Raw genomic sequence first — 285242 nt, forward strand, 5'->3', positions numbered from 1 at the left:
TGCCGCGATTGCGGATCGTTGTCGTGGAACAGACAGCGCGCAACTTCATAACCTAGCTTTTTTAGTGCATAGAACATAGATCTGTGTCGTCACTATCCCAAGCCTATTCAGTGTTCACGTGTTTTGGGCTATTCATAAATATGCCTATCTCGCTCCTATCAGTAAAGCACCGCGTTATTATTTTCGTCATCCTTCCCTGCTCATTAATTTCCTTTCTATCGAGTGCACTGTGTGTGGTTTGCCATTAGGCTACCCCAAGTATTGCAAACTATTGCACTACACATCGAAAACCTACTTCTGTCACAATCCACCCTTGTTTTGTGGTGAGCCTCCTGTGTGCCACGGTGCCGTGCCGATCCGTCTGTGTCCCGCACTGACCCGTCTTTGTTCCGTATCGACCCGCCTGTGTCCTGTACAGACTGCAGACCCGTATGTGTCTCCTACTGACCCGTCTAGCTGCCATTCTGACCCGTCTGTCTCCCTTACTGTCCCTTATGTGTCACATACTGACCCGTCTGTGACCCGTACTGACCCGCCTGTCTCCCTTACTGTCCCTTATGTGTCACATACTGACCCGTCTGTGACCCGTACTGACCCGCCTGTCTCCCTTACTGTCCCTTAGGTGTCACATACTGACCCGTCTGTGACCCGTACTGACCCGCCTGTCTCCCTTACTGTCCCTTAGGTGTCACATACTGACCCGTCTGTGACCCGTACTGACCCGTCTGTCTCCCTTACTGTCCCTTATGTGTCACATACTGACCCGTCTGTGACCCGTACTGACCCGCCTGTCTCCCTTACTGTCCCTTAGGTGTCACATACTGACCCGTCTGTGACCCGTACTGACCCGCCTGTCTCCCTTACTGTCCCTTAGGTGTCACATACTGACCCGTCTGTGACCCGTACTGACCCGCCTGTCTCCCTTACTGTCCCTTAGGTGTCACATACTGACCCGTCTGTGACCCGTACTGACCCGCCTGTGTCCCTTACGGACCCGGCTCTGTCCCGTACTGACCCGTCTGTAATCCTTATCAACTCGTTTGTGTCCCGGCAGGCCCTCTGGACCTCTCTGAGCGCTCCGGCCTGGTGCGAGAGCTGCTCCACCACCACAGCAAAACACTGGAGGAGAAGGCGTGGAACAACCAGCTGCGAACGCTGACCTCCAAACGCGGCGCGGGTGACCCGCTGTACCTGCAGCTGGCCTGCGAGGAGCTGAGGACATTCGGCGTCTTCGAACAGGTGACCGGAGGGCGGGAGTCGGTAGGGAGACAGGAAATATTATCGAAGACGAGACGTGAACTGTGAGGGAGGGGAGAGATCGTAGAGTACGGGAGGGAGTATTCAGAAGACTTGAGGGGTCCGTTAGGAACGGCAGGTGTCTGTGTGGGGTATGAGGTCCTTGCTGAGGATGGCGATAGCAAAGGGTCTTTACACCCCTCCGGTACTTATCATTTCTTGCGCCTTCACCGCGAAAGACCGCACAACTCTGCCAAGTGTCGACTGTGGAACATGATCGACTTTTGATGTGGTGGTTGATCTATTGCGCTTCTGGTCTACCTATGTTGCGTATAATTGGTTGATGTTGCAAAGGCAGCGCTGCAGTGAGCGTTGACTGCCGTCGCCACCGCTGACATCCCTCCCCCGTGTCTGCCGTGTCCTCCAGCTGAGTGTGAAGCTGTCCTCGCTGGGACAGACGGTGTCAGCGCTGATCCAGGACATCATCAGCCGGCTGGAGGAGACGTTTGACGCCGGCATGGTGCGACAGGTGCTGTGTGCCGTCACCATCTCCGCCCAGGGTCAGTACCATCCCGCCTAGGGTTAGTACCATCCCGCCTAGGGTCAGTACCATCTCTATTGTCCGCCCAGGGTCAGTACCATCTCTATTGTCCGCCCAGGGTCAGTACCGTTCGGCCCAGGGTCAGTATCGCTGCCCTCGGAGAAAGCTGGAATCGGGAACGGTTAATCGGTTTGAATGTCTATAGATTTGTCGCAGACCGGTTTTGAGAAAAGCATATGTTATATTGTGTACACTGTCCCGACATTTCTCGATTTGGGTGCGGAACAACATTCAAATGAAAATATCCACTCACTTCTCTTCCAGAACAGCTTTCCACTTCTAATTTTACCTCCCCTCCCCCCCCCCCCAAAAAAAAACACCCGTGCGTTGAGATATCATATTGGTGAAATCAAGCACGGAAAAGTGACATTGACGTACAACTTTATTGAACTCAATGAAAATATTATTGTTATGTAAGTTTAGCAATGGGTATCGCGATCGGGCTTACACGGACTTGTATCCCATCCCAGAACGCAACCGGACTTGCATCCCATTAGTTCCTCGCACCAATTTACGTTATTTCTAATGCCATTCATCCTTCAAATTACCCTAACAAAATTGAACTACCGTAATCGAGCGTTGACTATTGAGCTCTACGAAACAATCTTGGTGCAATTCGCCTCTGGAGCAGTCTGTCGTCGGGACAAACTTCTTCATGCTCTTGGCATTCAAAGCACTTTGGTTAGTTGCCTCGCTTATAGTTTCTGAGCACCGGCTTTGCTAATGGGTTTTGAAGCCATTTCATGTGCGCAAGCAGGCTCTCAACTTTGATGGATTTTGAGAGCTGAATCGTGAAAAGGTGGAATTTATGCTGTGATGGCTGAAGCATTGTTGTTATTAAATCGAGTGCTCAGTAACCGTTTGTGTTATTAGCCTTGGCGCTGAGACGATTCTGGACTCACATTTCCCGTTTCTGAATGTGGAGCAACAGGGCATCTCTAATGAATTCCTGTTTAGGTATCCTTCGAAGCAGCTATCTAGAGGAAGACTGCGTTTTGCGCAGCTTTGCCAATCGAGAGTCAGTGGTCTCTGATCACCCTCATGAGTTCATAATGAGTGTCGCCCTCGCCAATTCCTCTGACGCGCCTGTCTCCCTCCCCCTCATGTCTTCACAGGTCTGGCAGAGGACGATCTATTTGAATTCCTGAAACAGGACTACCGAAACCTGACGCAGTTTACCTTCTCGAGCCTCATCAGGTGAGCTAGTGAAATTCGATTTGGCGCTCCGTCAAGTGAGGTGGGGCCACAGACCTCACCAGAACAAGGGATGGAGTCTGCATTCCTTCATGTTTACGTGTATCTCACGACGAATGTTGTCAATAATATGTTCATGCTTTCATCCCATTCGTATGCTAGTCCCGCTCCCACTCGTGTGCTATTTTTCTCAGTAGATTTGTTCTGAGCTGTGCAAAAATTGTGGATTGGTGTGGACGTAAGACGAAGTTGTGAGCTATACATTTTAATACAACAAATATTAGTGCAAATGCGGACGTGCCTCGGACGTTGATCACTTAGAGTGAACCATTTATGAAATACTGCTCACCTCAAACCACAACGCATGTCCTTACTTGCGTATATTTTCAACAAAAATATCATGCATTTTTCGTCCAACGATATGGACGTGCTAGTCGCAATGTCGAACTAAGATTCGTTGTGTGTCCGAAACAGCTTTTTCCGGAGGAGCCTCGGTATTTCTGGGTCGCTATTCTCCGCCCTGGCAGCGTCGTTTGCAGGCGGTGATTGGCGAGATGACAGCCGCCTGAGCCGCCCAGAGGCAGGCGCTCGTCAGCTGTTGACGAAAATCCCGGCTGAAAATGACAAACAACAGCGGTATGAGCACTGCGTTCGTGCCGTCCACGGCCGTATAGGCTATCTGGGCTCTCAGCCACTCGGCTGGCGGCACGGGACAGGAGGGTCGCCGCCAGGCCGCCAGTTCACCTACCAGTGACGGCGCGCACGAGAGCACGAACATGACGAGCATGGCAGCGGTGGCGGCCGCCATGGCCGTGTCGCAGCGGCCCGGCGGCGGCGCCCGCTCCAGGCGCAGCGGCTCGCGGGACACCGAGTACTGTGTGTCGCCAGAGTTGACGGACGCCTGGCGGGACGTGCCGCCGGACGAGGCGAGCGTCGGCCCCCGGCTGGGCCCGCGAATGGTGCTGCGGCTGGGCGCCCGGCTGGAGCACCGACTGGGCCCTCTGCTGGGCCCCCTGCTCGGGCCTCTGCTGGGCCCGCGGCTGGGTCCGAGACTCGGCGGGGACGGTTCGCCGGCGGTGGACGGTGTGCGACAGATGGCCTCCAGTGCCGGCTGCTCTCCGCTCGGTGACGGTACCATCAGGATGGCCGTGGCGCCGGCGACCGTTTGCTCGGTGCTAGCCCGCTCCAGCAGCGGTGAGAGGGTGGCGCCGAGACGGGTCGCTCCGGTTAACTCGACCCACTCCTCCAGCCAGCCGGCGCCCAGACTGTCCAGCGGGTAATCGGTCTCGGTTAGATCCTCCACGTCGTCGGGCGCAGCCAGCGCTGGGTGGGCTGGCAGCTGCAGCAGCGGTGAGCTGCGCCACGGCGCCGCGCCCGCCGGCGGCTCCAGCTCGCGCGGGTCCAGCGTTCGCAGCGGAGCAGCACTTCTCTCCGGGTGAGGAATTGGGCGGACGGAGCGCGGGAGGGACTGCACGCGGCGCGGCAGAACGCGAGCCGCCGGCGGCACCGGGCTGGCCGCCGCACCGGACACAGACGCGGCACGCACGCTGCGCCGCGAGCCGCGCCGGCGCCGCTGCGAGGTCCAGCGCATCGGCAGCTGGGCGCGGTTGACGCGGCGCCGCGCACGCACTGTCTCCGTGTAGATCCCGACGTAGCAGAAAGTCTGCAGCACCAGGCCGACAGAGTACTCTGCGGCCAGCAGGAGGGTGGGCGCGAGGCCGGTCAGCGGCGGCACGGCTCCCACCGGCAGGCCGGCTCCTGTGACGGCCAGCGGCGGCCGGCACCGCTGCCAGCCACTGTCCACCGTCACCAGGCCGCGCAGCAGAGCCGCCGCCAGCGGAGGACCCGCGAACCGCAACACCGCGCGCGCCGTCAGACGGAAACTGCGGTTTCGCACAACGATCAGGTAGCGGATGACGGTGACGGTGACGAGCAGACCGAACCTGGCGGCCGTCAGCGTCTCCTGCAGCGCCAGCCGCGCGAGGCAGAGGCGCGGCGCGGCCGCCGAGAGCGCGGCGCGCAGCTGCAGCAGCGCCAGCGCCGGCGTCATGCACCAGACCAGGTTGCCGGTGCAGATGAGCGCCATCAGCACGTTGACGATGTTGTGCAGCTTGCTGCTGGTACGGATGGTCAGCAGCAGCGTCAGGTTGACGGCGACGGTCAGGGAGGCCATCAGTGCGCCGACGGTTCGTAGCGAGACGGCCAACTCGCCGGCCGTCGCGTCCGCGCAGGAGGTGATGTTGGCGCCTCCGGCCGGTCTCGGTCCATTGCAGGAATGCCACGCTTGTGCCGGACACTCGTCACTGTCGCTGGATCTGAACTCCGTGGCGGCTCGATCCCAAGTGGTGTCGGCCATTGCGATGGTCGAGGGATGGGTTTGGCTGCCCTCTCCAGTCTCCACTCAGCTGTTTGACGACTCCTCTTCTCTGTCCGATGTGTTATCAGATCCCCTGACTTCTAGGAACTTCTCTATCAGTTCCGCTGTCTACTGACTCCGCAGAACTGGCTGTCCGCTTCTTTAGCTGTCCATGGTGGTGGAGAACTCCTTTCAGCTGTCTGTCCGTATGCTCCGTCTGTCCACCGTTTGGCTGTCTGACAGCAGAGGGTCGCTCCTTTTAGCTGCCCATCTGTCCGCCCCTCTTGATGTCTGACAGTGGAGGGACGCTCCTTTCAGCTGTCTCTCTGTCCGCTCCTCTGGGTGTCCGATGACAAAGGGACGCTTCTCTCAGCTGTCTATCTATCCGTCCGCTCCGCTGTCTATCCGAAGACGGAGGGACGCCCCTCTTACTGCCGCCCGCTCCGCTCAGAGCTGTCTGTCCGCTCCGCTCTCTGGCAGCGGAGGAACGCTTCTTTCAGCTGTCTGTCCGTCGGCTCTGCCGTCTGTCAGCAGAGGGGCGCTTCTCTCACTGCCGTCCGCTCCTTTCAGAGACGTCTTTCCGCTCGGCTGAACCGCGTGTCCGGCGACCGGCCCGCTCGGCTCGTTACTGGCCGACTGTGTGGCCCGCCGATGATGCTCCGTGGATGGCAGGGGGATGCGGCGCAGCGTCTCAGCGAATCCCATCATTACCCGGAGATCAGTTCGACAGATCAGTCTGTTTTCCGCCGGTCTCCATGGTTAAGGCTGACGATGAAATGCAAACGGGCCGTGTCAGTGTCCTGGAAATGCGACTTTATTCGTCGTGATATGTTTCACGAGGAAAAGTCAAAGGTAGATGAACTCGAAATGGATGCTGGTATAACGGGTTTGGAACTTTCTTGTGCCAGCCAATATTTGATGGCTATATATGGGCAATCACTTAGTGCTGATGCTGGAAGCACCGTTTCGTCCCACACACGAGTTGCTAACTGTACCCCTGGACGGAGTCAGTCTCACATTAAACGTGTGGAGATGATGTCCGTATCTACGGGCACATTCTGCTGACGTTTCTCGTGATGTATCTGACCGCGGATGACGTGTTTGCGACGCTAATACCTACCTGGTCGCTACCGACCGCAACCGGAGCTGACTGATCCTGGCACGAGCAATCGGCGACAGGCGGCTTAGGTTGCTATAGGTTTATTCCAAAATACCCCACATTAGTGACATACTCGTATTGAGACATCTCAATGTTCAGCGGTCTAACGCTTTTCACAAGCGTCTGTCGTTGCGTGACTGCATGTTATCTGGACCGTGACATCGTGCCACGATGTGGGGCGAGTATGGCATGTTCTAACTGTGCCCTATCCCAGATGAGGTGATTTTTGCCACGCCGTAACCGTGCCTTATCCTAATTCGGATAAGTGTGAGATGCTCTAACCCTGGAGACGTGCCCTTTCCTAGTACAGGCCAGTGCGGCTCGTTCTAACCGTGCCCTGTCCCCAGATTTATCGCGCTCTAACTGCGCTGTGACCCCAGGTCAGGTCAGCATGACATTTGACGTCTACCCTGCCCTGTCCCCAGGTCGGGCCAGCGTGACACACCGTGCCCTATCCCCAGGTCGGGCGAGTGTGACACACCTGTCCCTGCCCTGTCCCCAGGTCTGGCGAGTGTGACACACCTGTCCCTGCCCTGTCCCCAGGTCGGGCGAGTGTGACACACCTGTCCCTGCCCTGTCCCCAGGTCTGGCGAGTGTGACACACCTGTCCCTGCCCTGTCCCCAGGTCGGGCGAGTGTGACACACCTGTCCCTGCCCTGTCCCCAGGTCGGGCGAGTGCCTGCTGCAGCGGTGCTCGGCGCCCGGCCAGCCGGCGCTGCTGCGACTGACGCACGCAGAGATGGGCCGCACCATTCGCGCCCGGTACCTGGCCGGACCTCAGGGACCGGCCGCCGTCAAACAACTGGCCCGGTCACTGGCCGGTGAGAGCAGGGACGGAGAGAGAGAGAGAGAGAGAGAGAGAGAGAGAGAGAGAGAGAGAGAGAGAGAGAGAGAGAGAGAGAGAGAGAGAGAGAGAGAGAGAGAGAGTTGGTGAGTGAGTGAGTGAGTAAGTAAGTAAGTAAGTAAGTAAGTAAGTAGTGAGTGAGTGAGTGAGTGAGTGAGTGAGTGAGTGAGTGAGTGAGTGAGTGAGTGAGTGAGTGAGTGAGTGAGTGAGTGAGTGAGTGAGTGCGTGAGTGAGTGAGTGAGTGAGTGAGTGAGTGAGTGAGTGAGTGAGTGAGTGAGTGAGTGAGAGAGAGGGAGAGGGAGAGGGAGAGGGAGAGGGAGAGAGAGAGAGAGAGAGAGAGAGAGAGAGAGAGAGAGAGAGAGAGAGAGAGAGACGCAGAGGAGGAGAGAGGGTGGTATAGGCGAGGGCTATCACGAGCGAGCGAAGTTTTACGTAGAAAAGCAGAGATTTTTTGTATGAGCGGCCGGACGGCTACTCATACTGTTACGGCTGCATTTACATTTGCATTACATTACATTACTACTTATTACATTTCTTTTTATTGCTCCTGCTCTTACGTAGAATAGCAGAAATTTCTGAGCATGAGCGGCCAGCCGGCAGCTGGACGTGGGGACGCTTTTGCGAGGCTGAAATCTCCGCAACTGCTTGACCGATTTACTTGCGGTATCTTTTTTTTGGGTAGCTTCATTCCTCCTACCAGGTATTGGACTATTCCCGATGCATGTGGGTGACCCGTTATGCAGCACGTGCCAGGTGCAAACCGAAGGGGTGTCTGTTTTGTAACAATTACGATGATTCGGTCGTTACTGGTCCGATTGCGCTAAAAATGAGCATGTAGGTACGCGCCCTTTAGTGCTCTGGTACGCACCCACTGCACTGGGTTATGCATTTCCATGTGTCACAGTTGAGGTGCTACCGTGCTACTGCACGCGCGTGCTGATGCAGGGGTCACTTCCATAGTGGTTGGGCCGATTGCGATCAGTTCACGTTTAGGGACCGGTGCCAGGCCATAGAACTTCCGGTGAGTAGGGTGCCATATGTTGGGGAGCGGCGGCCGTTGGTATCGGCCGCCGGCAGCGTGCGCCGGCGCTGCAACCTGCAGCTCTGCCGGCGGTGATGACGTAGGTGACGTGGCGGCCGCTGATTGGTCGGCGGGCGCCCAGCCCCCCTATATAGTGCGGCGCATCGCCGGCGGCGGGCAGTCGCTGAGCGGGTTGCTCGGCGAGAGGGGCTCGGGCAAGGCCATATATAGTAGGTAGCGACACTGAGCGATTTGTTTACAGCCAGTTTCGATCCCGATGACGCAAATGTGTCGTCACGAGACAAAACAATATGGCCACCTCTAATGAGAACCAAGTGCAATAAGTTCCCGGATGAAGACAGCACTGACGTCACCGGGATCGAAACCGACGACATCAGTACTGGACCTATGGCGAAGCAAAGTAGTGACATCCCCCTGGGCTCGGGGCTGAGCGGTTGGCTCGCCAAGAGGAGCTCAGGGATGGGATAGCGGACAAGAGGTCCGGCCTGATGGGCAGTCTGGGTATTAGCGTGTAATGAGCCGATGTATATAGATCAATACATTAGTTAACTGAGCCGTGGTGTTTACCCGAGAATGCGTGTTCCGAACAACTGGCGCGGTCGGTAGGACGGTTCGGACACTAGCGGACACGCATTCGTTGGGTTGCACCATTTAAAGTAAATTTTTTATTTCTATTTTATTTTGAATCGGCTCAGTAGAGTAACGTAACATGGAAAGAGAAATTTTACTTTTAGCTAACTTTGAAAATTTCACGGGGGTAAATAATCAATCATGGGGTCGATGGTACCGACGGTTTCGGGCGAAGACGATCGCTTTCTCCGAAGAGAATCGGCTGCAGGGCCTGGTCAGCCTGCTGCAAGATGGCGCCCTGGACTATTTCGCCTCGCTGTCGGAGGAGGTCCAGAGCAACCTCCAGCAAACTGTGGCCGCACTGGAGGCCCGTTTCGGCACAGCGAAAAGCGTGATGCGGGCGCACGCTGAGCTGGCGAGTATCCGGCAGCAGCCCGGTGAGGCGACGCGAGACTTCGCTGACAGGGTGCGCCAGACAGGCCGTGAGGCGTACCCGGGAGCGGCAGCCGGTGACCCGGCCGTGGAAGCGACCGTCGTCAGCCGCTTCGTGGGCGGCCTCCGTGAAGAGCAGCTGCGGGTGCGGGTCCTGACGAAAGACCCGGCCAGCCTCATCGAAGCCGTGAAGGCCGCCGATAAATTCGAAAGGCAGCAGGACGCACTCCGAGCAATGCGCCCGCCCACCGGGGGCGAGGCAATGGCGGTCCAAGACCGGGACGCGCCCGGCACCGCTCGGCTGGACGCGCTGGAGAGGACAATTGGAGAGCTGCAGCGCGCTCTGCAAGCCCTTGAGACAGCGGGAAGGCGGGACGCCTACCGCACGGGGCACGGGACAGGGGCGAGGAACCCCCAACGAGGACCGCCAAACCCGAACAGGCGGGGTAGCGGGCGCCGCTGTTTCCGTTGTAACAGCCCTGACCACTTGATCCGTGACTGTCCGGCGCGGCACACACGCGCAAACGAGCAGGTGGGGCGGTCCTTCCCACGCGGTCATCAGCAGGCGGGCCTAGAGTGGGCGGAGCGCCCCCGTGGTCCGTCTGAGGAGGCCGGCGGATGGACGCCTTTCTGTCACCAGTGCGGCCGTGGGGGTCAGCGATGGACGGGACGCCCGCCTGCTCCGGTGACTGCGGCTGTGGGCATGCCTGTGGTGATGGAGGGCCCCACAGCGCACGCGGGCCACTGGCAGCGGGGGGACACACCGGCAGCGGGGTGCGGCCGTGAGTGGCAGCGGAGGGTGGCTGACCCACCTGCCCTCAACGGGACCCCTACGGCAGGGCAGCCCACACAATCGAGGGATTGTAGCGCGACAGGACAGGGGCAAGGGTGCCCTCCTACACCGTCGTTCGTGTGCACGGTAAGGTCAGAGCCGGCGGGCAGCGAGGCTCCGCCAACATCCCAACCCCCGCTCGAAGGAAGCGGGCATCGCGAGCAGTCGGGGGCCGAGAACACTGGCCTGGGAAGGCGGTGCGCACAGGTTTGCGCGCGGGCGGTGGCCCAAGTGGCTTGTACCGCTCGGACCGTCCTCAAGTCAGCAGGGTTCGACAAGTGGCGACACTGGCCAGCCCCAGTGGCCCCATGCGGGGACCCGGTCGAGCGCGACGGGTCCGGGACGAGCCAATGCGAGGGCGGGCAGCCCAGCAGCGGCTGCGTCGAGGACACGGTGACCTCAAACGGGTCGGAGGCGGAGAGCGCGAGCCGCTGCGAGGGCGGGTCGCCCGCGGAAGCGCGCACCACCAGCCGTCCAGGTGTCGACGGCGACGCAGGGGACGCTAGTCCGGTGGAGTGGAGCGGCAAGCAGAAGGCGCAAGAAGAAAGGCCCACCCCACCTCCAGGGGCCCCGATGCAGAAGAAGCCGGCCACACGCCCCTTCGAGCGCAAAGCCGGTAACGAGCGCGACTTCCGAGCGGCAGTTGGAGGGCAGCCAAAGTTCGGCCTGCGGCACAAGGGCCCGTGGGGTCACGGAACAAGAGAAGGAAGAGGGGCCACCTACCGAGTGCGGAACGGCGTCGGTAAAACCACGATGGGGCACCACGACCACCTGACACCGCATGGTGGACGAATGTGCGGTTTGCCGCGAGTGGTGGGCGTGGTGCGCGCGCGGCATCACCCAGGTCGCGGCGCGGGACCTGAGCCGCCCCCTACCGCCCTTGGCCCGCCCGCGCCGTACCGAATGCGGCGCGGCTGCCCCTGTACAGTGTCAGGCGGGGGTCCATGAACTGCGTGAATCGCGGGCGCAGTAGTGTATCGTGCACTGGTCGTTGCGAAGTGTTGTACATACTTGTGAAATGTCAGCTGTCGTACACCTCTCTTGTGTAGGGGGGGTGTGTGTTGGGGAGCGGCGGCCGTTGGTATCGGCCGCCGGCAGCGTGCGCCGGCGCTGCAACCTGCAGCTCTGCCGGCGGTGATGACGTAGGTGACGTGGCGGCCGCTGATTGGTCGGCGGGCGCCCAGCCCCCCTATATAATGCGGCGCATCGCCGGCGGCGGGCAGTCGCTGAGCGGGTTGCTCGGCGAGAGGGGCTCGGGCTGAGCGGTTGGCTCGCCAAGAGGAGCTCAGGGATGGGATAGCGGACAAGAGGTCCGGCCTGATGGGCAGTCTGGGTATTAGCGTGTAATGAGCCGATGTATACAGATCAATACATTAGTTAACTGAGCCGTGGTGTTTACCCGAGAATGCGTGTTCCGAACACATACAAGCCAATTAGGACCCAGTTTCCACGTGCTCAGTTTGCACGTGCAGGTTGCCGCTTCTAAATCTCAAGAATGGCTGTGCCGATTGCGCCCAAATTTGGCACACTGCTATAGACCGGTTAGCAGGGTGCCGTGCGCAAGACAGGTGACAGTAGGTACCCCCTCCCACTAGCACACATGCAGGGATCTTTATCTCGCTCGCTCGTCTGTCGCCCCCAAAAGGGGCCTTACTGGTATGCATGGGGCAGTGCACGTTGCTGAAGATTTATCTAAATAAGATTGACAATCTGATTGTGTGAACGTAGCCTGTGTTTCTATGCTGATTTGCGCGGTTTTCCCAGCTCGCTACGACGGCGAACCTGTGCGGTATCCGCCTGTACGGTGCCCATCACCTCCCCCACCGTACCCACCTGGCCTGTTCCCTGACCCTAGCCCTCCGCGCGGCAGAGTACTTTGAGCGCTGCGGGGGCCTGCACGAGGAGACGTTCCACTGGCAGGTGCCGCCGGCCGTGCTGCAGGCACTGCCCTACTTCTGGGGACTGGCGGAGGACATGGAGCAGTACCGACGGGTCATCTGCTCGCTGAGGTCAGTTACACAGGGGTCACTCGGTGGGCTGATCACAGGGTCTCTTTCACTGAGGTCAGTCATGGGGGTGATATGATCACTGAGATCAGCTACACATCAGCTACAGGTGATATGATCACTGAGATCATCTGCTTGCTGAGGTCAGTCACTGGAGTCCCTTGGTCACCGGGGTCATTAGATCACTGAGACCAGTCACTGGGGTCACTCGGTCTCTGAGGTCAGTCGCTGGGGTCACCTGGTCACTGAGGTCTTTTACTGAGATCACCTGCTCGTTGAGGCCGGTCAACGGGTAAATATAGTGAAACTGATGGAATTGTAAAATGGAGTCAGTTACAAATGATGTTCCGCATTGTCTCTGGACCGCTCATGGCCCCTGCCTTTTTATCATATACCCGTATGTGGTCTGTTGTTACGGGCCACCACAGACCACAGCGGTTAGGTGACCGCAGCGCCGCCTACCGGTGTGATTCAAAACTAATACGGAGCCGAAGCGTTCACGGAAGACTTTGTAAAAAAAACAAAATAAAACAGTGACCTGTCTGTGGGCAAGGTCCTATTTTGAAATTCCATGCATTGGTGAACGCGTTGGATATAGTTTGAACCGTCTCTGAAGCATATTAGATGTGGCAAAATGTAGATGAAATATAAATCATTTTTCCGAAACACCAACAAATTTTACTCATCAGTCAATAAAGAAAAATGCCGTCAATATTTCAAAAGTGTGGTTATGAAACGTTTGATATTCAACTATTCTCTAAGCGATGTATAGGTATATAGATGTTCTTATTTACGAATGTAATGTAACAATTTCGGATTGATTTCGAAGAGTTTGTCTTATACATTTCACGTAATTTTAATAAATTGAACACAATTATTGCCTTGTAAGCGTTAATCAATAACAAATGATTTTTTTTTAATTCTTACTGCGATGTCAAGGCTCCAGTGGGCCTTGGCCCGTAACGTTGTGCTAGGGTGTTTTTGTTGATGCCAAAATCAGGCGCGGTAGATGATGAGGCGGCTGAAAATCCCGATCCCATTCCACCTCAACTCTGCAGACTCATGCCAGCGGACTTACAGGGACTCCAGTGGTCCGTAGCCGCAGTCCAGCGACTAGTTTCCAATTCCCTCAAATGCAGCGCATTACTTTCTGAAAAAATAGCATTATTCGCACAGATTGCCTGGCGAGTGGCCAGCAGATGATGAGTCCGCACTGCAAGGCAAATTTTGACAAATTCGCTGGTCCGAAGTAGTATCGGATGAGACAGACAAGACAATCCCTGTGCATCGTTGAAATGGTTACATGCTAATTTATTTCCACCTTTGACAGGAAATTCAATTTATGGTAGTAATATTTGTTTTGCTTATTATAAGTTAGTTTCGTGTCCTATTTAATAATACAGTTTTTCCATGGCTCAACCTCTTACGATATATGAACAAGAGTGACACACAATTCGTTTATTTTGAACGATATATCATCAAATCATCGTATCACAACCCATTGAGCATGTGTTGCTGATAGCTACCACGCGATTTGTGACGCTTTGACTGACTACTCAGAAACCTGAGACACGTGGTATTCGTAGGCAATTAGTGTAATCGATCGGCCTAGTTGGGCTGCTTTAATTGGCTGGTTGATCACACCTAATATCTCTACAAATAGGCGGATGATGCTCTCGCCATCGAAGCGTCCTTGTGCCATCCACAGCGTCCGGCGCTCCCAACGAACAATGTGCGGTTAGCTTTGTACTGAGTCACATGAGTATTTTTATATCTGTCTCACAATTTTATTTAAACAGCGATCGCAAACAAGAACACGTATCCGTACACATGGGAATAGTGTTAGCAAAGATTCGAGACACCTTGATTCGAGACAGCAAGAGCGACAGACAATTGATTTTTTACCATTATCTGTGGTACACATTAAATCAACACATAACAACCCATTGAGCATGCCGTGTTCGATACGCTACCGGACCATCATTGAGTCAGTGATGTTTCATATAGCTATTGACTTCTTTATAACGTGGAGTAGTCCATCATGGCATAAGTAGACTGCGACAGTTTCTTTCAACATCAATATGTAGACCCGGCAGCAAATATCCTGATTTGGGACCGTTTATAGCGAGCAGCCATCGCTCCGGTGCACTCGCATTAGGAACAGAATGACTGCCTGACACTGATAAGTACATTAGTCCTCAGCCTCCCACTTGGAAGCTTCTTACTATTCGTGTCATTGCTGCCCATCGGGCAATACAATCTCCGTCTCTGCTTTTTGCTGCCCCTGCTGTTGTGTTCCGGGAATCTGTGCTCGTTGCTGTTCCGCGAGGGTTTCGGCTCGCCGTGGTTTCCCGCGACCTTCGTCCGCCGTTATCCTAAGTCGGCCATATCCGGTGTCGTTTCTCGTTCACCGTTGTCTGGTGTCGTTTCCTTTCGACGATTTTCCGCTGTTGCTCTGCGTTGACCGTTGTTGGTCACCGATGATCTTTGTCCGGTGTCGTTTCCCGTCGCTCCTTTGCTCACTGTTCGCTGTTGTCCCAAGTCCACCGTACCCGATGTCGCTTGCCGTTGCTCGTCGCTCGCTGCTGTTCGCTGCTGTCCTAAATCGGTCAGTGTCTGCTCTCGTCCCCCGTCTGTCGGTGCCCGCTATCGTTTCCCGTCTGCCGCTGCTCGCTGTTCCTCGTGGCGTACTCACTACTGACACCGACCGCACCGGCCGCCGCGCGGCACGTGCGTACGAACGCCTGTCTGAAGTCGCGACTGAAGACGACCAGCAGCACGGCGCTGAACACGGCCGCGCCGCCCGAGCCGAGGACGATGGAGACCATGGTGACCAGTCGGCGCCACGGCAGGATGGCGCACGGCGTGCCGGCCATGACACTGGCGATAAACAGCACCGGGATGAACGCGGCCAGGAACAGCAGCAGGCAGCCGGCCAGCGAGGCGCCCGCCACAATGTCCACCCGGCGACGGCTGGCGCGCGGCCGCGGCCGCTCACCGGCGGCACCGGCCGGCTCCCGGCAGGTGAGGTGGAGGAGCCGCACCGGCTGCAGCAGCAGACAGGAGCGGGCTCGCCGCAGCGGTGGCGGGGAGGGACGGTCCGCCGCTGGCTGATGAAGCTCTGTTGACGCCGCTGCAGCCGCCGGTGCTGCTGCTGTCGGTGCGGCCGGCTTCAGCGCCGACAGCTCGAATGACGAGTGGGAGGACGTAGTGGATCTCTGACGGAAGCGCAGCGCGCGGACGCTCCTCTTGAGCGTGTCTGGCTCGATCTCGGGCAGTGCCGCTGGGGAGGCGATCTGGCGCGACTGAGCTGGCGGTCGGAGCGGAGAGCCGCCGTCTCGCCCGGAGACAATGACTGCCAGCGGACGCTGGGCAGAGGTGGAGGGCTGGTCGAGACCGCCTAAAACCGGCAGACTGAGACTGCCGGATGTTTTCTGCTCCAGTGTCGAATTGCTGCCTTTCTGCGCCTCGCCCTCTAGTTTAGCTCCGGTCGTGCCGTGGTGTTTTGTTTCCTGTCCAGGAGGTTGACCATTTCTGAACTGATCCAGTCGTTCACGCGATTTAGCGGTTTTCTTTAAAATTTTCACATAGCAGAAAATCAAAATACCAATGCCGCAGCCGTACTCGACTGCAAATAGAACGACTGTAGCCGGAGCCACCTCGGTCGACTCGTCTAGTTTTTCCACTATCACAAAATTGTCCGGTGTCCAAGCAATCTCTTTTTGGCACCTCAGTTCTTTGAATAAGGTTTGGAGTACCCATTTGGTCACTCCAACAGCCAGGGTAGCTGCCACGAAGAAAGCAATGTTGTACTTGTTGGGCGGAAAGTGGTGGTTTTTGACGACGGTGAAGTACCTCAGGAGAGTGATCATCACGATACAGGCGAACATTACTGACCTGCTGACGACGAAGATGAACAGGAAGCTGTTGCACGCCACTGGGTGTCGGAGGTTCGGGAAGCTCACCAAGATGATGGGTATGCCGGTCCACATGACATTGTTCATGCAGAGCACGGTGACGAGCACGTTGATGACGGTGTGCAGCCGCCGGTTCATGTAGACGGTCACCACCACGGCCAGGTTGAGCAGCGCGGCCGCCGGCACGATCAGCACCGAGAGCGCCACCAGGGCGGCGTACATGTCTGTGGCGCGCTCCTGGCCGTCGCTGGCGGCGCACACCAGCCGGGAGGTGTTGGCGCCGGCGGCCGTGGAGACGGCCAGCCGCTGGCAGCGCAGCTGCGGCATCTGCAGCACGCAGTTGTCGACGGTGGCGTTCATCGCAGCCGGACGCTGGCTCCTATCTGGCGGCGCGTCAGTCGACTAATGGAGCCGCCGCGCGGCGCGCGCCGAGTTGGGATGAGCCGGGACGCCGACCGACTGCCGATGGCCAGACGACGCTAAACTGCGACTAACGATACACGAGCTGACGTAGCCGGTATGTCTACGGAGCGAGCGACACGACCGGGAAAAGGCTGCGCTTGTTAGCTGGCTTATGGCTATAATAATAATGCCACAGTCTACTCTATAACAATGTCTATAAGAATGTCACGTTGGTAGTTGATTGTCCAAACGACTGGTTAATGGTTATAAAAGTGCCGTTGTTCTTTGTTTTTCGTCTGCCATCGACTCTCCTAATTCTGGAAAATGGGGCGTTGGCGGTGTACATTGGTAGGCGAGGTAGCTATTTAAAGACTCATATACAGGGTGGGGCAGCATAATGGGGAATGCTTTTTGGGCTCTGATCATGAGTATGCATGGCAGTATTTTGATAAATTATATGATGGCAACGAAACGTCCAAAAGTTGTGCATCATCTGACATGACTACATCCATGAGCATGCAACCTCCTGGAAAAGAGCAGCAAAATAGTTCGACGGTGCTCCAAGTGCTTTGCGCGCGCCACGGACGTATAATTAAACTGGACCCGCAACCACCTCCATTCAGGTGAAGCCGACAAGGCGCCATTTTACGTTGCCAAAAACCCGTGCTCTGAAAGGTCATCGAACCATTACAATTGGAATTGCGTCTAAACGGATGATCGGATCGAGATGCTGGTGGTACCGTTCGATGGGTAATGCTTTGAGGCAGGTGATGATGCATGTCACAGGTAATTTGGTGTCACGTGGCGCGTGCCACGTGCCGACAAAGTCGGGAAGGGCAAAAACCTTTAAGCGACGCTCCAAATTAAACGGTGGACGGCACAGGTGTCAAATTCACAGGTCACATGTCCCGGTGTTTGACCATTACCATATGGTATGCTCGGCAGCAGGAGGTGCGGAATGCACGCGCCAGGGGCGAAAAACATGTTTTGAGGATGCATCCTCCGATTCCGGAAAACCTTGACCTAGGCACACCAAATTTGGCACACTGACACTACTGGACGAGCGCTTTAAGGCGCTGTGCAAATAGATGTGCTGGGGTACACGGTGCACGTGCTGTGCACGTGCAAACCTTTTGATGTTGCACTCTGTGTCACATATACGGGCAGAGCGGGTAGCGCGAGCAAGCTCAAAGTGCCAAATTTACACAGGCCACCCAGAATGCATTCCAGCATAGCTATTGAGCATATCGATCTCCTGGTGGACCCCAAAGGTGCGCTCTGCACGTGCAAAAAAAAAATATCCGCCCCGGGCGGTGGGGATGCTTGGACACCCCATGTAGGTTTATGTAAATATCTCGAAAACGGCTTTGTGGAGCGCCACCGTTTTTAGCACACCCTTTCAAGAATCTTTTTCACACATGCTGCATAACTTTCAGACCCAAGTCACTCAAGGCTAGGTCACCAGGTTACGTCCAAGTGGCCTTACCTTAGGAAAAGTTATAATGCCCGTCATAGCTACACAGACTGAACAATCGGTCTAAAACGTTGGCGGCGATTACTAAGAGCACCATATAGGTATGCGTAAAGTATCTTATCCATAGTAAAGTATTAACTATCCATATTAAAGTAGCTTATCCATAGTAGGTGTCAACCATCACCGATGGCGTCGTAACATGTTACGAAGGCACTAAACCTATAACTTCTTAAATGTTAAACTGAATGCTAAATTCGAAATCAGCTCCAAAAACTGTCCTAGAAACGTGTAAAACTTGAAAAGGTGAACCAAGGTCAGTAAAGGTCAGTGACCTTGACCTAATTTTCACGTGACCTTGACACCCACCATATTGCATGTGACCAACATCATATCACATGTTTGAACGCTGGAAACCACGAAAAGACAGCAAACGCGCTGCTAGTGCGCGCCGACGTACGCCGAATCACGATTCCGGCCAAACATGGTCTCGTAATAATAACTTAATATCAGATGCTAATTTACCGCTACTCAGTCAAGTTAGAGCCATTTCTTCTTGGCCGCGGTCACCGGTCCATGCCACCACATAATCGTATTACACCACGCTTGCTCAATGCTCAGTTCGTATTGTAAAAGCACTGCGGCACAGCATAGATGCAGGCGCTCTGCTACTGCCATCTATGGGTGAAAGATGAAGATAATGGTTATTGCGGTACAGTATCACTACAGGCGCAAACAACGTGGAAACAAAGATGCCTATACTGCGCTATCGGGCGATGGTAGCGTAAATTTGCGTTGCTGGGTAGCTAAAAGTTTTGGAGCCCGAATTTGACAAAAGAAATGGTTTGCCGTTTTAAAGACCGTATCAAACAATCTGCGGTTACTCTCAATTCTTGCTTTGAGATAATTGGTGATTTGTTAATCAAACTGTGGTACTTACAAGACGTTACAAGCTATTACCAGCACATAACGAACTTCAGGCGACACCGCTCGTCTATGTTTTGTGTCCTTTGCCTCACGTGAGGGTGATGGGTACCTACTGGAGTAGGCAAAAGTGATATCATCTCCCATTTTCAAATGGATCAGCACCTAAATGGTGAGCCGACCAGGGGAACCGACGAACGTTGTTGTTGTCGTCATCATCGACCATAGGTGGCCATCGACCATCGACTATCGACCATCGACCATAAGCCAACGTTTTAGACCGATTGTTCAGTCTGTGTAGCTATGACGGGCATTATAACTTTTCCTAAGGTAGGGCCACTTGGACGTAACCTGGTGACCTAACCTTGAGTGACCTGGATCTGAAAGTTATGCAGCATGTGTGAAAAAGATTCATGAAAGGGTGTGCTAAAAACGGTGGCGCTCCACAACGCCGTTTTCGAGATATTTACATAAACCTACATGGGGTGTCCAAGCATCCCCACCGCCCGGCGCGGATATTTTTTTTTTTTGCACGTGCAGAGCGCACCTTTGGGGTCCACCAGGAGATAGATATGCTCAATAACTAGGCTGGAATGCATTCTGGGTGGCCTGTGTAAATTTGGCACTTTGAGCTTGCTCGCGCTACCCGCTCTGCCCGTATATGTGACACAGAGTGCAACATCAAAAGGTTTGCACGTGCACAGCACGTGCACCGTGTACCCCAGCACATCTATTTGCACACCGCCTTAAAGCGCTCGTCCAGTAGTGTCAGTGTGCCAAATTTGGTGTGCCTAGGTCAAGGTTTTCCGGAATCGGAGGATGCATCCTCAAAACATGTTTTTCGCCCCTGGCGCGTGCATTCCGCACCCCTGCTGCCGAGCATACCATATGGTAATGGTCAAACACCGGGACATGTGACCTGTGAATTTGGCACCTGTGCCGTCCACCGTTTAATTTGGAGCGTCGCTTAAAGGTTTTTGCCCTTCCCGACTTTGTCGGCACGTGGCACGCGCCACGTGACACTGAATGACCTGTGTCATGCATCATCACCTGCCTCAAAGCATTACCCATCGAACGGTACCACCAGCATCTCGATCCGATCCTCCGTTTAGACGCAATTCCAATTGTAATGGTTCGATGACCTTTCAGAGCACGGGTTTTTGGCAACGTAAAATGGCGCCTTGTCGGCTTCACTATCTTCCATAGGAGGTCCATTGGGATCGTCAGTCCAGTTTATTTATACGTCCGTGGCGCGCGCTCATAGACACTAATGTTAAACGAGTAAAACAAGATGATTTTGTTTAAAATCCTGCAATTCCACGTAAAGGTTGATGGACAGGTCAACGTGTTATCACGGACGATAAGGGTTGTGTGGGAATACTCAGGACAAAAGGTTAACGTAATCCTCGTAAAATAACTCTTAGCAGAGGACATACAGATGACTCGCTTGAATATCAGGAAGAAGCTCTTGAGCACATTAAAAAGAAACAATGTTCAAAACTTCCGCGACCGAAAATCTCACCACCGACTGGAATACGATAGAAAAAGAATGGCATACCATATAGGGGATTGTATTGAGAATATTTCAGCGGTCATGCGAAGTAAACATCCTGGTGGGGTGATGGACATATGGGTGGTGTTCAAGGGAGGTGCACGTGGTGCACCCTCTTTATCGAGCCCGGATAAAATGAGCACCTCTGGTAAATACATCCGCACTCTGGCAGACTCACGTGAAGCCGTCGGAAGAGAGGATCACTGACGGTCCAGATCACGTCTTACGAGGACTCTGTCCGTGCTGTTACTGCAGTGAGGACGACATGTTATTGCGTAGGGCACCTCCAGCTGAGATGAACCAAAAACTTCTGGTCCTTCAACTCCGCCGATTTAAATCCGATCAAATTCTTTACATGGAGCGTCTTTTGGTAGAAGGTTAATGAACAACTTATCATCAGTAAAGACGGTCTTCAGTGCAAGGTACGAAGCTGATGGGCGATCATGGACAAGCAGGAGGTTGCACGTGCATGCGCGTGCTTTTGGACCCGCCTTGAGGAGGTCATCGACGCCGAGGGCGGTCAAATGGGATGAGGGATAGGTAAAAGGTGACCGATTGATGGAATGTTGCTAAAATAGTGCTTGGAGCTGTATTTTTAAATTCATGACCAAATAACTCCGTTTGATATTTATTCCCGATTATGCTGCCCCACCCTGTAGGTAATGTGGAGTCTCTTGGCTTGAAGCGGTAAGTAATGCTTCACTGAAGTAATTTTAACCACCAGACAGGGCATGGCCGTCATTGCCATAGTAACCTGATCCTTCTTTGGCCTACTTAGTATGGGTCATAATAAACGCGCGAAATGCTCAGGCATCGACGGCTCGCTGCAGAAGCGGATCCAGCTCAGAGTTTTTTTTTGGGGGGGGAGCAAACCTTAACAATTTATCGATTCTTTCCATGCCTCGTCCATAGGCGTAATGTTAAAATTATGCCGTTTGGGGGGGGGCAAATGCCCATTTTGCCCCCCCCCCCCCTGGATCCGCCACTGGCTCGCTGGCACTTCATCCACACGGCGTGGAACACACCCCGACGGCACGCGATTCGCCCAAACGGACTGTCACGGTGCTGATGGCACATGGGTACTCGAGAGACATGCAGCGGAATGTGTCGCTCCATTGATGCTCGCCCTGTTTGACGACCATGCTACGCCGGATGGTCGTCACCCTGTCCCTGCTAACATCGACCCAGTCTGGTTGGAGCGAGCTTTGTAATTTTTGGTCGGAAAACTGCGTTTATTCTATTTCGGGCGCTGCGCGGATGGGCATTTGCCCCAAATGCCCCCCCCCCTCCCCCTCCTGGATCCGCCAGTGCGGTTTGGAGAGGGCCACGAGAGTGCCACGGATTTCAGACGGTCGGTCGAAGCGGCTTTTGCAACACAGCATACATGCGGTATTATGGTGGTCTGATTTGCCCGCAGCATTCCAACTGTCTGATACCGTATAAAGACCGAGAAGGGCAGGGATAAGGCAAACAATTATCTCAATTGATTGAAAAGAACCCTCGAATAATATTAAATATCTAATGCCACGGCGCAGCTTTGCTTACAGCTTTGCTATACCTACTGCAATAACAAATACCCGTAACACAAGGCTGTTTGAAATATTGCAGTAAGTAATGAAGGCAAACTTTAAACGTGTGCAATTTGTTGGAAGTGTGGAAGGCTTCAAGACGTAACACGGCGCATAGCATGTTGTCGTTTGCTATCTGGGCCTCGTTTTATAAAGTGAGTCCGTAACTTACGGCGGTTTTTAGTCTTGTATTCCAAGTGCATTTGAAGCGATGATGTTAGTTTGAATCGTTGAATTTAATAATCTTGCAAGCAATAACAGAAGGGAGAAGGGGAAATAAATTTATCGCCTCACATGCACTTGCAATAAAAGACCAAAAACCGGCGGAAAAAAGTTACGGACTCGCTTTATGAAACGAGGCCCTGGATGTCTCATATGTAAACGACTTGCGTCATGCGTGTCCTATTGAAAATATAGGTAAGTAATATATCTTCCGAAATTGTATTGATTTCCTGCAATAGGCATGCAATGGCTGTTTTTTAGCCGATTCATGCTAATCTTGCAGTTCGATGTTTTTATCAGATGTTAAATATTTTGTTAGTAAACGTGAGCCGAATACAAAATTGGTTTACGCGTGCTCCACATCATCTGTTTTCATTCTGTTTTCATTTTTATGGTTCATTACTTACCCTCATGATGACATGTAGCTGTTAAAAAAAAAAAACTGGAGAGCCCTCTTCAGCTGGCGACATGGCGCGGCTTCCTCGAATAACCCTTGTGTGTGTGTGTTTTTTTTTTGGGGGGGGGGTTGTTATATCTGGATTAGTCGCCACTCGATACTTCTGAAGAGTCATCGACATTTGGTCTCAGACGAGATGGCAGGTGGCCGCCGAAGTAAAGAGGATTGTGTGCTGGTAATAATAGACCCTAAAGACGTCTCATGTCACTGTAGCCTTTGGGCATTGCTCACTATCCACACATGCGCGTTTGAGTGAGCGGCGTATATATATATTCATGTGCAGGCAGACTGTCGGCACCAGTCTGGACTTATTGTGCCAGGAGTTCCCTCACGTCTTCCAAAGAGGGACACTTTTATTTTGCTCGGTCTCAGGCGAATAAAATTGATTTTGCGTAGTCCTGAAAGAGGACATTATTTTTTGCGCATTCTGAACTGTCGCGTCGCTCTGTGAGAAGGCAAGAAGTATATCGGACGATCCTGTGAAGGACAAGAGGTATCTATATCAGGCGATCCTGTGGGGAAAAAAACAGGAGGCATCTCCTGTAGCCCTGTGTCTGGATAAGGATAAGAGGTGTGGTGTCTCCTGTGTTCCTTTGGGTGACAGAAGGCATCTCGCGTAGTCCTGTGAAGCAGCACTGAAGATGGCGTCGTCAGCGGGACTTGATGACGGTCTGAGCAGCCAGTGCCTGCTGCGGACCCCGCAGCTGCGCTGCCAGCGGCTGACCGTCTCCACGGCCGCCGGCGCCAACACCTCCCGGCTGGTGTGCGCCGCCAGCGACGGCCAGGAGCGCGCCACAGACATGTACGCCGCCCTGGTGGCGCTCTCGGTGCTAATCGTGCCGGCGGCCGCGCTGCTCAACCTGGCCGTGGTGGTGACCGTCTACATGAACCGGCGGCTGCACACCGTCATCAACGTGCTCGTCACCGTGCTCTGCATGAACAACGTCATGTGGACCGGTTTGCCGATCCTGTGCGTGATTGCAGTCAACTTTAACATTCCCTGGCAATGCACGCTAAGGTCATTCTTTTACTTGACCACAAGACACATCTGCTTTTCAGTAATTGTGATCATTACCGTTCTTCGATTCCTTCTCGTCGTGAAGAATCGCAGTTTCCCAGCTGACAGAAACAGCACATTAATGTTCATCACATTTGCAGTGGGACCAGGCCTGTTGAAGTTTTACCTTCGAGGATTTCAAGATCATTCGAAATGTCGCAAGCCACTGGCGTGGAGTCCGGACGGTTACGCGATCGTAGGCCTCTTCAAGAATCCTGTCAGCTGGGTGTCGGCGGCCGTGGTCGCGGTTGAGTACATCAGCGGACTGCTTGTCATCGCTGTCTGCTACCTGCGCATCCTGATCAAGATTGTCCAGTCGAAGCGGCGGCTGAGGCGTCGCAGGGACGCCGCCTTGGCACGCACCCAGCAGCGCGTCCCAATCTCCGTGTCCGGTCACCACTCGCAGCCGGAGAGCAGTGACGAGCGCAGCGGCGCCGGTCAGCAGCGCGCCGTCACCAAGCTGGAGAACGTGATGCGCATGATCCGGCACTACAACGCCGCCAAGTCTGTGGTGCCGCTGCCGGCCGACCCGTGCTCCAGCCGGTCGGGCACCAACCCGGGCCGGGGCAGTGGGGTGCCGCCGGCAGAGCGGCCCGAGCCGCACGGTCAGCCAGCCGCCAGCTCGCCCAGTGCCGTGCGCAGAGCGGGAGATAACGTCAGTGGCGGGAATGCCGCTCCTGGAGAAGCTGGTGCGGCCCCACAGCCAGCTCCCGCGATGGTGTTGACAGAGGCTCAGTCCCCTTCTCCCAGTCTGGCTCCGGAACCAGACGATGGCTCGGCGGCGTCAGTCAGTTCACAGTCGTCCCGGATCAGGCCTCCAGTCGCTCACCAAACTGTTTCGACAACATCCGCACGCAGGAGCATTGACCACATCGCTTCCAACAATCTAGTTCTGCAGCCGTCCAACCTCCTGAAAGTCGGAACCTCCAGATCAACGCTTGGCTCATCCCGCTCAACGTCCGGAGAAAGTACATCTTCGGCCTGCACCCAAGGCTCGCGACCAACGCCACGCAGGCCGGCTGCAGCCCAGCCGGCGGCCAGGGTGGACATCGTGGCAACCGTCTCCATGACCGCCTTCATCATGATCTTCTTCGTCGTCATCAGCCCGCTGTGGACTATGAGCCTGGTGAATGACTCGTCCGAGTGCGTCATCCTGCCGAACATGCGCATCTTCCTGTACATCATCCTGATAGTGACGGGTGGCTCGGCTGCAATCGTCAGTCCGTTCGTGCTCGTCCTGTTCAGTGGCGACTTTCGACGTGCTCTCAGGGATACGTTCGGTAAACTGATGTCCCGGTAAAGGACGATAACGACGAAGATAGTGGCGCCTTCCAGCTGCCGCGTCATAGGACCCCCTGGCTAACGTCGAAGTACATGACGCTTTGAAGGCTGGAGACTCATTTGGTGACGTCTGACTGGAGAAGTAAGCGACGACCGAATCTAGATTGTCCAAACGTCATTCAGATGGCTTTGTCAATCGACCATTATCGGAAGGATTAGTCCAATGAGGAACCCGGTGAAGGATGCATTGTATGAGCGCCCGTGCTAATGTTTCCGTCTTCGCGGCATCAGTGTAGTCCATTTATGTCCACGACCTCGCAGAACGGGCCATCTCCGTGACTAATTTGACCTGTTATCACCAGGGGATTTCAACCAGGTGGTTTGATTTTGTAAATGTCGAGAACGATATTCGTTCATGTCTGAAGAATCCCGGAGGAAACGGGTTATTTGACGTTAACTGTTCAGTGTTCGTGCAGCTGACAAACGATGTGTTTGTTTGGTATTGCCATCGAGGCGAATGTAAATGGTAATTAACATACTTAGTAGAACTTGCCGCGTGTGACTCGATATACGAAATTCGGTTCATCTGATGTTTCTGCATGGTAGGTGTTATTCGGAGTAAAGAATTCAGTTGTCGCTGATAAAACATCCCGCGTATGGGTGAGGCATTGGGATAAACATGGTGTCATTATCATAGCCCATAGGCCCCGGAGCAAGCCTTGTCTCATACTTGATAAAGCATATAGCCTTTCAGTTTTATGTCTATTTACATGTAATTGGATTAGAACCTTATTTTTGGCTTACATATATGTAAGTTGACTAAAGGTTTTTCCGCTGGTGGTGTCTGTCCCCTGTTCCCGGTAGTCGTTATCATACCGTTTGATGTTATAAATGTTCTCTGTAGCGGCGGCAGTGGTGTTAATCAATATACGTAATGGTACACTTTGTTTTCCTGTAACCAGTCATGCGTAGCGGCCCGGCTTCCATGTACTATTGTACACGTACTATACTTACAGCTTTTTTCATTTGCTTTTAGGTCACCAAACCGTATACAAGATTAGATGGATTATCCATCATTCATCATTAGATGGACTATTGAGAGGAGTACGCCAAAATGCATCGACGAAAAGGAAATTTAAGGAAAACCAATGTTCGGCTGTTGTGACCCATTTGACTTTCTTGTGATTTTCTTGTGTCTGGTCGAAACTGACGTAGCGCACCAGCCTCTGAATTCTCAACATTCGACGTTATGATAGCCTGCCGCTTGTTGGGCTAGGCCGAGTGCGAACAGTGTATTTTTGACGTCCCGAATTGAATCTGCTGTCGACACGCTGTACAAAAAAAACCTGCTATGGGAAGCCTTCTAACATGTGCCACATGTCAAATGTGGTATAAATAGCTCTAAAACAGCAAAGAAACAAGAATGATATCTTGCCAAACATCAGCCATGGAATGTTTGAATCATGCGTATGATGCAGCTATATATGTAGTTTGATTTTTCTAAATTGGCCTAGTCAATTTATGCGTGATGTGCTACTACATGATACCGACCGCACGCCCCCGTACCTTCGTGTAAGTGGTGCTCTCTGTGAAGCTGTGCAGCTGAGCCGACCTCCGAGCGCCTATTGAACTGTATATCAGCTGGCGCAGTCTCAGGCTTTGATTACGTCATCAGAGGATCAAAGTCACGCATTAAGTCTGCCCTAACGTTTATTATATGTGTGTGCTAACGCACCAACTGGCACGTATACCAATACCTAACTGGCGGAAAACCTATCACATAAACGCCTAAGGACGAGGGTTTTTGAGTAGGTGCGACATATGAGACTCTTGTTAAGAGCCGTAAGTGTTAATCACAGTGGTGCACCAGTGTTAATCAGATTAAGGATTTTTATGTGTCGTGCTGGTTCAATAGAAGTCTGTTGCACTGCGCATGTCAAGGTACGCGACTTATGTGCCTCGGGCGTGGAGCAAGAGCGCCAGTGTGCAGAGGGAACCGGCCGGAACAGGCTGTTCTGCCGTCACGATCAACGCGATGGCCTCTCCGGCATTGCTCGATGACGGTCTGAGCAGCCAGTGCCTGCTGCGGACCCCGCAGCTGCGCTGCCAGCGGCTGGCCGTCTCCACGGCCGCCGGCGCCAACACCTCCCGGCTGGTGTGTGCCGCCAGCGACGGCCAGGAGCGCGCCACAGACATGTACGCCGCCCTGGTGGCGCTCTCGGTGCTGATCGTGCCGGTGGCCGCGCTGCTCAACCTGGCCGTGGTGGTGACCGTCTACATGAACCGGCGGCTGCACACCGTCATCAACGTGCTCGTCACCGTGCTCTGCATGAATAACGTCATGTGGACCGGCATGCCGATCCTGTGCGTGCTTGCCGTTAACTTCAGCGCCCCGTGGCACTGCACGCTGCGCTATTTCTTCTTCGTGAGCACCCGGCACATCTGCTTCTCCGTTATTGTCATCATCACTGTTCTTAGATACCTTCTCGTCGTCAAGAACCGCGCCTTTCCGGCCGACAGCAGGAACGCTGTGACGTTCATCGCCTTTGCAGTGATGCCCAGCTTGATCAAGTTCTACTTCCGCAGCTCTCGCGATCACGCCAAGTGTCGCAAGGCGCTGGCCTGGAGTCCGGACGGCTACGCCATATACGGTCTTTTCAAGGAGCCGATCGACTGGGTCTCCGCCACGGTGATCTCCACCGAGTACATGAGCGGTCTGGTTATCATAGCGGTCTGCTACCTCCGCATTCTGATGAAGATCCTGCGGTCCAAACAGCGTCTGCGTGCGCGCAGGAGAGTCCCGATGGAGTTACCGCAGCAGCGACAGCAGCCCAAGGTCGCCGTTGTCGAGGAAGAACGCGCCGAGACCGGTCAGCAGCAGGAGCAGCAGCAGCAGCCCTCCGGCGGCCCGGCTGAAAACGCTCCTGGCGGCGCGAAGAGCGTTTCGCTGTCGACGTTCATGTCCGCAGCGCGTGCCAGGGTCTCGGGGCAGACGAGGCAGCCGGCACCTCCTCGTGCAGGACCGTCCCAGCCGGACCCGGGAGCGGCACAGTCCGCTGGTACAGAGGGTGCCACCCTGCCGCCGCTGAAGAAAACCATCCAACCCAGGGAGCTCACCACCACGGCTGAGGTGGAGGCGAGCACCTCCGCCGCCGGTTCTGATGTACGAGACGCGAAGCGCAGCCCGGCTCCCTCCATGATCGTCACAGAGGTCCAGTCGACGTCCGCCTCGAACGGCCCCGAGGGAGGTGACGGCTCAGCGGCGTCAACCGGCTCGCACGTCTCCCAGAAAAACCCTCAGCACACTCGCCAGAAGCGGTCGCCAACTTCCTCTGGGAGGAGCATTGACCACATCGCCTCCAACAATCTGGTCCTGCAGCCGTCCAACCTGCTGAAAGTCAGCTCGCCCAAGCCCAAGACTGGCCAAGCGTCGACGTCCGACTCGGAAAGTAGGCGCGGTGTTGCTCCACGGAAACCGGCCCAGCCGGCGGCCAGGGTGGACATCGTGGCTACTGTCTCCATGACAGCCTTCATCATGATCTTCTTCGTCGTCATCAGTCCCCTATGGACGCTAGAGCTGGTGAACAACACCGCCGAGTGCGTCATCTTGCCGACCATGCGCATCTTCCTGTACATCATCCTGATCGTGACGGGTGGCTCGGCTGCAATCGTCAGTCCGTTCGTGCTCGTCTTGTTCAGCGGCGACTTTCGACGCGCCTTGAAGGTGACGATCCGCAGACTGGCGTCACGATAAAGTGGCAATCCAGAGGCTGGCGTCACGCTGAGGTGACGACCCGCAGACTGGCGTCACGTCGAGGGGACGACCCGAAGGCTGGTGCTACGTTCAAGGGACTATCCGGAGACTGGCGCCACGCTAAAGACAGCAGTCAGACTAAATGGGCCTGGGACTTTAGTGACGTCACAGATGAGACCACCGCCCTCGATAATGTGACGCGATAATGTGAACGAGGACTTTCTCGGAGCTAGGCGGGGCCGGCCCTGTCCCTCATGGTCCGTGACACTGTGTGTTGACGGAATCCGTGACAGCAATGGAGATCAATTTCATGTGTAGTTTTACTGTCATTGTTGTACAATTGTAATTCATGTCAGCGTAATCGGAGATCAAAGGGTGCAAGGAGCTCCTAAGACCCGGACTGTCTCTCGCTCTCGGCTAAGCTTTGCTGTTGGTTATTGCGCTTTAGGTGCGAACCGCAGCTAGTGCGAATGTTAGTTAAGGTTCGCTGCTAGATCATTTTTTTGCCACTTGAAAATGTAGCTTTGTGCATTGCGGAAGCCATGAATTTTGTGAAATGGCTCTCACACTAATGATGGATGTTTCAATTGTCTATTTGTCATTTGTGTATGTACTTAGGTATTTTGGATCCACCGCTACAAATTCCCAAGACCACTGTATCTGTTGTGCTGCACCATAGAGCAATAAAGACTCGCTCCGTCACACCGCTTTGCACACTTTACTGGCTGGTTGATTATTGTACCTACAGGGTGGGGCAGAAAGATTTACCTCTGGATTTTTGAAAATATTTCGGTCCAGAACTAAGATATTCAAATGATTTTTGGTACACGTATTCAGTAGCATGTACCTACACATCTCAGCAACGGCACTATGAACCAATATGGCCACCTTTGGTCTTCACCCCTGCCCCGAAACCTCCCCCTGCGGAGAGGCGCGAGCGCCGCACGGTGTCCTCGTCGAAATTCGCCCATGCCGTCTCGAGGGTCAGCTTCAGAGCGGCAATGCTGCTGTGTGGTGTTGCGCACATCTCGCTCTCCAGGATGGCCCAGGTGGTGAAGTCCATCGGGTTCAGGTCTGGACTTGATGGTGGCCACATGTCCTTGTCCCAGAATCCAGGCATGTGGGACTGGGTCTTGCACCACTGTTGAGTGAAGGTGGCCGTCTGAGACAACGCAACGTCCTGGACGACGACGTATCCGTCTCGGAACGACTGAGCGATCCAAGGCAGAGCATGTTCCTCTAGCAGATGGACATAAACGTGTGAACTGACTTTCACACCCGCCTCGATGAAGATCAAGGGTCCTTTTGAGCCGTCGGATGCGACGGCAGCTCAAATCATGACACCAGCAGGGTTGTGGCGACCAAAACTGGCCTGGATAGCAGGATTAATGCCGCATGTACCATCTGCCAAGATTATGTCGCCTTGAGAGTTCATCTGGGGCTGAACCGTGGAATTTTTTTTATCAGATCAGAGGAAGACCTTGCTACCGGCGCTTCTGATTTCCTCCAATATCTTTTGGGCCCTGTGAAGCCGCCTCTCCTTGGATGCCGCCGAAATTAGGTGTCGACGTTGCATCGTGTACGACTCAAGGCTCAAAACGTCGTTTATGATTCTTCTGATCGTTTTGGGCGAAAAATCGAGGTCCTTTGCCAGTTTGCGCATGTTTCGCCAAGGATTTCGAGACACCATCTTGTGTACGATATCAACCAGCTTTTTGGTGCGGACATGTCTTGTTCTGCCTGGGATGGGCTTCGTCGACACTGTACCTGTCCCTTTAAGGCATTTCATTAGATTGTTAACAGTTTTCATGGCAACACCGAGCTGTTTTGGAACGCTTCGGACGCTGTGGCCAGCCTGCATCGGCGCCGCAATTTGGGCTCTTTTTGTAATATCCGCCGTAGCTCATAAACAACCACGACGGAATTAAAACCGATCAGAACAATTATACACGAGTCAGTTGGGAAGCCGCATGCAAAATCTTACTAAAATCCGTCCAAAACTTTTTGAGTTATGGGCTAAAAACAAACAGGTAAATCTTTCTGCCCCACCCTGTATACATTGCTTGGTACAATACACAGAATCACACTGAACGGCCTTTTTAGTGACGGAACAGTAAAAGCGGCATTGACTGAGAAAGCCCTGGTGGGTAGGCTGTCCCGCCGTACTGACATGTGTTGCGGCGCAGCCTACAGAGATAGACATTTTGTGGTACTCTGGGGACTGCAGTATTCCGTGGGCTATTGTCGTCCCCTCAACGGTAGTAGCGGCGGAACACCTTCAATTAAGGGGGGCAGGGACACTGCCGACTTTTGGTCCCATTCTTTGCATGCAACGCTCATAGGGCTTATGTTAAAATGCCAAAATCAAGGGGGGCACGGTGTCCCGGTGGCCTCCCCCCCTCGTTCCGCCGCCTATGCTCAACGGTTACTATGAATAGCCTTGCCATCATTCTAAGGTGTGTAGGAAGTTAGCCTTCAAACCGACGTTCTCCGTTTCCTTCTGGTTTGGGTCTAGGCTGGGCCTATTTTTCTTTACCGCCCTAATAGATATGAGTCCTGGTCAAATCTAGCACGTATTTCAGAACGAACCATAATCTAGCGAACCATTAATGAAACGCTACAAACCGTTAACGAACTATCTTGCGCAACAGCGGCTTGTTCAAAACATTACTTGAGGTGGCACTAAACACTTTAGAAGGGTGCAATGCTTTGTCACCGATGGTTATCAGTATGCTGGTGGGACAAGAACCGACTGGATACCTGCAGGCATCCCATAGACAACAGGGTGTATTTTTGTCACATGCTTTTCTCATGGTATACGTTTTTTTATTTCAGGTGGCATATAAATAGTTAAAATTATTTTTTGACACACCATTTTTTATATTCCTACTTTGTTTAAAGGTAGTGTGCCACCTTCCAATGATTTCCCATTTTATTTTTCCTAGGATAAGAAGCTTCTGTTTTTACCTAATATCGCAAAAAAATCAAAAATGGGCCTGGAATAGTGCTTTTTTCGCCTAAAAGTTTACCGGTTTTTCGATATGTATAACAACTGCAGTGGGCTGACCTGCAAACAGGCGTCGGCAACAATCGCGAATGCGGCGCACATGTGACAATAAGCAAAGGTCATTATAGAGTTACGACGTACGGGAATGAGTTATCAGCTGTCTAATCGTAGACAACACAATGTCGAACTTAAACTGCAAGCCTGTATTGGTATTGTTTCTTTAATTTTGCTGTCGAAAATTAATTTATGGTTTGAAATATGATTTTATGTAAAATAATTGATATGAAACAGCCGTCTCTTAAAGGTAGTGTGCCAGCTTTCTTGGACCATATGGAGTTAATGACCCGGATAAGGAGAACCGGATTTTTTAGAACTTATCCATACCTTCAAAACTTATGGAAACGTCTTAAATTCTTCAAATTTTGAGTACCCCAGTGCGAGATTCGCCCCGACGGGTTGTCGGTCGTACCCCAACCACATTTCACACCACTATGAACAATAAATGCACACACTAAAATCGCTATTACCGATAGGCTCATCCAATCAAGTTTCGATAAACCCGTTCATCATCTCCTGCGGTTTCGAACACGCCTGTTAGGTGGCTTCTGATGCTCGTCGAGGTCGGAATTTCCAAATACGCGTGGTGCGTCGGGCCGCGCGCTCTGACTTCGGCCAAGAAAAATGCGTCAGCTGATCATTGTCATTGCTGCCACTTGCGTGTGGTGTAATGGGGTCATAACTTAAGAGACGGCTGTTTCATATCAATTATTTTACATAAAATCATATTTCAAACCACAAATTAATGTTCGACAGCCAAATTTAAGAAACAATACCAATACAGGCTTACAGTTTAAGGCTCGACATTGTGTTGTCTACGATTAGACAGCTGATAACTCATTCCCGTACGTCGTATGGTCGTAACACTATAATGACCTTTGCTTATTGTCACAAGTGCGCCGCATTCGCGATTGTTGCCCGACGCCTGTTTGCAGGTGAGCCCACTACAGTTGTTATACATATCTAAAAACCGATAAACTTTTAGGCGAAAAAGGCACTATTCCAGGCCCATTTTTTATTTTTTTGCGATATTAGGTAAAAACAGAAGCTTCTTATCCTAGGAAAAATAAAACGGGAAATCTTTCAAAGGTGGCACACTACCTTTAAGTTATGACCCCATCTCACAAGACGAAAGTGGCAGAAAAGACAATGATCAGCTGACGCATTTTTCTTGGCCGAAGTCAAAGCGCGCGGCCCGACGCACCACCACTGCACCACAAAGTATGAGCAGAAGCCACCTAACAGGCGTGTTCGAAACCGCAGGAGATGATGATGAACGGGTTTAACGAAACTTGATTGGATGAGCCTATCGGTAACAGCGATTTTAGTGTGTGCATTTATTGTTCATACTGGTGTGAAATGTGGTTGGGGTACGACCGACAACCCGTCGGGCGAATTTCGCACTGGGGCATAGGCGTAGGAACAGGGGGGGGCCAGGTGGGCAAGTGCCCACCCACTTTTCGAGGTGGGGGGGCCAACCATGTGTTTTGGCCCACCCACTTTTTACGCGAGGCCCCTCGTCTCGATTTGAGAGGACGTCGTCGCCTTGCAGAATAAACAAACTCGGTAAAAATAAGTTCCACGAATCCCCACGCACGGACTCCAAGGGGCCGTGATGGATCCAAGGACTGGCCCTCTGTTCATACTTGTCAGTCGAAGCCCCTGATAATGATGGCCTGAGAGGCCCTAGTGGATCTGAGGAGGCCCCAATATCCACACTGGTCTGGGGAGGCCCCTGACACTGGCGGCCTGGGAGGCCCCTCTATCCACACTATAGTCAGAGGTCTGAGACTGGTGGTCTGGGAGGCCCCTCCATCCACACTAGTCAGAATAAGCCCCTGACACTGGCGGTCTAGCCGAGGCCCCCTACCCTCACTAGTCAGAGGAGGCCCCTCTATCCTCAATAGTCAGAAGAGGCCCCTGAGACTGATGGTCTGGGAGGCCTATCCATCTACACTGTAGTCAGAGGAGGCCCCTGAGACTGATGACCTGAGAGGCCCTTATCATCACACCAGGCAGAAGAGGCCCATGAGACTGATGGACTGAGAGGCCCTTCTATTCATACTGGTCACAGGAGACCCCCAAAACTTTCGGTCTGGGAGGTTCCTCAATCCGGCACCAGTCAGAAGAGTCCCCTGAGACTGGGAGGCCCCTGCGACTGATGGTATGAGAGGCCCTCATATTCACACCAGTCAGAAGAGGCCCCCGAGGCTGATGGCTGTGAGGCCCTTCTGTTCATATAACTGGCCACTGGAGGCCCCTGAAACCGGTGGTCTGGGAGGGCCCTCTATACACACTAGTCGCTAGTCAGAAGAGGCCCCTGAGACCGATGATCTGAGAGGCTCTTATATTCATACTGGCCACAAGAGGCCCCTGAGACTGATAGCCAGAGAGGTCCACTCCTAATGAATCAGAGGGGGGCCTCTATCCACATTTACACTTTTCTAGGGAGGCCCCTGAGACCGATGGTCTGAGAGGCTCTTATATTCATACTGGCCACAAGAGGCCCCTGAGACTGATAGTCAGAGAGGTCCACTCCTAATGAATCTGAGGGGGGGCCCTCTATCCACATTTACACTTTTCTAGGGAGGCCCCCGAGACTGATGGTCTGAGAGGCCCTTTTATTTATACTGTCCACAGGAGCCCCTGAGATTAATGGTCTGAGAGGCTTTTCTATTTATACTAACTAGAGGAGGCCCCTAGGATTGATGGTCTAACAGGCCCTTCTATTTATACTAGCCAGAGGAGGCCCATGAGACTGATGGTCTCTGAGAGGCCCTTCTATTCAAACTAGGCAGATGAGGCCCCTGAGAATGATAGTCCGAAGAACCATGCGCAGCAACTGGCTGTGGCCATATTTCGGCTCGGTAGGGCCCCACAGAGCTCATGAGAGCACCTCAAGGGCTCCTAAGTAGACACGCTTATCCCCATAAGGGTGCCACACCGGCTTCTGAAGGCTCCTTGTAGGCATCTAAGGGCCCTTTCCGGCCTCTAACGGCTCCACCCGCCTGTGATGGCTCCACACCAGTGTTTATGAGCGCCACACAGCGGCGCCTTTGAGGGTCATACTAGTGTCTCTTAGGGCCCTATATCGGTGGCTCTGGGGACCCCACCCGGCGCCTCTGTGGGCCACCACACCTGTGCATCTCAAGGCTCTATAGGTACATCTGAAGGACCCACACCGACACCTCTGAGGGCCCCACACCAGTATCTCGGAGCTCTGAAGGCCCCACACCGGTGACTCTGAGGACTCACCGGCTCCTGAGAGCACCATGTTGATGTCTAACGGCTCCACAAGGCCACTGAAGGCACCATACAAGCTCTCACTGAGCTCTAATGTCCATGTACCGGCCTCTGAGGGATTTAAGCCAGCGCATTCATAGCTCTACACCAGTAATTGTAAGGGCTTCACACTGAAGTATCTGAGGGTTCCACACCGGTGTCTCTAAGGGCCACATACCGGCATCTCTGAGGGCCCCATACCGGCGTCTCCAAGGGTCCACATCCGGCGGGCACCCATCAGCGACTGAAGGTCCCACACTGTCGACTCCGAGAGCACCATCTGCGTCTGGGAGCACCATGCCGTCTTTAAGAACCACAGCGGCTCCTCCGTCGAAAGATGGGCGTCTGCATGCCAAAGGGGAGCGGTTCTGAGACAGTAGGGCACCTACGTGCAATAGAGGGGCGCCTATGAAGCCCATAGGGGCGCCTCAATGCGAAAGAGGGGCGCCTCTGAGGCCTACATATATGGGCGTCCACATGCAATAGAGGTCTGCAGACTGCAATTGATCAATGCCATGGGGGTGCATTCATAAGAAACAGGGGCGCCGGCATGGCAAAGAGAGGCGCCTTCAAGTGTCCATAAAAGAGAGACGCCTATGATAAGCGCACATTGTATGCGACAACGGGGAGACTGTGGCACATATAGGGATGTCTCTGATGACTATACATAGGGCGCTTATATGCCAAAGAGGGCGCCTATGAAGCTAATGGGGGCACTTGGGAAACGAGGAAGACATTTGTGTAAGGGTTTTCAGGGGTCATGCGCCGTTTGCGGCAAATAGATTCTAAAAAAAAAAAATCGGAGGGGGAATAAGTTTTAAAAATGGTGCGGACTTTCCGCACTGTTCGCTTAAGCGGTTACGCCCCTGGGTACATCTGCCCGATCTGAGAAGCTAGATTTGGATGTCATACTTGAAAGCAGCCAGCAGGACGAGGCAAAAGTTGGAGGCCCCTGAAAATAGGAGGCCCCTGGAAAAGGAGGCCCCTTGACAGGGTGGCCCACCCACTTTTCATGACGTTCCTACGCCCGTGCACTGGGGTACTCAAAATTGGAAGAATTTAAGACGTTTCCATGAGTTTTGACGGTATGGATAAGTTCTAAAAATCCGGTTCTCCTTATCCGGGTCATTAACTCCATATGGTCCAGGAAAGCTGGCACACTACCTTTAACCCTGCCGGGCCCGGGGGGTAATCCCAACCATCGCAGCCCGGGGGGGGGGGCGTTTTTCGCCCCCCCCCCCCTGTCTAACTTCGTAAATAAGGGAGCTACGGAAACAAAAGCGATACCAAACGAAAGGTCCTTACGAGACGATTCTAAAGCACCTAAAATTTTTGACCTCAGGTCAATTTTCAAGGTCAGAGGTCAAGGTCAAAGGCAAAAACCGGCACATGTGTAGTGATCTCAAAGTAAGCCTCCTTCTAGAGGACGGCAGGCTGCATCAAACCGGCGAAATTGGGTGTCAAACGAAAGAAGAGAATCTGAGGATTCCGAAAATGTGCTTAAAATTAAAGGTCAAGGTCAAGGTCACGCTCAAAATTGACCTCAAACTTGGCACTTTTTCGCACATCTTGCGTGCTAGCTTCCAAGATGTTTTGAAATGTTTTGAGGCTTATCAGTTCCCTATTTGTGGTTCATCTTACGATACAAGGCTGCTCAAAGGTCAAGGTCACAGAAGAGTATCCCTGCTAGAGGCTATTTCACTGATTCAAGTTAGTAATAATAAATAAGACAATTTTGCCGTCCAGAAGCTCTAAATGAAGGCTTTGAGGAAAATAGATGCCAGATTCGTGATCAGCGGGTACAAATCCATCATAAATGACCTCTCATGTGTCAAGGTCAACCAGAGGTCATTCGAGGTCACATGAGGTCAACATAAAACTTGACCTTTTCCGAACAAAATATATATCATTCGACGCGGCTTGACAAGGCGAATGCGATGGTACCATTGCCGTAGCTCTAGGACCATTTTTGTCGAAGTTATTTGCGAAAAACTAAAGCCACATTTCGGGGTCATTGACCTGACCTCTGACCTCAGGTCACTCAAACTATTTTTCTATTTTTCTCTAGGTCAAACGCTACACAACCGTGCTCGTAATTTGTCTTTATCTCTAAAACTCTATTTTTAGCAGCTATTTGAAGTTTGCGTCTGTGACGCCGAAGTTTGCCGTGCAGAGGTCTAGAAGAATGGACCTTGTGACGTCATCAATGGTGCTAGGTCCAAATTGTTTACTTCAGAAGATGTCAAATTGATGGGAGAAAAGGTACTGAAAGTTTCGCTTTCCTATCCCTAAGCGCTCGGGAGCTATCGCAAATATTCGCCAGGGGGGCGAAAAACGCCCCCCCCCCCCGGGCCCGCGAGGGTTAACCTCGTAAAGAGAAGCAGCTGTCCCAAGGGTAATCTATATTATATTGGGATTACCTATACTTAACTGCATTTTTATCATCTTCAGAGCAAAAATAAAATCATTATTAGACGCGTATATGATCCATTGGCCCTCTGGGTACTCTCCCACAACCCGTGTTCGCTCCTGTGACCCCTGTGTCCGCTCCTGTGACCCCTGTGCCCGCTCCTGTGGCCCCTGTGTCCGCTCCCATGACCCCAATATCCGCTCCGCTAACCGCGCCCCCCGTGTCCGTCAGGTTCCTGATGCTGAAGGCGCAGAGCGGCCAGTCGGCCGAGCTACTGGACGACGTCCGTGCCTCCCGAGTGGCCGACTCGGCCGGTCGCCGGCTCTACCTGCTACACCCGCACGTCACAGAGGTGGTCGACTTTGTGTCGCACCACCTGCACTTCTTCTCACGGTGAGCAGCGAAAGGTTACAACCGGCTCTAAGTTAGGCATCACAAACGATGTTTTCTCTCATTGAAAGTAAAAACGCATCCCTAGTTTTCTGTGGTTGCATTGTGTGATTGTTGGAGTACGCTGGCAATTGCCATTGTTATTCCATGGAATAACAATTTATTCTGTCTTTCCTTCTGACTTTCTTCTTCTCGCTCTCTTCTCCTGTGGCCTCCTCTGACCATATCCGGCTGTTTTTCAATAGAAAAAAAAAACAATTCTAACGACTGGGTAGTGTTTGTCTATTTCAAACAACCTGCGCTTACTATTCACGGGAGTCCCTCCCAGCCTCGTTCCACTGTGGGGGTGGCCCTCCGTGACCCTCCCGCTGCCAAACTAACCCCCTCACCGCCGTCTCTGTGCTCGCAGCTCGCCGAACCTGGTGCTGCAGCAGGCGATGAACGAACCAGCCGACAGCTGGCTTCGCTCCAGTGCCGAGCAGCTGGTGCGGGAGAGCCAGCCGCCGGGCACGGCGCTGGTCCGACTGAGCTGCCAACCGCGCCGCTCCGTCAACGAGCCCAGGCCCTGTCAGATGACACTGCGGCCGGCAGAGGTCAGTCGGGGTCGAGAGGGGTCAAGAGGGGTCAACAGAGGTCAGTCGGGGTCAGCTAAGGGTCAGCCGGCGTCGGTGGGGTCAGTCGGCGTCGAGAGGGGTCAACAGAGGTCACTTGGGGTGGTCTGGAGCTGGCTGAGGTCAGATATTAGGTCAGTCAGGGATGTCTGGGGTAGGGATTACCGGAAAGAAAATATCAAGAGTTCTCTTCGGTAAGTCGAGGGAGGAATTTTCGTTTCCCCGTGACAAGCTAATCTCCCTATTTTATTTTTCTGTAAAGAGTTTTCGCTTATCACGTAGAGGCAACGAAGATATGCCGCTGGGTATTGTTCGCCAGTTTTTCGTATCATTTACACTTTTGATGTAGGTATAGTATTTCCACTTATATTATCCGTCAAGACACATGCTCCTGATCATCTTGTCGGTTGGACTTGGTTTGTTGTCTAAGTAGTACCACGGCCTCGAAGATGTCTGGAAGTTCGAAGGACTATGATCCTGGCGAACTATCTGGAAACGAATCACTTCTAAATACAGGGTGACACAAAAAAACGGTCATCACCAAAATTCGAATAACTTCGGAAGTTTTATTCAGATCATCACCAAACTTCGGCCACTTTAGGTCACACCTATGTAGCAGACATCCACCAAGTTTCAAGTCTTCACTACGAATACTTTTAGTACAGTGTGTGTTTTACGGACGCTCCACAATGTGCTCCAGGTGAGCGCCCCGGCGCTGCAGGGCGTAGGCACACCTGCATCCGGCGGGCAAAGTTGTCGATAACCCGATAAGAATAACGTTTCAGGGGTAGCACACCCCCTGAGCACTGTCTCCAGAGGCCATTGCACTCTGTAAAGTGCACAGCCATCGGGTTATCGACAACTTTGCCCGCCGGATGCAAGTGTGCCTACGCCCTGCAGCGCCGTGGCGCTCACCTGGAGCACATTGTGGAGCGTCAGTAAAACACACACTGTACTAAAAGTATTCGTAGTGAAGACTTGAAACTTGGTGGATGTATGCTACATAGGTGTGACCTTAAGTGACCGAAGTTTGGTGATGATCTGAATAAAACTTCCGAAGTTATTCGAAATTTGGTGATGACCGTTTGTTTTGTGTCACCCTGTACCTTCATTTTCCTAGCGAAAGGTGTCTTTGTTTTTGTCTTTTAGCTGTCAACAATCACTTTAACCGGAGTCTACGACGCAAGCAGAGTGGTAATTGAGGTCGTTGAGCTGAGTGATTTTGCTCAGATCTTTTCTTTTCCTGATGGGTCCTAAGTCATACCTTGAAAACGGACAGTAGTTACTCGCTCCTCGGCCTTTGCTGAGGTCAACATTGGTTGATGTCCACTTATTCAGGCTCCCTCTGTCGCCAGTTACCTTTTTATTTATATTCCGAGCTCTCTGGCTCAGCTAATGGCACATGCTTTATGTGCCGCCGTGATATTCACTAGCAGGCACACGAGAAGCAAGTGCATTGACTCGGTTGCTAGTTGGCTTCATTAGATATAAAACCCATATGTGGTAAGGAAACCTGAGCCCGGGCCGTTCGTTGGTAAGAACATATGGAGTTTCGTTGCCCGGGGGCTGCGGCTGGCATTGATCCCGGTTCTACGTTGCGTTGACAGGCGCTCGTCGGCCCGCGTCTCTAGGGCCTAGGCTATCGAGCTTCTGACGCGAGCTTTTGACCTCTGACCATAAGTCCCTGACCTCAGACCGTCACCGCTGACCTCTGACCGTTAATCCGGAGACCCAGGTGTCACCGGCGCCTCTCGGGCTCTTCGAGTACCGCTCGTGGTTGTCCTGTAGTGGCGATCAGGCGCGTGTGCCGTAGTCCTGAGAGGCCGGCGTGGGCGCCTCTCCTCCATCAGGGCCCGCCGCGGTGGGGGTAGATCGGCGCTCGAGAGGGATAACAGAGCTTGGAGAGGATTTCGTCCAGTCGGGGCTGGCGGCAGGTGGCCCAGCCGCTGGAGAGGCTCGTGAGGGGTGATTGTGGCGGTAGAGGGTCCTACAGGTGGTGGCAAGGGCGGATAATCGCTTCTGGAACCTCTCGACTGTGACAGAAATATAAAGGTCGTAGAAGTACTTGGCCTGAGGAGATATGCGTTTCTTTAGGCGAAGTCCAAGGTCTCTCAATCTAACTGCGCACAAACGGTGATTAATCGTCTTGCGACTGAGTATAAAGGCAGTACATTTTGGTTTCAAGCTTTTATGTGCTATTTATATCAGTATTTTACCCGCTAACGACAGTAATACATAATGTACAGTATCTGATATGATAATATAGTTACATATTCAACCACTCTTAGTTATAACGGATTTCGATGGTGTCAGCCAAATAATGGAGTTAAACGTTAGGCTCATATAAATGTTCTGTGCGGTTTCAGCAATTCCCCAATGAGCGATTATGAGTAAGACAAATTCTAGGTAAATAAAGTTAGGGGTGGTTTTGGGCTGAAGTTATATAGCAACTACAATAACACAACCATTTGACCACTCAGATAGATGAAGCCGTTCTTGTCTTCGTCACCTGGTATTAATTACTGCTATGAATAGACATTTCGAATCGGTCTGTCATTTACCCAGAAATCAATATCAACCATCGCATGCTTTTCGATTAGATGGGCTTGTGGGATTGATTTTGGTCTCGTCTACTTGTAATTACGGTTCGAAACGTGATATCCTAATGGTGCATGGCAGAGGCGTATCACCCTGATTTGCTGAATGTCCATCATTACCAACCATATCGTCAGAGTTTTATATACCGGAGTGGGCGCTACGGTGAATCCGGTCCCGGTTCTGCGATAGTAGCAGGATTCAATGTAACCACTCATAACCCCCGTTGACCTCCCGTGACCCCTCTGACCCGCCCTTGTCGTCCGCGCCCGCAGGCAGTGACGGCGGCGACGGTCGACCCCGCCGGGGAGAGACTCTACGTCGGCCTGCCCAGCGGCGAGGTCAAACTGTACGACCTGACCTCAGGACGCGAGACGCGCACATTCACCGGTCACGGAGAGCCAATCACGAGTGAGTACGGGGATGGATGGACCAGCAATGGCGTGAGAGGATCAGGTGGGAGCAAATCACATGAGGATGAACCGGCCGGGGACAGCCAATCTTAAGTGAGAACGGAGCGAGGCAGTCAATTACAGGTGGGGAAAGGTTATGGGTCAATCGGTACATGGATTTCCTATGGATGGAGCAAACGTCTGTATGGCAACTATCCATATTTGTCGGTTACAAAGAACGACCATACCCGAGGCCAATTATCGCCCGAGATCGGAACGATAATACCATAGTAATAATATAGACCGCATATCTAACAATAGGAATCTCATGAAAGGCGACGAGCAATAGTACTGAGCACAGCGAGTTTCATATTCCCAAGTTCCTAGCCGAATAGGTAGGTATTACCTATACTTGGCGTGTGACAAGCGAGACAAATCCTCAACCGATGTCTGGCTCGCAGGACGGATATTGGGCTGTCAGTTTGGACAGGGAAATAGCCGAGCTCTGTCAGTGAAAATAGCAGCCAGCCTAGCGGACAGTGACTGTGGGCGCTGAGGGTCGCCGCGTCCGGCTCAGTTTCCGCTGGGTCAGGTTTTTCCGTCTCCCCAGAACAGTCTAGTCCCAGACACAGTCTTTTTAGATATCCAGAGCCGCTTATGGTGGCTGTCTGTACTGTTGAAGCTAATCTGGTCAGATCTAGAACCCATCTATCGCTGACTCACTGAGCTCCATATCACAGGACACAGACACATTTGTCCTATTAGGTCGTCGCTGTCCTGCTGCTCTCAATAAACATCGTTGACATCTTCGATATATCGTCGTCGCTACCTTTAATATGCGGCAATTGTCCGCGTGGTTGGTCGTCGTGCAATTCATGGTCGTCTACGCTTTTTACCGATTAGCTCGCTGGTGTAGCCTGTATCTCCTTGTTTGACGCATGAATACATCAACTGACCTCTGTCCGCTTCCTCCCTAGCCCTGACCTCTGCCCCTCTGTCCCTGGGCCTGGCGACGCTCTAACCCTGTCCCTTCCTTCCCTCTCTGACTCCGATCCCTGCTGCTCCCCTCCTCAGGCCTGGCGTTGTTCGCGGACGGCGCCTACCTGGTCAGCTCTGACTGGGTGCACGTCAGAATAGCTAGTGACATTTGAGCTAGTGACTTTTCAGCTAGTGCAAAACAGCTAGTGCCTCAAAACAGCTAGTGACAAAATCGCTAGCGTCAAAATAGCTAGTGAAACAAAATAGCTAGTGCTTCAAAACAGCTAGTGACAAAATCGCTAGAGTCGAAATAGCTAGTGAAGCAAAATAGCTAGTGGATCAAGATCGCTAGTGGCAGAATAGCTCGAGTCAAATGAAAAAAAAATCCCTCTACTGAGATGGTAGGAAAGACATCGCGGAGGGCCCTAGGTTGGTCAAATTCAAAGTCAATTATGCACGTGCGTTGTCGTACATGACTTAGTTTCGTAGATTTTCGGTACCTATATGTTGCCAAAGGTTTTTCCCAGAAGACGTAAACGTATACCCTCTGAGACCACCTGCGCCCCTCTAAAGCACCGCTTACAACCACGTTAATCTTGCATATTTGACTGAAACTGAAAGTTACTGGTCAGATTTTTGTCAGATCAGTAACTTTCATGTTAGATCAGACTTCTTACCTTCGAGCATCCATGCATTTTTCTTCACCAATTCGTCAAACATCTGATCGGTCGCAAAAGTATCATTCAGTCATTAGGTCGTACTTACAACTGCTTCTCCTAGCCTAACAATTCTATTTTTCTGGTGTTTGGATTCCTGCTCTAGTAACCGGTTCTGGTGCATAGCCTTCGAGCCGCCTTATTCTTTTCCTTTGAAGCCTTAAATAAATGTTCGTGCATTTTGGCGCCATGGTCTGCACCTCAATGCCAACGTTCATGTCACAATCTTCTTAAAGGACCCGTCATTAAAGAATTCACACTAGCTGCTCGCAGTTCGTAGGCACTAGCTGTTTTGCTTCACTAGCTATTTTGACGCTAGCGATTATAGCACCAGCTGTTTTGAAGCACTAGCTATTTTGTTTCACTAGCTATTTTGACGCTAGCGATTTTGTCGCTGGCTGTTTTGAGGCACTAGCTTATTTGTACTAGCTTAACCCGCGCCCGGCTGGGGGTCCTGGATTTCCACGCCCTGCTGGGGGGGGGGGGGTGTTTGAACACCCCCCCTTGTAACTCGGCTCCTGGGCCACGTAGCGATACGCGGAAGGCGGCGTTCGAAAGAGCGTCAAAAATAATGACGACGGTCAATTTTTTGGTCAGGTCAAAGGTCAGGTCACCAGAGGTCATTGAAGGCAAAATTTCGCCGATTTCCAGGTCGAATGGCGAAAATTTCCAAGAAGCCAACGCATAACTCGGGAACCAATAGAGCTACAGCGCCGCGGAAAAGCGCATTCGATAGCCCTATTAACGCCCTTTCTGAGTAATTCTCTCAGATTTGACCTAGCGTCAACGGTTTTGCCTGCAGGGGGCAAAAACTGCAAAAATAGCCGATTTTTTTCGGAAACAGTTTTTCTGCAATAACTTTTGACCCAAGCCCTGTACGAGCTTACTTTTACCGGCATCGTGTTCCTCTCGTCAAGACGCATCGAATGAACTATAACTTGACCTTGAAAGGTCAACTTGAAAATTTGACCTCAGGTCAAGGTCATGACCTGACCGGAAAGGGTCATGTTGCATATCAGTCGATCCGTATCGTCGAGCTGAACACATCTAAGGCGTTTTCATCGCTCTAGCATGCCTCTATCAAAAGTTATTTGCGAAAAACTGTTAGATACCATTCGTGACCTAAGATGACCTCAGGGCATAAACAAGGGTCACGGACACCATTTTCATGTTCAGTGTGTCTAAACCACTTGTAATTCGGTGTTTGGGAGTGTTTATAATGTCTTTCATCCAAAAGAGGCGCATTTCAATTTTCTCCCATTGACTTATAATGGGGAGGTCGCAAAATTGACCTGACCTTAGGTCATCGATATCAAAATTCTGAGATATACATTATGTACATGCTATTGCTCTTAGCAATCGCTGAAAGTTTCAAAGCGATCGGTCACTCGGTGTAGCTATGACAGACATTGAAACTTTTTATGAGGTGAGGTCACTTCAAGTGACCTGGTGACCTGACCTTGAATGACCTTGGTCTGAAATTTTCACAACATGTGTAGAATTGATGTATGATAAGGTGTACCAAAAACGGTGGCGCTCCGCGCCGCCGTTTTTGAGATATTCGCGAAAAACCACAAGGGGGGTGTTCAAACACCCCCCCCCCCCCCCCAGCAGGGCGCGGGTTAAAAGTCACTAGCTCAAATGTCACTAGCTGTTTTGACGTAGACCCGCTCTGACTCCACCCTCCAACCTCCCCCAGGCCTGGCGCTGCTCGCGGAGGGCACCTACCTGGCGAGCGGAGCCGCGGACGGCCAGCTCAGTGTGTGGGAGGCGGGCTCCGGTCGCCGGCTGGCCGTCACACGCGCCCACCGGCGCCGTGTCGCCTGTCTCACCGTGCAGCCGGACGGCGGGGAGTTTATCTCGGTCGGCTGGAGCTGCGACATCAAGGTGGGGTGGGATGGGGAGTGGGGTGATTAGGGAAGAAAGAGAGGGAGGACTAGGAGACTAGAAGGTGTAACAAAGTTAAGGATGTCAACATCAACATCTTTGTAATATTTCACAGTGATAACCTGATCATGATAGCTGACTACACATTTATCTAATGTAGTTAATAAGAACACAAGTCAGCTTTATCTTATCGGGAGTAAGGTGAAAAGATCACGCCTACTGTTTATGTCATATTAATCAGCGAGGTTTCATATCTATTTTTCTGAGACGTATTTTTCTCCTTGAATCATTTTTCCTCCCATCAAGTTATTAATTTGCCAAATTGTTATCAGTTATTACTTATTCACCAATCCCTACCACCCTGCCTAACCCTTCTCTCTCCCAGCTGTGGCGGTTCCGCGCCTCTGCCGGGCTGGGCTCCTCGTCGGGCGGCAGCGGCGGCGGCGAGCTGCAGGAGGTGCGCACCTTGGAACGCGGCTCGCGCCCCATCACCTGCGCCGCCTTCCACCCGAGTCGGCCGCTGGTGGCCACTGGTGGATGGGATGGCGCAGTGAAAATCTGGGACACGACGGAGATGAAACGCAAGGCGGTACGTCCGGGAGGCGTGAGGGTAGGGGAGAGTGATGGATGAAGGTGTGACATTGGAGAGATAGCTGGAAGTGATGGGACAAGAGGGCATTGTTTGATAAGAATCGGAGATAGTATGGAAATTAGGCTACCTGTTTACCGATGTCCACGAAGGACTAATGTAAGTTAATGTAAGTAAAACTAATTTAAGAGCAAAAACGGGTGGAATAATAGTAAGTTTAGAATGAACTTAATATGTACTATGCTGGTAAGCAGTGTTAAAGGTACTAGCTTGGCCGCGCTTGGGATTATTTTGGTGTAATTTTAGACATTTTTATTACTGTTTTACACGACCGTCTTGGTGTTGTCGGTGCTTCTCAGCGCTCTACGCGTATGACTCCCGCAGTGACGCGTCCCCATGGCGTGCTACCCAGGTGCGTCACGGCCACGACTCATCAGTGCGCTGTCTGGCCATCTCGCCGGACGCTAGCTACCTGGTGTCGGGAGATCTGGACGGCTACCTGATCGTCTGGGGCACCAAACACGGAGACTGGGTCAGTGTCAAACAGTGGTGATCGCTCTGTCACCAGTGATAAACGTGCGTCAGAACCAAACGGGGCTTTGTAGTCAACAACCAATAGAACAATAATCATGTCTTTCCTCGTGGTTCTGTCACAGCCCATAATCATTAATTGTAGCACCGACTTCTCAGTTGTTTGTTTGGGGCTGCGTCTGCATCGTTTTGTTGGTCTGCCCTTCTTCAGTCATTGCTGTATCCTTTTAGCTAGGCTCGTCGTAGGAAATATGTCCACTGACTACTACGTGTGTTGTGTTATTACCTGTGTGTGTGCGGTGACCGCGCAAGACGTAACCATGGATGAAGGAATCATGACATTACTGTCGTGTTTTCTGTTATTGTGCGCTCTTGGGGCGTTTGCTATTGATTCTATGCTCACTTATGAAGCACCATTGATACAGGATTCACGTCTCCAATGTGTGCGTGGTGCTCAATATACCCGGATATTGTGCGGCCCTGCACTGCAAAACTAAAGTCTACGTTATCAGAGGAAGGTCCATTGTAACTTCCCATTTGCCAGTCTGGCTCATGCGTAGGTATACCCTCGTTTTTATTGTATTGCGTCTTGCGACACCTAGCCGGTGAGCCATCCTGTTGGTTTACCCTGACTACGCTAAGTTTTACTCATGATAGACATACAGGATTCCACGCGTGACCGCAACAAAACAACTCCGATCAAACCAGAGTCATGAGAGACAAAGTATGACCTAAACTCAAATGATCCCTTACGGACAAAAATCTTCCCTCAATACTCTCCTTGATCAATAAAATTCTGACACAAATCTTACCTATGATACGACAGAAGTGACCCTATCCCTGACGTAAGGAAGTTTGGCCGAAAGTCACCCCTGTCCAACAGATCTAGAAATCTGACCGAATATCACCCCTGGCCAACAGATCCAGAAGTTTGACCGAATATCACCCCTGGCCAACAGATCCAGAAGTCGCGCGTGCACGACGGCCCGATACAGGCGGCCTGCTACCTCGGACCGGAGAAGTTCGTCACGGCTGGCGCTGATGGGGATGTTAAGGTGAGCGTAAACCCGGCCCATTACACACACCCTTACATAGCTGTGTCGTATACGTAGCGCCCTATCCCATCTATTTACCGCACCCGAACATATGCAGCGCTCACTCCCCCCCCCTCCCACCACCACCACCACCACCACCACCAACACACCCATTCCCACACACACACAAATACACAATTATTTACACACGCATTGCCCCGTCTACTGCAACAATCAGCCTTGTTTTAGTGATGACGGACCCCATCAGACATGTCTAGTTGGCTAGTCGCGACGACGCACTCGGTTCTTCCCGGACGCCACCCCGTGTGTTCCCGCTCGAATGGCGCTATTACCTGTGGTTGAGATAGCTCCATTTAGAATGATCGTGCTCGTGCTCATTCAGTAGCCGGATGCAGCTGATGACAGGACGCCCATTGGTCTGACGTGCATCCCAGGCCGCCGTCTGGGTTTTTGTCGACATGATGCATGTCTGATATTGTTCGTACGGATTCGTATACGTCCCATAAGTGCATTGTCACTGGGAAATAATGTCGCGATGACCGCTGCTCAGCCACCCGTACAATGCACGGTCAATCCACATTGCATTTTCGACTGGTTCTGTGAAAAGATTCATCCGGTAGAAAATTCTATACAACAAAGGATCTTGTGGCAATTCATTATTTATTTATTTTTCTATACTTTTTCATGAAGTGATGAGTGGGCGGCCGTGGGCTGGGCTCAATTTATTCGAGTGAATATACCCGGATGCTTGTATATGAGGTGTGACAAAAAGAACCAGGAATGTAGTGGAGTGTGCGTACTATGAATGCCGCTGTGACGCTCATGACTAAAGCTTCGTTGAAACCATTCGTAGGTGAAAGTAATGGTTAAGTTGGGAAAAGGGGAAAAGTGGGTGCATCAAGCTTGTGCAAGAGCTCCGAGGAGAGGATTCTATTTTGACTGTGAGGGAATGTGGCCAGAAAAAAAAAAACTTAAAATGCGCTATTTTAAGCTAAAGGTGAATCGCCGGGAGAGGAAGGGTTTCCATTTCGAAGACGAATGAAAATGATTATGTAGCGTATGAGACAGCTGGTGTGGAGCGATCGAAGATAAGTGGCGGGAATGATAGTAGAGGAGCTCAACATGATCAGGGAATAAGCTTGCACCGCCTTTACGCAGCTGTAAGGGATGCAGAAAGTTGAGAGCTGCATGGGCTGGGAATGGGTTTTCCGTGGTGACGACGCGCCCTCCCACAAAGCACTTAGTTGGGAGCCACTTCTGGCTAGTAGGTGAACTGCAGTGTTTAAATATCCACTGTATTCAACAGATCTCGCACCGTGCATCTGGCTCTTCCCCTGGCTGAAGCGTCAACCCAAGGAAACTCATTCTCTGTTTAGGAATACCATGAAAAGGGTTATTAAAAAAATACGTGTCCTTTTTGTCAGAGCTCGTATCGTTAGTGGTTTTTGTATAGCCCATAGTAGGATGTTGAATAGAACTTGGGTAAGCCCAAGTTCATCAGAGCTCAATCGAACCTGGCCACTGTATTCCCGTTTGGCCGACCATGCGATATTACATGTGTTGTTTTCTTTCGTCGCCTTGGTTACCGTGGTTAGTAGCGATGTCTGATTATTTGGTGTAGTATCATGATCCCCGGCGTACTATTACAATGCCATGATATCGTACTTTAACCCTCGCCGGACCTATTGGTTTTCTACATACGTGCCGGCCGAGAAGGGGCGGGTACGACCCCCCTCGCCGTTTTGCCCCTGGTGGAGCTAGCGCGTCGCGGAAAGAACGAGCGTGTGCGCTGTTACGTTACGAATTTAAGGTCCTAGGTCAACCGGTGACCTCTGAGTTCAGGTCAAGTGCCCCAAGGTACGGTTCAGTTTTTGGTGAATAACTTCGCAAAAAAACGGCCGCAGAGCCGCGATTTTGGCAGCATCGTGTTCGCCTCGATCAGGCGCGTCGAATGATATACTTTTTATTTGGGTGAGGTCAATTTAGGGTGTTGACCTCAGGTCACGGTCAGGTCAGCACCCCCAGGTCACGAAATCGGTCGAAGTAGGTCATGTCGCATATCATTCGATTCGGCAGGTCTTCCTGAGTTAATTCGTGGCTTTCCCGACTCGCTAGCTCAATTTGATCAAGAGTTATTGACGAAAAACTAATATGACCCTAATGACGTCACGCAAGGTCAACATTGCAAAAGTGACGCATCTAACCTTGCAAGGAGTGCACTAAATCACGATTCTGTGTGCTTGAGATAGTGAGAGATCGTTCCCGGTGCCAGAATAGCAGTTTTAATTTTTCTCCATTGACTTATAATGGTAAGGTCACGAAAGGCGCCAGTGTGTGTCGGTCACAGAGCTCTCTCACTCGGTGCCCGCCACAGCTCCCTCCCCCTCTCCGCTCTGCTATCCCACGGGTTCCATACCCCGCCTCAGCTGACCCCTCTGACACTGGTGGCCTGCGGGTGACCTCACCTGACACCACCGGTCACTGGTCACTCGTCCCTCTGATACAACCCGCCCGCGGTCATTCCGTCCCCTCTGCCACCGCTGGCCCGAGGGTCACTATCCCCTCCGACACTGCCCGCCCGCGGTCATTCCGTCCTCTCTGCCACCGCTGCCCCGAGGGTCACTCTATGCCCTCCGACACTGCATTCCTCCCGCTTGTCATTCCGTCCCCTCTTCCACCGCTGCCCCGAGGGTCACTCTATCCCTCCGACACTTCAGCCCTCCCGCGTGTCAGTCCGCCTGACACCGCTGCCCCTCGAGTCACTCTGACCCTTCTAACGCTGCCGGCTCTAGAGTCACTGCGCCTAACAGCGCCCACTCGCGGGTCAATCCGCCTGACACCGGGGGGGGGGGGCGGGGGATGGCGGTGTCACTCATTCTGACTCATTCTGACTCTAGTTAGGTGTCTATCTGACACGCCGCCCGCGGGTCACTCCTCCTGACACTGCCCTCCCGCCCGCCCGCGGAGCATTGTCTGACACTGCCTGCCCACTTATTCCACAGATGTGGCGCTCTCACGTGGGCAGCGACATCCACCAGGCGGCCTCCTCGGCCCCCGTCCAGCTGGCTCTGGCCGCTCCGAACGGCTCTCTGCTAACCGTCACCACCGGTGGAGAGATCTCTCTGCAGCCGGTGGCGCCGCCGACCTCTGGGGACGCGGGCACCGCCGGCCGCGGCGGCCCACCGCGCTGGAGCCGGCGGCTGGAGAACGTCAGCCGCGCGGCCTGCGACCAGCACCGGGTCTACCTGGCTGTCGGCCGGGCCGTGCTCGTGCTGAAGATGTCGGACGGCAAGACGGAGCGCCAGTTGGCGGCTGGGGCGCCTGTTACCAGTCTGGCCTGCCTGCCGCCCGAGGCGCCTGATAGCGCCATGGGGGTGGTGTTGATGGGTGAGTGGGGTAGAGTTGTGGTAGAGGGCCGGGCTGCAGATAGATAGGACAGCTTTTGCGTAGGTAAGTTTAGCAGGTGAGGGGCGTTGAGGATAAGAAAGTGAGAGGCAGAGGATCGGGGAGTGGGGGATATGGGAGATAAAGAGACCACGACGAGTAGAAGAACGTGCTAAGGGCAGGGAATTTTTCGTGGTATAGAGACGACGAAAGCTGCGCAGTCAGGGTGGGATATTTACTTGAATTGACTTGGTGATCTGGTAAATTTGTATACTGATTCTTGCCTTATTTTCTCTTTTTTCATGTTATACTGATTTCGCCATCCTATTCCGGTTTCGTCATGAATCCCCCTTGGCCGGACCCGTGACCCGGCCTACCCCTGGGACCTGGCTGCTGCTGCTGGGGTCGCCACCATCTGTACGGTGCCGTGGATCCCCCTGTTACCAGTCCTGTTAATTGACCTCTTCTGTCCCTCAAAGGTTTGGAGGACGGCCCCCTGTTACCAGTTCCGTTAACTGACCTATCTTGCCCCCCCCCCTTCCCTCCAGGATTGGAGGACGGCCGGGTGGGCGTGGCGCTGGCCGACCGTGGAGAGCTCGTCACCACCGTGGCCCACGCCGGGGAGGTGACCGACATTGCTGTGAACGTTCACGACCCAGAGCGACCGCGCATGGCCACCGGCGGACGGGATGGCGTGAGTGGAAACAGGGCGGAATGGGAAGGGGTAGAACAGTGTGAGTGGGGGATAGGGGACGTGGGGAGAGGGGAGAAGAACATGGGACAGGAAGACATGGGACCGGGTGAGAAGGGAATATGATAGAGAGGGGTAAGAAGATGGGATTTGACGGAGAATATAGGACGTGATAGTAACTGGACGTCGTGAATGGGGAACGTGGAAAGGTTTAAATGAGGAAGTGGGACGGGGAAAGGACAGGAGCGGAAACGGTGAACGGCGGAAGAAGTTAGAATATTTTATCAGCGGCGACGGGGAAAGCCGAGGTAGGAACTGTTACTTAACCTTCGTTGCAGCACACTATCATGGCGTGATCTTTTTTTGACGGGTGCTTTTTCATCGCTGATTTCTCTTCTTTCTCTCCTCCCCGCCCTATCCATCAGATGGTGCTGCTGTGGTCTGGCGAGGACTCGTGGGACAAGCCGTACCGCTCGCTGGAGGCGTACTCTGTGCCCGTGTCGGCTCTGGCCTGGATCGACGACCAGCTGGTCACGGCCGGACAGGACTCGCAGATGCACCTCTACCCGCGGCCCGACGACCCGGCCGGCGAGCGACGCCTGCTCGTCGGAAACGACGCGCCCGTCACCGCCCTCCGCGCGCACGTGAGTCGACAGACGGGGGAAGGGGGAATGGGGAGGGGGATCTGTGTGCTGTGTGAGACACTCATGGTGCTTGACTGAGTGCCCGGTGACTGCGGTGAGGCTGTAAGAGTGTCACCGTTCTACTGGCCATTATGTGCAGTGTGTGTGCAGCTGGTGTGTTACAACGCATATCTCGATTGGACTGCTGGTAGCGAGCAGCAGTCATGAAATGTTTTTTTTTTTATAAAACGCGATACTGAAGAGTAACTACTATTCAATGTCTGAAAAATCATTATATTTCGGTTATTTTGTAGAGCCGGATACTACACCTTTTTGCGTTGTTCGATGGCCAATCAGCAAAACCCATTCGTCCGATCAGCACATAGGTGGCGCCAGTGAGAGGCATTCTGGCAAAACCTTCAGCATATGGGCAAAACGGAATGCTGATCCCACTCCACAGCTCGTCAGTAATTGGTATTACCTTCGCTTTTCGCCAAAACTGATTGAGTTCCGGCAAAACCTTTGACGATTTGGATAAATGCTTCGTCATTCGTTAATATCCCTTCGTCGTTCACCAAAACATCCCCATGCTAATTTCGGCATTCCTCATAACATTTCGTCAAAACTAAAAACAGATCGCCCCTTTACAGAGAAGTATAAATATGACCGCGTTTATACAGTGCAGTGCGAGGCATAGGTGGCGAAACTCGTAGACCATTGATCCACCACATAAAAATCGGTAGCGTTCATGAGCACCATAGGTACAATGTAGATGGACGTAGCTGACATGTTATCGGCTGATTGAAAAATGGACAGGCAACAGAGCAACAGGCTGGATAAATTAACCACGCCTCAAACACCAAGGAACAGGCAACAGGCTGGATAAGTCAGCCCCGCCCCAAAAACCAAGGTGTCCGGCCGGCAGGGCCCGGCTTGCCATCTGTCAGCCATTCCCTCGCGAGTCCGACCGGCGCGGCCGTCCGAGGCGTTGTCCTCAGGCATACTCCTCGTAGCTATGGTATAACTGCCTTTTTCGGAATCCAATGGTTAATTGGCTGCAAATTGCGCTGGAACTGTCATAAGCCTCATCCCTGAATGCGTGATTAACGTTAAACATTGAATATGGCTAGATAAGCACTACATCATTGACATTTTGATCATTGACGAAAGTTTTAAATAAACAGTCATTGTTTACGCACAATACCGATGAATTTTGCACATCGACTAACCATTTTGTGAAATGTCGAAGCATTATGACAATCTGACAAAGTGTTTTGCCTATGACTAACATTGTGCTCAATGACAAAGAGTTATGCAGAATGGTTAAATGGAGTCCAGCCTGTTTTGCCGACCGTCAAACAGTGATGCACACCGCCGATGGGTTATTCTGAATGACGCTTGTCCAAACTGATGCCGAAATGGTTATGACGATTGGCCATCGAACAACGCAAAAAGGTGTATTAATAGCATACTGTCAGGGGGCTTTTTTTTACAATTACTTATGTAAGGTTTTCGTACACTTTGACATTTGTCCTCAAAAGTGAAAAGAAGTATGTTGCATGTCCCCATTGCTGACTTGCGTAGTTGCAGTTTTAATGGCACAATTCTTAGGGCACATAAGGTGTTAAATCAGTCAGTTAAGTACATTTATTGACGTGTTTCTAGTTATCTAGTTGACAAACCTTGGACTAAGGGTTTAAGGGCTAAGAGACTAAGGGCGCGCATGTACATTCTTCTTGTGCATGCCATAATGTATGACACAGAGACTCAGGCTGGATACGTATCATTCCTCAATAGCTGGACAGCCGACAAAACTCGCTCGGTCACTTCCGCTTACCTCCGAACAATCGCCACAACTCTGCAGTTCACTAAGATTCACTCAGCCTCCCACTCCCACTTTCCCCCTCCTCCGCCCGTGTCGGCCGGTCACCCGGAACCGATACAGGCGCTGTAGCGTGCCCAGTCGTTGGTGAACTCTGCGTAGTCGCGCACGCCGATGCAGCCTTCGATGCCGTAGTAATGCGTCAGCATCATATCGTCGCAGTCGATGGTGCCATTCTCGTCGCAGTCGGTGGCCAGCGCGCGCATGTAGAGCCTGACCACGGTGATGGCGCACTTGGGGTCGACGGTGCACGTCTCGAAGGTGCGGTCTCCGTAGAGCGGCACCTCCGTGGTGATGTTGCTGTGGTTGAAGTAGGGCTCGGTGATGCGGTAGCCGCCGCACGCGCCCCCCTGGCAACCCTGCTGCCAGTCGCACTGGCGCGCCTCGCAGATACAACGCAGACAGGATGTGGAGATGTCGGCGCCGCGCGGAGCCGCCTGGCGCCGCTGTATGTGGTGGGTGCCGGGCGTCAGATGGGCGCCCACAGAGACGCCCATGGAAACGCCCACAGAGACGCCCACGGAGACGCCCACCAGCAGCAGTAGGCACAGCGTGAGACGGCACATGCTGAGCAGACTGCCCCACTGCGGCAGTGCCGGTCGCTGGCTGGCCTCTGTTGTGAACAGTGGCGCCTCTGGTCGGAAAACCCGACGGTCTGATAGCTGCGTGCTCCTGGTGGCGGCACTGTCAGCGGTCAGTGGCCAGGGGAGTCCCGCGATCGATGATAATGCTCACGGGATGCGTCGCTGCAGACTACTACTGACGTGCCGATGTGTTGGGACGCTAAAATCAACCACACGCCAACTGAGAATGTCACGCGAAGACGGGCTGTAACACAGTACCTTAGTTTCAGCAACAGACGCAATTATACACAACTGCACCAAACTAACACCAAACTGGCACCAAACTTAGTGAGAGCTAAGCTTGACTGAACTGCTGCTGCGCCGCACCGGAATATGTCCTCCAGAACCGGTTTTTGCACTGTCGGCGATTAACATTGAAGCTTAGCCATCACCGCTGCGCCGTATATTGTTGTGTTATGCATGCGGTCGACTCGAGGAAGTGAGGTGGGAATAATGCAGTCGGTATTAATGTGTGGCTGGAACCTGGGATGACCATAGAATCTGGAACCTTTTTGGTCTTAGTGTGGTGTTCATTTCTCACGATGTGTCAGATTGCTATACATTTGTCACGCGATGTGTCAGATGTGTGTCATCTGACTGGTTTGACCGGAATAGTGTCAGATGTGACACAGTTGATGTGGTATGTCAATGTGACAAAAAGCTGTGAACTTTCTCCCATTCGGCTGTGCTCTGCTTCAATAGCACCTGCTTTCTGATGGTCTGATAGTTTGGTGTCCCTAGCTAGTACCGGATCGGCCTCTGTCCAGTCCCTGGCTGGGGCCATCTGATTATTATTCAAGTTTAAATATGCAGCATTCAGCTCATGTAAACAGTGTCAGCCGGTCGTGGAGCCGTCAGGTGGCGAAGGGAGCGGAGCGTAAAGGGAGTCGTTGAGCGCAACGTACCGCTCCCATTGTATTCCAATTCCAACGGATAACGGGAAATGAGGCCTCCATGTTATTGTTTTGTTTTGTGTGTGTGTTGTTTGTTTTTACCCGATCATTTGCGCGTATATTGTTTCATATTTTGTCAAACTGTTTTTTTTCTTTAGTTTTAGTAGTTGACCTAAAGATAAGAAGCAATGTGATACCATAAAACCGCAGTTTCGATAAAAATGACCGGTGCTCGGCCTTAGCAATCAATGTGAGGTTTAATGATGACGAAAGTATGTTCAGTGCCGTTTCTGTGCATTAACTATCCGTTTTTGGGCGCTAAATATCTGCAGCCATAAGTAGCTATGTTTTTCCGCCACTTTGACCCTCTTTATCTCCTCTATGCCTCCGCAGACCTGGTGTGAGGGCGTGTCGCGCCGCTCGCACCTGCTGAGCGCCACGGCCGGCGGACAGATCCTGCTCTGGACCTCGCGGCTGGTGGCCGTCACCGAGCACCACTGTCGACCCACCTCGCGACCCGACCTGACCCGGCTGGCCGACGGGCGCCTGGTGGCCCTGCTGCCGAGGGAGAACGACACAACTGTGGTCGACCTGGAGAAGGTGAGACGATGAGGAGGGAGAAGGAAGGAAGAGGGAGAGATGGTGCCAGGATACGTGGCCCGGGAGTGGTGGGGTGGTTTGTGACTTGATGGGAAAGTGATCCATTATACAGTCTATAGGATTAGCAAGCATCTAACAAGAACAAGCATTTGGCGTATAAAGAACTGAACCGCATAGCTTTCTTGCTGTTGCCCTTGGGCCCATGGATGACAGGAATTTTTGTCAAGAAATTATTTTCAATTTCCTCACGGCCCTGTTGTTGACTCTAAGGCCTAAGCTGGTTTGTTCCGTAACTAGTATATACCTAAGCCTGTATGTGAGGTATAACTGACCCCGCCCCATGACCAGCCCCTGACCTCTTCCCCGGACTGTGTCCCTCAGATGAGCTGTGTGGCCAGTTTCGGGGACCACACTGCCGACGTGACCGCGGTGGCCGCCACCAACCACAGCCTCGTCTCGGCCTCACTAGATGGCAGTGTGCGCCTGTGGCGGCTCGAGCAGAGCGGGCTCGCCTCCACAGATACGGCCCTGCTCGCACTGGAGGTCCTCCACCTGACTCCCGACGGCGCCTCCTGCCATCTGGCAACCGTCAGCCGGCGCGGTCACGTGACCGTCTGGCAAATGGACTGGGCCGGCACGGAGATGCCGGCGGCCGTCTACACGGTCAACATACTGGAGAAGGAGAAAAATGTGAGACTTCCAGTCAGCCCTCCGTTCCATCGCTTCCATCCTCAGGTCGATACAGAAGTCCTTCTCCTCCACGCCGCAACCCCCCTCCGGGCTGGACAGGCAACTTTATCTCATGCGGGCTGCTCTCTTGGAGCGGCACCGCTGCTCCCGAGGGAGCGCACCCCGTAGCCGGGTGCAGTGAGTACCTTGGGGCTGGGTGGCCTGTCTTCTGGACGGGCTCAGCCCCGGTGACTCACTAGGTTGCCTGCCCAGCCCAATGTCTCCTCCTACATCCTATCATCCTCCCGGCTCTAAAATGGTCTCATTGGACCGAAAGGGCCTAACCCCCCCCCCCCCCAAAAAAAAAAAAAACGATCATCACCCTTTCCGTCGTTTCCATCCTCAGGACATTGAAGTCGTTCTCCACGCCTCAAACCCCTGCTCCGGACTGGACGGGCAACTTTATCCCATGCGGGAATGACCGTAAGAGCATGCCCGTAGCCGGGTGCGGTGAGTGCTTGGGGGCTGGTCGGCCTGTCCTCTGGACGGGCTCAGCCCCAGCGGCTCACCAGGCTGCTCGCCCAGACCAATGTCTCTCCCTAATTTTTATCATCCTCCCGGCTCTGCAATGGTCTCAATGGACCGAAAAGGCCTAACCCAACAAAAAGCATCTGTTCTGTCATTTCCATCCTCAGGATAGTCATCCTTCCCATCAGTTCCGCAAACCCCTGTTCCGTGCTGGACGGTCACCTGTTCGTACTCGTTAGTGCGAGCATTATCCATGTGCTGGGAATTGGGATGGGAAGTGCGCACCAACTAGGTATGCATTTAAGCCTATAGTCACCTCAATTCAAAATATGATATAGCTAGATCCCCTCACTGTGTTTTTTGCCACCACGGACTGCTTTATAACGCCCTCGTCATGTGCCACTTCTAATGCCCATCTGACCTCCTCCCTCCCCCCCGCCCCCGCCCCCCCCCCCCCACAGCCGGAGACGGTCTCCGTCCTGCTGGCCGCCATCGGCTCGGTGTCTGTGTGTGGCACCCCTCTCTGACCCCCCCCCCCCACCCCACAGCCGGAGACGGTCTCCGTGCTGCTGGCCGCCATCGGCTCGGTGTCTGTGTGTGGCACCCCTCTCTGACCCCCCCCCCCCCCCACCCCACAGCCGGAGACGGTCTCCGTGCTGCTGGCCGCCATCGGCTCGGTCTCCGTCTCCGTCCCCGAGGGCCGCGGTGCCGCAGACTCTGTCTCGTTCACCGCCGGCTGCCTGACGGGCTCGGTGCTGCTACGTCTGGACGTGACTGTACCGCTGGGAGGAGCGCTCGCCACTGGAGGCGGCTCCCACTCTCTGCTGAGACAGACGGTGCCGGCCGACGCGCCTGTGCTGTGTCTGGCTGTTGGCCGCGCCCGCTCACTGCTACTGGGAGACAGCCTGGGACGGGTCAACGTGTATGACGCAGAGATGAAGAGACACGCCCGGTACCGCTGGTGAGTCGGGAGGGGTTTGTTTGTGGTTGTGGGACGTTTAATGAGACGGGAGGCAAACTCCAAGCGACCGGCTTTAGGAACAGTAGAGATCATTCATGGTAAAATATGAGTCGAACCTGGGGATTGGCGCACTGACTGATGATGTTAATTGGATGTAGCTTAACCCGCGCCCTGGTGTGGGTCTGAGCCACCTTCGCCCTGGTGGGGGGGGGCCAAAATGACCCCCCCCCCGTCTAACTCGAAAACGAAGAGGGCTAGGAAGACGCGGAAAAAAGCAAACGAAAGCCCATAACAAGTACGTTCGAAAGTATTTCGGTCATTTTTTCGCTAAGGTCAATATTGAGGTCGCTAGAGGTCATCATAGGTCAAATTTCAGTGTTTTCGGTGTTGCCGGACATATTCCGCTGTAGCTCGGAAACTAGAAGAGCTAGAGAGCCGCGGAAAAAAGCAATCGATAGCTCTTTTCAAGCTCTTTCGCCAAGGTTCGTCAGATTTGACCTCAGCTCAACGGTTTGGCCTACAGAGGTCATGCAAGGTCAACTTGGCAAATTTCGTTGAAAATGTTTTTAACTATAGCATGCATTCACGAGAAAATAGAGAAACGATTCATGCACCATCGTGCTTGGCTCGTCGAGACGCGTCGAATGATATATAGTTTGACCTCGAAAGGTCATTTTGAAAATTTGACCTCAGGTGAAGGTCATGACCTTACCGAAATAGGTCATGCTGCATATCATTCGATCCGCATTGACGAGACAAACACGATAAACGTCGAACGGAGTCTCTATCTCTATTCAATAACAAGTAAGTGCAGAAAAACCGCTGGTGACCTCTGGTGACCAGGGAGATGACCTAGCGTGACCTCAGCGAGGTCACAAGCAAATGGTTTCACATGGGCTGTGATTTGCTGACCCAAGACACTTCAATAACGAAATATAGGAACAATCACGCCCGATTTAGCTGAAAAACAACTACTTTTCGATTCTCCCATTGACTTATAATGGGGAGCAGCGATGACCTGACCTGACCTTAGGTCACATTTATAAAAAATCCGAGATAGCCATTTTGTAGAGCTGGGTGACATCTTCAAGTACTGTAAATTTTACATCGATCGGATAAAAGCTGTGCCTTTGAGAGAGCTTTGAACTTTTTTAGAGGTGGTGTCAGTTTTGGTGACCTTGTGACCTGACCTGACCTGACCCGAACCCCCAAAAAAAGGACATGATGTAAAAATGTTGAATAAACAGCTATACAAAGTTTCAGGGCGCTAACTCAAGTGGTTTCTGAGTTATCGCTGAAAAACCACAGGGGGGGGCCAAAATGGCCCCCCCCCCCACCAGGGCGAAGGTTAATGATACCTGACACGAGTTGAGTGTTTCGGATGGGTTGTAGTTGTCGAAGTTTGGTCCCTGCCTTGATCTGGTGGACCGGTGGTGACTCGGTGACCTTTGTGGCTCTCTCTGGCTGGCTCAGGTGACCTGTCTGACTGTTCTGCTGTCTGGCTGTCGTGCGTTGTCTGACCCCGGGTGACCTGTCGTTTGACCCGGTGACCTCTCCGCCCCCAGCGGCGCCGGCTCTGACCCGTCCGTTACCCACATCATCTGTCCGAGCGGAGAGGAAGTGGTCATCACCTGTGACCGAAACGGCATGGTCTGCACACTCAAACAGACCGACAAGCTCAACATTCTGCAGTGAGAGAGGGCAGAGGGGAGATCTCAGAGAGCTAAGCTGTCGGCGGCGACAGATAAATTTTCCGAGCTAGGTGCTATATGGCTCAGATTTCATTATAAACAGCAATTCATGCTTAATTTCGTAAACTGAAAAATGAATGTTTTTGTCTTTTATTTGTTTCTTTTCTGAAAACATGCACTCATGGAGCTTGCCGTGCGGACGATGGCAGATATTTTTAAGACTTGAAAGAGAAAAAGCGAGCCGAGTGCGTTCCTTACCCCACACTGTATGTATATGTCAGCCCCTGTGACTGAGCTAGCAGTACCCCTGACCGACCTCCCCCCCCCCCGTTTCCCCCGCGTGCAGCGCCTCCTGGGAGCCGGCGCTGGAGACCTCTGTGGGTCTGACGCCGCCGCCGGCCGCCGGCGTCCAGCTGGACAAGGACTCGCCGCGGCCCGTCATCACGCCTCCGTCCGCGAGGGCCCGGCCGGCCGATCGGCGCGGTCCCGCGCCCGGCACCCCCACCGCCGTCCTGACCGGCGACGGTGGCCCCGTGGTGGTCGGAGACAGCGGAGGGCTGATCTGGTGTTCGCCGAAAATGAAACAGTCCTCCGACAGCGAGCATAAGAGCGTGAAGGTGAGTCCGCTGAGGGCGGAGATTGGGATTGGTACCTATATGAGGAGGACGGGTACTCGGAGGTTTGAATATCCGATGATTCACCATTGAGAAGCCGTCAGTCCTCTTGTATAGACCAGGTTAGGTCTTTTGCGGTTTCTTCCCTTTCGTAGAGAACTGATTTAGAAGACATAAAACACAACTGAATTTATTATGCTGACGTCGTCCATGTCATATTCTTAATATTTGGATAACAGGCATTTCCATGCAACCTTATATGATCTCTCTTTATTGAAACGTACATTCTACTTGCTCTTGCCACCTCCACCTAGCGAACCCACAGCAGGTAATGTACTCGTCCCTGGGTCAGCGCCACCCTCCCCGCCCCTCCCACGGAGGTCGGCCGTGCCGTCCGACCCGTTTGACCAGTCCCATCCTCTCCCGCCGGTCGGTTTTTTACCGACTGTGACGAACCATACCGGTTCAGCCGGTGTGGAGGCACTGACTAGCTGGTGCTCACTGACAACGGGTAGCGCAGTCGGATGGAGTGGTTTTGGGGCTCTGAAAATGATACTTTTGAGCTGAGTTACGTGCTAATTGCGTTTTCGTTCTTAATTACTTGATGTTGCCGCACCATTTACCGATGTTTCAACACGACCACAATAATCTCGCACGAGTTAACCTTCCAGGCGGTGGGGGGGGGGCATTTTTTTGCCCCCCCCCCTTTAGTTTTTTCAATATATCTCGAGAACCGCTGCGCCGATCGTCACCAAACTTTCAGTACCCTCCCGGGAACAGCTAGCGCACATGGTGACCAAATTTTTTTCCAAAGGCTGTGATAGGTTGGCCGCTATTGACGTCAGAGTGACGTCATTTTTGCCATTTTCGACCCAAAAAAAGGTTTCGCGGGAAGAGCTGTCAGGCCTACAGCTTTAGAGATACAGAAAAATGTTTCAGACATAAAAGGTGTGGAATCAAAAGGGCTACAAAACTGCTATTTCGGTTTTTCAATGTTTTTTGGATTTTGACCCCCAAAAATAAAAAAATAGATTTTTTAAATAATAGCCAAAAAAATCCAAAAAGTTTTTTGAATTTCGAAAAAAAAACGGAATATATGTGATAGTCCCTACCGCCTTCTATCTACATACCAAATTTGAGATCGATACCTCTTTTTTTGGCCAAGTTATAGCGAAAAAACTGTTCAAAATTGATGACGTCAAATTTTCAAACTCAATTTTTAGCAATTCTAGACCTCGTAGCGCAAAGCAAAACAAAGACCACCATTAGACTCCCCGTGACGAGCTGCATCGAATCGATACCCATTTTATGCAAAAATATCAACTTTGAAATTTGACCTTTTTTGACCTGACCTTGACCTGACCTCCACCAGAAAGTGACCTAAACCGTACCTGATGGTCTTTTAACCAACACCATTGAGTTGGAAATGAAAAACTGGCCATAAAACATGCATCGCATAACCTTAGTAAAGTTGGGCTCATGTGGGGACCCTTGGTGACCTTTGGTGACCTGACCTGTGACCTGACCTGGTATGACCAGTAACCTCTAATAGCAACATATGTACTAGACAACTGACGCCTTATCGCTGATTTTCGACAAAATGCGTTTTACTCGGTGTTATAGCGCTTTCCCTAGAAGCCCCGTGAACGGTGAAACATTTTATCTTTGACCTGACCTGTGACGTCATCGGTGACCCCGAGGTCGATGAAATTCGGTTTCCTTCGACACCTTTGACAGGGCTATCGAACGCCGTTTGAATTTTCCGGATCCGTCCAGTAGTTTCGGAGATACGGGGGGGCAAAAAAATGCCCCCCCCCCGCGCGGAAGGTGGCTGGTAGGCCCACCTGACCGCCTGCCGGGTTAATCAATAGCACAATTTGTGTGCTCACAATAACTTAATTTACTTCTACTCTTGTCACAAATAATATTTGTTTTAAAGTCATAGAATATCGCGGTTGCCTTTGCCTTAGTTACGACTAACGACCGGCTCCTTGGCTCTGGTTACCCTCCCAGCTATGAGCATCTTCCCTCTGACTCCCTCCCCTTCTCCCCCAGGCGCACTCGGCGGCGGTGAGCTGGCTGGGCCGCGACCCGTCCCGACAGGACATTCTGTTCAGCTGCGGACGCGACCGGCGACTGGTGGTGTGGAGACTGCGCCAGCCGACGGCCACCGACGCACCCGTACCCGAACAGGTGCGCACGGGACGCCCGACCGACCGAGCTTCCGGCTACTTTTGAGTTATAACTGACTGTCAAATATACAGATTATACTAGAGGACTAGCGGATAGATACATGGATTGTAACGGGTACCCGGTACAGCTTATACGAGTATACAGGTGCCCGCCGCATGACCTTGCCAACCGCTTACGGTGAACTGTGAAGCAGTGTGCGTTGTTGAAGATGTGTGCAGTTTGCGTGTTGTGACTTGTGAGCTCTGGCAGGCAAAACGTGTACTACTTGTTTTCTGGGCATGCTATGTTTTGCGCTGTTTCAGGAATCCTGTGTGGTTCGTACGAGATTCCATCTTGTGTTGCAGGCCTGACAGTTGTTAGTTAGCTCATAACCATCGGTCTACAACTGATCTCTCTTCTGTCCCATGCAATCACCACTGATGACTGCTAAACTGACTTCTCACCCCCCCCCCCCACCCCCACGGATTCCTTCCGAGTCAGTCCGTAACCTGAACCCTCCATGGACCCACTCCAAGTCACCCGCTGACACCCCTCTGGGTCGACAGGTGGGCGAGTTCGAGTTCGCCAGCAGTGTGCGCGTGTGCGCGGCGCTGGCGGCCGCCACTGCGGGCGGGCCGAGCCGGCTGGTGTGTGGCGACGACCGCGGCCGGCTGCACTGCCTGCTGGTGGACCTGCAGCAGGTACCTGCTGCAGGTGTACCACCGGCTGCGCCGGATGCTTCCGACAGCAGCAGCGAGTCCAGCAGCGGGCTGAGGCTCGTGGCCAGGATACGGAACGAGCAGCGGGCCAGACGATGGAAGGAAGGGGTAGAGACAAAACTCACCGATACTGACATGTACCGGATGTGAGAGATACTAATTACTGACGCGGATACACAATCTGACCGAGTGTGACCGATACTGACAGATACCGGACTTGACCGATACCTACACAGATACTTGATAAGACGGACTGGTCAAGACTAGCATCAACACTAATAGAACCGAAAGGCTGATGCTACGGAGGCTGTTTGAATCCCGTGACCCGAGACCGAAACTGGACTGTCTGCGTCTGGAGTCTGCTTCAGTCCGATACTGGAGTCTGATCCAGTTTGTAGCTGCGCACGTAGGGTATAGCTCGTCTCTGCCTGTAGCCGTAGGTGTATTCTCCGCCAGCCTTCCCGTATAGTAGCGTCTCGCTCGGTGGTGGCTCTCCGCGCCGGTGTTTGGCGCTGCTCTGCCCGGGTTCAGCGGCTCTGCCAGGAGGGGGACGGTCGGCGCGCCGTCCCGCGCCACGCTCGCCGCGCTGTCCGCAGTCGCGCCGTTTGTGGCGCGCCAGGGACGGCGGTGAGGGCGGGTGCCGCGCGGGACGGCGCGCCGACCAGACTGAGTGCAGTGTGTTCACTGTACACTTTGCGTGGTGTGTGCTATCGTAGTGAATACCGAATTCCCTGCCAGCCTGCGTGGTATGTGATACGGGCCATGTATTTTCATTGGTGCTAAGAAATGTTTCGAAGAGATTTTAATTATGTGAACTTTTGCTATTGTGCCGTCCTGTTGTGCTGAAAGTGCATTTGAAACGCTGCATAGTCGTTCTTTCTGTGATGTCTTTTTTGTTAGAGTAGGTTATTGGTGCTAAAAAGGTGCTATTGTTTTAGGGGTTGTTTATAACCGTGATGCTGTGGCAACCCGCAATCACAGGGAGCGTTGTCTCTGTGCCTTGGGATTGCCACGGCATATTGTTTGCTCGAGCGCAATAATGTGTGCTGAACTGCTGACTGCTTTATAATCGATCACTTTAATACAGATATTCGTACCTGCAGACCGCCTTATCTTTCGCGGCGATGTTCCGAGTGCCCCTTGGTGTGGCAAAGTGACCAGTGGGGAGAAATCGAATGTCCGAACTAAGGACTGCTCGTACAACATCGACCGTGTAAGAAACAATAATATATTTATGTATAAATTCTCAACCACCAACAAAGTCGCGCGATAGAATGGCCGTCGTGTCACACTGCGGGCGGACGGGTCATCGCGAGCTCACCCGTCTGGAATGCACCCCGCCGCCGGGTCTCGGTCCCTCACCGCGCGAACGTCACGTGGTGGCGAACAGGTACAGCAGGCCCTTGGTGAAGTTGACGATCTCGGAGCCGCCCAGCTTGCTCTCGCCGTAGACGCGGTCCACAAAGCTGATGGGCACCTCGCCGATCCGGTATCCGAGCCGAGTGGCGCGCACGATCATCTCCATCTGAAAGACGTAGCCCTTTGATACGCACGAGTCGACCAGTCGGCGCAGCACGTCCCGCCGGTAGAGTCGGAAGCTGCCGGTCACGTCACTGGCGCCCGGCTGCAGCAGCACCTGGGTCAGGTAGTTGGCGCCGCGACTGATCAGCTTCCTCCGCAGGTCCCAGCCGCTGACCCCGCCGTCGCCGCTGTAGCGCGTGCCGGTGACAATGTCCAGGTTGTCTTTCTGCTGGAGCGCGATCATGCGCGGGATGAACTTGGGGTGGTGCGACAGGTCGGCGTCCATGATGATGATGAACTGGCCGCGCGCGTGCTTCAGGCCGTGGATGTAGGCGGTGCCGAGGCCGAGTTTCTTGGCGCGCGGCCGCAGCACGATGCGCTCCTCGCCGTAGATGCGCTGCAGCTGCTCAGCGGCCTCTAGGGTGCCATCCGGGCTGCCGTCGTCTATGACGATGATCTCAAACTCGACCTTGGCGTCTGTGAAGTACTTGACCAGCAGCCACACGATGATGGGCAGGTTCTCACGCTCGTTGTAGGTCGGCAGCAGAACGGTGTACATGGCGTCGTCCTCTCCCATTGTGGTGCAACAGCTGGCAGCAGTGGGTGATAGCCTCTCACCTGTGAGACCAGTTGAAGAGGGTGGTCAATATGCTGCTGATGTGGTAGAGATGTAGTATTCAGTAGGGTAGGTGGTAGGGCTATCAGATTCTATACTATTCAGTGAAAGAGCTATTTTTTCCAGAAAGTGTTCAACAATCAGCTGGGATTTTTCACTCCCAGTCTGTAGTGCCAGAGGGAGGGCCCTGTGTGAATTGCAGAAGTGCTGCCACCCATGAGCCCATGATGAGGTCAAAACCTCAGCTGGAGCCAAGTGCTCTCAGAGTTTAGACAGGCAGAGCCTGGTGGCTGCCACCTGCCATTGGGGTAACCACAACTAAAAAATGTGACTAGAAAGTAGACACCACCTCAAATGAACCATAACAAACAAATTATTTGCACCACAGCAAACCAGAAAAAACAAATAAATTGTGGATTCCAATTTACGTGGTAAAATAGGTAAGGGGGTAGCTACATAATGTTTGCAGCAAAAAAGTAAGCTTACAGCTGCTCCACAAGGCCGTGTCAGTGTGGCATAGGCAGCGGAACGGGGGGAGGGGGGGGCACTGGGGCACCAATCACCATACCCCCTTTGATTTTGGCATTTAAACATTAGCCCTATGGGCATTGCATGGAAAGAATGGGACCAAAAGTCGGCAGTGCCCCCCCCCCCCAATTGAAGGTGTTCCACCGCTACTGCAGTGTCAGTGTGGGTGTTCCACAAAAGCCATCTGAAAATCATGCACCAGTCACAGAAAAGCTCAACCTAAATCAATTATCAAAGCATAATTCACCAAAATACCACCTCAAGCAGCAATTAACAATACTGGCAACGGTTTATCTTTATATAGCCTTGCTTGCAACTATCGAGCTAACGGTAAGTAAAGGGCTCGACGGTTCGGGTTCGACCGTCTCTTGCCAAGGTCTTCAAAATTTCCCCAAATTTGAGCTAAAGTCTCGAGTGTTTATGGGGATGTTCGGCTTATTTCTCCGCTAGGCGGGACAACACTATTCGACCGCCACCCTTGCAGCCATTCTATAACTCAGGAACTACTGGACCGATCGGAACGAACGAAACACCATTCGAATCAGGGGGTACGATTTTATCAGCCGTTTCGAAGCTCGTGACCCCAGGTGACCTCGGTGACCTCAAGAGGTCAACTCGGCATTGACGCCTATTGCAGCCATTCTATAACTCAGGAACTACTGGGCCGATCGCGACGAAAACACCACCAGTCGAATCCGCGTATGCGATTTCATCAGCCGTTTCGAATATGGTGACCTCAGGTGACCTCGGTGACCTCAAAAGGTCAACTTAACGTTTTCGCCTATTGCAGCCATTCTATAACTCAGGAACTACTGGGCCGATCGTGACGAAAACACCACCAGTCGATTCAGCGTGTGTGATTTCATCAGCCGTTTCGAATATGGTGACCTCAGGTGACCTCGGTGACCTTGGGAGGTCACATGACCAATGTGGCCTATGGCAGCCATTCTATAACTCAGGAACTACTGGGCCGATCGTGACGAAAACACCACCAGTCGAATCAGCGTATGCGATTTCATCAGCCGTTTTGAATATGGTGACCTCAGGTGACCTCGGTGACCTTGGGTGGTCACATGACCGTTGTGACCTATGGCAGCCATTCTATAACTCAGGAACTACTGGGCTGATCGTGACGAAAACACCACCAGTCGATTCAGCGTATGCGATTTCATCAGCCGTTTCGAATATGGTGACCTCAGGTGACCTCAGTGACCTTGGGAGGTCACATGACCGTTGTGACCTATGGCAGCCATTCTATAACTCAGGAACTACTGGGCCGATCGCGACGAAAACACCGCCAGTCGAATCAGCGTATGCGATTTCATCAGCCGTGTCGAATATGGTGACCTCAGGTGACCTCGGTGACCTCAAAAGGTCAACTTAACGTTTTCGCCTATTGCAGCCATTCTATAACTCAGGAACTACTGGGCCGATCGCGACGAAAACACCACCAGTCGATTCAACGTATGCGATTTCATCAGCCGTTTCGAATATGGTGACCTCAGGTGACCTCAGTGACCTTGGGAGGTCACATGACCGATGTGGCCTACGGCAGCCATTCTATAACTCAGGAACGACTGGGCCGATCGCGACGAAAACACCACCAGTCGATTCAGCGTATGCGATTTCATCAGCCGTTTCGAATATGGTGACCTCAGGTGACCTCGGTGACCTTGGGAGGCCACATGACCAATGTGGCCTATTGCAGCCATTCTATAACTCAGGAACTACTGGGCCGATCGTGATGAAAACAACACCAGTCGATTCAGCGTATGCGATTTCATCAGCCGTTTCGAATATGGTGACCTCAGGTGACCTCGGTGACCTTGGGAGGTCACATGACCGTTGTGGCCTATGGCAGCCATTCTATAACTCAGGAACTACTATGCCGATCGTGACGAAAACACCACCAGTCGATTCAGCGTATGCGATTTCATCAGCCGTTTTGAATATGGTGACCTCAGGTGACCTGGGTGACCTTGAAAGGTCACATGACCGTTGTGGCCTATTGCAGCCATTCTATAACTCAGGAACTACTGGGCCGATCGTGACGAAAACACCACCAGTCGATTCAGCGTATGCGATTTCATCAGCCGTTTCGAATATGGTGACCTCAGGTGACCTCAGTGACCTTGGGAGGTCACATGACCAATGTGGCCTATTGCAGCCATTCTATAACTCAGGAACTACTAGGCCGATCGTGACAAAAACACCACCAGTCGATTCAGCGTATGCGATTTCATCAGCCGTTTCGAATATGGTGACCTCAGGTGACCTCGGTGACCTTGGGAGGTCACATGACCGATGTGGCCTATGGCAGCCATTCTATAACTCAGGAACTACTGGGCCGATCGCGACGAAAACACCACCAGTCGATTCAGCGTATGCAATTTCATCAGCCGTTTTGAATATGGTGACCTCAGGTAACCTCGGTGACCTTGGGAGGTCACATGACCAATGTGGCCTATTGCAGCCATTCTATAACTCAGGAACTACTGGGCCGATCGTGATGAAAACAGCACCAGTCGATTCAGCGTATGCAACTTCATCAGCCGTTACGAATATGGTGACCTCAGGTGACCTCGGTGACCTTGGGAGGTCACATGACCGTTGTGGCCTATGGCAGCCATTCTATAACTCAGGAACTAATGGGCCGATCGCGACGAAAACACCACCAGTCGATTCAGCGTATGCGATTTCATCAGCCGTTTCGAATATGGTGACCTCAGGTGACCTGGGTGACCTTGGGAGGTCACATGACCAATGTGGCCTATGGCAGCCATTCTATAACTCAGGAACTACTGGGCCGATCGTGACGAAAACACCACCAGTCGATTCAGCGTATGCGCTTTCATCAGCCGTTTCGAATATGGTGACCTCAGGTGACCTCGGAGACCTTGGGAGGTCACATGACCAATGTGGCCTGTTGCAGCCATTCTATAACTCAGGAACTACTGGGCCGATCGTGACGAAAACACCACCAGTCGATTCAGCGTCTGCGATTTCATCAGCCTTTTCGAATATGGTGACCTCAGGTGACCTCGGTGACCTTGGGAGGTCATTACCGTTGTGGCCTATGGCAGCCATTCTATAACTCAGGAACTACTGGGCCGATCGTGACGAAAACACCACCAATCGAATCAGCGTATGCGATTTCATCAGTCGTTTTGAATATGGTGACCTCAGGTGACCTCGGTGACCTTGGGAGGTCACATGACCGTTGTGGCCTATGGCAGCCATTCTATAACTCAGGAACTACTATGCCGATCGTGACGAAAACACCACCAGTCGATTCAGCGTATGCGATTTCATCAGCCGTTTCGAATATGGTGACCTCAGGTGACCTCAGTGACCTTGGGAGGTCACATGACCAATGTGGCCTATTGCAGCCATTCTATAACTCAGGAACTACTGGGCCGATCGTGACAAAAACACCACCAGTCGATTCAGCGTATGCGATTTCATCAGCCGTTTCGAATATGGTGACCTCAGGTGACCTCGGTGACCTTGGGAGGTCACATGACCGATGTGGTCTATGGCAGCCATTCTATAACTCAGGAACTACTGGGCCGATCGCGACGAAAACACCACCAGTCGATTCAGCGTATGCGATTTCATCAGCCGTTTTGAATATGGTGACCTCAGGTAACCTCGGTGACCTTGGGAGGTCACATGACCAATGTGGCCTGTTGCAGCCATTCTATAACTCAGGAACTACTGGGCCGATCGTGATGAAAACAGCACCAGTCGATTCAGCGTATGCAACTTCATCAGCCGTTACGAATATGGTGACCTCAGGTGACCTCGGTGACCTTGGGAGGTCACATGACCGTTGTGGCCTATGGCAGCCATTCTATAACTCAGGAACTAATGGGCCGATCGCGACGAAAACACCACCAGTCGATTCAGCGTATGCGATTTCATCAGCCGTTTCGAATATGGTGACCTCAGGTGACCTGGGTGACCTTGGGAGGTCACATGACCAATGTGGCCTATGGCAGCCATTCTATAACTCAGGAACTACTGGGCCGATCGTGACGAAAACACCACCAGTCGATTCAGCGTATGCGCTTTCATCAGCCGTTTCGAATATGGTGACCTCAGGTGACCTCGGAGACCTTGGGAGGTCACATGACCAATGTGGCCTGTTGCAGCCATTCTATAACTCAGGAACTACTGGGCCGATCGTGACGAAAACACCACCAGTCGATTCAGCGTCTGCGATTTCATCAGCCGTTTCGAATATGGTGACCTCAGGTGACCTCGGTGACCTTGGGAGGTCATTACCGTTGTGGCCTATGGCAGCCATTCTATAACTCAGGAACTACTGGGCCGATCGTGACGAAAACACCACCAATCGAATCAGCGTATGCGATTTCATCAGTCGTTTTGAATATGGTGACCTCAGGTGACCTCGGTGACCTTGGGAGGTCACATGACCAATGTGGCCTATGGCAGCCATTCTATAACTCAGGAACTACTGGGGCGATCGTGACGAAAACACCACCAGTCGATTCCGTGTATGCAATTTCATCAGCCGTTTTGAATATGGTGACCTCAGGTGACCTCGGTGACCTTGGGAGGTCACATGACCAATGTGGCCTATTGCAGCCATTCTATAACTGAGGAACTATTGGGCCGATCGTGACAAAAACACCACCAGTCGATTCAGCGTATGCGATTTCATCAGCCGTTTCGAATATGGTGACCTCAGGTGACCTCGGTGACCTTGGGAGGTCACATGACCGTTGTGGCCTATTGCAGCCATTCTATAACTCAGGAACTATTGGGCCGATCGCGACGAAAACACCACCAGTCGATTCAGCGTATGCGATTTCATCAGCCGTTTCGAATATGGTGACCTCAGGTGACCTCAGTGACCTTGGGAGGTCACATGACCGTTGTGGCCTATGGCAGCCATTCTATAACTCAGGAACTGAGGTCACCTGAGGTCACCATATTCGAAACGGCTGGTGAAATCGCATACGCTGAATCGACTGGTGGTGTTTTCGTCGCGATCGGCCCAGTAGTTCCTGAGTTATAGAATGGCTGCCTTAGGCCACATTGGTCATGTGACCTCCCAAGGTCACCGAGGTCACCTGAGGTCACCATATTCGAAATGGCTGATGAAATCGCATACGCTGAATCGACTGGTGGTGTTTTCGTCACGATCGGCCCGGTAGTTCCTGAGTTATAGAATGGCTGCAATAGGCGAAAACGTAAAGTTGACCTTTTGAGGTCACCGAGGTCACCTGAGGTCACCATATTCGAAACGGCTGATGAAATCGCATACGCTGATTCGATTGGTGGTGTTTTCGTCACGATCGGCCCAGTAGTTCCTGAGTTATAGAATGGCTGCCATAGGCCACATTGGTCATGTGACCTCCCAAGGTCACCGAGGTCACCTGAGGTCACCATATTCGAAACGGCTGATGAAATCGCATACGCTGATTCGATTGGTGGTGTTTTCGTCACGATCGGCGCAGTAGTTCCTGAGTTATAGAATGGCTGCCATAGGTCACAACGGTCATGTGACCTTCCAAGGTCACCGAGGTCACCTGAGGTCACCATATTCAAAACGGCTGATGAAATCGCATACGCTGAATCGACTGGTGGTGTTTTCGTCACGATCGGCCCAGTAGTTCCTGAGTTATAGAATGGCTGCCATAGGCCACATTGGTCATGTGACCTCCCAAGGTCACCGAGGTCACCTGAGGTCACCATATTCGAAACGGCTGATGAAATCACATACGCGGAATCGACTGGGGGTGTTTTCGTCACGATCGGCCCAGTAGTTCCTAAGTTATAGAATGGCTGCAATAGGCGAAAACGTTAAGTTGACCTTTTGAGGTCACCGAGGTCACCTGAGGTCACCATATTCAAAACGGCTGATGAAATCGCATACGCTGATTCGACTGGTGGTGTTTTCGTCGCGATCTGCCCAGTATTTCCTGAGTTATAGAATGGCTGCCATAGGCCACATTGGTCATGTGACCTCCCAAGGTCACCGAGGTCACCTGAGGTCACCATATTCGAAACGGCTGATGAAATCGCATACGCTGATTCGACTGGTGGTGTTTTCGTCGCGATCGGCCCAGTAGTTCCTGAGTTATAGAATGGCTGCCATAGGTCACAACGGTCATGTGACCTCCCAAGGTCACCGAGGTCACCTGAGGTCACCATATTCAAAACGGCTGATGAAATCGCATACGCTGAATCGACTGGTGGTGTTTTCGTCACGATCGGCCCAGTAGTTCCTGAGTTATAGAATGGCTGCCATAGGCCACATTGGTCATGTGACCTCCCAAGGTCACCGAGGTCACCTGAGGTCACCATATTCAAAACGGCTGATGAAATCGCGTACGCTGATTCGATTGGTGGTGTTTTCGTCACGATCGGCCCAGTAGTTCCTGAGTTATAGAATGGCTGCTATAGGTCACATTGGTCATGTGACCTCCCAAGGTCACCGAGGTCACCTGAGGTCACCATATTCGAAACGGCTGATGAAATCGCATACGCTGATTCGATTGGTGGTGTTTTCGTCACGATCGGCCCAGTAGTTCCTGAGTTATAGAATGGCTGCCATAGGTCACAACGGTCATGTGACCTCCCAAGGTCACCGAGGTCACCTGAGGTCACCATATTCAAAACGGCTGATGAAATCGCATACGCTGAATCGACTGGTGGTGTTTTCGTCACGATCAGCCCAGTAGTTCCTGAGTTATAGAATGGCTGCCATAGGCCACATTGGTCATGTGACCTCCCAAGGTCACCGAGGTCACCTGAGGTCACCATATTCGAAACGGCTGATGAAATCACATACGCGGAATCGACTGGGGGTGTTTTCGTCACGATCGGCCCAGTAGTCCCTGAGTTATAGAATGGCTGCAATAGGCGAAAACGTTAAGTTGACCTTTTGAGGTCACCGAGGTCACCTGAGGTCACCATATTCGAAACGGCTGATGAAATCGCATACGCGGATTCGACTGGTGGTGTTTTCGTCGCGATCGGCCCAGTAGTTCCTGAGTTATAGAATGGCTGCAATAGGCGTCAATGCCGAGTTGACCTCTTGAGGTCACCGAGGTCACCTGGGGTCACGAGCTTCGAAACGGCTGATAAAATCGTACCCCCTGATTCGAATGGTGTTTCGTTCGTTCCGATCGGTCCAGTAGTTCCTGAGTTATAGAATGGCTGCAAGGGTGGCGGTCGAATAGTGTTGTCCGCTAGGCGGCAGCCCTGCCTTCTTTGGACACAAAGTTGCGGCGGCAAATGCGCCACTTGCTTTTTAGTGGCTTCATTGGCTTGATTGTACGTGAAGTTTCTGTCGTTGTCGGTGAAGGGGCTCGCATTGCCGTCGATTTTTATCAATTTATGTGATTTTTCACGAAATGGGTGGCTACTGTGTAGTCAGCAACTGCAAGAACCGCGGGGGACACGGATTTCCAAAGGATAAAAGGCTCAGAAAGGCTTGGATTGATCGCATCAGAAGAGAGGCGAGCTGGGCACCAAGCAACCATTCCAAAGTCTGTCACGAGCATTTCACGGATGGGGATTATTTGCAACGGACGGCTTTTGGTGAGCAAGGCTACTTTATCACTCTACTTAACATTTTCTAGTAGCTGTATGCTTTTGTCATGTTTTGGTTCTCATCATTAAACTTCAGGTATAAAAGTCTCGATCTGCAAACATTGAATAGAATCCACACTTTGTTACCCAGTACCCTTTGACTATGGAGTAATACCTAATATTTTTCATGGTTACAGGTGCCAAGCCAATCAGGAAGGAGCTGAAGCCAGGTGCAGTGCCTTCAGTCTTCTGGCGGAAAGCTGATCGCCAGGATCAAGGTCGAGAAGTCAGGAAGAAAAGAAGACTAGCTAAGGAGTTTGAGGAGGAAGTTGAAAGGCGCATGCAAAGTGATCCAGCTGAGGAACAGGTGGGTACAGGTGGTTAATATCCTAAAGAGTACACTGAGACTTAACCCTATTCCTGGCGGGCTCCGCCGGGACAAGAAACTGAAACTGGCGGGGGGCCGATTCGGCCCCCCCTTCAAATCTCAAAAATACACATGGCAGCGACAAACGGCAAACGGCATTTGATAGGTCATTTAAAGATCTACAACTTTAACCCGCGCACCGACGGGGGTCTGCGCCAACTTAGTACCGACGGGGGGGGGGGGGGGGGGTGGCGGATGACCGCCCCCCCCTGAGATCTCGAGAACGAGGCAAGATAGCGACAAGCGGTAAACGGCATCGGATACGCCGGTCAAGATCTACAATTTTTACTAAGGTCATTTTCAGGTCAGGTCAAAGATGACGTCACAGGGGTCGAAAAAGTCAAAATGGCGGCGCTAAATATGGAGAGTTTTTCTCGAATAACTTTCGAATTAGTCAAGATAGGAACAAACTAAGGGCATCATCGTGATCCTCTCGTCAATCCGCATCGAATGATATATATGTTGACCTCGAAAGGTCAAGGTCAAAGGTTGACCTCAGGTCACGTGACCTCGAGGTCATCATGTATATCATTCGATGCGTCTTGACGAGCTGAACACAATGAGACCATCCACGCGTCTGTATCTTGTTCCTGTACGGAGTTATTGGCCAAAAACCTTTGGTGACCTTTGATGACGTCACATGACCTCACAGCTGCCCAACAGCAAAACAGACCTCAAGGTAGTGAAGGTTGATCGTATATGAAGTCATGTATGGTATATGGGGCCATTCCGACCCGTTTTAGTGGTAAAAACAGGGAGTTGATTTTTCCCCCATTGACTTATAATGGGGAGGTCGCGAAATTGACCTGACCTTAGGTCACCGATATCAAAATTCCGAGATATACAAATTGTAGCTACTAATGACCTAATAACATCCTGCGACTTTCAAAGGCCTCCGACATCTACTGTAGCTCTGGCACGGTGACAAAGTTGCAAAAAAGTGACTTGAGGTTGGGTCATTCAAAGTGACCTGGTGACCTGACCTTGAAAGGTAGGAGGTTCAAACTTGCACACCATGTGTAAAATTGATAAGGGAATAGTCATACCAAATTTCGCGGCGCTACGCGCCGCGGTTTTCCCGCTATTCGCGAAAAACCTCAGGGGGGCGGATATCCGCCCCCCCGTCGGTGCGCGGGTTAACATAAGACATTTTCAGGTCAGGTCAATATTGAGGTCACCAGAGGTCATCAACGATAAAATGTTTTGGAATTAGTTACCTATATAACTTTTAAACTAAGAAACATAGAGACATAAAACCAATATATTTTTGTTGCTCTCGCCGAGGCGATGCGAAATAAGTACCGTAAAATGGGGTGTTAAGGGACAGTGGGGTGTTAAGGGACAGTTGCTGGGGAAAAACTTTGAGTCATATTGACTTCCTAATTTGAGAAGGTTCAATAAAAACTTCAGTGTGGTAGTTGACACTGTTTTGCTCTTGACCATAGGAGAAAATGGTATGGTTTTTCATGCAAGTGATTTGGTTCAAAAATGGATTTGAAAATCATGTACATTTTCACAAAATTGAAACATCTCCAAAACTCTGTGTGTACCACATAAACTAGTGGGTGTACAGGGAAAATGAATGCATAGGTGTATTGTCACATGTATTGCACATGTTTCCTGAAAAACTTGTGCAAATCCACCCATTCATTCATCATCCTCTTCCTCTTTTCCTGATACATGCATATTTTGAGGTGGATGTGGGGTGCTAAGGGACAGGGAAGAAAAAATAAAAAAATAAAATCTAAATACAATTTAATTAAGTAGGCATGGAAAACACCAAATTCCACATAAAATGCTGGCAAGTTCATGCTTTTATCTCTAACACATCTTAAGTTATGTAACAAAATATCTCAACACTCTTTTACAATGATGGGTCAATGGAGACTGATGTAGGTAAATGTGATGTCATTATAAAAAGGCTAAAACAAAGAGGGCAACATGCTGACAAGTGACTAGCTTCAACATGGGTTTTTATTGATGACAGAAGATTACTTTTTGGTTCTGTTTAGTGTTTACCTTATAATTAGCACATTTTCCACAAGCGTAAACTGCATTACACGTAATTGGCTAAAAAGGTCATTAGTGGTGAATGAACCTCACTTGTTTTGTGACAGAATATGCAAAACATTTCAATAAATAAATTGTGTGGCCTTCCACACCCCAATTGTGGGCATTTGATGACCATTTCTTGGAATAATATCGGTGTCCCTTAACACCCCACATTGGGGTGCTAAGGGACAGTAATGAAAAATAATAAAAAATTATATTCAGGTATAAATCTTAAAAACTTAAATGTGGCAGGCATGTAAAGCACCAAATTCCACATAAAATGCTGACAATTTGATGCTTCTATCTCCAACCCTCCTTGAGTTATATAGCAAAACACCTCAAAACTGTCCCTTAACACCCCATTTTACGGTACCTATGTGATGACCTTCACAGTTCAATTTGAAATTTGACCTGAGGTCAAGGTCAGGTCATTCATCAATGAGGTTGTGGGGCATGGTCATGCTGCATACCAAACGACGCGCCTTGACCAGGCGAGCAGTTTGGTACCACTTACAAGTCTTTAGCACCATCATGTCGTGATTTATTGACAGAAAAACGATTTATGACGTCACATGACATCAGATGACCTTTGCCGGTGCCCCTGTCAATTAGCGGCACCAGGATCATCACCGATGAGATAATCTTCCATATTACTGAAAGAATTGGGTGGTTTTGACTCGTTTACACTTTACACGAAGCAGGAGGCGTTTCAATATTTTCCCATAGGCTTGCAATGTAAAGGTCACGAGTCTGGCTGGCCTGACCTCAGGTTACATATATGAAAATTCTGAGATATACAAATTGCACATACTGGTACCCTAACTAAAACCTGAAGAGAAGAAATTGATCGGTCAAAAACTCTAGCTCTGGCGTGATTGCAAACTTTTCTGAGGTGGGGTCACCAAACTGCCTCTGGACCTGACCTGACCTGACCCGGCAACTTTTTTGTCAAAATGTGCGCCATGAATGTTTAGAAAAAGTCACCGAGCATGAGCTTTCAGTCTTGCAGCGTTTGGCAATGGCACAAGAAAAACCTGAAGGGGGGCCTTAAAGGCCCCCCCGCCAGGAATTGGGTTGAAGCAAAATTTGGCATTCACATCATCAGTGATTAGGAGGTGGGAGTTGATGGTTTTGTTCAACTCTGAAGCAGTTTTAGGGCACTGATGATAGAGTTGACAATTTTCTTCCTGGCCACTTTGGGATTTGAAATTTTGATTTACTATCACAATAGGTACCTACTTAAAAACAGCATAATAAACTAGCTGAATTATTATGGTAAAATGCCTTCCTTTGCTAAGTTATTGGCATCACTGCTGCCGCAACACTTTCTTTCATTTCAGTTGACAACTGCACTTGAACTTCTGGTTTTTGTCTGCTAGCTTAGTGGATCTTTCTAGTCCATACGCTTTGATGGTGTGGAGATTTCATCATAAAGTCAGGTGGTGCCTATTATCATCGTCTTTCTGTCATCCACAGGTGCAGTTCTGGATTGATGAATTTGAGAGCGAGGAGACTGTGCCAGATCCTGTCATTGAAGTTTCTGTTGTCACCACTGCTGGAGATGACATCAGTGCCACTTCATCTGGTGAAACTGTTGTGGACGAAACAGTAGGTGATGCAAGCTGCCCACCAACTGAGACTTGCCACAATCTAGAGAATGATAAGTGTGTCGGCGCTGATTTTCGCTCTGGATATTTGGATATCAATAATCTACGTAGGCCGAATGACTTAACTGAGTTGACAGGCTGTCCAGACGAAAAGCAGTTTCACTTGTTGGTTTCCATGTTTGAGCCTGAGTACAAGAGGCAAAAATGTCTTTCGCAAAGGATTAGCCCAAATAATCTGTCCTTCTCAAACAAGCTTTTTCTGACGCTAGTCAAATTAAAGCACAACTTCACCTGCAGGGTGTTGGGGGTGATGTTTGATGTCTCAGGTAGTACGGCTGCGGAAACGTTCCGTTTCATGATAGCACTGATGCATCGCGTGCTGAGCCAAATAAAGATTTGGCCCACGGATTATGACCAAAAGCTCCCTGTTGTGATAGTGGACTGTACTGAACTGAAGATAACCCGTCCATCCAACCCTACTCTTCAGTCACAGACTTGTTCCACATATAAAAGCACAAACACTGTGAAGATACTGATCGGTATAACACCCAGAGGTGTTATATCCTTTGTGTCTGATGCTTACTCAGGCAGTGCCTCAGATCAACAAGTGTTTGAAAGAAGTGGAATTATGCTGCACTTGAGGGAGGGAGACATGGTCCTTGCTGACCGAGGGTTCAATGTGCAGCACTGCTTGGCAGCGAAGGGTGTGAAGGTGATCACACCCGCCTTCTTGAAAGGCAGGGCTCACCTACTCCCCTCAGAAGTCATCAGGTCTAGAATGATCACACGACAGCGCATCCATGTGGAAAGGCTGATTGGCTTGACAAAAGCATATGCATTTGTCAGGGGGCCTATTCATTACAAACATGTGCCCATCATCAGCCAGGCATATTACGTCGCTAGTTTTCTGTGCAACCTCCGCCCTTGTATCGTTACACGTTGAGGAATGTGATGGGAGGCTGATTAGTTGTCTCACGTGCCTCAGAAACGTGTTCATGGGATGTGATTCACATGCTAGTTTCATTTTACGGTAGACTGCGTTTTGGGCAAATGAAACAGGTGTCTGAGCAAAGAAGTAGTATTGCAGTCAGTCGTGACCGTATGTACATGTTTGGAGACGTCCGCAGGACCCTGCCGGATATGTGTTGTCTGTCGTTGCAAAATAACCGTGTCGTACTCGAGTCGTCGAGTGTGTCGAGTCGAGTGAGAAATGTCGAGTGTGCTGAACCGTCCTGTGGATTGTTCAAGCCTTGGTTCAAACTACATGAGTTGTACCGTCTACGTTAACCTTGGTCAGGACCGTGTGCGTCCTTTGCATCCGACGTGCGATTCTGTGGCATAATTCGATGTCAATGACTAATGAATACATATTACATGTTATCCTTTTTGCTACTTTTTCTCGCTGTGGGTGACGCTATATTGCGTTGTTTAAGGCCTCACCAGACGCCAGCTGTCCCAGTGCGACTTGGGAGAGGAGGACGTTCAGCCTGACTCACGAAATAGCTCTCATCACATGCTATCGGTCAACATCGGCCACGAAAGCAATCAGGGCCTATTTTAACATGTTAACTGGGGGGGGGGGGCAAATGCCCCCACACTCAACAGAATTGCCCCCCCCCCCCCCAGTCGTCGAGATGTGCCCACTATAAAAATGGGCATAAAGGAACACGGTGACAAACATACAACTGTGACTTGTTTTGCAATGGATGTCAAATGAGTCAGTCTGCAAGTAATGACCAGTGGTGGATCCAATGGTGGGTCATATGGGTTATGACCCCCGCCCCCTTTGGCCCGGGGACACCACAGGCCTGCCTGGGGCACCACCGGCCTGTCAGGGGCACCACAGACCTGTTGGGAGCACCATCGACCTAGGAAGAGCACCATAGGTCTGCCAGGGGCACCACAGACCTGCCAGAGGCCCCACCGGCCTCGCAGGGGCGCCACCTTGGGCCTGTCAGGGATACCACCACAGGCCTGCCAGGGGCACCACAGGCCTGTCAGAGGCACCACAGGCCTAGCAAGGGCACCACGGACCTGTCAGCGACACCACGGGCCTGTCGGGGGCACCTCAAGCTTGTCAGGGCCAAGGGACACCACAGGCCTGTCAGGGGAACCAGAGGCCTAGCAGGGACACCACATGCCTGGCAGGGGCACCACCGGCCTCGCAGGGACATCTTGGGCCTGTAAGTGGCACCACGTGCCTGTCGGGGACACTCCAGGCTTGTCAGGAGCACCACAGTCCTCTCAGGGCCCAGGGGCACCAGCGGCCTAGCAGAGGCACCACCGGCCTAGCAGGGACACCAACGGCCTCGCAAGGGCATCATGGGCCTGTCAGGGGCACCACGGGCCTGTCGTTGGAACTTCAGGCTTGTCAGGGGCACCCACAGTTCTTTCAGATGCACCGGCGGCCTAGCACCATGGCACCATGTTTGGCCGGGATTGCGATTCGGCGCATGTCGCCTCGCATTAGCCGCTCGTTTGCAGTCTTTTCGTGGTTTCAAACGTTCAAACATGGGATATGATGCTGCTCCCATGCATTAGGGTGGGTGTCAAGGTCACTGGAAGGTCAGATCAGGTCATTTACCTTTGATGACCTCGGCTCACATTTTCGAGTTCTATAAGATTCTAGGCTAGTTTTTGGAGCTACATTCGAATTTAGCAACCATTTGACCGTTTGCGAAGTAGTTTTGGTGCCTTCGTAACATGTTACGAAGCTGTCAGAGGCGGTTGCCACCTACTACGAACACCCGGCAAAACCCTTACTGGTTGACCTGACCTGACCTGACCCGACCTGGCCTAAATGCATGAAGACATCATCTATAATCATAACTAACATGATATTCGTGATCATCACCCCTAAAAAACATAGCAGCCACCCTTTACGATGCTCTAACAGGTCTCGATTTTCCCGACTTTTGGGTCATTGACCTGACCTGGAAGGTCAAGTGATGACGACCTAGGACCTTAACACTCGCCGGCACAGGCCATTTTGCGTCCTTCGACGGCACAAGGGGGGGTTGGTACGACCCCCCCTCGCGTTTGGCCCCTGATCGAGCTAGAGCTTCGCGGAAAAAACGAGCGTGCTGCCCGTCACGAGAGGAAGCCGATGATATCCAATTTTAATGTCCTAGGTCATCGGGTGACCTTCCAGGTCAGGTCAATGACCCGAAAATCGGGACCTGTTAGAACGTCGTAAAGTGTGGCTGCTATGGGGTTTTTCGGGGTGCTGATCCGAATGATATCATGTGAGTTTTGATCACAGATGATGTCTTCATGCATTTAGTCCAGGTCGGGTCAGGTCAGGTCAGGTCAACCAGTAGGGGTCCTGTCGGGTATTCCTAGTAGGTGTCAACCGCCTCTGACAGCTTCGTAACATGTTACAAAGGCACTAAAACTAGGCTTCGTAAATGTTCATCGGGCTGCTAAATTCGAATTCAGCTCCAAAAACTGGCCTAGAAACATGTAAAACTCGAAAAAGTGAACCGAGGTCATCAAAGGTCACTGACCTGACCTGACCTTCAGGTGACCTTGTCATCCACCCTAATGCATGGGAGCAACATCAAATCACATGTTTGAACGTTTGAAAGCACGAAAAGCTTGCAAAAGCGCGGCTAATGCGAGTCGACATACGCCGAATCGTGATTCCGGCCAAACATGGTCTCGGAAAGTAGGTCACAGGTCAAAGGTCATTTGGGTCAGGGTCATGAAATTTTCAGGGTAGGTGTAAAATTGATAAATGGGAGGGTACTGAAAGTTTCGTTGCAATCGGCAGCTTTTTACGCGAGTTATTCGCGAAAAAACCTTAGGGGGGTTGCATCAACCCCCCCCCCCTGTGTCGGCGAGGGTCGACGAGGGTTAAAATTGGGTATCATCGGCTTCCTTTCATCACGGGCAACACGGTCGTTTTTTCCACGAAGCTCTAGCTCGAGCAGGGTCGAAACGGCAAGGGGGAAGGTCCAACGGACCCCCCCCCCCCCCCATATACGTTCGCAGCTGGAAAATACCAATACGGGCGAGGGTTGATGGATTATTAGAGACAATTTTCCAGGTTGCCCCCCAGTCAAATTCCCTTAAAATAGGCTCTGAAAGCAATCCCAGTCACTGTCACCGCTATCATCGTATAAAGCACTGGGGACAATCTCCACGCTATATTTTCCGTACAGCCAGGGTAACAACTGGCATGGACATGGACAATTCAAGCACGCATACTGACATACATGCATCACCCTTTAGTAGGAGAAGGACATCATTGGTTTCACTATTGAGCCCTTAGAGGCTTAGGGCCTGTTCCAGCGCCTCCAGAAACCTCCAGAAAGCTCCAGAAAGCTCTAGAATCCTCCAGAGAGCGTTCCAGCGCCTCCAGAAAGCTCCAGAAAGCTCTCGCCAAAGCTCCAGAAACCTCCAGTAGCCTCCAGAGAGTTGAGAGGTCCAAATTTCTCTGGAGGCTCTGGTCTACAATTATGGTGCACATGTGACAATCACGAATGTAAACAAAGGACATTTGACTTATTATTTTACAACTTGAATGTAAAGAAAATTACAATGCTATAATTTTTTTTATCTTTTTAACTAAAATTGAAAACAAATTTTGCGTTTCAAGAGAGAACAATCATCATTCTTTTGGTATCTATGACGCTAATCTCCAGAAATCTCCAGATTGCGTTCCAGCGCCTCCAGTAAAACCTCTGGTAGAGCCTCCAGTCAAGAATTTCTTCTGGAGGCGCTGGAACAGGCCCTTAGACAGATGACAATCCTGAAGCTCAATGGCTCCAAGACCATGCTTTTTTCATATGCAGTGACGTATGCAGTGACGTAAATATGCTGCAGTAAAACCAACACTCAGGCCGGGGGGATCCAGGGCGTCGCAAGTCCATCTACGACACGTCGCAAGTTACGACACATGTCCCGTCGCAAGTTGTGTCGTAGCGAAAAAGGAGGGATGTTGAGGAAAGAGGGGTTTGTCGGAGGATACGACAGAACGTAGCTGCGACGAGGCTTAAATACCCGCTTTACTCGAGAATTTAAAAGGCTACACGATCAGCTGATCCCGTAGTAAACGTCAGTAAGGTCGAAAACTCTATCACGCATAAAGGAACATTCGCCTTTCTGGTTTGCGAGCTTATGAGACAGCAAGGTCAAGCATGTTCTCTGATTCTGAAGCTTTGTATTAACTGGGTGACTTGTGGTTGCTAACGCTCACGTGATTTGCCATAAAATTTGGGATCGATCACAGGAGATTCGTGGCTATAGGGCATCTAGAATCGATGCTTTAGAAGAAATGAGTTCCGAGAGTTTGAGGTCACAGAGAGGTAAGAAATTTGTAGATGGAGGTCACAATTGGAGGTTACAGAGGTCATCTGGGACACGTCAGGTCACAGAGGTCAACTTGGGGTCATCACAGAGCTCAATTAGAGACCACGGAGGTAATCTGAGACACGTCAGGTCACAGAGGGCAACTTGGGGGCACGTCAAGTCACAGAGGTCAACCTAGGGTCATCACAGAGCTCAATTGGAGGTCATATGGGACACGTCAGGTCACAGAGGTCAGCTTGGAGTCACTAGAGAGCTCAATTGGAGGTCACGGAGGTCATCTGGGACACGTCAGGTAACAGAGGTCAACTTGGGGTCATCACAGAGCTCTATTGGAGGTCATGAGGGTCATCTGGGACACGTCAGGTCACAGAGGTTAGCTTGGGGTCATCATAGAGGTCACTTAGAGGTTACAGAGGTCATATGGGACACGCCAGGTCACAGAGGTCAAGTTGGGGTCATCACAGAGCTCAAATGGAGGTCATCTGGGACACGTCAGGTCACAGAGGTCAGCTTGGAGTCATCAGAGAGCTCAATTGGAGGTCACGGAGGTCATCTGGGACACGTCAGGTCACAAAGGTCATGTTGGGGTCATCACATAGCTCTATTGGAGGTCATGGGGGTCATCTGGGACACGTCAGGTCACAGAGGTCAGCTTGAAGTCATCAGAGAGCTCAATAGGATGTCACGGAGGTCATCTGGGACAGGCCAGGTCAAAAAGGTCAACTTGGGGTCATCACAGAGCTCATTGGAGGTCATCGGGGTCAGCTGGGACACGTCGTTTTTGGAATTGGGAGAATATTTTGGGAGATACCCCTTGCAACGTCCAAGACCGCCTTTCTGGATTCGCCAGTAGTTGCTGGAATGGTGTTAGGCTACTTCATATCCCCGAATACCCCAATAAATGTGAATATAACATACTATGCACCATTTTCAACACTCTCGCTGGCACCGATTGAGGCCTCATAGACGACCCGTCAGTTCAAGCTCTATAACTCGCGTTAGCGTCAACGGATTGCAACCAAATTTTCAGGATCTAAAGTTTAAACAATTTTACACCTACCATGTAAATTTCGTGACCATGACCCGAATGACCTGTGACCTGTGACCTCTTCCTCAAGGCAAGGTCAACTTGCGACACAACTTACGACTGCTATTTCAAATTCGTAAGTTGTGTCGCAAATCAGGCTATTTGCGATAGACTTTACTACTTAAGTAACGCTACTCATCAATTGATCCCTTCACAAACGACTTACTACACAACTTGCGACACGTCGCAGCTACGACGAGGCTTACGACGCTCTGGATCCCCCCAGCCTAAGTAAAACGCCAGCGCTGGCTCTGTTCGGTTTCACGAGTCGACGAGATAGCGAAAGGCGGAAAAAAGAAAGATATTTCATATGGTAGCTATGGTTATTGCATCCCGCTTTCGCTTCAAAAATAGTAACAAACTACTGGAAAAGCATTTTAAAAGTGCAAAATGAAGCTTTTCATGATAACTGTATGAAGATTTGACCACGGTAACTTGATGTTATCTCCCTTTCACGTTGTGTGAAACCTTGATTCTTATTTAGCAGCCTCTTTTTTATGATGCACTGTTACATACATGACGCTTTTACGTCAACCACACCTGCATAAACAACATATCATAACTGATAATGTTTATATTTGGGAGGCAAGGCTAGTGCCTCGCTATTTTTGGCATTAGTAGATCAGACGTCACACGAAGGTTTTCCAACTGAAGAGATGCTGTAGGTTTGTAGGTTGTAGGGTAGGTTTGTAGCACTGGTTTGTAGGCTTGTAGGTTGTAACCGAAGGTTTGTTGTCAATAGTTAAAACACTATTCTTTAGAATTGTGTTTTTCTATTGAAAAACAAATCTGAGTTCCCTGACAATTTGGCAAAAGCTGCCTGAGATCAGTACAACTTTAGGTTGTAGGTTAGGTTAGGACAGGTCAGGTTAGGTTAGGTTTGTTTAGGTTTTGTTAGAAAGAAGCACCTCCGGGTACAGCGCCACTCCTTGGTTGGAAAACCTTCGTGTGACGTCTGCTCTACCAATACCGCTATTTTTATTGATTTATTGGTCGTTCGTGGCACTCTTATAGTGCAGTAAAGGCCTTGAGTGTCGAGCTATTCGCAAGCCCCATTTCATTTCACCTGTTACCTACTTGCTGATCACTGATGCTTTTCAACACTGGTGGATCAAGGACCGGGGCGGGGTATTTGCCGCCCTACCTAGGTATTTATCTAGTTACCTACAAGACTTTGTTGTTTACCTATTTCACAAGGAGAGAAAACCAGGGTTTGTTGTTTGTGTATTTTTTCATGAGCAACATTTGTTTGATAGGAATTGACTGATATCTGAACCAGGACAGACGGGGAACGTGACCTTTGTTTGTTTATTCAATGGATGGTTTATGACTTAATATCAATAATATGAGACTTGTTTATGACTTCCTTCGTTCTATTTCATATGTTTCACAATAGAGGAGACTTGATGCTACCTGAGCTGTCTATGGCAGATCCACATTCCCAGAATGGGAAAATATACATTATGCCGAATATGTCCAGCAAAGTTGCCGCTGGCGGGATTGCGCAAAAAAATTCAGCTCATGTCTGGCGTAACGTGGCATGCGTCAAATTCAGTGCAAATTTTTCAGGGAATGATGGTCACCAAATTTTTCGGCGCTCTGGTCAATCTAGCAGTAGATTCGCCTCTGTAGAGGGTTCGGGACGAGACGTCTCTCGCCCCGGTTATTGCATGCTGCGACCGCCCTGAGTCCATATAGCAGAGGAGCAGCCGCCCAGGTGAGGCCTCCACCCTCGGCGTGGAGCTAGGTTTGGAAGACCTTGTTGAACATCGCCGAGCATCGTGAAGTGGGTGGGTTCCACCCACTTCAGTGGGTTCCAGTCCAGGCTCCTGCCAATTGCGAGATCGAGCTGAGTGAAAGGGCGGTCGACCTGGTGAAACAGTCGGTCGCTCTGCCCTCGGAATTCGGAAACCCACTCGCTGACCCGGGTGGTACGTTGTGCGGCCTCGCGTCAATGCATTGACGCGAGGCAATACCGCAACATCTGGTCCGAGTCACTATTCAAGCCACTCTTCAAGATCACGCTGCAGCTCCTCATCCCCGGAGGCGGAGAGGACCGAGAGGACGCCGTTTCGGTGCACCAGATGAGGGCAGGCCACTGGGGCCGCTCGGTCCAGTACGTGCACCGAATTGGCTGCCTCCACTCCGTGGCGTGCCAGCGGGCAAGCAATGCCCCGCGGCGCTTTGCACCGTGTGCCGAGAAGAGGCTGATGTCCTGGAGCACGTGTTGCTCCGCTGCCCGGCGCTCGCTGGCGCCTGCCAGTCTCGAACACACCGCTCCGCCGATTTTTGCGGCCCCGGAACTTGCGGCCTGGGCCTTGTTTCACAGTACGACGCTATATTGCAGTACGCGTATTGCGGTATTGGCGAACATCAATTCCATTCCATTGAATTCCATAGAAATTAAAAAAAAAAAAATCCATGGGAACATCAGTTAACCCGCGCGGGGCGGGGGGGGGGGGTGTTTGAACACCCCTCCCCCATGCGGTTTTTCGCAGATATCTCAAAAACGGCAGCGCTCCTGGACCACCTGTTCACACATCTTTTCCGCACATGTGAAAATTTCAGATCCAGGGCTTACAAGGTCAGGTCGCCAGGTCACGTCAAGTGACCTCACCTCAGAAAAAGTTTCAATCCTCGTCTGAGCTACAGCGGCCAAACGATCGCCTTGAAACTTTCAGCGATTGATATGAGTAATAGTATGTACAAAATGTATATCTCGGAATTTTGATATCGGTGACCTAAGGTCAGGGCTATTTTGCGACATCTCCATTAGGTATAAGTCAATGGGAGAAAATTGAAATGCGTCCCTTGTGGACGAATGGTGTTCAAAACCCTCTCAAACATCGGTTCATGGGTAAACATGACACACTGAATCGGAAAAATGCACCTGTGAGTTGTGACCCCTCTGTGTGCCCCTGAGGTCATCTCAGGTCATGAACGGTCATCAGCAGTTTTTTGGCTATAACTTTTGATAGAGACGTGCTAGAGCGATGAAAACACGTCAGATGTATTCAGCTCGACGATACGGATCGACTGATATGCAACATGACCCTTTCCGGTCAGGTCATGACCTTGACCTGATGTCAAATTTTCAAAGTGACCTTTTAAGGTCAGCGAATAGCTCATTCGACGCGTCTCGACGAGAGATACTGGAAAAGTGCCAAAAGATGTCTTGTGTTAATGCCATGAGCTCGCCGGGAGTGGGCCGATATCAGGTGGAGGTACTGGCGGGCCATTCCCCAATCCCCCTTGACCGGCCCGCGGCTGGTGGACATCCACCGCCTCGCTCCTGCTCACACCGGAGACCGGGGTCGGCACCCGGTCCCCCCTAGCCAGATTCACCGGAAGAAAGAGTCCGGTGATGACCTGCGGCATACCTCTGCAATTGTCTAGGCCACGGTGTCTGTGATCGTACGGAGGTCCGCTGGCGCCCCCTGATGGAGGCCGGTTGGTTCTCTTGCCAGTTCGTCCGCCTTTTCGTTTCCGAAACCGCCACAATGGGCCAGCACTCACTGTTATGTGACTCTTGACCTCTGGCTGAGATGCTGTGCAGCAGCGTCCATGTAAATGTCTCTAGATAGCGGTAACTGCCTTTAGAACACGCACCTTCGTCCAGCAGGGACAGTGCCGCCTGGGAATCTTTGCATAGGACCACAGGACTTTCCGCCTGAGCACGTGGTAGACTGCTGCCTCCTCCAGCGCAGCTTTGATTACGTACAGCTCTGTGCGGGTGGCGGAGCACAGGCGTCCTGAGGCGGTTTCAGTTTCCTTTGTCTGATTCCTGAGTGTGAGGAGGGCGCCGCTGTCGCCGTGCTGCCCTCCGCTGAGACATCGCTCCAGATCTATTTGGACTGTTCTGGGGGAGTAGCGAGGTGGGTCTCAGCGGTCTGGGCATTCTGAAATGAGTTTGGTACTCGTACCTACCATTCATGATAGCTAGGTAGGTTGAATAAGTAGGTTAGGTGGTTTGAACCTACTTGAATCCATAATCTGTGACCAGTTGCTGAACTTTTTTTTCTGACCAGTAAAAAGGATTCGGGGACGACAAATGAGTGAGCAAGAGGGCGAGCCCTGCACATGTGGCACTGTGCAGGGGTTCTTTCAACTGACCTGTGCACCAGCCGGTGTCTAGCGGTGTGCCAAAGCTGATCGCGATCGAAGTGGTCCCCCATCTGGGGTGGTCTGCGCCCCATTGGTGAACTGCTGTATCGTTGCTATCACTGTGTTGTGTTGAAGCTGACTGATTTTTGTTCTGTTTCAGGAGTTTGCAGCACTGTAACCATTCTATTGAGGTCATACCATAAACGCTACAAAATGGGCAAAAACGGAATTCCTGATAGGTAAGCTTGGTCCCTTAGTTTTACTAAGCATATTCTGATCATTGAGGTAGTTTCTGTTCCTAGCTGTTTTCATCTATATTTACTACTTCATCGATCCCATGTGCGAGTACCGTCCTGTACTGGTAAGGATCTTCTGCCTTTGTGTCATGTTTTCATGCCTTGCATGCCTCAAACTGTGGATCTTTGCCATATACAAAGTCCCGATCTTCCACTCGCTCGCCGAACCACCGGTTCAAAATATGCCCACCAGGTGTCGCTAGCTGTATCTCTCCCGTCACATAAGGGGCTAAGTTGTTCCTTCACCCATCGCCGGGCATTTCTTGTTGGAACTAAGTCGCAGCAAACTCTCTTACATTTTGACTTTTGAAATGTCGCGTACTTCCAAACGCTAGAGCATCAAAATAACGTATGTTTGTTGACTAGATACAAATACCAATACAAATATTTGAAAAGTTACACTTAGCTCCAGTAATGACGATCTCTAACGGTAAGTGCTAACCAGGATGTCCCGTCATTTTGCAAGCTTTGTTGGCAGATGTATCCTTTTGCCTCCCCTATGTGTCCGTCACTGTGCCCATTTCTGACGGCGCCGCGGTCTGACAGGTGGCTGGACTACAGCAACTTCGGAGACGTTATCGAGGGCACGCGGATCGTCGCGCTAAAGGTTCCCCTCAAAGAGGTAAGGCTTTGGGCAATGTGGGCTGCTGGGTCTTAGCAAGTGTTAAGCTCAGGAGTCAGGAATGCATTGGTATTGGAAAAGAATACTGCTTATTACTGTTTCTGGGTATTTAACGTACTGAAGGTATTTTGGAGCATATAGGTGTACAGAGGTCTATGGTTGGATAATTTTTACTTGTTGATAAAATATCAGACAAAGATAATACGGATGGGGTGGCGTTGCAAAGCCAACACCCCGAGAAAAACTGATCTGATCTGATTTTACCGCCATTCACACTCGCGCTGGGTAACTTTGAAGGTGTCGATCTGAAAAACTGACCTTGCAAGACAAGACGTCCAGGCTGAACTAATTGCTGTTCATGTCAGCGCTGTGTTGGCAGTGTGTTGCTGCGATGTTCGCGAGGATGGCAGTGTCAAACATGTCAGTGTTGGACATGTTGGGCATTATCGGCATATTTGTACCGGTTAGCGTGTAGTGTTGTACCGTTCAACCTACCCAGTTCTGAATGTTAGATTTGGTAGCCGTTGTCAACAGCAATAAGCACAACTGGATTGTTATCGAGCCAGTCCTTTTCATAGTAGCTGATATGATGTTATTTACTTTTGAAATACCAGAACTCAAAGCTGGAAATGGAGTTAAACAGACGCACTCGAGCTCTGGACTCCAACCCAGTCCGTCAGTCCATCCCAGTGTCCGACGTTCTCAGTCAATTGGTGCTCTGTTCTCAGACTGTCGTTCTCAGTCTGCGGCTCATTTCTCGAGTCAATTCACCACCCCGCTCACCTTCTCTTGGTTCTCAGCCTGCCGTTCGTTTCTCAGACTGAGACTTCGTTCTCATTCTGCTGTTCTGTTTCCAGACCGCTGATCCGTTATCAGTCAGTCCGTCGCTCCGTTTTCAGTCTGCTACTCGGTTCTCCTTTAGTCCGTCGCTCCGTTGTCAGTCCGCCACTTAGTTCTCCTTCAGTCCGCCATTCTGTTCTAAGTCCGCCACTTCGTTCTCTGTCATTCAGTCCGCCGCTCATTCCGGTATGTGCGGCAGCCCGGTACAGCCGCCAGGAGCGAACGGTGCGTACCCCGCTCTGTTTATGTGCTCATGCGGTATGAGAATGGGTGTCCTCGCGCCGCTGGGGGTGCATTCCGTGGCTCCGCGCGGGAGCTGCGACTAACTCCGGAGCCGGGAGGACCGGTGACGGTTGCAAAAGACGTGTCTTGTGGATGCTCCTAGTGGTCCCCTCTCTTTTCTAAGAGTCGATATGACATAAGATGGAAACCGCATGTGACGGCACGATTGTTGCTGACAATGGGATTTTCATGTAAAGTAGCTGGTTTGAGTCCTGCTTTTTTCTACATAGTAACCGACATTTCTTGCTCCAATTCGTAAGCTTTTTCACGAACCGTGAATCTGTAGCTAATGTCCGATAATGGAAAAGGTGAACCTAACGACCTGGATCAGCGGTGATGTCGCTGTGAGCTCTTGGCTAATGGAGCTGAAGTGCCGATCTCCTTGCGTCAGGAAAGCGTCCCTGATCCCTGCACCGTCCTGGTTGATGAAAATTCGCTCACGACCTGCCGCTGGGCAGCTCAATCCGCAGTTTGGCGCTCGCTTATGTCAATGAGTTTCTCCAGGTCGTGAGGGTTTGTCCAGGAGGAGCTCACGCTCTGCACAGCGTCCACTGAACACTGGACAAGCTCTGTTTTCGAAACCAGAAACAACTAGACGTGTTTTTTTACAGATGTTTCTGTACACCGTTCTAAAACCACAGTTGGTGGGCTGTCTGGTGCATGTTTGGTGTCAACCGCAGCGGTTCACAATTCCGTGCAGTATCGGTAAATGTTTGCGTCATTAGCCCGTTAGAACTGCACGCGACAACACTTCCAGACCGGTGTGGTTCCATGCTCACACGTAAATATGTCGACCGTCAACTAGTTTACATGTTTCCGTGTCCGGATTTTCGATGTGCGGTATCTGTTACATGATCTTAGGGAATCACGCTCGTGCTAGCAGCAGTTTTGTTCTGTTTGTGTTCTTAATTTCCTTTTTACCTCACGTGAAACCATACCTAAATATTACCCTAGACACTCTTCCCCGGTGTTCTCAAACGCCATAAGATTAACTTCGTTACTCGAAAGACTGCATAATTCCTTTGGAAAGTATTCTTCAAGAGTCGCATTGTCTTATCATGTATGACAGTTTTTCTCACTATTACTTTCCCAAATCTTCTTTTTCAGTTTTCGAATAAAAAAACATTCTTCGCCGTGTATCGCTTACCCCGTTTTATTTGTGCACTAACCGTAGCAAAACTATGGATAGTCCCATGTCGCTATTTTTATCCGTATCAATCTCTTGATAATCTATTCTGGAAACTACGAAAGGCTTCACCGTGCTTCTGTCGGTGGTTTCGTTATCATTGTATCGATATAGATCCATACGATTACCGTGTGAAAGGCCCACATTAGTCCGTGATCGAGTCCGGGAGCCTGCCCAATAGACGCCGTTCGTGACCGGCATAGCGGTTCTGCGAAGGGCCGACTGCTAGCAGTGGTTTCCTTCAGCCTTCCCCGTCCTTCGGTAGGCGGGGGAGGCCCTTTATGTTGTGACTGGCGTGGTGCGAATGTAACGTGGGAACGCGCGCAGTTCCTATTTTGATGCGGAGTTTTTGAAGTTGCTTTTATGCCTACTCGACTTTCACTTTCGGTCTTTTGAGTAATTTTGGCGTTCGATTCCGTTTAGCCATGCTTGGTGTAAGCCATATTTCAGCTGAAACATGTGACAAATATGTCGAGTACGTTTACGTAATAATTCATGTGATTTGTGTTCTAACGCCAGTGATATGCAGTAGATAATAACTGAACCGCAGACCTACCACTTATCCATCAGATCGGCACGCGTTTGAGTGCGTCTTTTCTGCTTATTGTGAACTAATGGCGGCGCAGGGTCGCTGTTCACCAAAGAGCCGGCATGGTGAAATCGCGGCACACAATGCATCGATCGTATCTAGAAATTAAGCGGGTGTGACACCCCCAGCTTTGACACGGCAATGCAGTTGTAGCAACAGGCTGTCAGCTAGTATTAGCCGATAGCTAAGTATGCCCTTGTCAGTGGTGCGTAGTCTGGTTGCTCTCTTTCTGCCATCAATGTGTTATATTCGGGACAATTTACAATGTTGATAAAGATTGTGCAGAGGACGGGATATACCTGGCCTTTTTTTACTTGTTCTCATTATTGACGTCCTTTTCAAAATGTGATAGGACAATGTCGCTCGCTTGATTTGTTTTGGTTAGTACCTTTCTCACAATGCGCTACATTATCAACCGGGAACGCTGCCGAAATTGATGCCTCTGTGTCCCTGGCGAGTGAATAGAAACTACCGAATCTCACCGTAACACACATGTGTCTGGCTTCGGTCTCTTTTTCCCGTCAAAATATCACCTTCCGTGTAACGGGCTTTAGGATTGATCCGTCTCCTGAACAGAGAATGTATAGCACGGGGTTGACACCGATCTCCGGCGTAGCTAAGGGCTGATGTTGGCTCAGCTGGTTGGAGCAGCGCCCGAACCAAGTAATCGGCGCCCCAGTGCCCGCTATATTATGTCATCAGACGGGACACTGACGGCCGGAACACACCGTGGCTATTCTGTGCGCGGCTTAGGGCGCGGCCTCGCGGCTCGAGCTCGCTCCCACGCGGCCGCGGCGGCGGCGCGGTCCCATTCGGACGCGTCGCGCCGGGCGGCGGTGCCGGCGCGGTGCGCCGCATTGTGTGACGTTAGTTCAGCTGGCCCCGTGTCGGCGGACACAATGAGCCGGCACGCCCCCGGTGGCCGCCGGGAGAGCTACCTCCTCCGATACCGAGAGCTCCGACGCCACTTACCAGAGAGTTATGTTCTGCATTGTGCCGGCGCGGCCCGAAAATATGCGCCCGGCGCCCGGTGGCCGCGCGCGGATAAAGCCGACGCCGGGGACCACACCGGGTGACACTGTTCCACTGATTTAGCGGCCGCGTATTGTAGCGACTGATTGAGACGGAGTCGGTGGTGGCCTCGGCCACCGCCGCGCCGCTCTGGCCGGTCACGGACGACACCTGGCCTCCACCCCGCCCTCCCCCCTCTCCCACCCTCGTCCGGTGGGAACCACGCGACAGCTCGCCGCGCAGTGACCGGCTCTGTTTTCGCGAGCAGGCGCATAATCGGCCCATTAGGGGCGGTCCAGTTTAGGAGGCGGCCGGCCGGCGCGCATTGTTTGCTGTGGAATGTGAGGTGACGGCGCTGAGGACGGGTGTTTGTCGTCGTCCGGCCGCCCGTCGGGCCCGGCGCCCCGTTCGTACACCCTGCCGACGCGCCCAGGAGGGCAGCGCGCCGATCGGCATCGCTGCCAGGAACGCGGCCGGGCCGGGAGACCGACTGGGGATCGGTCCCGGTCCTGGGGGTTCCCGTCATCGTCCCTCGTTGTTGGAACCCACCGGACTGAAGACTCCTTTGCATACTCATGGACGCGGGCAGAGTCACCCCTCTGCGACTGGTGGTGTAACGTTACGAGTTCCGGTCCACGCTTCATTCACGTCGAAGTCCTCTGCCGATGACGCCACAGCCCTGAGGTCGCCCAAGTTCCGCGTTTTGCCACCCGACCCTGGATCCGCCCGTGTCTGTCAATTCGACACTCACCCTTGGTGGTTCGATCACTCCAATCGTTCTGTGTGAACAGTATCGCGATATGCCGGGCTCCGAGCGCTGTTGAACGCCGTCGAGCGGTGGGAAGTCCGATCCTTGAGCGCGAGAGGCGCCGGTGGAGGCTGGAGGGTGACCTCCGACCGCCGACCGGCGCCGGCGTGACGCCAGCGTGACGCTGGAGTGACGCTCCGCGGTCGATTGGCGCATTCCTGCGGATCTTAGCAACGATAGTTGCCGTCCATTGCACCGTTTTCGATTTTTTTTTTATCAGTCCAGCTGTCGGTTCAGGACACTCGTTGAATAGTTTATATGACTTTCATTGAAGCCTTTTTTGATAGGAGGCTCAGGCTGGTAAATAAGTGCCCTGTTTGATATAATTTCATTGGTTTTAAGCAAACCCCTTTCTTGCATTTTATTAAAAACCGTTCTGATATAGCAGCTTTCGTTTTGGCGAACTGTTTACTTGCGTGATGATCAGCTGTCCGCAAGTGGCGTGAACAAGTCAAAAGTTCCGCATGTTTGACAGTCCTGGCGCCTACTGTTCCATATATGGCGCGCACCCTGGAGCGGTGCCAACTTTCATGGCACAGTATTGGCTACTGTTTGTCAGTCCTCACGGATGTGTGGAAATAAATGAAGCAAAAACTCAAGTGGGAAACGGTGAACTGATATACCTTGGCAGCAATGGCGTAATGTTACGCGGATTTGTGGTATGTATCAATGCGGCTGAAGATTTTCATTCTTCATCTTGCCGAACTTGCCACTATCGAAAAATCAGCACAACATTTACGGTGTCTCATAACCGTGGTGGGTTTACCATAAATGGCGTTCGGTGAATTGCTAAACCGCTAAGTTTTGAAAAACCGCTAAGGTAGGAATTGCACACCATTGCAGCTGTAAGAAGCTATGCCCAATCGTGGCTTTAATCTACAAGATCTGATCACCACCTCTCGAAGCGCTGAAACAAATAGCCATAAACCGTATTTGGTAATGTCCGTATTCCTCTGTGCACAGCCCGTTCATTTAGGACACTTCCCACGCCACTTTAGAAACTCGTTTACTGTAACTGGGCATCACGTCCTGTAGCTCGGCGTTGGCTGATGCGTGTTCCGTGCTTAGACAGTACCTAGTTATACAGTCCGGCGAGGTCTGATTGTCTGCCGAACGGTCCAGCGAGGTCCAATGGCCTGCCGGACGGTCTGTCTCGGTCCGGTCCTCTGGTGAGCAGTGAACGAGGACGTCCGAGGCTATGAAGCTCACAGAGATCTGGTGTCGGATTTCACTCTGGCGACAAATAAAACAAACACGTGTCGCGCTTGTACCGCCCCCCGCCCTAATGAGCCGGTGTTGGCTCCTCGTGTTGTCTCGGACACGGTATTGGATTACAGTATCGGCGGCCCGATCGCTTCGTTGCATCAGGCTCGGGGCGTGTCGGGTCGGGGTATCACCGGCCGGTCACCGCTCACCGCGCCGTCACCCAGTGACGTGTGACGTCGGCCGTGACGTCAATGGAGGCTGGCCATCAGTCGACGTCAGTGCCGGGAGAGACCGCCGAGCGGCCCGCCCGCCGCCGGCGCCCAGGGTGAGGGATGGGTAGCCTCCAGAGTCGGCCCGCGCCGCCCCGGGAGCCGCCCAGAGTACTTCGTTAGCGTCATTGGTCTGCATGACGCCGGCGGTGGCCGGTATTCTGTGTGTGCCGTCATCAGGCCGTATTGAGCGCTGCCGCCAGCGGCGCTGCACAGCTCGGCCGGCTGGAGCAGCTGGGCTGATAAAGCCCCGCGTCACGTCGGCAGCTCGGCTGAAGCCGCCCCGCCGCTGACGAGCCGCTCAGAGTCATGGTTCATTGGCCTGATTTGAATGATTCATTGATACTTGTCGGCCCAACCGGTTTGCAATTGGCTAGATCAGATGACGGTTAAAAATGTGAGCTGCTTGTCCATTGTAGTTTACGACATGAGATATGGTGTGCTGCGGCCAAATGGTTTGTGGACCTGTTCACCTGTTTGAAACCCCCGGACGGCAATTGTTTTCATCAATCTGAAAGACCTCCCAGCCAATGCGAGGATGCCAGATGGGTTTTCACTGTCGGTAAGTTAGCATCATTGTGTCGTGCTCCATCTCACAGCGGGAACAGTCGGAGTTGATCATGCAGCGCCGGGCTGACGTCCGTCAGCGAACTGACCCGCAGCCGCTCCTGCTGCCGTCTCGGTGCGCCGGTCCGATGTGTCGACCCGGATCCCTCCCCGTCTCCCCTCCGACACAGCGTCGTCCTGTTGTTGCCGCCGCTGTCGGCGCCCCCCGTCCGACCGCGCATTGTCCGCCGGCAGCCACCGCTCGACACCAGACATGATTTATCGGTCCGACACGGTCCGACGGCCGAATAAAGTGTTGAGCGCCGTGCTGAGGGGATCATTGCGGCGTTAGTGCGCGGCAGGGCGTCGCTTTGTGTCAGGAACGGCGGCAAATCGCTGGCCGTTTGGCACCGCCGTCACCCGGTGGGCTGTGGGCACGCGCGGGGCGCCGGAGAGGCGAGGGCTCGGGCTGGGCCGTGACGTGCCAGGCAGGATCCGGGCTGGCCGTGACGAGGAGGCTGGACCCTTGACTGAGGGATGCAGAGTCTGTGACTGATTGAGACCGGGTCGGTGACTATGGAGGTTGACATCGTTGAACTAGTGTCCAAGTCTGAAGGAAGTAGGATCCGTAAGGGAACAGGGCTCGTGAGTGAGGGAGGCGGCGCTCGGACTGGTCCTTGACTGGAGAGACTGTGTCCGGCCGATCCGTGACGCTTTGTGACGCGGTGACGGTAGCCGGTCCGGGGCCGGCCCGGTCCGGCTCGTAGCTCCGGGACGGGCGGCCGCTGAGCAAACACACGTCGGCACGGCCTATTGTCCGGCGCACAGGAATGCGGCCCGCTTTATCGCGCGGAATGTGGCCGACACGGTGGCCTATCGGCGACGACGCTTGTCACGCCCCCCCCCCCCGTCCCCGCCCCTCCGCGACCCCCGCCGCACGACGGCGGCTTCTCAACTTAACATCTGTGCGCGGCATCGGGCCACCGCTGCGGCAATGGGCGCACCTCGGGTGTCGTGTGTGCTGGCCGCTTGTTTCTCGAACAGCGGGAGGCTGCATCTGGGCCGGCCGCGGTGGCCGACGGATTCCAGACGGCGATACGGATCGGTGGTGGGCGGCGGGACGCCTCTGCTGCCGTGCCAGCCGCTGTCGTGCCGACCGACAGCGCGTAAGCTGCTTGCGTTCGCGGTACCGAACAGCTCCATGAAGTGAGTTACTTGCGTCAATGGTCACAGAAATGGCTCGGCGCGGGCGGCATAAAAATCGGCCACCGCTTCTTTGGGATGGCGAGCGTTATAAAAATAACGAACGATCGGATCTCGGTACGTTTCTGCAGATGCTTTGATTGTGGAAGTAGATAGCTTACCGAGAAGTGTGTTCGTGTGCATCACACACTCCGTAACATGTTCAGTCGTAGTGGGCGTTCTATGGGGCAAACCCAAGGCAAATCGAAATAAAAAAGGAATTCCATGAGGTGAGGATTTTTTTTTATTAGGTCTCATCAGAAGTTTGATGTTTTATTTCATACTTTGTGTTATTTTATGTCCGACCACAGACTGGTGCCGTTCGCCTTTATAAGTCTATGGTCTACACACTGGCGCCATCGGCGGCGGCAGGTCTACCGGATTATCTGATACGTCACTCACAGTCAGTCGATAGGCCACCGCGCCGTGCCACAAACATTTCCGTGATCACGGGCCGTGCACGACTCCCCGGTCACGAACGGAGCCACAGAGCCGCCAGTGGCTCACGTCAAACGGAGTCTGACTGCTACGGACCGTTCAATCAGTGAACCTGTCGACGGGACTGGTTTGGCGGGGGTTGATCGGGATCTTACGGTCAGGTGTTAGTTGATATTTATGACTTATGAGCTTCGGCTGTGACTGTGGTGACCGCATCATGGCGGTCACGTGCCCCTGCCGCCGGCTTTGTTTGACTGCTTAATGGCGCAGTGGCCTCTGCTTCTACCCTGTAACCTTGAGCTGGCGACTCAGTGGACAGACGCAATGACCTTATTCACTGACGCAGTGTTCCGACTATCGTGGGGCCTTCCCCGCTGTGAATGGACGGTCCTCTGGACCCACGGGTAAGACTACGCATCCCTTGTGCCGCGATTCTTCTCCACCGGCGGTATTCCTCGGCGCAGGTCTCTGGTGTTCTTCAGAGTCCGCCTCTGCTGTTCTGGTCTTCTGGCTGGCAGCTGGAGGGTTATCCCACGCCACCCTCACGCTACTCAGACTGGTGACGGAGGGGCGTTGTGTTCACGCTGTCGTGCACCTGGCTACGCCAACCTCCGCCTGCCGTCTGCGGTCACCCTCTGTCCTCCTTTCCGTGAGCTCCGGGGACCGAGCTGGAGAAGACCGAGGGAGGGCGAGGCTCGAGCAGAGACGGGCCACCGCCGCCGGCCCCACCGCGCCTGCATACCAATGAACGACCGCAAAGAAGCGAGCAATATCGATTATCGATTATGACTCGGCTGCGTCGCAGCTCTATTCACGAGGTCGTCTTCAATCAGTATAATGTGAGCTTTATTAAAATATATGGGGCGCGCGCGGCTGCGGCCGTCTGTCTGCCTGTGTCGGTCGGTGGGGGCGGGCCGGGTCGGGTCGTGTCGCGCTGGTTCGGACCGGGCTGCTATAGAGCTGTTGGTCTGCTCGGCTGAAGGTGCATGACTAGGGCTCGTTTGGAGCGCTCCGCCGCCACATGACGGCCATAAAGTGCGCCATGACGTCCGCTGAAAGAGGGCGCCGAGCGGCCCGCGCCCGCAGATGAAGATGTCGCCTGGTCGAGGTGCTGTTATGTTGAACCGTGTGCCAGGTGCCGAGGTTTGAGCGCACGACAGGAAATATCTCAGGGGTGAGCCTTGCCGCTGCGTGTGACCCTGCGAAAGACGGAGAACAGCATCCAGAGCTAATTCGTGGAATCTCAAGGCTGGCTTTTCTCTCCGCTTTAGCAGTTTTTGAATACTGATTGTAACATGCAATTCGCGTTAAAAGGCAGTTGTCTGAAATCACTTGCCATGTTCAAAACACATGTATGCAATTATGACCCTTTCACTTTATGACTGTATAATCACGCTGGGAACGCTGCATTCCCCAAATAAGATATTATGGATCGTAATATGCTAAGCTATCGTCAAAATTACCACCTACGCCGTATTTGACTTCGTAGAGCCGACCACCGGGGCTGTGCCATCAGACGACCACGAGCACCGCCCCTGGGAGAGAGCGGAGGGGAGCTCTGGTCCTCTGCCGGAGGCCCACACAGCCTCCGGAGGGCGGCGCAGCCCTCCCCTCTCCTCCCCGGCCTGCCCACCGCCGCTACCTATGGTTTTTTGTTGGCCTCTAATCGCGTACTTTATGTTCTGTGGCGATCGGATCGGTGGTCGGCCGGTGCCGCCCCATTACGCCAGTATCGCATGTATCGGGTGCAATTAGCGGTGGCGGCGCCGGAGCGCCTGTGCCGCCGCTCCCTGGGCCGCCGCCGCCCGCACCAATTAGTACAGCGACCGGCGCACGTCACACCGCCTGCTTTACGGCCGCATACATTCGCCCAAGAATTTCCCGATTTGTAGCGGGCCGTAAAGTTTTAATTTGGCGGCGCGGTGGCGCCCCCTGCGGCGCTGGAGACTCCCGGGGAGCCGAGAGGGCCGGCGCCGTGCCGACGGCTCGCCCCGTGGGAACGGAGCGGTCTGTACGCACCTCTCTGCGTGCCATTGCGCGCCGGAGCCGCGGCTAGCCGTCGCCTGCGTGAGCAGACAGCGGACGGGGTGGCCGAGTGCGTGGGACGACCACGCCCGCTGCCATCGGCACGGCCTGGGCGGGGCGGGCGGAGATAAGGCCGGGTCAGATCTGTGCGCGTTGCATGGGGATGTCTCCTGTCCGTGTCGGTGGACGAAAGCGGCTACTCGGTCGGCCCCTGGCCTGAACGGACTGCGAGTCCTATATCCCGCGCTATGCCGGGCGGGATTATCCCATACATCACCCTGAAAACAGAGCTCTGTGTATGCCGCCGCCGCCGCCCCCGGTCCTCAGCCGTTCACGCCGTCCTTTGTGGCAGCTGCCCGGCGGACAATCGCCGACCGGTTGGACACGCTCGGACCCCGGCCGGACACTGGCAACTCAATGGCCAGTCGACCGCTCCACTCAGCCGAAACGTCTGTATCCAAATCCAGCCGCCATAACGACGCTGGCAGCGTGGCGCGTTTTGCCGCCCATTGACCACGGCGCCGTCTGTGCCACCTGCGCGCCGCTTTGGCCGCTTTGCGCGCACGGCGACAATCCGTTCCGGCCACTTAGCCGCGCTCCACTCGAGCCAATCGCATTCTGGCGCGGCCGCTGAAAGGATGACCGCCGGACGAGGCAATTGTGGCGCGGCGTGTCGCGGCGCGATTGTGCCCTGCGCGCCGATTATCGTCACTTCACACTCGGCCGCGCCGCAATGGTGGCCAGCTGCAGTGGCGGCGGCGTGGTGCGGCGCAGCGTCAGATTTGTATCAGCCATTAGGTGATGCCGTGACCGGTCAGCATGGGCAGATGGTCACCGTGGCGGGTGGACGGGCCCCCGCCCCGCCCCCGCCCCCGCCCCCGTCGTGCCCCTGTCCGGGTAATTAGCGACTCGGTCGCCGCCAGCTGCCGACCTGGTCACGCTGAACACGACTCCACCGAGCCCCGCAGCCGGCCGGCGCCTGTTGACGCCAGATAGCCATCTCTGACCTTCCGGCGCAATGTTCACGGATATTGGCCGGTCAGGCCGACAGGAGACCGGCTTTGAGATCGCCCCTTAGATCGGAACACTGCCAATGAGATCGCCGGAGATCCCGGGAAAGCCGAACAGAGTGATGACTGCAGATGGTGCTTGTACTCTGATCGGGGTCCGATCTCGGGGATGCTTTAATCCCCGGAATCGTTTGACCTTAGTCCCATAGTCCCCGACCTATGTAGGTCCTCCGTTTTGGTTATTGATGACCTGCTGCAGTCTGCGGAACGTCAGCCCTTTGCCAGATTCTCGGATCATGGGCATTGGGCATCCAGTCCCAGTCCCGGATTGTCGGTCCTCAGTCTGACCTCTTGTCTTGTCATTGATCATTCTCGGCCTCTGATCTTCAGTGACCAGTTTCCCGGCCCGTCCGCCCCGACCTCGGGTGACCGGTCGTGCCGTGCAGGGCGGCGCCGACCGCCGCCGTCCGTCGGCTGCTGTTTGCTCAGTGGCTGCTCGTGCACGGGCGGAGTGGCCGCTCCGCTCACAATGGGCTCACCCTCTCATAACAAAGCACCGTGCACGCAAACAGTGCGCCGCGCCGCCGCCGCGCATTGTTCGCCGCCGGCTCTGATTGCGCCGCGCTCGTGCCGATTGTTTGGTAATGCGCCGCTAATTGTCGACAGAAGACGGCGACTGTGGGCGGGCTGTGATGCGATGTTTTGATCAGTGACGGCTTCAATCAGATGGGCGATACGCTGTCGTTTGAGGTTTTTTTCAGCGGCTCCAGTCCAAGCTTTGTTTCTGGTCTAGGACAAGTTTTTGCCGTTGTTCTTTTGGGGTCGTTTTTCTGCGTCTTTTTCGTTTTCGGCGTTGTTCGAGTTTTGGTAGCTGTCATAATATGACATAAACGAATGGTTTTGACACGTAACAGCAGTCTATTGTTTGAACCACCCTTTGAAGCTCTAGATTCCTAGACCAAGCACGGCTGGACTGCTGAGATATGTCCTTTGACTGACCAGGTACTTCGCATATTCTAGCCCGATGTCTCTTGAGACTGTGTGGTCTGTGTCAAGATGTGCGATAGCTAAGGAGCTCTCCCGTGGCGATGATGTCTAAGGCCAAGCTCTGCAGCATGACCGATGCCGCCATTGACGAGAGAGGGAGGAGAGAGAGAGAGAGAGAGAGAGAGAGAGAGAGAGAGAGAGAGAGAGAGAGAGAGAGAGAGAGAGAGAGAGAGAGAGAGAGAGAAGAGAGAGGGGAATAGAGAGGGAGTCTTTCGGGCGAGGTCACCGACGTCCCCATCCCTGCTGAACAGTGCACCTAAGAGCGTGTTCGGCACGGCGAGCGGCGGCGACACGCCGTTTGGGAGCGGATCGCCCTCCGCTGACGGCCTCTGAGGTGTCTGTGGGGCGGATTATGTTCCCGTTTGGCGTCAGTGAGCGCGGTGAGACTGCGGCGACAGCTCCCCGCTGCGGAGAAACGTCCGTACAGGGTGGGTGGACACGGGCCGCGGAGGCCGTGAGGGATGAGTGGGCGGGAGGAGTATGGGTGAAGGTTGGAGGGGAGCCGGTCTGCTGCGGTGGTGTGCCGGTCTGCTCCCCCTGCTAGCAGGCTGGCTCTGTGCTGCCACGGCCATACTGAGCTGGCTGAATGGTCTGAAAAGGCGCCGCTAGAGTTAGGTGGCGTATGTCTGTCTTGTTTAACTAGCACTTCATTGTGATAACAATGAGTATCGTGCAATCTTGAAGGTGACTGGTCCACGATTTTTCTTGTGCAATCCTAAGGTATGGTTCCAGAGATACGTCCTTGCTTCTGATCGCAGTTAAAAAGAACTTTAATTTGGTAATTGAATACGAGTGTCGTACGTTGACCTTTCCCTGTAAGTTCGCTCATAGGTGGCACCCAATCCTTTTTCTTCGGAACCCCGGATATATGCCGCCCATGTTCAGTCTCTCGAACAGTTACTCGATACTGAGATTTACATTCTCATTTGCAAATTGATTAGGTTGCATGTTGACGCCCTCGAAACTGACCAGCCTTTTGTTTGTAAGAATGAGAAAGCACAGTGTTGTGTAGTCTGGGGACGTTGCCAAGCCCCTTTGCATTGACGTCAATGCCAATTCGATAAATTGCTATCGAGAAGATTACGAAGTGTAATGCCAACTCCAATTTAAGATTGAAGACTCTGGGTATGTTGTATGAACAGCGACACCTCATGAATTCTACCACAAGGAAGCCGGCGGGGCATACAATGCTTGCTTTGACTCTTGCGAATAAAGACCTCCAGATTATGATCGTGGTTATAAATTTGTCGGAATATTTATGGCGTAGATTATTCGATCCAGCGTTGTGGGCCGGTCGTATCGGAGTGGACGGCCGTCGGTCGGCGGCTCTGGTGTCTCGGGGGTTCGGTATCGATGGCCACTGCCGTCCTAAGCCGGCGGTGAGAAGTGACTCCGACGGCAGCCGACACCGTCAAACGGTGCATGCCAACCGCATGGCAACGGCGAACGGACACTGCCGCCGCCATCACAGCAACGACTGGCCTCGGACCAACTCATGTGCGATAGGCGCCGATTTTTCCACAGATTTGTCATGAGTTCTCGCCATTGCGGCTCATTGGGTTCCCATTGTGTCCTGATACCACGAGGTATTTTTGTAATTGGTTTTACAGGCTTACAGTGCCTGTCGCCGCGGTGCCGCGTGTCCGATTTTCCGCGCCGTTTGCGCTGTGTGTCCGACGGTAGCGGCACGGCCAATTTCAGAGCTCCGCCCGCGCCCGTGCTGATGAACCGACTCGGCCGCGCCCGAGTCACGCGGACCCACTTAGCGCCGCCGCCGCTGATCCTAATGAGGGCACGCGGCGGGCTCAGTGGGGCCGGCGCGGCGGCGGCCGGCGGTGACCACCGTCCCCCGCCGGGTCCCCCGCTGTCGCACGCCCTCAGTCGCACAGCTGGTATGCGCCCGGCTAATGATATTCATTTTTTGTCACCGACACGTCGCGCCCACTGTCCGGCGTGTGTTTTGTTAGTTTTGCCCTAGAATTAGTATTAAAATATATGTAGCTGGGTGATGGTATCAGTGGCCAAAATATGTCCGCCCGGGAGCGGCGGGGCGTAATTAAAACGGCCGGCGCCGGGTGACAACGGTGGCCGTTTTTGTGTGCCGGCGCGGCCGGCCGCTCGGTCGGCCGGTCTGCGCCGCCGCCGCCGCGGTCGGCGCCGGGTCAGCCGGGTCACAGCCGACGCCGCTGGTGGGTGCAATTAGTATGCGTGCCGCGCGGCGAGTGCACGCAGCCTGCAGCGGCGGTGTCGCCGGTCGCGCGGCCCGCTCGCCGGCGGCTGTCCGACCGGCGACCAGGGCCGATTTATCGACGGATTCAGGCGAGACGCGACGCCGCCGCCGCCGTCGCGGTCAGACCGATGGCCGTGCACGTGCAAACAGTGCCGAGCGCGTGGCGGTCGCGCGGTGCGCACCATTGTTGCACCGACGGAGCGGCGGCGGCGTGGCGGCACTTCCGTCGGTCCGGCACGTCCGGCCGCGCGCTGGGAGACGGCGGACGCGTCCGGCGCCGACCCCGACGGGCCGGAAAATGGGCCCGCGGGGGGCTGCCGGACCATTGTCTCAGCAGCGGCGCCCCCCGACGCACGGTAACCGGCCGATCAACAGGTCATGGGGCCGGCACTGCACCGCGCCGCGCCGCTTCTGTCGCCGGCGGCGAGCGCGGCGCGCTGCGGCCATTTATTGCCGATCGGCGGCGGCGGTAAAAACGGCGACTGCTGGCCGCGACCGGGGAGCACCGCTCGTGAATCGTCGGCCGCCTTGTCACTAATGACCGGCCGAAAATCCACAGGCCGCCTCCAAAGCGCCGCCGCCGCCGCCTTTATTGGCCAATTAATCGTGCGCGACAAGGACCAATAATCAGCCTAATGATAATAAATAATTTGTGCGGCAGTCGGGCCGGTCGGGCCCGGCCCGGCTCGACCCGGCCCGGTCCGGTGCGGTGCGGTACGGCAGACGCCGGCGGTGGAGCGCCGCGCGCTGGAATTCGCCGCACGGACGCAGACGTGGGAACGACGGCGCATGCAAATGGCGCTGCTTCGCGCCGCACGCTGCTAATGAAATCACGTGACCCTCGACGACCCGATGGCGGTTGGACAGTGCGACTGGACAGCGCGGCCGGCCGGCCGACAGCGTCACGCGGCGCAAAAACGCCGGGACAGGTGCGTAAACAATGCGCGCCTCCCAGTGACAAATTGTGACGCGCGGCGGCACTGGCGACGTGAGAACTGTCCGGCGGATGGCGTGTTTACCGACTGGAGCGTCATCCGTCATCGGCCGTCATCCGGGCCGTAATGGCGCGGCGTTATGTGCGAAACTGGCCGGCTCGCGCTGCGCGGACGGCGCCGAATGGCACTGTTTGCCGGCCGGGGCGGGCCGCCGAGCTGCCGCACCAGCACAAACGACCGCCGTCGATCCGTCTTGGCCGGGGAAAAACGCGGCGACAGCGCGGCTGGCCAGCGTCTCCGCAAAAACGGGCCGTCGGCCGACAGCCGAGCGGTGCTGAGGGAGCCGCCAGTGACGGCCCGCCGACCCTCTGACGGGCGGCTCGACCGGCGTGCGGCCGCGGCCCGATGGATCACTCCAGTCGCGGGTGGGCTCTCAGGGGTGAGCAGGGTTACCGCGTGGAATGCTCATCGGCTAATTTAGTTGTTGGATTACGGCCGCAAATGACAGGCTATGGTGTGCTCCTAATGCCATGGTGTCATTGCAGGCGAGTAAACCGCCGGTCGGGAGGTCCTGGCATGTCCGGAATCGGCCACCATTGAGATTTTTCTCTTTCACGAATGGGTGTATTTGAGCTGCCACAAGAACGGCAGGGTTAAGTTAAACTCACCATCCAAGTTTCCCACATGCCAATTGCCGATCCCTGCACCGCGGCGTACTATTTTGTCACACAACATCTTTTACCAGTCGGATCTCACGTCCGAGTCTCCCGCACCACTCCTCTGACCTCTCCCCGTCATTACGTCACGCCCCACTCCTCTGTTTGCCTCTTCACACCTGAGACGGCGCTCGTGCACGTGAGACACGCCCCCGCCGTGACACAGCCGGACGGCACGTGCACGCTCGTGGCGCCGTGTGCGTGCACGTGATGCTGTCGACTCGCCTCGCCCCACCGTGTAACGCCTCTGCTGCGCACCGCTGCGCCATTGCACGTCTCCGGTCTCCCGACCTCGCCTGGCGTTCCAGCCGGGCCGAGGCAGCGGAGACGGACCGGGGACGGCCGTGCCGGGAGGGTGGCTCATCGCTGCCGGCACCGTGTCTGGACCGGCTCGTAAACAAATAATCGTCGCCGACGGCCCTATAGCTGTCTGTTGGGCCGTAAACGGGCGGCGATCGGCGTCATCGGCCGCGTCACCGGCGACGTCAGCCGACCCGTGTGGTCCGGACATGGTCCCGGAGTGGGTCTGGACATGGTCCAGAGTGGGTCCGGAGTTCTGTCCGGACACGGCTCGGAGTTTTGTCCGGTATGGAATTGTCTCAGACGATAGCGCGCACCTTTTTGCGTGTTGAGGACACGTTGGCGAGGTCGCGGCCGGAGCGTTTAGGGTGTAATTTGTCTGGGTCCGTGGGCCGGCCGGACACCTGCCGCCGCTGTGGCGGGGGCGTGGCCGCAGGTGGTCGCCGTGTCAGCGGTCTCCGGCTCCCGTGAGATGTCGCAGTTTCCGACGGGGCCGTCCGGTGGACCGCTGGGGACCGGCCGGCGCCGGAGGTCATACCGCGCCCCGTATGGCACGGGACGGGGAACAGAGCGGATCGCCCGACAGCCGACCGGCCGCCGCTGGTTATTAATTGACCCAATCGGCCGGCGGGACGCGCGCGCTCTGAAAAGATGGGCCCCCAAGATTCGGCGACTTGATAGCATCGGCCACCCGCGAGAAGGCCGTTTTTTTGCCGGCTTTTTTTTCGCCGCCACCCGGCTCGTTTTGACGGCATCCTACGGTTTTTAGACGCGCGCGGCTAACGAAATATTGCCGCATGGCCACGCCGTTCAAATAGCTGTTGAGTGTAAAGTGGAAGCGCACACGTGCAGCTGGGTGGCGCCTGTGCGTGCCGCTGTCGGCCGCGGTGCTGCCGTCCTGTGCGGCGCTGCAGTCCCCGGCCGGTGCTGTCGTCCTGTGGTGCACCGCAGTCTCCGGCCGGCGGTGACGCAGGGTTGAACCCCCACGGCCGGCCCCATTTGGCCGACATTTGGACGGCTGATGACCGTACAGGGGACCGTAATGTGACGGCCCCTAGCCGGGCGCCGCCGACTCCGACCGCCGAGAGGATGAACGGACCGCGGCGATTACAATTGACGGCCCCGTGCCGACGAGAGGCGGCGGCGAAAGGAGCGCACGCGATGGCGACAGAAAGTCGACGAGAAATACGGTTTCATAAAAGTCAAACTGGCGATGACCCGGGAACCGGAGTCATTTGTCCGGTGAAAAGAGAGATCAGTGGGTGATGGCCGCGATCAGCAGAGACGGCGCGGCCAGGCACCTGGGTTTACGCCGCCCCCGCCGGTCTCCCGAGTTGTTGTTGATTTTGATGGCCGCATAAAACTAGGTACGACCGGTCCCGGTCGGAGCGGGGCCAGAGGGCGGCCCTGATCCCCGCGGGCACTGATTGAATTAGATGCGCATGATGGGCTGCAGGCCGCGCAGTTCGCGCCACCGCCGCCAGGTGGCAGGTCGGTGACCGCGGCGGCTTTGACCGCTTGGACCACTCTCCTCTCGGCCTCCTGGTCTGATATTGTTATTGTTCGCCTCTGTCATCACCGGCGGGAAGTCTGTGACGGGCAAACGGCATTACGCACTGCGGCGGCGCACATTTGCTCTGTATTTTTGGTGGTAACTTTCTCCGAGCGGCGGCCCCACGCTGTCGAACTGAGGGATCCCGTGGCGATTCATTTATCGTCAGCTAGCCGGCTGGAATGCGCCATTTCGTTCTGCTCAATCCGGGCCAACTATGTGTTTCGCCAACTGCGCTCAATGGGGCCCTGGGCTCCGAGACAGTTTTGACTTATTGGGCGATTAACGCGGGCCGTCCAGCGACTTTGGCCGCACTTGTGGTTGCACTTGATTGGCCTGCTGGTCCCGTAAACAAAATCACTTCCAAGCCGCTCTGTCGTCCGCTCCGATCGCTCTCAATGATTCAGAGAGAACCGTTGTGTTCAAATCGATGAATTATTTATAGTGGGATGTGAATGTTATTACCACAGGCGGTGTAACTATTTCACGTCAGATTACCGTCGGTCAGCGAACTCGCTTCAAACTGACAAACAGAATAACGACTTTTGACAGTGGAGCTGTACCTCGACGTGCAGCTAGCAGCTACCGCCGTGGAAATAGGAGGTGGCGATAGCTATTTGCCGAGGTTGCTGGACTGAGGGTGTTTGCGTGCCTTTTTGATACCAGTACTGATGCTCGGCACTGGCGCCTGCACGATGTGGTTGGCACTATTGCGGCGGCTGTGGTGACGTTTCGACTTTGACGGGGATCCTCGCTCACGACTAGGGTTTGTAAGGTCTTACAAATGCTTTTCACTGGATTTTCGGGCGTGGAAACAATCGAATATGGGCTAGCGGTGTGCGATATTGGTGGACGTCATACCCATTTGCATCCGGCGTCCACACAAAGGCAGTTAGGCTTGAAGTCTGTGCTCAGTGTCAACTGCCTGCTACCATCGCAGCTAAACACAATGTCCCAACTAGCTGGGCGCATATTGTCCAACCTGCTAAGGCTGTGCAGTATGGGTGGTGAGCTCACCGGTGCTCCACCGAACTGCGTGAGAAGATGCCGAGATAAACACATAACCCACGGGTCAAGCGTTTACCGTCATTTTACGATCGCGTTCTATCGACAGTTATTGTTACTCTGGAACTTATTCCGCAATAACCTATGTTTTATGCGCCTGTTTCTAATTGTTTGATCTAATTAGTAATGCACTGCTTTGCATATGATTAGGAATCCATGAGAACGAGACTTTGATGTTGGTTTTTATCTTTTTGATGCATTCATCGTGTTTCGTGATTCAACCTCTCTTGTTTCAATTTCATGTCTGTGATGGTCTGTATTCGTTTGATGTGCCGTAAAACTTTGTATCATTAACCATATGAGGCCAGCAACAGCCAAAATCAAGGTACCTCCTAAAGGTAATTTTTGTTTGAAGAATCGCGTAACATGAAGCGCAATAACGTATGCCGCGCCTATATCGAATAGCTGATGCACATATGTAGGTAGTGCTTATGAGTGTCTGACTGGGGTTGTGACCCCCTAACCGAGCCCCCGGCAGCACCTCCCGGCCAAAGGTCCCACCAAAGCCGGCTACTCCCGGCCGCGATAGTGGCCTATCAGACGAGCCGTCGCCCCCGGATTAAAATGCGTACTCGAGACGGCGGCTACCGGCGCCGGTAAATACGGACCATGTGACCGCCGGCAGCACGCGGACCACGAGCACATGGCGCGGGTGGGACCCGTGCGGCACGTCCCGCTCCGCCCCGATAGCTGTCCCGCGGCACGGCTGGGGTTGTTTACCATGCCGTGACCTGCTGCCGACCTTGGCGGTCCCTTGTGTTGCGCGGACCGACGCCGGGCCGCGATGTGACCCGACAGCGGCCGTCGGGCTGCCTCTGTCTCTCCGTCTGTCTGTCTGTTCGCCTGTCTGCCGCGGCCGGGCCTGCCTGTGTCTCGTGTCTGTCGGGGTGTCGGTTCGTCGTTTGGCGTCGCGCGGCGCTGCGATCGCTCGGCGCCACCGACGCCCTCGCTTGTTCTGCCTCCTGTGATGGATGCTCGCCTGGCGACGGCGGCGACGGCGACGGGAGGTGTATAATGAACCCGAGCTGGCCGCCGCAGCCCGGCCACCGGCGCCGGAGCCGTCAGAGCTGTATTATCTGTCGCCGCACTCCGCCGGCGGGCCGAGACATCGCTCTGCGGCGGTGGTGAGGACGGGCGCGTGGCGCGTCCCCGGGAGGTGTCACATCGCCCAGTCATGGTGACTGTGGTACGCGTGCCGCTCACGAGACAGAGACGAGAGGGAAGGACATAGGGATGAGAAGTTTTGATGGTAGCTGTGTGAAATGTTTTGGTCGTCGGGGTGGTGACGGCTGTTATCAGATAATTTGTGCTGTTTCCTTCATAATTTGTGAGTCGCGAAAGGTGTGGACACCGGTGCGGATAAAACTATCACACAATGGAAATAACAAGCCATGATGGAATGAGGCAGCAAAGGTAGCAAGGAATACCCGCATTGTGCGGAAGGCCGTGGTATGCTGTTGGTGAAATTGTGACATGCCTCCGATACCAGTTACCACACCCATTGATTGTTGTTTCGGCCGGTGTGTCGCACGATGTGACACGCTGTTGCCCACGCCCCGTCGTATTTCTCTCAGTAGACAGCTGTGATGACACCTGTCACCACTGGTCTCGGTCAGCGCTCTCATGTCCTGTCTTGTTCCTTTAAGTTGCCGACGCCGCTCAGGCTGTCATCGGGCCCGACAGACTCAGTGAAACTCCCGCGGTCAGCGAACGTACAAACTCGTTAGTCACGATCAGAGACACGCCACGGCTCCCACGGCGAGCGTCGGCGGTCGGCCGTGCTCGATTCGGCCCGTTTCGTGCGTACCGAGCAGCTGGCCGCCCTGATCAGGCCACTCACGGGGGTGTGCGGCCCGCCCCCTCACTAACGGTGTGGCACCGCTCGCGTGGGACCGTCCACGATGCAGAGATGGAGCCCGGTGCCGTGTTGGTGCGAGCTGGCGTCACTGAGAGGCGGTGGTCTCTCTGACGTGATCTCTGCGGCTGACGTACCCACTGACCTACCAGCTGTTAGAAAGGCCGATCGGCAGGGGGTGGGGGTGGAATGATTGCACGGAACGACTCCGGGCCGAGGTCTAATCTCCACCAGCAGTGGGCAGTCTTGATCTCTCGACCATCTGGATGGCTTCTGGTGTCTCCACAAGCCTTAGGTCCTCCCTGACCCCCCCCCCCGCCCCCTCCAAAGTCTGAGGTCCTCCCTGACCACCAATCTGAGGTCCTCCCTGACCTCCTGCAAAGTCTGAGGTCCGTCCCCCTGACCTCCCCACTAGTCTGAGGTCCTCCCTCCACGAGTTTGAAGTCCTCTCCCGACCTCCCCCACCGGCTGACGGTGACGGTCACCACTGACATTGATGAGACACCGGCCCGCTCGTGTCACAGTTACTGGTCAATCACTGGGCCGTAAAAGAAACAAATAACACGGCCGTAAACGAACAGAATAGCCGAGTCGTAAAAATGAATCACTTGACAACGAGGCCGGCCACCCGTTGAAGGCTGGAAGACAGCGTGCTGTGAGAGGACTTCTTGACCTTTGGGATGATCCGTATCATGTCTGCTGTCATGACAGGCTTTGTATTGTTTTTTTTTATTTGTAAGCAATGTCCCCTTTCTTACTGTCTCACAAACCGTGCTGTGTCTTTAAGAGGTTAGTAGTCAGCAGTTTTTAGTTCGTCACTTCTCGTTGCATGCTTACATAAAGGACACTTCTTTGGAAGTGCAAAGGATGCTTTGTTTGAAAATAAATAGGTGTACTTAATGTCATGATTAATCGATATTTGTGTTCCACTCATCGTTAAGTAGCTGCAGTTCTGCAGACAAGGCTTTAGCAGAAAAACAGCTTGCTAAAGCCACTCAATCGGACCGTTTTGGCGTCGCGTGGGCGGCACTCGTCTGACGCGCAACAGCGGTAGCCTTGTCTTTTTTCCATTACGATAACATCTACGACCGAATCGCTTCTGCTGGAGGCTGGTGGATCGGCCGCTGACGTGCCCCAGTCACGCTCGCGGGGCGGGCGCGCTGCTGTAAGTGCCACTGCCCGGGACCCTGACCCGTGCAGCGGGCTGGCGGCGGGGCGGGGCGGGCCGGGCCGCCTCCGTCCTGTCGTCTGTCCGCTGTTGTGACAGTATTGATACAGGTCGGTGGCGCGCGGGGGCGATACTGTCACCAACTGATAGATGCCACCCGCCCGCGCACCCGGCCGCTGCCTCACAACAAATAACTGAATACATAATGTGCCTGTGCCGCAGCGGCCGCCGGCAGCCGAGAGGCGGGTAAAAACGTGCCTCCGGGACCCGGACCCTGGCGGCACGCCGCGGCCGCCGGCGCGCGCCGCGACATGGGCGGGACGCACGACGGCGGCCGCTCACCAGGTTATCGGCGCTCGGCGGCACCGCCGACGCGGCAACTGCATTTGCGAGGCGGCGGCGGCGGCGGCAGCCCCGGCTGGCGCGCGCCGTCGCTGGCCTTCACTGGAATGTCGGCGGGCGGCGCGCGCTGTCGAACAAACCGTCCGGTCACGCGCGCCCACCGCCCGCCCATAGTACGGCGTCGGTGGTCCGACCCCCGCCCAGGGCCGGCGGCTGGCCATAGATCCGTCTGTCCGGGCCGATCCGCTATCCGGACACATTACAGCGCACGTCTATCATTCTGATTGCGCGCAGTCGTCGTTTAGTGGGCAATAATTGGCTCTGATTTTTTACCCGGTCGGCCGATCGGCCGGACCGAGTCGGCGACTGACGGCGGTGAGTCTGGCTGTCTGATGGTATCAGACGCCCCGGGCGGGGGACCGCTGGTGAGTGAGAGCACGCGCCGCGGTGGGCGCCGGCTCCGCCCGGTGGCGGCCCTCTGAGGACCGTCCGGATGACTCCCTGTGACAGCGGCGCACGGTTGGAGCGGCGCCGGCACGCTGGCAGAGACGGACGGCCGCCGCCCGTTTCCTGACGTTATTGGCAGCAGAGGATCGGGAATGGACTGTCGCCGACGGACGGGACCCGCCGCATGCCTCCTCGTCGTCTTGTGCAAACGGCGGCGCCGCGCGGATCGGACAGAGGCCGGGAGGTGGGGCTGCACACCTCCTCTCCCAGAGCCGGCAGTAATGGCCTGTCAGGGCGCCTTCGCGCCGGTTCGACACTCGCCCGGCACCCAGCAGCGCTCGAGTGCAGGCCATTAGGCATGAATAGTGACAAAGGCGCGCCGACCACTTGGAGCGCTTAGTCGCGCGACAGTGACCAGGAATGCGGCGCCGCGCTGTGCGGCCTGGGTTGCATGAATAGTAAGCGCTCGGTGCGGCTTTTTTGGTAGTTCAGCCGGCCGCCACGGCTCCTGTAACTGTACCGTCCTACTGGGGATGGAGCTGCTTGGGCGTGCACGTAATCTAGGCCGTTACACGTGCGCTTTGCAGGTTTAATTCGAACAACGGATACGATCAGGGTGACTGGGCTTCTTGTTCGTCGCCGTTCAGCGAAAACCTTGGTAGCTGTGCGCACCTGTGGTCGTCGGCCGGCAGATTGTGCGTGACCGGGCTGCTGTAATATCCACTTAACAGGGATATGGTGGGTTCGGCTGTATTCCGAACCGGCCGCTCAGCGGTTCGTTGACACTGCAGGTGCCGGCGATGTGCCGCTGTCAGAGCTCAGCGTGTCCCACGGGCGGCGCTCGGCACACGTGGGTGTCCACCCGCGGCGAGACGGGGCTCGCAGCCAGCCCTGCACCGCTGTCTCGCGGAGCACGGCGCACTGGGGAGGTGCGTGGGCCGCGCTCCCTGTCGGCGGCCTGTCCGAGCCGCCGCGCCGCCCGGGCCGCGCGGCGACCCCGCCGCCCCAGGTCGGCCACCCCTGACCTTCAGAGCCCGGCGAGCTCGGCCGGGACCGAGCTGACCCGGCCGGGTCGTGTGGGCGGCGCCGTCGACTTCCCAGTCTCCCGTGTGTTTGCAGTTTGGTGGCCGTGATTCAGCTGCCCGCTGCGGTGGCCGCGCTGCCAAGGCTGGGCAAATACCGCACGCTGCGTACCGCATAGTGCGTACGGCGTCCCGCTGCCGGGAGAGTACGGGACGTGCGTGGGCGGCTCGCTGCTGTGCGCCGCACGCGCTGGGGCGGGTCAGATGTGGGCCACGGTCCTCGGTCCGCCGCCGGCACACGCAGCAGCCGGCTGGTGTCGCTAGGTGGCACCACTGGCGCCGTGACCTCCCGGCTGCTGTCACTGTTAGCCGCTATGCAGATGAGCACCAAACGTGCCCATCGCAGTATTGGATTGGTTAGCATGTAGCGCGCTACGAGCTGCTCAATTGAAGTCGGAACGGACATGAGGCCCTGACTCAAGTCACGACTTCAAACTCTGCCACGGTTTATATAGGCTGTCCCAAGGTTTGCTGTCAATTATGTTTGTCTTGGTCAAATGCTCGACTTGATCTTCAGTGTAGGAGACGGTCTGTGTGGCTCGTCTGGCGCCGACTGGGGCTCGTTCCGGCTCTGCTTGGCACGGCCGGGGCTCTCGATCGACGCCCGGGGTTGTGTGCGGTGCGAGCGGCTCGGCGCGGCGCGCAGACGCCAGTCATCGGTCGGCGCCGGTGCCGCCGCGGGCGCCGGCCGCTCCACCGTCCGCCCGGAGCACCAGCAGTCGCCGGCGGCGGCAGAAGCCGCGCATCACCACCGGCTGTCGGCCAAGGCCGTGCTCGACAGCGATATATCGGCCCAGATCGGGCCCGGAGACGGGAGCTGTCCGCCCTGACTGAGAGGCCAGGCCGGCCGCCGCCCGCGGGCTCATCTCGAGCCCGGTCACTCACACACACGCATACAAACACACACGCACGCAAATAGCCACACCACCTGGCGCGTTTCGTGCCGTGCTGCTCCCGTGCGTTCCGTGCCTCATCCCTGCCGATGAGCCGTAGGAGATAAGCACGCATTGCTCAGCGCTGGGACCGGCAGCTGTGGGGCGCTGAGCGCTCCCACGCGCGGTCGGACACTCCCCGCTCGACCTCTGGACGGGCAGAGCTGTCCGTGCCAGGTGCCGCGGTGTCCGGCAGCGGGCACCGTCTGTCAGAGGATCGTCCTCTCCCAGTCTGCGTCTGAGTGGTCTGAGGCCTCTCCCAGACGGCAGATTGGCAACCAGAATCAATGGGTGTCTGGTCGCCGCACCCAGGCGTCGAAATTACCATCGCTCGGCGCTACTGCCAGAAGGTGGCTGTGAGTCAGTGAGTGATGCCGGCATGGGTGCGCTGCCCGGGCGGCCGGGTGAGGTGTTAAGCCTTATTTGCACGTCTTTGGTTTGCCAGGGTCGTGAACATTACTGGCTCCAGCTGATCGCCTCAACGGAACAAAAATACCTTTCGGAAAGATGGGGATGCTCGAACGAAGCATCACACAATCATTATTCATTCCCATGTCCTTTGTTGTGTATGAAGTGTGCCAAGAATCCCATGTGTGTCTGTGTGCTCTGTGACACTCTTGTCTCACGAGTGACATCGCCTGACCTCGGTCAGTGCCGACCCGCCTTCCCCAACTCGGTCACCGTTGTCCGGTCCAGTAGTGAGCAGCACCCGCCCTGCAGTGGCGCCCTACGCCGACCGGTGTCACGTTAGGCGCTGTTTATTGACGACGATCGCTGCCGCCCTGATACCCGCGGTCCGTGAGGCGCGTGCTAAATACCTACCTCTGCCGACCTCCTCCACGCCCCCTCTAATGAGTCTCTCTCCTCTGATTGCAGGTGCTCCTAAACAAGGTGCAGCAGAAGGAGCGGTGAGTTAGCGCCGGCACGTGGCGCAGTTTACCACGTAGATCAGTCGGCATGGGCCTGTTTGCTTGTCTCGAATTAGGCCGGCCAATGGCCTGCTATGTTTAGCACGGCGATCGGCGGGGTGGCCGTTAGATGGCGCTGAACAGTCGGCCTCGCCCGGGCCCTCGCCCCCGGTGGGCCATTAGCATTGTGTGTGCACGGCCCTGGGTAGGGACTTGTGACTGGAAGTTCAGCATGCTAACTGAAACTGGGGCTGCGGGAAGGGACTGGCGTGAGAGTTTGCTGACTGGCGGCTGGAAATGCGGGCCAAAAGAGGATGGCTGCAGTTAATGCTACCGGCTGCATGTTTTGAATGTCAACTGGCGAACGCGGACTACGCCGGCAACTGACAAATGCTACCTAACGAGACTCAGACATTTGCCTGCAACTGCTATGACCCCTGGTCCATGATCCCGCTTTGGCTCCGGTACCGGACACTCCCTGCTTGGCCGGTGGGTCACACCCGCCCTGATGGGACCATGTGACCGGCTGCCGTGCCCCGTGTCACGTGCCACCCATCAGGATGTGTCCGACGTGTCACAGATGTGTCCTACATAGCGTCAAAGGGCGGTCAAGGACTCGGAGTGGCCAGCCCATATGCTTGTCTACAGCTCATGGTGAACCCTCGGAATAGACACTGTGCCCGCACTGGTTCTGTAATTAAGCCGGGTCACGGTGTCGCAATACTGCAGTGCTGATGTGAACCGAAACAAAATATTAACCTCGTTTCATAAAGCGAGTCCGTAATTTACGCCGGTTTTTGGGCTTGTATTGCAAGCGCATGTGAAGCGATAAATTTATTTCCCCTTCTCCCTTCTGTTCTTGCTTGCAATACAAATAAATTCAACGATGCAAACTATCGTCATCGCTTCACATGCCCTTACCATGGATGATATAATGGATGATATAACATGATTATTATCTCATCCATGCCCTTACAATACAAGATAAAAAACCGGCGTAACTTATGGACTCGCTTAATGAAACGAGGCCATTGACGTTTCTCAGTTAAGCTACGTTTGATGTTTTGTCACCGTTTGTATCACATGTTCGGGTTCTTCTGTTTCGTGGCTGGCAGGTTCTCTCCTCAGATGGCAACTGACGGCATCCCGAAACTGGACTATGTCATCGACCTGACCTACACCAAGCGCTACTACAGCCCCCACGTGAGTGACCCAGGTCAGGTCAAATACACCTGACCTATACAAGCACGGTGGTGAGTGCCGCAGGTCACGGCAGGCCATACACCTCACTGACCTACTACATATCACTAAAATCACAACAGTCTACAATCTGACGTGAAGTGGCGAACGCTTCGTTTTGTTCTGACCGTCTCAAGCTTGCTTCATTTCTACAGTAAGTGACCCAGGTCAGGTCACGCCCTCCGCTGGTTGGCGCTGTTGTGGAGTCATTGGACAGCATGGTACACGATACCGGAGAGAGGCCACATTTTCACTCCCGTGATCGTCGTGATGGCGATCGGCCTGACGCCAGCGGTAACCTCCAGTGGTCCGGAGCGCGTGTCGAAACCGCGCACAGTTCATTACGTCCGCTGTCGCGATGCGTATCGGCCGGCTGATCGGCCGGCTACAGGCACTGGGCGATGTAGACGGCGGCGTCGACAGGGCGATAAAGCAGACGATACGGTCCGCAGTCGGCGGCCGATCCGCTGGAGACGAGAGCCGCGCACCGCACCAGCAGCCGATCACAGTCGATTACAGGATGTAATTGACGCAGAGACGACTGAAGAAGTGGAGAGTGCATGGGGGACGGACATTTACTCGGCTGCCGATATTTGGTCTTGTGAGTTGGTCGGTCACAGTGTATCGGTAACGTGACGGTTATGTCTGGGGCTATCTATGTTCGGCAGCGCTTGCAAATCACTTCCGACTGACGGTCCTCGTTCTACCAATACGGACCCCGCTGCCGAAAGTGGCCACTGGGCGCTCGTCCGGAAGCGATGCGGCGCGACTCTGGCGGCACTCGGGCGCCGCGGCCACCTCTGACGGGCCGCGATGACGGGCCGCGATGACGGATGACGGATGGGCGCCGCCGCCGACCGGCGAGCGACATGTCGCCGCCAGCCGATGGCGCTGATGGTTCATAACGCGGCGCGATCAGAGCGGCTCCCATATGTCGGCACAGAGGAGCCGTCCACTGCGCCGGGTGACTCAGGTCCGGTCGCAGAAGGTGACTGGCGTGGTGTTGCTGGGTCGTCCACATACCTCCCAGCAGACAGCGTCGGCCGTTGGTGGTCCGTCTGGTCGTGTTTTACATGCTGGAAGTGCGCCTTGCGCTGTTCGATACACATTATCCTTCGAGTCTTCCATTCGTTAATTTAGCGTTATTATATAATGCCGCATATCGTTGTTTTGATGTCGGGCGTCATGATGGTAATATCCACTTAATTAATTTATGGCGCATACTAAGTACCTCGATCATTAAGATAGCTTGTCAAGTCCATTTCATAAACACGGAGCCGATTCTCTAATCAAGGCCGCGGAGTCTGGCGGTCGCTGCCGGCTGGGAACTGGCCGACCAAGGCTGTACGGCCGACCGACGGCCCTTCCCGGCTGGCTGGCCCGCGCATGCTGGGGCCTTGACTCGGTCGTACCTACTCGGGCTGTGCTCGACTCCACTCGACTCCCCTCTCCGTGCCCCCCCCCCCCCCCCCCCGTTCTCGACGCAGCTCTCCTGCCGATAGCGCTGTGAAGTCCCGAGTTCGGACACGTCTTTTATCGTCTCCCTATCAGTGGAGATTGACTGGCCTTGCACTGTTCGACCGTACTGATACCCTCGCCGTGACCCCAACCCCTGCCCTCCTACCCCAACCCCATCTCCCCACACATCCCCATCCCCACCCCCTCTGACCCACAAACGGTAGGCACTCGAGATAGGCCATAAGCCTATCGCCTCGCCGAGCATCATGTATGTATGTTTCAAAACATTGACTACGGTGCAGTGTACGATGGCTTAGTTTTCCTTGTGTGACTGCGAACTCATTTTAGTTCCTCATAACACATGTTCAGAAGGTGTCGAATTTATGATGGAAAGGTCGATCATCTGGGTATTAGTTTACGAGGGTCAATGCGTTGATAGCAATATGTCACTGAATACACCTGATGCAGCGTTTTGTCAACCTGCTGCTCACCGTCAGGGCTCCACGGAGTGGCGCCTTCACTTCATGGGAGATTTCAACCGGGCTCAAAAATTGTGACGATAACCTTCCTCAGTGGAATGACGGGCCGATTTGGGGGAAAAGGCCCGGTCCAGTCCCGCCCGAACCCTGGTCACCGCCGGTCCAATCCCGGCCAAACCCCAAACCGCCACTGACCGGGCACGCGGCCGGATGTGACCGATATCGACGTCCTTATGTGACTTAACTCTGAGAACCAGTGACGCAACGTCATCGTCGTCATCACAGCCCGTCATCTGAGTAAATTGTATGGAGGGCACTTGGACCGGCCCGGGGAGCCCCCGACCGCTCGCCGCGCCCTCCTCTCTCCGCGCTGACCTGACCCGACCTCGGGCGGCCTTAGCACGTCGCTCCGCAGTGTTGACGCCACGTGGCATGACGTCAACAGGTCGAGTCCCGAATACGTCATCTGTGGCGACAGTGTCCGGACGAGCACCAAGAGGCTTTCTGTGTCCACTTGTCGTCATCGGTATTGCGCATTTTGAGAGCGATAGGAAACGACACGTGGACACGAGCAGCCTGCGTCAAGCGCCGCTCGTGCCTTCCATGCCGGTCTCGTGGCGGTCTCGTGCGGCTCGTGCCATGCTCGCGCGCGTGTGTCGCTAATTGGCTCATCAGAGTGACGGCCGGTGACGCGCTGGACAGATGACAAATGACCCGATGCGCCGATAGGAGATCGAAGGCGATAGGCGGCGCCCTTGGGACGCGGTGATGGACGGCTTCAGCGCGTCGAGCCGATGTCGGAATGTGGGTGACTTACCGGTGAGACCGGCCGGCCGGACCCTGTCGGGGAGCTTGTGTGGTCGTCGGTCATGGGGCTGATGGAATGGAGCTCACGAGTGGTGTTGTGTACGTGGGAGCAGGATTCTCTCCCGTGCTGAGGCTGGGATGATTTGTGACACATGCTGAGATCGCACTGTTATTCGAAGTCAGCAGGAGCTACGTTCCTGGGTGCCAGGCATGTCCACGGTGTCTCCCAGGTCTCAGTGGTCACATTCTGACGTTTTCTGTTCGCTGACGTAGAAGCAGGAAGTCGTCGGACCCACTGCGGAACTGGCAATCTGCGCGAGCAAACATGCCTTTGTCCAGCTGGGATCCTGTTTCCCATGTGCGGATTATCGCGCCGGGCCCGGCGGCTGGGACAGCGGAGACCTTGCCGGGACCTTGGCGGATTTCTCGTACCCGGCACATCACCGCCCCGAAGGCTAATCCGATCCGGCTTCGACATCCGCCGAACCTGTAAACCCTTCTAATGGGAGAAGTCGCGCCGCGCCGGCCGCGACGGCACGAAAAACAAACGGCCCGCCCACGTGATCAGACCTGTGACTTGCAGTCTGCTCGTCGTGGCTCGCATCGAACTGGTCACGGTGGCCCGGGTGGCTCCTGCCTGCACGGCTTTGGTCACGTGTCCGGCACGTGCCGCGTGTCCTCTGCCCTCTCCTTTCCTCGGTGTCTGGGCGGTCCCCGTGCGGTCCGAAGAGAGAGGGCACTCCGCCCTGAGAGCCTCTTCCACGTACCTTTCGTAGTTGGCTCGGCGCCTCTGCTATTTATGTGGGCGTCTGGTCGGCATTTGCCTGAGTTTATTATCACCCTATGGACTTTTGGTGTGCCGGGGTCACGTTGTTTCTCCACCACGAGTCGCCTGTTTGTTATCGGCAGTGAGGTCAGAGCGGCGCACCGCTCCCACGGGGTGTCGGCCGGCCGAGCCGACTGCAGGCCCGATTCATGGCCCCCGTGTCGGTGTCGACTGCCGGCGCCGCCCGGGCCGGCCCGGCAGCTCGGCGCCGGTAATAGTGGCTGCGGCCGGCCGCCGACACCTTCCCGGCGCCGTCCACCGACCGCCGACACCTCCCCGGCGCGGTGTGCCGCAGCTCAGCTCTTAATCTATGACCGTTCGTGCGCCGAGTGCAAATCACTCTGTGTGTTTTCGGCCATAACTCATGGTAACCATATGCCTCTCGTAGGTAGGTGTATGTGTTGTTTGCTACAAATCACCACTTAAGTCACTTAAGATGATAAACTGCGGGGCAGAATGTCAAATTGCACTGCATGATTTATTGGCCTTTTGCGTGTTCAAATTGCGCGGCTAGTCGGTGATTGTTAAATCTTTCTGACTCCTCTGGTGTTCAAGGTATTCTAATTGTAGTGCGTTCTCTAGAGTTAAGCTTCCTTGACCCATTTCATTTTGTTTTATTATTAATTCCTCAAACTGTGCGGATTATGTCCTGCATTAACCGGATTACACCTCTGGAGAATCGGTTCTAGTATATTTTCTCCCTATATCTCACCATATGTGTCTCCCACAACTCTCTGTATATGATCTTCTCGCGCGTCTAATTAACGCCACTTTTTTCTGGCAGGAGTTCCAGAGTCGCGGCATCGGCCATAGCAAGATCGCCACCGAGGGGCACGTGATCCCGAATGGCGCCGTTATGCGCAGGTAAGATAGCACCCCTGCCCTCCGGTGATACGTACCCAATGACCCGAGCTGGTCGTTAGAGCTGCCTCTCATGTGTACAGCTAACAGCCAATTCAGAGCTCTCGGCGCTGAAGAGCCCCACGCCGTGACACACACTGTCGCCAGTGTGCTGTGTTTTGTGCAGACTTTCGCCACCAACTGGGACGATGGCGTCCGCATGTGGGCGATGGAACAAACGACTGTGACGACGGTGTTAGCGCACTGTGTACTGGTCAGGGTCAGGTCAGGTCAGGTCATCAGGCATGTGAGATGATAGAGAAGCGTATCAACTATCAAGTCTGCCATCAGCTCTGTTTTTTTCAATGAACTAGCTGGTTCAGTGCTGAAAAGATTATCCCATGTTACTAGCTCCGCGGAGGTTTTTCACGACCGGGCGTTCCTAACAGACTTAGCCGTCTTGCTCTCATATATATTTGGGCATCGACATGCGTGCCTTCCACCGGATGAGAAGAATTTCCCGCTAGAACACTGCATTGGTACATTTTTGTGACTTATAGACGCACCTGACGCGGATTTGGAACTTGCTGCAGCTGTCGGCTGCTTAGCCAGCTCAGTGCTTAGCCAGTAACCTGATTATGTCTCAGGCTACTCGAGCTGGTCCACAATGAAACAAAAGGTTGGGCAACTGGATAATGACTCGCTTAGGCTCGATTATAGAAATGTTATTTTTCACTTTCTTTGCAACTATGTTAGGTTCTCACATTATCCGGCTTGTTTTACATTATAATAGATGGCATTTTCCTCATCTTTACAGAACCTTGCATCGTTCTTCAAGTTGTATGTCGCGCGCTGGAGTAACGATAATTGTTTAACCATAATATCAGCGTTTGGATCTTCCTCTGTGTGATGAATGGCTATTATCGCGTTATTACGAGAGGTGTATCGGCGCGATCTGCCATTGTTGGCACGTCTGGCCATAATTATCCCTGGGCATCAGAGGGCGGCAGCTAATCGCGCAGTAATCACACGGCACTACGCGCCGACCGGTGTCCAACCGAGCCGTTTCGTCAGCCACGCGACCCACTGTCTCCCAGCTGCTCACGGACACAGGTGACAATGTCACCGCAGACTGAGAGAGGATGATCGTCGATATAGCGCGTGTTTTCCCTCCAATTATCGGAGGTATTTATGGGCTTACGCGTGGGGCGCAGCGCCTCAGTGCGTGAACGATAGTGAAGTGGAAGTCATTAGATATCTGCGCCGATAAATTCGGCACGGTTTCCCTTCTCCTCTCTTTCACCCGGCAACACCATCGCTGGGACTGTGTGCAGCGTTGCATAACTGCTTCCAGCGGCCTCATGTTACGGGCTCAATTAATCTACGGCCACTCCCTGACAACTGCGAACTGCGGCGGGGCCGGGGCGCGGCGGCCGGTGCTGCTGCCGGAGCGCTGTGCCCCCGCTGCCTCGCTGACGGCTCGCCCCGGTGCCGCTCGCTGGCCGGCCAAACCAGTCGGCTGGAAGTCTCTGTTTACCTCGGGTGGAGTGGGACAGGTGTCGGAGACTGTTTGGAAACATCGCTGACTGATAGTGCCGGAATTTCGGGCAGTAAAGCTACGCACTTGAACGCACGCCCGTGCTGACTGACAGTTTCGAGTGTATTGTCAGAGGCGCCGAGAACTCACGAAGGTCGTGTGGTATCTGATCGTGGTTTTCTTTCACAATTTGCTGCCACTGATTTTACGATGATCGTGCTTTATGTGTTAAGATCGCCATGACCTGGCGACTAGGCGAATGCTACACAAGTTCAAAGCGGGCGAAGGATGAACACTTTCCCTTTCACTTCCACCCGCTGACTCGCCGGCGTTATTCCGCCGCCCTTTCCCACCCTCTTCTCCGCGTGCTCTCCTCGCTCAGCCTGCATAGCTGTGGGGTCACCTTCCCGGCCCACTGGTGGTGACACGTGTGTCACACTGTCCTGACACCCGTGTCACACTGCGCCGACACAGGTGTCGTGTCGGGTGTCCCGTCTCGGCGCGGTCGCCGGACGTTTCAATGGCCCGCCTGGACAACCGTCGACAGCCCTCCTCGTCTCGGCTCGCCCCGTCCTGTTATGCGCTCTACCCTGCACTCGACTGCCTCGTCCCTTACGGCACCAGTATTCGCCTAATTTAGTCCTTCTCCCATGCTTCCACAAGCTTCCTCGCCCTATCGCGAATCTTTTTTCTTCTCTCCTTGTCCTGTCCTGTCCTTACGTCCAGTGTCCTGAAATTGATTTTTCGGAGAGTGTGATTGAAGCCGCGAGGACGTCGCTATTTCAAAAGGACGTCGATATCGGTGCGGAGCCTAAACCACTGAAGCCCTTACCTAAATCTATTAAAATTAGCGATTTTCACTGGCAATATTGACTAATACCACCTCAAGGCACCTCAAATGATCATATATAGACACAAAGTAATGCCAGTTTATTTACCCCTAGTAAAATACAAAATTCAAGCATTCACCACAAACACCAAAACAACACTTTGAAGATGTCTAGTTCTTGTCCATGATCGTACACAACAGTCAACAACAAATATGCTTCAACAAAAATCAGCCCAAGAGCCAGCGGCTATCACTAAATATTGACGTCATAAGAGGGATATCATATCGAGCAAGAGGACTGATGTAAAAAACAGACGTCCAAACAAAGAGGTGGAAAACAGCTCGGAAAATTAATTTCCATAGCTTCCTGTTATGAAATTCAATTAAGAAAACTCCAAGGTGGACGCTGAATTTTTCTCGGCTGGAAAAAATGTGAAATCATTGTGCACTTTTCAGTTTTGTACCGACGTCGATTAAATGGGAATAACAAGGTCAATCGACGTCCCCAACATTGCGTGTATTTTTAAGCCAAGGACGACATACTTGAATTAATACTATTGAAATTCGGTAACTTTATTTTAATTCAAACAGATAAACATTAAACTTTTTCCCCAACCACTATCAACATATGCAAAATTAACTACTTTTGAAGGGCATGCTCAAGGGGCAGCGCTATCCCGTTACTGTGACCTTCTGAGGGGAAAAAATAATTAAATATGTTACAGTAATTTGATACAAAAGGTATGTTGCGTGCTTATAGATAAATGTCCAAGTAATATATTCGCATGATTAATTTTATCTATACACTGCACAGTTACTAAAACTGAAAAGTGGAAAACGACGTCCTCAGATCCCTCTATTCCGACATCTTTTCTCCTTCATATGGCAGCATTACCTTCACATGGTAAAGGAAAAAACTTATCCATATCTGACGCACAGAAAACAAAAATAAATTAAAACCGCGTTGTTTACTGTTGCGGTAGTTGGCCAGGAAAGGGGAGTTGAGTGTAAGAGTGGGTTCGTGAGGACTTAGGATATATTTATCGTCATTTTGCATAGCCGTGTTTTTAGGCTACAGAGGTGATATTTCTTTTTGTTAGTTTGCTTTTGGTGTTCGATATACCTATCGACTTTTATCTGTCAGGGACGCCGTTTGGCTTTCCGGGACGTCACAAAGAGAATCTGTTAGGTGTGGGTTTCCACCCAAATTCACGAAAATCAGGACACTGCTTACGTCCTGTCCTGTACCCAGCCACGCGATTGCGGACCCACAGTTGCCTTTCGGATAAAGCTGACGCGGGCCGCTCAGACCCTGACGTCTTCTTAGTGACATTGGAACATTTTATTTTTACGACAACCGCACAACATAATATTCACGGTGACTTTGTAATGGACGCGCGCATTCCGTGACTATGCCGGGGTTTGTTGAAATGCGGCCGGCCAGTAGACACAGAGCAGCGGAGGTATTGTTTGCCAACAGGAGCCAAGATGGCGAGCCACGTCTACCGGCAAAGAAACGTTCACAGGGAGGCCGCAAAAAAGGCAGCGCGCCGGCGGGTGAAATCTGACGATATCTCGCCGACTGTCCGGCTTACCGCAGCGGTCGCGAATGGAGAACTATCGCAGCGGAATAAAACGCGTCCCGCTGAGGCTTCTGCGAAAAACGGAAACATGGGAACATGAACTTTGTCGGGCCGTTTCATTGTGTGAGGCATTACTAGGATTGTTGTGCCTATTGTAGATGTTTTCTTGACGTTTTCCTTTTCATATCTTCATTTGTGAGGAAAAGACGTGACTTCGTGTCAGATAATAAGGAATGTATGAATGCGATTGTGATCGTAGCTGAATAAGCCCCGGAAGCTAGAAATATGTAATAGGTATATATCTTTTACGGACAGAGTTGTGCTACTCCAGGTAATCTAAGTTTGGTACTCCATTCCAGTGGACCAAATATGGAGTGGGGGTGTGGACTTAGATACAGCTGGGCTGGGCTTTGGAGGTCGTAGGAACGACTTCGTCCTATATGAAGCATAGTCTGTTGGCCATAACATAGTCTGTTCTCATGTCCGTATTGAGTCCGTTGCATTTTAATGATGAAAAGCGCTGACGCAAGGCGCTGATCATTGGTTGTGTTGGAAGTTACGTATTCATTACACACCGAATAAGGCATCAGAATGCATTAAAGGGACCCTCCCACCTTAACATTAGATTTGAGTTGAGATAGCCAAAATGGGGTCCCTGGCTCACAATTACCGGTTTCGGCACTCACAACATCGAGAAATGCCTTAAATCGGAAATATTGAATTTCAAAATTGCAGCATTTTGATTCAGAGGGGCTAATGCTTAGGTATACCCCTCTGAATGTGTGACGTCAGCGCAGATATCTAACGATTTTTAAATGTTTGACTAAAACGTTTTGTAGCACGCGGTGGTATATGCTATTTGCGCGCAACATCTGCCGCAAACGCCGCACTTCTAAAATAAAGTCGCTAGAAACAGCGGAGATCCCAAAAAAGTAAACAAAAGTAAAAGTCTAATATCTTGAAAACCGGTGAATATTTTTCGGTGAAATTTGGTAGATATTCGTTTTCGCTCTTTCTGAACCGAGCGACATCACTTTCATGCCAATTCATAAACTTTTTTTAAGGTGGGAGGGTCCCTTTAACTGTATGAGACTCGTCTCAACTCATGACCTCTTGCTGATATTGAGGTGTACGTATAATTCACGGTTCTATTTGATTCCTTAAAGGTAGTGTGCCACCTTTGAAAGATTTCCCATTTTATTTTTCCTAGAATAAGAAGCTTCTGTTTTTACCTAATATCGCAAAAAAAAATCAAAAATGGGCCTGGAATAGTGCCTTTTTCGCCTAAAAGTTTATCGGTTTTTAGATATGTATAACAACTGTAGCGGGCTCACCTGCAAACAGGCGTCGGCAACAATCGCGAATGCGGCGCACATGTGACAATAAGCAAAGGTCATTATAGTGTTACGACCATACGACGTACGGGAATGAGTTATCAGCTGTCTAATCGTAGACAACACAATGTCGAGCCTTAAACTGTAAGCCTGTATTGGTATTGTTTCTTTTATTTGGCTGTCGAACATTATTTATGGTTTGAAATATGATTTTATGTAAAATAATTGATATGAAAAAGCCGTCTCATAAGTTATGACCCCATTTCACCACACGCAAGTGGCAGAAATGACAATGATCAGCTGACGCATTTTTCTTGACTGCGCGCATGACTTCGGCCAAGGCCGAAGTCAGAGCGCGCAGCCCGACGCACCACCACCGCACCACAAAGTATGAGCAGAAGCCGCGCCCAAAGCCAGGGCCCCGGTAACGTGAGGTAGCCGAGTCGGGGCAGCGTGCGCTGACCCAAGCCGGGGCCGCAGCTTTGGGCGCGGTCTACCGCATCCCCGCGGGCAGCCCCGGGCTATCACATGACACCGGGAGGACGCGCGGCTCCGGCTTGGGTCAGCGCACGCTGCCCTGACTCGGCTACCTCATGTTACCGGGGCCCTGGCTTTGGGCGCGGTCTACCGCACCACCTAACAGGCGTGTTCGAAACCGCAGGAGCTGATGATGAACGGGTTTATCGAAACTTGATTGGATGAGCATATCGGTAATAGCGATTTCAGTGTGTGCATTTATTGTTCATAGTGGTGTGAAATGTGGTTGGGGTACGACCGACAACCCGTCGGGGCGAATTTCGCACTGGGGTATTCAAAATTTGAAGAATTTAAGACGTTTCCATGAGTTTTGAAGGTATGGATAAGTTCTAAAAATCCGGTTCTCCTTATCTGGGCCATTAACTCCATACGGTCCAGGAAAGCTGGCACACTACCTTTAAAAACTTATTGCATTTTCTTGCCTTGTTAGGTAGTAGGCGTTTGTTGGTGGCTTGGTAGACATAATGTTGTGGGCTAGTCACAGTCTGTTATGCGCGGGGTGGCTCGAATAGTGACTGGTTTAGCGATAAGAGGCCGGATCTTTTCGAGACGTTTCTGCAGCCGGCCTTTTACTCCATCCGTCCACCCACCGTTGGCCAGCTCTCGTCTGCCATTTTAGGACGAATGAAGGGTTAGGACTCTCAGTCGCCTGCAGGGCTGTCTGTCTCTGCAGTCATGCTCCAGCTCCCTCCCCCCAATGTGAACCACGCCCGCCCCACCCACCCGCCGTGCGTCACGCCCCCCTTATGACGTTGAATCGTACCGCCGTCGGCGTCATCACTCGGATGCGGTGTTATGTTAACATTCCGGCGAGCCGATCATGAGTTACAGCCTCTGAGGTGGCGGCGGCACAGAACGCTGTCCAGACGCCGTGCCGGCCGCCCCCGCCCCCGCCCCCGCCCCCGCTGCCGCCCCCGCCGCCGCGGCGCTGCTACCCGGGACAGTGGACCTTACGACCTACGAGCTTAGTCAATGGGTGTCGTCATAGGCGTTTATATGTTCTTCCAACAGTGTTTTGTCAGGCCCGAGGTTTATTCGCCGCAATCAAATCGGATTCTGAATAACTGTCAGAGGGACATAAAAGTAGCGCCCTATCCGCGCATAACTGGTAGGCTCTTTCCGTATAACTGGGACTCGAGCATGCATATTAGCTTCCGCTGAGGCATTCCTATGTTTTCCGTACGTTCTTTTTTGTACTGTCGGATTTAGATTGTCGATAGTGTCGGCTTTCTATAGCAACTGGGTGCTCTAGTGGGAAAGGAAGGCGCCTGTCGGGCTGAAGTATGTGGCTCGTGTTTCAACACATCCGCTCAAAGCTTTATTTCGCCAAGTGTGGGTACATCTGAGTGCGGGGCTTTGGTGGTACCCAGGACTTGTATTGATATGAGAAGTAGAACACTTCCTCTTAGTATTTCCCAGATTATTGATCCCCAGTGGATGCATCTTCGTCTCACAGCATGCTGCCCATAGGAATGCTAGCAGTGAATATGCGGGAATTCGGCTGTGGCTGATTGCTGACCTCATCTCCCGCTATCTCGTAATCACATTCATGCGATTGATGTTGATTTACCCACTCGCATCTACCGTATGACTGAACTGATCGGCCGCCCTCCCGCTTTCCTCGAGTCTCCGAAGACACCTCGAGTGAGAACATCAAGTGAGAGCACTGATCTTTGGTGGTCTCTCCTCGCGTACGGTGCTCTGAGGACGATGCCGTCGGCCAAGCTGGTGGTCCTCGTCCTCGTGCACACGCGCTTCCACTCGGCCAGGAACGCCATCCATCCCGACTATGACACGCTGCGGTCAGATGGTAGCGACATCGGGGCCTTCCCGCCGCCGTCACTGCCGTCACTACCGTCCTCCCCACGTGCCGCGCCGCTCCCCGCGTCTTTGGAGACACACGTGTGACGCGCGCTCACTACCGGCACAGAGTGTCGTCCTTCCGTGCAGGTGGCCGATCGCTCATCGACGATCGACGGCACTGACGGCGGCGGAGGACCGGCGCGTGCGGCCGCGGTCATCTCTCGGTCGGGATGGCGGTGGAAGAATGCGTGGAATGACGGCTCGGTGCCGATCTATCGTGGTTTGAGTTGAGTGAGCTGTGGGGAGGGGGTAACCGAGACAGGACCGCCCCGCAGTGAGGTCGTGTGTGCCGCGCCGCCGTATCGGTGTGCGTACGCCGGCGCCGCCCGGTCTGTGTTTGGTTTGGAGGAGGATTTGGACGGCGGCCGGTGGCGTGGGATCCGGACTCTGAGAACGTCCACCCGCGCCTCGGCTGTGGCGCGGGCGCGGAGAGACGGAGTCAAAGCTGGAGCTGGGACGTATTCCGGAGCCGGAACTGGAGCCGGAGTCCCGCTGTGGACTGACGGTATGTGATATCGAGCCCCGGCAAACACATAGTGACCGGTCATGGCGGGGAGCACCCGGTCGGAGCGGAGTCGGTCGGTGTTACCCGCACCCTCCCTCCGCCGCCCGCTGTTCCGGAAATGACCTCAGCCGTGGCGTGTAACACCGCTGGGCCGCGGCGCCGGGCCGGCAGTGGGTGGGACGAGCTCAGCGGCACCATGCAGGGGCTGGTTACCGGCAGATCGGCGCCACTCGCGTGCGACCGACGCGCCGATGGCCGTCGGCTGATGAATTGGCCGCAGCGGCGGCCAGCTGGCGCGGCGCTGATGGCGCAGATAGGGCGCCGATCGCAGGCTGGGCGGCTACTCGACCGGCTCGATGATTGGGCACCATCAGCGGTGTCTTCAGTGAGCCGCGCGGCGACGGGGTACCCGGAATGATAGGGGCGTTTCAGCTAATGTATGATCGTTTGGTGGAAAGAGAATTGGATGTCTGATTGAAAAAGTGCTTTGATCTGCTGTGTAGTGATGAGTTACGTGCTGTCAGGTCATCAGGTGTATCATCTGGTCGATTTATGATGGATTTTTGCTGCTCTCATAGTGGCCTAGCTTACCTTTGACGCGTTGATGGCTGGTTTTTAATTGGTCTTTTCGATTCTTGTATAATTTTTCAGCAACCCTCAAGCGATTTAAATCAACATGACACGCAAAGACTCATATCTCGTGAGCACGAATGAGTTTTGAGTAACCGGCATGCAAATGCATGTTGCTGGTCCTCTCAGTTCCCTGCTGTCCTCATGTGAAGTGCGGCTCCGCTCCCGTTTCACCCCGCCACGGCCTCACCCGGCCCAGGGGCTCACTAGGCTGTATCTATTCTCTGTCTGACAGCACTACCATCTGCGTCTCGCCCTGCCAACGTCTCTTATAAACTCTAACCTATGTCTGTCTCGACTGTCTCCTCCGGCAGGTTCTTCGACACCATGGACAGCTACCTCGCCGACGATAGACGCACTGGTGAGTACCCAAACAACCGTGACGTCGCGCTGACGTCATTTAGTGTTGTGATGGCGTCATTTGTTGACCTCGCTCGGCACGCAGTGACCTCACGGGAGGTCGGGTCGCCGCCGAGGTCGGCAGGAAGAGGTACCGGGGCGTTAGAGGCCGACCGTGAGAGAGTGGAACTAGCCCTGCCGTGTCCTCACTCAGTACGTGCCTCCGTACGTAATAGGTCATACCGACCACCCATGGGCTGTCTGTAATGGGCACTCGACCCTCGGGTGGCGGCCGAGTGAGCGCTTAACCAGCACGATGATAACTTCATTTGGCACTCTGCACCCGGCAGCTCTCGTGCCGGGCGGAAATAGTGCGGTGGCAGCGCGGCACCAGTGGCCGATTTGCTCCATTTATGTTGCACCCCGGCGGTTTAACGGTCTGACGGGGCGTTAATGTTGGCTACCACCCGCGCCGGCCGGGCCGCCGGCGCCGCGGCCCGGCGGCGGCGCGGCCGTTTGATGTGCCAGTTGCAGCCCTGCCGGCCGTGTGTTTGTTTGACTGCACTGGTGGTCATTATGGGGACAGGAGGCCGTGTTATCGCGCGGCCGGTCCGGTCGGCGGTGGCTGCGCTGTGATGGGGCCGACCACACCCCGGCGGGAGGGAGCCGGCGCTGGAGCCCGGTGCTGGAGTCAAGCGCTGCGGCCCGGCGCGGCCCGCTCCCGACCCCGGCGATAATGCACGGGGTGCGGCCGGCGCGCCCCGCACACCGCTCCCGGCCGATGATCACAGCCGCTGCAATAGAGCTGTTGTGCTGCTAACGACGCCCGGCGCCACCGCACCCCGCTGTTATGTTGTTAACTATAATTGAAGCCGCCGCTAGCAGTGATTCTGCAGTAACTGTGTCAGGTGCCCAGGCAGCCCGCTTTTATTGCACGGCCGCTAGAGCGAAGGGTAGGCGGAAGTTGTGCGATAGCAAGGAATTCAGCTGGTATTCCGCATTTACCGGCATGCGACTAATATAAACAACTCCCAGTTGACTCTCTAATCTCCGCAGTCTTGCTAGATAAGCCGGTCATTTCTAAACTGGACCCTGGGCAGAGCCGTCCTCTGGCGGTGCTATGTATGGCAGTGTGGCAGGGCAACATAATCTCATACATTTTCCTAAGAAGCCGGGAACACCGCTATCGTGCTGGGCGCGTGCTAGGTCTTCTGCAATCTGTGATTCGTGTTTTGCACTCAGCCAATAATCACCGCAATAATCATTCGGTCAAATCGGATATAAATCAGATTTAAGTGACACCGATGACGCGTGAAATAAATCTCGGCGGCCGGTCGCCATTTACATTTCCCTGTATTGGTGCTGGCGGTACAGCGTTCCCTGCTAATCGTGAATCCACAGGCGGCACGCTTCTCTGCCGTTAAAGTCATAAACTGCCGTGTCGACCAGCAACAGCACCTTTCATCTTGCCGGCCACCCTGCCTTCGTGGTCAGACGGCTGAAATACGACAGACCTGGACATGGAGCGCTGCAAATCCTTCATTCCATGTTTAAAAGTACCAGATTCGCGATTAACGGTTGGTTGTTCATAAAACCTACATTTACCGGGCATAATGAGCCATCGTTAATTAGCTGAGCAGTGATTATTGAGCGAGTATCACTTGCTTTGCATTATCAAGCTAGTTGTGAAAGCCCAGTGCTTTCATATTCACCAGTAAAAAAGGTTTTTCCCATCTTCCCTTGCCGCTTTCGCTGTGTGAAGGCTGTGGCGATGTCGTGTCGTCGTCTGCAGAGGGTAGCGCGGCCTCATGGGCGGCGGGCGGTGGACGGTGGGCGAGGGCGGCCTCATGGGCGGCGGGCGGAGGGCGGCCGGCCCGCCGCGGGTAGCCGCCATCCCTGCCCACCATTAGAGCTCCGCGTTCACCGCCCCGTGCCCCGCCCCGTTTTTATCCCCCCGACATTATCCCGATGGTAACGTATGGCGAGAATTAACTTGTAAAGTGGTGTACCTGCCGAGTTTTTGCAGCACCGGCGCGTTTGCTTCTGCATTCATGCATTTCATTGGCGGCCGGTGAGAGTGGCACCCAGGGGCGCCAGTATTCCCCTTCAGAGGACACCAATGCCCCGCCGGTCGCCGCCGATCGCCCCTGTCCCTCAGACGGGAGCTGTGTTCCGCCGGTCCCCAGGAGCCGGCAGCTGCGCGCGGAGGAGAGCTGCGGCGGCGTTTTTCTCAATTTGTCGTCGGTCTGATAGGACGTCTAAATTACACGGCGTGCTCTCCAGTAATGGCGTCTGTCGGCGCGCCCGGCGCGGCCCGCGCCAATTACCGCGTCGGCGGCGCCCAATTAGGTCATCAGCGCGCCACAACCGCCGCACCGCGCGCGCCGTATGAAGCGCAAATGAGATCGCCGCCGCGCCGTGCGCTTATTAAGCCATCTGAATGGCTAATCATGCGGCACGGCGAGGGCAGGGCAAGGGGTGCCGGCGGCACCTGGGGCGGGCCCGGGGCGGTGCCACCCTGGGATCGACCGCCGCCGCGCCAACCCGCTGCACTCATTGGCTGCCGGCGGTACTTACGGCCAAAAGTCATGAATGAGAATGTTCGCACCTCCGCCGAAAAGGGGTCCGAGGTGCCATAATTTTCCGCAGGCGGGAAACCTGCCCGGCGAAGTGTTTGAAGTGTTAAAAATGGGGTTCTTTATTGTATAACTTAGCGGTTTTGTGGGGGTACCCCTGGCCGGTGCGACATGGCGTCTCCCAAATGCGTCGTTTGGTTACGCTGCTTGTTGGCTTACGTCGAACGGTGATATCATTGCGGCTCATTGTTTCTGCCCTCGGCCGGCGAGCTGCGGTTCCCGGTACCGAGTAGCCCACCGCCGCTGTGCCGTGTTGTGGTAGGTCCGTCGGTACCCAGAGTCCGGCCTCGCCGGAGCCGCCACATCCGGTGTGACAATGGCTCGTAACGCGGCGGGCGCCGGCGGCGTGTTCCGCTGCCGCTGCTGAATACGACCGGCGCATTGACTAGCCGCAGCCGTGACCGTCCGACGGGGTGGTGTGGAGACCACCCCCTCCTCAGAGCCACTGCGGACGCTGGACAGAACTGGAGAGATCCAGACGGGTCCACCCAGACGGGTGGCCTCCGAAGGCCGCTGATGGGGGTCGCGGGGATTATCAGAGACGCTCAGCACACTGATGCCATGATAGGAGAGCCCCGACTTTGGTGCCGGGCTGACGAGCCGCTGAAACAAACCCAACAGACCGACAAAGCTGTGGGAACAGCTCAGTGTCATGGGTGATTATCACAGGGATTTGTGAGACACTTGTTCATCCCGATCTCGGAGAAGATGGTCGCCATGATGTGCGTCGAGCCGTGTTATCTGGCCCTGCCCTTACGCTGTCGGCTGCCGCTCGGTTACCTCGGTGCCTGTCGGTCGGTGGTGTCTGTCCGTGTGTCAGACGATGTGTCAGGTGTGTCAGACGGTGTGTCAGACGCTGGTAGGTCAGGTGTGTCAGTTCCTTTGTCGAGGTCAGTCTGGCTGTGTCGGGAGCGGTCTGGTATCGGCGCCAGTTGGGGCGGTAACCGTCGTTTGTGCTCGAACTCTGTCACAGAGAGGGCGGCGGGTGGCTCCGTCTCGGATGGTTGATGCTCTGTCCCCGCCGGGAGTGGCCCGTGTGGCGGCCGGTCGCTCTGCGCTGTGTCCGGTTCAGTAGCCGCGCCGCCCCGTCTGGCGCCAGGTCGGGTCAGCCCGGTGAGGTCCGGCTCGTGCGGCGACCCGCCCGTCTGGGTCCTCCTCTCCACCCGCCCGGCGCCGTCCGTCAGCCGGAGGTCGCGGGCCGCGCGTCAGGTCGCCGGGAGGCCGCGATCGGTCAGTCCGAACAGCCCGCTCCTCCCGTGCCGGGTCACTGGGGCTGCACTGTGGGCCCGTCTGTGCCGTGACCTGTGGGCGGGAGCGGCATCCTGGTCCGCCCGCTACCGATGGCATCCGGCTCCGAGGCTCAAGTTCGCAGCCCACTCTCTCGCCGGGTTCGAGATAAATATGTATGGGCTCGTTAACTGCCTGCCGGCGCGGCAATGAAATATGGAAAGCACGCATTTACGGGGGCCGGCCCGCGGTGTCGACAGACTGCTGTGGTGGGCAGGCTGCCGTGTCACCTGGGCTGCGGTGGCGACGCGGGCACATTTCGGTGGCTGCTGCGGTCGCGGCGGTCGCAGCTGTGGTCGTGGTCTTTTAGCAGGAACATCGCTGCCACCACCGGAAACACTTTATTTGGGCCCGCCGAAGCCCACCAATGAATGGCCATTTTGTCAACACTATCAGTCACAGAGGTCCCAAACAACCTCTGCTGTCGGCGGCGCCGGTGTGAATGGCCTTTTCCGCGTACTTGTTGGTTGCCATTAGCCGGGTCTGCTGGTTTAGTGTTATGTCGGTTGGTGGTCAATCCGTTCCTTGTTGACCGCTAACAAGTCCCGGAAGGCCATTGCTCTGGGACGACACACGTGTGCCGGTTCGGTAATGCCAGTTCTGCCACTTAAATGCTGGGTTTGCCCGGGTTTGGGCAAAGCTGAACGCAAGTGATCGGACGCAGTTCGTGTACGAGACCAGAAATCCCTACGGAAACGCTCGGCGGTGGTGGCGTTTCCCAGCGGCTGCGTTAGATCCCGCGGACTTTTCCGATGTATGTGTATGTATGTATAGCGCGGACAATTTAGCCCTCTGACGACCCGGAGTCTCCGGCGCGCCGGCCCCGATACGCCTCCTCAAGACACCTTCTGCGAACAGTTTGACATGCATTCAGCGAAGTGTATCGGCGTCCGAGTGCCCGGTGGCCCGATTTGATGCGCATCCCAAATGGGTGTCGCGCCGTCCGGCCCGGACCGGCGACGCCCTTGTCGGACAATTACAAATCGGCCGGCCGAGATCTGTTCGGCGCTAGACACGGACGAGCGTCGCGTGCCCCGCATTACCGTCAGGGTCCGGCGCGGCGTCCGGCTCGGAACGGCCGGCCACCGCCCAGGATTCAGGACTAAATAGATACTAAATAGGTTCTGAGGACTGGACTGTAGGGAGGAGGCAGACTTTTTTATTGTACACAGAGGGCTGAGTCACTTTTTGGAACACTAATTAAAAGTAGTTCCTTGTTCAAGAAATTGGAGCTTATGGTATTTGTGTATTTGATATATCTGACATTAAATTTTTTTGGGAATATAATGACCATGGAAATTATTTGAGCCAGATGTCGTACGTTTTTAAGAAGCGTCTTAAAGATGGTGTGACAAATTGAATCAGTTTTCGCTTCGATTCGCCCAACTCTGATTGTCCGATCTGAATTACTAAATTCACTGCTAGAAAAGGAAATTCTGTTTCTGACGGTTGCTATCGACCCCCAGTGAGACTCTGGGACCTCCTTGTCTATTTCTGGGCCCTCTGACTGTTCAGTCTCACTCGCATCTACCCAGGCGTGATCGGCGTGCACTGCACTCACGGCGTCAACCGGACGGGCTACATGGTCTGCCGCTACATGATCAGCAAGCTCGGCTTTGCGCCCGACCAGGCGATCGCAGGTGAGACGATGACTTCTCGTAATCGGGCTGTGGGGTCGGTGGGTGGAAGGTACGAGGAGGAAAAGAGACGTGAAAAGACGTGAAGAGGCGGCGGGGTGGACGGAGGGGTCGCTAAATGGACGTCGGGTAGGTTGGTGGGTTGTGAAGCCGGAAGTCGGGCTTTGGGATGGGATGGGTTTGCCAAAGACATGACGTTCCTCCTCAGCACTTGTGACTGGAGCTGACTCCTTCCATACCCGCCGCTGAGTCGTTAACCGCCTTCCTTCACCCCTGCAGCGTTCAACAAGGCGCGCGGCCACGACCTGGAGCGGGCCAACTACCTGATGGACCTGCGCGCCGGAAACTGGCCGGAACTGGTGAGTTTTAGACGCCGGCGCTTAGTTCTAGCCCTCTGTGTTTCGTCCCGGCTGGTGGAGAGTGTGTGACCATGACGGAGGAATGTGAAGTGACGGTATGACGCTTCCCGGTCGATCGGTGTGTGATGATAGTCATAGGACAGTGGCTGGCTGATCGGTGTGTAACGATGTAAGAGTGGCCGGCCTCTCCGCATGTGACAGTGGCTGGCTGCTCGGGCTGTGTTTGTATGACGCAGGCCGGCTGCTCGATGTGTGACGGTGTGATGGTAGAGTGTTGGTGTGACAGTGGCCGGCCGCTCGGCGCCCGCAGGGTCGACAGGGGCGCCCGTCAGCCGGCGGCGGACACCGCAGGGTTTAGGGAGGATCGCAGGACATGTCTCGACCGCAAACTGCGCTCCATTGACGGGTTCAGATGAGACGAGTGACGCTTTGTGTGTGCGTGCATGCTGTCTTTTTTCTTTAGCTCCTCGAGAACCTAGGTAAATTGTTTATTGCAGCATTGACACACCCGTTTTAAAAGTTGTATGTGTCTTGTACCTACAACAATTCCAACGCACCCTTTGCGCTCCAGGGCGAGAGTTGTTGATTTAAAACATTTTGTAATAGCTGTAACATGAGGTCACGGCAATTAGACGCTTCTTACTCAACTTTAAGTTTTCAGTATTTGTCTAGCCTTGGTCTTGCCCTTGAATGCGCTTAGGCACCACTTTTAGTTTGAGTGTTCTGTTTTCCGCCAGGCTCCGTCTTTCAGTCTTGTTCTATAATGCTACAGACTACAGAGAATGTATTGTGTTTCTGTTGTCATTGCACTCCTTTTGTGCTCTGGTTGTTCCTGTCATGATTTTTGCTGCCATGAGGTCATGCTGTTATCGCCTTGGTTGTTGCTCACTGTCCCGGTGAACGCTCAGCAACACCAAGCAAAGTGTACCACTGAAAATGGGATGAGTCTGGCAGGTGAACCTGTTGTTGATTAAGCAGGAAACTGACGCAGTCTACTGTGACTGGTGATGTGACTGACGATGTGACGGCTGTTGTGACTGATGATACTGACTGCTGCGACTGACGCTGGCTGCTGACGTTGTGACTGCTGCTGAGGCTACTATACGCCGTGACGCTGTTATTACTGTGTCTGATGATTAGGCTGTCTGCTATGTCTGACGCTGCCCGATCGCCTCTGTTGCAGCCGGAGGCAGTGCCCGAGGAGCCGCCGGAGCCGGTGGTCGAGTCGGACCGCCGCAGGGAGCCGTGGACGCCGGCCGACCAGCGGCGCCAGCGGCGCGAGGAGCGTCGCCGCGGCGCGGCGCCGTTCCCCTGGCCGCCGCCGGCCGGGCACCGCTGGCACCGTCCCCCGGGCCCGCCGCGCTTCTGGCGACCCCCGCCGCCGTGGGCCGGCCCCGACTGGCGGCCCCGCGGCCCGCCGCCGCCCTGGATGTGGCCCGGGGACGGCGAGGGCTGGCGACACGGACCGCCCCCGCCCCGACCTCCGCCCCACGACGACGGGCCGTCCCCAGAGGCGCGCGACGGACCGCCGCAGGACACCGGCGACCAATGGCAGCCCGAGCCCCGCCCTGTCGCCGCCGACGACCCGCCGCCGTCGGCGGAGCGCCCTCCCCCGTCGGCTGACCGGGGACACGACCGGCCTCCGCCGACCGGTACCCGTATGCTGAGTATAGCCTCCGAGCGGTGTCCGCTGGTGGTGGAGACCGGGGCGCCGCCGGAGCTCATCGTGCTAAGTGATAGCGATCCGAGTGGGGATGTGCCTAAAGCGACCACGGACAAACGGGACCAGCAAGTGGCTTCGGTAGGAATTAAAGACAGAATATCTCCGGTGTCAGCAGGCGCCAAGGGAGAAACCTCCCCAGTGTCAACGGGAGCGAAAGGGAAAATCTCCCCGGTGTCAGCGGGAGCGAAAGGGAAAATCTCCCCGGTGTCAACGGGAACGAAAGAGAAAACCTGCCCGGTGTCAGCGGGAGCGAAAGGGAAAATCTCCCCGGTGCCGATGGGCGCCAAGGGAGGAATTTCTCCTGTAGGGCCGTCGGGGGACACGAACAGAACTGTTGCGGCCGGTCGAGAGGCGCGTGATGCGCGCCTAAGTCCGGGCGCCGCGAGGAGCAGAAAACCCTCCGGGGAGAAGGGCGGACCGGCGGCGGACAGGCCGGCCGCTCCGAGCGAGCCGGTTCGCCGGGGGTTCCGCCAGCGCGCTGCTGACGCCGGTTGGAGCTGGGGTGGGCGCAGATGACGCAGCCGGCACCGCTTAGCTTAGCTTTGTTCACAAATCTCGCGGCAGGAATGCAACGCGAGAGGCGACGATGACCTGGAGTGTCTGAAATCATAGCTATTTTTGACGTGTCGGCGTTGGAATGGACCGAATTGCGGGCGCCCGGTGCTGTCGGAGCGATTGATAGCACTGCTGTTCGCACCTGATTGGCTCATCATCGGCACCCCATGTGTTTGTTGTACGGAAATATACACACGCGGCCGCGGAATGCGGCGCGTGACCGCTTATTCTGCTGTGTTTGAGAGGTATTTCGGTGCCTCCGTCCAGGTGATCACGCGTCAGAGTCGGCGCGCTAGGGTTTACGGTCGTCTCTGGTAGGTCAGGTTTAGACGCTGCCAGGAATTCAGATGATTCAGGGAATGCCGGGCCACTCGAACGGGCCCCCTGCGGCTTCTTATCTGCCGCCGCCAGGCTCGTTGAAGCAATCGTAATGCTAAGTATGTGTAATGATTCGTAATGGTATGTTAAGTTATCTTGGTGTCTGCCGCGTGACCCAACTCTGAGCCGATGATGTGTCACTGCTTCCGGTGATGCATTAGATTTGCACAACGGAATTCTCCTCTTGTCGTCTAACGAGGACATTGCCAGTTTTTACCAGACTAGAACAAGACGATTTCCTTCCACACACAGTTTGTTTTCGTAAGAATGAATGAGTGGTGTCGGATGGCCACGCACTGGCCACTTGAGATCGCTGGCGGGGTCGGGGCCCTCTCTATTCACCTTTGTTACGTCTTCGGCAGACGTCCTTGCACTATCGAGGTTTTATCCGCGACTTTTGGTCAAGGACGAGTGCAGAGTGCCCCCAAACAGCGCTCGACTGAGTCGCCAGTCTGTCGACTTAAACAGCCGGAGGAACGTACTTTTCCAGCCTGTACGCAACATGCTACTCGCGAACATGGTGGAGAGCGATAATGGCAGAGCCATGATTACTTTGACGTGACAATACATTTGACATGACATTACTTTTACTTGGACTCTTTTTGGTTTGTATCTACATTTCTACATGCATTTCTGATACATGCACTTCGGCTCGCATTTGCCCTCGCGTCTACCTAGCAACTAACAGGCCGACCGAGCTGGGTTGGCGAAGGGAACCAGCGGGCTGCGGGGGCGGTCTATGTGAGCCGCCCAGCCGGTCTCTCTAATGATCACTAACGACGCCAATGAGCCGGGGAGGCGCCGACGTGCGCGCACCACCCCCTCCGGCGCGCCGTGACTCAGATGCGCCCTAATGGGAGACGCCGCCGCCCGCCCGCTGATTGCAGACAACGAGCGGGGCCTCCGCTGACGGTGCTTTACGGTGCTGTGTTGCCGTGCCGAGAGCTGTGGGCGAGCTCCTTCGTGTGACCACTTTCCATTCACCTTTGTCTGCTATTATATCCATCAGTTTTCTGTCCGTTTGACTTCATTATCAATTGCTTTTGCCGTTAATTTATCGATTTCTTGATAGCCAACTCGTCGATCTGTGTGCCGCTTTTTCTATATGAACTTTCATTTTAGTCCGCATCTTCCAGCCCTGACTGTGGCCTTTGCCGGTTAAGGTCATCAGGTACATACATACGCCAAAGAGCCCTGCCCCGCGTCCCTCAGTCCAGGCCCAGGTCCTCTGCCACGTCTCGGGGGTCCACTGTCCTGCCGTCGCTGACCGCCAGCTCACCAGGGCGCACCAGGGAGAGTGCGCGGGCCACGGCACGCCCTGCCGCCAGTAAACGTCATCAGAGTCGATAATCAAACCGCAGGGGTGGGCGGAAGCCGCCACTGGCACTCCCCCACGTGCAATTTACATGCAAAGCGGACGGCATCACCCGTGCGTGCCGGTGGAATCGGCGGTAACACAGACATCGAGACGAGCAAATCTCGGCTCTGCCGCCGTATTTGGCAAATTATCAGACCGATCTTATCGTTAGCTTCAAGTGTTATCGTTCCATGGGTGTCTTTATCCCTGCAGTCGTTAATGTAGATATTTTGACCGGATATGTCGGTTTACTGCCTCGCATATGAGCGCCAGACTGAACAACGCACCAATTTATACACGCGTAAATAAAGATGTGCCAACGCCCGGATGAAGGGTAGTATCGCATAGCAATAGTTGAGCCGGGTTACTTATTTTGATTGGGCAGCGGTAGAGCATATCTCTAGATTTTATTGTACAACGATTAAGAAAAATGTTGGTAATGTAGGCTGCCGTCACCACAGTTTCAGCCTGCGACTCTTTTCTGCCAGTCACGCTCACTTGTCCGGGCTATCGGCTTCTCTCGTGGCACTCTCGGCAGGTATGTGACCTCTGTAGAGGCTCCCCTGCGACCGGCGCGCCGTGCAAACCCCTCAGGCACCGGCGGTGACACCGGCACCTGAGAGTCCGCAGGGCCGAGTGGCTAATAGGTCGCTGATGGGCCTTATCGCTCCAACACTGCTACTTTAGAGTCGAGGGGAGTGTGAGATGTAGGTATGCGGGCTGGGCTAGTTACTGACGCATGCAATGTCCTCGTTGGTCTTTACTAGTCTCCACACCCTCCTGTCACCTGTCAGAAATATTAAAATTACCAACGTCTTGGAATTTCTGCGCACATATCGTCTTTGTTCTCCCTCGGATCGAAAGGTGCTCGTTGAGCCCAGCAGTCACCGGCTGCAGAAGGTCCTTCACCGTCAGCCGCCTGTCGTGACTTCCTCATTGAATGCAGCCTCTTCAGGCCAAACTGCTCAGCGCCGCCCGAAACCGGCGCTCGCTCCCGCGGTCAGTCAACTGGGCGTCGATCATCAGCGCTCGGAAGCAAGTGATCGGCGTTCGAAGGGCGGGACGCAGCGCTCTGCACGCTGAACGGGGCGGCTCCCGGCGCTGCGCGAGTGTGTGTGTGTGTGTGTGTGGATGTGTGTGTCTCACGGCGCGCGCCAGCAGACATGGGCGGGTCTCTGTTGGACCGAGACCGCCGCACCCCGGGCGGCCAGAGTCCGTCTCAGAGTCTGTCAGCCGCCGCCCCTCCGCCGCGCCGACCGCGCTCCTTCCATCAGCCGAGTCGGGAAGGAAAACGGCGACTGCTGGGGCCTTGGAGGGCAGAGAAACGACCGTCGAGTGACGGCTGGGGTGCGACCTCGGGCAGAATGGCCGGCAACGTGATAGCCGAGGGTCAGCGGTGTCCACTGCGCCTTCCGTGCCGCTCTCAGCCGGAGTGACGTTGGTAAATCACCTGAACGATCGTAGCGCATACCCAGGAAATGCTGGCTGACAGGGGATAAACATACGTTGAGGAAGGGTATGCCGGACGGGAATCACATAACTGGGGAACCGCGCACGACCGGGACCGCCATAATCCCACAAGGTTTCACGCCTCAGCTGTTAGTGTCACGTTAAAGAAAACCCACTGGATGAGGTGAGCCCTCGCGGTCTGCCTGTCTGTAGCTATAGCCGCTGCTGCTGACTTCCCCGCTGCCGCTGACTTCTCCCGACCGTCGCTGCCTCTTTCTTCCCGCTGCCGCTGCCCCTCTCCTCTGCCCTTGCGGTCCGGGTCAGTCGTGGACGGCCACTCACACACCGTTGCTCGATCTGCCAGACGCAGAGATGGTATCTGAGGCGCGGCTGGGCGGGACGGCAGCGGCAGGGTGGGTCCACCGCCCGACGGCAGAATCATTACCGTAGAGGAGAACGCCCGAGACAGACTCTGATCGGGCCATCAGACGCAGCTGAACAACGGCACGCTTTGTGCGGGCCAACGAGCAGCGGCGCGGTGGCTCAGTCAGGAGCGGTGAAAGCTCTGTTCAAGTGCGCTCATTTGCGCTGGTCGGCGCGTCTCGGGTTTCCAGGAGTGTGAGCTGTCCGTCTGTCCCCTCTCGACTGGGATGGACTGGCGACGTTTGAGCGCCGTCACCGCCAGCTCACAGCTGAGTGGACGACTGACTGATGGCCAGCGGTCGCTGCAGGCATTCGCGCGCCGTCCGCACACCGGGCAGCGAGGCCCAGCTCGGGTTTCCTTATCCCGTCCCGGTATTCGAACTATGATCGGACCGTGGTGTAAATCGAACGGCCAGCTTCCCGCTGCGTGGCGCTGCGTGTGACCGCGCCCGCGGCAGTGCTATTGCAATAGTCCTCATGGTAATTGGACGTCGTAAGTACCGCGCTGTCGTTCGGAGAATATCTGCGTGATTGGCGGCCCAGTATCATTGGCCGGCCGAAATGTACCAGTTTTATTGATGTCTTTAACTTTATTGACGCCAAATTGGGCATCAGACGGGGCCGCCAGGTGGTAAATCATACACCCATAAGTGATTCCTCGAAGCATCGAGATGAGATCCCATCTCTTGTGTCCCGGCTCGGTGTGTTCGTGGACAGGCCGTGTTGTGATCCAGCAACGGGCCTGTAAACGGTTTGATGGGACATTGTCTGGACAGCAGCTGTGTCATTACTAGAGGTGGCAAAAGATGAAAATTTTGGGAACCAGACTCGAACCAGACCCGGCTGGACATTTCTGGAACCAGTCGGACCCGGTCTTAAGTGGAACCGGAACCAGTTGGACCCGTTCCCCGAAAGTCAATTAATACAAACCACTTGTAGGTATCATTACTTGCATCATGTAAAACAGCCTATTTCCCACTGGGAATAGGTACCTACTCATGAGCTAGGCACTGTGTGCAAAGAAACATTCACTTCATTCACTTCACATTTTACAATAATGTGTAGTGTGCAAGATGTATAGTTTATGGTAGGACCCGGTTGGACCCGTTAGAAAATTTCCAGGAACCGGTTTGGACCCATATGGGTCCAGACTGGTTCTTTGGACCGGGTCCTCGGGTCCACATTTTGCCACCTCTAGTCATTACCTGTCCACTGTCCAGTAGTGACGGACGTGTAAACTGCTTACAGTGGACACTATCTCACGCCAAACTGACCATTGAACCGACGTGATGGATCTCAAACAGAAACCGCCGCCTGTCCTGTCAGCCACAGCGGCTATCCGCTAGCAATATCGGCATTATCAGCGCCGGTTGGTGAAGCTTTTTCGACAGGCTACCCGGGCTTGTGACCATTTCGGACTGAATTCAAACGAACTGCGCTGATCTCGGCTGGTCCGTCCTCTCGGGTTAAATTTGGCTCATTCCGAGAATGCGGCACTTGGCGTTCCGTTATGTCGCTGATTTGACGTCAATCTGCCGTGTTTGTGACAGGGATGCCATCCGAATTTAGGAGGATTCATGTGTAGGTATTCTTATAGCGGGATAAATCAATCAAGTTGCACTTCATGCATAAATAAGGAGTTATGTAATTCGTGTAGCTGGTTTTCTTAGTAACAGTACTGATGTGCAGGGTGAAGTGGTGTGGCGTAAACACCCGTAATGTAGGTTTTCTGATTAATTGCCTGTCAGAGTTTTACCTTTTGTGTTTACTTACATTGTTCACAATAACTCGGTAATTAAATAAATATAGTTTATCTTGATCAAAGATGAAGTACACTTCGCGCATTAATTTCCATATTATTTTTTTAGTTAGGTATTTTCGCTTCGACCATCGTTGCCTTCACGTCCTACATTTGGTGTATGGCAATGGTCGATCACAAGTGTAGCACCGATGTCGATTTGCACGCCTAACCAGAGCGAGCTAATCAGATCACAATAAATTCCATAGCGAGCAGCAGACTTAAATGGCCGATATCGCCAGTCAGTATATCGGTCTGAGTATGTCTTCATGATCAGACTAAGACAGTTGCAATTTAAACCAACCATTAACGTCACCTCCATCGGTATCAGGTTCTCCGATTGACGATATTGCGCGCTCTTCGGAAAATCGGGCCGGAAATTCTCGGCGATTTTCTCCATCGCCACCTTCGGCGAAGATTCGCTTCCGGCGGCTGTCGGGAGGGTCGTGAGCGCGCCGCGCGGGACCAGACAGGTGTTGAAATATGCCGTCTTTCCCGAGCTGCACGGCGCATACCAAGTCTGGGGGACAGCTGTGGCGGTTCACACCACTCGACCGTCCGGCCACTATCGCACGGCCGACAGCGGCCACGAGAGCCGCGGAATGCGCCCTCAGCCTTATCGCATTCCATTGACCGGTACCGAGAATCGAGACAAGTCAATTACCTGACGGTCCGTGACGGCTGACGTCACAACGTGACGGCTGACGTCACGCTGTCACGGGCGAGCGTCACGTTATCCCCGAGTGGGCCTGCCCGGAGGGGTGGTCTGTCGGGCGGGCGCGGTTCCTGCTAGTCATTGTAATGATGCGCAGCACGGACGGACGAAGGTGGACGCGGAATGGGCGGGGCCGAACTCACTGCGACGTTGGCCGGTAGACGGTAGAGGTGAACAGCGACAACGGTCCCGTGGGAGCGCCCGCGCCGAGGGCAGGGACGGCAGATTGGCACCGTGTTCTACGTGACAGTTATGTGCAGAGTACAGAGCTGAACAAATGGTATTTCCGTGTCAGAAGAAAATAAACAAAGGTAAACGGCAAGTAGTACCTAACTGCAGTGCTTCTATGCTCGTGGCATGCAAGGTAACACTAACAGGGCAAGAAGATAAAAATGCTTCAACTTTATATCTATTCAGCGCACATTTTAGTAGCCAAACGCTATTACCTATGATCCGTGAATAATTGTGACAGTTCAATGTAACTTAATGGCTAATAACTGTTTGTCCATGAATGGAAATCTCTTCTGACAGCGCTGGTGGTCCTATGCTCAGCGCCGCGCCGAAAACTGTTGACTAATTCCCACCGCACTGATGCATACCAATAAATTACCACCTCCGCACTGTCAATTTCATATGAGTTATGAAAATTGCCCGCTAATTTGCCGAGCGTGCACTAATAGATGCGTCATTAGTTGCCATCTAGTCTCGGCGCGAGTCAGCGCGGCCGGCGGTGCGCGGCCCCATCAGACGAGCGGCGACACCGGGCCCGGCGCCGAGATGGATCGCCACATGATTCAGAAATAAACACAGGTTTCTGACAGCACGGCGTCATTGATGATGCACGACTGCCCCTGCCGGTCGGCCGCGAAATTCTTAATTTAATGGCGATTTTATATTACGAAACAAATCCAGTGAGATATGCCAATATATCAGTAGTTGAAAATGATATATTCTGGGAACATTCCTGGTTATATAACGCCTCTAGATGGCCCTGTGTCACTGGCTGAGGATTTCTCGTATATACGGTGGCGCAGTATGCCTGTGTGCGGTTCGGCGGTCTGTGTTTCCCGGTCCCGCCTGCACGTGCACAGGGCGGGGAGGAAGGGTTGAGTTGAGCGGCGGCTCTCATGCAGAGGCACACTCGACACACACAGCCGAAGGACCATGGCAGGTGCGCCGTGCCGCCTCTGTCGTGCACCAGTCGACCCCTACCCTTTCCGTGTGTGTCTTACAGCATAGCGAACGGCGTTTCTGACTATCGAGCTTATCTGAGCAATCCTGATCGTTGCTTTGACAGTCCTGCTCTAATTGGGGCAGACAACGCTGCATGACTGTGCCAAAATGAGGTGTTTCGTGAGTTCACATTTTCAGTAACGGTTGTTGTGTTGGTGTGATTGGATAGGGGGCGTGAAGTCCCCTCTGCTTCATACGAGGCTGATTTGTCGATCGTCTACTGAACGTGCGCCGCATGATGCGGACTTTGAGACGGGGGCTCAGTGCCAGCGATTCAGAACAATGCGGCCTTGTAATACTTCGCACTCGCTGCGCACCCATACACGTTGCCATGGAACGTTAGCAAGGAGCCATTTTAGATTGTTTTCATGTTGGTTGTTAGTGTACCTAAAATGAGAAAGGCGTGGTGTAAATACAAATTATATAAGTGTTGATATTTTTCATGTAAAGCATTTAGTTAATCATTAATTAAGTACATACGAATTAGCGAGGGGAGACAACATGCTTGAAGTCTACCTTTGATGTCATTTCTATCACATTTGATCTCACGTGGGTGACTTGTTTAATATCAGCTCCGGCTTTCTCAGCTGTTATTTTATGCAAATATCATCTGAATTTTATCATGAGGCAGATTGGTGCATCGGTTGCATCAGCTGAAGGGTGCGACTTAGAGTGATGGATGAAACTGGACACCGCCTGACTTGTGTACACGATCAGGCTTCCCTGTAACACTGAGCGGGTCAGCTGGCTCTACGGCTCATGTCGCCAGCTCGGTGCCATTTTTATGTTGTCACTGAACAGACCGCTTAGCCATCTCTTTCTCCCTGATTAATTCACCAGTAATTAGCGACCAGCGGGGTCGGGTCACGGGTGGTGGCGCAGTGCATTCAGCACCCGCTGCGGCCTTCGCGAGCTGGCCTTATATGGAAGCGGAGTCTCTGGGCTGGGTGACCGGCTTACAGGGCGGCACTGATTCGGACAGCGCTGCGGGGTATTGTTGTTGACATCTACGCCGGCTTTGGGATTATTATTATCTTCAGGTAAAATATCTCATCTAATTTCCAGTTTTTTTTTGGGGTGCCAGTCATGCTATGCGTACCAAACTAGTTACAGATATTCATAACCAGCTGTGATTGTAGGTAGGTATAAGAAAAAAATGTAATTATAATCAACCCTATCTGGGTCGCAGTTCAGTTCCCACCATGCGTGCCGTGCTCACATGATTCCCAGAATCGACCTACGTGAGTTAGCTGAACGCATGTAACTCTTCCTGCCAACACAATAGCTAATGGCCTAACGTTACATGCTTTATGTTCTGCAAGGGATAATTACCGCCTGTTTGAATTGCTGCCCAAGTGGCTTAACGAATTTGTTCGTTTCCTCCGCGGCGCCCCATTTCAATGACTGATGGCAGACTGCGGGGTCATTCGCCCCGTTTTAAACTGTCTGTCCCATATGTCCCCGCGGCGGCTCTGCTGGGTGCGACAGCGGCAGCAGCGGCAGGCGAACAGCGGGTCACCGCGCCAGTCGCATTGTTCCTCTGATATACGGCCGTTTGGGGCTGCTCCACCCTCCTCTGCTGCCGCCGCCGCCGCCCTCAGCCCGCCGCCCGCCGCCGCCGCCGCCGCCGCCAGCCGTCGCATCTCCTGCCTGGGGCGCGCCGATCGCGTATCACGCCGTTCTGCGGGCGGGGGGCGCCGGTACTTCCTCCATTCCAGCTCGGCCCGGCGCCGCGGCGGCCCTGATGCATGGTGTATAATATCACAGGCCGCCGGCTAATTATGCGAATCATACTCCATAAATACTCTCCGACAGGCGGTAAAAAGCGGGCACAGGGCCGCGCCGAGGGCACGCGGCCATGTGATAAAGATGCCCTCTGCGTGCCGTCAGTGTCCTCTGCGCTGCATATGTCGCTCGGATGCACTTCTGCCGCGTCTGCGGCGAACTCGTCGATCAGTCATCTGGGTCGGGACGCCCGCCGAGCGACCGTGTTGGGTCGGCGCCCCGGCGCCCGGCGCCGTGTCGAATATTCATCGGGCGAACAGGTAAATGAGTTTACCGAGCGCGTCCGAGCGGCACTTTCTCAGGGCTGGCGCCGGCTCTCCGGTTAGAACTGTTCTCACCGAGTCGGGACGGCGCGGTGGCGGCTTCAAGCGCCCCTTCCTCCCGCTCCCCGAGCATCGGTGACCTGGCCAAAGCAAAGTGCGGAGCTGCCGTCTTTCCCTGAATCGGGCCGATTATCCGGGAGAGGCACGAGTAATGAGTGGTATAGCTGCGCAGGCGTGTAAGGTTGAAGATCCCCGTTTCATCAGAGTTTGTGTCATTCGGGACATGTGGCATTGCTCCCATTCCTTTCAACACTGTAATCTTGTCTCGAGCAGAACGTCTCTGATAGTAAATGGTGATGACTGATGAGATGTGGTCGCACAAGGATGCATGTGGCGTAAGTGAATGCTCGGTGCTTAGTTGTAGAGGTCCATACCTAACCTCATAGTCCTATTGGAATAAAAAATCAATTTGTAGCGCTCTGCATAGTCCATAGCTCAACTAGCTCAGCATAGCTACAAATGAAGGAGATAGCATAGAAAATGGGAAGACCTCCATATATTACCAGTAGACTTTAGTGGGGTGTAAATGTGCTGCATGAATAGCGAGTTCCATAAATTCAGCGGCCGTGGAAGATTGCACGTCTGTCAGGGAAAGTCCTTTGCACCCTATCGAGAAATTTTCAGACGTCATAAGTCAGCCAGAGGGCCTTGTTTAACGTCTCCGTCAATTATCTTCAGAAATAGCTCATCGTCGTCGTCGGCGAGTTTAATGCTGATGATGAAATGGCCTCCAAGAATCACCGATAAAACCATTTTTATCGGTGCGAAATTCCCCGTCGTATCTTTAGACCGGGTCCAATGCTAACTGTTCGGAGAATGGATGTGATTGCCGGCGAGCTGTGCGTTTTGCAGAGGTGTTGAAATCCTCGCAGGGCCCGAATACATCAGCCGTCAGTGGCTGTTTGGAATGAGGAGCTGTCAGCCGTCCGCTGGCTATTATCCAGCCGCTCAGGGGGCGATTTGCAGCTATCCTCGCCGCCCGCGCATCCGTGCGGGGGTGTTTTAGTAAACCGGCGAGCTCGAAATGGCCCGCGGTTGATGGCGCAGCCTTCTGGTGAATACCAGTATTGCGTTAGAACGGTGCACATCGTCAGACCTTCGCGCTGTCCGACTAGGAGCATAGTCATTTTACCGATGGCTGCATTGTGAACTTGTCGTGTTGACTTTGGGAATACATATACATTGATTGATCCGTCCTCTTGGAGGTACAAGGTCCCGCGGAAAGAGATACATCATAGCGATGTGTCGGATTTGCGGACCGAATATTTTAGGCCTGTCATGGCTTTGTCGGGAGACACATGCGAGTTAGAGTTATACAAAACTGAGCCATGTATTACTCACGGCATAAGTTGAGGCTGGTCAGAATGATTGAAAGCAGCATAAGTTCCTGGCTGTTGTGGTGTTAAACCGGTGGAATATAATGAGGGCGAATTTCCCGTTGATATCAAACATGTTATAGCGGTTGCGGTACGTGATCTACAACCGCAGCCCAGTTGTTTCACGTTAGGACATAGCGGACGTCTTCTGGATTGGACTTCTGTGACAGGAGTAGTTGGGAATGCATTTATGCTCTGCTTTTGACGCAATAGACACACTAGGTCTAGATGCACTCTTGTATGCTAGTTCAAAATTTCGACTTTAGTAGAAAGTTGTCACTTCGTCCGTCGTTCTGGTACCTGTGTAAAGTCCGTGGATTGATGACGTGAGTAAGAAAGTTCTGACTGCGTAGTACTGTCAGGATTTTGTGCATACCTCCGGGTAACATGATGAAACTCATCTGAGCTTGAACTGATGCAACGCGCCGCCCCCATTAGTTGCTCCTTGTCATCTCGCTCCTTCTGCTTACTGAATATCGAATATCGAGCTCCCGGGGCAGATGTGACACCCCTGTCAGACATATTTGGCGGCAGTATCGTGTAACCGCCGCTATCATCCCTCTTTGACGCCACTGGGCGGATGGGAGATCCGGTCCGTGCGGGCGTCGGCTACCGCGGCACGTGCGACATCATATTTTCAAGTGCTCGGACATTGTTCCACGGGTTTCACAACACCTATCGCCATGTCTTCCTCCGAGAATTGCCCGGTAGGTGAGGCAGCTCCGTGGCAACTGAGAAACCCCCGCCCTCAACCGGCACTATTCGTCGAAGGCTAAAGGCTATCGATAGCAAGTGTCGCATGCAATGTCCATGAGTTGTCGCTAACCGCAGTTACGCGGAGTTATTGGTAGAGCTGTTAACCTGAAAAGCTGTTCGCTCCTGAGATAACTGCATGACTCGGGGCTGTGATTTTTTGAGTTAGGTGAAAAGTCGGTGCTTTCTGAGAAGTCTCAACCGCCAGCAATTTGCATGTCGAGAGCAAGGACGGACGAGAAGCCCGAACGCAGGGCTCCATTTTCAGCCGTCGAAGCCAACGAGCTCGTCGCCGCCGTCAAGGCGGTCGTCGATGATATCGGAGTCCGCAGAACTGCGACAAGATCACTGCGGATCTGCAACGCCACAAGGCAGCTCTCCCGCTTAATCTGTCGGGAGCTCAAGCGGGACGCTGGTTACTACTACCGTACACCTCACCGCATCTCCATTGTCCGTCATGGATGCGTTTAGAAAGTCGAAGCAAGTCCAGCCATTTGTCTTGTTTAACGGGCTCAGGCATGGATCTGCCTGCTACGTTCATGTGCTTCTCATATGAAAGTGGTTTCGAGCGGAAGATCCACAATTTGAACGATGAATGAAGCTGCAAAGACCGAGGAGGTGGATCGAAGAAGTCCCGCCGTTCAAGACACGAAGCTTCTTGTCTGCGTCGTGGTCCTTGGGTTTATCTCCAAAGAAGGCATGCCATGTCTCCGCTTTATCGTCGAGACCCACCAAGAATTGGTGAAGGATCGGTCCTGGATGGACAGAGTAGCTGACTCACGACGGAAGTCTTAGAAGAAGATCTGCACTTTGACGCGGAACGACTTCTTTCCATTTGTTTCTCTGTCCGGACCTCATCACTACGTGCCTAGGTTGTGGTCACTCGTATCTCCTGGTTGCAAGCTCTTCTCGTATTGCTTCGTGATGGGGGATTGAGGTGTTTGATGCGAAGATCGATAAGTACGCTCAACACAGCCGAATCTCGTGGCTGCCATTGTAGAAGATTTCGTGGTCATTGACAAGGTCATGCCAAAGCCATGGGACTCACCCCGTTTAAAGCACGAGGTGGTAGTAGCGGCGGAACACCTTCAATTAAGGGTGGGGGGGGGGGCACTGCTGACTTTTGGTCCCATTATTTCCATGCAACGCCCATAGGGCTCTGGGCTAATGTTAAAATGCCAAAATCAAAGGGGGCACGGTGCCCCGGTGCCATCCCCGTTCCGCCGCCTATGCGAGGTGGTGGTCACCGCTGATGTTTCGGACGGTTACACGAAGAAATAATGAACTCTTTGACTCAAACTGCTTCAAATTTAAGACCCGGTTTTTACGAAGTTGTATACCATGATTTCCGTCTTATATTGCCTGGCTGGTTTTCGCTTGCCTCAAGTGTCGGATTTCACTGCAGGCTGTTGTGTATGTGACATGTCTATTATCTATGTTTCATTAAATATTTTGTTCGCCAAGATGCATATATTTCACCAATAAGAGACAAACACGCGGTTACTTGTCGCAGCAATGTGTCGGACCACAGCGGCCGTGGCTGTCGTCCAGGAGTGACGGCGGCCATGACACGGACCCTCCCGCTGGGCCGGACCCTGGCTGCCCTCCGCCCGGCTGCTAGTGCGCTGCACACCATGCACCGTGCACACCGTCTCCGCTCCACCCCGGCTGGCGCCACGCGCCGTGTCGGTCCGTCTGGGCGGCCAGAAACGCCCACCTGAGACGGCTGCTTCTCTCCCCTCACCCGCAGACAACGTCTCCCGCCCAGAGACAGACGTTCCAGCACGGAGACGGTATCTTTACGCCTGGAGACGTGTATTTCGTTCCCCGTCTGGAGACTACTGGTGTCTTTTCGACCAGGAGATGTCCAGAACCTCTCCCTCCCAGAGAAAATCAGCGTCTCCTTCCCGCCCCAAAAATGAGCTTGTCTTCAAGATCTGAGAGAGACAGTTCTTCCGAAAACAGTCGCTTCTTCCCTCCGCGGAGATCAATGCCTCCTCCTCCCGAAAGCTGTCGATGCCTTTTCCTGGTCCCAAATGAGCGTGCCTTCCAGTTTTCTCCATTGAAGCGTTCTGCGCTGGAGATTGGCCCTTCTTGCGGGTGAATGGTCCAAATAAGAATAAACGTTTCATGAAGATTTCGTCGCGTGCACCACGTAGGTTGAAAACAAAGTTCATGAGAGTGTACAAGTGATGGTGATTTGTCTAGTCATCTCCACGGATCCTCTTCTCTACTTAGTGTCAGTGGGACACTTTTTCTTACACGTACACTCTGCTTTTGGTCGAAGACTAACTTCAAACTTCCACAAAGTCTACACGACATCATTGGCAAAGACGGAAAATGTTATGTCGCCAAAGGCAAAACAGGTTTTCTAGGCGACATTCGAACATATCAAGGATTATTGGAAAGCTGGCATGTCCTTAGAGCCTGGCCTTTGTCTCGTTTGGCCACAGCTGCGACGGCGACTCCTCCGTCAGGCACTGGGCAGTGTCGTGTTGGGTGGCGGCACTTTCTCATGGTGAGCGGCGTCGCGAAAGTTGGCTGTCGGATGGTGAGTCGGGGTAATTGGGAATTTCAACGTCAGGTCAGTTCTTGCGAGTGCTCCAGTGCCTCTCCCCCACAGAGAATCGTGGAGTTGAAGCCAGCTCTTCTTTCACTCTGTTGGTTTCTTCACCGGTGACGCCGCATTTGCGGAATGGTGCTTTCCCTTTCTTCAGTGTCTTTTGTTGCTGCGGGTCGGTATTATAATCCCTCTGTAATTTAAATAAAACGTTAATTTCTCATCCAAATAGTTGATAAAGTAGTTCCTGAAGGCTCCAGTAATAGTGTGTACTTTTGAAGCGACAGCAGAAATTTATGATTAGTTCGAAGCAATGGCTACTCATTGAAACTGAATGTGCTATGTTTGCCATATGTACAAATGAATTGGACAAAATCCTGGTAACCTGACTATCTCACACCTCACACAAACTAGCTCATGACTGACCGCGCCATCTCGGAGACGAGCTCTCACATCGGTCGTGTTACGTCTGTGTTAGAACACGACGGCAGGCGCGCCTCTCGCTGGGTGGCGGGGCCGATGGACCGTCTGCTGCACGTCTGCATTAAGCAGCCGGGCTTGTGTCCGGGATCCGGGGCCCGTCGGCCTCTGTCGCTGGGGGCAGCCGTCGGCGCGTGTGAGCGGCGCGTCGCTGTCGCGCGTATCCAGCCGCATCGGACACGTTGCTGGCCAGACCGACACAGCGCCCCTCTCAGTCCGCGACTATCGGAATTATCTTTACGACAGTCCGTCTGCCTGGATGGACCTTATAGATGCCGTATTTGTTTTATTTAGCGGTCCCCCGGCGGGAACGTGTCCCATGAGGGTCGGCGGTACCTGTCTGAACCCGTAACTTTGGCACCGAATCACAATAAATACGAAGAAGCGCCGGCCTGTTCTGCATCTGATCTGATCACCGCCGCGCCGGGTGGGGTGCTACTGAATTTCGCATCCGCCGGTGTCCGCTGTCGACCTGAAAGCCCTCCATATAGGTGAGGGGTCCCGCTAGGGAGCGCGCCGCACCTGTCACAGAACGCTGTTCCCGTCACCGGCCGACAGCCGCTCTGAGTGTGTTTCTTTGTCGCTGATCGACCGACGAATCTCCGGAATACGACCGACTGCCCCGCGACCAGATTGTGAAATGAGATGTTCGGTCTGCCATCAGAGCACGTTATTCACGAGAAACCCAAGGGCAAGAGCAAGCGCGGGGCACTCTCTTTCGGGGCGCTCTGCATTCTGCTCGAAGACATGCTGTGCTTTACGATCATCAGCATTGAATGCACGAGTTCTAGAGGAAGGTCAAGGCGTAATTATTAGATTCTGATATTAATATGCATGTTCTGATGTGTCGAGATAATGTGATGGTCTTGGCACCGGAACAATGAAACAGATGGAAGGGCCAGTGTGCTGAGAACGTTAAGCATGAATGTCCGAACTCCGAGCCTTTCGGGTGGGGGTGAGTTTTTTGGAATGCCTGCTCGTAGCATGTTGATCCCGTGACACGATTGACGACCCGAAAGCGAAAATATGGTAAGCCAATCGCTGACAAACATCTTATAAAGAAAAACTAGCTTTAACAATTGCAGTACAGTTAATTGAGTTTAAGTAAGCATTGACAACGTTAACTTCACATACTGCTCATCGGCAGTGAATCTGCGCAGCTCCCGACATTTCCATCGACATGGCGGGTGTGGCCGATTTCCATCTGGGGAATCACCACCCTGGAACCACCAGATTACAGAGTGTTGTTGAAAAGGATCACCATCACTCCTCTTGCTGCATCTAATCACGGCCTCATCTGTCGTGCACTACAGACGGAAAAAGGACCCCCAGTAGCTGACGTTTTTAGAATCATTTCTTCCGAATTCACGCCATCTTGCGCCTCACAGCGGCGTTGAGCTCAATCTCTGTGCTCTCTGTTCGTTGCCACTCGGTGGCACGTGTCACCTGAGAGGTCCGGCAGTTGGGGGCGGTCCCGGTACCACCTCGGTGCCAGGCTCGACGTCCGCCGGCGGCGACGGAGCCCGGTTCGCTGCCCGTCACCTGCACCCCGCGACCTCGTCGGTCAGCCGGTCGGAACCGCCGCCGGCGGTCCCGGTCACCAGTGACGTCACGGAGTCAGATCGTGTCACCAGTGACGTCGTAAGGCTAGTTCGGGTCACTGGTGATGGTGACGTCACAAAGCCAGTTTTGGCCACCCAATTACCGCGTGCGATGCGCATGTCACCACTGAAGTCACAGAGCTGTTGCATCTGTCTAGCCGCTTTGGCATCTTAGCACAGATGATCGGCCTCCGATGGTAGTCATTCAACCGATTTCAGAATCATTCCAAGTGCTTTAAGTAAGAGCAGGACAGTAATTCTTACATAATTAGGCATTCGTACTCTGAAGTCTGGTGTCATTTTTCGGTATTCAGATAATCCTTAGGAATAAAAGCAAACAATGAAAATGACGACCTAATAAAATAGTGCATTTAAAGAATAGGATACCTAATTCATGTTTAACAAAGTACAGCCATATGTTTAAGACTAACGTCTCTTTAAATTGGCGCAGTCAGTTTTTATCGGCCTATGCTCCTCGTCTGCAAAGCCGGCCTAGCCCGTGTCCAGGATAGGTGGGCTATCGAGACATGTTTATCCTCGGCCATCGGCGTCATGTTTGTGGAACTGACTGAACTCTGCATTTGACATCACCGTCACAGGAAACTTGTTAGTGTCTCAGCCAGCTTCCTCCAGTTTATCTTGCCAATGAGCACCAAACACTATCTCTCAGAATCAATGAACGTATGACTGAGCATGAGAATATGAGTGCCCGGGGTGTGACGTTATATAAGATGCATGGCCTGGTTTGGTACTGTCGAAGACCTGCCACACGACTTCCTTCGAGATACTTATTTTATAATATGCCGTTGCTTATTATGTATAGTGACTACCCTCGCTACCTCGCCGACTCGAACGAGTTCGTCTTGTAAGTGCGTTACCGCCTCACTGCCTATCAGTTCACCATGTGATCAGAATGCCTACCAATACTTCAAAAAGACGTGATATCATTTTCCCTGAAACGCCGCCCTTTCTAACATCCCCTGTATTCATGTCGCCTCGGTTTATGCCAATCGCTGTGAGGATCTGCCTAAATAAACTGTTTGAACAGCTCCATTATTTAAATTCGGTGCGGTCGTGTCGCCGGCCCCGTAGGCCGTACAGACCGTTTTCCAGGGAGCGGTTTGCCGGTGATGGTCGCGGCCACGATTACAGGGTCGCTGTGACGCGGACAGTTTGTCACTGGTGCGTCACTCTGGTCGCCTGCAGCTGGCCCCTGTTCACAGTGACGGTGTCGGCAGCGGACAGCCGTGTTCTGCCCTGTCAGCCGCATCTAATAACACAGGGAGGCTGGTAGAATACAGCCAGGTGAGGCGGCAGGTTTCATCAGACTGCTTCCTGTAGTTGTCGAGGGTGTGGAAAAGATTTCAGGTATGTATTTGTGTTGAAAAGAGTTAGAAAATGACTGGGATATGTAGGTATTTAGGTAACTGTGATTGCGTGCCGATGTGCAGGTATAACTATTTATCATCAGTTATGTGCTTTAAAATAATAATAAAAACTTTATAAGACGCATGGTATTTAAGGAATGTGGGATCCCCGATCCTTCTTTGTAAAATATTCAAGATCCAAAGCCGGTGGTTTAAATAATTGACTTATAGGGAAAATGTAGGTACTAACTGGTGGGTGTGTTTCTCCGGTGCTGTTCCTAGTTGCTGCCAGGGTCTGTTCATAGGTCGAGAGCACGGTCAACACGAATATTGGCTGGTAGCTCATGGGAGCTACTATCAGTCAGTTTGTGTGTTCTGCTCGTACTAACATCAAACACGCTCTCATCTCGAGAACCCGTCAATCATAGGCTCTCGGTAGAGACAACATTGGGCCCCGAGCAGCTGCAGGACTGCTGTAGGACATTTGGTCGCCCACTAGCGCACCCGCGTTTGGTAGAAAAAGCCAGTTATGCGTCACAGGACACCAAGCGACCTCATTGGCTCTCGACACTTTCAGCGTCACTCTCATGTCAGGCTAATTATCAAAGCTAGCTAATAAACAAGCTGAGAACGACCGGTGATCGGTTTGACTACCGATTCCAGGAGGACTGGGCTACCGCTGTATGTGCACCGTGTAAGTGTGTAGGCGGTTGTGATCGGTTACATGATGATGACGTGATGTGAGACATCAGGAAGGAGGGAGCTGTCCTGTGTCACTGCGCTAACCAGTGTGTTGACAAGGATCCACGCCAGATGTCAATCAGAGTCGATATGGTGAACGCCTTTGGGCGTATACAATACATAGACTGGCGAGGGTCTGCTGCATTTGCGGGGTCAAGATCATCACTGCTGACGCATCGCCAGCCTGGCCGTAGGAGAGACAGGCGGTTCATATAAGGCCGTCAGACGCCCGCTTCACCGACATGATTCAGCACACGAAATTAATGCCTGACTCATAAGTCGATGACAGTGCTATCACCCGCGTAATTGAAAATCAAACACGAGTTTTCTGGGTTATCGTCAGTATCTGAATTGCGCGCTTCTGTGCGCCAGGGGAGTTTCCAGTTCTTGTCAGTTTTCAGGGATGCTGGTCGAGGTTCATCCGGGTTCCACCTTGAGTCGAGAATGTCCGGGTTCCACCCATCTCGGCCAGCCCGGCTCTCTGCCGTGATAAAGAAGAGAGAGAGAGAGAGGGGGAGAAAGAGAGAGAGAGAGAGAGAGAGAGAGAGAGAGAGAGAGAGAGAGAGAGAGAGAGAGAGAGAGAGAGAGAGAGAGAGAGAGAGAGAGAGAGAGAGAGAGAGAGAGAGAGAGAGAGAGAGAGAGAGAGAGAGAGAGAGAGAGAGAGAGAGAGAGAGAGAGAGAGAGAGAGAGAGAGAGAGAGAGAGAGAGAGAGAGAGAGAGAGAGAGAGAGAGAGAGAGGAGAGAGAGAGAGAGAGAGAGAGAGAGAGAGAGAGAGAGAGAGAGAGAGAGAGAGAGAGAGAGAGAGAGAGAGAGAGAGAGAGAGAGAGAGAGAGAGAGAGAGAGAGAGAGAGAGAGAGAGAGAGAGAGAGAGAGAGAGAGAGAGAGAGAGGAGAGAGAGAGAGAGAGAGAGAGAGAGAGAGAGAGAGAGAGGAGAGAGAGAGAGAGAGAGAGAGAGAGAGAGAGAGAGAGAGAGAGAGAGAGAGAGAGAGAGAGAGAGAGAGAGAGAGAGAGAGAGAGAGAGAGAGAGAGAGAGAGAGAGAGAGAGAGAGAGAGAGAGAGAGAGAGAGAGAGAGAGAGAGAGAGAGGAGAGAGAGAGAGAGAGAGAGAGAGAGAGAGAGAGGAGAGAGAGAGAGAGAGAGAGAGAGAGAGAGAGGAGAGAGAGAGAGAGAGAGAGAGAGAGAGGAGAGAGAGAGAGAGAGAGGAGAGAGAGAGAGAGAGAGAGAGAGAGAGAGAGAGAGAGAGAGAGAGAGAGAGAGGAGAGAGAGAGAGAGAGAGAGAGAGAGAGAGAGAGAGAGAGAGAGAGAGAGAGAGAGAGAGAGAGAGAGAGAGAGAGAGGAGAGAGAGAGAGAGAGAGAGGAGAGAGAGAGAGAGAGAGAGAGAGAGAGAGAGAGAGAGAGAGAGAGAGAGAGAGAGAGAGAGAGAGAGAGAGAGAGAGAGAGAGAGAGAGAGAGAGAGAGAGAGAGAGAGAGAGAGAGAGAGAGAGAAGGGAGGTGGGAAAAGTCCAGTGTCAGAGATAGCGTACCAGACCAGTGACTTTTTCTCCTGATAGTTGAGCAACGGTAAGACGTAAATTGTCCCACGGCCCGCCTCCGTCACCAATAGCTATCTCTAACTGTTATATGGCCTATCGTTCTTATTATGAGCGTCTTTCAGCGCCGGTTTTACGCCCTTATTTTGTATGAAATTAGGTCTCTAAATCATGACATCACCTGGCTCGAACCAACCGTGACGACGCCGAAGGATGTGCGTATTTTCCAGCTAGGTCATCCACGCGTCTGACATTTTAATTATGACGTTCACACCTTTAAACGTGGGCTGTTTACGTCGTTCTTCTGCCCCTATTGTTCTGGAACAAAACAGTGTCAATCGATTAGGCTGCTATATTTCCGAACAATGGGCCACTGTGTCCGACTGGGGCGGCGTCCGGTGACGGAGGCACCTCTCTCCCCCGCGGCTGCAGGCGGCGCTGAACAGGTGGTGATGGGCCGAGCAGTGATCTCATGGCTGACGTGGTCGCCTGTTGGCCGATCTGTCGACGGCTGCTCGGACCACAGTGGCCGTCTCGACCCGGGTGGGATGACACGTCTTCATTTGAGGCGGCGGAGACCCTCCGCGGCGCGCGGCGCCCGGACAGGTCAGGACATCGCGCAGCGGTGTGCCGACTGGACAGGACAGGTCACGGTCTACGTGGTCGTGCGCCAACCGGACTGGGCGGGACATCACGCAGTCACGCATCAACCGCCTTACGCACTGCCCGTGATCGACCGTAAGCCATGTGAGCGATATGCACCACTGCAGACACGATCCCGTGCGATATGAAAAGGATGTGCGCTCTGCTAACGGGCCAGGCGTCGCTGAGGCAGTGTCACGCCGTTGTTAATTGCCTTAACTGCTCAGAAGTCGTTCATATCGCTGCACGCGCGCTGTGGGGTCCCACACCTGTCACGCGACGCGGCGCGGCCGGTCGCCGGCCGGGCTGTGTCGCCTCCGATGTGGGTCGGCGGCGGCGCGTGCGGGCCGCAGGGTGACTGGCACGACCCCCCGTCGACGCCGATGACACGCCGGCCGCCTCCGGTTGACACATGGCTGGGAAGTTCCGCGGCTGGGCGGCGGTATTCCCGAGCCGGAGGCGGGTCCTGACCCGGCGCCCCGGCCCCCGGAGAGGTGCGAGAGAGCTCCAGGGGCGGGCCGACCGGGCGACCCAGGACGTGGGCCGCCGCGTGGGACCAGAGACAGTCGGCCGGGTTAGTCAGAGGACTCTGAGTCAGGCCGCCGGGCGGAGCTCCTCCGACAGATCTGAGTCACCTACTCACCAATACACCAAATTAGTGTGCATCAAACTCTCCACGCTGACTCACTTTAGCGGTCCTTTGATGATGACCTATCACATTGTGTTAAGTTCTTAATGCATGATAATTACGAGTGTAGTCATCACTCATTAATTACTTCTACTCAGAACCCAAATGCAAGCAGTGTGTCATGGATGCAGGATCTTTTTTGTGACGCCATTTCTGTGCAAGCGGGACTCGGACTGTCGAAGGACTAAGCCCAACGGCAAGAGATACCTACCCGTTTATTATGATGGATCCATTGGTATTTCACCTATTATTATATTTTTGTTATTTACTGCTTTGTGTAATAAGAAGTTATTCTCCACAAGCGCGCGTCCTGTCAGCATACCTTTGCCACAAAACTTTAAAATCTACGATAGTCTTGGTATGGTTCCACTCTACTCTTCCACTCCGCCTACCATATCCTACCGTAGTGTCGCCTACATGGGCCACCACATAAAAACGGTCGCGCGTGCACGGGGCACGTGCGTGTTTTCCGCAGTTTTACGGTCCCTGGACCATCACCTGGTGTCAACGCCTGCCGAAGGTTATACACTAACGCCTCCGGGTCCCGATATGGCTCCCGGAGCTGCCTCGGCGAATAATCGACCCAGGAAACTAAATACATGGCTTCTTTTCTGCAAATATTTCCCATTGTGCATAGTGATAACGCTACCGCCGGTAGCGAGAGCGGTCACTTGTCGGCAGGCACTGTTTTACTCGGTTACCAACTGCCAGCGTTTCACGCTCGGGGTAACGGGTTGCGTGCCAGCGGTAATTAATCTTCAGCTATATGATGCCCACAGAGCGGAATGAAAAGTGTTGGGAGTGGGAGGCGTTTCGCAGGAATGCACGGTAGACTTTTGTCTGCTATTCTGTCACTCTAAGTAGCTTACCGGTTTACTTAGACATTTCAGTAAAGGCGGCTGAAATGTCAAATTGACAAAGAACATAATCATAACAGCAGAAGCAGCTTCAATTAGTCGTCACCGAGGCTGCTTAGGATTGCAGTAATCGTTTAACCATTTGTCCTACAGCGTCCAACAATCTGTGTAACATACTCCACCTCTGGATATCTGCATGTGTTGACATATAGCCTGCTGGGCTGCTCCACTGCCTGATGCGACCTGTCTGACCGCTCTTCTACGGCCCACGCTTGGCTGGCCAATGGCCATTTCATGTTCAGTGCCAAGCTGCCTTACCGACCAAAGTCGTTATTATGCTTATTGTGGTCTATTTTAGCCAGAGAGTGGTCCTTATCTTTAATTCGGTTTCTTTTGGCATATTACGGCCCATCACACTAAATTTGATTAGTTTATTAACTTCGGCTACACTTTGTAAGTATTCCGCCCTTGTTTTATGACTGCTTTTCACCGGTCGGGCATGTAATATTCAGCACCGAGCTCATACCTCGGTGCGGATCGGGTCCCGAGGCGCCGTGCAACCAGCTTGTGCCTGGGCGCGGCGCCGGCGGGCGCGGAGGCAGCGCCGGCGCCGCGCTGCCGTCTCCAGTGTCGGCCCGGGGTCGGAGGTGCCGCCGGAGGCGACGACCGCCCGCCCGCGACGACCATCGGCGCCGACACGGCCCCGCGGCACGCCACCGGGCCATGGTAATGCCTACCTGCTTCAGCGCCCCACACACCGATGCCGACGCGTTACGAGGCGTATAATTTCAAATGGTATTGGCCGCCGACATGCAAAAGCATCTGCACATCCATGCCGTTGAGAGGTGAAACCTGATGAAGATTAAGACATCGCCCGCCCGCGCCACCGCCCTGCGCCTGTCTGTCTGCCTCTTTGTTTGTTTGTATGTTTTATATATATTCATATGCAGTTATGCATGGATATCTGTACTGTGTATGCAAATTGCATATATGCATGCACAGTTATTTTTCGCTCTCCACTCTTTCAGCGCTCATCAGACGATGTAGGTAGGCATTTGCAGCATTCTCTCGTGCTGTTTGTCTTTATCGATAAATTTTACGTTTCCAGGCAACTCAAATCGTTTACTAAACATTATTTTTTAAAGCGAATTATTCACCATACATTTCTCCCACAGGAAGAAAGCGGCTTTGTGTCCAGTTAGTTCCGGCCTCCGCGGTGACTTTCTTTTGGCGCCGCCCCATATCGTTGCGTCAACTGTAAACCAACTGTCAACATCGTGCACGTTCTGTTGCGCAACTCTGGGGCTGTCTTCATCCTCGATACAGCGCGTTTGAGGGCGGCGCGGCCTGTCGGGGGCTGAGATGTCGGCTCACCAGCCTCAGGTGTTGTTCGTTCTCAGGAGAGGGCACGCGAAGGACTGTCTGCAGGCGAGGGTCCAGCGGAGCTCCCCTGCGCGTGCCGACCGGCCCGTCCAGCCTCATTACCTTGGGGCCTGTCATGTTTTGACGGCCACCAGACACTGTTGACGCGCAGGCCATTAGATGATAAAACGCCGGTTGCCCAATCGGTGTGCCATCGCTGATAGCGGCACGTGCGGTAATGAGCCGGTCGGACGGAGGGGTAAGTGGTGCCCGCGCCTGGGCAGATGTGCCTGCTGTCTCTGGAGGGTCTGCTGGAGAAGGGGAGAGGGCAGCTGCGACGGCCTCCGCCGGCACCTGGACAGGGCTCGGCGATACCGGCAATCCGTCAGGGAAGGGTGCACACGCGCCTCAGAGGGGACCGCGACACGCGAGCGGTTCAAGAATGAAAACACGGGCGGGTGTGATCAACTGTCGGTGTAGGACAGGCCAGCGCGCCGGCAGGTGGTCACAAAACGAGCACGCGACAAGGCGCGCGTGACACAACACACCACCGCAAGTGTGATTTGAACTGGTGTCGGTGGTGTCCGCCGGACAGGAGGCGCGCGGCTCGAACAGCCCGCTGCAGAGGGGCGTGAGACGCCGGGCGGCCGCCGTGCCGACCGCCCGCCGCGCCGGCGTCCCATGAAGCACAGAGCTGCGGCCGGGCGGCGGGTGGACGGGCCGCTCACAGCAGGCAGCGAGCCGGGCTGTGTTGACCGGCGCGCCGCGGTCACTAACGGATGGATCGTACCGTGTCACCTATATCACGGCGGCCAATTGTACGGCACTCCACTGCCGGCCGGAGGAATTCTAATCGATAATAGGAATCGTCATTGCAAGACGACGAGACGTTATTGCACGATTCGAGGCGGTAATCTATGCTGATGCCAATTGGAGATGTCTAATGCGGACGCCGTTGGGCGATTCAGTTATGTTATTGTGATTTATAAAATCGTCTTAGCTCCTCGACTTCTGCCGCAGCTCATTGCCTGGGTTCACGACTTCTGTAGTTGATGTCATAGGTAACAGAGTATCATACAACATTTATGTCATGGATGATAGGTACGGTATGCATGGATGATACGGTTTGTGTTTACTACTTCAGGCGAATGGCTATAAAGTTTTACGTCAATTCATGTTCCTTTCTTTTATAGCATTATTTAATTCGTTGAATGCGGACACACGTGTCCACAAACTACGCTGTTACGTAACCCAGTAACCGTCTCCTCCGACTATGTGCTTTATCGGGCAGTCGAGACGGAAGGTACGTCGCTACTAGCCGGTGGTCCGTCGGCGGTCACGTCCGTACCGCTGTCAGTTCAATGTCCCTCATATCAATATCGACCTCTTCCATGCGGACCTCTGGTACACGCTGCTGCCCGGTTCAACTGTGGATGGGCGCAACCGAGAGATAGACGGTCTCGTGCAGATGAAATCTAACCATGCTACAAAGAAGCTGGATTTTATTAGCTTTAATATTTGACCATATCCTCCCTTACTTCGGAGTGAGGAGGCGCTGCATTGCTAACGTGCGATTCCCGGTAGCCAGTGTGCTAAACGACCACAAATGCGGCTGAACGTTAAGCTCGCGGCTAAATAAAGCGAGAGTCTGACTAATTTGTAAGTGCGTCACAGCCATGTCTCGCGTTCTACGTCAGTAGGCCCACAGTTGCGCAGTGGAGCCGGCCATTTGCATCGTCTTGGTGTCGGCTGGTGCGCCTAACGGCAGCAGCTAATGCTTAAGCTTGATGCAAAGTGGCAAGAAAGCCTCGTATCAGGATTATACATGCATGTTCCGACAACCGGCTGGTGCATCTGGTCTCGGGACTAATTATTCTGGGCCGTAAAGCGCCGTTTAATTTGTCTGCCTGCCGAAGTTGACGCCCGCCTCGTTGGACGGGGGCCGGATCGTATCTGGCACGACCGGGTGGTCCCGGAATTCATGGCCTGGAACCGCCGACATGGTGCGCCGATGCCGCTGGGATGCTTCACTGACCTGGTTGGTCAGTGTTCAGGTCAGGCGCTGACCTCGCATATTTGTAGAGAAGCAGATCAGTGTGTTGAATTGACTTGGGCCACACTTCACAGTTCGTACTGCTGAGTGTGGTAAATGATATCGCGCCCATACCGCGACAGAAGAGTTATTATATCATCCCTTCCTGGCGTGTGCTTATTTCTGAACTCCTTACCTTCCCTACGCTCCTCATTCAACAGACTGTCTGTAGCAGCCAAGACTGGCGAACTCGAGGTAGACGGTGGCGGGGTGAGCGATGCACTGTCGGACGACTTTCACCACAGTTCACGAGCGCCGCCCGACGAGAAGGTGCGGTGAACAGCCCAAAGACAGTCGGTGAGCTGACCATATGCGACCTGCGCGGCCTCGCCGCAGGCAGTGTGAGACGCCCAGCCTCGATCGGCCTGTGTAAGTCGGCGATCGACTCTGCAGGCATCGCTGGTCAGTCAGTGCGTCCAGACTTCAGATCAGACCCAGCGATGGGGATCAGCACGGCAGAGTCGGGATCCTTACAGATCGGGACGTGAGACACATTTTTCAGAATGTTTTATTTAGCTATTTAGCTATTTTGTTTTATTTAGCTATTTTATTTACTTTAAACACTTGCTGACTGCGAGAGTAATTCGCTCAAAGAAAACAGGCGTAAACGTTGAAAACTATATTCAGTGTGCCTATACGAGCATGAAGGTAAAGAAGTCACCAGACGCTCTGAATAAATAAAATACCAAACACGTTGCATTTTTTTCTCAGCAAAACAATGAGGTGTTGTCAGTAGTTGCTGATCGATGATATTCGATGTCACTGAATGCTGAACTGTCATGGAGAATATGATCAAATGAAATAGAAACAAAGCGTGCACGAAAGTCGTATTGCATTCTATCATAATTTGACTCAAGTCATCCAAATGCTTTTACCGAGCGCAATTTTTAAAAGCCGCGCCTTTCCAGCTCGGTCGCTGACCGCGCTGGGTGGGGCGCAGCCCAAACATCTGTGTGATGACGAGGACCGGTATTTTTACGCCGTATTCCAGTCATCAGTCGGCATCTCTCCTGTCAATGGTGTCCCCTGTATCGGCGGAAAATACCGTCCCACAGGAGCGGCCGCGCTGACACACCGAAATTCCCCGAAAACCGTGCCATTGACGCTGTGTTGTTGCATAACTCGAGTGACGCGGGTGGGACGAGACCGATTGTTCCGCTCCGTCGCCGTTTGCGTCGATGACGGTCAGATCTGGGGAGTGGCGTGGGACAATGCGCCGCCGCTGCCGACATAGCTGGGCTCATCGGCGTGCTGTCATCGGCTGTCTCTCGCCTTCATTCCCTTAACGATGCTAATTCGTCGATGAAAACGGCTTAATCTTTGAAATAGAGTCATTCCGGTATGGTAAGAATGTTTTACCCGTCTGTAAGCCTCGCTGAAAGTGAGCAGATAATGGGTTCTGTTGACTGTTCCTGAATGTTTTTCTGAAGTGAAAACCGCAGATTATTACATGACCGATTCCAAGAACATCGGTGCCTCAAAAATGTTTCTATAGAGCTCCTTCTTAACTATGCTGATTAGGCTCATTCATTTGTATTATTAATTCATATTTTCCGAGTTATGTCAGCACACATTATCTAAACGAACGTCCGTTGCCGATAACAATTGATAACCATCTGTCCAGTGCGTCTAGGTGCCCAGACATACAGTCAAGGCCGTGTCATACAGCAGCAGCCAGCTCTGATGGTGCTTTCAGTCCTGGCCAGACTGACTCACACGCACAGGCTCGTACGCAGATCTGTCAGCTGCGTACCAAGACCCGTCCCCCCGGGACGTGCGTCGTCGTCACCCGTCACTGCTGGCGTCGCGCTGGCGGCAGCCTTGACGCGTTCTCGGCGCGGGGGCGGCGCGTGGCGCACTCTGTGACGTCGCGCACAGCTCCGTGACGAGCCTGGCGCCTCTGCGGCGAGCTGCGGGATGCTGCGCCGCCGGGGCGCCTCTGCCAGCACCTCTGCCCGGGCCAATTACACGATAGCGCGTTGTGCAGCGGCGGCCAGGCGTGCCGACGTGGGCCGCCGCTCACTTCATTACCATTAGTTGCATTATAATAACAAATAGCGGCCGTAAATTCGGGCCGATGGGCTCGGCGTGTGGCCGGCCGTCACGGCGCCGGCCGCCCCTGGCGTTACCGCACACGGCTGGGAACGATACTCGACCCGGCCGCCCCCGCCCCCGCCCCCGCCACTGCCGCCGCCGCCCGCGCCGGCCGCCAACCTCTGTCTAGACTGATAATATGCACACTGTAATATTATGCATTCCTCTCGAGTCTGTCGGTACGGCGGCGGCGGCTAACGCGGCTCAGATCGGGGTGGGCCCGGTGGCCACCGGCCGCCTCCCGGAGGCGCGCGGCCGCGTCCTTCGCTGGAATCCGTCCTCCGCGCCGCACCCCGAGCTGCAGATTAGGCTCGGCTGGGCTGACGTCGCCGACCGCGTCACCAGCGACGCTGGGTCACCGTCGGCGCCTGCCGGGGCGTCGGCGTCGGCGGGGGCGGCGGTCCGACAGCTGACGGGTTTATCATCCCGGATACCGACCAGAGATGCTGCCGGATCCGGCCGGACCATCGATAAAATCAGTCACACCGAACTGCCATAATGGCGCCGCATGAGTTACGCCCGCAGACGGGTGGGGACAGATTAGTGGCCGGGTCACGGCGCGACCGACGCCGGATTGTCGGCCCGCTCCGCCCTGTGCACGGCGCCGGCCCGACGGACGGCCGCGCGCCGCCGCTCCTAATGATAGGGCCGGCCGCAATGGACGGCAGTGGTCTCTGACATCTCAGCCCGTTTTGGATGTGGGTGCACCGTATATAGGTATAAAAAGCATGTCCATCCCCATATTTAATGTTATGAAACGTACCGTATCTTTTGCTGCAACAGAGGGCTTTAGTTAGATTTGTGCATTTGCTATCAATTTAACAGCAAGTTTGTTTTGGGCCTTGTGAATAGATAGGGTTATTTGTTGTTCGTATCTACGTGGGTGCAAGGAGCTGTAGGACACTGTGACAGTAAAATACTTGGCCGTGTTTACGGAACGCCGTCCCCTTGTCAGGACAGCTGGTTAAATGACAAGATAATACCGGCTTCGTGCCCGTCGAGGAGGGCTTGGTGCATGTAAACACTAATTGCACCGTTGTCTTGCAAAGGCAGAAAATGCTGTCATTGTTGCTATCGGGGGAAATGGAACAACCGAAACGTTACACGTACTTTTTCAAATAGCATTCCATGAGACTACAGCTGTACCTAAATATTTTTAAGACAGTGTTGATTGTGATATCATTCGGGCAAAAACATTCATTGAACCTTGTTCAAATTAGTTAATCGCTATCGATCTTACAGTTGATAAGAAACCCAATATTCAAGCCACTTTCTTAATCTCTGAAATCGCTCCTCTGACTTGGACAAGTGTTCGATCCTTGCCAGGTCATTGGTCATTACTTAGTTCGGTGTTCGTATCAGTCAGGCCAGGCGCGCAATGGACACTGGACAGTGTGGTGCAATGGACGGGCGCAGTGTGCGGCCACCAGACCTGACTGGGTGGCAGGGTCTGTGGGGCCCGGCGGCCTAAAATTGAGATATTTGTGACACGAACGGGGCGGCACGGCTGTCACTGGCAGCATGTGACGGGTTCGATGCGATCATGTCGGCTGCCGAGTCAGCTCACGACTGAGCGCGATACTATTTCTGTTATTGGTGGCTGGTCAGAACAGAGTGGATCAGGGTTTTAATACAACTGGAAAGCCTGTATTGATGCGCTCTTGCAGTTTCCATCTGCTTGCAGAAACAATCAAACAATCGATTCTTGAATTTGGTCGCTGTGCTGTCTACCAGATAGACACGAATGGAATGTGATGTGATGTTGCTAGTCATTCGTTTTCCAGCAGACTACCGAATGTCAACGCTTGCAAAATGCATCATTGCATTCTCATTGCTCATAGTTTGTCAGCACCTCACCAGTGATCACAACAATTTAGAAATGCCTAAAAAAGAAGATCTCTCTGAAAGGCAAACAGAACGTTTAAAGTTATGATTAGTTTAATAGTATGTGATACAGCAGCTAATTGTTATGCAAGTTTTCATCGATCAAGAGCAGTAATCTCTGCCAGACGAAGGAATTGAAAAAGAAACATGTTCAACATCAGCGAGCGCTGAGCTTTGAGTGGGTACCTACACCACGGCATGGTCTCCGTCTGATTCGATTACATCTGATTGTGATGCTAATGTCGGCTGCATTACCTACCGCTGAATGTCAAGGTCTTACGGGTTCAGTCTGTCATGATTAATGGGCCACTGGTAGCGAGGGATCGTAAAGTCTGGGCGTATTAACATGGGAGAGTGCTCTCCGCACAGAACTGCATGGGGACGGTGAGGCGGTACGGTCTCTTTTGCCAATCTCCCGCCGTGCTTTTTACCTGGGTGCACTCAGAAAACACTTTGAGAACATTTTTGAATAAGGGCTCATATGAGTGCCAAAACAGGGCTCAAATCTGTATGATTTTAAAATCGGGATCAGTTAGGCGCCCTTTTCGGGCTCAAAGTACATTAGCCCCGAAAGCGGCATCAGTTCGTCTTCCTTTTCGGGCTCAATTCGAGCTGCGTTTTAGGGCTCCATACGACATTCCGCCATTCCGTCTTTTGCTGTTTTCAGTGCCATGTGTTGGTGTACCTACCGCCGTGATTTCAAAATGAATGGTAAGTTATTAGTTATCAGTTATCGCTATCTTTTAGAAAAAATCAAGATGTTGATGCTCATGCCATTTTAATCCCTTATCAATTAAAATTGTGGTGGCATTTGTTCAGAAAAGGTCTGATCTACAATTGTGGCGCCGTTGATACGAATACGCACGGGTTTGATTATTCGTTTTTCTTGTATTTGCGCCACATGAAAGCATCATATCTGGATTCAGGATGTCAAATAGTGTAAGAATGTGCAAAAATTTTGTCTGGTTCTTCGTTATGATGTGATTGAAGCAATGCTTTCAAGGGTAGGTAAGGATTTTGTTACTTGTTCGTAATTGTTATCTTGATGCTCAACTAAAATTAATCCTAACCTTGCCTACTAACCTATTAAGTTAAACTTAGTACCAATACCTACCAACCTACAACCTATTTGGATCTTTCATATACTTATAACATGCTGCTGCTTCTGCTAACATGCTACGGAATGCTGGTTGACATGATGGAATGCTGGTATGACAGTGTTCCATGTTTCAGAATTTTAGGTGAATAACCACACATGATGGGGAAAATGTTTTCATCCTAAAAATATGACAAGTGGCTTTATTTCATCTTTGCTAAAAAAATATGTCAAAAGTTTGATTCAACAGCCAGCTGCCAGGTTACGCATGACTTGACAGTTGATGCATCTACTCTACATCATTTCATTTCAGATCCTGTGAAGGTTCTGACAAAATCTGAGGTAAAAATGGCATTATGCAGTTTTGCGGAAAGACTAAATCTATCTCATTTTGTCTTCAGATTTTTTTATTGGGACACCCAATTGAAATCCAATTTTAGAACACTGTGACACCATGCCTGTGTGCCAAGTAAGAGGAAGGGTCTACAAGTATACATCAAGATAACCAATTATGGACAAGTTGAGACTTGAGTCATGAGCTCTTATTTGTGGTTACAATACCTTCATCTGCATGATTTTGCACAACTTCCATACAGGCATCCAGACTGGAAAAGGTTCAAGTCCATACTTATTCTGGTGCTTGAATATGGCAGTTCAAAGATGGAAGGCATATGATGCTACAAAATGAAAAAAATAATTCAACTTACAAAAAATAGGTATTCATATCTATCCTAAACTAAACTAACCTAAACTTACCTAACCTAATCCAACCCAACCCAACCACCCCAACCAGCCCAGCCCAGCCCAACCCAGCCCAGCCCAGCCCAGCCCAGCCCAGCCCAGCCCAGCCCAGCCCAACCCAACCCAAAACCTACAGTCTAAAACCTAGAGCTAAAACCTGCAGCCCAAACTGGAAAACATCCATATGGTACGCCGGACGCCCGTGAAGCCGTCATGCGCCGAAGTTCGGCGCAAGCTATTTTGCAATTTGCGCTGAAATTTCTGCATTATTTGCGCCGAAGGTTAGTGCCCTTTTGCGTCAAAATTAAGCCACTTATACAAAAAGCACGTTTACATCTGCTGGCCAAGGTTTTATAAACCAGACAGAACGCTCTGGGCCTTAAAGGGACCCTCCCACCTTAACATTAGATTTGAGTTGAGATAGCCAAAATGGGGTCCCTGGCTCACAATTACCGGTTTCGGCAGTTACAACATTGAGAAATGCCTTAAATCGGAAATATTGAATTTCAAAATTGCAGCATTTTGATTCAGAGGGGCTAATGCTTAGGAATACCCCTCTGAATGTGTGACGTCATCGCAGATATCTAACGATTTTTAAATGTTTGACTAAAACGTTTTGTAGCACGCGGTGGTATATGCTGCTTTGCGCGCAACAAATGCCGCACTTTCAAATAAAGTCGCTAGGAACAGCGGAGATCCCAAAAAGTAAACAAAAGTAAAAGTCTAATATCTTGAAAACCGGTGAATATTTTTCGATGAAATTTGGTAAATATTCGTTTTTGCTCTTTCTGAACTGAGCGACATCACTTTCATGCCAATTCATTAACTTTTTTGAAGGTGGGAGGGTCCCTTTAACCACTCCTGACTCCCATGTTTGAGCGTCCAAATTAGTTGATGTTTCCATGGAAGCTGAATACCACAATACGTGTAGCGCACTGTAGCATCGTGCCGTGAAATAAGGCTCGGCCGACGGAAGTTCCGGGGTCACAAAAATTGGTGTGGCGGTGTTGTCGCGGCTGGCGGGCTCCAGCAAGGGGTTTAAGTTTACGACACCACTCTTGTTTCAGGAGAGGTGTCAGCGATTCGAGACTACTTGGGCATGCGGGCAGCGGGGTCGGCGTGGCTGCCTGCGGCTGCGGCCACACATCTTGGCGTCCTGGAGGCGGAGATGCTGATGGTGGCATGAGTCATCACTGGCTGCCCGATTTCCATGCTCCAAGACTCGCCGTGAGGGCCGAGGCGGGCGTCGTGCCGATGGAGAGATGAGGAGGGATGCGCTGGCATCGCGCCTACTGGCGAAGGCGCTCTCCCTCCCGTCGGAGGACCCGCCGCGTCGTGGCGGAAGCCCCCCCCCCCCAACCGTGACTGAAGTCAGTGACCGGCTGGAGAGAGCGCGGGGGAGCGGTGTGGGACCACTGGAGTGGCGCTGCCCGCCGAGGCGCGCTTATCCACGAGACTGCCCCCGTAGACGCCAACAGACGGCGTCACGGTCCACCTGGACCTGCTGCCGATCGGGGCGTCCGCGACAGCGAGGAGGAGTGCTGCGGAGGCGTGACTGGGAGCGCTCCCCCAGCGGGCGACGTGGGCCTGGGTCGACGGGTCTGCGACCGGGGGAGTAATAGGAAGGCGGCGCTGGGGTCCTCACCGAGCACCCAGACAGTACAACATTGGTACTGCGGGAGGCGGCGGGGAGGATTTGCTCCATTTACCGATCTGAGATGGTGGCGCCCAAAACGGCAAAGCAACATCTCCTGAAGCACCCGTCCTTCGAGGAAGACCCCATAATCATTTGCTCCGACTCGCAGGCGTCGCTGGCGACGCCACGAGGTGGACAAGTGGCCCAGACACCCCCCCCCCCCATCATCCCCTAGGTGCCGCCATCTGGGAGTATATGATGGCCCTAGTGGCTGTAGGGGGCCGAAGAATCCACCATAGAAGGAGGGCGGCGATAGCCCGATTAAGCTGGGCGTCCAGTGGAGCCTCGGCTCTATCATGGGCATTGGGCAAGGACTCTGCGAGCACCCCCGTCTCCTCCATCTTCGACGGCACTCCAGTCAGAAAGCTGTCCCCAACCGAGTTTCCCAGCAGCATGGGCCACATGAAACCGAACAGCGCCGAGCCGCTCGACGCTGAGGACCAGGCGAGAGTAACAGTGAAAAGGTGAAACGCTCGAAACGGCGCGCGCCGCCGGCCGAGGGCGCCGAGCCGGCCCAGGCCGGCTGCGGGTCAAACAGAAGCCGTCTCCGCGGCGGCCGCCCAGTGACAGCGACTCGGACTGACGTCGAGGCACCGCTGCCGCCTCCGCCGACCAACCCGCCGCCCAGCAAGGGCAGTTTGAAGGCGGCTGCGCCGGTGAAGGTGGCGCGGCCTGGCAGGGGCCGCGGCCGGCCCACTCCCAGCTACCCGTCCCGCGAGGTGCTCAGTACCACCGACTCGTCCGATTCTGAGGCAGCGCCGTCGGCGGGCCGCCGCCAGCAGTGACGACGACCGGCTGGCGGCGTTCGCGCGGGACTTGTCCGACTCCTGGTACTCGGACTTGCCGCCCAAACTGGACGCCGGCGGCGTGAGCACCAGCAACGCCAATAAAAAGTCCACCTTCATCCGGCTCTTCTCGCACCGTGTCAAAAGGACTACGCCGCGCGGCCGGCCGGCCAACTCGAATGAGCGCAGCGAAGGGCACACGTCCCCGACGGCGGCACTGGCGCCTCCCGCCGCGCCGCTGCCGGCGTTGCTGGCAACGCCGATCCAGGCCCATCGATTTCTACTGTTTTGTTGCCTACGTGCCGCTGCCGCCGCTCAGCCAGCACAATGGCGTGCCGGTGTTGCGCTGTCGGATCGAAAAGCGGCTCGTGCAGCGGACGGACGGGTGCGGCCCGCGCGATGAGCCGCCGCCGCACACCGAGCTGCGCCGCGCGGACGTGAAGGTGGAGCTGGCAGCGGCCTGCTCAGTCCCCTCAACGGCGTCGACCGGCTCTCCGGCGATTTGCGGTCAGAAACGCCGCCGCTTCTGGGACCAAGGTGTCAGAGCGCGGCGCTGCCCGTGAGACGTTAAGTTAGCACAGGCAATGTCGTCTGCACTCCTTGCAGTTCATGTTGAATACACAACCATGTTGCGAAGTAATAGGCGCCGGGTTTTTCAGTTCATAGAACTTTTTCCCTGGCTATTACACCCCACAACCGAACACAGACACCTTGCACAAGTATGACTGTGTGTATGAATGTTAATAAATACATGAACCAATGTTGTGTTTTCGGTTCCAGTACCTTCTTTGGGCACCTCGGCAACAAGTAAGTAATCCGTTAGCTTTGCCACACCTAAGATAGGCTCCCACGTTGTTATTTGCTCCCGGGTTAACATAAACCGGTTTAACGTAACTTTTGCATCCCGGCCAAAATTGCCGGTTAACTGTCCCACCGCTCGAGACTGGCGCTAGGCTGGCCGAGCAAAAAAAAAGTTTGTCCGCGGCTTCGTCTTATTCGCAGCTGCTGGACACGGGGGAGGGGGGGGGAGGAGGGGCTGCATCGGACGAAAAGCGGGCTCTGGTATTAACTGGATTTTTTTTGCCAGCTGGCGCCGTATGGTGGCGCTAGCAGAGCTTCTTACATATCAATGCTAGATATAAAAGAATGAATATTTACCAATCAATTTTTCATTTAAAGCAATTTGAAATATTTATGTCCATCCTACTACCGCGCTTAGGTATATCTAAAATTAAATACCTTTCGTGCGTCGCCAGCTGGCCAGCCAGCTGACGCAATCCAGCTTTTACCAAAGCCCCGAAAAGCGATGACGTGAGCCCTAATATTGGCTTCACCACACAATTTGAGCCCTCAAACTGGAATCAGGTGAGCTCGAAAATGGGGATCAGGCTGAAAACTGGTATCATAGTGAGACTAGTTTTAGAGCTTGACACCGATAATGGGTACTGACTGAGCTCTGTTTCTGCGATCAATGATACCGATTTAAGGGATCGTATGAGCCCATGTGGCGCTAGCTCAGAAAGTATTCTCGAAATGTGCTGTCTGTTTTGAATATGGTACATTAGCCCGAAAACTGGTCTCTGAGCCCGAAAATCGGGACACTGTTTTCTCAGTGTGGTGTGCGCAGTGTGTGCGCAATTCAACGAAACTGACAGCGTCATGGGACCTCAGCTAATGGTGATGTATATTTTTTTTATGTAACTCCATTTCTCCTTATGCATTTTGTGGGTTTGCGTGTGCTATTTGACATTGTTAAATAGCATGTCATTTATTATTTCGACGCGAAGCGAGCCAAGATACGAGTATCTTGTTACGCATTATTTTACCTCTGATCTTTAGTTATTTTGTGCTATACCACTATCACCATGCCTTGGAATGCTAATTTGTATGATGAGGGTAAATGTTCAATCCTGTTATGTTCTGCATTCCTCAGCGGACAGTTTGTCTCTCATTTCGGTCTCAGGGACCTGCAGTTGGTCGTGTGGCATTGCCGACTGTCTTGCTGGCGTGTCTCGGACCAATGACTGGCGTATCCCGGACCAGTAAGACCGACCACACACGTCCAGCCACCCTCCGACGCCCGTGACCGCCGCCTCCGAGTGTAACCTGCGAGCACAGGTCGGCCGTCTCAGACCGCGGCACCACTGCGCGGCCAAATTCCGCGCTTTTGATGGCCACTCTGATTGCCAGGCACGTCTGCAGTTGCATGCAACGTCTGTGCCGTCGTCAATGACAATATGTCACGAGACGTCAAAGAGGCCTGACGTCACTCCGTGTTTGGGAAACGGCACTAAAATGACGAGAATTCGGAGTGGACGTGCGACGCAGGCGAGCCGGTGGCTATGTATGTAGTAAGCAATATATGTACGTGCTTGCGTGTGCTATTTTTAACATCTGGCTGTCACACAGTTACTTTGTCACACAGTTTATTTTGTCTTTGGTAAAATGCATCGACGATACCGTCCATCAATCACTACATCTATCACCTTTGCATTAGTTTACAGCCATTGCAAACGTTATGAATATCGAACAATGGTCAGTGGCTCGTCTTCTTGTAAAGCTGCGCATCTGTTATCTGCCCAGCTATGCAATGACAGCAATCGGCACAGCTGCCGGTGCTCGCACAGGCGAAACAGCTTCCGTTGTCAGATAGGTGCACTGTCAGCAAGTGGGTTACCGACTGAAGAGCTTTGGTGGCCGATCGGTGCACCATAACGCCGTGATGGAAAAATCCTCCCCGAGGCGGCGGCTTCATTCAGGCTCTCAGCGCCACTTAGCAACAGCGTCGGCTGGTGAGCTCTGTTTTGATAGTGTTTATAATACACCCACAATAGCTTCGTGGCACGCTGCACTGGTCCCGAGTATCGGAGTTTATGACAGTGTCACACCTCCCCTGCAGAGAGAAATCTTGAAATGCCTTGTCACTTTCGTGAAGGTCAGTTTCATTGAAGTTCACAGGTTGTTCGTCCTAGGTAGGTACTGATATCAGTTCCTCCGGATTTCGGATGCAACGATCAGAATTCCGCTGCCAGATATCAGCGATTCAAATATGTAATAAAATTCACGCAATATGTCTAAATAATCGGTAAATCAGCTCACCTGCTGCACAGCAGTAAAACGTAGGCACCTGTTTTGATCCATAAGTATGTATGAAACCTGGAGCCTTATTTGGTCTAATGTGGTAAATGAGCGATTGAGAATACTCAACGCTGCCATCACAGGTAGGAATTTCGAGAGCCCTGTCGTGCAATGCATTAGGTAGTTTGTACCTTTTGACCCATATGTAGGTACCGCCGCTGTTTCTCAGTGAGCTCCGTCCCGACCTGCGGAACATATTGCATGAACGTGTTGTGAGCAAGGCCGTGTCTGGCACCCAGCTACACAAAAAACACTTATTGACTCAAGGAATGCAAGCGGAAGTCTCGTGCCCCAGTACCGGAGAGTTGAGCCGTTTCAAAGGTTCGGTATGCTTGCAATGCAACTGAGCATTAAACCTGCATTTTCTTGGGGCATTCAATGTTGTATTTTTGAGATACTATGTAGTGCTTTAAAAACAATGTTGTTGGTTGATATGCCGTCGGAGCACATGCTACTTGACTTTGGACAGATAACTGGAGCACTTGACTGATGAAAAGTGTCGAGTTGGGCGTTTCGTAGAACTGTGGCCGCGGCGTGATAGTCACCCAATTATATGGTACACATTGAGAAAGCCTGGTGTCGCTCCCTCCCTGATGTAACCGGCTACACAAAGTGGAGACAACCGTCTTACTTTGGTGCAAACCACTTCAGTCCAGTGATAGCCGCCTCATACCGGTACAAACCGCTACAATCTGGACTGAGACTGACAGTGACTTATCTGAAATGTTTTGCAGATTGATCACTCTTCTTCCATTCTCTTCTTCTTATCCGCTCACGGCTCAACAGTCATCGCGGAAGAATCCAGATGAGAGAGGTGTTGCCATCCCCGAGAGAAGTGCCTGGATATTCCAGCACGTGTGGTCACAGCGGGGAATATCGACAGCGTATCCAAGATAACAACTGAACGGGGACTGTCCGGATATCCCAGCCAAATCCCAGCATACTCCGGTTCTACATGCAGCTTTCACAAAAACTCATGTTCAGATAGCATCTGCTGTCGAGACAGAAGTGCACAAAACAGCTGGTTCGCCCAGCGCCGTGCCTCAGTTGCAGGCGCCCGAGTCAGGAGGTCCTGGGGAGACCTCGGTCGGACTGGCGCACTGGCCTGCTGGGCTCATAGGGCGCTCGAGATTGACTTACACCACTCACGTATTCCGCAAACGGGCCCCGTCAGAAACGTTTGTGGAACGTGCCGGCCGTCTACGCTGATACGGGAATGCGGTTGGTTGGTCACTGGTCAGTTAGCTTTATACCGTGACCAACTAAGATAGCTTTCCAATCGCCTTTTTACGTAATTTATCCGGCGCAGCAGGACGCACACGAGTTCCTCCTATGCCTCTTGAACTCTTTGCACGAGGAGCTGACCGACGTATCCCGAAAACAAATGCTCAGAGAGCAGGGTAATGACGGTGTCCCAGACTCCCGTGCCATCAAGCTCCTCCAGGACGACTCCCAGAGCAGCAGCCAGTCTCCGATCTCGAACCTGTTCGGGGGCCAGTACAAGTCCACGCTGCGCTGCGTCAGCTGCGGGAACCAGTCGGCGAAGTTTGAGGCATTTTCACACCTCTCCGTGCCGATGCCTGCCAGGGCCAGTCAGTGCTCGCTCCACGAGTGCATCCAGCTTTTTGTGGAGGGCGACACAATCAGCGGCTGGACTTGCCCGGAGTGTCAAAGCAGCGACGGGGCCACCAAGCGGCTTGACATCCGGCGTCTTCCACCAGTACTGATCATCCACATACAGCGCTTCTACAACGACGGCGCGTGGAAGAAGAATCAGTCCAGCGTCCTGTTTCCGCTAAAAAACCTGGACATGTCACCGCATTTGGCTACCGAGGATGCGCACCAACAGCACCACAGGTATCACCTGTGCGGTGTGGTGAACCATTACGGTTCCATGGACAGTGGCCACTACACAGCCTTCTGCCGCGCACCCAATACGGACAGATGGCACAAGTACGACGACCATCAGGTGCACGAACTGAGCGGGGGGAGCGTGCAAAGCTCGGCCGGATACTTGCTGTTTTACTCGGCCACCGACCAGCGGCTGTAGGCTCTGCCACTTCCGCCCGTAGCCGAGCGAACGTTCAGTTCGTCCTCCATTCTTGAGGACACTGTGAGTTTGTAACGTGACTGCAATGATTATGTTATGAAAATATATTTGTGTGAACTTTAAAAAAAAAAAAATATCCGGTTAAACTTCCCAATAAACTAATGATGATAGTTTCATCAACTTCTGTGTGTTATATGCAGATGCCACCAGTCACTGGACTGTAATCGCCACGCCCCGTGTGGATTGTCCATGAAGGTAATACAATACAATACAATACAGTCCCACACGCAAAAACACACATGGCCAGGGCAGCGACTCGGGCCGGCGTCGACAGTAGCCGTTAGAAGCCGAGGAGCCGCCGCGGCGGTCCCACACTCCCGGATTACCTCTCTGAGAAGGTGCCACACTCCTATCATCCTCTCATCGACGGACGTTGGGCGCCGGCGGCGGGCGGGGCCCTCCAACTGTCCACTTCTGACGGCGCCGACGGGCGACGACGCGGCGGCCGCTTCTGCGAACAATTAGCTCGTGGACGCGGCCGGTTGTCGGCGTGTATGCATGTCTCTGGCGATCAAAGGCGGTGGGATGACAGCTGTGGCGTCGGTCGCTCATAAAGCGTCAATCAGAGGACTATGGGTGGTCGGTGCCATAGTCGGTGCTATATGGCTGGTCTTCGAACGGCGGCGGACTGAGGCTGTCGGCCGTGCACAGTGATGCAAATGGGGTTCACGAGTGGCCATAAATACGAAAAAGGCCCAAAATTCAAGTTCATTTAATCGAATAAATCGTAATATGGTCAGTCAGGCAAATGTTTGGGGTGTCTGAAAAAGTATGATTTTAATGTTTTTGTCAAATCCGGCCTCGTGTAGGATTGTCAGAAGTCAGACATTTTCGATGTCGTAAAATGACTGTCAGATACTTGAAATTCAAGTGCCGCTAGCGTGCGTTCATGTCATGCAAACTGCAAAAATTATACATGAAAATGATCCCCGAAACCTGCTGCTTCTAATGCCACGTCATAAAAACCCGTATCTATTTTGGTTCGGCGGTGAGCTAACTATTTGTAATCATGTTGCAACCGCAGTTTTTTACCAAAAATATTTGCTTTCAATTCACCTACAGCACTTCATACAGTGTGTGCCCGTTAGTGCACCATATCATAGCATTTCCTAATCATTTCTGAGTCGCATCGTGAAAGAATGAAGGCGCTAGCACAGGGCTGACCGGCGCTACAGAAGTTTTCGTCCGGCACAGTCGGGTGCCGCGGCGCGCGGCCGCGCCGCCCGAACGCCGCGCGGCGGCACCCACCCGCCCACTGCGCGCCCACTGCGGCACCAGACCACCCGGACAAAAAGCTCTGTAGCGCCGGTCAGCCCTGTGCTAGCGCCTTAATTCTTTCACGATGCGACTCAGAAATGATTAGGGAAGGCTATGGTATGGTGGACTAATGGGCACACACTGTGTTAAGTGCTGTAGGTGAAACGAAAGCATTTTTTACTTAGTAAAAAACTGCGATTGCAACATGATGATAAATAGTCAGATTACCGCCAAAGCGAATGAGCTACGGCTTTTTGTAACCCGGCATTAGAAGGAGAAGGCTTTGGGGATCATTTCCATGCATAATTTTTTCAATTTGTACGAAATGACCGCAAACCAGCGGCGTTTGAACTTGCGAGTGTCTGACCGTCATTTTACGACCTAGAAAATGTCACGACTTCTGACGATTATACACGAGGCCGGTTTTGACAAAAACATGAAAACCATGTGATTTCAGATGCCCCAAACATTTGTCTACTCGGCCATATCGCAATTAACTCGATTTGGTAAACTTGACTTTTGGGTATTTATGGCCACTCGTGAACCCCATTTGCATCACTGTGCCGTGGTAGCGGTGCTGGTGGATGGCGATGTCGGATTGACTGATGGTAAAGATAGGAGATAGGATGGTCAATCATAAGATCATAGGCTCCACCGTCGAGATTCCTGTCTGTCTTGTGTCCAACGGAATAAACCGTAGCTGCTAATCCTTTCAGGGAGAAAGGGCCCGGCTTGACCGCGCCAAGTACCTCCTCATCATGCATTCTCTTCTGTTGGTCCCGTCTCTCGGGGTGGACTCGGGCCGTGAGAGCAGCGTGGCCGTGACCTCGCGTCACCGTGTTGTGACAGTGACGTCATGTCGGGGTGTTGTGACAGTGACGTGACTGGGTTGTGACAGTGACGTGACAGGGTGACATCTCAGGGGTGGCCGCCCGTCTCTGGCCACCGCGCATTTCCGCTGGACCCTGCTCGTGGGCTCGACTGTTTGGATTTGCCTAGGTCACGTGCACCGTAGGTATTTCCTGCATGTGTATTGACTGAGCAGTCAATACACATGCACGCGACACAGCACTGTGTCGCGCTTTGTGGTCAGAGGTGTGTGTATGCTGTCTGTTCAAATTCAGGAGATGGCACTTTGTGGTCATGGACTGGACACACATTGACGATGTGAGACAGAGAAACGCTTTCGATGTTTTATTAGAAACTGAAGGTGTTCTGGGAAGTTTCGCTGCTCTGCTGCGGGCTGTCTTGGAAAACGGTGCTCTGAGCTTCGAATACATTCAACTAAGTCTGCCTGCACCAACGGCCTCTCCCTTGTTTACGGTGTTTTCGATAGGATAATCCTAGAGAGACAAAGTGCCTTGGCCATTGCAGAGATTATCCATACATTATCCACCATTACAGGCTGTCAGTTATTATCAATGCACCTATACATAGGCAGCTAAGCTGTCTTGTGCAAAAATATACCAAACACCAAAACCACCGCTGGATGTTCATTCTATAATTCCTAGGGAAATTGAATGTCACATGAATGTCAAATGAATGGCATGTTTTAGGTACAAACCCGAAAATGTGATTTGGTCATAACACATTAACCGGTCATTCATTGGCAAAAGTGCTCGCCTCGCTGGATGTCCCTGCTATTTTGTAATATCCATGTAGTCTTTTGCAGTTCAGCGTTTGTTACTTTCATTGACAAATCGCCTCTCCTTATAAAAGCAAATGAAAAATGTCATCAAGGTATCTAAGTGGGTACCTACCTGCCTACCGACGTTTGCCTTTGTTGTCTCCATTGGGTAATCTGGTGGTCGTAATGCAGGAAAGAAAAGGAAAATATTCAGCCTAAACCAGTACAATGGCTGTGACAAAAGATTTCTAATTAGGATGACAGCAATTTGGATGTCTCCACACCCATAGCAGGCTTAGTGGATCATGGATCAAACAGTTTAGCAACCATTTTAGTAAGGCGGACCAGATGATTCCCTAAACCTAACTTTAATGTCCCATTCGTTTTTTTTTTCTCCAAAATACGAGCAAATCTCGCGTATGCTTCCGGTTCCACCCACACCCTCTCTTCACTGCCTGAGCCACTCACCCGTCCCTCACACCCCTCCCCCTCCCCCGGGGACGTGCGCAATGGTCGGTCACGTGCCCTTGCCCCCCCCCCCTGTAACGTCACAGCCGAGTATATCGCTCGGAACGGGAGCGCCTCGGCAGCCGCGACGATCGACACGGTGCAGAGGGCACATTCTCTGAATCGCCGCCTATCGGGTGGGTCGGCAGAGAGCGCATTGAGCCCGCCCGACAGCCCTGTCGTCGTCACGCCGAGCACAGGAGGAGGTGCAACGTGCCAGACCCCTGGCGTCACGGGACGGACTAGTCGCGTGCCCAGTCAGGAGGCATTGGGGGAAGAGGCGTTCTGAAGTGGGACTCCTGGCCGATTGAAGCGTTCGGAAGCAGTGGATTGATGTTTGCCGATCACTTGACCTATCGCATGCAAGTCTGTGTGCTTACCTGGAAGGTGGACAAGTTCGCCTAGATCAAACAACCTCGGCCGCTAGTCCAACCAGCTATCTTGCTTAAAATGACTCGCTTTTTCTTGAGCGGGTACGATAAGTCGTGCTTGCCAGTACGCATGACAACTGTGACGTGAAGTTCGTAGACTGTGTTCTATTAATACCACGGCTCTATCGGTTTGCAATTCCAGAAACTGCAGCCTATACGACTGGTGCTAAACCATGCCACACTCGGTAACACCTCCGCATTCTCGTGAAGTACGTCACCTGCATGGCGATGTAGGTTGCAATCGAACTTCTCACTCCGTCCCCCCTCTCCCTCCCCAAATGCTCCAGCTACTGCCGCCCGGTACCCGCCGTTCCCCGTGCCCGTAACACGGTTGACCATGTCGCGATACGAGCAGATCCGGCATGGTGAACCAACAGAGGTGACAGGGACCCACCCGGGGCGTGACGACCAAATCCGTCACCGCACACACACAGCGTGACAGGTATACGGCGCTAAATTCGGCCCCTATCGAAAGGCTTGACTCAAGATTAGCTTGACTGGTATCGGAGCAGCTATTTACGCATACAACGTTCACGGGAAAATCCCGGCCAACACCCCCACCGTGGCCTATCGCAACAGGGCAATTGGCAGCAGTTTACATATGCAATAGGGTGCGACAGGAAGGGTGCAATGCAGCGCATGTGTGTATTTTTCTTCTTTGACGAATTAAAATAGCGGACAGTGTGAACTGAACTATCCGCCATTTCTGCTCCTTTAAAGCGTTGTTCGTCGCCCTTTAATGCTATTGCTTATATGTTCACATTCCCAGATAAGATTGGAAAGTAATAATATTCCTGTCATTGAAATTAGGCCACAGCACTTGTCACTCGCTCCCCAACACTTCAACACCGTTTGCCACTTTTCATCTCTAGATTAAGTCCCACAACGACCGTCTTTGTCACAAGAATATTGTTTATACCGCGTCATCACACACCTGATTGCACGAGAGACAGAGCGGCAGTAAGTTAGTCGCTCCGATGAGTGTCAAGGTCACACCACGGGTCCCTCGCGCCGTCCGACGCCGGCGACCAATCACAGGCCAGGGATAGACTGACCCAACCTGGGTCATTGCGCACCCCGCTCGCGACCAGCGCTTCCCTCGGTGGAAGTGGCCGGTGCTTGCCGTTTAAGTACTTGTTCAACGGTTTGAACCTCCTGTTTTTTTTTTCGCGAAAAGCCACGGTCAGGATATTTAATCGATCAAATATTTGATGTTCATAAGGATGTCTGGATGGTTTATATGTTCAATAAAAACTTCTTTTAAGATGACATGCACGTTAAAAAACTACAAACCCAGGAAGATGCGTCAAATCTTGCCACGCTTGAAATGAAGCAACGTTCAGCCTTTTCCCGTTAACTCGGGTCGCCCTGTGAAGGTCATACTGCAGGCCCGTTAGTCTTCTGTGACATCACTGCCCGGTGTTGCCAGTCCTCACAAGGCCACTCGGTATCTGCGTCCCGGCGGCGGACACAAGCGGTTCACAGTGCAGGATATCCGGCCGACTTTGGCCCCGTGCTGCCGTGTCGGGAACAGAGGCCTCGTTGACGGGTCCGAGACGTGACACGGAACGAGTGCTGGTTAACGGAGCGACGCTGCTGCCGCCCGGTATGTCGGCGCTACGAATGGTCGGGTCACGGCGTGGTGTCCAGTCGGGTCACGGACGGGTCACGGCGCGATGAACGGTCGGGTCAGGGCATGGAATCTGGTCAGGTCACGGTGTGAGCCTGGCTGGATCACGGCCTGGAGTGTGATCAGGTCATTGTGCTGACCACCCGGACGGGTCATTGTGCTGATCACCCGGACGGGTCACAAACCAAAGCATCGGAGGACTACGGGTTCGGCTATTTACGGGTCACGGTTGAACCGTGACCTAGGTCACGATCGTGTCAGGACAGCACCCCGTGAGAGCGTCCCACATCGGTGTAGTCTCTGCGTAGCCACTGTTGTCGATGCACACACACAGATGATAACCTGAGGTTTATAATCAGTGGTGCCATGCGATCCATGCCGCGCTGCTTACCATTACACACTGAATCATGAGACAAACGTTGTAGACGGCCAGCCTGCCTTGCCCTCGTCTCACTATGGAGGACAGACTTCAGAACGCAGTGCCGTCTTACATGTCTGCACATGAGAGAGGCAGCAGTACCGACAGCTCGATCATATAGTTTGCCGAAAATCGCTGCAAAGATCTTTGAAGATGTGAGTATCGTTGAAAATGTCTGACCTCAACCGCAGCGATCCCAACACATTGGTGCTTAACTCAATGTGCGTATCTATAATTTGACATGTTTTCAACTCCATTTGACATGTATTTATAGGGCCAAGTCTGTCAACCACGAATCAGACAAAAGTAATTCAGACGAAGGTGATTTTATAGTGTGTTAAAAAGTAACATTTTTAATTAAACTACAACAATAACTACAACCCATTTAATTTACAATACTATGACTGGCCGTAGATGAATTAATTAATCCGATAAATTGAGACGCAAAGTGCGCGCATCAATTGAATTTCGATGAATAATTCATAGTCGGGTTTCCCGCATTGAGGGTTCCTTCAAGTGGTAGGAGCAGAGTCATCATGAGCAAGAACATCGGGCATTAACAAATCGTCACGCCAAGTCTGCCGTAACTAATTTCATGTGATGTATCGAAAGTCTCGCTCAACGCGTTTCCACACGGCTCTATCGTCTGGGTTTTCCAAGAGATGCTGGTAAACTCTGTCACTCCAGCAAAGCCAAGCCTGAAAAATGGCCTTGTTTTCACTAAAAATTAACGAAGTCATTCTCAAACACGGATCGATCTATTGGAAAGTCCAATCCAATGCTGCAAGCGGCAGGAACTACTGTTGCAACAAATGAGACTCGATAAAAGTCTCCTTTCACCAGAAATGTGGCTAGTTAGGTACCAATGTGATGTGACCTTGCGTTTATTCTAATCTCGTGGAGTTCAGTCCCGTTGGAAGGATGCATATTGCATAAATATATGCAATCCAAATGCAATTGAGCTCACGAGTACATACCTACCTTCACCCTGGACACGACCAAACATATACGTATTCGACAAGATCGATAGATACTTGCCAGGTAAAGTGTCGCAAGGTGACGATGATGTACGCGTAAGAACATAGTTTGGTTGGTCAGTGTGTAAGTATTTTAGCTTTTTTTATCGGCACTTTGTAGTGACAGCTGTCTTATAAGTGCTGACATGTTATAAAAATAGATCAGACGGTTGATACACACATGATTGAAGACCCCACTGACAGCACATCATATTTAAAGTGGTCGTATCATAGCAGGATTCTTTGTTTGACGAAATACAGAAGGTATTGACTGTGATATACGGTCATCAGATATCGAGTGCGTATCGTCACAGCGTTCTCATTCAATGCATGTTTTGTTCATGCATCAGTGGTGGTCTCGGCCGATTGGAATGCACTCGTATAGCGGTGTACAGCCGACCCTTAGACCTCCAGAAGGATTATATACTTCCTGCTATTACAAAGCGCATATTTGAAACACCATGCTTCTGATGTCACATTATCGTAGACATAGCACGACAATCTGTATCTACCCTACTCGTATTTCCGTTACCAGAACTTGCCAAGGCTACATCCTAAAACAGACAAAAAGACAGAAAACGCGACATCACATATTTGCAAAGAATTACCAGTCCGTTGGTTGTTGCCTTTGAAAAAAAATGCAGGACAGTGGACGATCACCGGGTTTGAGCTCAAAATTAGCCGTCCCGTGTGGGTTTTACGCCTGTTCGAACTGACAGTCGACGACGCGCGAAAACAGCGCGGGGGGGAAAGTCGAGTGGAGCCTTTCCGGCGCGGGGCGCCGATTACCGGTCATTATTGGTCGGGAAGTGGTCGGGGTGGCGGCTCGGTCCGACTGCACAGAGGCGCCGACAGACAGGGAGGGGTCGAGAGGGACCACCCGGACAGATGTGCGCTACAGTGCTGGGGAGAGGGGGCGGTGCAGTCCAAGGCTCTGGGCTAGCTCCAGGCTTCTAGATGGAGCGTTGTATCGTACTTTGTCAGTTTGTAGCGAAGTATGTGAATAAGATGAAATATTGAAAATACATATGTAAGCATATGTAAAATACAATAAATATATTGAAATGTGTATGTAAAAACTAAAAAGCACACCTTTCTCTACAGCGAGGGTCGCTTTTCGGCTTAAGTTGTACAGAAATGATTAATGATGTGTCTGAAATGTAGCTGCCTGAGGCAGCTACATTTCAGACACAGCCTGCCTGCCATTTAGAATCATGAGGCAAATTGGGGTAAATGTGCAGATGTTATTTCTGCATTTTTTTATATTTTGCGTTCTGATGTCTATCAACGTCATAGAAAAATTCACTGCACCATTATACCATGAAAAAAGGGCAGCCCACTCCTGCCGATGTCGGACCGTAGCTTCCGGCGGCGTAGTTTACAGACACTATATCACAACTGACAGCACTCTGTTGTGTAACAGAGGTTAGGTGCTTCCCTGTTGTTCGTGTTACATGACTGTGTACATATTTGACATATTGACTGTGTATACAATGTTCTCCCTTCTCTTGGTTGTGATGCTTCTTCTACGATTGGAGGCCGAACAGTGGGCCAATATCAACACTCGTGGGTGGCTGACCCGCTACTTCGGCGCATCACTGCGCGGCACAACTCCAGTCGCCGAGCCTCGGACGCTGCGCGGATCGAGAGGACGGACTTCGGACCGGAGGCAGGTCTTTAAACAACTCTCCGACGGCGTCCAACGGTCTCCGACCCGCTCACGAGGGGCGTCCGACCAACGCCAGAGCGCTGAGAGTGTCCGTCCACCGCCCAAGTGTCGAGTAAGGGACGAGGGTGCCCGATCACTCCCGGAGTGTCATGTGCGGGAACCGAGGCTGATGCTTGACGTGGAGGCCGCCCTGCGGCGCAACGGGAGTCACATACAGTTGCGGTGCCTGTTCTGCCGACTGGTGATTCGAATAACTGCGTGTTGCACATCGCTGTTTATCAGATAAACCAGTGCAGTGAATCTGTGTGATCAACCGTGGAAGCAGATCTGCACAGCGCGGTGACAGCAAGGCTGCAAACCGGCCAGCGTGCCAGCTCTCGCCGTATCGCACCGGTCTGGTTCAGTTATCGTTCCCCGTGCTTTTCACGGCCACGCCGGCCGGGGGGCACTCGTCGGTCGTCACAACACGCCCATCGAGAGGGCCCGACGATCGGCGGCGCCGGCCCGCTCAAAGGCAGCCAGTCGCTCCGACGCCGCCGTCGAGACCGACGATCCTTTCCGTCGAGACCGACGACCCTCGCTGGAGACTGGCCGGCGCCGGCGGCGGGTCAGGGCGGCGGGCCGGTGACCTGGCGGACGGCCGGTGGTGACACCGCCCCTCCAAATTTGGTGGTGTTTGGCTGATGGTGGTGTGAACTCTGAGCTACTCACCAGTGAATCACAGTGTGTTAGGCGGCTCTGGGACTCCGACTGTCCGGCACACCGCCCCCGATGTGAGGGAGGCGCCCCGGCAGATGGGCTGGAGATGAGGTAAGCGCTTCGACTCACCCGGATGATTGCACTTGCCTAATGCTCATTCCAGCCGGCTGAGTAAGGGATCGCCGATGTTTGTTGTTTCAGCGACACAGGCGTATGACCTATGCTTACGTGCATTCGACCCCGTGATAAAGTCCGCTCGTGTCCCCTGGCACGTCATAGAGCTGCATGACATTGGGACAAACATACTTTGCTCCGGCCCGGCCCACCGACTCGCTCGTTATCGTGTGTTTACATACATGCTGAAGGTACGTTTTGATACTCTGATGCATCGCAACTTTCCCTCCCACTGGTGGATCCAGGAAGGCGGTCTTGGACGCTGCGGGGGGCTCACCCCAAAACAGTTTCTCCAATTTCCAAAACTCCCCAGATTCCTTGCGCACTGCTGAGCAGTTAAAAAAAAAACTTTTTTTTACAAATAAAAGTCCTTTTGTTTTCTTTTTATTCTCGTAAAAAGTATGTGCCCGTATGTGCCAGTGTCCCCTACGAACCTACGAAAAATGTGAAAGTCTAGCCAGTAACCACTCAACTCAGTTCCTACCGATGCTTTCCTACCTGATGATATCGAGCCGCAGCGAGACTGAAGCAATAGCCGTTTTCACGACGGTCATCTGGTACACATCTGGTACAGATTAGGTGCAGATCTGGTCAAATCAGGTTCAGTGTGTCGCTTAGCAGCTATCAGCTAGGGTTGCACTAATTGCTTATATGCCTGCTTTGTCATATTATCAGAGCGCATCATCGATTAAAACACTGAAATAAATCCATAAAATGAAGATATTTGCTGTAAAAGAAATTAGGTGCAGATTTGTCAAATCAGGTGCATTCGCCGGATAGCCCGTCGTGAAAACGGCTATTATCTACATAATGGGTTATATTTCCCTGTATCTGGCTTTCCTTACATCCATTCGTCAATGAGTCGCTAAAAACAAAATTATTAACTCCTAAAAACTGACTGCTACGATATGTTGCAGTCCATACATTTGTTTTTAAGTTGAATTGTTGAAAGTTCTGTTGCTGAAATTGAAAATACTGTATCGCTTATTTTATCATCCATGAGTTTTAAAGGTAGTGTGCCACCTTTGAAAGATTTCCCATTTTATTTTTCCTAGGATAAGAAGCTTCTGTTTTTACCTAATATCGCAAAAAAAAAATCAAAAATGGGCCTGGAATAGTGCCTTTTTCGCCTAAAAGTTTTTCGGTTTTTAGATATGTATAACAACTGTAGTGGGCTCACCTGCAAACAGGCGTCGGGCAACAATCGCGAATGCGGCGCACTTGTGACAATAAGCAAAGGTCATTATAGTGTTACGACCATACGACGTACGGGAATGAGTTATCAGCTGTCTAATCGTAGACAACACAATGTCGAGCCTTAAACTGTAAGCCCGTATTGGTATTGTTTCTTTTATTTGGCTGTCGAACATTATTTATGGTTTGAAATATGATTTTATGTAAAATAATTGATATGAAAAAGCCGTCTTATAAGTTATGACCCCATTTCACCACACGCAAGTGGCAGAAATGACCATGATCAGCTGACGCATTTTTCTTGGCCGAAGTCAGAGCGCGCGGCCTGACGCACCACGCGTATTTGGAAATTCCGACCTCGACGAGCATCAGAAGCCACCTAACAGGCGTGTTCGAAACCGCAGGAGATGATGATGAACGGGTTTATCGAAACTTGATTGGATGAGCATATCGGTAATAGCGATTTCAGTGTGTGCATTTATTGTTCATAGTGGTGTGAAATGTGGTTGGGGTACGACCGACAACCCGTCGGGGCGAATTTCGCACTGGGGTACTCAAAATTTGAAGAATTTAAGACGTTTCCATGAGTTTTGAAGGTATGGATAAGTTCTAAAAATCCGGTTCTCCTTATCTGGGCCATTAACTCCATACGGTCCAAGAAAGCTGGCACACTACCTTTAATCATAAAGAAGGTATACTAAGTTCAAGAGTTCACGGTCATTGAAACGTGACTGGCTCTTCAGTCCCCAATTCGCGTATGTCATTGGCCGGTCCTCAGTTTACACATGTGTCATGTCCGGTGCTGAGTTTGCACATGTGTCTTGTCAGGAGCGCGGGATGCGCTGTGAACGTTTTGTTCAACAACCTAGCCGGCACCGATCGGGTCCTCATAACGGAACTACCTGACTGTTGTATACAACGAGGAAGAGTGTCACCGGCAGCCATCAACACGGCGGTGTGCATGGGCACAGTGCTGCCCGCTGCTGGCTTCGTTTGTGTGTTTGTGTGTGTGCAGTGACGGCGGAACACCTTCAATTAAGGGGAGGGGGCACTGCTGACACTTGGTCCCATTCTTTCCATGAAACACCCATAGGGCTAATGTTAAAATGCCAAAATCGAAGGGGGCACGGTGCCCCCCCCCGTTCCGCCGTCTATGTGTGTGTGTGTGTGTCTTTGTTTGTTTGTGTGTCTGTTTAGATGCGCAGCTATATTTTGTGAATACGGGTCGAAAGCTTTTCGTGACATTAGTTGAAACGTAGAAGTGATTGGTCGATAAACGAATTCACAGTTTTATCTAATTCCGAGATAAACGCACCAAAGGAGTTACGAACACACTGAAAGCCATCAGACGAACAATCGCCGTCGCTTTCTCGCCCCTTTTTCTCGTTTCTATTCCTAGTGTTTTCAACTCCGCACCGTCATGGTCGGCCTAGCCGGACTAGCGCAATATCTCAGTCGAGGTCCGCATACATTCCGTTCGGGGGTGGACCTCTGCGATCCCGTATGGATCGCAGGCCATCAGGCAGTGCTACTGAGAACCAGTTGCAGCAGACTGCTCTGGTGATCCGGCTGTTCCCATTGGGACATTAGCACGACATTGTTCGAGCATAATGTGGACCTTCATAACATGATAGCAGGTTGTCCGACTGAAATTGACGCTACATATACGGAGACCGGCGAACTATTTGCGACTCTGATTACTTTCGCCTCCAGGAATTCATTGACTGTGAGGCTGGGGCGGGGTGTCGGCGATTGAACCCTGAACTGCTTACGCCTATTGTGATGCAACCAGTTGCACCAGCTTGGTAGCGGCGTGACCTGTCAGCCGGCTGGGCCTCAGAGGGTGTGGCTGATCAATGACCGACCTCCCACCAAGTTTGACACTGGACTCATCACACGCAGTGCGCAACGGTCCACCCTTTGTGACGTCACTTGTGGAAACAGTCGACCAGCACCCTCTCTAACCGTTACCAGTGCGAGGCGACAGGCAATGGTCCTTTTGACGTCACCAGTGGAACAGCCAGTAACAGAAGTAGTGACCCGTCTTCTCTGACGCGGCACGCGCAGCCGCTGTCGCCTCGACTGACACGCGCTGACATATACGATGTGCTACAGTGCCATAGATTGACATACAGTGACGCATGGCGTAGAAATTCATCAGCGTCGTGGAAACTCGATGCATGAGTGAGAATTCTGGAATGGTAATTTTACCTGGCGCCGACTGTAATATTGTCAGACTACCATCTAAGTACTTACATCGGTGTGACGCTGAATGGATCAGTGAACCCTGCTCTGTGGCCAAAAGTGAGCGAAAGACCATCTATGGTGTGAGAATGGACATTTTGAACTCAGATTTGAGATTGCAGAATCTGCACTTTGCAGGCTGATCACTGACGAGGCCCGACCGCCGAGCGCTGGGGATTGCCCGCGACTTCGGAGGACCCATTTTCGGTCCCGACTTTGAAAGTCGGCTCAATTCATCGTCCTGTAGCTTCTATGGTCTGCTGACGTTCCTTTCTCAGAGACGAGTGACGCACGCGATAGAGCTAGAAGCTACCCTGCAGCCCGCCGCCGTCACCGTCAGGGCTTCTAAGCTCACTCACCGCCGCCGTCGGCGCTTCTGTCAGGCCGCCCGCGATAGCGAACCCCGGGGGTCGGGGCAGGTCGCAGTCGTTCCCACGCGGGTAGCGCCGCGGCGCGATTGTTCCGATGCGATTACCGGCGCTGGATTAAGTGCGTAAGATCTGGTGGTGCCGCCTGTCAGAGCTACTGAAGATAGCGTGTGTCGGCCGACCGAGCCCAAAAGGAGGCCCGTATCGGGGGTTAGAATTTATTCATGTCTTCACGCCGTGGAAATCTACTTGGTAATAGCAGAAATCCACTTACAGGATGTTCTATCAGAGCTGCCCACGAATAAAGATGTGGCTTATTATGTGTGCTTAAGTTATGCCGTGAGGATGGCAAAGGGGATCGGATATGGATCATATAGCTTGTTGTAAAAAAATCGAGAAGGATGTCTCATTTGCCGTGCATGGTCTTAGGGGTACCGCTATGCTCAGGCATACATTTTTCTATGTTCTTATTAGGTTGAGAGTTCTAATGAAGAATGAAAAGCCACTGTCGTGGAAAAATGACGTGGTTTAATTGTAAACCACGACAGCATCTGTTGTTTCATCTACACATGCTCATCCAATATGTATTGCAGTTATCTATTTATCCGATGTGGTTGTTGGGATGTCTATGCAGTCTTTTTTGTTTTGGTCGTTAACCAGTTGTTAGTTAAAACTATGACGCAATTACATGAAGAGGACGCCTTGTCAGCAAAGTTTAGAAAATATAAAAATGCCAACTGCGCTGTTCAGACCTGAACAGTTCTGGATATTTCAAGTGGTTATAGTTCTTTTAAGTGTAGGTATGAGTTAATTCTTCCTTTGCACTCGCCGCTTTTCTTATTAAATGATAAACCATTTGATGAGCACATTACCTTAAACAGACCCACCAGGGATCAGTCACAACATTAACACAACAAAGTCTTACACAACGCCGCCGATCCATCCATCTACCCATAAATCGCATCGGCGAAACCATCCATCACGGCCCTTGTCAATTACGTTTGTCCGGTTTTTCCCTGTCGGGCGGCGGCCTGTCTCGGCGCTGGTGCTCTCGTCTTTGCAGCTAAATCTGCCGCCCACCCTGCCCGCTCGGCTGGAGTCCCCGTGTCTTCACTGCACTCCACCAATCACTGTATCATCCCTGACATCGCTGTGAGGCGACCTACTCCACAAGGACTAACCGAGTGACGGGCGAACCCGCCGACCTTCTGAGCGGCGCCGAGCCGAGCCGAGCTGCTTGGCGACTCTCCCAGTAACAGCGCACCCGTTAGCCCGCGCCCGGCTGGGGGTCCTGGATTTCCACGCCCTGCTGGGGGGGGGGGGTGTTTGAACACCCCCCCTTCTAACTCGGCTCCTGGGCCACGTAGCGATACGCGGAAGGCGGCGTTCGAAAGAGCGTCAAAAATAATGAGGAAATCACTTCGGTCAATTTTTTGGTCAGGTCAAAGGTCAGGTCACCAGAGGTCATTGAAGGCAAATTTTCGCCGATTTCCAGGTCGAATGTCGAAAATTTCCAAGAAGCCAACGCATAACTCGGGAACCAATAGAGCTACAGCGCCGCGGAAAAGCGCATTCGATAGCCCTATTAACGCCCTTTCTGAGTAATTTTCTCAGATTTGACCTAAGGTCAACGGTTTTGCCTGCAGGGGGCAAAAACTGCAAAAATAGCCGATTTTTTCGGAAACAGTTTTTCTGCAATAACTTTTGACCCAAGCATTGTACGAGCTTACTTTTACCGGCATCGTGTTCCTCTCGTCAAGACGCATCGAACGAACTATAATTTGACCTTGAAAGGTCAACTTGAAAATTTGATCTCAGGTCAAGGTCATGACCTGACCGGAAAGGGTCATGTTGCATATCAGTCGATCCGTATCGTCGAGCTGAACACATCTAAGGCGTTTTCATCGCTCTAGCATGCCTCTATCAAAAGTTATTTGCGAAAAACTGTTAGATACCATTCGTGACCTAAGATGACCTCAGGGCATAAACAGGGGTCACAGACACCATTTTCATGTTCAGTGTGTCTAAACCACTTGTAATTCAGTGTTTGGGAGTGTTTATAATGTCTTTCGTCCAAAACAGGCGCATTTCAATTTTCTCCCATTGACTTATAATGGTCAGGTCGCAAAATTGACCTGACCTTAGGTCATCGATATCAAAAATCTGAGATATACATTTTGTACATGCTAATGCTCTTAGCAATCGCTGAAAGTTTCAAAGCGATCGGTCACTCGGTGTAGCTATGACAGACATTGAAACTTTTTATGAGGTGAGGTCACTTCGAGTGACCTGGTGACCTGACCTTGAATGACCTTGGTCTGAAATTTTCACAACATGTGTAGAATTGATGTATGATAAGGTGTACCAAAAACGGCGGCGCTCCGCGCCGCCGTTTTTGAGATATTCGCGAAAAACCACAGGGGGGGGGGTGTTCAAACACCCCCCCCCCCCAGCAGGGCGCGGGTTAATAACCCCGCGGCCGCCAGTGAGACGGCGTTATTTCTCCGGGTGCCATTTGATATTCGGATGTGCTCATGGCTGACAAATGATGTGCTGATCACGCGCGGTCCACGGGACCGGGGGTGGGCGACGCGTGCCCGGACAGTCAGCTCGAGCCGCGCCGACAGCCCGCGGAGAGCGCCGCAGTCGGATACCAGCCGCATATTCAGAGAGCTTACTGGGGATGGTGGCGGCTTACAACGGTCTCACTGAGTCCAGGGGAACTCTCAGTAGACTTATTAGGGTAGTTGATAGCCGTAAGTGGCTTCACGGAAACAGGATGAGGCCCAGAACAATGAAGATTGATCAGACTTCAGAGCCCCCTAAGGAATGAGGATTGAGGATATGAACTCGTTCATAATGTAGGAGCCGGATCTTGCACCTGGCAAACACTGCTCCGGGCTATCTGACCCGGCCGGCCGCCGAGTTCGGACCGTGTGGACGCCGTGACCTGAGCACGGGTCATGGGGGCCGCGGCATCACTCGGCCCCCGCCCACCTGGCGCTAAAGCCGCGCCGTGGCAATCACGACGCATTGCCGGCCGGTCAGCGGCGTTGATGGCGCATTCTCAGCCGGTCGGCGGCGCGCAGACAATGGTGGCGCGGGTGGCATCGCGGCGCGGTCATGGGGTCCGTGAGGGGCTCCGCCGCAGCTCCCGCCCACGCAGCCGTTGGTTTAATTGGCTGATATCACGGATCTGATCGACGGATCACGGATACCACGGAATGGCCTATGTGCTTACAGTCGCTCAGGTGGGATGCGAAGGGATAGACCACGCGGAAACTCGGGGCTCGAATATCTGAGCACTTGATATTGTTGGTGACGAGGTCATCAAAATGCTGTTCATTCGTTTGCTGTTACCTACCTGAAAACTTTTTTTTTGGTCCTTATCTGTTTTATGTTCGTTATTGAAAAATTTTGATAGGTGTTGGTGTACATAAGTTGTTCCTGACTTACATCTTCAATAACGTTTCAATGCCCGTATCTTAGTAAGTTCGCCTTTTATGTGGGCATTTTAAATTAATATTTTAACAAAAATTATTTTAGCGTAAACCAACTACCTATTTGTACCTATTTTAGCTTGATTGCTGTTTTGAGTTTATTGTTTTGGCGTAAACTGTTATCTCCATTTATTCTTAAATAGGGGAGAGTGGGGCAAAGCGGCCACCCTAACGCTTCTCACGATGCCAACGCTTGATTTTTAAACTCGGAAAGATTCTTTCTATACCAATGTGATCCCTATTAAGTTGCCTTTTATTTCAACTGCGTTTTATTTCCAGAGGCGTTCACATATGGAAGATATTGACAAAACTTTAAACCTATGCATATTGGCCACTTTGCCCCATACCCTGGGGCAAAGCGGCCACCGGTGTCTTCTCAAGTCCCGATATGAGAAACAAAATAGTTGCCTCGTGTACGACTAGGGTATTTGATGGTGACAAGATTAAGCGAGGATGGATGTTTACTTTATCATCTTCCACCTGTAGGTAAACAAAGAAAGGATTTTCTTGAAAAAAGAACATTTAATTGCATTATTTGGTAACTCATGCAACTGAAAAGTGGCCAAGATGAATGCATGACGACACATTTGAATGTAAATAATGTTTTTTATCCAGATGGAAACAACTTATGGCCAATTGGGGGGGTGGCCACTTTGCCCCGGCCACTTTGCCCCGCGCATACCGTCCGAGACAAAAATATTCCAGCTTAGCTATTAGTGGGGTAAAAAAACATTAAAATTGGTAGAATACATGTACGATAACCATGCAATGCATGGACAAGAACGCTTATAAAAATTCCGAAAGGTTATGGAATGACATAACATTTAAAAATTGTAAACAAAGTTGGTAACCTGGCAAGAAATGCTTTTCCGTGTTTTACAGAACAATGGTGATGGGCCTGAATCCCCGGTCTGGCTCATTTAAGCGACCGTGAAGAGAAGCATAATTGGAAACCATAAATTGGAACTGACGCCAGCTATGAAGGGCTAAAACGATGGGTGGCCGCTTTGCCCCGGGTGGCCGCTTTGCCCCACTCTCCCCTACTTGCATTATAGAAGTATACGGGTATAGTCTATGAAGTATGGTGAAATGTCCTTACCTTGCACGTCTAGGCATACCGCATAGCCAAGTATCGCCAAGAGAATATGTTCTGCCTGCTTGCGGGAAAGCACTACCTACCTGTAGGATCCTTGCATATTTCTACAGAATGGTTTTAAATATAGGTAGATAGAGGAAAAGCTGTTACGTATCTAATACCTGATTATTTTTTGCGAAATCCTCTCAAATATATAATCCTCTCCTCTCCTAATCCTCTCAATAATATCAAATGTTTATCAGTTCGAATGTTTTGATTCATGAAGATTTGTGGCAATGCACCTAATGTCAGCATCGCCGATGGCCGTAATGCCAGCAAACGACAGCCCTGCTGGCTTCCAAATGGTGGGATCGGTTGTCGCCACGGACCACGGGCTCTCGCATAAGACGGTACGCGCCAAAAGCGACAGAACAAAAACTTCTCATTTGACCATCTTTTGACATAAAGAAACTATTTTCCTTTTTTATTACAGGCAATCTAAAAAAGCCCTCTCTCCATTATAGCGAAAAACGAACCACATGATACTCGGTCAATCTTCGCTGTAGCCTGTACCTATATTCGCAGCATTATTTGATAATATTGGCACGTTTGGTCATTTATTTTGCGATTTGTTTTTAACCCCATTATGCAATTAATTTTGAAAGCATTGATTAATATGTGCCTCTGATGTGCTCGGTTATCACAATAGTGAACAAAGCACTTTGACAAATCAGTGTTTATAGTTTACAAATGACGACACCTTTCGTATGCAAATACAAATTACATGAGCTTCGCCCATGAATACAGCGCGATGCATCGCCGCCCACCGTCGACGGCGTCCTTGGCAAGGACACACAGGTCTTGGCGAGCCGATACCGTTCGGAATCGGAAACATTGCAGATTAGCTGTGTTTGTCGGCATGGTCATGACGGACGCCACAAAGGCTCCGCTACCGTAGCCATGCGTCACCGTCGCCGCCGCGTCACATCTGAACTTATCACAGCGCGCCGGCCGCAGTCTGCATGGCTTAGCGCAGAGTGTCCGCGTGTGCGCGTTGCCGCGGATCGCGCACCCATGCTGTGCTGTCTCCATGGCGGCGGTGAAAAGTCAGCGGTGCAGACTTCACGGCCGGCTGCCTGCGGCGGATCCCAGGTACGCACTCCCTGCCCCGTCCCAACGCCTGGTAATCGCGCTCGGCCACGCGCCGGCCGCCGCCGACCGGCCGACCCGACCAGTGACCGTGCCCTGCGGCGCTGGCGGCTGACCTGACCGGCCGCTGCTGCCCGAGCGTCCCTCTAGCTTCCCCGGGCCGGCCCGTGCGCCGCCGGCCGCCGCGCCGTCCCCCAAAAACCCCGGCCGTGCGCCGCGCCCGGCGATTGGCCAGCGGTGGTCACGTGACCAGACGGATCATTTAGCGTGCCAGTCGGCCGGGCGCGCTAGTGGTGCGGTTGGTGTCGAGCCGGTGGGTCGTGGCGTGCTCCCCGTGCTGAGCTGACGCCTGTGAACGGGAGAGGAGCTGACCAGTGGTGTCGGCGGAGATACTATGTGCTGTGCGGGACCGGCGGTAGTGGACAGTGACCCCAGCGCCGGACGACGCACGCCCTAATGAGGTGTAACGCGACAACGCCCCATGAACATATCTAAGTAGGTCACGTTTTATATATCTTTGTCTTTTCACGTTCTTCCTCGTTTTCATTTTTATGTATCTGTTTCTATGTCTTCTCTCCCATTTTCCTGTTTTCTTTAAATGTGTCATCGGTTATTTTATCTTAGGTTTTCCGTTCTTTTTATGTTTTTCATAGTGTTCATTTCTAAACTTCTCTTTTTCGCTGCATCACAATTTTCTGTCCTACTTGCCCTGCAAAATGTAGTGCCTCGCATCTCTGCGTCTTGTTGTTTCATGTGACTGTTGATTTCGTGGCCGCCTGAAATTGCCATTTGTCTCGCTTAAGCCGTGAACCCCTTTGCTCGTTGTGGGGATGCGCTCGATTTGGCTCTAAACAGACACTTGCCACTAAAACGGCAGTAAAACCACTCAAGGCAATCAAATAAATCACTACCATAAATTAGTATAATTGAGCTATTTGGATCGCCGGTCGGCTAGGGACGCCCGCGGCCCGCTGCCTCTGCACGGCCTTGCCATTATATTGTTGTGCGCTGTCGGAGGGCCGATAGCCGATAGCGCCGCGTCCCTATCACACACCGGCGGCCCCAGTGGGCGCCCGTGCCGCTGCATCTGATGCGGACAGACGGACACGGCCGGCCGGTCGGTCGGAGCCGCGCTGCCCTCTGCCGAGCACCGCACACATTTGTCCGCGGCCCGGCCGGCGCCCCCAGACGTGCCCTGCCACCTGGACCTTTCCAGGTGGACGCTTTGGCTACAAATCGCCTTATTCCGTACTGACAAAGCCCGCCGGCGGGCGGACGGGCGCGCTTGGGTACCGCGGGCGGGTCGGTCGGCTGTCACCTCTTGTACCGGGGATGCGCCGGTTCGTTACCGGGCTACTCCCGATCGCTTTGGAAACCAATAATTTCCGCGGCGGCGGCGCCCCCGCCGCGCTGAGCCGCACGCCCCTGTCCGTGGACGGACGGACGGACTGGGACGGCGCCCCCTCTCACCTGAGGTTAGGCGGCGACTCGCTCCGCGCCTCTGCCCTCCTCCGTCACTCTCCCGGTCACCCTCCTGCTCCGGGGGCGCCGCGGCACGCGCGTTTTACGAGCGACACTCGATTAAAGACAAGGGCGCGTCTCCGACGCCATTATAGGCCCACGGCGTTTGTCCCAGCAGGAATGTTAAGTATCGTTTAACGAGCAGCCAGGATTAGGCGCCGGTGCGGGACCTTACCTGGCGGCCCTTGCTCAATACCCCGTCATAAAATGTCACCATTGTGCGCGACCGGGACCCTGTCAATCGGGCGGCCCGGCTCGAGCGGTCGCCAGGGCCTCACAGGGTCCGCTCAGGACCCGCATGACCCTCGCTCGGCCCCGCTTATCTCCCTGCGGTCCTCGTTTGGTCCTCGCGCGCCGCCCGGCCTGCTGGAAACGGCCGAGCGGCCGTCTGTCGGCTTTCTCCGTGGCTCTGCGTGCGCCGTGTACCGAGCCGCGCGCAGGACAAGCTCTACCCGCCCGGGGGACAGCTCGGGCGGCGCGCTCCCCGCTCTGGCAGACTGCCGAGAGGCGCAGCTGGATCAGCTGTGAGCCGGCCCGGTGGAATGCGGGAGCACGGGTAACACGGAACAACTTACGAAGCGGTGTCGTGCCGGCTCGGGTGACGGGGTGGTTAGCACGGACCGCCGATATCGGCCGATCGTCGTCTCCCGGACCCGGAGCGGACGGCGGAGTCCGTCCTCCGCCGTTCGCCGCCGCTGCGCCGGCTGCAAGCTCTGACCGAATTCCATGGCTGGCGTGGCTGTCTGGCCGGCCGGGCGTCTGTTTATGTCTCGGCGGTGATGACGACGCTGAGCAGCTGGACGGCTGCGCCGTGACGCGGCAGCTCGCCGGCGTCACGGCTGATCATGCAGCTGCACGGCCGCCGGTCAACCGTCTCACTCAGCCTGCCGGGCTATTTAGGTATGCAGACAGAATCTGGGACTCCCGCGCTGCCTGCCGGCGATAGCATCGTCGGCAGAGACGGCCGCATCGGCATCGAAATGAAACTCATCCCGATTGGCATCGAACCAGCCGCGCCCGACCGTGCCCAGTAATTACTTCAGCCGCTTGACGAAACCATTTGGCTGACCAGCTCCGCCGCCGGAGAGGGGCGTGGAGACTAGAACCGGTATTGGACCTGAGGTTGGGTTGGTGTTGGGCCTGGAGCCGGTGTCTGTCCGATCGGCGCAGCGGTCTGCCTGTCGTCGGCCGTCAATTCGCCGGCGCGCTGTCCTGTCTGGGTCAGGGCTTCCCGTACCGTCGTGTGCCCCTGATCTTTCCGTATGCTCGCCGCCTGTCATGTCCCGGTCGCCGGTCGACACGACAAAGCGGCGGTGGCTTGTCTGTCCGATACGATCGCTGGTCGTCTGTGCCGGGGCGTCGCGGCCCCTGCAGCTGTCACATTCACTTGGCACGTACCGGGTGACCGCCACTGCTCCGGCGGACTGCGCGCCCCTCGGCTGTGTGCGTTCGACATTAGCGGCACCGGGGGCGGTCTCTGGCGCTGGTGGGTGTTTCCTGTCTATAGAGGATGGAGCTCACCGTCTGCAGACAGTGTCTGCGCTGTCTGCAGACAGTGTCTGCGCTGTCTGGGCTCGGCTTGCCAGCGCGGCCCGTTAGACTCTCTAAATGCCCCCAGTAGCCGGTGCTGAGTCCTTGCCCACGCTAATGCCCCGACCGCCGAGAGGCACCCACTGCACTGTCGTCACATTTACATCAACGGAAACAAGTTCTTTTATTATTATTTGCCAATAACTTATCGACGAGTGGCTATTACGCTAAGCGGGTAGCGGGGAGCGGCAATTAATCCATAAATATTCGGCTCACGTCAGTTGCACTGCCGTGATTGCTGTTTTGCGCCGGCGCTGTGCAGTCCGCCGGCGCCGCACGCGTCCCCGCCCGATGACGCATAGCCCGGCTGGCTATATGATCTTCGGTAATGACCGCCCGATGAGCAGCGGCTTTGGCCAAGCTGTTCATCAAACGGGCCGCGCGGAGCTGCCCGCGCCGCCGCCGGCCGGTTCGGGGTACCGCCGGTACTGCGTACCGCATACTCCAGTACCGGCCGCAGGGAGAGGTGTCTGAGATACCGAGTCTGTGGTGCCCTGGGTGGCCTGTCTGGTCTGTAGTCCCCGAGGGCAGTGTAATTCGCTCTCTCGGCGGTGTCGTGATCAGCTTGTCCGACTGCCGCGGCGTGTGCTGTGACTGAGGTCAGTTGTGAAGGTCAGTTGTATCACTGAGCAGTGACACTCACTGACCCAGTGGTTGTGCCCGGTGACCCTGACGGACGCTCCGACCTCTCTCGGTAGCAGCTTTTCGCCGACCTCGACCGGCTGCTGCTGACCTCGATTTTGATCTTCAAATCATCGACTAGCCTCATCGATCTCTGCTTATCTATATTGACCTTCTTGGCTGATCTTTATAGGCCAGTGCTGATTTTTACTGATTTGTGCTGGCTTAGCTGACGTCGACTGGCGTTGATGGCCTCCACCTGTTACATTTTATTGATATTGACCCCCGCATAATCATCTAAACGCTTCCTACGTTCGTTGGTTTTGTCCAACTTTTGAAGTTTTTCTCGCAACTGTCGGTATCTGCCGTTGTGGGTGGGTGGTATCTGCTGACCTCTCTGACCTCTGGTGACCTGGGCCGGCGTGCTCCCCTGTCGAGGGGGCGGTGAGATAGAAAGGACGCTGTCCATCGGCCACCCGGCTCATCAGGCGGCCGGCGGGCCCCCGCTGGCCTGTCGGCCCCTGTCAGAACGCGGCTCGTTAAAAACGCCACCCCTGACAGCCGATGAGCTTGCAACGACGCGCCCGCCTCCGCCGCCGGTTTCGAAAGTGCGCGGCCGGATTGGCGGCGCCGGGCCGCTGGCGACTAACTGGCCCGCTTTGAGCGGCTGCGACGGCCCTGGGTGGTGGTGGGTGCTGGCACCGGCACGAGCCGCGACGGCTCCGCCCTCGGTGCCGCTCCGGCGGTCCCCTGGTGTGGTTATCGGTTCCCCGGAGGTGTCGCTGCCCCGGTGATCTGTGGTTACTGGCCCATCGGCGGTGTCGCGACGCGGAAAACAAACGCGGCCTTTGTTTATGCATACGGCGCTCGGCGCGGCGCGGCGGCCGACCTTGTCTGCATAGCGGAGTAGAAATTAACCTCTGACCCGAGAGTGGCGCGCAGAGGTACTATTATTTATGGTAATCCCGCGTTGGCCGCGGTCGGTTGATCGCCGCTTGGCGTGGCCGGCGGACGACGAGACGAGACGCCGCTGTGGTGACACGCGCACAAAAAATCGTTCGAGATGTCCTGGGGTGCCTGTCTACATCAGCGGGCGCCTGTCCCCTGGGTGGGGCGTCGGTGCGCTAACGGACCACGTCGCACGACTTTATGGGCGCTGTCAGCGACTGGAGGAGCTGCCGGCTCGTCTCAGGTCACCTGCTGTCCTCGGCTGCTCCTCCTAGGGCAGTGACCTCCTCCCATGGCAGAAGCACCCTCCTCCCAGGGCAGTGTCGCGGGGACGCTGGCACGTGTCACACGGTGGCCGTCTCCGCCAGTCTCCCGGAACATCAGATGACCCCACCGGGAGACAACGCCTCACGGCAATTGCGAACTCCACTTTTTAACGGTTACTATGCAGTTTAGACCCAGACGATCGACATTGAACCCTCGGCTCATCACGATACGGCAGAAGCTGCCAGTTTTGTGGAAACCTTAAGTGCATCACGTATGTCTGCGGTTGTGCACGATTCGCTGGAATCTGACTAGCGTAACCTGGGCGCTGAGTACGATTCGAAGTCTGGGAGTCGGTGCCGGGCCTCCAGTGCCCTGAGGCCGACCTTTTGTGACATCCCTACCGCCAGCGTCAGATCGTATCACCAAAGGGGCGTGTAGTGCGCGGCTTAATCGCCCGCGCCGCGTCGATTCCGTCCATCGCGGTGCGCCGATCAACCGACAACAGCGCGCGCCCATTTACTTTATTGCCGGCGCGTCTCGGTGGCTTCTGACCGCACCGACGGCACTGACAGCCCGCTGAAAGGGGTCGGATTGTTAGCGGCCCACGGCCGTGAAGGAATTTCTCAGTGGCGAACCCGCTGACCGCTGCGCCCGCCAACGGTCGGCGGCGTTCGAAAATTTCACCCGGATCAAAAACATCTGAATGATTTCATCTTACAGTGTTGTACCATTTGACCATTGCTTGGTTTTGCGTCATTCGGAGGCTCCAACTCGGATGTTGCAATCTCGGCGATAGCTGCAATGATTTCGCGTGACTCCGGTTTTCGACTCGGCTGCCCCCTCCTGAGGCGCCGTGGGTCGTCTGCGGGTGCCGCCCCAGCTCCGCCCGTGGAGCCATTAGGCACGGGCGCGGCGGCAGGCGTGCATTATGACCGTCTCCGGCGGCTGACACACGCGCCGGGCACGCCGCCTCTCTGCTGAGTAACGGTCCCTGGACCGACTGCAGTCGCCCGCGATCACCTCCGCTCGGCCCCGACTGCCGCGTCCATCACCGCTGATTGACTGGTGACCGGGCCCGGTCCGGCTCCGGGCCCAGCCACGTCCGGAGCCGGAGATTTACACCCGTGTCCTCGCCCGCTCTCCAATAGGTCCACGTGCCCGGGAGAGACCCTCGGAAATGACCCTCCTCCGGCCGTCCTCATAGACGTCTATTTTTATTTTCATTTCTCCTTTTGTGCGGCGTGTCGTAAATTCGAGACGGCGCCCCGGTTCTCGAAGAAAGGTGTCGATAATCACCGCCGCCCTGGTTTATATGATTATAAAGTTAAATGCCGGTGTCTGGCGGGGATGGTCGCCGGGGGAGACGGGAGGCCTCGCCCGTCTGCCCCGGCCGCCGCGGTCTGAACCCGAGAGCGACCATAACGCGCCCGGCTGCATGATTGCCGACTCGCTCTGACGCGATGGCCCATTGCGATGCGGGAGCACACCCGTCACGGCTCGGTATGTTGCGCGCCACGTGCGGGCATGGCCGTGCTCGGCCGCGGCGGGCACGGCGGCGAGCACGACCGGCGTGCTGCCGACCGAGGGACCCCGCCGCCGCCCCTCTGTGACCAGCGCCGTCTGACGCACCCAGTACACCCGACAAAGCGTATCAGAACAATGGCTCCAGCAAAAAGTGACTGCGATGGATTGCGGCGGTGGCACATGGGCGCGCCCGGCCGCGGCGCGGCGGAATGGCCGCAGCGGCGCCGGCGCGGCGACCGCCGGGTCGCGCCCCGCTGACCGGACGATCAATAAGGTTTACCGCGACCGGTCGCGTGCCGCCCAAGGTCGCGCGGGTCGCCGCGCCGCCACCGTCGCTGCTGCCGGGCGACGTGCTAAGCCTCGATACGAGTCGGTCGGTCGGCCGCCTGCCGAGGCCGGCGTTCGAGGAATCGGTCTCGGCCGGTCGCCGCTATCTATTCCGTGGGGCGCTCGGCAGGCGACGAAACCCCGGGGAGCCTGCTCTGAGGGGCGCCAAGCGCCTGTCGACTGCTAACAGCTGCCACAAACACAACTGGAAATAGCGGCCACTTAGCGGCCGACTCTCCACCTGTCGCTGTGTCCGCCTCGCACGCATGCATTAGGTCGCAGAGAAAGCCAAACAGGCCATTGCGCTGTCTATTGAAATGCATGAGTTTCGGTGCCGGTCAGCTGTGCGCCGGTCGTCGGAGATCGCGATCTCGGCGCGGTGCGGCCGACGCGGCGCACTCGCTGATTGAAATGAATTTAATTTGCGACCGCCGGCACCGGACAATCGATGGCGTTATCCCGTACGCCGGCCGACGCATAAAATTTTCACACGTGGAGCCTCGCGGCGGTGTGCCGGCGCTCTCTGCGCTCCGCTCGCCTGCGCGCTCTCATATATTTCGTCTGCGCCGCGCCGCCGTTCGTCTCGATCGGCTGCAGCGACTTTTACACCGTCCAAAGATGGCCGTCAATACGTACGAGTCGAGTTTCATCGCGCCGTCAGTGGCTCCGATCGCTCGACACGGGCTAATTGCAGGGTGCGCGCCATCCCATTCGCGGGCGTGCTTTCACGAGTGCACCGCGTGCAGACGTTGATGGTGACGACCATAGCCGATCTCAGACGATTGCTAACGACAGATTTATAATAGGATTTGACTGGCCCCGGCCCCGTAGACAGATGTCGGCCGCTGCCGACTGTCTACCAGTGAGTCTCGTCGTTTGCGACTCTCCTAGCCCTCGCACAGCGCTCACAGCCCGCGTAGCCGCTGTCGGGGGCGCCCCGAGGAGAGGTCTCGTGCCTCGCGGCCGCCGACAGCCCAGAGTGGGCTGGAGGCCGTGACACGGCTACTGCGTCTGCGGCTCGGCCGGAGCGGCTCGATAAGATAGCTGTGCTGTACTGTCGGTATGCGGCGGACTTTGGCGCAGCGTTTCGCCGCAGCCCGGCCGGCGCCGCTGAGGGGAGGGGCGCCGCCTGAGGTCTCCCAAAACTGTCACTGCAAGTACACTGTGACCCCGGCTCGGCTCGGCCCGGTGCGGTACGGCCCGCGCTGCGGTCGACCCCGGCGAGGGGAGCGACCGGGCGCCGGCGGCCAGCCCGGCGCAAACGCGCCAGACGCGCGCCGCTCGAAAGCTGCGCAAATATTTGCCGGCCTCTCCAAGCGCGCGGCCATTTTGTGCGTCGATAGCAGTGCGTGCGGTGTGCGTGCAAGTGGGAGCGCGCAGCAACGCGCCGGCGCCTGCAAATGGATGATTAAACGAATCTGTGTGTGACTGTGTGCACTGTGCGCCGACTGTCGGCCGACCGTGTCGCTCCGGCACTGACTGATCCCTCCCCTGTGACTGATTTCCTTGGTACTGACTGATCTTTCCCCTGTTGCAGGCTTGGGCCACAACTCGTTTTAGTTGCAACTCTTCTGATGATGGTAAGTGCCTACCAGCGGCGCCGGCCCGGGCTTCTCTGGAAGCTACTTTGGTGTCTGGTATAGTGGGGCCGATTGCATCCGTACATGCTTGTCGCTGCTCAGATGACAGTCGCCAAATAAGTGCTCCTCTCTGATAAGCACGGGACTGTTCTGAGAACCAGCTAGTGCACTGGTGCTCATGCACCGTTTGGAGCTGTATCCGACTGCATTAACAGCAGAAACCGCTCATAGGCTTGCATTGAGACTAGACGGGTTTAAGAGGGTCCGGTCTGGGTTAGGTACCTGTCGCTACCCAGACAGTCGATTGATCGACGGTCTTTGTGACCTGTAACTATACCTCTGACAGCTACGTCGGTGACCCTCACTGTGACCTTCTGTTATCAGTTCTTGATGTGACCTTGTAATGTGATGTGATTGAACTCCGTTATGAGGCCTCGTGGGGTGACCTTGTGATATGACCTTGTGGAAAATCGTGTTTAGGCGAGAACCTGTGGAGTGTCCTTGTGATATGGCCTCATAACTGGTGCCCGACTACTTCAGATTGATAAATTCGAGAGTTCAAAAGAGGTTAACGTCGCAATACAATGCATACAGAACCTGACCCGTATCAAACAAGTCGAGTCAATACATGGAGAGCTATGGCTGTAGTGGTGGTTTTGCAAGCTTTCGCTGTGGATAGAAACAGTGGCAGTCATGTGTTACCTAATCGTTTATCGTTGCGCGGCTATCTTAGCCCACGGTCTTATCTCGCTCCTCGGCGCAAATCGTACACTCTCTTTAAACCCATGGTGCACTTGGACTGTCGACCATTTTTTGCGTTCTTCATAACCCTCACCCTGTGATCCCCTCGCCTCACGATGCTTGAACCCCTTTGTAGTGCCTCTGACCCCTACCGGTCAACGCTGACCCGAGTCCCCTGACCCTGTCCCTCCCCTTGTCTGACCATCCCCTGACCCGTGACCCCTGACCCGTGCCCCTCCCCGGTCTGACCTGACGCCGTTGGCCGCAGTTACTCACCGTCGGGTGCTCGGCGATGCCCTCCATTCCCGACGATCACAACCGAGCGTGTCGAAAGGCGTCGTGCACGTACGCCCACCTGTTCGTGCCACGACGCTGCAAGTACGACAGCCTCGTCTCAGTCTACCGAAATGGCACGGTGGACGCCAGCTCGCGCGAGAAAACCCAAAACAGTGAGTGACGACTGGCGGGGCGAGCTGATGGGGTGGAAAGTTGGGTGGTGTAGTTAGGTTTGGTGTGATGGTTGTGGTTATGGTGAAGTTCGATGGGGTCTGGGTCGGTGATAAGATGATAAAATCGAAGAGATGTCGCTTGAGGGCTTGTCTGATAGAGTGGGCTGTGGAGGGAGTTTTTTATAGGCCTGTTTGATGTGCTGTTGACGTTGTGATGGGCTGACGCCTATTGTTGATTTGAGGCGTCATATAAATATTCTAAATGCTTGGGTGAATGTCGTAGCTGTTTGTAGCACGAGATGGATTACTATTAAGTCGTTCCGAGACTTCTCCACATTACTCTTCGACTGATGTTCTCTTTCAAAACTGTCACATCACTTCCTTCCCCACATCCCTCTGAAGCTGCGAAGCCGAGTGCAGGTGCCCTGTGGTGCCCAGTCTCCCGGTGTGTGTTTAGCCCCCACCCGCCCAGCTCCACCCCTCCCGCGGGTCCCTCTGTGAGGCCGAGCCGCTCTGTGTGCCACGGCCTACCACTAGGGCACTGTTCGAAGAACTCCTCTATCGGAGCAGACAGAGCGGGCCGCCGACGGGAGCCGGGACAGAGCGGCGAGAGCGGCAATCGCGGCGCAGAGATAGCGCGGCTACCAATGTGCCGCGGCCGCACCGTGTGTTGACTGAATGGAAGGAGGCTGGCGATGGTGAGCGAACCGCCGCGCACCTGGGACACGATAACGACGGAATTCGCCGGGATAAAAAGTGAAATGGCATTCGCTCGGCGGAGCGGGAATGTGACAGAACAGCGATACGGTCGCGGTGAGTGGTGCGAGGAGAGCAGAGAACGCGTGTCGAGAGCACCTCGCCAGACCGCTGGGACGCGACGAAAGCCGGCGGCCGGCCTCATTACGTAAGGTGGCCCATTCCCCGTTAAGGGACAACAAATGCCTTCATCTGGGCGCGATTCGTATGCCCATTTAGGACATGAATCCATTTTCGTGCAAACGGTTTTATATCCTGTGCCGACACCTCCCTGCGACTATTAATTTGCTTTAATATCAGACGTAGCAGCCGAGGCAACTAGTTACAAAGTAGCGCCTGTCTAGCCTAAATATGGGTTTGTATGCAAATACGGCGCCAGTCTAGAATTAATAGCTTCTCGTCTCTGAAGGGACCGACCTTAGGCTTAATTAAATCATGCGACCGTTTGGCGGCCTTACACTGGTGGGTGGGATGGGTTCCCCGCCCGCACCGTCCCGTCAGCCCCGGCGGCCGCGTGTGTTTTGCTCTCTAGTGTCGGCTCTCAGCTCCGACCCGTTTCCACCTCGGGTTTCTATCCTTTCTCGCGTGTGGATGTGTGCCCCTTGTGCTGGTATCCATCGCTAACAACAACCGTAGTCTCTATATCGATCGGATAGCGGTGATCGGCACACAAATCTGGCGCACCAGAATCGCTGTGCGCAGCAATCGAATCCCGTCTCACGTCTCACGACCTTGGCTGACCGCCCGCGAGGTAAACAGCAGCTAGAAAGAAACACCTTCCCAGCCTTGGCTTAGGACGGGCCGGCGGCGGCTTAACACCCCGCGTGCGAAAGACCGGACAGGCTTGAAATCTCTGCCGGCTCCAGCCCCCGCGGCAGGCGGCGCCGGTCAGCCGTGGTGCCGGGGCCCGGCTGGGGGTCTGTCCGCCGCCGCCTACTGCTGGCCAACCGGACAAAAACGCACCACTGAGTTACGACTGGACCGTGCCGTTTGCCATGCCGAAATGGGTGCCTTGCATATTTGCCGATCTGTCGAGGTGTCCGGTGTCTGCGGGAGGCGGCGGCGGCGCCGGGGCGGGGCGGAGTGGCGCGCGCGCTGCCCTAGTAATCGAATCACCCCCGCCAGGCCGGGCGAATGGGCCGGGCGCGTGGCGGCCGCTCAGCACCGGTCAGGGGTCCGCTATTTCCATAGGGGCGCACTCCGTGTCGTAATCGGAGTGTTAGCGCACGCTGGGTGCACCGCTCATCGGAATTTCAAGTCGGAAATGTAATGTAGCAATTGTTGTTCTCTGAGCGGTGCGCAGCGGGGCGCCGTCTCATGGGTTTATCGGCGCTGTGACCGTTTTTGCTCGGAGGTGATTAGCACCGGTGAAACCTTAGCAGCACGCCATCAAAGCGGGTGCACCGCCGGAGCAGGTGCAGCGGCGGCTTACCGGGAACAGCGCCGGCCGGCAGCGAAACTCTGTCAAACCCGGCAGATAGGAGAGGTGCGCGCAAAAAGCGTCTTCCACCTGTCGTGTCGATTAGGTGACCTGTGCGGTGTGCGGCGGACGGACGGCGCGGAAAGACGGTCGAGAGGCCGCCAGAGCCGGCCCGCTGGAGACGAGGAATGTTATCGGACCGATGGCAGATCCGGACGGAGGAGCTGCAGCCGCCGAGCGCGATTACATCCCGATAGGACGCCTTTCGGCCGGTGCAAATCACACGCGCCGCCGCCGACGTCGGCGCGGCACTGGTGCACGAGCCTTCGTGTTCTGTTTTCGACGGCACCGGCTGAGTGTTTAAGAAGCGGCCGGCTCCTCTGTTAATTGCACTCTGATTCGTTTGCTCTGTGCCCTTTTTGTTCGCGTTCCGCGGCGCAGTTGCGCTGGCAATGATGTCGAGTCACAGCAGCACACAGCGGATATGTTTCCAGTGGCCAGTGTGTGCTCTACGCTGCGTCGCGCTCGACTGGTGCTACCGCCGTGTGCGACCATGCAGTCGCCGCTATCACCACGGGCGCGGGTGCTGGCGCCCGCGCCGCGTCGCAGTCTCCATTCATGTCCGGCTACTGGCGCGCTCAATGGTGGTTGGCCGGCGGCGGTGCCGACTCCGTCTGACGTACTCCGGCCCTGGCACTGTTTGCTCTCCGCTGTGTCAACACGGGCCGCCAACAGGCTGACGTCTGTTCTCTCGGCTCCTGTTACCGCCCCCGCCCCCGCCCCCGCCGCCTGACCAGCTGCGTCACTGACGGTAGGAAGCGCGAGCGGCTATCCGAAACGCATCGGCTTTTTGCTGCGCCGTCGGAGGTCGTAGCTTGCATGTTGGACATTGATGTGATATTGATCAGGCGTCGACACGAACGGGGGGTGCCGATCACCGCTTACCGCCCGCCGCTCCCCGCCCACCGCCCGCCTGCCCTACAATCCACCGCCCACCACCCAGCACCCAGCGTTCCGTAGTCCACCGTCCTCACTCCTCGCCCAGCGTCCAGCGTCGGTAGGATTTTGCTTCTGTGCGGTGACTAAGAGCGGCACGCCGATGGCCGGTAGCGGCGTGTCTGCGATCACGGCGCGGCGGCGTTAGTGGCGCAGCACGGCGCCAGTTTTTGCCACACGCCGTATCAGCGCAGAACGGCGGCTCGTCAGCGCGCACAGCTCACGTGACGGACGAAATTACAGGGCCGCGCCGCCGCGCCGGACGTCGGTGGCGCGATGGACAGAGCACTTAGCCGGCACGGACCCCACCCGGCGCGGGACGACGGGCCGGCGGTCCGCGGGGCCCACTGACGGCTGTCCTCTCTGTGTTGCAGATCTACTGCGGTTCCAGACCGATATCAGCCAAACGGAAACTCAGGAGCAGGGAAAGCTCTTCATTCACATCTACAACCAGAGGGCGAAGAGGTACATCTGCTTCTCGCGCTCCGGCAGAGTAAAGACCCGGGTGAGTGATTCTCTCTCTCTCTCTCTCTCTCTCTCTCTCTCTCTCTCTCTCTCTCTCTCTCTCTCTCTCTCTCTCTCTCTCTCGCTCTGTCAGCGGGCGGCCGGACCTCGTTCGACGGACGGGGGCGGGTCGGCCGACCGGCCGTCGAGGCTAGATCGAGTCGCGTCGGCGAGAGTCAACACCGGAGACGGATGGCCGGCTGCCGAAATTGGCCACCGGTCCGCCCGCTCTGTTTGTCCCGTACGCTAATGGTGTTTGTATGTAGGAATGTATGTAAACCGCCCCCCCAGTGATTGACTGGCGTCGGACGGGACGCTGACCCGCGCGCCCCGCGTCCTCTCGCCGCGCCGCGCACCGTTTGCCCACCGCACTCGACTCCCACGCGATTAGAACGGCTATCTCAATCGCTGGTCAGACGGCGCGGCGGTGACGGACGGCCGTCCACGGTCAATCTGTAATGGGCGCTGTCCGGGCGGGCCGGCCGAGACTGTCCTGTTTTAGGGCGGCACGTCTCGGCTAATGCGCTAACTGGCGGTGTGGTGACGTGTTGGAAATGAGAGGCGACGGCGGCGGCGGTGTCGGTGTCCGGTTTGATCTGGCGCCGCCGCGGTGGTCCCAGGCGCTAATTAGACGACCAAACTGAGCAGGGAGGGCCGCGCCGCCCGCCCGACGGTGCCGTCACCGCCGCAGACACGTCCGGATCTCAGAGACCGACAGAGTCTGCGGGTGCGCCCCCCCCCCCCTCCCCCGAGCTCCACCGGTTCATACCCTGGCAATCACAAGGGCACACTGCCAGCCGAGCCTTCAAAGCAGGAGCTCCAAATATCCACAGTTGATGGTACGGAGACTTTACGTCTGTGGGTCATATAGGACGGGATGTGGCGGAAGAGACTGGGTATCTATCTGGTGACCCCTGCTCTGGGACGACTGTTTACCGTCGCCGCGCTGTCTGCTCGGGAGTCACGCTGCGTGTCGTGCGTGTCGAGCTGGACAGGCGGGTCGCCGTGTCCCGGGTCAAACGGACGCACAACGACGATGAATATGCAGTGGATGTACTCCGGGAGAGGATGGGAACGGGAGGAGAGGAGGAAGGTTGACGGGAGGAGGGGCACGAGGAAGGGTGTGAGGACTGGGAGGAGCGGCGCGGACCGGAGGACGACCACCCGGGTGTCTGTCAGCGGCTCGGCCGCGCTGCTCAGAGCTACCCTGTGATTTGGGCCGGCCGTCGGGGTGGCCGACCGCGCCTCCCCGGTCCAACTGACACCGGCATGACGGAAAAACAGCGCCCACCCGCTCATTACCGGCAAAACACGGCTGTGCCACGGCCTCGTGAAATTAACCAGTGTTAATTACCCGAGCGGACACTGTGGGAAGCTGCTGTCGACGCTGCCGAGAGAGCAGGGGAGAGAGAGTTAAGAGCAGAGGAGAGAGCGAGGGCAGCGAGAGAGGACGGTCCAGGTCCGGACGGTGGGACCAGCGGCCTCCACCTCCTGGGCCCAAAGAACGCTGACGCGCCGTCAGCGCGACCCGACTCCAATGTCGCTCCTCGAGCCGCCCGCGCGCACCCGGCCATTTGTCCGTGTTGTCCCCCCACAAATAGCCGCGTTTTTGCATGTCGCATTGTCTTTGACTAATTTTCCTTTTCGTACAATGAAGAAGCGACTGCCCCTTGGACCTGCCAACTTTTTTGGCGCGCCAGTCACGGCGGCAAATATTGACACGGTAGCTGTTCTGTGAAAAGGCGATCCATCATGATCGCCGCGTGTCGCGCGAGTCGCCTCGGTACGCCGCTCACCTGACCCCGGGCGCGGCCGCGCGCGCGCCACCTGTTTGAGGTACTGTCACCGACACTGTCATTAGTGGGAATCGCGCGCGGCGCGCACTTAGCGCCGCCGCTGAGGGCGTGAAAGCGACCGCTGACAGACGGCGTCGCGCTGTTGTGATGCGGCCGGCCGCCGGCGGCGGCGCCCGCCGATTGAACCAATCGCCGGGGCGAGACGGCCGGCCGGTCGGGCGGCTTCTTTATCGATTGTATCCGGCACCTGATGATGGCTCGATGGCCGCCGGCGGCGGCTGTTGTTGGCCGCCTGTTTACACCTGTCCGGCCGCCTTATTGATCACGGGCGGCCACTGTTTTGATGTCGGCACACAGTCTGTGACGATAACGACGCTCAGATGCGCCGCCGTCGCCGCGCCCCGCGCTGCGTGCGCCAAAAGTGGCGCACGCAGCTGTCGGCGCAGATGAGAATGACCCAATTGTGCGCCGTTAGGAGGCTGAGGAGGGCGGCTGGCAGTTGGCGGTGGCTGCGGCGCACGCACACGGTGCTTCGGTCAGGGCGTTACCAGGAGAGCGCCACGGTCGGCGCCGGTGCGCCGGTTTCACCCACGACCGCCTGTGTACGCGCACAGAGCGCCGCACTTGACACCGCCGCGCCGGCGCCTCACGCATATAATGCGCCACGCATATTATGCCCATCACATCTGCATGTGAATGGTGGAGTCTGTAGCGCGTCCGGATGACAAAGCGGACGTCGAAACATATCTGGCCAATGGAGACGGAGAGGCGTGGGAGGCGTCGGCTGGAGAGGACGCCGTGACAGCCGGCGGGGCCTTTCACCGTGTCTCTGTGCGCCGCCGAGCCGCCCGTGCCGGCCGGTCACAGGGCCGACCCGGCTGCTGAGGTCTTCGCCGAACAGTCGCGCCCGACCTCTCGATGTCCGTGTGGCAACGGCGCGCTGACGTCCGACAGCCGCCCGAGTCCGACCGACGGCCTGCAGAATGGCAAGATTTTAGTGTTTGGACAATACCAGAGCAAACACTCGTTGGCGTTTGCTCAGACTGCGCTGGCGCCAGGGAGGCGGTGGCTGCGGCGGCTGTGTAGACTGCGGTGGTGGCGGCTCGCAGCAGTGCTGCCTGGATGGGTCGCCCGGTCCCTCGCCGCGCCGCGTATCTAACAGCTGGAACAGGACGTGCCGGTCGGTGGTATTTATGCGGTTTGAGGAGCTCCGCCCTTCGGCGCGTGCCGGGCGGACGCGCCGTTCCATGGCCGATGACAGCCTGGCCTCCGACTCGGTACCACCGTGTGACCGTCACCGTTTCCCGGCATGACACCGCGGCCGGAGCGGCGGGTCTGCGGAACGGAGGAGTCCGCCGGTGCAGTGTCCTGTCATCTCACGTTCTACGGGAACGTCTGACGAGCTGGCGGTTCGTGCTGACCGTGACCGCGTGCGGCGGGCATCGTGAGGCGCTCGTCAGGCCGCCGTGAGTCGTGACGCGCGCTGGTAGGAGCCGCCCGCCGTCAGAAAACTCACCACGTCATCACTGTGGGCAGCGCCGGCGAGAAGAGCAAATGTTATCGAAATGTCAGCGAGTTCGCAGAACCTCTGCATAATGAGGCGGTGAAAACCATATAGACGCTCACTTAGCTGCCAAAAAGGCTATCGGCGCGGTGATTGTTGGGGAAAGTCCAAGGACGTTAGGTACGCGCAGGTTGAGAAACTCACAAAAAGGGGCATAACTCTAGCACTCTGGACGTAACTCGGCCGGTGTTGCTCTTCTCGTTTTGCGCGTAGATCAGGCTTAGCGCGGTGGAAGCGATGAGTGTCGCACAACAGGCTCGTAAGCCGCGCGGTCGGAGCTCGGGCACGGCGGCTCGCTAAGCGTGACAAATCTGGAGAGCGCCGGCGATGTGTATCACTTCGCGGGACGGAGGGGGGGGGGGGGGGAAGGGAGGAGTGTCATCCGTTCCACTCGACTGTGCCGCTGTCCGGTCGTGTGTCTGTCTGTCTGTGTATGTTCACCAACCCTGTCGTGCTGGCACCTCTGACCGGTCCCTCTCTCTCGCTGTTGCAGAAGCGGTTGCCGCCGAGCGGCCGGGGTCGGCACAGTCGGCTGACGTGCCGATTCGTGGAGCAAATGCCCAGAGACGAGAGCGGCCACCTGTACACCATGTACGTGGCCGACGAGCCGCGCCGGCCCAGCAGGCGGGAGCGCGTCATTGCCTTCTGCAGCGGCGGCCAGGCCAGCCTGCTCAGGCTGCCGTCCGCGCACCGCATGGCCAGGAGACGTCTGCGACAGTGTGACGCGCGCCGGCTGGCCGGCAGGCGCGCCGCGCGGCGGCGACACCGGCAGAAGCGCGCCGCCGCCAACCGGCAGCGCCGGCGGCGTCGGCAGCGTCGGCAGCGACGCGCCCAGTGCCAGTTCGTGTTTATGAAGCAGCCGGTGTCGTCGTACCGGGACGCCGTGCGCGCACTCTGACTGCCAGCCGCGCCCAAGCGCGCCGTGCCACGTACAAAGGGTGATAGGCGGCCAGGACTTGTGGCGGCCATTGTTATGTGACTGCGTGATGCGCGGTGCCATGTGTTTGTATGTGAATGTGCGTGCGGCGCACCAGTGCGTGTGTGTCTGTGCGTGCGCGTGCCATCGTTGTTTCACTCATTTGCTCTGTTTTGCTCAAAGCCATCCGATGTTTGTCCCAGCGCAGTGGCGGACCAGCTCGTTAATAATCATTACACGTCATAGTAGACTATCGCACTCGTCGGCTTTGCGCTTCAATGGACTCTTAATTTCATTACTTCCCGCCAGGAACGGCGGCTGGTTGAATTTTGGCGCGACGGAGCGGTGAATTTGGCGCGCCCAGGCCAGGTGCCGGCGGGAATCAATTTCCACCTCTCGACTGCGACGCCCGTCAAAACAAAACCAAATTAGCCGGCTTCCGCACGGCGCGTCAGCTCTCCGTGCCAGATGGACGGGTTTAATTAGCGAAAACAGGGCCCAACTGCGCGGCGCGCGCGCTCGACCGCCGCCTGCCGGACCCCTATCACCGGCCATCTCCCGGCGGCCGCCGCGCCGCGCTGTTAATAGCCGATTAACGCGCGCGCCCGCGACACCAGGACGGCGCGCATCGTCCGTAACAGCTCCATCGGCAGCGGGGCGCGCCCGTCGCCACCGGCTGAGCGTGCGCCGCCGTCAGAGCGGCCCGTGCGCGCCGGCGGCCGCCGGTCTGTCGTGCCGCGCCCCGCCCCGCGCCGTAATGTCAGGGTGTCGGTGGTGTAATCGCCACTGCGCCGGACACCGGCGCGGCGCCCGGCATCATTATAAATGACCGCCACTTCCTCCGGTAAACAGGGCTGCGGCAGCGGTCCACCGGCCCTGCCCGCACCCGCCTTCCTGCCGCTCGCTGACGTATCAATTCACACGCTCCGCGCCGCCCTGGTTCCCGGCTGTCCGCCGCTCAAAATCCCGTCATCGCTCTCTCAGACATACCGCCCGACTGCCTTACTCGCGCCGGCAGGGAGCCGCGCGCTGGCCGTCGGTGCACGCGCCGCAGCGCGCTGGGCCGTACCCGCGCCGCCGGCGTGTCGTCGGCGCTGTGTCGCTGGCTCCGAATGGAATCTCCCACCGTTTATGCACGGTGCTGTTGATGTGCGTACTGCCCCGGCAGTCCGGGCGACCCGGGGTCCGGGCCCGCCGCGCGCGCCACGCCGAGGCGACTCGCCAGCCTCTCGGCTTTTAGGGTTGGCGTTTTTACGCTAAATTGCGCGATATTTTATGGGTGGAGGTGGTGGTGTGGTGGCTGTGACGCCTGGCGCGGCGGCGGTGGCGGGTCAGCGCTGGGTCACTGTCAGGTCACTGTCGGCGGCGGCCTCGTGCGTCCCGACCTCGTGTCCTGCGGCAGTGACCGGCGCGCATCCGCCGCCGCCGCCGCCGCCGCCGCCACCGCCATCACTGCTCTCCTCCGCGAGCACATAATCAGTATTTATTTCTGCTCTCGCAGAGTTGTGTTGTAAGGGTCACTGCACGCCGACACTTCCATTCAACACGCCGACACTTCCCATCCAACATTCCTTGTCTAAATATTGCGAAGATAAAATGTGGCGTACTAGTCAGTTTGTGTGTTGTTGGGAGTACCTCTCCATTTACGAACAAGGATGTGTATCTGATTGTAAATAGTTTTTTTAGTCATTTTTGTAGATGGATGTTTCATTATTACTTCTGTAATATATTTTGGCACTAACAATGTAAAATAAAATAAATCATGTCAGCGTGTATCCGTTTGTTGTTTTTCGTCCTGAGGAACTCGGACGATTCGCGAATGACGAAGGTGGAACGTGCACTCACGACGCATGACAACGTGCGTCCCGAAACACGGCTTTATTTGAAAATACAAACCCTAAATACTTATATCGGTATAGGCTTATATTTAGACCCACCATTTACTTTATCCAATCTACATCAGAGGTCACAGACAATAAGGCCACAAAGAGTTCGTTTCCTTATTTTTCGACGTACCTCAACCGTGAACATCACCGCTCTATTTTCTATAAAAAAAAAACAGCCCCCCCCCTCTCCGACATCACACGAAACATGATTTAATAATCCATTAACTGTTTCCAGAATGATCAGGTCTCCCACCGATAGGTAGGCGACCGACGGCCTGTTTTTTTTTTTTCTAGCGAAGTGATGGGAATTTTCGGCTGACCAAGTGTCAGCCTGTGGTGATTTTTCTCGGCGGTTCGACCACAATGGTGGCTGCCCTCCCGTTCGCTCACAATGGCCGGCGGCGCGTCCAGCCGCCCGCACCGACGCATTGTGTCGGTAACAATGTCCATTGCTGGTAATGGTTAGCATTGATCTTCAGCCCGAGTACCTACCGCAGTGGACGGCGGACGGCGATGCATTCAATTTGAATATTGAAGAATGCCGGAGTGGACGATTAGCAGTGGTCGTCGCTCGCCTCTCCTGGCTCTCGGGATCCGCCCCGGCGGGCCCATTTACATAATTGGTCCACTCGGGTGTGTCCGCGGGTCTGTGTGAAGTGGACTGGGCCGCCAGGGTGGCCCGGCTGGCCGGCCCGACCGTCACCCCTTCCCGACATGCCGATCATTCTGTCACCGGTCCGTCAGAGGCGCGCCCCGACCCGTCATTGGCCGCCGGGTCGGACGGCCGCGCCGCGACGACCGCCACCCGGCACCCTTTAATTACGTCCCGGCGAGCGCGGCCAGGCCGATTTCACGCCACCTTCTTGGCAACAGGAAGTGTCCGCCGGGCGATAAATCGGCCCGGCGCCGGCCGCCGCGCTCAATGGCTCCACTGGGACGGCATGGCCAATCGGCGCGGCCACCGGCGACCCGTGGAAGGCGCCCCGTTTTTATCCGGCCACCTTCCAGTCGGATTACAACGGTAGCGCAGCTGAAAAATGGCCCCCGTCCGGCCTGCAAATTCCTCAGACGCGCCGGCCCTCCACGATTTAGCCGTTCCCCAGGCCGCAACTCAATTTCTAAACCCTTTGAAGTAGATTGATGGCAGCCTCGAATTGCTTCCCTTTGAGTTCAGCTCGCCTCATTTACTTTTCTGGGGATAATTGTGAAACGTGCCCTGCTTTTTATCCCAGCGCGACCGCGACGGTTCACGCAAAAAGTACGCGCGCTCGTCCCAATAACCAAATCGAAAAGATCAGCGCGTTTTTCAGGTCAGACCCTGCTGAGTAAATAGTGAGTCGCCGGTGGCACTGGCTGTCTCACTGTCCCGGATAGGCTGGGACGAACGGCGCAGGGGCTGCCGCTCGCCCCTGTCTGATACAGCTCTATGTCCTACAGGTCTGTGGGTATGTGGACACTGCATGTTTGTTGGTCTGAGACTGACCCGGAGCGCAGCAGCGTCACTAGTTAACAGTACCGCCCAGACTGCCGGAAACATCACGGAGCTCAGACAAAAGCAAGCGAGGAAAAACCATGTGGGTCATGGCTGAAGATCACCCAACGCAAAGGCTTGTCAGAGCGCGCGCTTCTATTTATCTCCAAAGAGAAATGGTGCCCGGTCCACAAATGATTTTGCACTTACAACAAGGGGTCGATAAATCTCTGGTCTTTGTCGCCCATTTAGAGACGCCCGAACGTCTCTATTCTGTGTGAATACAAACGGGCCGTCGATCACGTGACTATTTCGGAACAGAGGCCGTCTGGGCGCCGCGAGACCACGTGACTGGGGCGGACGGCGGTGGCCGGCGGGGACAGGAACAGGGGCGCGCCCGGCCGCCGTCGGACAGAAGCACGGGAGGACACCGCGAGGAGATGTGGCCGGAACAGCACTGTTCTCCGGCGGATTAATGTGTGGAAAGTGAGCGGCAGCGCGGGCGTGCCGGCATACCCAGTGGTGCAGACGAGGCCGAACACGACCGTACCTACGTCCTGACAGAACGGAGAACGGATCACAAGGCTGGGTCAAGGTGAGCGCACAGCTGCTGAAAATAAAGAGCCTTTTGCCTTGCAAAATTTCTATAGATAAACATTTGCATAACGTTTACCTATCAGTTTTATTGATAGGTTCCTATAAGTATGCCAGTTTAAAATGCAGGACTCTCCAAGCTGCTCTCTCTGCCCTCTACCCCACCTCTCTCTCTCCCTCTTACCCCCCCCTCTCTCTCTCTCTCTCTCTCTCTCTCTCTCACACACACACACTCTCTCCTATATGACGGTCCGTTAGGAAAAACGTGACCCCTCTCGCTACCTCACTTGACTCCGGACGCACTTTACCTAATCCAGATTAGTGGTTCCTTCAGCGCAGCATCGTTGCGCTTTATTGAGAAACCGCCATGGACTCAATTTGCATTTCAAATATAACCGTAACCTGATCCCTGCAAAGCGATTGCCTCTTTTGAGCCTTTCATGCATGGCTGTTAAAATCACCATGTAACGAAGCGGTGGGCTTATAACTCAGCTTCCATTCACCCAGGAGAGTCGTAAAAGTTTGCGGTGGAAGGCCAGTTGAAATGAGAACCTGAGCCATCAGTGTAACTGACGCGAACATCACATCAAACACATACCTACTCGACCGTGCCGACATTTTATAGCTGTCGAGATGTGCATTCCATTTTCAAGCATGGAGGACAAGAGCAATGAAGATGTCCCACTTTTCGATTGGGGTCTATTAGAAATTGTAACACATTGATGGTTGCTCGCAACGGATAAATTCATCGAGCGTCAGTCATGGTCAACATTTTAAGCAGTACAATATTCGTGAAGGACTTGAATCGATCAAAAGCGATCGAGTGCTGAAAGTCCAATGTTCCGATACCTGAGTAGGCTACAGTGACCTATATAACTAAGATCGTTCCTATTATTTTTTAATTCTTTGTTAAAATGTTTTTTCCTTTTAATTAAGCGCTTTTGAAGTTTTCAGCTCTTATTTTTTTTTTTTTTTTGAACAGTTTTTTATCTTTATAACCCTTGAAACGAATCATGACGTCTCTTCGTCACAACTTTATATGCCTTAAAAGCTACGGACGTACATAAGACCTGTTTGTTTACCCTGTGGCTTTCTGTGCTGATCATCATTACAATACGCCATTGATGGGTGTATCGAAGGTCACACTTACGTTATCGGCAGCTGGCGCTAAGAAACGTGATCGAGATTTCTGGGCCGATAGCAGCATCTTCAGAGGCTGTCACCGGGCGCCGCGCAGGGGGCCAATCGAGATATCGCGACTCAGCCAGCCGCGACATCTCACTCGGAAGCTAATGGATGGCATGTAAGAAGGTATGTCACTCTTCACATGTGCGCTACACAAAACGGTGTGTTACCATGTCCAACGAGCAGGTTTTTGCAGTTGACTGTACCGAAAAGGACCTTGAAGTGGAGGTTTGATATCATGGATGGCCTACATTAGGGTCTGTTGGTGATTATAGTGACACCGTGCATACCTAACTAATGACACTTTTCAACATGTCCCAAACTGCTTACCGGTTTGAGCTGGCGTAGGTCTGTGAGCGGTTGGTTCGGCACAGAGCGGGTTGGTGCCGATACCTAGGTACACTATCTGAGCAGTGAGACGTGGCCTCAATGGGCCGCTTTACACTAGAAGACTTACAATTAGATTAGGAAATTCTATGCTTAACCCATGTTTTAGTTCTCGTACGGTTATAAAGAGTGTCAAAGCGTCGTAGAACAATATTGTGATGCATCCTCTCTCTTTGTAGCCGGAAAGCATTGCATAATCTCTCTCGTCCGATATGGCACGCACACATAAACAAATAACAATGCTCTATATGCATGACACGGTTGACCAATGACCATACATGGGCTAATAAAAAACACACATGCAGACACACATTTGAACATGAACCTATTGATCTGAGTCGCCAAATTTGCATTATTGTCATGAATCGCAGTATAAGTGAGCGATAGTCTGCATACTTGGGGGGGGGGGGGGCTCGGCCGCAGTCGCCTGTCTCATTCGCGTGCTCCGTGCAGTGACATGTGATGATGAATGAACCACTGGTGCTTTTTGTATCTAAACAGCCCCGTAAAATTGTTCGATTCGTGCAGATCGCAGATCAGTGTAGACTTTTTGATATTTTTCATAATCAGCTTGACATGCTGCAGGCATTAATGGATAGTTATGTGTTGCACGATGCGTGAATTTATTGGCATTTATCTATCACTGCCAGAAACTTCTGACACAGCCGCACGAAAGTGTCTACATTGGCTTCACCAACCATTCGTTGTTTCATTATTATTCACTTTTTCGACGCCTGAGCAGCTATTGGCTTATATAATTACATAAGCATTTAAATTTTCAAATCCTCGATGAGGCTATAGAGCACTGGTGACGAGAGTGAAATGTGACTTGTTTTTAAGTCTCATTTCGAGGACGGTGGCTGCCCCACCAATGTGGATGGACTACATGAAGCGAATAAATAAATCAATATATGAATAAACAAGCCAGTAAGAAAAATAAAACACCAAAATGCCAAAAGGTAATTTTATGCTGAGTCATGAATGTCCGTCACCTGTACTTTGCTTAAAATGATCACGCTCTGGCAGCATGGACAGCCCTGATGCCAAATCGGGATTGCGGAGGGATTTAGGTCAATGATCCTCGGTGCAAGTTTAATCCGAGAGCTTTAGTGTTGACTTAGTACATCAAAGGATACTTACGGTTAAGTCGTATCGATGATATTTCTGTGATACCTGAACAAGGTACGGGTATGGGTAGGTACTTATTTGTGGCACTTCCGTTCTACTGAAAGCTTCAACTGATTTTGCAAGTGCTCCTTGTGAGCCATATACCCATACCTACAATAGCAGTGGATTTATTGGAGTTCCCAAATCTCGCAAGTGTAAGTAGTTTGGCAAGAGTTGTGCCGTCAAACATTTACGTCACGGCGGTCCTTCAGAGCGGGTGAGATAGCAGTTCAGAGCCCCTATCGAGCCGTAGGTCCGTGTTGGGACACCACCTTCGTCCGGCCAAAGCGGATACAGCGGACAGCGCTGCCATTGTGCGCCCTCTCCGTGCGTCAAACGCACCTTGTGTCGCGCGTTTACCGTGTACTCTCCCACCTCAAACCGGCAGAGGTCCGCAGCTAGCCTCTGCGCAGGGTGCCGGCTGACGGATCCGCCCTGACACGGATTCTGGGTTCGTGGCACTCGACGCGTCCTCGTCCCTATCTGTATCGGGGGTTACCGCGGCCACCGGCCGGTTAACCGGACCAAAGAGATCACAAGTGTATAGGTCCGGTATAGGAGAGTCGGTGATGGGCTGGGTCGGGGTGTGGGCTTATGGCCCGGATGTGTGTAGTGGTGCATAGTGCAAGGACATGCAGTGTGCACACATCCTGTCTATCGATCACGTGCGCAAGGGACGGAGCTGATATGTGAATGTGCAACTGATGATTGTTCGACACCGGAAGGCTTGGTGCAGTAGGTAGGCATCGGATTAATTGTCTGTAAATGTAACACAAATATGGCAACTTAAAGCATATGATAATATGCTTTAGTAGAATTGTGTTGTCTCACTTTTGGTAGAGAAAGAATAATGCTATGCAGGGTGGCGCCGATAAATGAAGAAAAATGTGCTCCACACAATATATATATATTTTTTTTACAAAAGTCAGTACCTACATTGGATGGAAGCTTGGGACTGGGGTGACTGATGGCGACATAATAGCCGTTTTCACGACGGGCTATCCGGCGAGTGCATCTAATTTGACTAAATCTGCACCTAATCTCTTTTACAGCAAATATCTTTATTTTATGAATTCATTTCAGTGTTTTAATCGGTGATACTCTCTGATAATATGACACGGCAGGCATATAAGCAATTAGTGCAACGCTGATAGCTACTAAGAAACACACTGAACCTGATTTGACCAAATCTGCACCTGATCTGCACCAGTTGTGCACCAAATGTGTACCAGATGTGTAATCGCCACGCCGATTGTGGATTGCTCTTGATCGTCAATACATACATACATACATACATACAGATGACCGTCGTGAAAACGGCTAATATAACACATTATATAACACATTAACTCTTTTACTGATAATGAAAGGACACATATTCAGCAACATTTTTAGGTCATATGCAATTTGGTTGTGCAACAGCCCTAATTCATTTTTGGAGCGCTCTGAAACAATTGTTCCATGTCATCAATGTCCAGGAGGTAGGCGTATGGTATTAACGGCTACCATTTAAGCAAACATGGCAACCCCTTTCAATCTTATAGCTTTCCTGTATTTACGACCCACACAAATCATTCGATTTAATTTTGGCAAATAGTTGCGGTTTGGCACGTCACCACTGCATACCCATTACGTTTGCCTCAAACGAAGCCGGCTGGCTGTTTCTGCTCCCCGGTGCTCTATAACTGATAAACAATCCAATAATCAATATCTAATTAATAGCCAATTCTCTATCTCTGGCCTTCATTAGTCGTTAGCTGGCGGGGCCGCACCCTCTGCCGCCTCCCTCAGGAAGTGATGACCGGCTTAGCTGGTGAATTTGAACGGTGTGGAGGGGCGCCAGTCAGCGCGGGGCCGGGACGGGGGACTGGGAAGGGGACGGGGACGCCACCCACGCGCTCCCACTGTCAGAAGAGGTGAGAACACAACACAGAGCGGCGCACAGGCACTTCCGGAACGCGCACTCGACCCCCTGAGCCTCTCTGAGCCGCCAGCCGGTCTGTCCCCGACATGTTTGACCGGGTCGGAGGGGAGGGGAGGAGAGGGGGAGGATGGAGAGGGCCGCTCCACCGGTCAACACCTCTCAGGTGCTCTGTGGGGTCGCGGCGCGTTCAATGGCCACCGCCGGCCGCCTCCTCTGAGGGCGGCGCTAGGCGGCTGTCGGCAGACTCGGTAGTCGTGTGTGTGCCTACACGGCCCGGCTGCAGCGGAACAAACAGACCCCAGTGTCCGGCTTCGTGTGAGCACAGATGAGACAAGGACCTCCGCCGGGCGGCCAAACGCCAGCGCATGCCACTGCGGAGGGGAGAGAGGAGGGAGGGAGGGAGGTGGATCTCCTGTGCCGCCGCTCGCGTCTGCCGAAATACAGAGAGACGTATGTGAAGTGTCGAGGTTAAATTGTAAAACTATGGACAGCTGAAGAAGTTTGATAAGAAACGAAAAGAATGCAAGCCAGCTGAAAATCGTAGCCCATTACCTCGTAGTGGCTCATTGCCGTAAACGGCGGTAGGCAGGCGGTGGCACCATATTCGAGCGATGGCCATTTACAGAAGTTCATTGCCACCCAGAAACACATTACCATCAACAAGAATCGGCAGCGCATACTGCCGCATTTGACCGGCGACCATTGGTCACCACATTCCACGGGCGTTTGACAGAGTGGGCGTTCACGGGGCGCTCGTTTTGAACAAGAGAATCTCAAACAGCATTGTGAGGCTGTTGACAGAACTCACTACTTCCCGGTCTTGGCCACTCCTCGAGTCCTAACAGCCGTTTTCCGAAACGAGGTGCGACCTAGCGTGCTAATGGGGTGAGCGTAAATGGCCGCCGCGCGCGCCTTTTACAGTAGTTGAACAGTTTATTGGCGGGGAATGGCTTTAAACATTCCACCGGGTGCCATTTATGGGGCCAACTTACTTACCCTTACGGAAAACACCCTCTAACGCGCCGCGAGAAACGGACAGGCCGTTCAGATAAGGAGATAGGTGTCATCCTCCAGACAAGTAGCAGGTCCTGAGAGCACGGTGGCCCCAAACCGTTGAATCGTCCTGAGATGCAAGGTGCCGCCGATACAAAGCTTCTTTCTTTGAGACAGTTTGCCATTTGGATATTGGTATGGGGCACTTGAGCGATTAAGTTGATTATCTTCATGTATGTTGGTGAGTGGAGCCGATTTTGGCTGGCAATGCTGTCTCAAAACATGCACTCTGTCCAGTCACAAAGCATATAGAATACTATTGCCTACCTAGTAATCGTCTACTTCCTGGCTGAAAAAGACAGTTCATTTCTAAATTACAACTTAAAAGAACAGATGGCATTGAATTGGAATTGGCCAGGAATCTGGAGCTGCACAAAATAATTGCGCTTCATCGACCACAATAAGTCAGCATTATTAAATCAACACAAGAAGTACGGCGGTATAAAAATATCATGTATACTACACCATCAACAGCACGTGCCACATGTATGTACTTTGTATTATGGAAGTCCAAAGCCACTTAGGGAGCGGAGAGCCACTGTTTAAACCGCGATAAACCTCAGATAAGCCGCGGATGGCACATACTCCGCATCATGTTGATATGCTCGATGAAAGCAAGGCCAATGCCACCCTGCAGTCTGCACTATCTTCAATGTTCAATTGCACATGCCCTCACGTGGAGAGGGTTTCAACTTGACGGCCGAAGATCGCGTCATTCACTATCAAACGACGACTGTTATGCAATCGCACCGATTCTGTCCGTTACGGATCTGGGCACGGCGGATATTGATCTAAAGATACCCTCACGGATGGAGATGCTGAATATCAACCCGCTTATATTACTGACAATCATATCATTCAGTACCGGGGCCGGGCTAGCAGTGCCGTGTCAATAGCCGTTTTCACGACGGCCATCTGGCACACATTTGGTGCACATTTGGTGCAGATAGGTGCAGATGTGGTCAACTTAGGTTCAGTGTGTCTTTTAGTAGTATCAGCTAGGGTTGCACTAATTGCTTATATGCCTGCTTTGCCATATTATCAGAGAGCATCATCGATTAAAACACAGAAATAAATTCATAAAATACAGGTAATTGCTGTAAAAGAGATTAGGTGCAGATTTGGTCAAATTAGGTGCACTCGCCGGATAGCCCGTCGTGAAAACGGCTAATACGCACCCGATGGTTTGGGGTGCGCCCCGCTCGACAGGGGCCGGGTCGACGTGTTACTAGCGATCCCCCGGCACAGCCCGTGGACCAGCCGGTGCACCCAGCAAATGTCACCATCCCGTGCAATGAACAGCGGCATTCCGTGTCTATATCAACTTCCCAACAGAGCCAGTCAGCTGTCGTTACGTTGAACAGCGTCGTCCAGAGTTGTTGAACAGAGTTGTCCGTGAACTTCCCCGACTCAGTTCGTGAGCCGTCCGTGATCTGTGTGTCTTAGTCCGTGATCCACCGCCTGTCAGACGAGACATCGGTGGATCAAACGGTCCTCGATTTTAGACTTCAGGCTACTGATACCCTTCATGGAGCTGTCGTGAAGGGAGCTCCGATATTTTTAGACGCCGCTTTTACCTGGCTTAGTTAGATCTGTCACGCTGGGGCTTGCAGTAATAATCCACCTCCCGATATACCCTCTATCGGTTGGTATGTGGAATCTGTAACCCGCTGCTTTACGTCACACAGGGAGGTCAAAAGGGTCCACAGTCGGCACAGGTCTGTCAATTCTCAAAAGTGCATAGTCATTTTCTGACAATGACACACTTTGTGTTTGTTGTCATCATTTTTTTACATTAAATCAAACGCCATATCTTTGTGATCAATTTTTATTTTCAAGAGACCTTGGGGCTCTACCGTAGGAGGAATATTAAAATGTAATTTAATGTGAACATAAACACAAATGTATTCATTTCTGTACCCATAGGGTTCTTAGTTGGTGCGGTCAGTGAGCCTATATTTGCATTGAAAGGTGGGCTTTCTAGTCCGAATGCAGTTATTTTTACTTGCATTTCTATTTCTTCTTTTTTAATTGGATTGAGATCATAGGCGGTGGAACGGGGAGGGCACCGGGGCACCGTGCCCCCCTTTGATTTTGGCATTTTAATATTAACCCTATGGGCGTTGCATGGAAAGAATGGGACCAAAAGTCGGCAGTGCCCCCCCCCTTAATTGAAGGTGTTCCGCCGCTACTGATTGATATGAGGTGGTTCATGCGACCGTGCTATACATAATACATATACCTTAGAGGGGTTGATGCACATGCTTAGATCGCTGCAATTATACGGTGGATTAAATTATGATCGTTCTTAGACATAAGGCGACACATCGCGCTGGTAACTCATAATCCTAAACAGTTAGAAAACTGACCATCTTGAAAGGTCATATATATTTCTAAGAATCAAATGTTTAATGATGAAATGTTTCTAAGCTGCTTCTGGAAGCTGGCATCCCATAAGCTCCTCGAGCCGCAAGATCAACATTTTGACGTCACGCCGAACACGACGGTGTCCATTGGTGTGACCGCTGCCATTTGTTTTAATCCACGGCGGCGGTGTATTAGGCTGAATTATCGATCATTTGATTGATCGCTGTGGTCACTTATGACAAATGGCGACACGGACGGCTAGCTCCGCTGCATTGCAGATGTGCCGATTACTTTAAAACGTGGATTGATTGCTTCTGTGCATATATCTGCACTGTGCATTCGCTGCGAATTAAGATGATGAATGTGAATGGGATTCGGCTGCATTTAAAAGAAGATGAAATAGGTAGGCTTTAATTTTTAGATGAATGAAGCGTATATCGATAACGCCGAGTTTTATTTTAAGGTGCATGAACATGTCGTGCAGGCAACAGGAAGCATGCAAAGACGAGCTGGACTGGGTCGTGAGTGTCACAAAAGAAAGTTGCTGTGCTGCATTTGTATATTTTATCTGAAAACGCTAGCAATTTGTTTCACTTGAAGCTGAAATGGCATGTGATATAGATAGGTACTTCATTTTATATGCATGCGCTGAATCCTTAATGTGGTAGTTCCAACAATGATGATTTTCTTCTCACCCTCGGATCTATGACGGTTACGCGCCGTGATAACGTCAGACAGACGTCCACCCCACTAGCGGTACGGTCTGACGGACTCGAACTGAACGTATCGCGTTCATCTGCCTAACAGAGCGTGGCGGATCAGACGCCGTTCGCAGCCGGTAGAACAGCTCACTGCGCCGACAAGATCGCCGCCTCCGCTACATGGTCGAGGCTTTTCGCGCCGTCACTCACATAGACAATCGAGAGACCCGATCGGGACCGGGGCGGGCGCCGAGGGAGCAGCCCAGCGCTCCGGAGCGGATCGCTCTCCGTGTCAGCGTGCCATCGACACAGTGTCAACGTGACAGTGGCACTGTGTCAGCGTGTCATCGACACTGTGTCAGGGAGCGTATCACTGGTGACTCAATCGGTGACAACCGTGACATTCTGGAGTGAAACGAGCTCCAGTGTTGGCGGGGAAGAGTTTTCAGGAGGCTGGGAGCTTGTAAGGGGGCTGTGGAAGAGTCAGCCACTCAAGCCGCCCTTTTCCTTTCCTCCCGACCGCTCTTCGCCGGCTCATCGGCCCTGGGGCCGCAATCCTCCCATCTGCAAACACACGCACCTTCAGTGCTTAGCGGAATTCGTCGTCATTAACCGGTGGGCGGTTCGGTGGAGAATAAACGCCGTTCAGGCGGTCATGCGCTCGTCTCTGTGGCTGGTCGCCGGAGGCGGGTCATCCCGCCCCGCTCGAAGCCGGCCTGCACAGCCGACTCGGCGGCCGCTTATTAAATTACACCGAAACCGCCGGCCACCTTTCAACACCGCGGCCCGCCAGAGAAACGTGCACTGTTACCGTCGGCAGGGCAGCGCCGCGCCGCGCCGCCACAATCGCCGCAATCGCCGCAATTAATTAGCACGAATGGCGGCGGCCGGCGGCCCTGGCGGCGGGGCGGCGGCTCGCGCCCGGTGGTCCGCCCTGGGCGCCGTCAGCTGACCTTTGTGACGTCACAGAGACGATCCGCCGCCGGCGCGGTGGTCGGGTCACGCTGGGTCAAGGTCGTGATGGGTCGCGGCTGAGGTCATGCAGTCCTCAGGCCCCGCCCCGTGCGGCTGCTGTGCTGGTGAGGGAGTCTGCCGAGCGGGAGGCTGCGTGGGCGGAGGGCACAGGAGCTCCGGGCAAACGGCCACTCGGTTAGAACTCAGGTGAGCTCACCGGCATCTGATGTCAGTTGCCGTGATATCATCACCGCAGAGATGTAGGCTGATCCTCTCGACTGAGGCGGATGCGGCCTACCCTTCTGCCGGCCTTGTCCCACCCCGTCCGTGCTGCTCGCCCCCGCAGGGTCCGCGTTATGTCATACCGCGCCGCGATCCACCCTGTGGGAATTCAGACTGCGCCCGGCACCCATAGCGTCCACCCCAACCACGTGGCTGGCGTGCCGTCTGCAAATGATGACCCCCGCCTAACACCGGGCCGTATTTTACTACAGCGCTTTGCTGATTGACGGCAGTTAACCATGCCATAGATCCACACCTGAAACAATGCTCTTCAGCGCCGCCTTTCAACCCCGCTCGTCGATGGAAGGCCATCAACCATGTCTACCCCTTGCTCGGGCCGACAGGCGCGCGGCGGCACATTACAGGCACCTCTGTCGCGCTGCAGTACCCTCTCATCTGACGGTGAGTGGCCAGCGCCTCCGGTCAGTGTAGCGGGCGGGGCGCCCGGATTGCTGCTCGTGTAGCCGCCGGAATGGGGATAATCACAGGCGCATGTAGAAATAACGGGGTCGGTGGCACTGATGATTAGTGTCGGTTAAACTGATTAACCTAAGCGCATTAACATTATGGAGTACCTACAGCTATGCATTGAACGGAAATGTCAGCCACAAATGCCTTGGAATGGGTTTACTTTGAATGCAGTTTTTGTAATTAATGGTATCCGAAAATGGTTAACTCACGTCTTCTTATGTTCCTAATGCTGTAGTTGAGTTAAATGCTTCTGGGAATTGAAACGTTGCATCCAACCGATTAATAATGCCAGTTAAGAATGATGCTTTCAAGATTCATTGGCAAGCCAACACCGGCCATGGGCTCTTCTCCCTCCCTCAACGATCCTGTCCCTCGTATTGTGACACCACTTGGCACCGATCACCGACCTCCGAGCCAAACCCGTTCGGCCGCCGAGCTGGTGGCGATTATGGAGAGGCTCCGTCTGACACTGCGCGATAGGAGGATCAATCCAAACCGATCTGTCGTCCATCCATCAGCGGCTGGACCGTCGCCGGCCAGAACATCATTCATCATTGAACGGCACGCGACCGCAGAGGGCTGTGTCACAGAGCGGTCGAAAAGTCGGCGACTGCGCAGGAGGAGCCTCGTCGGCAGCGCAGCCTGCCCTGTAGCGATCCCCGGCTGATCTGTGGCTAAAAATGCGCTGTCAGACAACGAGATCAACTGTGATTTGGGCCAGCTGTCAGGTATGTCGTGCAGGGGGTATCGCAGACGGAACAGGAAAAGGGTGACTGATTGTTGGTTTCATATTAATGGTTTGCGCTGTTTGACATCGTTTATCAAAGCTTGACAAATAGATTCAGGTGCGGAACAAAATGCATTGAAGTGTAATGCGATTTGTTTTCCGCCACTATAAAGTCGACACATAGTCTTTTATTGGTCTTTTATGAATGTCAGTCAAGACAACCCACAGTTAGTCCAGATTCAGCCCGGGGTCAGTCCAGATTCAGGAAATCTCAAATCAAGCTGAAACTTTCACACAATAGAGGCCGTGACAAACACAAGCTACAGCCCAGGCCACTCGGTGGCATCCCCAGTGGTTTGACCTTCAGAGGTCAGCAAAGGTAACGTGACCCAACTTTGCACAGCGGATTGTGGCCAACCCAGTAGAGTTAGAGCGATAAAAACAACATCAAACGATTCACCAGCACCTAAACTTAATTCCTATCAGCAATTTGACCTCTCAAGTTCATTGCGATGACCATAAGATCATTTGTGGGCTATGTCGAAAATAAACTTGCACAGCGGTTCTCGAGTATAAGGATCGGCCGAATTCCAAATCAGAGCACATCATCGGGTAAGCCGTAGTAAGCCGTAGTAACTTTTCTCCGAACCGCTTATTCTCCGCTTCTCGATGTATGACCCCGTTTGACCTCGGCAGGACACCATGTAAGTACATTTTACAAACACTTCCGTGATTACAGGGATTTCAAATGACAAACATTTGTTGGGCGATTGAAGTGTGTCTTCGGAGTTAATCAATCTTCGAATCTCATTTACTTCCTTTTTAGTAAATAAATTATATAATCGCTAAATTTCAGTGAATTCGTTAATATTTAATAGCAGTTGATTCTGATTAATGGACTTCAAACAATATTAAACCGCCTTAACCACCATAACTTCAAGCCTTTCCTATAACACGCGGTTGCCATTCTTTCCCTATGTAATAATTCCACCATGCCACTGACACTGGATGTGGGTGGGTTTCGCACGCACATGCTGTCAGTGCCGCCGCTGCCGTATTGTGCGTGTTTCATTGGACCGGTCGCGTTCGAAGCGGTTTGGCAGCGGGCTGTCGATGTTCGACATCGCCCTGGGTGTAGCGGGGCCGACTGCGGCAAGGCTATCTGATAGAGGCGGCGTAGCGGCACGGTGCGGCCGGCCGTCCCGTCAGCCTGCAGCGCGCGCCGGGCGGGGTCGACTGGAGTCGGCGCGACGGGTAATTGGTGCTGTCAGGTCCCAAGGTGAGACACGTGTACGGACACCGTGTACCGACACCGAATACTGACACCGAGTACTGACACTGACACCGAATACTGACACTGCACTGAGAGCTATCATCAAATATTAGCATATCGTGCCATGACACTGATCGTGCCGACTGCCGACACTGACCCCGTACGCTGACATGTAATGACACTGACACTGTATATTGACATCGCGCTCTGACACTGCGCCGTTCTCAGGCCTGTCTTGCAGCACGCTGAAGTATGGTCACACTTTACACCAATGGCGCGCCCTCGCCACTACGCGCAGAACAAGGCCTCGCACTATATAATCTCTATTTCATTATTTCATTTGTCGGTATCTATTTATATACTCGTTCATTTCCATGTCATTAATAGTCAATACATGTGACAGCGTGTCTACGATAATGTTTGCTAATTTATTTATAAGTGCATTATGTTATAGTTTGAAAATATAATTAATTGCCAAGCAGTTAGCAGGGCGTGCGATACTTTGATAACAAGATAACGACACAGTAGCTCAGAGTTAGCTGGCATCTGATAAGAGCTACCCACTGGTAACAAATTATATGAGTATAGGTCAGCAGTAATTTTGTACACAGAATGATACGGTGATTCATGCTAAAAAGGCCGATGTGTTTTGGACTACAGGTCTAACATGACTCACCACACCAGACTTCGGGAGACCGACACTCGACAGTCTCAGAGGACTCGTAGACATCGGTAGCTTCAAACCAGAGTTACCTACAGACCGATAGCGCCTTACCCTGGAGCAGACCTCTGGACATCCACAATTAGGTATACATAGGTAGGTACTGCAGCGTGAGATCAAACCCAAGTCTCAGACCAGACCCCCTAACTACTACTGACCAGAGCTGCGGCCTAGTAAGTCCACTGACCGGGATGCTGCAGACTTGGTCCGTTATATGCTATGAGTATACATGGCGCAAAAATCCCTCGCTTGAGTCCGGTACATGCCATACAACTCTTTGGGAGAACCCCGGACATGTTAACAGTTCACAGTAGACACTGTCCGATCAGGCGGGTGTCGACTATTTAACAGCGGATAGAAGCATGGTGATCCGTCACCCATGTCTCACTGTCCCATCGCCCGCCATGTCTCACTGTCCCACCGCCTGCAGTCTCGCTGTCCCACCGCCTGCTATGTCTCACCAGCGAGAGAGACACCGCTGATGAGATGTTCTGCAGTCCGTTGGAAAACTGATGCAACCCGTTCGGCTCTCCCCAGCTGTCTGTCGAACTGACTGGACCGTGTCGACGGGTCGGCCTGTTGAGGACTGAGAACATCGGTCAAGGCGCGGCCCGGTCCGCCTTATAGGGTCCCGGACAGTGTGCCCGATAGCGGTGACACGCCAGTCCAGCCGTCAGCACCAGCTGGGAGATGCGGCCGTAGCGACTTGATACGTCTTTATCGTCAAGTGCCGGAGCATCTTCAGCGCTCACTGGCGGTGCGCGCGGCTGTCAGCGGGACGGTTTGAGTATGCAAAAGATCGACTTTCAGAAACGACAAAACCATTAATGGAAGTGGAAAGCTTGGATGTGGTCGGTTTTTGCTCCGCCTTGGGTCATGATCCTTATGTGAAGCTCCTTCCCTTCAGTCTTATGTTGGTCTTAGAAAGGTTCGTTGGCTCGTGAGGGAGCCCCCATCCCCGTTCCGCAGACCCGGGTCGATCCGGACGCAGTCGAGCGCGTGCGACAAATGAGGCGCTCACGCCGAACAGGCGGGGGATAGATGACCGCTCCACCGGCCGGCCGAGCGGCGTTTTAGCGCTGAAAGGCCAACGCTAAACTGGCATCATTCTCAGAAACCTACCGACGACCGACGTGGCTCTGGTGAAAGCGCCCAAAGAAAGAAAATGTGTTAAATATATTTGTCCATCGGTAGTGTTGATGTGAGCGGTATTTAGGATACACTGAAAAAATCAACGATAATCGCTCAGTGAATGCCATTTATTCAGCTTGTCAAAGTGAGTAAATGGATTTCTTTGACATTGAACAAATATTTTTTTCAGATCTATCTATGTAACGGAATCAAAATGGGTGCAGCTGAAGGGAATGAAGTCCAAGAAACGACACTCAATTGAGTTATAAGATATAAATAAAGACAAATTAAGCCACTAAGCCTTAAGGCAGTAAGCCCCTTGTCCCTAGCTGTAAGCGGCAACTTGGTTTAAGGATTACGATTTCCTGGGAACAAGGGCCGGGGCGTGATATACATGTAAAACCGCATAGATCATCACGTAACAGGCTGAATTATCGTGAGATAGTGCATCTGGATCATGTGGGCTGTAGGCTGTTTAGTGAGATGTTCGTTGAAAATGATTACCAGCCGAAAAGTCCGAGATGTGGCACGCCACACCGCCCACAATAGCTAAGACTTGAACCACTTTAACCTGCCCACGTCCTTCCACAATCTAAGTCAAGCTGCTTAGCCAGGTTTGGATGGCGGATTTCGACTCAGCGCGTTGCCAGATCTCCTGACACGGGATTTGCCCCAGTAGCTGGGATTTGGCATGACTCGGTGAGTGCTCAGGGAGCTTACTGACCGTTCCTGTTTTGTCCAAACCGTCTATCGAAAGTAAGCATTGTGCCCAGTGCGCGTCCATCATCACGAGCCAAACTGCTCATCTGAACCACGGCAGGACACCGCCGGCGCCGGCTCTCCACCGCGGCGATCCATCTGACCCCGTGGGCGGTTCACCTCTCCGAGAAGACGCCTCGCCGGGCGCGTCGGCGGGCGTGGGACCGTCGGCGAGCTTCTGCAGCCGCGTGTGGCGCCCTCCGACCTCGGCCAACTCCGGGCCACTCAATTACCGGCCGGCGGACTCACTGGCGCCGCACCGCCAATTAATGGATTCATTGATTTCCATAAAGCAAATACCCGGGCCGTCTCTGGCGCTTTTTGGCCGGGCGTTACAAAACGGCTTGAGCGTGCAGCTGGGACTGGCGAGCGAGGCGCCAGCCCGGCCACCCGTCTGGTCGGACGGCCTCAGGTGAGACGCTGCGCCGCCAGTCGACCCGAATAATCGCCGAGCTGGCTGTGACGCCCGGCGCCAGCGGCCGGCCCGGTAACAGGCTGCGGTCGCCGAGCTGCCGCAGCTCTCTCCGCCCAACTCTGCCTCTCCTCCCGCCCTTTCTCCAAGACCCTAAAGACAGTCCGGAGCTTGGGATGTGGTGGCCACAGGGAAGACAAAGGGTCAGGAAGAGGAAGGCCACTTGACTTGGAGAGCCTTGGATGTGCCTGAAATCGGAATAGATAACAGAAAGATGTAGTAGGGCAGCAGCCGGTGGCAAGTGCGAACGGTGGCTGAGGCAACGGCTTTGCCCTACACATTACATAACGTTTTGTATGACCGTCTCGCGCCCTACCACGAGACAAAAAAAGCATCGCTAGTCCACGGTACAAGAGCTAAGCATTCATACTTCCTAGTTCCTATTCGTCATGACTGGTTCTACGAAAAGCCGCTGTGTCATAAATATTAATCGATCTTAGAACTGAAACTTATGATTTCTTTCAGCGCTTACTCAATAACAAATAAAGTTTCTTCTCAAATATCCACGTCAAGAGCCACTGTGTGTTCGTCGATGTCTTTGAACGGCGTCACATGTGTCGTTTAATATTCACTTAAAATGTGACAACAGAAAACTATAGCATCGTGATTCGTGACTCGGAAGCTATTTACACATATCTAAACACAACTAAGCCATTATTCAGCATTTGTCAAAGGCCATATTTTACATTCCAATATCCAACAGATTTGTATTTTTTTGTGAACTTTATCTCACTGCACGCCGAGCTATTTTTGGTCATGTTATGCACACCGCATATGCTATATTTGCACCGTATCCCGGAGACAAACAACTATTGAAATGAATGCATTGACTTTTGAACCGGATTCCAATATTTCAAAATCGTCTTCAGCCCAGAGAACATTATGTCTCACTGATATCGCCGTGCCGCTACGCGATTCCTCTCACAACCTGTGAATAATGACACAGTTGTTCATTTCAGCTTTGCATCTGAAAGCCGAATGAGCAACTGCACACGACGCCGTGTTGCTAATTTGAGCGAACAAACACAACATTCCTATTCAGTCCAGCCTCGGGACGACGATCGCTGCCCAGTACGTCACCGGCTACGCCCAGGACGGCGCGGGGAACGGCCGCGACCCCTGCAATTAGCCCGGGACACCCCGGATCCACCGCCGTCCCTCAGATCGCGTGGGCGTCCTTCGATCGGCCCGCCGCGGCCGACATGAGAGCGGCGCCGCTGGTCGTCTCGGTGACCCGCACGCGTCCAGCGCCAGAACTGACGGTTCTGACGTCACAGAACCGTCAGTCTTCAGGATGCAGCAGTGCCCACGGCGTGGCTCCTCAGCCGTTTAGACACTAGTGACGTCATCAGGGCCATAAAACAAACTCGATAAACACACGGTTCGGACGTTTTATGCAGCGTAAACCAAACTGTTGACTGACGGTGCGAGCCGTGGCGGAGGGCCGGTGAGAAAGTTCGCCACGGAGAGGAACTGACACGCAGATAAGATATCGGAGAGTTCCTTTGTATGGTTTGACGTAACGCAAAGCTACTTAACGAATGCTCGTATATTTTCATTAGAACAGCGAGTGCGTAGGTCGTCTGAAGGTCGCTGAAATCAGCTAACGCCCCGTCCCCCTTTCCGAGCGCTGCTTTCCGCATTGTTCTGTACTTGGAGTCAGGGTCACCAGGCGATAGATGGATATCCCTGCAGATTATGTTTAGCAGGACCCGGCTGGAGCGAGGGTGTTTCCCACAGAGCTGCAGCTGCGAGCGTCTGCAGCCTTGCCCTCGGTGTGCCCCCGGGGTGTCTGCTGAGCGGATCTGCCGCCACGCGACGTCCCCGTCCTCGCGAGGTCGCGCGACTCCTTCACCTCCTCGCCGCCGCGGCAGGCGGGTGAAAGCGATTGGCCGCCGGACGAGACTGTTCGTGTGGGGCGTGTGCCCATTGCCAATTTCACAGTGTCATGGCGATTCGAATGAGGGATGGGGGCGATTTATCTGGGGATGCTAAGACAACGGGCCGGTGGGGTGGAGGGGTGGCGCGCTGATCGTTGTGGCTGGTCTGGCACCCGTGGCAGCTGAGGCCGAAATAGCTGAAATTTCCCTTTACCGTACGAAGGGGATTATGACTACAACGCTTTAGTGACGGACGCAAAGTCGGCTAACACGGTGGGAATTGATCCCAGAAAATCAGACAAAATCTCCTTCGGATCTATTGCAGCACGGCTTGAGGAGAGGATTGACGCTGTCTTGATGGGCGAGCGCGTAAGTTACGGGGGGCTAGTCCGAGATGCCACCCGCGGAGAAACTGTCAGCGTCAAACGGTGCCACACTGGAAGGGAGGGAAGGCTTCACAGGCACCGCCAGGTCTCATGTCGTAATGTGATAGCTCGGAGTTGGAAATAATCGCCTGGCAATCGGGAATGAATGTCATGCTATCGGCTGCGCAGCGCGGCTCCAGCGGCCTGACACATTGCCGTCCGTCTTGACCTTCCCTTGCCGTCATCTGCAAGGAGCACGGTGCATCGGTGATTGGGCTCTCATTGCTGCTGCATGCTACCAAAACCTTTTGATGTCAGGTGCTGTATGTACATTTGATAGCCTTGCTACTCTCGTAAGAACGCATTGATTTTCGTTAAGATGGACATAGTTAGTCGGATCAGTGAGTTATGTCGCGTCTTGTTGCCGCACTTTTATCCACCACCTCCATGGTCACTCCCACTGCACCCCAGTTCGCCTGCGCCATTTCAGATGATCCCAGGCTTGGAAAGCCCTCCCCTGCTGTCAGCCCTTCTCTGAGACGCAATGTTTCCACGAATTCGCCGCGAATATTCAAGAGAGCAGCAGACAGGCGTGGGCGGTCGGCCGGCGGGGCTGGGTCACTGCGCTGAGGCTGCCCGAGGTCGGCAGGTCACTACGTCGGAGCTGGCTGGGGCCAGAGGGTCACTTCACTCAATACCTATGCTGTGTAGAATTCAACCTGTGCGTCAGACCTGACTGTATGCTATGCTGCAGTCTGCAGACATCAGACCCCTAGCGCTGCAGACAGTTCCTCGAGAGAGCAGCTCGCCGTGCCCGGCAGCAGCAGCGACATCTACATCTACATCGGCAGAGAGCTGCTCCGAAACGATGCGGCGCTGGCGACGCTCGGGCGGCGACGATAGCGGCGACGGGACAACGCTAATGAATGCGTCTTCCCGGCGCCAGCCGCCACCCGGGCGCCTCGTATTATGATAATTGGTTTTATTTAGAAACTCAGCGCGAGCTTTCGACAAATTCCAGCGAAGGCCGCGACGAGCTGCGAGATGTAGATGAGCATCCCGGCCAGCGCTGGGTGGTAAATTAAAACAAACATGAACACAATCGATGGTCGGTGGGTGACAGATTATTAATAGTCTTAATTACTTGGGATAGCCGTTTGGCGCCAGTGTGGTCTGCGGGATACCCCAGCGGTGAGTCAGCGATTTTTGCAAACTGCAACTGGACGTAAATGCGGCAAAAAGCCGAGAGGCTCGCTCGGGTGGAGCCGGCCGGCCGGCGCCCCGTGCTGCGCTGGTGCACCGTCATGCGCCCCTCTCATCTCAACCCCCCCCCCCTCCTCCCACCCCACCCCACTCCTCACTCGACGGCACGAGCGACCAGTCTGCTCGGGAGCGGTCATAACGCTCGACATCGTGACAGCTGTGATTGTCACAATATTATGAGACGTGATGATATGTTTGCAGTCAAGTTTCATGCATGAATCGGCTGTTTAGCAATGTAAACGGTTCGCCTCTCGGGACTACCGGAGGGAGTTTTCCCGTCCAAAGGTGAAGTGAATCTCCTGGCCAATTTCACTCTCATGCACAGAAATGAGAGTCATGGTCGTCATTGGCAGTGTTGACTACCTTTTAACAGGCCACAATGGCCCGACATTTGTCATCATTATGACACAAGCGCCATACAATAGTGTGCCAAAAGCCAAGGCACAGCAAGAAGCGTTGACGGTAAAAACCTATCAGACGACAATAATGAATAGCATGTTTTGAACTTTATCTGCTAAGCAGCCTCTGAGAAATCTTAGACGGTTAATAAAGCAACTTGGTATTTTTGTACTTCTTTGGTTTGAAACGCTTGCACTCTTTTGTTTCTGTGCAGGTTCCTCCCAGCCAACAATTCGCTTGACCTGAAGGGTGGCAAACGTCGGGTAGCTTGGGCTTAGCATTGGTTTGCCCACCTTGATCAAAATCAATGCATTTTTTTACTACGGCTAAACTGGGGCAGGCCACGGGAGTGCCCTACATAATGTGGCTAGCAGCAGTTCAGCCCGACATCCACCCTCGCAACCAAATCAGGCTCAACCTGTGCGGAGTGCGGGCTGATCAAGCTGTTTCCTTCGGCTGACTGGAGTAAAGCAGGAGCTAAGCCATGCTTGCTCGGCTGTTCGCGGCTCGCGCATGCGAATTACAGCGTCAATCAAATGCAGCGTCGGGCTTATAATGGGCTAGAACCAATCGTCGCACAAATAGGGCTAAATTACGGCCGTCCGTAGCTCGCAGAGCGGGCATACCTACCTCTGGCATACCTTAGGCTTTAGTCGGCGTTTTGTGTCATACGCCGACTTTAGCCCGAGCCCTAGCCGACTTAACCCGCGCATGACTGGGGTATTTTCCATAACCCGAGTGACTGAGGGGGCTCTCCAGAGCCCCCCTCCTATCTCCGAAACTACTGGGCCGATCGTCAAAATTCAAACGGCGTCTGATAGCCCCGGAAAAACTGCCGAGCGAAACCTATTTTCATTGACCTCGAGGTCACCGATGACGTCACAGGTCAGGTCAAAGTAAACATTATCGGCATTTTTGCTTGTTTACAATTTAGGCTCTGGCCGCCGACTGCCAAGTCTGATCAGGCTCATTTTTGGTTTATGTACTCCTTGATATATGAATCAGATACCCTGAGGGTACCGAACTTTCACTTCGAATTTTTCAGGTCAAGGCCAGGTCATCCTAGGTCACGAAAACTGTATATCATGTATCGGTCACGTGACGCATGTTTGCATGTTTTATGGTCCATTCTACACGTAGATTTCGAAAATAATGTCGTCTGGGTCATTGAGGTCATTTTCAGCTGAATTTACCGGAGGTCAGGTCAAGTTCAGGTCAGAAAAGGTCAAATTTTGAAAATGTAATTTTTCAACAAAAAGGGTGCCCATCAGATGCTAGTCTGAGCTCAGAAGCACGATGGTGCCATTTCTATTGCTGTGCGATGTCAAAAACGTACTAAATATATATATATATTCGTAAAATTTTGACAATAATGCAAATAACTTGGCTATTTTTGAAGATATTGGGCTAACACTTGCTAGAGTAGTTAATCAGTGTGTGTTCTATCACAAATATTCCGTTTTTTGCGTAAAATCAAAAACAAAAAATCAAAAAAAAATATTTTTTTGTAATTGTAAAAAAATATTTTTCAAAATTTTCAAAAATTTCGAAAATTCGAGATAGCAGTGCGATAGCTAAGTGTATTTTTAGTCCACTGATGCAAATAAATTGGATCTAGCTTTAAAACTAAGCTCTTGAGAGCGTTTGCCGTAATTCAATATTTTGCATCAAAATCGGCCGACATGACGTCACTCTAACGTCATTCCTGGCCAAACTATGGTAGCTAGAAAGTTGAAATTTTAAAATAAGGTGTCAAATTGATGGTGCTGAGGGTACTGCAAGTTTTGTTTTGATCCGTGAAACGGTTTAGAAGATATTGCCGAAAAACGGGAGGATGGCTCTGTAGAGCCCCCCCCCCGTCATGCGTGGGTTGAGCCCCACTAAAATCTCGCGCAAGCCCCACTTAAACTTCCAGGCGTGGGGGGGGCATTTTTGCCCCCCTCCCCTTTAGTTTTTTTCGCTGTATCTCCAGAACCACTGCGCCGATCGTCATCAAACCCTACTTTCCCGTGAATAGCTTTTACACATTGTGACAAAAAAAAATCCAAAGGCTATGATAGTTTGGCCGCTAATGACGTCAGAGTGACGTCATTTCTGCCATTTTCCATAAAAAAAAACGCGGGAGGAGCTGTCAGGTCTATGTACAGCTTTAGAGATACAGAAAAATAATGTTTTAGACATAAAAGGTATGGAATTAATAGGGCTATAAAACTGCCATCTCGGATTTTTAAAATTTTTGAATTTCAACGCCCCAAAATCGACAAATATATTTTTTGAATATAACAGGGCTGTTATATTCAAAAAATATTTCTCGGCTCCGAGAAATCCAAAAAGTTTTTTTTAGATTTCGAAAAAAACGGAATATATGTGAAGGTCCCTACCACTTTCTATCAACATACCAAATTTTAGATCGATACCCTTTATTTGGCCAAGTTATAGCGAAAAAAACTGATCAAAATTGATGACGTAAAATTTTCAAACTCAATTTTTAGCAATGCTAGACCACGTAGCGCAAAACAAAGATAACCATTAGACTCGCCGTGATAAGCTGCATCGAATCATTACCCGTCTTATGCAAAACTATCAACTTTGAAATTTAACATTTTTTTACCTGACCTTGACCTGACTTCCACCAGAATGTGACCTAAACCGTACCTGATGGTCTTATAACCAACACCATTGAGTTGGAAATGTAAAATTGGCTATAAAACATGCATCGCACAACCCTAGTAAAGTTGGGTTCATGTGCTGACCCTTGGTGACCTGACCTGTGACCTGACCTGGTATTATCAGTGACCTCTAATAGCAGCATATGTGCTAGGCAGTTGACGGCCTATCGCTGATTTTCGACAAAATGCGTTTTACTCGATGCTATAGCTTATTCCCTAGAAGACCCGGGTGGAGTTTCACCGGTGATAGCAGCACGCTGCTATTCTGCTGACGTCACATTTGTGGTAGTATTGGAGCAATGGGCTTGTTGACGTCTCCATGGAAACCCAATTTGACACGTGTAATAGCAGCGTGCTGCTATCACCGGTGAAACAACACCCCGTGAACGGCAAATATTTTCATCTTTGACCTGACCTGTGACGTCATCGGTGACCCCGAGGTCAATGAAATTTGATTTCCCTTGGCAAATTTGACAGGGCTAAAGAACGCCGTTGGGATTTTACGGATCTCAGGCGAGTAGTTTCGGAGATACGGGGGATGGGGGCAAAAAATGTCCTCCACCGCGCGGAAGGTGGCCGGGAGGCCCACCGCCTGCCGGGTTAAGCCTGCTTGGGCCCGGAGTTAAACTGCTTGCTGGGTCGTTTAATTCTTTGAGTCTTCATGTGGGCTTTATTTACATTATTTAATTAACCAATATAGATAATGATGATAAGTTGATACTCATCGTGTATAAACGTCGATAATTATTAATTAGCATCATGTTCATAATCATCCATGACGAATTCAAAGGTGAATTAATAAGTTCGGGTATCGGGTACAAATACCTATAATCACCGTATCTGTTCCAAAATGAGGCATTATGAACATAATAAATGGCGTATTTTCAACTTCTTTTGCTAAGAAAAAATAGAAGCTTAGACAATTTAATATTCTTGATTTTTTCCTATTAGTTAAATTCTTTCAGTTTTTCTTGTGCGCTTTTATTGACATTGGCATATCTCCTCCCTGCCACGCATTTAACACACGTCGCATACTGGCCAGTGATGTCATTTTCACTTATGAGACGAGAGCCGTGCTTGGAATCTGTGGCTGCTGAATGTGTTATAAACAAAGAACTCAAGAGCCAAATGTCTCTGACAGAGCTAAAGATGCGATTTTGCACAGGTGACAGGGACCTATAAGGGCCTTGGCCTTGGCCTCGTTTTTATGCACATAAAGTACAATGGCACTGAGCTAAGATGATTTGGAGCATAGAGATATAATATGGAGACGGAGTGCTTAGCTGAATGTCTCAAACCGATTCCTTTTAGAACTGCGAGCTGTCTTGCATTCAGGGCTGAACCGGATTTCACTTTGAGTAGCACATTTTAAGAATACCTAACCTAACATCCATGACCTAACCCTAACCAAGATGTTGCACCAGCCTATTGCATGAATTAATTTTTAAACAGCAAATGTTAGAAAATATAGGCAAATCATTGTCCGGGGATGCCTTTTACAATGTCACGAGACCGTAGCCCCTGAAAATCAAACGCATAATACACGCAAGAGAACAGACTTTCCCGTTTCGGCGGTACGCTTCGACCGATTTTCAGCAATGTCAACGTTTACTTTAAAATGAAATTGTAAGTAATATGACGGCAAAATGCTTTTGAAAGTTCCCAATCAGCGTTACTCATTTCATGAATGCATATAACTCACTGCTATTGATTCTCGAAAATGAAGGCCTCAGCTGCGCTAGCGTTTATCGGAAGTTTAGCGTTCGTTCCGTTAGCACTGCTACAGAGCGAAAGCGAAACTGGAATCCCACAGGAACAGTTGTTTGAACGCGAAGGGGGCATCAAACTTGGTGAAGAAACAATTAAGAGTGACAAGTTTTTGGAACAAAAGGTGCTTCCTGTTAACTACTGGAATCCTCCCAATAAAGATGTTGAAGAGCTTTATTACAAACAAAAGGCAATGCAAGATTTCAATGAAGGACTTTTAGAAGTCAGGGGGTTTACAGACACTGACATTATCATGATGAACAGATGGCAAGGACTGGAAGACGTTCACAACCTATGGGAAGCCGATATGATTCTTTCGCCCAAGCAAAGAGCCATGTATACCAAACAAGGAAAGATTTACGGAAATTTCGATAGTCTGGTGCCGAACTTTTCTCATCCATGGCCGAAAGGTGAAGTGCAATTTTTCTTCGAAAACGAGGGAGCTGATGAACTTTCAAGCGACCTACAGATGGCGATGAGCGTATGGGAGCATGCTCTTGGATGCATCAAATTCAAATTGGTCAACGTAGAGGCATTCATCAATTCAACAACCACTGAGCCTGCGCAGGAAAGTCACGAGCATGCAGACGTCGCCCAAACCATCGATCTCCAAGAGACAACCCCGTCTTCGTCCAACTTCAGCAGCAGCGAGTCCAGCGATATCACCACTGAGCCGCCGCCCCGAGATCTCTCCGGGACGTCGCACCTGCTTCGGGTGACGGTCGGAGACGGCTGCTACGCGTCGGTCGGCTGGCAGCTGTGGAGCACCATCGTCATCAACGACCGCTGCTCGCTGGGCGTCCTGGTCCACCTCCTGGGTCACGTGCTCGGCCTGCCTCACGAGCACTCGCGGCCCGACCGTGTCCTCTCCGTGGACCTCCACACCCAGAACGTGCGCACGCACGACTTCCTGTTCCTGAACCTTGCGGACGGCGGTGGAGAGACCTGCTCCGAGGACGGCTGGTACGATGTCCGCTCCGTGATGCACCTGGATCCGTTCGGTCTGTCCGCCAACAACCTCTCGGCGCTGACGGCTCGCCACTTCCCCGACAGCGCGCTCATGGGTGCCTCCTGGCGACGACCCAGCTACAACGACGTGCTGCGCCTGCGCTCAGCGTACCCGTGCCCGCAGGAGGCGCCTGAGGGGTGTGAGGAGGCGCCGCCCTGTGTCGGCACTCTGGGAGCCGACTGTTCATGCTCACCCCCGGAGGGCTGCTCGTCTCACCGACCTGCGGGGGTCTGCGGGGGCGACCTGCAGCTGCCGGCTCCGGAGGCGCCACCCCAGCAGCTGGTCGTGCCGGCGGTCAGGCGCCGCGGCCGCGTCTGCTCCTGGAGGCTGCGCGCCGACTTCGACTGCGGCCGGGCGCGCCTGACGCTGCGCCTGAGGATGGAGGAGGGTGTGCGCGTGGCGGCGACGGCGCTGGGCTGCGCGCCGCTTCAGGTGGAGACGTTTGACGAGGACCCGCTGGCCGGCGGCAGGAACATGAGCAGTGTGGTGTGTCTGAGCGACTTCACGCGCTGGCAGCCGGAGGGAGCCAATTCGTGGGTGGCCACCAAGGAGGTGGTGTCGGCCGGCCCGCAGCTGAGGGTGGTCATCAAGCAGTACCCGGTGACCAGCCTCGAGCTGACCAGAGTCCTGAAGAGCTTTGAGGTGCGTCTGGAAACCATGGTGGATAAATATTGCCACTGTAGCCTGGCGATATGACCAGGGTGTGATGTAATTTGAACCTTATTGTCAATGTGCCACTTAGGGACACATTTTCTTTCACTGGTCCTTTGGCCTTGTTATCGTTTAAATTGAGAGTTGTGTATTATTTTCCCTAAATCGCAACAAATTGTTCGTAAGACAATGCTCGTTGTTAAAAAAAGACATGCAATGTAATGCAAATCAGATAAATAAGTCAGAACCTAAGAGCATGTGAAACCCCTAAGCCCTAAACCCTAAAACCGACTCTGCTCGGTGGCCCGCTCCCCGGAGCTGAGAGTCCCTCGACAAACGGTCAGAGGTGGCGCTGAGGTCACCCGGCAGGTGGCGCTGTATCGACCTCTCTGTCCTCTGACTTCTGAGACGACGACCCTGCCCGGCGAGTGCTTACAGAACTGATATATGACAGAGATGACTACTGACACCGACACATGGTAGTGGAAATGTCTCAGTCAGCTTGTCTGAAGATCGCCTTATGCCAGGCCAGCAATCGCCTTATCATTCCCTGGCCAGTGCCTACATACACTCCTGTACCTAAGGCAATAACGGATAACCCATCATAGGTATATAATTGCCTTTGATTTCAGGCCTCTGATCATCCTCGATACACACTTATCCATCCCGGACATCAGAACTTCTGTTCCATTCTGGACAGTTACCAGTCACCATTCAACGTGAGTAGCTCCGCAGGAGAAGGCTCACATTCTGTGGGGGGGCCGTTGGTGCGGCATGTCTCATCGGACAGGCACAGCTGCAGCGGCGGCTGTGTGAGGGTTGTCCAGATCAATGTCTCCCCTGAATCCCAATATCAACTGCCATTGGCCCTGCAATGTTTCATCACCGAAAGCATACAAAAATAATGAAGCAAAAAATCCCCTCACGATAGGGGAAGTTGGGGCAATGCCGGAGTTGGGGCAAAGCCGAAATTAGAGATATTTCGAAAACCGTAAGACATGGATGCCACCTGTCAGTGATGCTCTGAAGCTTAAGTGACTATGACAGAGATGACTACTGACACCGACACATGGTAGTGGAAATGTCTCAGTCAGCTTGTCTGAAGATCGCCTTATGCCAGGCCAGCAATCGCCTTATCATTCCCTGGCCAGTGCCTACATACACTCCTGTACCTAAGGCAATAACGGATAACCCATCATAGGTATATAATTGCCTTTGATTTCAGGCCTCTGATCATCCTCGATACACACTTATCCATCCCGGACATCAGAACTTCTGTTCCATTCTGGACAGTTACCAGTCACCATTCAACGTGAGTAGCTCCGCAGGAGAAGGCTCACATTCTGTGGGGGGGCCGTTGGTGCGGCATGTCTCATCGGACAGGCACAGCTGCAGCGGCGGCTGTGTGAGGGTTGTCCAGATCAATGTCTCCCCTGAATCCCAATATCAACTGCCATTGGCCCTGCAATGTTTCATCACCGAAAGCATACAAAAATAATGAAGCAAAAAATCCCCTCACGATAGGGGAAGTTGGGGCAATGCCGGAGTTGGGGCAAAGCCGAAATTAGAGATATTTCGAAAACCGTAAGACATGGATGCCACCTGTCAGTGATGCTCTGAAGCTTAAGTGACTACAATTATCGCATGTTTGTTACGAGTCGTCATTCGGAATACCTCGGCTGTGAGGGCGCCAAGAGCGTTTTCAAGGTACGCGTTCCTTGTTCTACATGCGCCTTTGAAGCTGCATTTCTTACTCATTATGCTACCGTTTGTCTGGCCAATTCGGTCAAGTAATCTTCAGCATGTCTTTGCATAAGTGTGCTGCCTATTTGAAATTTATACGGCACGCATAGGCGCGGGAGCCGGGGGGGCAGTGGGGGCAGCTTGCCCCCCCAACTCTGGGGCCGTGGGGGCGGTGCCCCCACAGCTTTGAGACGGAATACCACACTTTTTTTTGCAAATGTTTTCTTTTTTTGTTGAAAAAGCCGAGGGGTGAAAAATAAGTGGCCTAAAACCGGTGAGAAAACTAGATTTGGGGGTACCCTAGGTTGATCTCTATTATGGTGTGCCCCCCCAGTCGGAAAGTAGTTCCCGCGTCGGCACGTTGAAAAGTTATGGGCCTGCAAATGAAAGTATGGCTGGCTGGGGTAATGCCGAAAACGTGCAATTACGCACGTTAAAGCACGCTACGTGGACTTTACTGCTGTAGAATAGCAACGCGAATTTTTAGTCACACAAATTACACTTTCAACCGACACAACGGCCTGTTACCTATAAGGAATTATTTACCTGGCATTTTCTTATCATGTCACACAATTATAACTTCCAGTGGACCAAGCGTCCTCAAGCTCTTAAAACGCGTGTCAGCTTTGATAAATTCTGGATAAAGTTTGAGATAAAGTGGCAAAACATCAATGTCGGCATTCCCCGTAGATCATTTCTCCCATTTTCGGCTTTCCCCGCAGTCCGGGGCAACGCCGAAAAAGTCACTTCTTTGATATTTTTAGTTTGTGCGCTTAACGGTATGCGAATTCATCAAATGCGCCTGGTATGTTTGAAAGGCAAAAGACTGGCCTCTCGAATGACGCCAACAAGAATAGCTTATGTTGTCTACCTTGCGTGCTACGGGCGTCATAAAAAAGTATTCGGCGTTCCCCCAACTTCCCCTACATTCAAGATCATGATGGGCGGGATTCCTCACGGTCAAGAGCAAATTAGCAATGCTTAAAAATTATGTGAGTAGTAATTAAACAAATACAAGGAGTAGATGCACGCGTGGATTTTAATTTGTTTCTCATATGTTTCATAGTTATTAAAACATCCATGACAATGGCTGGTCCTCGTCATCACCAAGCCCAGCCAATAAGACAGCACCAAAGTGCTCCCGTCAAGTGTCACATCACGTGGTGTTCGATACACCGACCCCTAGCACGGGCCCTCTTTGTCCGGCTATGGCACACTTCCTCTATTTCACAATGCACGTGTCGCTAACGGTAGACTCTCACCGACCTGCCGGCAAAGTTACGGGACCTGGCTGAAATAACATCCCTCCTTCCCGATTCTGAGGCTGGCGTGGGCTGAGAAGGACGGTCTGCTCACTTGCAGTGTCGCGTGTGGGAGGACGCGATGTGGTGTCGGTTTGCCGGGTTCGCCGGGTGGCCTGCCTAATGTCTGCGGGATAGTCGCAGCCAACAGTCCTATCGGGCAGTTATTTTACTCGATACATCTCCTCTCACTGAAAAAAGATGTACGGGAGAGCTGGAGTCATTGTGACCTTATATGATGTTTTCTTTTCCCGAGTATTAACAAAAAGCTGCCTGCATATTGATGTCACAACGTCCTAGATAACGTTGTTTGCCAATACGTGGGTCTAAAAGTGCTGCATAAGCAAATAAACCTCTGGGAGGCTCACAAAACATGGACCGAGTATAGTTGGTCCTTGTATCACAAAAACTATAGCGCACTTCACCACGCTCTCTGAACCCAAGTAGCTCCTCGAACTGAGGAACGACACGCTCCTTTCTTCGTGTGACAAATAACACCATGTCACTGCCCTCACGCCATCCTGTCCGTGTCACGCTGCGCCAGTCATTAATTAATGGAGCAGCGCCGGAACATGACCCCTCCCGTGCCATTATAATCACGAGCGGTGGTCTCGTGACCTGTCTCGCCGAGCCGGGACTCTGTCGGATTTCGACTGACACGGACACGGTGTCACGGTATGGGACATATGGCTCGTCTGTCGTGATGGTATGACAGTGCGGGAATAACGGTCAGGGAAGCACAGGTTCGGTAATGTGGGCCTAGAATCTCTTATTAATGATGGACGGGAATCGCTCCGAATGCGAACACAATCTGGTGCAAAGACAGCAGGAAATACGAGTATGTAAACTGAAACACATAATAAAATTTAAAACGGATCTCGGCGCTTCGAACTGATGACTCCCCATAACTGATTGGTAGATTGTGCCGCAGGACACACAACTGGCTGGTACAGTCGTGTACAGGTTGATGGTCCCCTACTCTTTATCCACCGGGTTCCTATGGCTCAGCATTGGCAGCAGCCGCCTGGTACCGGTAGGCTGTGCCGCATGACCCGAGAGTGAAGCGGCACAGTCTACCCACGCTGTTTGACATCGGCTCGGGTCGCCGGGTGGAGCGCTTTGTAGACCAGCTGTCGCGTCAGACCAGCGCGGGGGAGGGGCTCGTCTCGGTGGTTGGCGTGGGCTGGCGAGTGGTGTGGGGCGTGTTGGTGGACCATGGGGGCTGGGCGGGTGTGTGTGGTCACTTGCTGCATTGCACATTTTGCGTCACTTAACAATTGCATTCCTGTTTTTGCTAAGCACAATGCACGGAAGACCCAGCGAATATAATTTACTTGTGCATTGTGCAAAACGTGATTTGGCACGGTATCGAGGCAACCATAGGTCTTGTGCCACATATATGCATGATATTTAGGCAATACGCTTATGAAAACGGTAGATTGATCGGATTGATCCTGGATGTCAATTCGTATGCTAAATGTCGACATGTAATAAATGAAGGAATGAATGAATCAATCAATCAATCGACAATCGACATGTAGATATAAAACCGTATAAATGGCTCGCAACCACTAAAATCAAACTAGATCCTAACTCGGAAAAGTAGCCGGAGCCCCGATGAGGCTCGAACCGGGACTCCACGTTGAAAGTTTTGCCAATGATCCATCATCATTCCACCAAGCTAGAGCGACCGGCACCCGAAACCACAAAAACATTCATTGACTTTGTTGCCGACCTCCCGGCCCCGCCGCCCGCCCGGCCAGACTTTGCCCCGGCCGTGGCCACCATCCGGTGTAGCTCAGCGTAGGAGTGCTAGACTGTCAAATTGACCGGTGTGAGAGGCCCGGTTCGAGACGCTTCGCGTGCTGGATGTTTATTTCTGTGTCCGAGGCTATGCGATTAGTCCACTTTTCAGAAAGATTATTTGGTGACAGGTCTGTTTTCTTTCTTTGCTGCAATTCATGAGGAGACCGTATGGACCCTTACCTGTCCTTCCGCACCCCACTTGGGAGATTTTGTGAATATCTCAAAAGCGAATTTTCGGAGGGTGGATTACGATCGGTTCTACGCGACAAGTGACCACTCACACCCAGCCCCAGGTCCGCTCACTCCCTCCCCACATCACCCCCGCCCCACACCACACTCCAGACCGCCTCATCCACCGAGCCGAGCCAAATAGACAGGTCTGACCCTTATCCCCCCTCCCCCAGCCGGTGTAACGCAGCGTCCGGTCAAATCGCTCTACCAGGCGACCCGAGCCGGTGTCATACAGTGTGGGTAGGCTGTGCCGCTTCACTCTCGGGTCATGCGGCACAGCCTACCGGTACCAGGCGGCTGCTGCCAATGCTGAGCCATAGGAACCCGGTGGATAAAGAGTAGGGGACCATCAACCTGTACACGACTGTACGGCTCTCGCGAGAATAAGCGGTAGGTTTTGCACTTTTACATTTCCGGTTATGTCTCAGAAACTAATCGATCTACGATGAAACCATTTTACACGATCGTGGCCGGCTTGTGAACCAACAAGTCGATCGCATCTTCAACACTTAAAAGCTTAAGACGACGAAGACATAGCCTGAGGTACACTAAATTTTCTAGGTGCAAAACCTACCGCTAAAACTCGCGAGACCTGTACATTATACCACACTAAACATAACTGTACCGCATTACACCCGACTGATTGGTAGACTGTATGGCACTACACACAGTACTGACTGTTAGACTGTACCGCACTACACACAGTACTGACTGTTAGACTGTACCGCACTACACACAATTGACAGGTAGATTGTACCGCATGGCACACACAACTGACAGGTAGACTGTACCGCACTACACATACAACTGACAGGTAGATTGTACCGCATGGCACATACAGCTGACTGGTAGAGTGTACCGCACTACACACACAACTGACAGGTAGACTGCACCGCACTACACACACAACTGACTGGTAGACTGTACCGCATGGCACATACAGCTGACTGGTAGAGTGCACCGCACTACACACACAGCTGATTGGTAGACTGTACCGCACTACCTACACACACAACTGACAGATAGACTGTACCGCACTACACACACAACTGACAGGTAGATTGTACCGCATGGCACACACAACTGACAGATAGACTACTGTACCGCACTACACACACAACTGACAGGTAGACTGTACCGCACTACATACACACAACTGACAGGTAGATTGTACCGCATGGCACATACAGCTGACTGGTAGAGTGCACCGCACTACACACACAACTGACAGGACAGGTAGATTGTACCGCATGGCACATACAGCTGACTGGTAGACTGCACCGCACTACACACACAACTGACAGATAGACTGTACCGCATGACACACAATTGATATAGGGTTTGACAAAAACCTGCTGTCCGCATTCGACCATATAGAAAGAAGGATAAATGCTCGTACACATGAAACATTTGCATGTGCCGATCGACAAAAATATCCGTTTGCCTGGGTGTACACACAATGTTCTAGTGCTAAAAGCTCGACAAGTATAACAAACACACAGATGCAGCTTGATTATTCGATGCTCACTGCCCAGCCTTATAGTGCTCGGCATCGATTTGCGCCATCGCATTTGTTCCGCGGGCCGCGCTGTTCTGCTGGTTGCCCTGACGACACCCATTCAGCCGGTGTCAATATCGTGACGTCATTAGCCCACTGAGCGCCGCCGTCAGCTGATGTTTCTATTGGGACTGTGACTGGCAGATCCGGGAAGATAGAGGGATGCATACGGACGGCGTCGGACAATGTTCTAATCAACGATCCATCCAGATGCAGTACCATTGACTTACATACATAGCAGTAATTCGTTGTCTTGATCCCCCCCCCCCCCGACCCCCGAGATCTCCACCTCTGCTTTATCGATAAAAATATCAAGGCGCTTATTTCAAATCTTTCGAATAAAAAATGTGTTACGAAGACTTAACAATGATCAGGCATATTGGTTGATCAGGCATAGATTGGTAAAATGGATGGTTGGATGATGTATGGAGGTAAAATGCATAGATGAAAATATTTAGATTTACAGTACAAACAGTAGTTTTTTGTATTTACAGTACAAAAAAAATACCCATGAGATGATTGACCTGTGCGAGGTATATGTGTAACAAATATAGAATAAATGGCTCAGCACTTTTTTAGTTCTCGCTTCTGGACCTCGCTATACTTTTGTCATTTGTGTCTTCTTTGTTCCACGCATTGGCCTTATCCGAGTGCTAAGCTCGCAGTATTGCTGTGATACTGCGTTATCATCGTCATTTCAAGGCGAGTGACTGTTTATCTCTCTCTGTGGGCCGATTGACTGCTGACGGGCCACCTCGGCCGCTCGCTGGGTGCACAAGTTTGCAGCTGCGGGTCCGGTGGAGGGTGCTGTTTGTTTGTTTCGGTTCGCACCGCCACCGACGGCTGATCAGCTGAGCGCGGCACTGGGCCCCGTCAGCGCCGCGCCAGACCCTCACCGGTATACTATTCGCCGCCATGGACTGGATAGTCGGTCAACTATTGCTCCGTAGAGGGCACCGCCAGCCTCGGGCATCGATTTTCTCCGGCCTCCTGTTTGCCTTGGCGTGGACGCCGGCCGGAGGGTCGGGCGGGCGACATGTGCTATCGATCAGCTGGCACGATGCGGCCGGCTGCAGCTCGGCTTCAGTGCGGCGTGCACGGCAGCGGCCGGTGGCCGTGTGCGGACGGTCGTCGTCACGCTGCGCCTCGGCTGTGACCTTAGTTTTTCCGGCGGCGCGCGGACAAAGGCCGGCTGACTGGGCTGACTGCGGCGTGCCTTTGTCGGTGAATATCAGCTGAGCGGGAGCTCCGGCGTCAGTTCGCCGCGCGGACTGGTAGAGTGAAGACGTCTACAGTGGATTTTTCGTCTTCCAAATCAACTGCGACAACGTGTAGCGATTCGACAAAATAGATAAATGGTTATATTTTGTGCCTTATCTCGCTTTCGACCGACGTGAGGTGTAAATTAGTTAGTCGGCATGAGTGGCGGCGAGTCTGCCGTCCTGAGGTCAGCCAAGCCGCATGTCGGCAAAGAGAACTCGATGCTTCCGCCGCTGACATCGCCCAGCCGCGTCCTCTCCCTGTCCAGGGGGCAGAAGTTCGCCAGCCCGAAAGCCGGCCCCGTCCGCCGTCCAAACTCGGAACAGGATGCAAAGGTGAGCTTATATGTGTTCAACGATTGTTATTGGTGTTAAAAGATTAGGCCAAGGCTGTTAAGTTAACTGGAGGGTACGTAAGGTGTAGCAAAGAGATCGATCATTTTTATGTCGCTTCTTTGTAATAAACTTTAGGTATAATGTAGATAATGTTCGCAAATAATGTACGGAATGCACTTTTCATTCGTTGTTTGGATATCTGTAGGCTACACAATTCATTAGGTATGAGAGAAAGGCGCAACACCTATTGTGCAGGATGCTGTAACATAAGCTCATTAATGTATTCCAAATGCGGTATGCTATTTAAAATAGCTTGAACGTACGAGCCTTTCAGCTACCAGTAAAACACTGAAACACTACGTACCTACATACATTATTTTGATTGACACAAAACAGGAAGATGTCGTGCCCATTTCCTATCAATGAATCCAACAGGAAATGCTCGTTTGTTACCTAATCTGTATATTTTACGATTACGTTTTGCGATGCCTTTTACGTAGGTCCATCATTATAAACACAAATCATAGTGTTTCTGCCATTTTAAAGCTGACTAAATATTTTTTTTTCAGGTCCACAGAGCTACTTCACCGATAACAAATGCGTCGCCCGAGAAAACGGCTCCAAATCAACAGCGGAGGATACAACAACTAGAAAAGTCCATCCTTTTTATGCGAGAACATCATGAGAAAATTGTGTCGGCATTGCATGAAGAAATTGAAGAGTTAAAACGAAAAAATAAAGGTAAGAAACATGTCCTACCTTACTTTTCACACGAACTAAGCTTAAACGTATGGTTGCCTACTGCTATACCTACATACCTATACCTATAGATCGGGAATGCAATGACCCACTTTAAATTTAGGTCCATCACATTGCGAAATTGAGGCACATTTCCTCAATTGTGAGCTCGTGTTTACATAAGTACCTACAACTTACTATAATAAATAATAAATATGACGAACAAATCCCTTTATGCATTTCTTGACAAGCTTTTGGCCTACCTTGACCATTATGAGTATCGCAGCTTTCATATTGGGCACATCTTGATCTTGATAATCCAATATTCAAAGGTTATGCATACACGAAAAAATCATTAGTGAGTTTCCGTTGTAGCGCCTTTGTCAAGCACGGCAGATTGCGTGCCGAAAGACCGCCTAATAACGATTCGACTGGCCCAACATATCCGGGGATAGTGGGTCAGACCGTCTGAATTGGCTGAATTGTATAGCATACATACTACTCATGTATAGGTGTACTCATAGATCACTACCGATATATGTATGTATAGTGGTCTCATATGGTGTATTATATCTAACCTTTTGCGGCGATTCGCGCTAAGAGCATGTGTTGGTGAGGCCAACACTGCGCGTTTGAAGTATGACGGTATGGTGTATGAAACTGAAGCTGAGGTATGATGTATGGAGACAACCGACGAATCAGCCCGTTAAACGTACCCACGTTGACGTTTTCCAGAGAAAAACGACCAAAAACATTCACCTGTAGTCTGATTTTCATGCATTCCTTACATGCAGGCATAGGTACAATAGGTAGGTAGAGTTCGTTTCGGACATAATGTGTGCACTTTGAAAGTTCATCACACGACCTTCAGAGATTAAATCGCTAATGATTAACCCTCGCGGGCCCGGGGGGGGCGTTTTTCGCCCCCCCCCCTGGCGAATATTTGCGATAACCCCCGAACGCTTAGGGATAGGAAGGCGAAACTTTCAGTACCTTTTCTCCCATCAATTTGACATCTTCTGAAGTAAAAAATTTGGACCTAGCTCCCTTGATGACGTCACAAGGTCCATTTTTCTAGACCCCTGCACGGCAAACTTCGGCGTCACAGACGTAAACTTCAAATAGCTGCTAAAAATAGAGTTTTAGAGATAAAGACAAATTACGAGCACGGCTGCGTAGCGTTTGACCTAGAGAAAAATAGAAAATAGTTTTGGTGACCTGAGGTCAGAGGTCAGGTCAACGACCCCGAAATGTGGTTTTAGTTTTTCGCAAATAACTTCGACAAAAATGGTCCTAGAGCTACGGCAATGGTACCATCGCATTCGCCTTGTCAAGCCGCGTCGAATGATATATATTTTGTTCGGAAAAGGTCAAGTTTCATGTTGACCTCATGTGACCTCGAATGACCTCTGGTTGACCTTGACACATGAAAGGTCGTTTATGATGGATTTGTACCCGCTGATCACGAATCTGGCATCTATTTTCCTCTAAGCCTTCATTTAGAACTTCCGGATGGCAAAATTGTATTATTTATTATTACTAACTTGAATCAGTGAAATAGCCTCTAGCAGGGATACTCTTCTGTGACCTTGACCTTTGAGTAGCCTTGCATCGTAAGATGAACCACAAATAGGGAACTGATAAGCCTCAAAACATTTCAAAACATCTTGGAAGTTAGCACGCAAGATGTGCGAAAAAGTGCCAAGTTTGAGGTCAATTTTGAGCGTGACCTTGACCTTGACCTTTGATTTGGAGCACATTTTCAGAATCTTTAGACTCTCTTCTTTCGTTTGACACCCAATTTTGCCGGTTTGATGCAGTCTGCCGTCCTTGAGAAGGCTTACTTTGAGATCACTACACATGTGCCGGTTTTGGCCTTTGACCTTGACCTCTGACCTTGAAAATTGACCTGAGGTCAAAAATTTTAGGTGCATTAGAATTGTCTCGTAAGGACCTTTCGTTTGGTATCGCTTTTGTTTCCGTAGCTCCCTTATTTACGGAGTTAGACAGGGGGGGGGGGCGAAAAACGCCCCCCCCCCGGGCTGCGGTGGTTGGGATTACCCCCCGGGCCCGGCCGGGTTAAGAAGGTAGGTAAGTTTAGGTCAGTACAAGCTGTTGAGTGCACTTAGTTATATGGACACGCTGTGTTATGTGTAGGCCACGATCTATTGCGCACCTTTCAGTCATGTGACCTTTGTTGACATTTGCATGCTGATCGGCTAGAAGTGCCGGCGCACGATTCAGGCCACGACTATCTACTTTGAGGATTGTGTGTGTTTTTTTAAAGCATTTTGCAGGTTTCAAGCCGATCGGAGGCGCTAGGAATCTGTGTTGAATTGGAGCTAAGTATCTCTACGCCTGAACTGGAGCTGAATGCCTTGAATGACATCAGGGTTCGGTCTCTCCAATGTCACTAGCCTACCGGAATTTGAGGATTTCGATTGGTCCGTATACATATGTGACGAGTGGCGGCGAACTGTTCACAAGTATAGAGTCGTCACGACTGGCGGAATAGAGACGCGAGAGAAACCGGATATCTTATTCAGGACCCAGTCGAGCCGTGCGGCTGCAGCTTTTATTAGAGGCCCAGGATCCATGCCCAACTCATTTCTGACCGCGCCAGTCTCAGACTTTGACCTTCATTCACCCAGAAGGTGGAGGTTAAAGTGGCTCCCTGGTGGCCCCTAGTTGTAGTGGCCCGGGTTTTGGCCACCCACAGAGCCCCAAAATGACCCGGCGGCGCCGCGGCTGACCCTGAGGGCTTCTTCAAATGGCCGCGGTGTGCCGCTGCCAGGGTTTCGGTGCAGCCACGGCCGGCCGTTTCCACAGTGGCGGTCACCATTGATCGGCCGCAGTGGAGCGCACACAGCCGGCTGCGGGCCGGCCGGGCACGCGAGCCGCGCGGGGCGAGGTCAAACCGCCCCGGGCGCCAGGGCACGCCACCACAGCTGACCTCGTGACCTCTGTGGTTTGAACCGGCCGCCGAGGGTTGGATCAGGGACCGTTGAGGTATGGAGAGGTTATCGGGCCATCTACATGGAGAGAGACGTAGTGTCCCTCCCTGCAGGTTCCACACGTGTGAGACGTTAGCGGGACGGATGTGTGGGCGAGGAGAGAGGTCCTGCGCCACACGCCGATGGGATTTGGTCACCAGAGGGGTGTATGGGAGGTGGCCGCCACCGTCACTCGGTGATTCAGATATTTGGCCGGCTGGAGGGAGGTGATTCACCCGGTGGGAGGGGAGGGATCACAGGGCCACCCAGGGGTCAGGGTGGTGGGGACTGGGGTGTGTCCGCCCGAAGGGAAGACGCACCACTGCGGAGTGGCTCATGTAGGAAACACAGGCTGGGTATCCAGACAGCACACTGATATCGGGCCGGTGTGCCGTTGATTGGTCATTTGTCTCCTCTCTGACTGTCTGGCTCTCCCCGTCTTTCTTTCTTTCTTTCTTTCTTTCTTTCTTTCTTTCTTTCTTTCTTTCTTTCTTTCTTTCTCTTTTTCTCTTTTTCTCTTTTTCTCTTTCTCTCTCTCTCTCTCTCTCTCTCTCTCTCTCTCTCTCTCTCTCTCTCTTTCCTTGCAAGTTGCAAGAGTGGCGGAGTGCGAGTATGAGCGCCGCGTAGTTCTGTCGCCAGCGGAACAGAATGCTGTACTCGTATATAGGGTGTCGTCCACACCGATCTGAGCGGAATATTAATGCTCTGCGCTCGGCCACTGATGGGTGTTTTGTTTGTCTGCTGACTCCCCGCCCCCTCAGAGCGGGTGACCTCGAGAAGCAGCAGCCGTCTCTGTCTGTCTCCGACACGGCGCTCCAGGTGATTGGACATCACTGTCTGTTGGCGAAGCGATGCTATCGGCCCGTATACGGCCGCCGACCGCCGGGATGTTTTGTTTTAATTAGTCGTGACCTTTTATGTGACCTTAACCTCGACTAGAACATGATTGCAGTTTGTTAGTAGAATATATGGCAGTCTGGCTACCGTCTTGACATGTGGTTTCAACATTCATCCTCGTGGTATATTGTGAACTTTGTTCGGCCGTATTCATGACATGACTTGCCATGACGACGACACGACAGCACTATATTGCGGTTGGAGTCCAGGCCACGAAGGCCATATAAGCTGACTCTGAATTCCTGCAGCTGTCTGCCCCGTAGAAACAGCCCCATATCACGTCTCCGGTGGGCGGTTAACATCCGTATCCGAGGGCCCCTTCTGACCGCCCCTGACTCAGTTATTGGGGCCGCCACCGCAAACTGAGAAACTTTTGGCGGACTTCTTACGAGAGCCAAATTCATTAGCTCTCCCGGGCAGCCGTCGTCCGCTGAGATACGATCACCGTGACGAGCGACCGCTGCAGACCGGATAAAGCCGGGCGAGTCCCGGCGACGGTCCAAATACAACCTCGCCAGAAACTTCCTCGAACCGTTATAGCATTCTGCGCAGTCTAACCATGAGCCAAGCCATTCATAATTCCCATCGTCTAATGGGCACCTGGCCCGCCCATGTATAAGACCGCTGCCACCACTGTCTAACTCCGTATGTTTTCCTCAGAGCTGAATTACAGACTGGTGATGTCGCCTGCCAGCCTGCCGGCGCACCTACTCAGCCCTGAGGAGGACCAGCCGCCGGCGTCCTCTCCGCGTCACCAGCCGAGCCGGGCGCCCTCCGCCGCCGGCTCCGGCCACCCCGTCCAGCTGGAGCTGCTGGAGGGCGAACTGAACGAGCTGCGGGAGACGCTGAGGGTCGAGAGGGAGCGTGGCGACCGGCTGGCAGCGCACCTCAGACAGGCCGAGGCTGCTGGGAGGTGAGACGGGACAGAGGGGGTGAGGGTGGGACACTGAACTCTAATATATACTGGGAGCATTGGTGACTTGTTTTTGTCTATCGATTTCCGCCATGTTGTGTATACCAGAAATATAAATTACATGTACGGTAGCAGAGGTGCAGTTTAGTGAGAGGTACACTACTCAAAAGTGCTGCTGCTTCATGCTTGCAGTTTGATTGCAGTGATCAACTTTTCAAGACTTTGGTATACACAACATGGCGGAAATCGTTAAACATTCTGGCCCATATACGGCCAAGGCGAGTGCCTCCCCCTGGGGTGGGAGGTGTAGGAAACAGAGAGGATGAGGGTGCAGGCCCAGAAAGGCGAGGGGACAGACAGGCAGAGGCTGCTGGGAGGCGAGGAGGGGACAGAGGGGACGAGGCCGGGGGGTGAGGGGGACAGACAGGCAGAGGCTATACTAGGAGGTGAGGAAGACAGACAGGATGAGGGTGGGAGGTGAGGGGTGAGGGTTAGGGTCGAGGGAAGACTGAGGGGGCGATGGTGCTGGAAGGTGGGGAGGTACAGAAGGGTGAGGCTGGGAGGTGAGGAAGACAGAGTGAGGGCACGGTGACTATAAATAGGTGAGGGGGAGGGCGAGAGAAACAGACAGGCTGAGGCCTGGGGTAAGGAAGGACAAAGGCCGAATTTCAGGGGAAGGCTTTAGGTACTGGCAGGTTGGAAGGTACGGAGGCAAAGACAGGGAAAACAACATAATTTAAATGCGCAGGCCGAGGCAGGCATGTAGAGCCAGAGACAGGCCGATGCTGGGAGGCGATGGCGACAGAGATGGACCGAGGCTGGCAGGTGAGGGAGAAAGAGGCGGACCGAGACTGGGAGGTGAGGAAGAAAGGCGAAGTCGTCTTCAGTGCTATTACCGACAGCCGCCCATTTCTCACAGCCTGACCCGTCCCTTCGTCCCCAGAGAGGTCCCGTCGTCTCCAGCGTCGTCACCAGCAGACGTGACGGCGCTGGAGCAGCGTCTGACCGCTGCCGAGGACACCATCCGCCAGCTGAGGAAGGAGAGGGACGACTGCCAGCGCGAGATCCAGAGGATGCGCGGCAGCGTGCAGTTCCGGCCTCCGTGGAGAGCAGGCGGCCAGCCGGTCCGCCCGCCGCCGCCGCCACAGACCAGCCGGTCAACGACCAAGGCGGCAGGCGCAGCGGCGGCGCAACAGCAGCTGCCGAGACTGCCGGCGGCCAACGGCAACGGAACGGCAAGGTGAGATGGATAACGGCAACGGAGCGGGATAATGGCAACCGAGAAACGGCAACGGAACGGCCAGGTGAGAGATAACGGCAACAGAGCGGGATGCTAGCAACAGAGTGAACGAGATGACAAGTGCCGTATTATCAGCGATGATACCGGTAGCGCCATATACAATGTCGTTTCTTTTCCGAAATAGCGGTATGTTGCCGGCTTCTGAAGGCAAGTGGCAATCGCATGCGGATTGCGGAATGAGGATAAGTGTGGAGTATGGCACTGTGTTAAAATAAGGCTTTTATAGGACTTGCTTTGCCTGTCGGAGGCGGAATCAGTGCACTCGGCGCGAAGCGTCATGCGCTGCTATTTTCACCGCTAGATGTCAGCAGTGGCATGCGCCGTTAGTTATGCTGTACCGCACGACACCACGCCAGATCCCGAGTCGGACGGACTGCAATACCGACGGCATTTCCGATGATCATAAAGATGAATTCAATAACAGATTCAGTGTAATTGATAATTTACTGGATTACTGGAAGTCTTACCAGTGCCAGTGCCTTCTCTTAGTCTTACTGCCGGTTTTCAACTGTTGTTTTATTCCTGCAAGTGTGAATCGTTGCTAGTCTTGTATTGGCACCCAGTCCTATTGGCAGTGTCCAGTCCTACTGTGTGCTACCGCCCGTGTCCAGTCCCGTTGCCCAGTAGCACCCCGTGTCCAGTCCCACTGCCCGGTACCGCCCGCTGACCCCTCCCCTCTCCTCCCCCAGGCAGGACGCGGCTCGAAGCAGCACCGCTCCCGGCCGGGCCGCCGACTCCCGCACGCCGTCCCAGGGCTCCCTACCGGCCCTGCCGCGCAGCCGGGGCCGTCAGAACCAGCCGCCGCCGCCGCCGCCACCCAGACACGGCAAACCGTCGCAGTGACGCCGACGGCGCCGTGTATTTTGTACCGATTCCGCTGTCCGCCGCGCCATCCGCAGTGGCGGGCCGGCCCGTCCGCCAGCCGCGCGCGTGATGAGGTGCCACGACAGTGCTCTCTGCCAAATACGGCTGATGGGGTGCGTGTACGGTCCACGCACACAATAACAGACGCGCCGGTGGTCACATGTATGAACGCTACACAACACCGAAACAGAGAGTGGTCTAATGCTATAAACGCGTCCATGAATTACAAAATAAACCTAAACTGATCGAACAGGAGACAGTTTCTACTGCTGCCTCAGAGGTCGGGGGTAAAATTGTAGCAAGGTTAAAGTCAGGAGACCGTTAGGTTCCGCAGCCGCCGCGGGACGCAGTGAGGGCCGGCGCCGTCCACTATTCCATCTTGGCGGCGTACTGCAGTCCGAATAGGGCTGTGTTGGCCGCCTCAGCCGCCAGGCGCTTCGCTTCCTTCTTGTTACGCGCTGAAAAGGGATAGTGCTTAGTGTCAGAAGAATGGGATGGGTTGTACGCGCTATTTTTAGATTATTTCCCTCCAGCATCTTTGGAAAATCACGTGGTAGTCAACGATGCAAAATATAAAAGAAAATCAATTCAAACAAAAGCAAGCACAGACAGACCACGGGCACAACAGTTTGCTGTCCGAACAATACGCCGTTTCTGCGAAGAAGCTAACTAAACCGCGAACGGAATAGCGTGAATCATTTACCCACACTAGGTCAGTGCCGTTTCCGAAACCCAATACAGGGGTGGGCAGATAAATTGGGACAAATTTCAACTTCCTCTAAAACGACAATTTTTTGAGTTATAAAGATAATTTTTTAACACCAGTATAACGCCTTTTGGGGCGACTAACGGAGCGAGCGAGAGGGTGAGCCTTGCACGTGCGGAATTTCGAGGGGGCACCTCCAACTGACTTGTGCACGGCACCCTACTAACCGGTCTCTAGCAATGTGCCAAATTTGGGCACAATCGGCCCAGCCGTTCTCGAGATCTGGAAGCAGCACCCTGCACGTGCGCACGTGCAAAATGGGTCCCAACTGACTTGTGCACGGCACCCTACTAACCGGTCCCTAACTGTGTACCAAATTTGAGCGCAATCGGTCGAGCCGTTCTCGAGATCTGAAAACGACCCCTGCACGTGCGCACGTGCAACAGCACCCCAACTCTGGCACATGGATATGCAGTGCCTAGTGGGTGCCTACCTACATGCCAACTTTGAGCGCAATCGGCCAAGTAGTTACCGAGATATTGCAACAATTGCAAAACTGACACCTCTTCGTTTTGCACGTGGCACGTGCATAAGGGGTCACCCACATGCATCGGGAATAGTCCAATACTTGGTAGAAGGAATGAAGCTACCCTACAAAAATTACCGCATGTAAATCGGTCAAGTGGTTGCTGAGATATAAGCCTCGCAAAAGCGTCCGCACGGCCGGCCGGCCGGCCGGCCGCTCGTACTCAGAAATTTCCGTTAATCTAAGTAAAGACTCCGCTCGCTTCGCTCGCTCCGTAATAAATATAGGCTAATGAATACTTTTCCATGTTATGCAGGTTGCGTTGTAATTTTGAGTCGGCTGGTCACAGAACGTGGGCTTAAGCAAGCCACTATCAACTTAGTTCGCGCGCACATGCATGCCAATACTCTAATTATGCTCCATCAAATGGCTGAAAGTAGTGTGTATCGAACAGACGTAAACGTTGGAGGAAGAGAAGATATTGACTCAACCTTACATACCTATTGCATTGACACCGGCCGCTCCCCCGGCTTTCCAGGGGGGCTAAAAGGCAAAATTCAGTTAAATCAGAGGATCCTCGCGAAAACAGTGGCGCGAGCTTACAACGAAGGTGGCCACGCCATCAGAAAGCGATATACCAGCACCTCAAACATGCACTCTTAGGCATTGATGCATATCAACCTGTTAACATGGATGTTGAAGCAGCTGTGACGTTGAAAAGATTGTTTCCTCTTGAAGGGCTTGGAGAAGCGAGCAAGCACGTGCAGGTCTTTTTCGATGATGGTATCCCCATTACCGAACATATGAACAACCGCAAACACCATGTAACATCGCAACCAGCCCAGAAGACGTGATCTTCGTTCCAAAAAGCATGCAGCAGACATCGGTGATGGCATTCCACTCGGTGACCTCTGACGGTCACGTGAGGCCCCCTTATTTTACGGAATCGGGAGGGGGTTCGCCATTACAGCGTACCTAACCATTATTCCGGCAGTTTGAATCAACAAGATGGAAGAAGGCAACATCCTGCATGGAGTGATGCTCTTCGAGGAGTCAGCTCCCCGGCATACAGTAAATTAACTACAAAATCTCCTGAAACGGAGGATCCCGCAAACTGTACCCAAGGGAAAATGCCCCCTTACTCATTAAACCTCAGCCCACACAAGTTCTGGTTGCTGGGGCGTTTTTGCGGGTGAGTCTAACGAACGTCCCCATGTGACTGTGGTGAGCCTCAGCAGTGCCAGTTGGCAACAATTACGAGCCATTTCAGACGGGAGATCTCGCCGCGCGTGCGGCCAGTCCAGACACCGAAAAGCACTGATGCAGGTGCACCACGGTGACCATATTTGGTGATAAATGTGTAAAATTGGTGTGACAATATATGATCCAAATTTGAAATGCCTATGTTTACAAATTTCTAAGCTATGGCGTTCTGAATGTAAATATGTATTTTGTCCCAATTTATCTGCCCAACCCTGTATATGGCCATCGGTCAGACCCAGTCCTGAACAGTGAATAGGCCACCAGCCGTCAACCATTCCCCAGCCGCCAAGCCCCTCCCGGAGCGCCCCCCCCCCCCGACACCCACCGGTGGCGGTGAACTGTTGCCCGTCCACATTGGCCGTCATTGTGATGCAGTGCTCCACCCGACCCTCGGCCGAGTGTCGCTCCTGCGGCTCTGAAGCCTCGAACGTCACCGTGGGCCGCATCTCGTGCAGCAGCATCACCGCGTGCCGGGACGCCGCGTCCGTCGGCAGCGTCTTGGCCGGCTTCTGCTTCGGCTGGCGACAGAGGAGTGTCGGCGGTCAGCTCAGCAAGAACACAGGGAGATGCACAGATAGTGATTATGGGAGCATGTTGCGAATACATGTTTACCCTATTAATTTGGCAGGCACTTCGTCCATGTCATACCGTATACAAAATGCCCACATATTTCACAGGTGTAACAAAGAAAGTCCAACACAGATTCCTTTAACTACTTACCGTAGCCGGTTTGGCGGCAGCAGCACCCGCCGGGGCGGCGTTGTTGGCTGCGGGGGTGGCCGCAGTAAGAGCCGCTGACAGCTGGGCAGCAGGGGTGGGGACGCCGGGAGCGACGCCGGCTGCCAGCGGCGGTCCGGCCGACTCCACACTCAGCGGCGTGCCCACCCGGCCCTGACGCCAGTCGCAGAACAGCTTGTGCAGCGCAAAGCTGGCCAGCGCCGACCAGGGCGTGGTGTCCTCCGGGCCGTCCCCGTCCGCCTGCTCGCCGCCCGCGCCGGCCGGCTCGGTGGCGGGCTTGGTGGCTTCTTTGGTGTCCTTGGTGGGCACGAACGACTGGAGCGCCCTCTCGGCGGCGGCGGCGCGCGCCAGAGCCTTGTTGCTGCCCATGCCCTGGTACTGCTTACCGTCCACCTAGAGATGGCGGGGCGAAACGGAACGGGAAAGATCGCGGGAGTGTGACTGCTGAAAATATATTTCTTTCTAGACTAAAACATTGTATGAAAGACGAAAGCCGTGTTAAGAAGAATCATAACAAAGGGCTGACTGGATGCTTATCCAAAAAGATAACAATGAAGTCATACCAGACAAGGGTAAAAAGACTGAGTAGAAAGCACTCGTAATAAAACGAAACAACACGGTACACGTTCCACCCAAGAAATACGCCCTTCTTCACGGAAAAAGTACGCTGTCGTCCGGATCCAACTATCAAAGTAAAAAAAAAAAAAACTAGCCTACGACACGGGTCCAATAAGATTCGCATACTCAAAGAACGAAGCGAATTGCCGGACATCTGCCAGGTCAAACCGCTAACAAAACATCGGCCAGATCCAGCCTCTACCGACAGCACAGTTAATTACAGAGCAGTGTGCCATAGCTGTTCCGCCTCTCAGCTGAGTTCGCACAGTAGGATCGTCTGTCACCTACCTCCACCACTGCTGTGAACATGGGCGGCGTGGCGCCGGCCACCGGGGTCAGCTGGTACTGCACCCCGGACCGGATCTCCTGCAGCACCACAGTCGCGTTCTTGGGTGCCACCTGCTTCCGCAGTTTGCGCTGCATCAGCTGCTTCTTGTCCTTTTTGCTGACACCGGCCGAGGCTGTTAGACGGAGCGGGTCAGGGCAGCAGCGCACACACGGCACTAGGCAGCGGCCGCCGGCGGTGGCGCGCCGACCAGCGGCGGCCCCCGCCGGCGGCGCGGCGCGAGCGCCTCAGAGCGACACCTTCCCCACCCAGCCCGGCGGCCAGCGGTGCCGACTCCGAGGGACGCCCGCCTGCCGGACGGCATCCGTCAGCGGCGGCACATAGACGGTATCCGTCAGCACACACCAGTCAGCGGCGGTATAGAGAGCGGGAGCATATCCGTCGGCACGGCACATAGACGGTATCCGTCAGCACACACCAGTCAGCGGCGGTACAGGGACCGGGAGAACAACCGTCAGCGGCGGCACATAGACGGTATCCGTCAGAACAACCGTCAGCGGCGGTACAGAGAGCGGGAGCATATACGTCAGCGGCGGCACATCGACCGCGGAGCACGCCCGTCCAAACACAACCAGCTGAATCAAACTGTTGGGTTTTAAGAGTCCGTCGAAAAGTGCATCACGGGTGAATTACCCTATACCACTATATACAACAAATCCCCTTGAGTTAAATAATTGACCCTGTCGCAACTGAATTAAAAAAAAAATGAGAAGATATAGGGATGTGTCGGTGTGTAAGTAAATTGTTAATGTACTTTACAAGAGAGGAATAACCCTCTCCGTGCAAAGCGAGATTCTGATAAAGGCAGCTCGAGCCACCAGCACCCACCCTTCTTCAGTTTGAGGAAGAACTCTCGTTTTTCGGCCTTGAACTGCTCGAGGTCGATAGGCGAGTCAGCGGCGTTCATTGCCACGTCTCCATCCTTGTCGACCTTATTGTTGGCCTCGGGCTTCACGGCCGCTGGAGCCATCTGAGCCGGCTGCTGCAATCAGCAGGCTCAGTGTCAAACGTGGGGATGATGCCAAACAGTCATTTTTAGGTCCAGGTAAACACTGTTCTCGTCATGGATAGGCAATAGGCATGCTACATTGATACAGTCAACGAGACAAAGGGGTTTCTGAAAGAGCGTAAGCCGAGATGAATGGCCGAAACGAAACAAACACAAATGCAGGAAGGCGAAACAGGCTGGCTTAACCCTCGCCCCGTTGGCGGGGGGGGGGGGGAATATGCCCTCCCCCTGTGGTTTTTCCTGAATAGCAAGAAAACGGCGACGCGCAGAGCCGCCACATTTTCAGTATCTACCTTCCCGGGCATCAATTTGACACCTTGACACAAAAACTTCAAGTTATTTAGGTCACCTTAGGTCAGTGTCCCAAAATTGAGTTTTGTCTTGGGTGTCAGAGGGGAAAATTCCCCACCAAAAAACAGGGGAGATAGTGGAAAACTGCTGATTCGAATAGATACAAAAAGAGTGAGAAACGGCATAAAGCAGGCATTTTATTCTAGGGTGTAGAATGTTTGATGCTAAACCGGGCATCCACACAATTGCTCTTTTTTATAGGTAAACTATCTAGGTTTTCGTGGTTGGGAGTGGAAAATTGTTGTTAAAAATTGCTGGTGAGAGTGGAAGATGAATTTCATTTGGATGTTGTTTCTCACCCAAATCGACAAATTTTGGGACATTGCCTTAGGTCAGCAGTTACTGAGGTCAAACTGAGGTGTTCCATATACGCTATAGTTCGTTTTTTTTTAACCGGTTTGGCTCCAAGTAAGATTTTTCGATTTAGCACGCATTTTAGTCAGCGAGAAGGGGCAAACACTGAACCCGAGAAAATTGAACCTGACCTGAGTTTTGCATGTGAATTATTCCCGATCAATTCCATACATTCGTTTTGGAACTACAGATATGAGAACAAAGTGATGTAACGCTGTCCAACTTGCATTGCAATGTAATGTATAACTACCATCGACAGAACAGCTTACTCGACTCTAACCTCGGTAACAGTGAAAAACGAATGTTTCCTAAAATTCGTTGACACTTTGTGTCATCGTACGGACACTGCGTGCCAGCTACCACGAGTGACGTCATGATAGTATGCTAATTTTTTGAAGACAAAATTTCCATTTATTTATCGAACACTATTTGAAGTTGAATATTTTAGCGGTAAAAGTTATGGGCCAGACGCTAAAATTGCCAGAACTCACATGAAAGCTTCAATAATGAACTTAGAGCGAAAACGGCCAAAACCAGTAAAACACCTTTTGGGGCGACACACGGAGCGAGCGAGGGGATGGGCCTTGTACGTGCGAAATTGCAAGGAGGTACCTCCAGCTTGTGCACGGCACCCTACTAAACGGTCTCTAGCGATGTGCCAAATTTGAGCGCAATCGGCCCAGCCGTTCTCGAGATCTGGAAGCGGCACCCTGCACGTGCGCACGTGCCAACTGGGTCACAACTGAGCTTTGTACGGCACCCTACTGCGTCATGCACGTGGCACGCGCTTAAGGGGTCACCCACATGCATCGGGAATAGTCCAATACTTGGTAGAAAGAATGAAGCTAACCTACAAAAATTACCGCAAGCAAATCGGTCAAGTGGTTGCTGAGATATAAGCCTCGCAAGAGTCCGCACGGCCGGACGGCGCTCATACTCAGAAATTTCCGCTAATCTACGAAAGACTTCGCTCGCTCCGTAAAAAGCTTAAGTTATAGTTGCCTTAACATGAAAAAGGCCCTCCAAGCAGACATAACTGCGCATGCGATTTCGTTCTCCCAGCAAAACTCGGTCAATTTGTCCCAAAATACGGAAAACGGCACGCCCGCGTCTCCGCACACTAAATGCTTCCCTTCCGAACACAGAAGTTTAAAACAGGCTAGTGAAAACGCAATTGGTACAGGTGATTTTACTAATGGTCCTTTCGGGCATAACCTGAGCTCGACACATAAGGAGCCTTGTGTGCCATATTACCTACTTTGTTGAGTATTTTGATATGTGTGATAAAATACCGGTCGTAATCGTTATATTAGTTAGCACACGTCCTTCCAAACTCCATTCGTGTCAAAATCCCCCACGTCTCTCTACACTGACCCAGAAGATAGTAACCAACTTTTCCACGTTTCGTGCACAATTTCATGCGTTGATAAATGCGTCGTACTTCCACTACAATCTGCCTACCTAGCAGGGCATTCTTATGCATTTTATCTTCTAACCATCGATCCTGTCCTGTCCGTCCCCCAGTCTCCCTACGGTCCCCACTCCCCAGCCCTTAGACACCCCGACCCCCCCCCCCCGCTCCCCCGGCAGTCCGTGCCCCACTGACCTGCTGTTTGGTCGGAGTGACCTGCTGCTGGGTTGGGGTGACCTGCCGTTGGGTCGCAGTGACCTGCTGTTGGGTCGGGGTGACCTGCACCAGCGGAGAGTTGTGCCGTGGCACTGAGCCGCCACTGACAAAGTTGTGATTCAGGTGCTGCTGGGCCGGCTCTGTGCAGCAGGAGAACAATCATACAGATGTCACAGCAGTCGCTGAAGACACAAGGTGATCAAAACCAGTCTAATAAATTCATGAATGAAACAATCAAATTCAGGACTGAGTGATTTCAGGCACAGCAAATGTGTTCAATCAAATCAATGCACCAAATGTTTAGGTAATAAGTACAATAGTTAATATGACAATGGTTTGTAATAGGTACTTGTGTGTGATAATAACTGCAGGCTGATGAATGTAGCAGAGAATTCAAAGCAATAAGAATTCTGACTTGCTGGATTTAGACCTTGTCACTGAGCACTGAGTATGGTAATCCCAGCTTAGCTTTATGGGCACAAATACAACTTACTTGATGTTCTAACACTAGTTCTTGTATACCGATAAGCCATTTTGAACAAGGTGGGTGGAGAGTCTTTGAGAGGTGGGTGGTTCAAGAATCTTGGGCCTCAGCCACCTGAAAAAAGGAATTTAAACATAGATTGAAGCTTTCAAGAGCGGATAATTGTCATAATACCAGGGGGTGCTTTTCCAGCACCTGGCGAATGGAAGCGACCAATTCTTGCGTAGAAATTAGAAAAGCTACCCTTTCCCCAGACTGGAAAAAATACACGTTATGCCGAATATGTCCGGCGTAGTGGCGGGATTGCGCCGAAAATGTAAGCGCACGTCCGGCGTAACTTCGCATGCGCAGAATTCAGCGCATGGCGGCGGACGAATTTTTCGGTGCAGGGCGGTCGCATAATTTTTTGGCGAAAGACAGTCACCGAATTTATGCGGTATGCTGGTCAATCTAGCAGCAGATTCGCCCCGTGGGCAGCTCTGGAGAGGTTGCGGGACGAAACGTCCCCGCCCCGGTCGTCGCGTGCTCGAACTGACGAGCCGCCCTGAGTCTACTCAGCGGAGGAACGGCCGCCCAGGTGAGGCCTCAACCTTCGGCGTAGAGATAGACATGGAAAACCTTGTTGAACGTCGCCAAGCGTCGTTAAGCAATAGCAGTGGGTTTCTGCCCACTGCAGTATCGAGGGGAATGAGAGCGTGGACGATCTGGCAAAACTGGCGGCCGCCCTGCCCTCAAACGCCCGATCGCTGACCAGGGCGGTTCATTGTCTGGCCTCGTATCAGTGGCGCGACAACTGCTCAGAATCACTATTCAAGCCACTCCTCGGGAGCACGCCGCCGCTCCCTCTCCCCGGAGAGGACCGAGAGAATGCCATTTCGGTGCACCAGATGAGGGCGGGCCACCGGGGCCGCTCGCTCCAATACGGCACCGAATCGGCTGTCTCCACTCCGCCGCGTGCCAGCAGTGCCCAGACAAGCGGTGCCCAGCGGCGCTCTGCACCGTGAGCCGAGGAGAGGCTGATGTGCCGGAGCACTGCTGCTCTGCTGCCGGGCCCTCGCTAGCTCCAGTCGAGGAATTGGGTTTACGTGGAAATAAAAACTAATTCGGATGCTCAAACATGGGATAGCGTACAAAGCCCCGAAACACTCTGCCTGGTTGATATAGCCATGGATGAGATAATAATGGATTGGTGTCTTCGCAGTTTTTGGCGACATTGAGCTCAGGCCTGCCATCTAGCGGGAGAATTATCGTAAGTTAGGAGCAAGCCGAGTGAACGCCGCTGATTAGCATTGTGACACACGGGAGTGTGGTGTAGTAGCAGGCTTGTTGTGCAATTTTTTAAATGGTTATGTCTTTATATGTCAGTAAAAGCGAAGAAATTAATAGATTTATGTGCAGGGTCAGTAATAAGATAAGCAGTTCCATGTTATTTCCTCATTAAATCGTGAAACAGGGAGTTATTGGAGACTTAGCCAGCACGTGTCGTTTTCGCTATTTTTCACATGAGTCTTTACTTGGCCCAAATCAAATAAATTGTCCGATCAAAGAACAAAACGAACGTAAGTACTATCTTTAAGTCTAATGAAAAAGTTAAACGGTATTGCTAACGTCATTGCCGCTCAATATGTCATTCAAGACGCTCTATGAAAAGGACCCAACCAGTGCTGCGTAGTCGATGAAATTTCAGTGACTTTGGCTCCAACTCCGATTCCGGTATCCAAATATCGACTCCGACTCCTTCGGGCAGAACTGTCGATTCACACAGACTCCGACTCTGCATCCCTGGTAAGTCTGTGGAGTCGATGACTTTTCGGTGACGTTCGACTCATACTCCGACTACAGCTTTTAAAAATCAACCGACTCCGAGTCGGAACAGAACCGCTGGCTCTGACTACAGCTCCGCAGCCCTGGCCCAAGATAGCCGCCTAAAACAACTTTGATGTGTGATCTTCTTCGTACATTGTTAATGTTATTTTGAACAAGGAGTGGAAAAGGGAGACGAAGCCTTCACAAACAAGGATCTCCTGTTGCGGATCAATCAGCTGCTGGAACAGAAAGGCATAAACACCACGCATCTCATTTCATCGTTTTCCTAACGACTCCAATGTAAGCACTGATCAATGCAGTGCGAGCATCGATGTGACAATTGTGTACCAAGTTTGAGTGTTATCCGCCCAGCCGTTCTTGAGATATGGAAGCGGCACCCCGCACGTGCGCACGTGCAGTAGCACCCCCAGTGACACATGGAAATGCATTGGCCATTGGGCGCCTAACTATTGACGAAGTTTTACTGTAATGGGCCCAGCCATTGCGGAATTACTTCATGTGGAACAATTTCGACACCCCTAAGTTGGCACGTGACACGTGCCGTTACATTCACTACAGATGAAGAAAATCGGGCGAAATTCGGAGAAGAAGGAATAAGCCTACCAAAAATGAATGACATATTGTCAAACTGCTGTGCCATTGTGAGTAAATGGCCATATAAAAGCTTGTTCAAGCCGATGGGACTGGGCGTTTCAATACACACCGTCTTACGCATTTTATTTTCGTTTTTACCTAAAGGCTGCTTGATGTTTTTGGCTTTCAAGCATTTAAGACATTTTTTGTCGTCTCAGGTCCAGTAAGATTATCTCCAACTCGTGGGAATATGCACTTCGAGTCAACTAACACACCACACCCACGTGTGTCATAATGCTGAGAGATGGCGTTTACTCGTCTTGCTCCTAACTTACGATAATTCTCTCGCTAGATGGCAGGCCTGATCCCAATGTCGCGGATCCCAATGTTAATTTCCACGAGACACCAATCCAGTGTTATATCATCCATGATATAGCCTTGATCAGTGTATGTGTACATGTGCTTTATATGAAAAGGGCTTAATTTTCGCACAAATAGGCACCTAATTTTTGGCGCAAATCACTCAGAAATTTCGGCGCGAAATCGATTGCGCCGAATTTCGGCGCAAAATGGTCTCACGGCCCACGGGCATCCGGCGTAGTGTATGGATGTTTTCCAGTTTGGCGTTTTCCCAACAGCAGCACTCTCCTCGTGACTTATGCAAAGCATCTTGTGTCTCAGACACAATTTAAGCAGCCACTGGAGCACTATAATATTGTGACCTTTGAATTTCAGGGGGTGCTTGAGCACCCCCAATTCCCAAACCCCCTAATTCTCCGCCCCTAGAAGCTTTGCACTGTGTGTAACCTAAGGGAATTGCAATCAATGCAATGTGTTCAACTTTATATACAGCACACCTATGGAAATTGTAGCAGCCCTTAGTTTTAGATATGAAGATCTATTTTCATTATGATTATTTAAATCTTATGCTTATAATCCTGGAAATGTATCGATCACATACCGGGGGCAAGGTTTTCCCTATATTGTCCTGCTATATCTTTCCTTCGTTCTGATGAAATTTCTTAGTGAATGTGCAAGATAATTTAATATAAATGGTTATTCAAGTAAAACTGACAAAGCAAATTACCAAATAGCAAAATTTATATAAAAAATACACAACCTCTTACACCGCACCACAAACGCCTCGACAGCCAAGAACGCTGACAAAATCAATAGTGCTGACAGTGGTGCTGACTAATATTTACACAAAAACTACTGTGTCTTCGAATGATAAGGATGTTGCTAAAAAAAGTTGCCATCTAAAAGTTGAGAATTTTATTTTTCCAAAATAAACAAAATTCAGAGAAGTAATCAAAAATAAATTTTACTAAACCACCTGCTGAAAAACTCATATACGACGCGAAAGTTTCAAAAACGGTTTTGAGCAATTGTGTTCAGCTTTTACCTTAAGCAAATCAGTAGATTTTACACCAATCAGCATCATGTATTTTTCCTCGTTTAGAAATGCAAGCTGTAGCAATGTTTTCATCTTATTTTTTTCGACCTTCATATGAAAACTTTTTGCGTATTTTACATCAAAACTAAAAAAAATGTTAATAGTTTACGCTTTCCTCAGAAAGGAGACCTTTAATAAATAAAATCTAACTTTGCATGAAAAACTAAAATGAAAAAGCACAGGAAAACGATTCTGATTGAACAGAACATTTCAAGTCAGGTTTATTTTCTTATGCATTATTCTTCTGGGACTTTACGTAGGTATATGCCGTGAGGTGACGTTTGTTATAATTTACAAAAACTATTTAAATTGCCACACTCAGTTTCCCACCAATGGTTGTTTTGAACCCAATATAACCAATGAGGTACATTTTATTGTTTGTGTCAGGCAAACTGCTGATATCCAAGCCAAAGAAAGACCCCCCAGCAAATCGATGTCTCGCTTTTTGGCCAAGTTATAGCGAAAAAATTGTTCAAAAATGATTACGTCAAATTTTTTAACTCAATTTTTAGCGATTCTAGACCACGTAGGGCAAAACAAAGACCACCATTGAACTCCCCGTGATGGGCTGCATCGAATCGATAGGTACCCATTTAATGCAAAAATATCAACTTTGAAATTTAACCTAATTTGACCTGACCTTGACCTGACCTTGACCTGACCTGGACCAAAACGTGACCTAAGCTGGCTCCAAAGGGTGCCTGACCCACATAATCGCATTTGTCATGTAAAATGGACCATAAAACATGTATTACACGATACTTTCATATTGTGACCCCCAGTGACCTGACCTCTGTGACCTGACCTGGTATCAGTGACCTCAAATAGCAAAATATGTGTTTGAAGAACATTTCCCCATCAGTGATTTTCAATTAAATGCATTTTACTCGATTTTAGAACGCATTTCTTGAAATGCCTGTAAACGCTGAAAATTCGACCTTTGACCTGACTTGTGACGTCATCGGTTTGATCAAGGTCAATAAAATTGGGTCACAAGGTAGTTCCTTGATAGGGCTATCCAACACCGTTTGGCGTTTGCTGCTTGTCGCTAGGTTGCGTGGTTCTTGAGATCTTAGGGGGGGCAAATTGCCCCCCCCCCCAATAGGGCTCGTTGCTCGGCAGAGCCCAACGGGGCGCGGGTTAAGCACATTAACTAACATGCTTATCTATGCCATTAATGCTAAAAAGTTTGTTAACAAAGAACAAGGAGACTGGATAAAAAGCAAGTAGAACAGGATTGCTTTTCTAAGTTCTTCCAAATTGACGAGAGAGAGCACAAGATGCTATATGGATATGGTACTTAAGACTTAAGAGTTAAGTATGATACCTTTCGTTGCACCAGGCATTACTCATTTTGTGTATCCTCTTCCCATTTGCACCACTGCTAGCTGCAGGGCCCATGGCACAGCTGCCCAGCTGTGTTGATAGCTCTCCAGCTTCCTTGTGTCATGTGTGCATGTGCCTGATGCTTTGTACAGTGTATGAGTAGTATGTCATTCAATTCCAGGACATATCGATATTGGGAATATTGCTTGACATGCCTTTCAATTCCATTCCAGGACATATCGGGAACATCGCTTGAAGTAACATCACCAGGTAAAAGACAATTATCCAAGATTCTGGAGCACTGAACTTTGATCATCATACTTAACTGCATGTTAAAAATCTGAGTTTCTCTTGAGACGACCCAGCGAACAAATGTCTCCTGGACATACATAATCGCACGCTAGATTACAGATCATGGGCAGGACCTCGGCCTAGTAAGCCGCTCAGTCTTCTCGAGCCCGGTGTTTACAATGCCAGCTGTCTCACTTGGGTACAGTCCACTTCAGGTGGAAGCTCAACGGCTAGGAGCGCGAAGATCAACCAGCCCAGTCGGCACCCTAGTCCCAGTCGTCCAAGGGCTTTCGCAAATGTCAACCTTAGGTGCTCTGTCATCTGTGCCGGCTGGCCTCGGTAACATTACGCACCCTTCAGTCATCACCTCGGGCTTATGATTCGAACGTGGAGTGTAGCGATTGAAGGTTGAATCTCGTCGTTTTGCCCCGAAATTCTTAAATCTTAAATCGCTCGTTTGCGCCGAAATTTCTTAATCCATCTGTGCGAAGGAATAATGCCGGACGCTGCGACGAAACTTCGGTCCAATCCGCACCTTACGCCGGACTTGTCGACTTTAACTTGGATTTTTTTTCCAGTCTAGTTCGTCCCTTTCCAAGTCGGGGCCTTTTTCATAACGTGGACGGCCAGGGGGTGCGAGTTACGACCCCCTGGCGATTGGCGTCTATGGCACTTATAAACACCAAATTTACAGGGCAGGTGGACCCGTAGGAAAGCATATTAAATCTGTGCAAATCTGGTGATAAGGTTAATATTTAGAGGGAGTTTGGGTGGTATAAATGTGAAAATTTCGCTAAAACATGTCAAACATTTTTTGCTGATAACTTTTGATCTAGTAAAGGTAGGTAGTGCAAAATAAAAGCGCCATTGAACTCAGTATGTCAATGCGCATCAAATGCTTTACTTTTCACAAGTTTAAGAGAACTTTTTTGTTCCCTAAGCGATAAGTTCTGGATCAAGGGCAAATGGTTGTTTTAAAGGTTCGATTGAGCTACTTTGCCTTGGCTACTGTAGGCTTTTAGGCCTTAGGCTGTTTGGTTGGTACTAGTTTTGTCAGGGTGTCTAGTCTATGATACATATAAAGAGCGGACACGTTGCCCAATTTTTACCTTTATGACCGGCATGGCTTATGTACCATGTAGTGCCTTTATTTGAGATACCATTTCTTCTTGGGACAACTGTAAATAATATCGATACTTAATACCGATCTGACGCTGCAAACGGAGAACGGAGTTGAGGCTGGTGTCTTATGTTTCTGAAGGCACTTTTCCAGCTTTCAACTGCTTTACCGTGATACACGACAACCATTGTTCTGGAGACCTAATATGTTGAAAGCTGTTGTGTCTTAGAGCTAATGATAGATCGAGTAGCGCAGTATTTGTGTTCTGGCTGCTGAATGAAAAAGTCAATTTTCAACAATGGAATCAGGGATGCGGAGCCGTGGAAATTTCAGACGGCTCCGGCTCCGGAGAAAAATCGGCTCCGGCTCCGGGTGAAATGTCATGGCGGCTCCGGCGGCTCCGGCTCCGGCTCCAGCTCCAGTACTCAGTACATCCCCTATGCAATTAAATACGGATGGAACAAAAAAGACAATGAGATTGGTACACGTTGCTTCTGTATTTGCATAACAAGGCTATTTTGAATACCACATGTACTGTCACTGCCTTGTACTGTCAAACCGAACTAGGTACGTCAATCATTTTTCCTCTTTAAAAAAAAAAAAACAGGAGCCGTAGTCGCCCCCTTTTTTGACGGCTCCGGCTCCGGCTCCGCACCCCTGATTGGAATATCTGACCAGATGTGCCTATGTTAAACAGTCTCACTAAAGCCCAATGTCTCAACTACACTAGACCTCAAATTCCTATGTTCTAACCTTCATGATGCACATATCTTTCTCTTCCATGCCTCAAACTCCCTGTTTCGGGCTAGACGCTCACCTTTATCCGACATGAGTAGCTCCATAGGGCTTTGCTCCAGCTCATTGTTCAGTGCACACGTGCAGTGGGGTGACTGTTAGCGGGACTGGGTGGCCTGTCGTCCGTCATGACGGGCTCAGTCTTGGCGGTGGAACAGGGTGGCCGCCCAGACCAATGTCCTCCCCCAATTCCTATCATCATTCCGGCTCGAAATGGTCTCATTTGACCGAGAAGGCCTAACCCCACCAACCACCAAACATCGATCAAAAATCAAACCAACTATTGCCGTAGATACATGAGCAGGTTTATATGCATCACAAACATATTTAGCACTGAGCTTTGCATATCAATTGCATTGCAATTGCAATGCAAAGCTTAGTGCTATGTCTGTTTGTGATTAAAAAGCGTTAATCCTTTTGTAATGTGGATTTACTTTGCTCTTACCTATCTGCATTAAATTGCAGCTCGTTATAAGTTATGTATGTAAGGCATCTACATATGTCTATTGTCTACCATCTGTAAAAAGTGACTATTTTTATATCTATAAGCTCTGCTCTCGTGCACTCGGTACCGTCTAACATCATTGTTTCCCGACTCGGTCGCCAGGTGGTGCATCCATCGATCGTTTGTATTCTGAGGGCGAGCGGAGCTCGGACGGGCAGCACCATGGGTCACTGGGTGTCACGCTACTACACGGACCCCAACTACTCGCCGGATCACACCCAGCCGTCCAAGTTCGAGCCCGGCTTCGGCTTCCAGGGCGAGCGGAAGGAGAGGGGTAAGTTGGGGACGACTACCGCCAGGGGGACGGGTTCTGTCGGGGAAGCCGAGCTTAGGCGACTTTCAGCTGCCCCGATTATGGGCATTGCATAGTGAGGTGATCACGTGCTTGGTTGTGAACTGACGTATTGTGTGGAATGGTGGAGGTAGGACTGGGTGCACGGAGCAGCATAGGTTAATTCAGGTTGTAGTTGTAGTTCTGAACTCCCATATAGATGTCGTCTCCGTCAAGAAGCGGCACATTCCCGACTGAGGCTGCTCTTAAAACGTTGTCACCATGCGTAGCGAACATCGTGCTGGCGAAATTCACCAAGGTTTCAGTATAACATTAAACGTTCCGGAGCTCATCGTACGCAACGGATATGGGTCTCCTGAACATATCCCTACCCTCTGCCATTTATAAGCCCTAACCTATGTAACCTGGCTGACCTAGGACCCTATGACCCAGCTGACCTCTTACCCTGCTGACCTCTGACCTGGCTGACCTCTGAACCCCGCTGACCTCGCTCCGTCAGAAATGATTGCCACTGAGGAGGAGATGTCCAGCGCCAAGCTGCACCCTCGGGACCGCGACTACTGCGCCCACAAGCTGATCGCCTTCAACGCCTGCAAGCGCAAGGAGTGGCCGCTCGCCTACAAGTGCGCGCACGAAAAGCACGAACTGATGAACTGCCAGTACGAGGAGTGAGTATCGCACGGGCGGGGTAGGCGTGCCAGGCGTTAATGGCTTATGGCGTATGCCCCTTGTAACGATGGCAAACTTGTTAATTATGCTTAGATGCTTCAGACATTGGTGCTTTCACGATGAAAACCTGGCGCATTAATATCTTGATCACTCTAAATTCATGCGAGAACATATCACTAAACACGGTACAGTCTTACATAAACTGTGGTTCCTTTACCTAGGCATGTTGCTAAGACGGATTAATTCCCATCTTGCGCTTGTTTTAACGGTTATGGGTGCGACACGACCACGGAGAATTAGTTGTGTCATTGACCGTTTCAATCGCTTAGCCCTCCTGAAAGGATGTCATACCTTGTACCTCAGTGTATTCTCCCCCGACTTATGTTGGTGTCACTGCCCTCCGATGATGACCTGCGGTCATTGGCATGGACCACCCTGGCGCGTGTAAAAATGACAGCCGAAATACCGAACACCGGTTATGGCGTGTACACTTTTGTATATTTTTGCATGTTCTGTTAGATCTCACGAGATCTCATGAATTTTGAGATCAGGACCTTGCGCAACATCATCCGGTTAGGGCTAGTGCAAAATGCGCAACTTCCTTCTCTCAGGAATGCGTGCTGCGTTTATGAAACACGAACCAGTGTCGTTTTTATTTAAAAGGTTACAGCTGCGTGTAAGAAATGAAAGCCGTTCTTCGGTATAATCGTCTTCATGCAAGTATGGCGTCGTATTTCGCACACAGACCGGTATTTAGGTAGTATTTCTCTCTGCCTCATCCGAGAGCTCAGATGTTCTTGTTTCTCCCCGTGATTTTTCGCCAGCGTGATATGTCCTGTAGGCGATGTTTCGTCAAAGTCCGGACAGAACATGCCGTTTGGCTGGTTTTCAACAAAAAAGAAATCGTCTTCAATTTGCTGATTAACTATGAGAAGTTTATGAACTGTGAAGTGTTGTTCTTTTTACATTCAACTTTTTGTCGTGTACGGGGACCCGCAGTTGCTACTGTACAGCGACCCTGAGTAAATTGTCCCAGCACCCTCACAGGGAACAACGATAAGCTGTCAGAGGGCACGCACAGAAAACCTCAGCTGCTCTTGTACAGGGACCGGCAGTCGATATCAATGTTATCGGTTGTTACTGGACAGGACAGACGGCTAAAGTTGGGGTTCGTGTACAGTAGCAACTGCGAGCGAGCAATCCCGTACGAGCTCATAATGTAATTTTGATAGCTATCTTGGATTTCTGCTAAAACAATTTTATTTTCTCTTGACGATCGGGGCTGAAGAGTGATCCTCTTTGCTCTCAGTTCAAGAAAACTAAGTTATCTGGTTGGACCCTTTTCCAGTGGTTGACCTTGGTAGGAGGGTATCGGCGGGTCCGAATATGCGCACAATCTAGACGTCAACCTAGCTGTAAGCACCTGTAAGCCGCAAAGTCAACTGTGGTTGACATTGAGGAGCGCGTGTTTTCAATCACCACGATCGCGCGCGAGTTGATTGCGGAGATAGGCTACCGACACTGGTACCTCAGCGACCCTGATCTTGGCGCTCTTTTGTACGTCACTCGTCTACGAGCATATTCACCATCGTGCTATCGCCGATAACGCACTATACCCAAGGCAATGAAGCATACCAGCTTAGAAACAGACATACCAACATACGAAAGGTTTCAAAATCGTGCTTGCAACCGCAATACGTTACGACTTGTTTTCTGACAAATCAAACGCTGAAAACAAAACCGGGCTTTGCGGTCAGGTGTGGAGTCAGAGTGTCAGATAGGAAGTTATTGAGCACATGTTTGGCGTTCGTATATTTTAATTTGGGTCTTATTTTAATTCATTAACTTGCCATCTCTGCGAATATCGTATATTGCGGGTCACTGCAGGTCGCAGTGGCGGACACTACGTCTCTCGTCCAACGCGGCCTCGGAGCGGCGCAGTATCAAAATTTCCACACTCTCCGTCTAACGGCGAATTTTGCCACACATGGAGTCGCTGCTCGGCACGAATCCGACCCACCTTCCCATGAGACTGGTCACCGACAAAACTGCACGCCGACGTGCGGAAGGACTTGCGGAACCGAGATAGAAAGTGGCGCAGCGACTGCCGGCGCCCGGCGCCGGTCCGGTTCGTTGCGATACGGCCACGAGACGCGCCGCTCGTTGCTCCATCGGCCGGTGCGCGGCATTCTCGGCGGTGGTTTGTCTCATTTCGGGCTTTGTCTGCAATATTGGGACGTGCTGATTCGGCTCCCGCTGGGAGCGGTGATTGCGCCAGCGGCAGAGACTGCTGTCCGGGCTGAGGTGCGCCGTCCACGGTGGCTAAAACGAACGGACGCGGGAAATGAACGAACGTGGTTTGGGCTACTTTTCTGCGGGACTTACGTTTCAAAATTCGGTTTGGTAGAGCGACTTTTCTGTGAGCTCAATTATACAAACTCGGTAGCTTTTAATGAACCGTGATTTTTGTCACTGTTGTACTAATGCTACAAAACGACGACCTGCCATCGTCATAGTCACATATGCTCAACATGTTGAATGTTGAAGGATGCTATAGGAAGTGGTACTAGTTCACTGTCTTGACCTTGGTCCCGCATTTGCCACTTTTCTAATTGACCTAGATAACATAGTCATGGGCGAAAAAATGACGCGGCTATTTGTAGGTATCATCTGAGATGCCTTTTTTCTGCTCAGCAGTTGAAGCGATATACATCTGTGGGAAGCAGGGATGCGGAGCCGGAGCCGGAGTCGGAGCCGGAGCCGCCGGAGCCGGCATATTTTGCCCGGAGCCGGAGCCGGAGCCGGAGCCGTGAAACAATATAGCCCGGAGCCGGAGCCGGAGCCGGAGCCGCCAAAAAAGGGGGCGACTCCGGCTCCTTTTTATTTTTTGAAGAGGAAAAAAATAATTGACCTAGCTCGGTTTGACAGTACAATGCAGTAAAACATATGGTACTATTGGTCTCAGGATAAGGGCCCAGGCGACCTGTAGTTTTGATGCGGTGAATACCCTCACCCTCGCCACAACTCGAGTGGGGGTGGCGCTGGCTGGGAGGAGGGGTGCACTCGGCCCGAGTTGTGGCGAGGGTAAGGGTATCCATCGCATCAAAACTACAGGTCGCCTGGGCCCTTATCTTGAGACCAATAGTACGTCATGGGCCATCAAGTGAATGAAAAAAGCCGAATATCCCCAGTATCCCACAGTACGCAATCAACTTCCTGTCTGCTCCTCCCCCCCCCCCCCCCACACACACGTCTACTGCATCCCCAGAACATGAGGACCGGTCATCAGGTGACGGCCATTGTTTTGAAGCCAGTGCAGTGGACTGCGACTCCCAGCAACGTCTCTTTTTCTTCCACCCGTATTAAATTGATTGCATAGGGGATGTACTGAGTCGGAGCCGGAGCCGCCGGAGCCGGACCATTTTACTCGGAGCCGGAGCCGGAGCCGGAGCCGCCATAGCATTTCACCCGGAGCTGGAGCCGGAGCCGGAGCCGATTTTTTCTCCGGAGCCGGAGCCGGAGCCGGAGCCGTCTGAAATTTCCACGGCTCCGCATCCCTGGTGGGAAGTTTTCCCTTTGTTGCGCTATTGAAATCTGACTATGGCGCAGGAACGTGTCAGTTATCACTGAGAATCCGCCTGTCCATCTCCTGCTCACTGAAAAATGGATCGTCCGCCAGTTTTAAGCCGTTGGCAGCGATATAACTGATATAACAGTACCGTGAGTAAAAATCGTCTGTTATCTTCAGAGCGATCGCATGCCCCATGAGTCCATCTCCCAGCTTGCCCTAGTTTTTCGGACGAGTAATTTCACAGCACTCGGGACTTCTGGATCTATGGCAGCCACAAATATGTTGCATTTGATGCTGAAACTGGCAGCATACGCATTGCATATCATAGCACACTTGGAACGTTTATACACATTTGGTATACAAGATACAGCCTATGCTACGCTAGGCGACATTGCTAGGTCAGCGTCTACAATCTTTAGGGGAAACTGACACTGCGCAATGTACGAGGTGTGTTCAAAAAGTTCTCGGCCCGACCATGAAGGAGCAGAGATACGACGTCGACTTATTAGACAAAAAAAAAAATGTTCATTTATTCAAATAACCAGCGGTAAGACAAAAACATTTCGCGCAGCGCTTCGCGAGAAGCCCCAGGGTCTCCATAGCCAAGTGGGTTTTGGGCTCATCTGGCACGTGCAAGACGGCTGCTTTCGTCTCCTTCCTGTCAGCAAAGTTGCCACTGCTAAGCAATTTCCTTATGTTGGGGAAGAGGTGGCAACCAGAGGGTGCAAGGTACGGAGAAAAAAGTGGCTGTGACAACAACTCGAAGCCACAGCTCACTGCTTCGCTGATCGTCACCCTGCTCATGTGTGCTGGTGCGTGGTCCTGGATCAGGCGCACACTTTTAGTCAGCTTCCCTAGTCTCTCCTCGATATCTGCTGCTCGCAACTATTATCGAAGGGAGGTGTAGTAATCATCATCAGTTGTGCGCCTCTGTTTTAGAAAAATGAGCAGAGCCCCGTCAGCATCCCAAAATGCAACCACTGTCACCTTGGCGACTGACTTAAACACGTCGCACACATTTGGTGGCCTTTACTCTGTTCATTCCTCATTTCACTCCAACGCATCTAGAATCCATTTACAATGTCGTGGTTTCACTTTCCCAGTCCCCGGGATTTCATTTGCTTCCCGTTAGATAGCTGTCCTGGTCATTGCTGTGATGCAGATTTCCTGATGAGTGTGACATTTGCGTCCCTGTTCAGTTACTTTTTATCCGGTCTTGCAAGTGCTACATCCGCTTAAATGTTAAGCCTGTAACTGAAACCACCAATCAGCTCTCCCAATAGGGGCGTTCCACGACAAATCGACAAGTGCCCTGCACCCTCATATTTTATTTTTTGCTTAAAATTGGTCTAATGGGTTGTGATGGGTGGGGATTGGGGAAGCCAGCTGTGGCAAGGATTTTTTTCTTCGAACAACGGTTTTCGAGATATAGCCTCGGGCAATTCCTGGAGTTCGCGCTGCAGCCCTATGTTTGGCGGCCTATAACTCAGAAACTATTGTTTTTTACGATAAAAACTTTATATGGTTCAACTCACAATCAACCAACAAACATTTTGGCTATCTCGGATTTTCAATTTTTGAAAATTTTGATCACGTGACCTTTTGTCCTATTTTTCGAAGAGTGACCTTGACATTTTCCCCACTGAAAGTTGCAATTTTGTCTGATGACGATTAAAGCCTTATCAATTGTCTTTCATATGCGATAATAAAAAAGTGGTTATCGCCCTGCGTTGACCTCAGGTCAGGTCATTTTTATGACCTGTCCATTATTACGAGCGGGAGCGACAGCGAGATCTCGAGAATAAAGCAAGATAGCGACAAGCAGTAAACGGTAAAGGGTACACACGGATAAGGTCTATAATTTTTACTGAGGTCATTTTCAGGTCAGGTCAAAGATGACGTCACAGGAACTAAAAGGAAGTCAAAATAGCGGCACTATACATATATATGAAGTTTTTCTCGAATAACTTTCAAGGTATCCCACCTAGGAACAAACTAATAGCACCATCGTGATCCTCTCGTCGATCCGCATCGAAACATATGTATGTTGACCTCGAAAGGTCGAAAGGTCAAAAGTTGACCTTAGATCACGTGACCTAAGATGACGTCACAGGAGCTCGAAAGGTCGAAAGGTCAAAAGTTGACCTTAGATCACGTGACCTAAGGTCAACTTTTGACCTTTCGACCTTTCGAGGTCAAAATACATATGTTTCGATGCGGATCGACGAGAGGATCACGATGGTGCTATTAGTTTGTTCCTAGCTGGGATACCTTGAAAGTTATTCGAGAAAAACTTCATATATATGTATAGTGCCGCTATTTTGACTTCCTTTTAGCTCCTGTGACGTCATCTTTGACCTGACCTGAAAATGACCTCAGTAAAAATTATAGACCTTATCCGTGTGTACCCTTTACCGTTGACCGCTTGTCGCTATCTTAATCTTTTCTCGAGATCTCGCTGTCGCTCCTGCTCGTAATAATGGACAGGTCATAAAAATGACCTGACCTGATGTCAACGCAGGGCGATAACCACTTTTTTATTATCGCATATGAATGACACTTGATAAGGCTTCAATCGTCATCAGACAAAATTGCAACTTTCAGTGGGGAAAATATCAAGATCACTCTTCGAAAAATAGGACAAAAGGTCATGTGATCAAAATTTTCAAAAATTGAAAATCCGAGATAGCCAAAATGTTTGTTGGTTGATTGTGTGTTGAACCATATAAAGTTTTTATCGTAAAAAACCAATAGTTTCTGAGTTATAGGCCGCCAAACATAGGGCTGCAGCGCGAATTCCAGGAATTGCCCGAGGCTATATCTCAGAAACCGTTGTTCGAAGAAAAAAATCCTTGCCACAGCTGGCTTCCCCGCCCATCACAACCCCTAACACCAGTTTTCAACGAAGAATAAAATATGAGGGTGCAAATTTAATTTTTTATTTGTCGATTTGTCGTGGAACGCCCCAATAGTTGCACAGTCCGTTATAACATCTGCCCTCCGTTTTAACTTTCGGGCTCCGTCCCAACCTCTGCCATCGTTCCAACATTTTCTCCCCGTGGTAAACTCTTGATGTCCCGCCCAATGTTTACTTCTAATGCTCTCCTTTCTAGCACTTGCTCTCCATTCAAACCTCTGCTTTCCGCCCCCAATCCCCAATCCCCCTCTTAACGTCTGTGCTTTCTTACCTCTCCCTCATGAAGTGCCCAATAGCCACCGGCTCCGTTCTAACCTCCTGTTCTCTCCCTCAGCTACATGATCCGTATGCGCGAGTATGAGCGTGAACGGCGGCTGCTGCAGCGTCAGAAGAGACTGGATGAGAAGGAACGGCGGCTAGCGGCCGAGGAGCTGGCGGCCTGAGCGCGCGCTCGTGAGTGTCCGAGTCTAGCCGTGTTTTGTACAGCGCCCCTGTTGATGTGTAAATAGATATGGTATAGTGGTACTCGCTGGTCTCTGAGGTGAGAAGGGAAGCTGATGGGAGGGTGCTGGGGACCCACGTGCCCTCAATTATAGCCTTGTGGGTCGTAACGATGGCGTTACTATTGGTCTTCAGGTAATGAGGAAATACTCTGAAATGGGCTGTTCCTGATTTATTGCGTACTTGGGTCGATTATTATTGCATTTTTGAAGTGGCTTGTCCGCCGCTCTGGCATTCAGGGAGTGGCTTCGAAACTACCGGCTTGCAAGCGGTGGCCTTGGCGAGATCCAACACCAGTTTATGATTGCGAGTTGCTACCAGAAGTGCCGGTTTTACTTTCAGTTGGGTCCCATCCCGCTCCCGGCGGGCACAAGGCCGTCTGCAGGGCCTGTCATTAGGTGATTCCTGCCAAACTGGCTCGGTATTTCATCTGTTCGTCTTCCGGCGCCCGTGGGCGCGCGGCTGTGAAAGTGCCCCGGGACCGGACCCGCTCGTTGCACCAGTGGCCGACGGACGGCGGAGATCGGCTCGCGGATTAGTGGCGCGCGTGTCGGCAAAACGGCACACCGGTGCCGCAATCGGCAGAGAAACCGAGAGTGATCCGGTCCGACTTGTTCCGGCCCCTCATCGCCCAGAGCTGACCGAGCTGACTGCAGTTGGCGCCTCGTGGGATCCGCGGCACAAGGCTGCCGCGGTGAAAATCGACCGAAAATCCTCGGCGATGGAGGCGATTCATTTTCACTTCCAGGGTGGTCTTGCTTGCCTAATTGCTGAACTTCCGCCGTTCTTACTGTAGCCCTCAACGTGTTCCTCATTCACATACAGGTTCATTTAATCGGCATAATTGTATTTGTCAGTTATCTAAACAAAGATAGACCGTGTTGCTGCTAAGACAGTGACGCACATTATAGTGATCAACGAACACTTCTGTAGATGTCGGCCTAGTGAGTATTCTGCCGATGATCCCCAGCGCGTGGCGTAAACCCGTAGGCCTGCGGCGGATGCCTCTCCCGGCTGAGCTTTGAGCAAGCTATCCTGATGAGTTCGACACCTCCGAGTTTCATATTCCCATGTTTGGTGCTATTCCTCGTCGAGCCCAACACCCCCGATTTCGGCGCAGTCTGACTCGATAGCCACACGCTGTCCTCGCCCCGCCCATGTGCACCGCAGGCGTGGTTCCGCGCCCTGTTATCACATACATATCGGCCAATATCAGCCAATGTTTACCCTCGTCCCGGCCCCCAAACTCTCCGTCTCTCATCCACTGGCTATATTTCCGGCGTTCGAAACCACGCGGCCTGCGCCGGGGGTAAGAAGGCACTCTGAACCGCCGCCGGCAGCAGCCGCGGCCGAGGTATGACGTCACACCGGACCGGGCGTGTGACGTCACCGGACCAGCGGACGAACACAGGAGTGGTGAGCGGCGGGCGCGGCGCCCTTTGATCATGGTGGCGGCGCCCAGGTGCCCACGGGGCAGTGTCAGCTGGATGGGGCGCCGTGGCGACACGGCGCGGAATGGGTGTGGCGGAATGATCGCGCGCGGAATGGTTCGGCTCTACAAAACGTCAGCTCTGTCGCAGTTAAGAGCGAGTATGCAACACGTCGACACACAGTACTTAACAAAGAAAAAACACACGATCGCAGCGACAGCGGAAGCGGACGGCGCCGGAGTCGCCGGCGGTCTCGCCCTCAGGCACAGAGAGGTTCGACCTCGGCTTGCAACGCGCGACCGTGGGGGACAGCGACTGTCACCGGCTGCTGCGTGCGGCCAGTGAACAACGCCTCCCTCACAGGCACTAAAGCACAGGTACACAGGAACGCGGGCCAACACTTCCGGCGCGCGCACGCAACATCGAACACACTCTCACACGCAGAACATCGAATAAACACACATCATCACACGTCAGTCTGATCACACACACTCGCATATCAGCCACTGTGCTTGAGCGTCAGCGTCAACAACACACAAAACGACACAACAGTTCAACGTCAGGCCATCCAGGGCGCTCCGGCCGGCCACTTCGCAGCGTGCCAGCTCCCCAAGACAACCAGAGGCGCCAGCTTGAACCGCCGGCCACCGCTGACTGCGGCAGTCCGGCCGGCCGCCGGGTCGGCTGACCGGCGGCCACACTTCCTCTCCCTACTGGGGCCGGCACATCAGTGGCCCTTGACGCCGTTGG

At 53.0% G+C, this 285242-nt stretch overlaps 11 protein-coding genes across 38 annotated transcripts in view; 7 read left to right on the plus strand and 4 right to left on the minus strand.

Annotated features, from left to right (window-relative positions):
• Positions 1–1054: 1054 nt before the first annotated feature.
• On the plus strand, positions 1055–64529 carry LOC122393924 (telomerase protein component 1-like; the record flags this gene model as incomplete). The annotated part of the gene is made up of 23 exons (XM_043390402.1): positions 1055–1239; positions 1664–1796; positions 2953–3034; positions 7213–7367; positions 12137–12275; positions 37865–38026; positions 38433–38616; positions 41505–41640; positions 45015–45202; positions 45588–45791; positions 46204–46323; positions 47282–47377; positions 50380–50764; positions 51310–51455; positions 51878–52096; positions 55867–56073; positions 56455–56763; positions 57909–58231; positions 59797–59922; positions 60269–60539; positions 62592–62729; positions 63275–63974; positions 64074–64529. Coding segments are annotated over 22 exons (4211 nt in total), but the record flags the coding sequence as incomplete, so codon positions are not given.
• LOC122393921 (lysozyme-like) lies at positions 53512–54888 on the minus strand. Its single transcript, XM_043390399.1, has one exon. The coding sequence runs from the start codon at positions 54521–54523 to the stop codon at positions 54002–54004; it is 522 nt and encodes a 173-aa protein (XP_043246334.1). The 5' UTR covers positions 54524–54888; the 3' UTR covers positions 53512–54001.
• Positions 64530–64639: 110 nt separating the features above from the next.
• Positions 64640–84422, minus strand: LOC122393910 (dolichol-phosphate mannosyltransferase subunit 1-like). 8 transcript variants are annotated; one of them, XM_043390369.1, is made up of 2 exons: positions 84311–84422; positions 64640–65566 (listed from the first exon to the last, which is right to left on the minus strand). In XM_043390369.1, exon 2 carries the CDS (start codon positions 65523–65525, stop codon positions 64800–64802), a length of 726 nt encoding a protein of 241 aa, XP_043246304.1. In that variant the 5' UTR covers positions 65526–65566; positions 84311–84422; the 3' UTR covers positions 64640–64799. The 8 variants fall into 8 exon arrangements, with proteins under 8 accessions (XP_043246304.1, XP_043246302.1, XP_043246297.1 ...); XM_043390367.1 differs by having other exon boundaries at positions 84351–84395; XM_043390362.1 differs by lacking the exon at positions 84311–84422 and adding an exon at positions 66340–66570.
• On the plus strand, positions 73382–79129 carry LOC122393909. Its single transcript, XM_043390360.1, has 3 exons — positions 73382–73667; positions 73856–74025; positions 77614–79129. Exons 1-3 carry the CDS (start codon positions 73481–73483, stop codon positions 78685–78687), a joined length of 1431 nt encoding a protein of 476 aa, XP_043246295.1. The 5' UTR covers positions 73382–73480; the 3' UTR covers positions 78688–79129.
• Positions 84423–88408: 3986 nt separating the features above from the next.
• On the plus strand, positions 88409–138428 carry LOC122393911 (basic salivary proline-rich protein 2-like). Its single transcript, XM_043390370.1, has 9 exons — positions 88409–88487; positions 89091–89166; positions 115166–115197; positions 116313–116400; positions 120791–120870; positions 129979–130025; positions 135462–135566; positions 135843–135922; positions 137106–138428. Exons 1-9 carry the CDS (start codon positions 88462–88464, stop codon positions 138159–138161), a joined length of 1590 nt encoding a protein of 529 aa, XP_043246305.1. The 5' UTR covers positions 88409–88461; the 3' UTR covers positions 138162–138428.
• A 38079-nt stretch (positions 138429–176507) lies between these two features.
• LOC122393915 (ubiquitin carboxyl-terminal hydrolase 8-like) lies at positions 176508–177192 on the plus strand. Its single transcript, XM_043390374.1, has one exon. The coding sequence runs from the start codon at positions 176527–176529 to the stop codon at positions 177190–177192; it is 666 nt and encodes a 221-aa protein (XP_043246309.1). The 5' UTR covers positions 176508–176526.
• A 19185-nt stretch (positions 177193–196377) lies between these two features.
• Positions 196378–215505, plus strand: LOC122393912. Of its 4 annotated transcripts, none has more exons than XR_006258774.1 (6): positions 196485–196705; positions 204546–204588; positions 205598–205778; positions 209325–209455; positions 213308–215036; positions 215151–215505. XR_006258774.1 is itself a non-coding variant. In XM_043390371.1 (5 exons), exons 1-5 carry the CDS (start codon positions 196692–196694, stop codon positions 213710–213712), a joined length of 774 nt encoding a protein of 257 aa, XP_043246306.1. In that variant the 5' UTR covers positions 196378–196691; the 3' UTR covers positions 213713–215505. The 4 variants fall into 4 exon arrangements, 1 of the variants encoding a protein (XP_043246306.1); XR_006258775.1 differs by having other exon boundaries at positions 215154–215505; XR_006258776.1 differs by having other exon boundaries at positions 215157–215505.
• Positions 215506–227530: 12025 nt separating this feature from the next.
• Positions 227531–259447, plus strand: LOC122393919 (serine/arginine-rich splicing factor SR45-like). 3 transcript variants are annotated; one of them, XM_043390392.1, is made up of 6 exons: positions 227531–227614; positions 250826–251492; positions 252062–252233; positions 256781–257033; positions 257977–258273; positions 259023–259447. In XM_043390392.1, exons 2-6 carry the CDS (start codon positions 251316–251318, stop codon positions 259174–259176), a joined length of 1053 nt encoding a protein of 350 aa, XP_043246327.1. In that variant the 5' UTR covers positions 227531–227614; positions 250826–251315; the 3' UTR covers positions 259177–259447. The 3 variants fall into 3 exon arrangements, with proteins under 3 accessions (XP_043246327.1, XP_043246328.1, XP_043246326.1); XM_043390393.1 differs by having other exon boundaries at positions 227541–227626; positions 251133–251492; XM_043390391.1 differs by lacking the exon at positions 227531–227614 and having other exon boundaries at positions 250820–251492; positions 259027–259447.
• On the minus strand, positions 259166–270815 carry LOC122393917 (double-stranded RNA-specific editase B2-like). Of its 13 annotated transcripts, none has more exons than XM_043390379.1 (8): positions 270740–270815; positions 267229–267333; positions 266715–266875; positions 264223–264376; positions 263337–263509; positions 262413–262823; positions 262018–262210; positions 259166–259655 (listed from the first exon to the last, which is right to left on the minus strand). In XM_043390379.1, exons 2-8 carry the CDS (start codon positions 267266–267268, stop codon positions 259567–259569), a joined length of 1221 nt encoding a protein of 406 aa, XP_043246314.1. In that variant the 5' UTR covers positions 267269–267333; positions 270740–270815; the 3' UTR covers positions 259166–259566. The 13 variants fall into 13 exon arrangements, with proteins under 13 accessions (XP_043246314.1, XP_043246319.1, XP_043246317.1 ...); XM_043390384.1 differs by having other exon boundaries at positions 264223–264373; positions 270754–270796; XM_043390382.1 differs by having other exon boundaries at positions 270754–270796.
• Positions 270816–271268: 453 nt separating this feature from the next.
• On the plus strand, positions 271269–283086 carry LOC122393920 (NADH dehydrogenase [ubiquinone] 1 beta subcomplex subunit 7-like). 4 transcript variants are annotated; one of them, XM_043390396.1, is made up of 5 exons: positions 271269–271331; positions 272635–272671; positions 275215–275386; positions 275904–276072; positions 282896–283086. In XM_043390396.1, exons 3-5 carry the CDS (start codon positions 275275–275277, stop codon positions 283002–283004), a joined length of 390 nt encoding a protein of 129 aa, XP_043246331.1. In that variant the 5' UTR covers positions 271269–271331; positions 272635–272671; positions 275215–275274; the 3' UTR covers positions 283005–283086. The 4 variants fall into 4 exon arrangements, with proteins under 4 accessions (XP_043246331.1, XP_043246329.1, XP_043246332.1 ...); XM_043390394.1 differs by having other exon boundaries at positions 271288–271335; XM_043390397.1 differs by having other exon boundaries at positions 271309–271349.
• A 1231-nt stretch (positions 283087–284317) lies between these two features.
• Positions 284318–285242, minus strand: part of LOC122393916 (elongation of very long chain fatty acids protein-like) — a 25436-nt gene continuing 24511 nt past the window's right edge. The window contains exon 9 of the mRNA XM_043390376.1: positions 284318–285242. This exon is cut by the window's right edge and continues 187 nt beyond it. Within this exon, the coding sequence (XP_043246311.1) occupies positions 285220–285242 (23 nt within the window). The 3' untranslated portion in view covers positions 284318–285219.

The sequence above is a fragment of the Amphibalanus amphitrite genome, unplaced genomic scaffold, assembly GCF_019059575.1.
Source record: "Amphibalanus amphitrite isolate SeventyFive unplaced genomic scaffold, NRLGWU_Aamphi_draft 000562F_arrow, whole genome shotgun sequence".
Taxonomy (NCBI): Eukaryota; Metazoa; Arthropoda; class Thecostraca; order Balanomorpha; family Balanidae; genus Amphibalanus; species Amphibalanus amphitrite.

Excerpts from the sequence above, each read along its gene's own strand:
- LOC122393921 (XM_043390399.1), bottom strand. The coding sequence starts at position 54,523 with ATGTGCCGTCTCACGCTGTGCCTACTGCTGCTGGTGGGCGTCTCCGTG.
- LOC122393910 (XM_043390369.1), bottom strand. The coding sequence starts at position 65,525 with ATGGGAGAGGACGACGCCATGTACACCGTTCTGCTGCCGACCTACAAC.
- LOC122393909 (XM_043390360.1), top strand. The coding sequence starts at position 73,481 with ATGGGTGGCTACTGTGTAGTCAGCAACTGCAAGAACCGCGGGGGACAC. Across the intron at positions 73,668-73,855 it reads TTTGCAACGGACGGCTTTTG|GTGCCAAGCCAATCAGGAAG; the intron begins GTGAGCAAGGCT and ends TCATGGTTACAG. Across the intron at positions 74,026-77,613 it reads GTGATCCAGCTGAGGAACAG|GTGCAGTTCTGGATTGATGA; the intron begins GTGGGTACAGGT and ends TGTCATCCACAG.
- LOC122393911 (XM_043390370.1), top strand. The coding sequence starts at position 88,462 with ATGGGCAAAAACGGAATTCCTGATAG. Across the intron at positions 88,488-89,090 it reads AAAAACGGAATTCCTGATAG|GTGGCTGGACTACAGCAACT; the intron begins GTAAGCTTGGTC and ends GCGGTCTGACAG. Across the intron at positions 116,401-120,790 it reads AGCGCTACTACAGCCCCCAC|GAGTTCCAGAGTCGCGGCAT; the intron begins GTGAGTGACCCA and ends TTTTTCTGGCAG.
- LOC122393915 (XM_043390374.1), top strand. The coding sequence starts at position 176,527 with ATGCTCAGAGAGCAGGGTAATGACGGTGTCCCAGACTCCCGTGCCATC.
- LOC122393912 (XM_043390371.1), top strand. Across the intron at positions 204,589-205,597 it reads TTGCAACTCTTCTGATGATG|TTACTCACCGTCGGGTGCTC; the intron begins GTAAGTGCCTAC and ends CGTTGGCCGCAG. Across the intron at positions 205,779-209,324 it reads GCGCGAGAAAACCCAAAACA|ATCTACTGCGGTTCCAGACC; the intron begins GTGAGTGACGAC and ends TCTGTGTTGCAG.
- LOC122393919 (XM_043390391.1), top strand. The coding sequence starts at position 251,316 with ATGAGTGGCGGCGAGTCTGCCGTCCTGAGGTCAGCCAAGCCGCATGTC. Across the intron at positions 252,234-256,780 it reads GTTAAAACGAAAAAATAAAG|AGCTGAATTACAGACTGGTG; the intron begins GTAAGAAACATG and ends TGTTTTCCTCAG. Across the intron at positions 257,034-257,976 it reads CAGGCCGAGGCTGCTGGGAG|AGAGGTCCCGTCGTCTCCAG; the intron begins GTGAGACGGGAC and ends CTTCGTCCCCAG.
- LOC122393917 (XM_043390379.1), bottom strand. The coding sequence starts at position 267,268 with ATGGCTTATCGGTATACAAGAACTAGTGTTAGAACATCAA. Across the intron at positions 266,876-267,228 it reads AACTAGTGTTAGAACATCAA|AGCCGGCCCAGCAGCACCTG; the intron begins GTAAGTTGTATT and ends CCTGCTGCACAG. Across the intron at positions 262,824-263,336 it reads TGTTCACAGCAGTGGTGGAG|GTGGACGGTAAGCAGTACCA; the intron begins GTAGGTGACAGA and ends CGCCATCTCTAG.
- LOC122393920 (XM_043390396.1), top strand. The coding sequence starts at position 275,275 with ATGGGTCACTGGGTGTCACGCTACTACACGGACCCCAACTACTCGCCG. Across the intron at positions 275,387-275,903 it reads GGGCGAGCGGAAGGAGAGGG|AAATGATTGCCACTGAGGAG; the intron begins GTAAGTTGGGGA and ends TCGCTCCGTCAG. Across the intron at positions 276,073-282,895 it reads ATGAACTGCCAGTACGAGGA|CTACATGATCCGTATGCGCG; the intron begins GTGAGTATCGCA and ends TCTCTCCCTCAG.